The sequence below is a fragment of the Passer montanus genome, unplaced genomic scaffold, assembly GCF_014805655.1.
Source record: "Passer montanus isolate IOZ18808 unplaced genomic scaffold, ASM1480565v1 scaffold16, whole genome shotgun sequence".
NCBI lineage: Eukaryota > Metazoa > Chordata > Aves > Passeriformes > Passeridae > Passer > Passer montanus.
This window is the reverse complement of record NW_024363160.1, coordinates 11,897,487-12,185,844: the sequence shown is the minus strand read 5'-3', so window position 1 is coordinate 12,185,844 and position 288,358 is coordinate 11,897,487. Positions and strand designations below refer to the sequence as shown.

At 37.1% G+C, this 288,358-nt stretch overlaps 2 protein-coding genes across 7 annotated transcripts; both read right to left on the bottom strand.

The window, feature by feature from the left end:
- Positions 1-3,751: 3,751 nt before the first annotated feature.
- Positions 3,752-44,559, bottom strand: PCMTD1 (protein-L-isoaspartate (D-aspartate) O-methyltransferase domain containing 1). Of its 5 annotated transcripts, XM_039702952.1 has the most exons (7): positions 43,983-44,289; positions 42,364-42,483; positions 26,871-27,297; positions 22,774-22,876; positions 11,159-11,330; positions 9,525-9,648; positions 3,752-6,534 (listed from the first exon to the last, which is right to left on the bottom strand). In XM_039702952.1, exons 3-7 carry the CDS (start codon positions 27,175-27,177, stop codon positions 6,164-6,166), a joined length of 1,077 nt encoding a protein of 358 aa, XP_039558886.1. In that variant the 5' UTR covers positions 27,178-27,297; positions 42,364-42,483; positions 43,983-44,289; the 3' UTR covers positions 3,752-6,163. The 5 variants fall into 5 exon arrangements, with proteins under 5 accessions (XP_039558886.1, XP_039558884.1, XP_039558887.1 ...); XM_039702950.1 differs by lacking the exons at positions 42,364-42,483; positions 43,983-44,289 and adding an exon at positions 44,484-44,559; XM_039702953.1 differs by lacking the exons at positions 42,364-42,483; positions 43,983-44,289 and adding an exon at positions 44,399-44,422.
- Positions 44,560-105,064: 60,505 nt separating this feature from the next.
- ST18 (ST18 C2H2C-type zinc finger transcription factor) lies at positions 105,065-273,588 on the bottom strand. Of its 2 annotated transcripts, none has more exons than XM_039703087.1 (22): positions 273,406-273,588; positions 180,656-180,762; positions 174,029-174,083; positions 171,963-171,993; positions 156,003-156,193; positions 150,881-151,678; positions 147,939-148,073; positions 146,090-146,180; positions 144,487-144,591; positions 143,164-143,369; positions 139,835-140,046; positions 131,100-131,345; positions 125,381-125,496; positions 122,143-122,205; positions 121,282-121,350; positions 116,054-116,116; positions 115,878-115,958; positions 114,605-114,826; positions 112,499-112,587; positions 110,707-110,810; positions 108,387-108,530; positions 105,065-107,579 (listed from the first exon to the last, which is right to left on the bottom strand). In XM_039703087.1, exons 3-22 carry the CDS (start codon positions 174,081-174,083, stop codon positions 107,439-107,441), a joined length of 3,162 nt encoding a protein of 1,053 aa, XP_039559021.1. In that variant the 5' UTR covers positions 180,656-180,762; positions 273,406-273,588; the 3' UTR covers positions 105,065-107,438. The 2 variants fall into 2 exon arrangements, with proteins under 2 accessions (XP_039559021.1, XP_039559020.1); XM_039703086.1 differs by lacking the exon at positions 273,406-273,588 and adding an exon at positions 206,292-206,364.
- Between the last annotated feature and the right edge of the window lie 14,770 nt (positions 273,589-288,358).

Below are 288,358 nucleotides of genomic sequence, written 5' to 3'. Positions count from 1 at the left end.
TGGCAGCCACGGCAGTCTTCTGCACAGCTGTGCTTTCCTCACGTGCCCAAAGGCCCAGTTCTCAACATAAGGTCTCAAGTAAGGATTAGGATGAAGTCCAGAGTCACTTTGGCAGCTGAAGATATCGAATGCCCAATTACACAGCCAGTCAAACCCTCACTGACCCTTCAAAGTGCGGCACCTTGAACGGTTATGAATGAAAGGCTTTATCCACACCAGCAATTCTGGAAAGGTCTCAGATTACATTAAAGCACAACTCAGAAGAAAACCTCTTATACTGCACACCTACACAGGAATTTCAGAAAATTATTTGCAAAAATCATAAAGAATCTTCTGAGACTGAGTCTACATTTTACAAAGGTGTTTGTATCTAAGAAAGTTACTCAAAGTAGTATTTCACTATAAAAAAAGCTAATGTAATTTTTTTGTCTTTCCCAACCGTTGCCAGCACCTTGCCTTTGTTCCCGTAAGACAATGCTGCCCTCTTCTGGTATCCTTGATTACACGCAACGATTTAGATAAAATTCTTCAGCAAGGTAAAAAAGCATTTTTTAAGGATGTGCTACTTTTGACTGTGTGGAAAATAGACACGCCAGGTCTTTAGAAAAACAAACTAAAACAAGCAGAGTTCCACAGATAACAAACTTTTTTTTTTTTGGCTGTTGATCTAAAAGGGCTCTACTGTTAAGAGATTACTGAAAGTCAATAGTAGAGAATTTTTTAGATATGGAGCGAAGAGTACAAAAGTAGTGCTTTGTAGTGTTGCTTTTATTGACTACAGCACAAAATCACAACGTGCCATTTAGTAAAGGGAAAAACTGAAGGCTGACACAAACAATAAGATTAGAAAGATTTAAACCAGGTAGTTAAAGTGGTTAAAACACAAGAGCAGAATCTCCTTTCAAGCTAACATATACAAAAAGTCTATGGATTGTACAGACAAAATAATGGTAAATGGCAGAAATGAAGAGATTTTTAAAGAGTAATCAAAATTTGCAGCTAATTTTATGCTAAATGGCTCTGTTTATTTTTTATCACTGTTACTGTTTATTTACCAGTAATTTCTCCATACAAATTATCCATCTCTCCTTCTTTATTCCTGCTCCTGTTCCAGCTCTGTAAAAATGCCTTTTGATCACCGAGTCGAGATATGAAAGCCTGTTTTCATGCTTGTGTAGCTCTGTCTCATATGTATTGTACTGACATTGCCCATGGCAGGACAAACACGTCAGTCTCTCTGGCTGACCTGCTGCCTATAGGTAAGCATACACTCATTCACGCTTGTGTAGCCTAAGCCTAGTTTTATATGGGTAAGAGTAACACACCACTACTGTTGTTAAAAAAAAAAAAAAAAAAGGTATTTATCTTTCTCTCATGATGCTGTAGTGCAGAAAATGGAGCCCTAGGCTGAAAGCAGAAAAATGGAGACACACGAGACAGCAAGGGGATCAAGGTGTGGGCCACCCTTGGTACTGGAGATTCTAGCATTCTCTCATGATGCTGTAGTGCAGCAAATGGAGCCCTAGGCTGAAAGCAGAAAAATGGAGACACAGGAGACAGCAAGGGGATCAAGGTGTGGGCCACCCTTGGTACTGGAGATTCTAGAGCTATGCACAGCTCTAGAACAGTCAGTTTTAAAAATATGCAGACACAAAACTTGAAACAAAATACAGTATCTAACATATGCATATTATCACAACCAGAGAACTTGAATACCAGCTGTAGATGCAGAACAATGAATGAAAATGCAGGAAGTACATTATCCAACATACAAATTACTCCCAAGGTGGTCCCAGGAGAGTAAGAAGGAACCATGAATGTGAACAAAATATTCTGCCCACGAAGGACGGCAGAGGTGCAGAATGCTGTGTTACCCTCTCTAACTGTGGATCTGAAACTCAAGGGAAACAAAGGGAGATTGAGCATAACTCGAAGAGGAGGATTAGAAATGAAGAGCATGTGCTACAGTTTTAATTGCATTACTGTAATATCAAGAAATGCACTTTAACTCCTCATATCGATTTGCCTGCAAGGAACATTTTTGTTTGTAGAGATCATCCATGGAACACATCCATGGAAGCAGTAGAGCAGCAGGAAACCCTACTGACTTCTTTTTCAGCCCGGATAAAAAGGCTACCAAAATGGAAAGGAAATGCTTATAAAACAAAAACCACCAGCATTTAGTCTGTACTGACACCTATAGCTCTGTTATTTTCTCTTTATGCTAAAATCATGGCTAGTCGAGAATGCATGAAGAAAAAGTGACTAAACAATGCAGTGCCTTTGCTTCTTTCTAGCATGGAAGTATTTTGCAAAATATCCCAACAAGGTATTACAGATTCCTTGCTTGCAGTAGAAGACAGAGCTTTAAAAAGGATGTGCAAGTTCCCCCTAACATCCCTGACAATTCTTGTTAAAGCATCACATACGAAGGATGCCAGAAAACTCTAGAGAGAAAATGCTACCATCATGCTGACAAGCACTGATAAATCAGAGTTAGATTCTTGCATCCATACTGGCCATAAATGTGGTACAAGCCTTGTGGCTAAACAAGCCAGCTTTACTTGAATAGAATAATTCAACAAGTTGACAAGTACACTGTCAGCTACAGAAGAGAGATAAGCACTGATCAAGCCAGTCATCTGAATTTTACTGAAGTTATTTTACTAAAAAATCAAAAAACCCACACACCTTTAAAGCATCACTGTTCTAGTTACACTTCAATGACCTTCTCAGAACAAGTTTATAGAAAATGCCTCATACATGATTCGAGTGTTGTCAAAATAAGTAACAGCTCATTAAAGTGAAGTTTAGTATACACACCTCCAGGATGAACACACAACACCACTCCTTTATATTTTATAATTGATTAGTAAATCACAAAGCCTTCAGTTTTACTCAATTACATGAATGATGGAAGGCGACACTCTTGAGGACATATGGATAAATATTTAATGAGCTAAAACAGCTTTAATCAGAACACAGCACATTTAATAACATTCCCTATTTGTTTTCAAACTGACAGGCAAAGATGCATTTTAAAAAGTACTTTAGAAAAAGAGAATACAGGATTTAAAAAAAAAAGAAAAAACAAACAAAAAAACCCCAGACTTAAGTTACCTCCACCTGAACAAGCAACAGTGCTCAGCCAGGCACAGCTGTTTAGGCTCACTGCAAGGAAAACTACTCATTTCAAGTTTTTGGGAGGCAGCTGCTCAGTTTTTCCTGAATGACATGGGATTAAAAATTCACGTCTTTTGAAAAAACTGCTCTGGTCTTGTGTCCTTGACCAGACCAAAGAAGATAACCCCCCTGAAATTCCAATTCATTACACTCTTCATTACAGTCATCACAATTACAGGTTGCTCATCAGCCTAGCTGACTTACCTTGAATCTTTTCTCTAACTGGCAATAAAAAAAAGCTGTATCAAGAAGGAGTTGCAGTAGGAAGTGTGACTCACTGTTTGCTCACCACCCTTGCAGCTTTTATCTCCAAGTTTTCCTTATTTGTTTTGACCCAGATAGCCGCTCAGTTGAGGATTTTAAAAAATTCCATATTTAGGGAAAAAAAACTCCAAACATGGAAATGTTCTTCAGTATATAGCTCAAGTTTAGCTTCTGGGCTCTCCTGAGGAAACTCTCCACATGAGTACTTCAAAAGTAGTGCTGGGACCAAAATAGCTTTCCCCATTTCATGAGTAACATCTCATCTTTCAACCTTCGCAAAAATTCACAATTTAGCGAGAATATATACTTCTGAAATTCAAGAACAGCCTTTATTAAGAGATTACTGACCTAATTATGAAACAACTTGTACCTCAATTTCCAAATAACTGAAAATACTTCCACAGAAACACAGAAATTCAAGCAAGCAGAAACCACAAAAAAACATTTTATTGCAACAATGTCCCCATCATCAAGTGAGATGGCAGAAATTAAATTTCAATTAATTTTGCGTTTCTACCTTTTTATTTATGTAAATATAAATTCAAGAGTGTAAAATAAATCCACATATAAAACACAGAGGAAACATTCTCTTTCAGTGACTCCAAAAAAACTTACATACTGAAGATTCATGACAAGTCATCCACTGTCCATTTTTCCAAGTATACAGGCATGAAAGAATGCAGAAATTTATTCTCAAAAAGCATCCTGTATGAAGTCCTTGAAGTACTTAAGTAATATTTAGTAATTTAATTCTTGAACTCATGGATGTATATTCCAAGAAAGGAGACACACATCTCAAACTTCAGATTATTTAACCTCCATCTAAAATAACCCATTTAAAACAAGATTATGTTCAATTCTTATAGCTGAAGCATCACAATTACTTTATTAGTATCATTGTTATGGAAAACTATTTCTTATAAGGTTTTCCTGCTTTTAAAATAAAGTCAGAATATTTATTTCAAATACTTTTGCTAACTTATATGGTAAATATATTGCGGAAAGTAACTCCACATGCTGGTACAACAGGCCTTCATGAAATTCCATTTAAACATTACTATGATGTACCTTAAAAACAGGGACTACAGCATGAAATGCACCAAAAAGAGTCAGTGTCATGGGACTGTGTCTGACCTTCCTTCAGATGCAACAAAATGCTAACGTATTTTGAAGTAAATATTGGACTGCTAGACCATATTAATACTAGTTGGTTATAAATATTTGGAAGAAGAACATTTACTGCTTTAGAAATATCTGATTATTTTGTTCATTGTTTTACACAAAACGAAGTGTCACCAGTATTACAAAATGTATCATGGGGTATATTTCAATGGGAATGTTTTTCATTTGGTCTAACAAGCATGTATTTCCTATGATTGTGGTTTTAAATATGTATCACATGCCAAGTTCTTAATGAACTGTTTACCCTCATGGTTATGTTACAACAGAATGAAGAAATTAAGATGGTAAAAGCAAAGTTAAAAATGAGAACTGCAAATAACTTCACAACTAGAAGAGGAAAAATCATTGAAGGATTTAAATCAGCACTATTGTGGGTCCCCACAGTTGCACTGCTACTCTTAGGTTTCCAAAAGATGCATATGACTTAATAAATATTTTTGTGCTAAGAGCCATGCTCAGAAACAAAATATAGGCTGGCACAAGTCTACCTTCTTGGAGATGCATGTTAAGTATAAAATTCACTTACTAAAGTGCATTTGCTGAACAAATTCTAAGTTCTACTATTATAGCTATCCCAATAAGCAATACAAACTAAACTTTGTTGAAATTCTACCTCTACTTAAAAGCAGTAAATATAGATGACTGAAATCTAAATTACAATCTTGAATTACCAAACTTTTTGACTCAATGCTGTGAGCTCTAGAAATAAACAAATGTACTGTCCTATACTTCCCACAAATGAGGAATTACCTCTAGTTAGAAATACTGACAGTGTAGAATGGAGTTAAGTATAAGCAGAGCTGAAGTAAGCATTGCTTTGCTTCTTATTCAATATGGTGTTTCTTTAAGGCTCTGAGAGAAGCTGTTAGTTGTCTCAAGATCTTTTGGCAAAAGATAAATGCAGAAGTAGCAGGGTCATCTGACATTTCAGAACTTGTATTTTCGTATTTCACTAAAGCCAGCTCATTCAGTGTCTGTATACATTTATTGCACTTGTGTTGTTGGAATACTCTATACCAACATAGTAATAATGATTGCAACAAAGCCATAGTAAAATAAACTTTAAAAGGGTCTGATCTGGACATTAGAAGGTAAGTGTCTGCATGTTTAAAATGTTTCCCTAATAGTAATAAATACAGACAAATTGCTCATCAAGTCAGATGCACATGTTTAACCAATTATTTAGCATATATAAAATTTCACTCATCCTTTTATCAATACAAATCTGTTAGGGATCAAAAAGAGACTTACCATGCAAAATATTGATTAGTGCTGCATAATGGAATATATATTTCTATCAGAGTTAAAACAGCATTTTCAAAATTTAAAGAAAAATAGACTTTTAAAAAGGGATTCTACTGTCGAATGCAAGTCTTCCTTGTAGCAAAGACAAGATAGAGACAAGTTACCATTTATCGCTGTACTTCAGTCTTGATGAAAGACTAATAATAATTTGTCCACCTACTTCTTAATAAATGCTACATTTTCAAGAATAAGGGAACTATCAGTAGGCATTATTTCTACTTAAAACAAGTTACTTTTCTCTGTAATAGGTCAAGTATGCTTTTAAAGATTCAGGTAATGGTAGACTCATAATTTTCTCTCTCAACAGATTTCGAGGAGGCTCTTCTGGCTTCAAGGCCTCACTGTGATCTTTATCCTCCTCCTCTTTGTTATCATCTTCCATTCTTTCATCTTCTTCACTATCTAGAGGCTGAGGAATGAGCTGATTACCAACAAACACATAGGTGTTAATCCTGCGCCTACGACATCTCCTGCGTTTGCGTTTCGGAGGAGCCTTCTGAGCAATACCCTTGGCTTTCATTTCCTCGTTTATGAAGTTTCTAAGAGTGCGTCTGATATATATCCGAGCTAGGTCCTGGAGGTTCCTAACAGCACATGGAGCTAAAATGAAAGAAAAGTAAGTTGTACTAGGTGAAATTTCCCTCTAGCAAAAAAATCCCAAACTAGCTGCAAGGCAGTGAGACTAATGTTCGAAACCAATTCAATTGAAATTTTAGTAAATGATGCAATATGCAAATGACACAAAGTTAGATAGGCATCACCTTGACCCTGTGGCACAGTCCAGGAAACAAAGAAGTATTTTAAGAGATGTGCAAGAGAAGTAGTAAGCATAAACAGATCAACAAAATAAATTTTAAAAATTACACAAGAAGTAATGTCACTTTTTAGCATCTGGCATGTCTTGGCACCTACTGCTAGCACTGTTAAGATCCTGTTGTGGAAAAACAATTTCTACCCCTGTGCCATATTTGTTCAAGGCAAGTGCCTTTCTTCTGCCTCCTCCTTTTGCTTGCTTCCTACTGAATCTAACTGATGAGAGAGGGACATGTCTAATTCATAGGTGACAAACCAGATAAGCCACCTGTATCTTTGCAGCAGAAGAGGAATCAAAATTACTCAAGTCCTAAAGAGAGAAAACTCCAAACCAACAAGTAAACAAAAAGCCAAAACTTTGTTTTGCAATGACAGCCAGGTGATGACAAAATATTGCCTGGCTGCTGGACAACTGCCCTAGATGAACTATGGATGCCTAGCTGCAAGGAAAACAAAACCAAAAAAGCACACCAGCCAAAGTTGAAGCTTGTTCAACTTTCTTACTTGTCACTTTCCTTCCTTAGAATTCCTTGCATAGAATACCATAAAATTAGCAGGGACTACAGCAAGGAAGAAGTTATGGAAGAAATAATTTCAAAAATTACATTTCCAGAAAATGCATTCAGCTATAAAAGCTACTGAAGCAGTTTAAAGAAGATCTATTGTTACATACAATGACTTCAGTTGCAGACTAATTAATTTATCTGACACAGAAAGGATACTGATTTCAGGTCATGCCAAAGAGAGGGAAGGGGAAAAAAAAGTCCCATTTCTTTAGTGTAACATCAGCTGAAAATTCAAAACCCTATCTAACAATCCAGAACATGTTTAGAAGTTCAGGTGAAACAAACCATGATTGCAGATTGTATGTCAATTATAACAAATGCAAACTTTTTTTAATGAGAAGAGCAGGATGCAAAATTTTGGATATTTACTGTCCATGTATTTCCATTTGTATACTACCAGTGAACTGCACCCTAACCAATAACTACATTGATAAAATGAACCTTTTAACACCACCTCTGTAGTTTTCTACAAAAAACAAAAAAAAAAGACTCTACTTTGAGCATAGCTGACAGATATTTTACATATGCGAGTTATTTTAGTCTATATGTAACACTACCTATGTGTCAGAAAGCATTCAAGGGTTGTCCGAAGTATGGCACAGACTCTGTTTACTTAGTAATGACATCTACAAACTCTGGCTAAAATTTGCAGAAGAAACATGTTGACTAGACTACTTTGAATTTTTAAGATAAGTTATAGGTCCGTGGACTTGAAACAAATGGACAATGTTACTACAAAAGAGAAACTGACTAAAATTTTTCTTTGTTGAGGTTCAGCACACTTCTTTTTACATGCCCTGCCCCTTCCATGTACACCAAACACACCCACAAGAATGCCTTTTCTTTATTTTAACTTTTAAAATAAAGCCAGATCCACCTGAGCAGTGGATAGAAGCCTATCTCACTAATCTCATTTTAGAGTGCAACTTCAAGCTTCTAACACTTTTTTCATTTAAATGTGAGCAATACCACATTTGGTTATTTTTTCCTCTTCTCACTAAAACTTCATTTTGAAATTATAACACAGGAAACACCTTTCTTGTACTGCCATTCAGATCTGACTGTCCTGGTCTGCATCCCTCATTCTGAAAATTTAGGAATGTTGATGGAAAACCCTCCTTTGTTCCAGGGAATTAGACTGTATAAAATTATCATAAAGTTTGACTAGTCACCTCTGTATTTCATTGTTAGATATGACACAACCTATGTATTACAGATGGAACAGAGGAAAAATAATCTTGAATTAATAAATTAATTTCAAGAAATTACTTCTGAGGACTCAAACCAAGTATTAAAACAACACAAATTAATATTATTAAAATTATTTCTGCATAGGAACAGATTACATAAAGGAAATTATCTTTATACTTTGCATTAAAAAAAGGAAAATTACCTATTTTGAAGTTCACACACACTCAAAATTAATATGCAGATCAGCAATGCAAGCTGATAGGACTGGACTCCTGAAGGGCTTATATCAGTTTCACAGTTAAAATATGTTATTTTTTAGGCTCTTTGTTTGGTTTATTTAATTTCCCACATGCTACCATAGCTCTGTGTTTTACTCCTGGCCCTGACAACTCTGACAGAAAATTTCAACTCTACAATTTTCTTTGTCAGCTTTTTCTCCTTTCCTGTTATCATCCTATCCTTCCATTTGGCAACAGGTGTACTTTCAGAGACTCTCTAAAGCTCTTTACTACCTCTGCTCAAAGCATTGCAGCTAGAAAGCAAATTCCAGGGACTAAAAACAAACAGTTAGGTATGACTATATCCACTGCACAAAGACAAAGCATGGTTGGGCTTATTAATAACCTATCATACCACAGCCCCAGTTTAGATGTCTTCCTTCCATTTCAGGGAGAAGAGAAAATATTTCTCTGGTGAACCATGAGAAAGTTAGCACTATGTTGTAATATTAGCTGGCTATTTTATCTATACCACTGTTAATAGAGAAGCTGAACTGAAAAGGAAAAGGTAGCTGCAAAAAAAAGCTGCAAACATTCTATCACTTGAATTATTAACTTAAATTCAGAATATTAACTGTGAAGCAACACAGACCATGCACCAGGAGCACAAAAACGTATCAGGGAGCTACTGCTTTGCTAAATAGAATGTTTGTACAGCACAGCCTCTCAGCTTCCAGACCTCCAACATCAACATCCAGCACATAACATCCCTGCAAGACAAAGGGAAGGATCACAAACTTACGCAGTCCTACAGTGTCATGTTTGCCGTTGTCATTTCTGTTTGGTTGCACTAGTGGAGCAAACGAAACAGCAAGGATATTCTTACTTTCCCATGTGTTCTGTCCCGTTCTCAAGATCTGTGTTAGCTGCAAAACAAAACCAAAATAAATCAGTTGTTACAATTTTGTCATAGTTGATACAATTCAGATTGGTTTCAAATACCCTGCTATTTTGTTTTGCTTCAAAATTAATGAATTAAGGCAGTTTTACGAACAAAAAGGACTTTGATAACCCTTGAAATATCACTTGGTCCCTGGAGTACTAAATAGTGCTCTTTGGAAATGGGAAGAGATGCAGCCAGAAAACTAAGGCCCCAAGGTAAAAACTGAGGTAAGTTTTGTTTTTTCTCATTTTTCTAAAAGATCAAAGAATAATTTAGATTGGAAGCAACCTCTGGAGTCCTACCCTCCTCCTTGAACAGGGCCAATTTCAAAGTTAAATCAGAAGTTTTTCCGATTTTGTGAGAAAATATCTAGGACTGAGATTCCCCACCTGCCCAGGTAACCTGCTGTACTGTTCAACCATTTTTACTATGAAAAACTGTCTTCCTTATTTGCAGGTAGAAAGCAGCCTTGCTGCCAATCCGTAATGCTCTTGCAGTATGCTGTGCACCTGTGAGGAAAACTGGACTCCTGTCTACCAGATAAATTCTCCATGCCTTCAGGAAGACAACAGGAATTAAACATTTCCTTGGTGTTTTTCCACAAGCTAGATTATTTCAGATGTATGTATAGAAGGTAAAAATAGTAATGGTTTTAATTTCTCTCTTAATTTGTGACTACTTTTAAGTTGAATTCCAGCAATTTCTACTGACAGTATTCTAGTTGAATAAATAATGAAATTATTTATAGAACAGAATCATGCAGGCTATGCTTAAATCCCTCTGGTACTTTGAGAAAGCAGATCAATAATGTGAGAATTCTTTTTTGAAAGTAAAGTAACTAACATGCTTATCAACAAGCATTTTAGCAATTATCTTACTTAGGAGGGCATCAACTTAAGTCACACGATGTGCCTTTTTCAATTTCCCTATTAGTAAAACAGGGAGAGTAATACTTACCATTGAGAAGCCTTTTGAGGTCTAAGAATGAAAAGTGATAAAAATGTGAAGTATTATTAAAATAATATGCCCCTGTCTGATAAGCATTACATCTGACATGGAAAATCAACAGCGAAAACTGCTGTGAATACAGACATTTTTTTCCTTTGTTTTTTTCCTCCCCTTGCAATGTCCCACTAATCATAGTTATTTTGTATTCTTTGAAATCAGTTCTCCTGGTTTAGAGGTGGTTTCTTTGTTTTGAAGTACTGACTGAAAAGGTCTGTGTGGCAGGGAGATTTCAAAGCAGTTCAGCATAACACACAGGAAATAGCATGAAACAGACTGTTACAAGCAGGATATTGATGCTTTCCTACAAATCTAAGGGAAAAAAGTTCAAGACTTCATTAAAAAGATTAATATCTGCTAAACTGCAACAATACATTGAATCAAGGTATCATAACTTGAACATTAACTTAGCCATAACCAAAAGCATTCTTTAAATTACATATTACTCATACTAGAAGACAAAAAGGGGAAATTGTCACTAAAGTCACCTGATCTTCTATAGGCATTACTAAAATGCCTCCAACTTTCAATAAAATTTTCATGTAGTTTTCATGGTCTTTCTGGACTCCAGCTCCACAGTAAATCCGGTCATACTGATGACTGTCTGAGGCTATTTCCAAACAATTACCAACCACAAAGGCAGGTTCACAGAACTCAAATCTAAGAGGAAGAAGAAAAAAAAGAAAGAGGGGACACATTTCAAATTAGGACTTTTAGGAAAAGCCAGTCTAGATAAAGACAGAAAAATGTATTTCATATGTTCCCTTATATCATGAAGAATGATTAGCATACATAATTTAGAAGTCTGTATTAAGACATTACTTTGAGAGTAATCTGTTTTTTTTTTCTGCCACATCAGGGACCACTGGAGAAAAACTCTTGCAGTTACAATTACGTATTATACAAAGCAGAGAAAGTTTCAAACATCACCTTTCTAACTGCAAGCAAGTAGATTCATCCGAAGAAATCTTAAGCTATATGGCACGACTGCTACTCAAACAGTATGTTTATCAACAATAAGCAATATACAGGCTGTTGAATAGACACCGAAAAGTTTAATTTCCTAGTAGCTCCCCTCCATTTTCTATCAGTTAGGGTCTATTTAAAGGCTCTTTTTCCTCTGCCTCCCAATTTTCCACCTTGAGCCCAATCCACTTTTCCCCAAAAAGTAATTCAATGGAGAAGTCTGACATTTTTTTGACCACACGCAAAGCAAAAAATAGAAAAATTCTTTATCGCAGAAACATCTCATTTTCTTCAGTAAATGGAAGTAATACAACTGCATTTTAGTGGACCAAAGTTTATAACACAAGTTGAGAGGACTGTAGGTGTTCTCTGTCACTGCATAAAATACCAAAGGAAAAATGTACAGGGCAGTACTTTATTGCTAAAGCTGCATATATTTGCCACAACACTGTTATTTTCTGACATTTTTTAAATCTCTGAAGCATGTTACCACTTTAGCTGTTAACACCATAATACAATCTATCATTTTGTAAAAAAATTCATTGAACGAATAACTGTACATCTTCCTCGGGCACTTTATATATAAGAGGAGAGGATACAAAGTAGCTCATAAAAAGGATTTATGGTTTTCTTTGAAAAAAATATTACATAAAACCTAACACCCTTGTTTTTGCATGAAAAAGTTCATAAACTTCATCTGGCAGTATTAGAGTCCAATGCATCTCAAACTGCATCTAGAAGGAATGAATTTTTCTAACAACTTCAAATACACATAGCCATTTTATGAACTTTATGGCTGACTGTCAATGGAAAATAATTTTTCTTTCTGCTCAGCTAGCATTAGCAAATCCCAGTACAATACCTGACAACATTCAAATCAATATTTTTTTCAGTTACAGTAAAGTTGGCAGATTTCACTGCTTAGGGATGAAGCCTGTAAGGCTTGGCTGACTTTCTGATCTAGAGTGCTGCCATTAACAAATCAGGAAATTGAAGTTTTTGCTGAAAGTGTAATTTTCTCTCCAAGATGGGATGCTTGATCTTGAAAATAATTCAATGCTTCTTTCTTTGTCTAGTCCAGACCAACCCCAGAATATTTTTACAACTACTGCATGGTTCTCTCTCATGCACTTCTTGTGGTCAAGAGTCCATGTTTTCTCTTCCAAAGGGGGAAAGAAAGCTACAAACAACGCTAGTCAGTTGAAGACAAAAAAGGGAGATGGAAGTGGAACAGGGATAAATTGCCTTGTTGCACAAACTGAGAAGGTGAAGCTAGACCGGCCAGACTGTGGCTGAAATAATTTCAGATTAACACAGAAAGATCCAGAAATACATTAGACAAGACAGAAAATGAAATCCGAGACACTGGTCAATCTGCTGAAGAAGCAAATCTCATTGCGTAAGCACTTGGGCTATCATATTCCTTCCTACATTTTCTACATTCCACATACAGGTCAAACAGGCAGTTTATGCTACAGTTTTCATTTCAGATTGTCTACACTTTAAATCAAGCACTAACATATCAATTTAATTTGCAAGTTTGAGTAAAGTACTTTTGTGGGCTTAAAAAGTAAAGGAGGAAGGGGCAGGGAGAGAACGAATATGGTACTTTTCCAAAAGGCAGTTTTAAATCATGACACAGTCCTTGGTTAGTCTCATAAAAATGAAGATGGCCTCCCTGCCTACATGCCCATCCCCACAACTTTCACAACTTCTTACCTTTTCAGAATGCTCCTTTAAAACCTACCAAATTTATTACCAGATAATCCTGTTTCCTCTACTAGAAACCACCCTAAAAGCTCATGAATACACTGGCCACACCCTCTTAAAATAAGGAGGAACACCAAATATCCAAGGAATACAAGACACAAGAAAACTCCATGAAACATTCCCCAGACACAAAGTACTCTATACATGAGCTGAGGACAAAAATCCACAGTGGTCTTTACTAATATAGTAAAAGCTGAAGATAATTTGTCTTTTAGCTTCGTAGCTTGCAACCAGAAGGGCACAAAGTCTAAATAAAGACACAGAAGCAACTTAATACACTTAAAAGAGTAAGATGAGTTAAATACTAGAGACCAACTCTGTCTATAGGCACTTCAGATTGTCTGGACTCTGCTCCTTCCACCCTATTAGCAGAGTTTTGTGAAGACACAAAAAAGCTCATGACCACAAGAGCTGTTCATTTGTTATTCCAATTACTTCAAAAAATACCTTCTTCCTCCACATAGTTTATCAGTTAGTTTCAACCACCTGTCAATAGGTGGTCTTCCTGACAAACTCATTTCTTGCAGCAAAACTAAACACTTTATGGACTAGGTTACATGTAGTTTCTGAAGACACCTCTTTAAACAATGTCAGATGACAAATGAGATCAAATCAGCTCACCTGGCTGTGCAATGCTCACCCCCAGCTTGCCTCAATTGGTGTGCCAGCTGCTGGACTGCTGCTAGTTCACAAACTGCCACAAGTAATTCCCTGTTATCCAGAAAGGTAAAAGTAGGTAGAAGAAATGGGAGGAAAAGGTGATAAACTGCCTCTGGTAGCAGCAACATGCCTGTTTAAAAGCCTATCCCTCTTTATTTGTGCTTCTCACAAAATTATTCAGAAATAACTGCTTCATGTGTTAGGGTATGAACAGTGACTCATATCAGACATACCAGAAATAGAAGAAAAGCATACTGCTTTCCTGCTTAGTACAGCCCCATGAACTTTTCACGACTAGCTGAGTTGCAGAACAGTGAATCTCACACCTCCATGCTCCCATGAAATGTAGAACTCACTAGCGATGCAGCAAGACTCTTTCCCAGATCCCTGATCTTAAGATGATTTTGATTATAAACACACCTCTGAATCAGAAAGAGCTGATAAAGATATGCACAATTTTCTTGTATTTATCCAATCCAGTAATAAGAGGTGACCTTCGAACACAGACTGAAGTATAATTCTGAAAATTCTTTCTGCTAACTTGCCTACATATTTTTCAAAAAAAAGTGAAGTTTAGATTGGGGTCTTATATACCTGAGTAAAACCAATCAATCCAGGAAATTATTTAAAACTTAAATACAAAGGTTCTACAAATACAAGGAAGTATTCCGTATTTAGAATACCCACAGGGCACATCACAAGCAAGTTAGTTTTACAGTGGGAAAGTAGTATCAGCCATATTAGGTCAAGTTCCATTTCAAAACAATCAAACCCCAATTCTTTTAGTACTAATTGTTGCTACATCCAAAAAGTTTCCTTTATTCTTATTGCATCTGGAGTATCAAAACAGACCAGATACTGCACTTCATTCTGTGTTATATGGAGCTATCTTTTATTAATATCGATGAAAATAAAATAGTTTATTGCTTTAACATGAGTATTGACAAACATGTACGATAACTATCAAGAAGAACTAGTATTTCACTTAAACATTTTGCTTATTTCCAAGCTGAAATGCAACTAAAAATTGCCAAATGTTCTTGAATGTTTGTTCACCTCTACCGTGTAACCAAGGTGGCTTTACAAAGCATTATATTGGTAACATGAAAAAAACTATTTCACACACCAGACAACAAAAAGAAGGGGAAAAAGTGCTGGAACTATCTAGAAAAGTTTAGTCACTTCAAGTTCTTCAGTTGAATCTGCTATCTTGATTGCAAGAGAATCAACAGCCAAGAACACAGAAATTAGGAGTTCCCACTACAGATAAGATGGCAACAGAACATGTCTGTTTAAACAAACACTTGCCACAGAAATAATTTAAGCATGCACAGATCACATGTAGCAATGGCCCAAGATAACTAAGCAGTTTCAAGCATGTGAGAGTTTTGCATAGAATGGGCAGTTCAAGTGCAAGGCAAAGGTACTTTTCTTCCAGCTAAATTAAGAAAAAAAAACAAACCTGCAGAATTTAAAGTGAGTTTTTGCCTTTGCTGCAGAAACTTAAGAAAATGATCAAGTAATAGATTGTAGCTGCACATGTTTTTAAGTTAGATTCCGTATAGTTAGCAACACAGTGAAGTATTACTACTGTAATAAAAGAAACGACAATTTAAAACATTTACAGCAAAGATCTGAGGTTAAGTTTGTTGCTCTTGTATCCATATCCACCAATCTAGTATACGTGCCACAGCAAAATACTAAATAATGAAGCTGGAGAGTGTAACACTAACCTACCATAGTAGCCAGGATGTTTTACAAGGCGATTCACTGGTTGGTCCTAATATGACACCCACCCATGAACCCTACCTTTAATTACTTCCAGCTCTGAATATGTACAGAACACTTCTTGGGCCAAGCTCTTCCACCTATACAACCTCCATGAATGCAGGGTGTAATGCTGATGTTTTGTGAAGATGAAACTGGGTGCAGGAAGATATGGATTGTCTCCTTTTTTGTTGTTTTAAGTGGTAAACATACTTGATTTTTTTTTAAAAGAACAAGGTCAATAACATTGGAGAAAAATCTCAAATAATTTGAAGGAAAAAAACCCCCAAACCTGTCAGCATTCACAGATATTACATATATCCACAGATATATGTAATCTGAAGAAAACAGTAAAATATATTATGAGATTAAAAAAAGCAACATGGGGGAACCACTTAAAACTTTTTGCTATGAAAAGAATGATTTAGTTCTTAAAACCAGCATCACTCCAGCTACATTTTACACCTCTCAACTACTACATTCATATCAAAATAGCAGTACACTTCTGCCTATCCCCATAATTGCTAACCACACTCATATCTTTCAGCTTACTGTTCACAGCCCTTATAGAAAGAAAATCCATGTCAACATAAATTTAGTATGCTTTTTTCCCATCCACACACATTTCCTTTAGTTGGTGAACTCAAAGCTCTAAAAGCCTGAATCCACATTCAGAACCATCAATCTGCTTTAAGTAATTCCCTTCCAATACGAAATGTATTTAAATTTATTTAAATTTAGGGCACAAAGGACTATGATTCAACTTTAATAATGTATAAGAAAAGGTTGGCAAATTGTTAACATTTGTCATGTGAACTACCGTGACATTACATTAGAAGAAAGAATTTCACACAAGTCTTTGTGGGGAAAAAAAACAAACAACCAAAACAACATATCTTAATAAATATTTCAAAACAGAATAGAAAATCCAGCAGAACTCATGGAATTAGCTTCATATCAAACTACCCTTAAACCATCAAACACATTAATAACCAGACACTTAAATGAATCTGCAAAATGCATAGAGTCTGAAAATATGTGATAAAACATTAAACAACTTTCCTTACTGTGATGAGGAAGTAACACTTAGTTTTGTCCCCTATACTAATGTACTTTCTAGTTCCAATATACTGCTGGCCATACTTTCAGAAAATGCAAAGTGTGGAAAGAAGGAAACACACACTCCACCAGTTCTGGCACATTGGTTGGTGAAAAGAAACAAACCCAAAAACTGGTGTATAAAGCTATGGCAGTTGCAAAATGAGTTCCCATGCTGACTTAAAGACAAAGACTGAAAAGCTACACATCATTTAACCTAGAAAGTTGTGGTTTCTTTGTGCAGTTGCATTAAAAATACCATCTCAGAGCCTCCATTATACCAAACAAGAATTTCCTAAATCAATAATCTTAGTCCAAGCATTCCTAGAACCTAATGGTTAAACACTGATTTATTCACTGAAAGAAACTTTGAAGAAGTTTTCAGATCATTTAGTAAATTCTTTCAAAACTTGTCTTCCTTGAAAACAACAGATGAATACTCATATGGCTTTACATGACATAACATGCCACAAGAACATGCAACAGATTAATGAAATACTTTGATTTCTATTAGTCTCTCTCATTTCATTTGACTGTGAATGTGCTTTAGAGCTAACACCAGTCAGATAGAAAGGTAAACAATTTTTAGATAGTGTTAATTCTTTTCCTATGAAGTGGGGCAGTATCAGGGCAAGATGGTAAGCTCTTTCCACCTTTTCTCAAGCTTTTTCTCCACTGTTCATTCTGTCTTATTTAAGTATTTTCCAAGCTCTCTGAAGTAGTCTTTGGCTCCTGTATAAATTCATATTCACATATTTCTAGCATATTTTGCTGTAAAGTTACACACCTTTCACCCACTAGTATTGTTGATACCTTTTGCATGTATACTAGAAATTAAACAGATTAAAATATTAAATCCTTGAAAACTTCTCATACATTTTAAGAAGTTTTATCTTCATTTCATGAAGAACACTTAATTTTAAGTCCCTTATATCCAATTATAACAGTAATTTTAATCAGCATTACAGTAATAGCCAAAAGTGATGCTGGCAAAATTTCTATTCAATACCTTTGTCCTGAACATTATTTCAGCTTCCAGGCAATGCTATATAGGGACAGTGGGAAACCTGTATCTCTACCTCATTTGTCATCTTGCCATCTCTGAATAAAACTGTCCTGCTTCTTAGCTATCTTGTTCATTATTTCTGACATTCTCCTTCACTGAGTGGACCAAAGCATATTATTCAATTACTTCTGAAGAAAAAGTCAAACTTCTTAAAGTCAAAGTTCTTAAAAATATTTATGACTCATGACACTCTTCCTTTCACACAGATTTACAAAATTTAACCAGAATAATATAAATACATCATATCTAAATTTTGGTAGTAAAATGAAAAGTAATACTGAAGGAATACTTTTCAGCAATTCCAGAGAATATTAGGAAAAGTGAATGGGCATAGGGAAGTAAGAAAAAATTTGTCAATTCAGTTTAGTGTAAAGGCCCTATGATAACCATGGAAAAAGTCTGGAGAAAGATTTGCCTGTTAACAAAAACTAGAAAAGTATTTTCTTTTTATTTTTAACAAAGCAGAAAACTATTTTATAGGTTGAAAAAGTTGTATTTTCTACTGTGGATTTTTGTGAAACAGCAGCTTTTATAGGAGCCATATACCAAGTATTGTCATCACTTGTTTTAATGTAAGAAAAATTTTAAGTACTATCAAAACTTGTAGACATAAGAGATTTCCAAGGGCAGGGTCCACTATGGGATTTATTTTTAAAAGGTATTCCACCTGTTGTTCTCAGGGCAAGAATATCTGTTTTTGTTACTATCAAATATTTGGAAAATGTAGGCATAGTTCCTTCCCAGGTAAGAGTACATTCAATTGTCTCTGAACCTTCTGGTTTACAAGGTAAAGAACACAAAGTTTCCCTCATACCTCTAAATGAATAAAACCACTGTATTGCAAGCCCCTATTTTCCTTCCCTTTTTGTTTAACATAACCTCTGGCATAAAAGAATTCCACTGCCTGTGTTGCTCTGATTAGATTAAATCTCAACAAGAATTAACTCACCACTAAAAAAGCATTATTTACGTTATCTGAAATTAGGTTATCAGCAAGATTTAAACTGTGAAAGTCATCAGTAAATTTTGGAGACAGTTTGCTTTTTCCTGCTTAAATTTTTACTGCAATCACTAGCCAGCTGACCAGCAACAAGGAGCTCGATTTTTTTTTGTGTGTACACCAGGGAATCGCCTTTCAAATCTAATTTAATTTTAAAAGTGAGCCTTTAGAGCTTACATTTCAATGAAGAAAAACATTCTACTGGAAGATGTTCTTTAATGCCAACACAATCTACTACAGGACTTCAGGAGGAAGTTTCACGCATAACAGTTATCCCAGAATTAGTACTAGGGTTTTGTCACTTACCATTGAAGTGGATTCTTTTGATCCTGAGAAGGGTTGGTGATTTTCTTTCACAGCAGGGACTTCACCAGCTTACCCAGGTTTGGGTTGTGATAGGGTGCTAGAAGATGGGCAACCTAGCCTTGCCCTGTGGCTCTCTCTCCAAGCTGGATATTCTAGGTCTAGAAGTTGAACGGGAGCAGAAAAGACAACACATTCCCCTTCAATAAACAGGTGAAGCGGGGCCTGGTACTTGAACATATGTGTTTTAGATAGAGCCTTCTTAAGGAATGATTCTTTTCCCCTTAATTGGCATGCATTCTCTGAAGGTTTCAAGAATGAAAGAGAGCCTTATATGTATTTCAGACTCAAAGAATTTTCTTTAGTCTATACCTAAAATCTTTTTACCTCAACCATCATGACACTTTCAGATGTTTTCAAGAAAGAACTCCTTTGCTTTTACTGGCAAACACACATCATCAAATAAATCAAGGCAGCAGTTTATCTTTCAGAATGCACAACTCCACCTCCATTTAGAGGAAAACTGTTTTTATAGATTGGTGGGATATGGATACAGATATAAGTAATTACTGAAATTATTTAAAGCAAGTATCTGAGAACTCTTCTTCTGATGAACAGCTCCAGAGGCCAAAACTCAGAAAGGACCAGCTATTGGAGACAGACAGCCCTCCCTTAAGGCTGAGTCTCAAATCCTTCTGGACATGCTAATTTTACATACTGTCAGGTCACTGGTGAAGTACCTTACCTGAATCATAGAAAAGTAAACTTCTAATTATACTTCAACAACATTATTATCAAGAATCAAAAAAGCAAGTTAAACTGTATCACACAGCAGTGACACATCCTCCCATCCAAATTGCATCAAAGAAATATTCCATCTTGTTTTATTAAGCAAGAACCCATCTAAATCATCACGACCCAGCTCCACACAGAAGTCAGATGCAAAACCAATGGCCTATTACTCCAAGCAAAGGAACGAAGTTATGAAGTGTTTATTTATGATCCAAGCTGAAGATCTCCAAGTACCTACCCATAAACGTAAAGTCGTTTGTGTTTCAAAAGCAGGATGCTTAGAACATTCAAATCGGACTGCAGATGTTAACACACTAAAGAAAGAATGCAGGGAAGTGGCGAAACAAAGCTTTACTGAATTTCCCATTTGTGTAACTCCATTATTGCCAGGAACACACATGTTCTCTGTACTCCTTATGTCCCCCGGGTACCTTGTTGGAGGCTGCTGGTCAAGTTCAAGTTATTTTTCACACACATTCACAGAGACAACTAACTTCAATCATACCAGTCTGTCATATAATCTATTTTCAAGCACTGAGGACTCCTGCTCGGAATACACCAGTGATCAGCAGCAGACAGATACCACACACCTCTGCCCTGGGTGGTCTTTCAGACAAATATTAAGCTGACCAAAGTAGTACTTAAGTTCGGATAGTGCAGTCCCATAACTTTGGGTAAAACTCTTTCACTTATAAATTAAGATGCAGGAAAAAGTTACTGAAACAAGAAGCAAAACCAGACTTACTGAGTCAGAGAATGTTTCTTTGAGAGTCAGCTTAAAATTCAAGATATTATATTAATACTTACAGTAAAAACAAATACAAAAGAACCTTACCACAGGAAAAAAAACCCCCACAAATCATCTTCATTAACTACATTAAAATACAAAATATTTACAAAGAAAGCAATTAGCCAGAATGAGCTATGCAGACAACTTGGTAATTCCCCCCGAAACACAAAATACAACCAGGTAACCATTATTGTATCAACTGAACTGCAGCTATTACAGGTAGATTTCTATCAAAAAGCACTTTCACAGAAGGATAATTTTTGTTATGTTGGTGAGGAGACTCGTATTTCTTTGGAACAGATACAATACTGACATATACTTACATCATGTTTAACACTTTTGCTTGTCTCAAGTTCTTGCATGTTTTGAAGTGTAAACAACACCCCCAGTGTTCTGCTATTCATTTACTAAACTATCCTTATCAAATTTTGTTTCAATAATGTCAAAACTTCATTGCTACCCCAATTTCTTTTAATTTCTGTATATAAACCTATCATCTGACTGGTAAGACATTCCAATCAAAACCAGCTTTTGTATGTCTTGTATAGACACCTACAGTAATGCACAGGTTATGTGCCAGGATTCACTAGCTAGAAGGTACATCTAACTTAAAAGAGCCATTAATGCAGTATTAGTACTGATCATAAATTACCATATTTCACACCCATTTTTTTAAGACACATAAACTGCATCATAAAGCTGCTCACTGAATCTATTTTTATTTCTTCTAGCTTGTGTTATAGATTAACTTCAGCCAACATAAATGCTTGTATTAAAATTAAGACAACAATAATGAAAGATATGCATGTTCACCTACATGATTTTATTTATTTTACTGGGCAAACACAGTACCAAAATAATGTAGCCAGTATCAGAATTACAGAATTTACTTCAGATACAGGTAACACTAGGATGATACTCTGCTGTTACTTAGGAGCATGAAGAGAAAGGCTTGTGGTCAGACATGAGCTCCTGAAGTTTGGGGTATGGGAAAAAGTGGATTGAGCTCCAGCCAACATAATCAAGAATGTGTCAGTCATAAAGCACATTACACAGCTAAAAGGATAGCAAAAACTTTCTTTGCTGCCCACAGGGGAAGAAAGAGGTGTAGAATGTGCAATTTTTAGGTTACTCCTACAACTCAAAAGATTTTCTGCATTTCCAGAAGTTACCTTATAATCACTGGTGGAGAATTTATTGCCTGCAAGGAAAGAAGTCTTTACGAAGAACAGCCTTAGGCCAGAACCTTGCCTTCCCTTCAACAGGGGCAGAGACTCCCAATACTCTTACAGGCCAACTTAACAAAAAATTGTTGAGTAGGTAGAAGCAATAAGGTTCAAAGCCCTGGAACCCAGAGTTATACCCTGAAGTAAAAATGAGTAGCGCTACGAGCATAGATGAATACTCTGAAGTCCATCTCCTCGGGAGGTAAACATGAAGGCAATCAGAAACAATCACTCATGTCCACATCAACAGGGTAGATTACAAAGAAAGTTAATACTGTACAGAGAGACGATGTAAAATTACATAAAAACCGATTCAATGGATAAAAAATGCTCTATACATGCAAAGACACCCACGTACCACGTCACTCTCCTAAATGCATATATACATGCATGTGCACATACACACAGGTACCCGTGTATGTACACACATGGCCAAAATGCAGGAAAATCCACTTTGCTAAGCATTGCACAGCAGAAATACTCCCATACTTCCAAAGAGTGCTTTCTTAAGCCTCAACTTACCAAGTAGAGTCACAAACTGGAAGATTTATGTTTGGGTTCTGTGATGCCATTCTTCTCCCCTCCCTAAGCTCATAAGCAATGACATGCTGAGTTTAAAACCAAAAATGTTATTACAAAGCAAGCTAGACAAATTAGATACTTACTTATCAAAGCTATCACTGTATTTTATGAAGCTCTCCAACTTTTCCTTTGCATATTCTACCACATCTGAATGAAGCTCTATTCCATGATTTATCCCGAAAGGCCCTGTAAATAAAAACAGCATAGTGTGTTTTTGTGATGTTTCTTTTCCAAGCACAGCAAAACTGCACGGAACAGCACTATAGTGTAAAAGCATCAAAACTGCATAAAACAGAAGTCTCCCAACACTGCTAGACAAAGTTATTTTTTGCATCTGCATTGCCAGTGCTTAAAGAGGAAGGTAAAAGGCCAAAGATTCAATAAAGGAACAGGGACAGAACTACAACAAAACAATTACAGAACAAATCTTCTTTGTAAGCCTGCAGAAATTAAGCTGACTACATTGAAGTTAGTCTGAGCAAATTCTTTTTCAAAATATTACTTGTTATATAATAAAAATTATTATTCAGTCTGTATTTTGATATTTAGATTTTCAAGCTTTCTTATGGCAAACTTTTCATTTTCTGACAATTTAGAAATTGGAGATTATATCCCTTAGCCACATATGCTCTTCTATTTTGCAGGTTGCAAAATCAGAAATTTGTTCCTGATTTAATATAATAATTAATTTCCACCAAGAACAGTGAAATTGCCCACACATTATGTTCACTCATCACAATCCCACCACAACTGCATTGCCTTCCTGTGATCAAATCCAAGTATAATTCCAAGTCAAACTGTGTGCCAAAAGTTAATGCTATTATTTCAGGAACAAGAAGAAATCATGACAGTATATTGAGGATTATCCACATCAGGAAGGAATCTGAATCAGACAGTCACATTTGCTGTAAGGATTCTAAATTTAACAAGCACTCATAGCCCAGGGTCTTTAGTCACTGGAGCATAGAATTGGAAAAGGGAGAGGGAAGGGAAAGAAGGAAAATAAACATCAATAAGATTAGACAAAACTTATATTTATATCTTCTACAGCATTTTAAATCTTTCTTAAACATTTAGCTCCATGATGTTACTCCACTGAAACAGGATTAAATTTGTCTTCTCTAGGACACAGATTAACAAAACAGACCTAGGGTTAGTAAGAGAGGTTTTGTTTTACTGCAACAAAAATATAGCATATAGCTATATACCATTAACCTGATCAATAACTGCAACACTTAACACAGTTTAGAACATTTTCTGCTGGGTGAAATAAAGGCAATCCACTAGGTTACCACTGGCAGTGCTTTTAAGACCTCACTGATAGCAGGCAAGAGGTAAGCTATCGTCCAAGGGATGTTCTTAGAACCTGACAAAACATTTATCTTCTGCTGACATTAATTTTTACTGTAAATTCATGTTATTATTGGTCACTTTAAGAAAATCATTGGCATGGGTAACCCCATTCTGGCTGTTTGTTTAATAGTCTCTTGTACCATAACAGGCTATGATGTTGCTTACAGCATACAGCAGCATTCAACATTATGTTTTCTTTGCCTAAAAATTAATCACAATTCCTTTAACTGCACAATTTCAATTAAATTAAAAATGCATAAACATCATCTGTCCAAAAATTCACATGTACATTCCTTCAAGTACCTAACTGAAAACAACTAAAACATCCTGCAAATGTCAGTTGTCCTAACAACCTGAAATTAAAACTATGAATGCAGAACACTACCACAGCATCCATAATTTAAACGCAAAGATGAGAAATGTGCTCTCTTCTCTCACTGGGAAAGTCACAGCTGGACATGTAAGCAGAGTCAGCTATTCTAAAAATGTGAAACCAACTTTTCCACTATTCTCTGAAATCAACTGGCCTCTTTCAGTATAATGAGATAGCAATTCCACCACCTAGTCTGAACTTCGTTTACATTCTAACAGTTTCAGCAATAGTTAATTTTATCTCTGTGGATTGGCGCGCAGTCTTTTTAGTATGTTGCTATACTTAGAAGTGATCACCAGTTTCAGATGATTTGATAATTTAACCTAGTCATTTTGACACTACCAATGTGGCAGAAACATTACTCACTACACTGTCAAATGGAAAGATACCCAACTACTGTCAAAACCTACATGGTTCCGCTCCTCACTGCAGTGTACCCTGAAATTGGTTTGAAAAAAAAAGTGAGCTTTTAAAAATGAATATGGTTTATTTGTCAGAAAACTACATCTGTTTATTTTTCTTTGGTAAAGCAACTGTTCCCTGTTTTAAAACAAACAATTATTATACGTAACTAGTTTTAGCAGAAGGAGTATAGTAAGAAAATAAAGACACATAAATTGCATTTGTACCTTCTATGCCTCAGCCTAGAACTCCAAAGCACATTACAACACTAAGACTTTGGTGACAGGATACAGCACTCCAAAACATGGGAAGTCTACTTCCCTAAGTAGCTGGGTAGTTGCCACTCCTGGCTGCTCAAGCCTGCTAGGGACTATCAGCACCTGAGCTGCCTTTTTGGGAACATCTGCAGGGTAAATGTGCTCCTCAGGGGCTGGGAGCCAACCTCACCCTCTGTAGAAGACCAGTTTTTTCCAGCTTAATTTCCTCAACTCTGCATATACCATTCTGAAGGACAGGAATTCTGCTTAATACGGAGAGGTCAAACCCAGGAGTATTCACAACAACTCAAAACTGGTTAAGTACAGAGATAAAGATGCAGTATACAGGTTGAGTACAGAGATAAAGATGCATATCAAGTGCAATAAACACATGTCTTTTTTCCACAACATATTAGATAAGAGAGAATAATGAAGTAACAAGGCTTTCCACAAAACAGAAATAAACAAGTATCATTAGTCAGTACCCTGAAGAAGCATTTTAAAGAAAAAAAATGCTGCAATATTTACTAATTGTTTAAATACTGCACTTAAAGTATTATAATCCAATTTAAAATATCTACTCTCAATTAGACACACTCTCAAACAGAGAAAAGCAACACTCTCAGAGAGTAGATAGCTTTACCTTATTTTACCTGTGAATGACCATAATTCCTGTTTTCACAAAATAGTTTTTATTTATTAGTATGAATAAGTAACTATTTTATTTATTAGCATTAATTAGAACAAAAGATACTGCAGATACCAACAAATTTTGTTTGTTATGCACTATTTGCCATAATTTCTTCCTTCCAATAAGAACTGATGACAGAAAGTAACTAAATTAACTGAAAATGAACAAACTGACTCTTGACACCTTAGTTGTGCATATACATTAATGTAAGCAAAATCTGTGTATTAGCTGTCAGCAAGATTTCTGCAACCAAGGAAAAACTACATGCAGTATGGTCAAGAAAACTGTATCTATGAAAAATACACATCAAAATAACCACTGCTGTTTTATGTAATAAAATAATCTGTAAAAAAATTAGTTGGTGCATGTGCTCTGTAATCTAAATGCTGGGCATGAGGAGATTTAATGCATTTTTCTCTCCACGTTTTGAAATTTGATTTAAGCAACAATATTTAGTTCCATTATTTTTCATATAGGAAACACACTTGAAAACAAGAAAAAACACAGTGCTAGTGTGTTAAAATTCTTTTGAAAACCTACACACCTGATTAAAAAGTCTCATCAGTCTACAATCCAAAATTTTCTCACTAAAAACTGATTGAATGTACTTTAAAATAATTGTTTGCATATTGACACAGATTTATTTTTCAGTTAAGTTTCTTCAAGAGAAATAAATTAGCCTTTACAATTTAGATTTTCCCTTCCATAAACTGAAGATCAGAACAGTAACCTATGGTAAAGGCAAACAGAGTGCAAATGCAGATGAACATTTTAGCCTTCAAAAACTGTTCCACTCTACCTTTCCCTTTTAAACAAAAATAAGGATTGTTTCCTTTCAAATGAGAATTTTAGACTACAGAATGCAGGAAGAATTGCCTCTTCCAAAACACCCAAGAAATGTCACCAAATTAGAGTACCAGTGAACTGCTTGCAGATAACAAACAATATTTTAACAACACATCTCAAAGAGCCAGCCTTGTGCATGGTACTATTATTGTTAAAGAAGTAGAAGTAAGGTTTTACAGGGCTTGCATAATCTTCTAAAATATTCAAACGCACTATATTTGAATAAAAATGTTCAGGTTACCTAATATTAGTAATTACCTAATATTAATCCCACCATTGTACTCAAGTATCCGGTTCCACTACCCAGATTTAGAAAAGACAATCCAGGCTGAAGTTTCAGTGCTTCCATGACTTCAGAATAAATGCAAGGTGCTGACAAGTGTATATTTCCATGCTTCCAGGCCAAGTCTTTGTAAGCATTGTCCCTGTATCCTTCCAGGTAATAATCACCACGATCAATCGCTCTGAAGGCTTGCTCCACGCTCTCGGTACGAATGTACTGAGCTTCTTTCAAGTTATCAATTAAGTCATCGTTGTCTTCTCCAGCACTCACTGCTCCTCCCATGCTGAACTTCGATGGCAATTCAATTAGTTTGCAAAATACATTAGGAGCAGAGTTTTCCCAGAAGTGTATGTTTGTAATGGAGTCTCAGCTGTTTTTTCAGAAGGACATCACAAGTGAATCCTGCAAAACAAAGACATTAACAACTATTAACAGGTAATGAAATATTGTTAGTACTGGATAACTTTACAAAGCAGAACTAAGAGGCAGGACAGCTAGTACACAACCAAAAAATTCTGCCCCTCAGATTTTTAACTCAGAGCTGAGAAACATGGGCTTGATATGTCACCATGGGCTGTCTACATCATGCAAACCCTTATACTGTGTTGCTTGCTAGACACTGCAAACCCTACAGCGCTAAGAGCCCTTCACCCATTACACATTTGAGGGGGCACCTACAGGACAGCAACTGCCTTTGGGTGAATCCTATCCTGAGAGCTAAGTATCCAACAGCAGCTGGAGCATGTACCAAATCAGCTAATTTTGAAAGGAACTTTCATGTTTCCATGTGCTAAGATCTTGGGGGAAACAAAACCCACTAAGGGATGATGTCCCAGAGATGCTTTTCAGATGTTCACTTTTGAGCTGAAACAGAATACTGCAAATACAATGGCACACTCCTCTCTCCTGGAATCAAAACAAGAAAGCCCTCCAAGTATCTGAGCCCCTCCTAATGCCTGCCACGTTCACTAGAGGAATAAAAACTCCTTAAGTATCTAAAAATTTTTAACAGCTTGCCAGTTTGTAAGTGTAACTATACACAGCACACTGCAGTAAGTCATATTAACTTCAAAGTAATTCTTTCAGATCTGTATTTTAGCTGCAGTTATTTCATTATGAATTACTAAACTCAAAATCCAGATATTAACACTTTTAGTGTTGCATGAATTACCAGTAAAATAGCAACAGAAGACTAGGAGACAGGAGAATAGGAAGTTTAATGCATCACTTCTAGGTGAATAGAGTACACAGTGAGTATCAGAACAATGCTGATAACACACTGAAGTTTTAGTTGCTGTTCAGTAGTGTTTACTGTAAGCCAAGGAAGTACTTTCCTGTTTCCTACACTTTGCAGTGCGCAGGCACACAAAAAGCCAGGAGGGAGCACAGCCAGAACAGCTGACCTGAACTGGCCAAAGGGCTATTCCATACCACAGGGTGTCATGACCAGTGTATAAACTGGGGGGACTTTACTGGGGTGGGGGTGGAACATTCAAGGCTATTAAAGCTCTGGTCAATCACAGGTGAAATGATGACTGTTCACCATTCAGCTGTGTGCTTCCCTCCAAAGCAAAACTAATTCCCACTGACATTCTGGAATGAAAAGAGGTAAAAAGTCACAATGTGCAATTATCCCTCGTGCAAAAACCCTCTTTGATTAAAGTAGAAAAAACAGACTTTGGAATACCCTAGTGCTCCATAGCAGAATAAGCAGGCCTGTGTATGTTCAACTGCACAGGAATATTTCTTTCTACTTCTTAAAAATCTACAGGACAACATAGAAAATGTGAAACCTGAGACATTTTTTTTAACTGTAGTTTATAAAAATATTCCAGCCCTATTTGTTTGTCTGCACTTGCACCACACCTGAAGATTCAATGAATCAAAGGATGATACTTCAATAAAATAATTACACAGACAAAAGCAATAGTTTTTTCCATCTTTCATACTAAAAAGTTCATTGTTATCCTGAGATATTTTTGGAAATTAATTAAAAACACAAAGATAAGAACTGAGTTTCGTAAAGACTAAATTCAGCTGCTACTTTTGAGAAATGGGAATGCCGCTTTCAGCTCGTCCTTGGGGTGCATGCACCACCTCACACCAGCAGATGGAGAACTCGGCCAGCCATCAGCACTGCGCCAGCAAACGTGCAGAGCCCGAGGATGGCAAAACATAAAGCTTTAGCATTTCCATCAACAAGTGCTTTCACATACCATTTAGATGCTGTAAATAACATTTTTCTAATTTTCAATACTCATGACACAGCAACAGACTTTTTTTAGGTATTTGGTAATTTTGTATTCTTGGCATTATATGATGGCTCAAGTTATTGCAGTATCACAAGACTTTCTACTGATGACAACCCACCAAGTGTCTCAGCTTCAATAATGGTTATCACACAAAATCTCAAAGCCAAGAGCAGAAAAAGTGTGGTCAACACCGTGACATTGAGGGAAGTAGGGGAGAAGAGAAATGGAGTCTCCTCTCAAGAATGAGACACAGCAAAAGAGCATGGCTATTTGGCAGTACAGTTAAAGGCTACATATCATTCTGGACATGACACAGTGCCCCCATCTGAAGAAGGTGACATTAAGCAGATGACAGTGATGGCATTTAGGCTAGATACCTAGCTTTTTAGGTATCTTGGTTTGGTTTGTATTCATTAATCATCTACAGTGCTCTACTCTGCACTCTACAGCTACAGGTAGGCAAAAATGCTGCTCAATGGAAAGTATTTTTGTTCAAAAAACAAAAAATGCCCTAGGAAGTGAAAGAAATAGATCTTTTAATGAAAATTGGCCTCTTGTGCTGCAGAGGAACACTTTTTGATACTTCACTTTCCTCCAATGCTTTTAAACACACAAAAGAAAACATCTCAGAAGCCATTTTAGCACAACTGGAGAAAAAGGGCAAGTTAGTCAAATCTTCCTTGTGACAGCTGACCCAGGACCAAGATAAAAACAGCAGCATGATAAAACTTTCTACACAGCTGAATGCTCACAAAAAACATCCTCTGAAGCTCCCTGGTATTAAAACTGAAACACATGCAGTTCACAAAGAGCACAAACAGCATTCTGATGCCTATTAAACCAAGACGTATAGCAACTTTACAAGAAAGATGAAGTTCTGTCAATTTAACAAAATGCAGCTATGGCTTTTAGCCTTAGGAATCTCTGGAATACACAAGCCAACAGAAATTACAGTGTAGGAGTTAAAATTTCAATATAGTCTTGATAAAAAGTTAATTAACTTAGTAAAACAAACTGCAATTAAAACAATCTTATTTTCCATTCTGTACTACTCATGAATTTATTTTCAGAAGCTGGAACCCTGTCTTGAAGTTTCTTATATATACAAAAAAAAATGAAATGGAAACACACTTTCCAATTTCTCTAACAATCCACACAATTGTGTAACACCACCACCTCTGACCTGTTTCTGACCTAATTTGTAACCAATTTCAGTGAAACACATTAAATAATTTCTGGGAGGTTTTTTGATAATTTTTCCTTTTTTTTAATATTGTCACATTAATTGAACATTCATTTTTTGGCTATGTGGCTAAGAAGATACGATAATTTGAGTGCATTTTAATTCTTCACTATTTTGTAAGACATGCAAAACTCTTAGCTGAAAAGTTAGTAATGAGGTCTAAGGTTAACCAAGTTTTTCTGCCAGCTTTTAAAGGGAAACAAGTTTTGCAAATTTCAGAATTTCTGCAAGTGTATTTGCACTTCAAGTTGATTTCCTGGGTCACGAAGGACTTGCACACTCTCTTAAATATACTTTAAATACCATGCTAGCAAGGTATCCAGTTAATTTGCCAGACAAAACCTCATTGACATTGCTAAACCCATATGACATCAAGTATCTTAAAGTATCTATCTTGTAATACTGACATAACCTGACTCCATAGAGATAACTACTCAGAAATACAAGCTACCTGAGCTAACTTGATCCTTACTTTGTTTCAAAAAATAGAAAATAGAATAATGAATGAAATAAGCTATATTTGAAGTTTTCTCCTCACAACTAACACTATTTTCACCAACACATCAGATTGGAGAAACATGACACTCAATCAGGAGCATGACACATTACTTTAAACTCATACACAGAATACAACCTTGCTTGGTGAATCTTGTTGGGTCTTCTCCCTCTCTCTTTCCTGTGAGAGGGAGAAGACACAACAAGTCACTGAGCTGCACATTAATATTAGAATTCAGCTGTTCCATTTCCCCAAAAAGGAATATTCTGTGACTGGCAATAGAAGGGAATTAACAATGAATGCACACACAGGCCTGAAACACTTCAGACAAGTAAACAGTTTACTCACAGCAAAAATCAGCAACATTGCTATAATCAGCAGAGATTTAAAGATCCCCAGGCTACTAATCAAATATCAGACCTACTCCTTTCTGTCCAGACTCAATACATTATACCCTCACAGCTATTATGAACTCAAAATCATGTTTTGCCTGTCCTCATCCCATCCAGTGACTCCTACAACCACAGGAGTCCATTACCAGTTTAGCTTCCCTTTTACTCCCAAGTATAATAGCAACTCACACAAGGAAATTCAACCTGAAACTGCAGAGCTGAGTTTAAGATTTCAGTGGGAGCTTTCAAACAGTATGATTGATTATGATCTGAAAAGAAAAAAAATAATTCTAATATTACTTTTACCCAGCAAAGACTGGAGAAAAGCAAAATATGAAATATGTGCTGGTAGTAAATGCAGTAGGTGACTACAAAATTAAGAATAAAATGTGTGACACACAGGTATTTTACAATGAAGTCTTCATAAACATTTTTTAAAAACTTTTACACCTATACTTCCTACTAAAGGCAGCAAGAGTTTAAGCTTTGGAAATCCAACTACGTTCTCTTCCACAGCTATTTGTTTTGTCACTCCAAGCAGCTATGAAAGAAGAAAACCTATTGTTTTTAGGATATATGATGCTACTTGGTGCATTAAGGAAAACACTATAGAGAACACTGCACATTTTTGAAGTCTATACTCTAGTATAGATAGTCTATAGTCTATACTCTAATCTTACTTAAAAACATTCACTCCTAAACTGCTGTTCAGTGGGTCACTTCAAGAAGCTCTCCAAGTTAAACAGAAACAAGTACAAAACCAAGTAGAGTCAGCTCTCCCATGCAGTGCACTCCACAGAGCATACTTTGAGGTTCTTTGCAATATGGCAATGGAACAAAAAATAGACCACAGGATTAGTGTTAAGTCAAATGAATGTAAACAGCTACAACTACTGACTTAACCTGAATTGCATTGACCTACTTGGGCAGAAAATGTTTGTCAAGTCTGATGTAAGCTTAAGCCCTGATCTTCCTGTTTGAGCTTTCAACAGCTGTTTATACAAGATTCCAGGTATGTGCCTGCTTTCACTCTTCCTCCACCTACAGTCACCTGAACAGCAGACATGGTACTGCATTTCTCTCAAAAGAGGTAGTGAAACTTATGGAACTCCACAAATGTATGAGCAATGACAAGCATATAAGCACATGATCAAATGAATTTAATCCTGGCAGCTACACAAGGGCATAATTTTGGAGTAACTTGCTGAGTAGCTACTGAACTTTTTTTTTTTTTAATATTAAAACCTTTCACAGGAACTTGAGTAAAATAAAAAATAATTAAATAACAGAATGTTGCTAGTTGCTTTTGTGTTTGTTTGGTTTTTGCTCTTCTCTGAACTAGGAGACATTCCTTTCCTGGTCTATACTGTCTCTTGTACTTAATTTGTTCTTTTCATGTGAAATTCTATCTACCCTCTTCACATGCTGAATGGAACATTTTTTTATACATGCCAGACCTGTTCTCAGGTATGCTCATAAAGGCTTGAAAATTCAGTACCTTTTATTACACAGCAAAGCAAATAACCCTACATACTTCCTGGACTAAAATTTTAATGTTCAGCTTTACCCCACATCCTGACTTAGCTCTTTTTACTGCTTAAAATCTGGGCAACCAAAACTCTTTGCAAAGCTAAGCCCCTCAGGCCTCAGGAGCAGTTTCTTCTTCAAAAAGAGACTTAAATTCTTCTTCAAATATAGACAACAGGTTGTACGTATACCTTTATGACTGAACGAACACTACCTCTGCCCAGAGTGTACTATCAATTGCAGACTTCAAAATAATGAATATTGCTTCTCTACCCACAACAGTCCAAAACAATTCCTGTTGCTTAGTTGTAAGACAATGCACCAAAATGCTCGTCTCTGGGGAGCCTAAGATGACTTAATGACCTTTTGAAGTTCCAATGAAGATCTAAGCAGAAGATATCAGTTTAACCCAATGTCTAATATGCAGAAAGATATCCTTCCTCTGATACCAATGTCCATGACAGAACCTGGCAGTCCTCTTCTAGCACATTTTGTAAAGGTCTCAGCTCCTGAGAAGCGTGCCTACAGCTCTGTCTATTGCCAGGTCACAACTATTTTTAGTTTGCCCAGTATGAACTAGCCAAAGGGCTTTATCACATACTGGTTGGGAGAAAGGGAAAAGATGAAAAGCTTCTCTTGAGGGCCTAACAGACCCACAGAAACAGGAGGTACCAGGTAACAGCAGTTTGTTCACTGCCTAAAATATCAGGACTTCACTAGAGATGATGATGTTTAGTACATACAGATGTCTAATATTCACTGAGCCTGTCTCATGCACCTGTTTTACATATCAGAAACTGCTGTCTGTGCACATACTTCACAAATTCACGAGCTAGAGAGTGACCAGGCTGCAAAACTCATTGCCAAAATACACAGCTTTGTAGAAAGATATTTAACAGAGAGTATTCATTTCAAGCATATTCATATAAGCCACAACAAGCAAATGTTAAGAATCAGAAGAGCTGTAGAGTGATGTGTAAAAAGAACTGGTTCTGGTACATCTAATTCTGTTTGGCCTGAAAAGGCAAAAGTATAGAAGTGACACAACATTTCTGCAAATTTTAATATTGTGATTGCTTTCCATCTAAGACACCTTTATATATATATATAAAGAACAATAGTGAGAGAGTCAACATTTTTAAAACCAAACTTGCTTCTTTTTGCAAAAGATGGTTAATAATTTAGTTTGGTTGACCAGAACAGAAATTATGCTCCTTGGAGTAATCATCAGAGTCCCTAGTAACAACTGGGGAACAGGGAGGGAGAATCATCTTTTATAATGAAATACAAAGTAGATTCTGTACAAGAACTGAAAAATATTTTCCCAACCTTTTACCATAAAGGTTATAGTCCTGAAGCAGATCAAGTCACACTTCATATAACTTTGACTAGGCAAAATGTGGCCCATGCCAAAATTTTCACTATTTCAGCCAGTACTAAAGTTCAAAAACTTACTGCACACAAACATTTCAAGTTATTTAAGTAACTCACTTCTAGCAGCAACAGAACAACATATGCCTGTTGCCTTTAGCAAAAGAAAACAGAAATGAGGTCAAGTGTAAAAATAGAAGAGAGTTGCATTCCTGACACTTGAAACCTCATCTTGGAGCTATGCATTTACTTCAGTCTCTACAAACCAGGCCAAATTAAAAGCAGAAATACCAATTAACTTTACCAACCTCCAAGTACACCAACATTTTTTGGTTTCTAATCTTCAGAAATGTATCTGAAAGCTTCAAAATAGCACACAATAATCACAGCATAAACAACTTAAATACTGTATTATCATGATGTTTAACTTTCATAGCCTGAGAACCTCAACTTTTATTTATTATGCATCCTCTTCTTATGAGATGCTAAACAAATACAAATATATCCCAATTCTTCTGTGCTTAATTCTTAAGAGTACAGTGCAATACAACAGTATCTTTTGAGAAGTTATTTTACTTAGTCCTGTAATTATCAAGAGGAAAGAATGAGTAAAGCCTACTCCTGCTTCCTGCTTCTCCTCCTCAGAACCACGAAATAAAATTCTTTCACTGATGCAATCTTCCAGAAGCATCACACTGGAATCACCATTTTTTTCAAATGTAGCTTGTTTACTAACATTTGTACACTGAGTTTGTTTTATTTTGTCAAAGAAAGCAATGGATATCTACCCTTCTTTCTTCTTTTTAACCCCCAAGTCCTACATATCCAAAAGCTTTAGACATTAAGGATCAATATCATAATTTGTCTCCGTCTCTAAACATACCATAAATCCATACAAACTATATAATGATGTGACTTTGTCCATAAATCTCTACTACTTAAGATTGTCAATGCTTACTTTAAATAAAACAGAGATAAATTTCCCTTTCATGGTTCTAACAAAAAAAAAAGTGATGATTTATCCAAACTTTCAAAACATACTAATCAAGTACGAACTAAATCTATATTAAAACTCTACCAAAGTCTCCAGTCATCCAGGAAAAAAAAAAATCAACACTTTAGTTTACAACATAAAAGGCTACAGCATTAATACTGCAATCAAATCTGTTTCACAAAAGTTCATGCAAATATTTTAATATTATCTTTACTTTAAGATAATGTTTCAAAGTACTGCTTTTGTAACAGTATCATTTTAATTTACGCCTCTGTGGCCAGTCTGTACCTTCCACCTTAAATTTTCCACAGGGCTTGCAAATGATTAAACAGATTATCTGCCTGCACATATCAAAGTTAACTTTGTTGGGTTATGTGACAGGAAGCTGTTTTGCACACAACAGAGCAGGGGTGCATTTACAAGTGGGGGAAACACAGATGAATACCCTGAGCCAGCCTACCACCAGCTCTCTCCACACTCCCACCACCACTGTGCCTCTCCAAGGCATTTCCCAGATCCAAAGGTGTGACTTTTACAGAAGTAGCTCTGTAAAAGCTCCCATGTAGTGCAGGGGAAAGGGATTTGGGGGATGGCACAAGTCCTGTGACTTGGATGCTTGGGGGAAGAACCAGAGGTGGGGAAAGGGAAAAATCACAGTGACTAGGGGAGAAACAAGCATGGGAAGACCACAGCTATAGTGACAAGAAGGACAGGTCACCTGTCAGCAGGCTGCAGGTCAGTATGTGTGTCCAGCTATGCCCTGCCTATCCTGTCCGACTGTCAATCTCCTTTTGCAACTCTATCTTGGGCTTCTGTTTGGTGTCCATGTGCACCTACAAGACACTGAATCAGACCACAGGTCACAAGGGCTGGTGAGTCTGTGGTGCTGGCAAAGCAAGGCGTGAGCTTCTGCAGGTCCAGGTGTAACCATACAGAGTAGCAAGCTGGACTGGCCAGAGCAGAGTGGCCTTGGGACTGGGACGGAACACACTGGCCAAGTGAAGCAGCTGAGGCAGGTGGCTGCTGGAAGAACAAAGAGGGGTCCAAGGTGAGCTGTTGGAGAAACTGTGGTGTTTGGGATTGGTAGCTGAGCATGTGCATGTGTGTAAGAGGCAATGGGGCATAAACAGACCAAAGAGTTCCAGGGCAGAATGAGTGCCTAAACCCAGTAACCAGAAAGATTCGTAATACATGCACACATATGTTTGAACACACAGAAAGAGGAACAGGATGAGGCCATTGGTGCTGTTTGTGCTCGCCTTAGTGCTGTCTCCTGTGTTGGTGTGGTGGAAAATTACAGACATAGATGCTGAATACATGTGTTTGTTTGCTACTGAGAATACGTGCTTAGCCTCACAACTCACTGGACCTGAGGCCACAGACACCTAAACTAAAAACCAGAAATACTTGAACAAAACTCCTTACAGCCCTCCTTTAAAAGCACAAACCAAAATACACAAGCACATTTTAAACTTGAAAATGTTTCTGAATTACTGGTTTTATTTTTCTTCAGGTATGAATCAAGTACTACTGTAAATGTGGCTCCAAAGTTATAATTTACTTACAGTACCAACAATGGCAGATGTCATCTGGAAAGGATTTGAAGCACTTGTGAAAGCTCCAGTAACCATTCCAAGATATTCATGCAAATACTTCAGCAAGAAATGGAAGTTGAGAACCTTTTATCATTGACTATATAGCAGCTGTGCGCTTGCACATCTCATGATAATCATCATTCCCACAATCTTACTGTATCAGGTTTTTTGCAGTCATACAAAGCACATGGTTTTCACCTTACATAAGTGTAGTTTACAGATAGAACACAAGAGGCTGCTACACTCACACAATCTGATGTAGTTATATCATGGACAACTCCAGTTTATTCAAAGCATGCCAGAATAGAGAAGCCAAATTTTACAGTGACTTTTTCTGACAACTGAATTACTTCAGAAAACATCAGAGAATCTCAGGAAACTTGGCAGTAATGAGTCTTAGTCATGATGAATGCATAATTAACTGAAGCAAATAACAAGAGACTAAGGCCTATGGGATTTTATAATACTGCAGATGTCAGCTCAGCAGAAGTCAAAAAAACTCAGCAGCTTGACTTTCCTGTGTCCTTCCAATTTCACTGACCTTCTGACCGCAATAATGCCAAATTTAGAGTTTCTTGAAGGAAGAACACAGCAAAGCTTAACAAACTGGACTACACGGAATGGAAGGAAAACCACAGTTCATTCTCAAAAGGGTAGAGGAAACAGTTTTGCAAATAAAGAGCAGGATCACATGCCCAGCAGAAAAAGAGCCAGCAAAACCCCACCCACCGAACCCAACAAGAACTACAACGCAAAACAAGAATTTCATGAATCTCAGGCAAATTAAAATCAAATCTTGTAATGGCAAACTAAATGTACCAGTAGAAATACAGCATTCCTGATTACTTTAAGTTATTTATACTACAGAAATATTAACCATTTATCAAAATTAAGCATCTCCTTTAGCAACTGCTTTGGAGTTCAGTCTTTCACCAATGCTGACTTGCATTCATTTCAGTCATACCTATCAAGCAAAAACAATGGTTCTGAAGATAGTGGCTCCCACAATCATTTCTGAGGATTGAGGATAGTGGCTCCCACAATCATTTCTTTTTTTAACTTTGATATACAGAGCATGATATAACAGCACAGTCATCCTGACTGAGTTGAATAGTATTACTTGGCTTTTTCTTTTATATGTCAAGAAAACCACATGGTAATTCCCAAATATCTGCTATAAACACTTGCTACAGAAATAAAAAAAAATCTCAAAATAGTAATCACTTCTCATTTTCTGCCAACCACATGGTCCTAATTCCTCTTTTAATGTTAAAACAACTACTTACAGGAATCAAGCCTTTCAACTGGGACAGGGATGCCACAGGCATATCAATTGCCAACTGTGATTCACTAATTGACTATTACTATAAACAATTACAACTACTATCACTTCATATACAAAAAACCCATATTGATACAGGAATCTCCTTTTGGAGAGGCAGATTAATCTTTTTTTTAAATATGAATAAATAATTAGGACATGTAACCCCTGAGATTATCTCTTTGAAATCTAGTTACCTTTCACTCCTGAAGACATAAAAAGTAATAAAGTAATAAATTATATTTGTTTTACTTGAAGAATGGCATCAATACATGCTTTTAATAGTTACATTCCTTTTGAGTCTACAATATTACTGCATACTGCCTTTCATTACATCTTAAACTAGTATTTTAGAACAACTCTGATTTGACTTTAACTCTTACCACTAAATCTAAGATGACATTTGTAGACATCAGCTGGGAAAAAAAAAAATCTTCCCAGTGACAGATGCCTCCTGGAGGAACATTATCTAGTATTACAAAGTTGTCACTATTCATTCTGAAAATAGTTTTCAAGATTGCTTAATTTGCCATTAGAAATATGCACCTATCACTTAAAATTTTAACAAGCCAATTGTTAAAAAAAGGGAAGAAATAATTATTATTACTGACAGCTTTAATAAGACTTATCTGTTTAGAAATCATGCAAAGAAAAGGTTTTGTAATAAAAACAGCAAGCTTCTGGTATTTGTGATCTGACTTGAGTGCTCAAACACAGACCTCCAGTGCTATTTTAGGTGCTCATCCTAACTATTGGTTACTTGGCTGGTGCTACAGCAACAATTAGTGCTGAACAACAAAACAGAAAACTCTTCTGCCCACATCCTGTCTTTGCTCCTCTGCAACTAACTCAGAGAAGCTGCTCTTTCTGTGTCACTTAAGACTGCTTTGAAAGGAACCTAACCTGAAGCAACCAGATAAAAGGCATTATTGGCCAAAAGAGACCAGAAGAGCTAACCTGGAGACACTGACTTGTAACAAGTCTGTCATCACCAGGTTCTAAAAACATTCAGAACAGAGATCCTGTTTACAGTACCTACACTGCCACAGAACTGGCTGGTTGTCCACGTGTGTCTCTAAACATAGACCAACTCCAGGAAAGCAGGCACATCATCAACCAAGACAAGGGCTCTCTTCTCTAACTGTTGAGCTACCTCTAAATTCAGATTTAACCTGTCTGCCATCTTTTTTTTTGTTTTGAATACTTCAAATAATGTAGGCCTTCATTAAATTCTCTCATATCTAACAGCTCCATGCTGACAACTCTGATGCCCTGCAGCACCTCCATAGAAATGTCTTTCATTCAGGATTAAAAACAGCTCATGTCACTATCAAACCACTTGATGAAAGCCTGTTACCTTTTAAACCAGATTTTAAGGGTTTGTTGTCAAATTCTGAATTGTTTCCTCAAACAAGTTTTTCAACATTGATTCCAATTGTACTCTTTTACACCCTAGAAACACAACAAATCCCAACTCTGTTTTGCAACTGTATGCTGACCAAATACTACTTTGAGAAAATCAAGTGAAATGGTCTACTTGAGAGGTATTCCAAACGTTGCCTGTTATGCCACCTTAACAACACTCCCAGTATCTTAAAAGTCCAACTGCATGCAACTCATAGAGCTCAATACTCTGCACTGGCAAAAGCAAGAACTTTACATCCTTTCTTTACTAAACAAAACAAAGAAGTTCAAAACTAGCCTTCATTAAATGCATTTTTGTAAGCAGCAGGCTCCAAATATTTTTCTGCCCAAAGACAGCCCCTCTAAGAAGAGAAGTTCCACAGTAATTCCCCACTCAAGAACTTCACTGTACGAGAATACAGAACCTGTAGCTTGTGAGCTCCCATGGTGACTCCCAATGTCACACCTAATCTCTTTTAGGGCTGTGGAGTTTGTCTTTCTTTGCTTACTTTAAGTGTTCTGTAATAATCTCTAAACCAGTGTCTTTCCCTCACAATAAAGAGCAATTCATACTTTTGTGCTTCAATTTAAAGAACTGATAAAATTAATTGAGAAATATGTCACATATCAATTGTAGTCACAATATATAAGCGATAAAGGCCCTACAGTTGTTTTCCAGACCTGTTTCCAACCCTGCAGGTTCCAATTATTTTATTCTTTCAAAAAAAAAAGTTTCTTTGGACTAACTGACATTTTTAAAGACATTTTTGCTTACATTTTACTTTTACTTCTTACTTTCAACATTTCCAATAAACTTCTGATCAGAAGTAGATTAAGCAAGAATCCACACACATACATCACATCAGTATTCCAAGCTCCTTGAGGTTAACATCACTGTCGACTTTGAAACATGAAGTAGGTATGACATACCAGGACAAAAGGGACAGAAAACCAACACCCCTCTTCTGAATGCCAGCCAGCTATCTTTCAGTTCTATAAAACATTATACTCACCATCCTGAGTTGCTATAAATTCTATCCTTTCTTCAAGGACCAGAAGTCCAGCCCAAATTTCTTAAGTAACAGAGCAGCAGAAACTGCTTTAAGAGCTTGCATGAAGGAGGCCTGAAGGCTTTCATTAACATCCAGTGCACACAAATAAGTCCCAAAGGAATTGGAGCACGGTAGTTATATCCTGATGCTCTCATGTAATTATTCCCATAATATTTGATATAACTACCACACTTCAGTCCTTGTAATTTCATAAATGTTGAAACAGAAGAGTGTGAACACAGTTCTGCAAAGCAGATACATTAAAAGAATTCTCCAAAAAATCCACACCTGTTGGAGAGGATGAAGTATGCAGATCAACTTCTGACCCTACCGGAAGATTCCTGGAGTGCCTTAGGCCAGTCACATACCTGATTATTCATTTGCAAAACATAATTGCATCTACATTCTACCCACTTTTGCTTTGAGGAGTTTACATTCTAAGTAGGTAAAACAAATGAGATTATATAAACGATGTCTGCATTCAAGAGTGCCAAGTGCTGGAGACTTCAAGGCACTTTTCTTACACAGAGCTAATTAATCATCAGCTACAGAACACCACTTTCAGTTCAGAAGGGTAGAATAGCAGATCTCTTTGACAATCCTGCTGAAAATGATTGCTGAAAATGGGAACAAAGCAGGAAATGACATAAGAGGTACATGTAAAGACACCTCTCATCCAGAAAAAATTACTGTATTCTCAGGTGTTCCTCTCCATGCACCTAAGACTGGCATGAGCATTACCATAATGCTTAGTATTTCAGAATTGCTTTTTATGTTTTTGTTCTGGGGAACTTTTGAAACACCCAACATAAACCTTTGAGACACTGCATGGGCAATTTTTATTGCCTGCTTCTGGGGGGAAAAAACAAGAACAATGCACTACAATGTCTTGCAGTAGGAATTCTGTAATAATGTCTTCTAAGTTTGCCTTAAGACTTACACCTGCACTGGTATCATGCCTAAGAAGCCTACCTTTAGCTTCAGAATACACACTTGCATCTCAAAGCACTTCAAGTTTACAGAAACACAGCTAAGTGACTGCTCTGGGACAGCCCACCACAGGCATGGAAAACTACAATCCATGCCTGACACTGAGGTCCTATTTTTAAGTCTCCTATTAGACAGAAGCCTCTTCAAAAGGAGCTGCAGGTTGGGGCAGTCACTGACAGGCAAACAGAAGACTAAACAATAAAAACCACCAAAACGCCAAGATTATGATTACAGAAATGGCAAGATTTTATAATGTATCAATAGAATGCTTCAAAATTCAAACTGGCCAGTCACATATCTAAAGCAAGTAATGACAAAGATTAGATGAAGAAAATTCAGAAAGAAGGCAAATTAGAGGAAGGAAGACTTTTACAAAAATTCTGGAGTGAAGATCAGAGATGATGCAGGGAAGGAACCCAAGCCTGCACAGACACAGTGATAAAATTTGGCCATCTAGGACTGTCCAGTATTACATACTTTTTTTCTGCTTCTGCAATTTCATTATATTCTCCTCACTGCAGACCTCCCAACAACATCCAATTGTATTTTCTAGCACCATCCAGGACTGTCCAGTATTACATACTTTTTATTTTCTGTTCCTGCAATTTTATTATATTCTCCTCACTGCAGACCTCCCAACAACATCCAATTGTTTTTCTAGCACTTCTGAGGGACACTGACTGTTGTAAAGAACATCTGGCTAAGTGTCCATCTCCAAAGCCCTCATTGTGGCTCTCTGACCTCACATACTTCTAACATTCCTACCATTATATTTATTCACTCAGAATCAGTTAAAATACCAAACGATCTGTCACACATTTTTCCACCTACAAATCCAAAATACTTTACAAACTCTCCCAACAAATCAGGCAGGAGTTCTGCAGAAGACAGCTCCACTTATCCAAGCCTGATTCCTTCCAGAGATCTTCTGCCCAGAGTAAGGTAATGGTCCTGTTGGGGGGGAAAAGTGTATCACACATTATAATTCATTTGCAAGCAGAATGGATTAAGGTTACAAAGACATTCTCACCACACATTATTGTACTTTACTAACTCTAAGCATTAGATTTTTTTGTGCGTTCCATCTAGAAAAGTATTCTCTCTAACACAGAGGTCATATGGTCAAGAGGAATTGGGTATCTTCATTAATTTGCTGAAGTGCTGACTAGCCTTATTCTGGGTATTTTTTGTGTGTGTCTCAACATTTGCTGCTCTTTATGAGAAGAAACCTTACATTCTTGCTAAAGCCTGCAGTTCAACTGTGCTTGACTTATTAGTTGACAGGAGCGAAAAAAAACAGCTTCTAGCAGAACACTAACTATGTTGGCACTAGCAAGTACTGCAAGGACACAAGCATTTTCCACACACTAGAGCACTTTAGTACTTTCATAAAGAATTTGTTTTCAAACAGACCCTCCCTCACCCTTCCACCTTAGGTGTTTGTTTTCCATTTTTGCTGTTGCTGTTTTTTGGTGGTTTTCTCTTTTTTTTGGTTTCTTTTTCTGGTTTGTTTTGCTTTGTGTTGTTTTGGTCTTTTGGGTTTTTTTTTTTTTTTTTTAATGACATAGCTGCATAAAGCAGGCCCAGGCTGCTGACCGAGTATCAAATAAATGCCAAGATTCCTTCTCCCTCTGCCCCCCCTTCCCCTTCCTGCAACTTCAGAGGGAGCCGCTGACAGCTGCCGAGGCAGGGGGAGGAGGGCGCTCGGAGGGCAGCGAGACCCGCACACGCACTGCAGAAGGCGGCCCGAGGTTTCGGCCCAAGAGGAATCCCATTAACACCGCAGACCGCAGCTCAGCTACAGACGTGACCCCAGGACGCCTCCTCGAGCTGATAACAACAAAGAAAACAAGACGGGAGGAGGTGGCAGCACCGGAGCCAGTTCCTGCTCCTCCCCTTACTCTCCTCCCAGCCAAAACAGAGATCACAATATAAACAGAGACAAAATGTGCGTTTATGGCAAAGCGGGGGGCAGAGGCTGCCTTCCCCTTTTCCTCCGGCAGCTGCCGCCAGGAATGCTCACCGGCCGACTCACGCTGGATTGCGGGCGAAAAGCGAAGTTATCGCGCATTTCACACACTTTATTTATGTAAACAAAGTATCTTCCTGCAGCCGCACCACCTCCTCCACTCCCCGAAAGAGAAATACCCGGCATTAGCCCACGGGTTTTTCTTGAAACAAAACAAAATGTTGTCTCACGCACCCCTCAATGATGCCTCGGCCTGGAAGACGCAGTCCCCACAACCCCATGAGGCTGTAAAGACTCGACAGCCGGGAAAAAAAAAAAAACCAACAAAAAAAAACCAAAAAAACCACCAAGCCCAAAGAAATCCCCGAACCCGCAGGCTTCCCTTCTCACTGCATTTCCTCAAAGGCAAACAGCAAGCGCACAGCCGTCACAGGGGGAGGCAAGGCGCGGAGCCGCAGCGGGGGACAAGCGCTGCCCTCACCTTGCCTGCACCACCACCCCCGCCGGGATCTCGAGGCTGGAACCTTCTCTCTTGTCCCCGTCCTCCCACCTCTGCCCAGGCCCACGGCAGCTACACCAACCACCTCTCCTCCTCCCAACCCGTTTTGGGCCAGAGATTATTCATTACGCAGACGCCGCGAGGGGTGGCAAGGGTCGGGCAAAGGACGAGGAGGAGGAAAAGGGGCTGCGGAGGGCGTAGGCACGAAGCTGGTCCTGTCCCTCCCTGGGGCGAGCCCTCGCCCTGTCCCGGCTGCAGGAAAACAACCTCCCCCCCCCACCCCACCTTCCCCCGCGCCTGCGTGCGGGGCCCGCGGACAATGGGGAGCGCAGCGCCCGGGGAGCCAGCGAAGGGCAGGGGCCGCAGGGCCACGTTCTCCCCTCCCCCGCCGAACCCACCGTCCCGGCCGTCCCTCGGGGCCTCCGCGCCGCACAGCGCGGCCGGAGCGCAGTTCTGCCCACCCCCGCAGTGCGGGACACTCACCAGTTCCGCAGCGGGCCCCGCACCCTGCGCTGGGCGGCACCGGCGAGACCCACTGGGGATGGGGGGGCGGGCAAACGGCCGAGCGAGTGGAGGGCGGCGCTGGGTGGCGGCGGGTCGGGGTGCGCGGGTCGGTTCGGCGGCCGGGGTCGCGGTCGGTGTCGGTGCGATGGACGGGACGGGACGGGGGAGGCGGAGCCCGACAGCTGAGAGGATGTAAACAGAGCGTCACGTGACCCCGCCCCCCGCGCGCGGGGCCGCCGGGCGAGGCGAGGGCGAGCGCTGCGCCGCTCCGAGCCCGGCCTCTGATTGGCCGCTCGGCCCCCGCGCCGCAGCCAATGGGCGGCCGGCGCTTGGGGCGCTCGTCACCAGTCGCCCTGGGGCGGCGGGGGCCGCGCGCTGGCTCCTCCCGCTCCCATTCCCGCTCCCGTCCCTGTCCCCGCCGGCCGGGAAGTGCTGCCGGCAGCCCCGTGTCCCCTCCCCGTCCCTCCGGTCTCCCGTGCGCCGCCGAGGATCGGCAGCAGCACTGTGTTGTCGTGCGGGAGGGCCGAGCCGCGGCGGCGGTACCGCGGGCGGGCGGCGGGGGTCACGCAGCCGCGCCGCAGGCCCGGATTTAAAAACATTCCAAGGTGTCCCCGGTGCCCGTCCCAAAGAGCTCCGCGTCGCCCAGGCTTCCGCGCTCTGTGGCGTTCTCGTCGTTCTCAGGGGACGTTCTCAGGGGACCCTTCTGTAGGGTCTCTCGCAAGGGGGACCAGAAGGTTCCCCCCAGGCCCCCAGAGAAGGGCACTCGGGCTTTGTTGTCGAAGCTCCGAAAGAGTTTGAAAAACTACAGGAATTAAGAGAGATCACGGGGAAAGCTCGGAGAAATCATTAGAAATGTCACAAAACGTCTAAAGGGGGGCTGTAGAGATGGTAAAAAGGTCTAGAGGGGATGATGCGTGAAAAACAGCTGAGGTCATTTGTCCTGGGAAATAGACGGGAGAGACCTCATGGCAGGCGGGGGTTTCCCTGGAAAGCGGAGGGGGGCACTTGATTTCTTTCTGGTGACCAGCAAAGGGCCTGTGGGAATGGCATGAAGATGTTGTGGAGGTTTTGGTTGGATATTAGGAGAAGATACTGAGGGTTGTTAACTGGCACAGACTCCACAGAGGAGTGGTTAGGACACTAAGTCTGACACAAGTGTTTGGACAGCACTCTCAATCCCTTGGTGTGATTCTTGGTGTGGTCCTTTGCAGGGCCTGGAGTATGGCCTTGGTAATCCTTGTGTAACCCTTTCAACTCAGGGTATTCTATGATTTATGAATTTGGGAAGGAAAGACATACTGAGGAAGGAAACACACAAAGAAGTGGAAAGTCAGGGAAGCCTCGGCCCCAGTGCAGACTTGAAGCCCAAGGCGATGAAGAGTGTTGGGTCATTCTGAGTCCTGGTCTCAAGTCATGTTTCTGAGGCATTGTCTCATGTTCGGTTTGGTAAGGAGGAATGATGTAGGATTTGGAGAGTCAGTGGAGAAAGAAGGCTTGGCTGGTGTTTGGGAGAATTAAGAGTTACATAGGTGTCAGGACTTGTAGCAACTTGGCTAATGTGTTTTTGTTGTGAAAAGGAATGAGAAACGCCTGAGGTCAGTATAAGAAAAGGGATGACATTCACACTTCAGGAACAGTAAGTTCATGTTCACCAAACAATCAGGCAAAAGGTGTAGTATTTAAGAATTTCAGGCTAATGGATACGAAAACCTGAATATGTTGAGTGGGTGTTATAATAAAACTAATCTAGGTAACTTGTAGACATTTACAATGATAATTTAATCTGGAGTGTTGTAAGCACTGAGTGCTTTGTGAAATGCAGCTGAAAGGCATAAAGATTTGAGCTTTAGCCAAAGTTTGAGTGATGGTGGAACGTGATTTCTAACTAAAAGTCCTGAGAACTGAAGGACATTAAAGTGTAGCTGGTAGGAGGCCAAGAGGATTATCCTGTTGGGGGGCAGGATTAGTTAATACCTGGAGTTAATAGTTGTAGATGGCAATGACTGAGGTGAAGATAATTGGCAATATAAGGGAGAGGGTTTCTGTTAGGCTAGGACCCAGAAAGGAATAAGTCTCCTATCAGTTGGACTGAGTGATTCAAATAGTGCTACAAATTTCTACCCTGTTAGAGATGTAACTGATGGCTCCTTGAATGAGAGAAATAAAAGGGAGAATAAACAAATAAATTCAATTTTTACATTGAAATATGCCTTGCATCAGTAAACTAACAATTTTTACTGACTTTTAATATTGTACATTTGTTTCTATTAAGAATTTCCAGTTAGGTGTAATAAGTGTGTATAATTCACTGCCTATTGTATGTGTGAAGGTTTCCTGGGTTTGATTCCCTCTCTTTCTATCACATCCTTGATAATTTTTGTGCCTGAGCAGCATGTAGGCATTACCTGCCAGACAAGGTGCACTTGATCAGTATTCATTCAGGACAGAAGTTATGTTTTGCTCATTCAGTTTTAAGATAAATTTTCAGATAGTTTTTTTCCTCTGTAAATTACCAACTGATAGTATTTTTTCCATTTGCAGCAAACATGGACATACAATTAGGAAGGCTATTCTGCCATCTTCTTTCAGAGCTGAAAAGAAGCTGCAGCATTCAGGTCTAGCAAAAAATTCTACTCAGGCATGTATAGTTCTCCAAATATGTTCTAACTCCTGTCCATCCGTTGTCAAAAAAGAAGTAAGGTTTTCTCATGCAGTATGTAACTTCTGCACCTTGGTGTGAAAGACATTTAATGTCACGTTATTTTAAATTCAAGATGTGCATCATTTGGGCAATCTTTGTTTTCATTTGAATCTAAGTTAATAGTCTCAAAAAAAGCTAAAGTATTATGTGACAGGCCCATCAAAGCTCTGTATAAGCTTACTGAGTTCAAAACCCACATTTCCCACTTCATAATGGAATGAAATTGAAATAATGAAACACATTTCTTAATTGAAGCACAGTGAACATACTTTCACTCTCATAAAACAATGGGCTAGGCTAAAGTTCCCCCAACTTCATTATTCTGAGCAAGTTTAGGGTTGTTTCATTGCGTCGGAAGATTTAAGCATAACTTAGTTTTTCAGTATTTTGTCCTGCTGCTTTGTTATTTTTTCATGATCATGCAAATAAAGTCTGAACTATGTAGAAGACTCCAGTGAATCTTCATCCTGTGCTTCTGGTGAAGGTTATAGCGTTCAGATATCTAACAGACAAGTACTGAAGACTGCCATTTTTTAGATAAATTTGAAATTTGCTACCAGGGGTCATTAAGGTTAAGTATTTAGATTTAACTGTTACTATAATGAACAGAAAATTGGATATACCTAGCAATTTATAATGAAAACTGTTTCAAATAAAGATCATGTCATAACTACTAAGTGTATTATTAGGCATATTTAATTTCTTAGTTATGCAGGAAAAAGGTTGTCCTTTAGACATATAGGCCTTCCTAACAGTGGCAATAGCTTAAAAGTAGAGTGGTGCAAATTACATTCTCTGAATGTAATCCTGTTGGCATAAAGCTAACAAATAATGCATTATTTGCACTGCTTATATTTTTTGCACATCCCTAATTAATGGAAACCATTTATATATCATTACATTTAAGGTGTGGATAGATAGAAGTTAGGAGAATAGAGACAGTGGTGAAGGTAATCCCACCCCTAAGGAGTTACAGCTGTGCCAATTATCAAGCATTAAGAACAAGCCTGCCCTTAATAGGCCACAGCTGGATCCAATTAGGAGGGGTATTATGAAAGAGCAGGTTGGCTGCTGGAGATGTGAGATGGAGTTTGTTGGCTGTGCAGAGGAGAGGGAGTCAGTGCTGTGAGGAGCTGCTCATGAAAATCACCAAGAAAGTATGAAACCTTTGCAACAAGATGGCAACATTAAGGTCCTTTGATTAGAATCAGTTTCAACTCTATGTTCTGTTATTGAAAAAGTATTTTAAAATATTTTTCAATGCTACAGAAAACATACAAAGCAAGTGGTAAAGTGTTTTTCTTTAACATTTCTTTTTAGGCATATGTCATTTTCTTAATCTAGTAAAGCTTAAATTTGTAGAATTTTTGGTGGAGCTTAAGCTGATACTGTTTAAAATATTTTTTTATGTTCTGCAATTAAATCTAACTGTAATAAAGTTGTGACAGTATAATGTTTTGTAGGTTTGAAGTATAAATAAGGAAAAGAGGGACTCTTCTCGGGGGCACAGTCCAGAGTCTTTATTGTCTCCAGGGAATCCTCCGGGAAGAGACCAAGAGGAAGGTGGGAACACAGCGTATATAGGGGGTGGAACACTTGAGGGAGGATAACACAGTAACCAATAGGAGAAACTCGGGGAGGGAACAAACTCATGATGGATACATTGTTGGGCGGAATGGGGATGATAAAGAGGAGAGGCCCTTGTTCCTGATCCAATCACCCACTGGCAAGGGAAGAATTTTCTGGAAGGAAAGGAGAGGCCAGTAACAGGGGGTCACCGGGGCAACGAGGGAGGAGACAAAAGACTGTCAGGTCTCTAATGCTGGGGAGGGGCAGACCAGGGAAAAAGGGGAATTCCAGGCTGAACCATTACGAACAATGGGGGGGAATGGGTCAAACCAATTGCAAATAAAAATTCACCACAACAATAGGTGACTTCCTGTATCTACTTTATATACTCTCTCATACTGATAACTTCCTGACATTTGCCTTTCATCCACTGAGCTCTTTGTCTTCATTTTTTCTTTTGATTGCCTTCTTTCATTTCCTTTATTTTTCATAGATCTTCTTTCCTGACAGACTTTGACTGGTTGATTTTACAGATGTAGAACAAAAGAGATGTGCTACAGAAGTAGCAGCTCCAGTTTTCAAAGGTTGTCCTCTGCTCTCTACAGCAGATACCACTTCTGGCAATTGGATACAGTGAGCACATACTTCACCCTGTGTCACACATTCCATTGGCGGAGCTTGTTTCAGGAAGAGGCCCTGAAATGGAGATGTGATGCAGTGTCTTCCCCTACCCTGCAGCCTTGGTCTTCCTGCATTACTGTATTATCTCAGAGAGTAAAAGTACTGTGTTACTAAAAACAACACAAGTAATGCAAAGGAAAAAAAAAAAGGAAATAACTTCTGGAAAGCAGTTTAATTTGTCCTGAATTTTAGGCCTACCTTTCATATTTTTGAAATGTTCTGGTTTTACAGTCTACACTCTCAGATATTTGAATATACCTCTGTGGCTCCCATCTGATGCCAGCAGTCATCATGCCATTTCCAAAAGTTTGTAGTAAGTAAGGTTACAGTTTCCAGGAATGGAACTGGGTCATCCCCCGGAGAGTGCCAAGCCCCAGCTGAGTCCCTTCAGGTTGCACGTACAGGATGAGCACACCTGTAGCTAAGCTGTAATGGACTGGTCGGGGTGTAACCTGCAGTCCCCATGAGTGGCCAGACACCAGCCTGGCAAGCCATCATCCATAGGCTGTTGATGTGGGCCTCTGGAACCAGCAGCTGTGCAGCTGAGGTGTGGCCTGGCTGTGAAAGCAGTTTAGTCACATTTGTACAAAGTTGCTTTGACAGGTGAGACTTGAAAGATTTCACTTGTAAAACTGGTAAGATCTGCATACCCAGTGTATAGTGTCTCTGCATCTTTGACCTTGTTAATCTGCAGTTTGGATAAACAAACCCAGAGTTACTGTCTTGGCTAAAAGTAGTTGTATGCTAAACAAGTTTTAGATAATTACAAGGTTTCCCAAAGCTCCAGAGCTAGGTCATTGAAAAGAGTGCCTTTAAAAGGAGTAAATCAACTTTTACTACAGGCCTTGTCTATGTGCCAGATTCCTTCCCTACTAGTCTTTATATATATATATATCCCTACTAGTCTTTAATGCTTGCCACTTATTCCTTCCAGATCTGCATATCCTTTCTTCTCTCTAGCCCCCTTCGGAGAGGCAGTTTGTTACTGTTACTTGCTAAAGCGTTTTGAGTTTTTAGGGATAGAGATTTTCATTGCTGTAAATTTTGATATGCCCTCTTTGCAAATGTGGATTGCATTAAGCAATTGTCCAATGTTTTTAATGCTGTGCATCACAGTCATACTCATCTGAATCACTCCAAATGAAATGCATTTGATTACATGTATTTATATGGGATGCCTGTAATCTTGTCTGTGCATCCCACCTCTCACACCCCATTTAAGTGGTCACAACTTTTATCAACTTTGTTAAAAGAAATGTCATACAATGGTAGCAAAACCATCTTCTTCTGATGAGTAGGCAGGAATAGCAGTGATAATCTTCAAAAGTGATATGCCTGCATACAGCTGGTTAGGAGAGTGCATGAGGCTTTTTTTCCTTGCCATGAAGTGCTCTGTTAGAGTGGTATTAGCACTCTCAGCCCCGCTGGAGCAATTCTTGGGAGAGCTTCTGGCAACGGGCAAAGCATGGCACAAAGTTAGAAGTATCTTGGTTGTCAGAACATAAGCTGAGCTCTGTTCAGATATTAAAGCATTGCATTCTAGAAAAAGAAAAACACCAAAGCAATGAAACCCATATTTTAACTTAAAGATGCAAATGAGTGAATGAAATGAGGAAATAATTTAAATGGAGTCTGTAGCCACAGACGTTGGTCTTAAGGATGTGTCTCTCATGATCAGCTTTTTAGCCTTCTTCAGATTATTTTTCCAATTTCTTGTGTGCAACTTTGGTTTTTTTTCTCTGTTAAGAACAAGCCTGAGGTTGTAGCAACAGAAGGGTTCTAGTGGCCTGTAGTCACTGCCAAGTGCTCAACCAAATGTTGCTCGTAAATACAACAAACTGAGCACATCTAGATAATGATTGATGTACTACAAAATCTAGTCACAAAATCAAATATTAAAAAATCTTTTAGAATTTTGTGCTAAGGTAAGTGCCAGTTATTTAAATTTCATGTATATTACTTTTTATTTTTTCCATGACCCTTGATGGAAAAAGAAATGTTTTCCTTTGGTATTTCTGCTTTAAACCATTTGTAACTTGTCTGAGAGGTATATTAGGATACAAAATGAATATGTAAGCAGAAAGTGTCATATATTATCACTTCTGTCCTCCTTATTGATTGTAAACTGCAAGCACAAGACATTCTCCATGGAAATATGTTGATTTGTCTCTAGATGTAGCTGACAGTGAGTCAACAACATACTCTTTATGTCATCCTTCTCTTAAATCAATAGGGTGTTTTTCTAAATTTATAATCTTCTTTTTTTAGAAGGAACACAGTCCTTCAAACCAAGAAAAAATATATGCCACCATGGTTAATACTTTAAAGACATTCTCTGAGCTGAATGAGTCATATTTAAAGGAAGTTGCTGTATTTATAGCAAATAAACAGCACATATATTATTCTGAAAATAATAAATGTTTTCACTTTATTTTTGCCTGGTTTTGTTAATCAATATGGAACAATATGTAATTTAATTTATACTAATTAAAATTTAACTTGTGGAGCCTCTCATCTATATTTGGGCTGATAATACCTTGTAGTATATTAGTGTATACAGTGTGCAGTAGTAAAGTTACTGATAGTCAGCTGGCCTATGTTCCATAATTTCAGAGGCTTTTAAGATCAACAGATACCTAATAGTCTCCAAGTACTCTATTTCTTACATGCAACTTTTATCTTTAAGTAGGAAAGATGATGAAAGCTATTTGCGTGTTGTAAATGTGTCAAAAATGCTTCTAGTTCCATTTCTAACTCATTTAATATTTTTGACAAGGTGAGAATGTTATGTTTATATAATTTTTTCCCCTAAAAGAATTTAAATCTCTTAATCAGTAGGACTGAGTTGTTAGAGACATAAACTTAGTCTTCTTTTTATTGTCTAAAAGCATCCTTTATCAACAGACTACCAAAAAGGCAGGGAAAAAGTAATTTATTTTACAGATATTAAAATATACTAATATCAATTAAGTTCATATTAGATAATGTCCTCCAGTTTAAGTAATTTTTGTGAGACCTGGACAAATATTACATTATATCCAACAGGCTTACCAAAAGATTTGTGCTTAAGATGCAGCATGCAGGTTGCTCTCGAAAAGTTTTTAACAGAACATAATCTTTTTTCCTAGCCTCCTCCAAACTCCTGCTGCTTTAAAAAAATACAATTGATATTTTTCTCCAAATTTTGCAGAGGTTTAACTTTTTTTTTTTTTGCCCTCTCTTGTTTTTGCCTTTTTGGATGATGCAGTTGGCTACTATTAAGTCTTTGATATATGTGCAGATAGCAAGGGCACTAAAAGTGAAACTTCATACTGTGTCTGAGGAGCACATTATTTAGTAAGTTAGTTAGATGCAACTTCATTGTTAAGAGAGCTGCAAAGTATCTCTACAGCAGATCTCAACCAATTAATTACAGGGTTTTCTTAGAATCCCTCATCTGCAGTTGTACACCACAGGCTTAGGTATACAGTAAAAGGAATTAAATGCCCTGCCCTTTTATCTTCTGGCTCCTGGAGCAATTGTGAGAGAGGTAAAAATTTAGAGATGTTAGTTAGGTAAGATACCATCACTGAAGTCAATTAACTGACTATGGCTATGGGGAGCAATATGCATTTCTCTTTTTGGCTACGTGAGTCTCTCTTTGGCCATTTCTCCAGCTGTTTCCCCTAGCACTAATAGCAAGATTTTTTCTGCCTTCAACTGTTCTCATACAAAGCCATAGAGATTGAAGCACAGCTAGACTCTTTGTTGTGGGCAGGAGGAGCTTCATACAAAGTTTATGTTCTTTTAAAAGAAGCCCTCCTGTTGCATCACAGGATGCAGAAAGGACCCCCTTGCTCTCTAAACTCCTTCTCAGAGTAGCCTGGGTATGGCTGGATCCAGTCTCAGTCCCAGGTTTGTCACCAATCTATGTCTAAAGGATTATACATGTGTAATTGAACTTTGTTCTGCAAGATTAAGGATATAAATATATATGATTTACATCAATATATATGATTTGTTATGATAGTGATTAGACAAGATCTTTATCAGAATTATTTATTACACAGTATAGGAGCTATAGCAACTATTATAGTGTAATATAAAACAATGTTGAAGCAATTATATTAAAGCACTTGTATTAATTATTAAGTAGAGATTGATGTTACTCACCCACACCAGTGACTGTGGCAAATCTCTTGCTCAGCCTGAAGAAGTAACATTGAGGGACATCTCCACTAATGGGAGGAACCTCCACACATACACTCCTAGAAGGAATTTGTTAGAAGACTTTGCTGCTAGAATTAATGACTGGGCTTTTATGGTATAGAGTGACTGACTGTCAGTCATATGTTTCCAGGCCAGCTGTTTCAGTTCAGTGGCTTTAGATGAGTTGTTGGTAGTATCATGTGTTTATTTCTTTATCTGGGTACTTTACTAGTCCTACTACATCTTCATCTCACTATCAGAATGCTTAATTTTGGGATTGATGAGTCAGACTGGTTTCAGCTTTATTCAACACCAAAAGCAGTACGATTCCCCCTTCTTCATTTACCACTGGTAGGTTTGCAAATAGGGCATTGTTCAAGTTGTTTTACCCCATGCCAGGCAGAGAGCATCCTGCAAGTGCATGTTCATGTTGGAGGAAGAGTTACTAGCGCATTTTGGAAAAGAGTGGCTAAAGTGGGAGAAGAATGCAAGATACTGAAGGCAAATCTTGTAACTGAGTATGCTCATAGTGAGTGGTAGATTTGAGCTGCTCCATGTACAGCTGTTTGCATTTTATGCTGAATACTTTCAGGGGCCTCATTTCTAAGAGAGATTCATATTGACAGGAATAGTGGCCACTGAGTACCAGCCAGCAGCAAGAGAAAGATTTCAAAGCCCAAGGGGAATGAAGAGCTGAGAGTGGCCACAGCAGAGGATGAGTAGAGCTCTCATTGCCAGGGCACAGTCTGATCTGAGTGGGATAAGGAGGAGAGTGGTAATAGCAATGGAGTTTATGGAGAGATCATAGAGCAAAAGCAAGGCAACAAGCCAGAACACCGATGTGGGGGTAGGAGGCAGTACCTATAGGATAGAGCAGCCTGAGGCTAAACAAATCTTCACAAGCAGGGATTGTGAGTGGACTCTCATCAGGACCATCACAGCCTCGCTAGATCATGACATTGAGCTTTTTAACTGATCAAGCCCAAATGGAGCTCTTAAAAGACATAACTTGGCAGGCCAAACTTTGCTGTGAATACCGAATTACAGGGTGTAATAACCAGATGAAGATTGTACTGCTTTGTCATGTTTAAGGTATGCCAAGTTAAAAAGCTTCTGATAGTTTCAGTAGCCTTAGGTAGGCATTTGGTCTCTTGTAAAAATTATGTCTTACTGTTGTGATAAGAAATAGGCTTATGATCTCTCTCATTTTTTTTTAATTTGGCCTAATGCATCTATCTTCAAGACAAGGATGAGTAAGCTTGTTTTAAGCCTTGAGCAAATGCTGAAGGCCAATATTTTCCCCTTAGTGCATACTGGTAATAGTGGAAGATATTGTTAAAGCCAAGTTGTTCTTGCATGCAACCACAGGACTGAACATTCTGTACTCCAAAAGATCTGCATGAGTGCCTAAAGCTCCACCCTATCTCTCTCATTTTTTTTTTTTTTAGTTTGGCCTAATGCATCTATCTTCAAGACAAGGATGAGTAAGCTTGTTTTAAGCCTTGAGCAAATGCTGAAGGCCAATATTTTCCCCTTAGTGCATACTGGTAATAGTGGAAGATATTGTTAAAGCCAAGTTGTTCTTGCATGCAACCACAGGACTGAACATTCTGTACTCCAAAAGATCTGCATGAGTGCCTAAAGCTCCACCCTTTAAATCATGTGAAAGATTGTATCATGGTGAGACATTGGAAGAAGTTGCCCAGAGAAGCTGCAGATGCCCTGAGCTGTTCAGAGCCAGGGTGGATGGTCTTAGTGGGAAGTGTGCCTGCCCATGGCAGGGAAGTTGGACTAAGTCATCTCTAAATTCCCTTCCAGCCCAAACTGTTATATAGTTCTGTGTTTGTTTCATCTTTGTTCTTGGCAATTCTCAATTTTCTACTAACCTAAGGAAATAAAAAACTTAAATAATCAACTATTTGGCAATAAAAAACCTATAAATCTTCATAGGGGTTATATGCCTTTAACTGCACCACCCAATCTCTAATTTTTCGTACAATAACATGAAAAGAAAAAGAAAAAAGCATTGAAAAAACACAGGCATGAGAGAGTGAAAAAATTATTCTGCTAAAGTCTGACTTCTCAGGTAAAATAACAACCAGAAATCAATGGGGCAGCAGACAAGTGTGAGGGTATACCTTACATAGCCTTTCTTCTCGAGTGTGTGTTGAAACTTTCAGTGGCAAGAAAGTGTTCAGGGGACTTTAAGTGAGAAAAATATAAATGTTTTCTGCTAACAGTAGGCTATACATTATAATAGTGGCAGAATCTGGTCCTGGAACAATTATACTCTCAGTATATTAAAGAAAAAGAACACAGTTTTTTGTTTTGCATGCTGTTTGCCTCTGTATGACTCGATAGCCTGCTACTAAAGGAGGTAAAAAGACAATGATAATACAAACCTCATTTTCCTCCCCCAAGGTATGAACTGTATTTAACTGATGTGCTTTATTGCATTTTCTAGCATATAATTGGAATTTTCACTCATGAAAGTGTCTTACAGTATATAGGTAGCAACATGTTCTTGCTAGAGAATGCTCACTAATTATCTCTACAGGACTTCCTGTTTTTACACTCTATATTCAGGTCATTTATGGGTGCTTCAGTGTTTCACATAACCATTTCCCATTGAAAAAGTAGAACTCAAAGCATACTCTAAATCACAGGTAAATCTAGAAGTGGCAGGTAAACATGACTATTTAGATTGTTCCAGCATCAACTTAGGTCAATGAAAGTTTACACTTTAGTCTCACTTTGGCTTCTAAGTAGTTGTAATTGCAGAACTCTGCTGATTTCATACTTCTGTTCTCTGAAAAGAATGTTGATGCTGTAGAATAGAAAATGAAGCTCAAGAACTTTATTTTTTGTGAAAAAGTGTAGAAAGGAGTCGGCTGCCCAGAGAGGTTGTGGAGTCTCCTCCTGTGGACATATTCAAAAGCTCTCTGGACACAAGCCTAAGTAACATGCTCTAACTAAATGACCTCCAGTGGTCTGCACCAGCCTCACCTGTTTGGTGAAAATAAATAAATAAATTTCCTTGTGTTTTGTTTTACCTGAATACAGCTACTTGTATCTTTGGCTTATAATAGAGAACTGAACCCACAATGTACACAAAGTTAGTAATTAAGACCTATGAATGGAATTATATCCAAATTATTTAAGTCTCTAGAGCAATAAAAGTCTTCAGGCACTACCCAGCATGTAAGTAACCACATAGGTCAAACTTGCATGACAAATGTAATTATTTGGTATCCAGCTGGATTTATGGGAATTCTTCAAATACATTTGTATTAAGGGTAAAATTCCATACATATATTCAAAAAATAAGTATACAATACATACAATGGCAAAACAAAAACACTCCACAGAACTCAGGTTATTTAATCTTGCTCCATTTTGTTCATACATATCTTTTAACATTAAAAAAATTATATGAAGGCTACTGCATAGCTCTTCGTATCTTTTATGATAGTATTCTGCCTCCCAAAATTTGCCAGAATCTTTAGATGAAATTTTAGAATATAAAAAGAAAAGAAATAACAACGGATTCTTGAACCTCAGTTGTGAAGAGGAAAGAGTAGAAGCGTCTTATTTTCTGGAATAATTCACAAGAAACATATTTTAGAAAGGCACAATGGAAAATGCATCCTCAATACCTAAGAATTGTCATGAATATAATTGAATAATGAAACATTTTACAAATGTCACACTTCCTTGGATTCTGGTTTAAGATTTTTTCTTCTCTGTTATGCCACAGAAGCAGCTTTTGACTCTTTAATCCTACTTTATCCCAAATACTTAAACATTTCTGTGAAATTTTCTGCTTGGAACTTTTGGGCACTTTAGACCTTGACTATCAGAGTGGCTTCAGTTTCCCATGTAGTGTGGGTATGCTTCTGTTAAAAGTACATTTAGCCAAATGACCCTGAGGCTTTTTTCGTTGCCTTTCATTTGGCTTTCATGGCATTCATCTGCACTATCACTGACATTATTAATAAAGTCAGTGTACTACCTTTCTTTTGTCTGACTTTCCACTTGCAACAAGAAGGGTAATTTCAGACAGTAATTAACTCATCTTTATTCTGGTGTTTAAATGTAAGAGATATCTTAAGACCCCTCATTTAATTCATTCACTGACCTCCTTCAAATATAAGAATTTATTATTTTAAATGTTAATTTGTTTTCCACAACAAAACAAACTAAATATATGGTTGTAGTGTTCATGTGGCTATTTAAAACTAATTTAGCTGTTGCAGAAAAGTGACACCATTTATTGCAATCAGAACTGTGGAATCAAAACACAATCAGATATTGAGAATCTGGGCTGTAATAAGTATTTGTTTTGTGACTCAGAGCTGCAGGTGACTGTAATGTCTGAAGACTTTTATTGTTAGAGGATAAAATACACTCTCAATTTCATAGGGAAAAAAAGAGATATGGAAACACATAGAGGTAAAGACCCAGCATTTGAATAATGTTGCTTTCTTAGTGAGTTGTGATGTAAACCTTTCAACATGCTAAGATGTGACCTACTATAACCAGTTTCAAAAATTTCAAACCAACTTACTCAATACCTCAATACCTACATTTCATCCAAAACCTTAAAAATTTTAAATATCAATTTAAAAAATTAACTCATATAATTTTTTTTTCTTGATGGTTACTATTCAAAGAACTATAAACATTCTTAGAGTTGTTGTAGCACACCTTTTGTTTCCCCAATATTCACAGGAATCAGTAACACCCAAAGATGGTGTTATTGCAAAGTACAATAACATCCAAAATATCTTCACTGTCTTCTCTGCCTAAAACAGAGTGTAAACTCTCTGGAAACTGAGGTTTTGTTCCTTTTTAATAGATCATTTAGCTTCTGACTTCACTATCGTAGTCTCCTTTCTCCTGACAACTCTTCTGATTTTGCAAGAGTTGTTTTCAGAAATACAGTCATTGGCTAGTGCAAAGGAAGGAGGAAGTTATGTGGCACTAATAGTTGTTACTAATTTTCAGTGAGACCTTAGAGCTGGTTTCTGTTTGACAGGAAATTCTCTGAAATACCTTATTTTAGTCAGCACAGTATTGAGGAAATGTTATTAAAATTCTATATAGAGACTTGTGTTTAGTCAGCTTCCTACTGTTGTTCTCTTCCCATCTGGGATGTTAACACCAGAGAGCTTGATTTCTCTGGACAATTTTTAGATAATTTTTCTTTGCAGTCTACCTGCTAGAGCAGCACTGTGATGTTCACAGAGCCCAAAAGCTCCTTTGTAGCTGAAACACTACAAAGTGACTGTGAAGAACCTAAACTAAGCTGGTGATATGAGTTTGATAAGGGTTCTTCCTCCTTTAGACAGAAGGATAGGTTCTGTTTCCTCTAAAAAAGACTTGGCTTTCCTAATTAATTCATATAAATACTTTTACCCGTAGAGAAAATAAGGGACTGTGGTATTCATTACTTCTGCTCTCTCTTGTTAAATTAAATACCGAAGACTTTAATGGAAGTTCAAGGATAATTTTTAATACAATTAAATAACAGTGAAGTAATGATACTTTTCATTCCCATAGCTTTGACATGTAAAGATAATTATTTTCCCAGTTCTCTGTAGAATAGGCATGCATCATTAGCCTTCGAGTACAGTGAAGTACAGCAAGGTTAAACAACTTTTTCAGAACTAGAAAAAAATAAGAAAAACCAAGAATAGCACTCTAATTTCTTGTCATCTTGTTCTGTTCTGTTTTCACAAGATCAGCCTTTATTAAGTTGTCATCTGAAGCACCTTTAACAGGTTATACCCATGAAGAATTTAAATTAGAGGCTTTGAAAGTTTATTTAAGAAATTAACTACCAAGATAGGGGATATAAAAAGCATTGCATTGATGATGACTTTTGTCAAGTATACACAATTTAAGGTCCCTGTCATGCTGCTTGCTTGGATGCAAATTTCTTATGGGTTTCCTTTTCATGGCTGGAGTGCTTACCAAAACAAAATCAAAAATGTCATTATATAGGAGAAATACGTAGGCTGTGGTACTTCTGGGTTCCCTTAAGCAGAACAAGTTTCCTGCTGTTGTAGGGAACTTGAAATACTGGTAGTGTCCTCTGGTAGCTTTTGCACTACAAGCCTTACATTTTTCTCAAGGCGAAGGAGAGTGATCTCTGATTTGTGGCATGCAGGGACAGAGCTCTTGGCCTTCCTTTGGGCCCACTTTTACCTGCTCCTGTCTGATTATGGGGAGCTGGGCAAAACAGGGACAACCAATATTTATGGGTTTTTATTCTTTGATTTTATCAGATTTTGTAGACTTCAAAGTGAAATTGCTAGAAGCAAAACAGTCTCCTGGCAAAATTGTATGATAGATATCCAGTCTAGGCAGATTTACAAGGAAAATAAGTCTTACAGTGTTTTGTTTGTTTTTTGGGGTTTTTTTTCCTATGGGGAAAAAATCCAACCAAACTAAAAGCAGCTTTAATATTAAGCTATATACCCAGTATACCAAATAGGGTTCCTGAAGTGAGTTTAAAACTACAATCCTGACATTTCTATTTAGATTTTTCCTTAGGGAGATCGCATTTGGATGAGTTCAAAAGCTGTTTTCATGAGTTTTTTTGCAATTTTCTTCTACAGCAAAATTTAGCTGTTTTCAGCAGGCATCACTGCAAGTTGCCAGGAAAGTGTCAGAATTCTTCTCAGTAAATCAGTTTCTATAAATTTGTCTCAGGTAGAAAAAACATTTGCAAAGAAAATGAGTCTTATGACTAAAGGAAAAAATAACCAATCTAGTGATGGGGAAAGAAAAATAATGTTCTCGGTAAAGGCTATTTGATTTTGTCTTTGTACATTTTTTAGAGCTGTTATTTATATCCTTGTAGTAAGCTCTCGTGTTTGCTGATCTAATAATTGGTAAGAAGAAATGCTTTACAATCTTCAAAGTATTTCTGTAGTAGACGAGCATAAAAAGATTGCTACACTCTATGAAAGATAATTTCTTGTGTAATAAAATGTTTTTCCTCCCATATTCTTACTGTCTATTTTTCATCTTGTAGATTAGAGAGCTCTCTTGTCCATGCTTAAATATGTCTGTCCAGTTGCACCTTGAACCCTGAAAACAATTGTACAAAATCTGTTCTTCCTTCAAGCCCCAAATGCCACTACTGAGGGACACACTGCCAGAGTGGACTTCATCTTCCCATGGTGGAAGGAAGGGTCAGAGCTGCCTCCCTACAGAATTTTATTCCTACGCTGGCTCCCCAAAGTGGCACACTAAGGAATATTCTAATAAATTCTAGTAATTCAGGTAAGACTTGAAATTAAAATCTTTTTTCAACTTATTTTTTTCAGAGACACTGTCATGGTAGTTCAATTTTAGAACTGTAAACAAGTAGTGCTGTTCTGGCACTGGCTCCAGATATACTAGAGTTTTGTGACTAGACTGTTCATCTTAACTTGCTGGAGGTCTTAACACTGCTGTTAGAATCCTTGGCACTGTAAGGAGAGGAATGCCTGGTACTTAATGCCTACTACTTAAACATGTAGACTGTGCTTAAAACATCTCCAAGATCTAGTCTGTGGTTCAAAGCAAATGCTACATTCTTAATCAATAAAGGGATTGTGATGCTGCATTTGCATCTCTCTCTTTGTCGAATAAAGCACTCTTGGGAGGATTCTTATTTTGGGAAAGACGTTTTAAGACAAAGAAGAAAAGAATTACAAAATTAGCCATTTCTTGGAAAGGATACATTCTATAAGAACACAATTTAATGAAAGAAAAAAATGTACTTTCAATTGGGATTTGTTATATCTACATCTAACACAACAGAATGAGTCCAGAACGTGTTGCAAAACCTCTGCTGCTGGACTGTGTTCTGCCAGAATTGATGTTGGGTTTTTGTGCAAACTTATGTCGTAACCTTTCCATTTTCCATTAATGCACAAGCCCACACTCAGAACTTGCAATTCTAGAGCTAGTCAAGCTTCTTGTCCAGGGACTTAATGAAGGTCATTCAGGATCTCTGTCTATAAAGCACACTAAAATGTGTCACAGATGAGAAGAAATATGTAGACATTTCTGTTCATTTAGGAAAGGATTGTGTCTGCAAGCATAATGCCATTTGTTTTTCTGAGATGTTTTCTTAGAGAAATGTCAAAAGGCAAAACCCTGAGGGAACCATTGTGCTATGATTTCTTTATATTTAAAGATAGTGTTCAGGAGAAGCATTGCACTTGTTAAAAGGGTAGGTGTTTTAATCTGAAGTGAAAAATTGAAGGCATTCTGTAAAAGACTTGAAAACAAATTCATCACTTCACACATTAGGCTATCTAGAGATGAAATTTTGGCACAGTGTTTGAGGATAAATGGCATGTCTTTTTGATCAAAGTTTTTGGAGATTAGCTGAATATTAAATATGTAAATATACTCGCCTCTAACAGGTATGTAATTGGCAAGAATGATCAAAGTATCCCTTCAAATCTCTAGACAGATACTAAGTATGTATTTTCCCATGTTCAGAATTTTACTTTTTTTTTTCTTCTTTTTTACAAGAGCCTCTTCATCTGCTCTTCTTCAGGGAAAAAAAAAATCATACTGACAAAGAAAACTTCTTTTGAAAAGCTTAAAAAGGAGCATTTGCTATGACATACTGATCCTTTGGAAGCAGCTGATAGTGGCAAAGCCCACTCCATCAGTTAGGAGTCTGACAACCCTGGAAACAGGCTGGCCAAACTGCATGAATCCGATTTTTGCATTGCTTACATCCCTATGCTAGCAGCTGTTATTATAGTATTAGCCTTCTGTAGTCCTCATGTAACCTCTTGAAACTTATATGGGCTTCATGCTCTGAGATACCTGCCAAATATTTAAAAAAAGAATCATCATCACCTCTCTCTTTCTTTTCATTTTCCACCTGGGGAGAAAATAGCTTGATTAGTTTGGGTGATGATAGGAAGCTGGAGGAAATCCAATCATGATTTTTCAATCTGAAGGGTTTATTTCCTTTCATTTCATTCATTTCCATTCAGATGAAGGTAATGAGGTTATGCAGGTCTGATTTCAAAGGGCACACTTTTGAAATGATGGGGTTTGCTTAGGTACATTATAGCTTTAAATTGGTGATTTTGATGAAGTTGCATAAACTAGAGTATAATGCAGTTTCTTTCTCCTGCCCCCTCCCCCCCACCAGAGATATGGTGGCTCAGCAGTGAAGACATGCAGTGGTTTGTTTTTTATTTTTTTTCCTCTCTCCCTACTAAAGCATACAAGAACAGATCTGCTGAGTAGGAAGTGCTATTTTTACATAATCACTTTTCAAACCAGAGCCTCACTGTAGACATTTTGAAGACACCAAACTAAGCATTCTAGCAGTCACTTCTCCAGCTGCAAAACTGCATATAAGAAGCTGTAGTGTAGGTCATTTAATAATTTAGTAGTTTCCTCTTAATCTATTCTGCTGTCAACTAGCTGAAGTATTTCCCAATAAGTGTTCATCACATTTCTGGGGTTAGCCATCCAGAATTTCCTTGCTTGCACACAATCAGCTTATGATTTCCATAAAAATTTTTGAAATCATGGTATCTAAAAAATAATGTGGTTATTTTGTTTTGAAAATTCTTTTTAATTTACTGGGCTTCATTGCTATAACATGTGAGCATCTAATTTATTTTCATAATCAGCCCTTTGAGACAGAGAAATGTTATCCTCATAATTCAGATGAGAATTGTTTTGCTTAAAGCTGTCCAGGCCCTGCATAAAGGAGAAGGGAAATAAAACCATCTTTCATATTTCAATCTGAATTGTTCAAATGCTAATGAAATAGCAAACATGATTAAAATGCTTGTTTACAAGTTGTTGCAGAGGCATCTCTTCCTTGAACATGAGACTACCATCCTGTCACTCTTTTTTTGTCTCCCTCCAGCTGCTGCCATTAACCTGCACTTTTTATTCTTTGCACCAGTGATAGGGGCAACATATTTTCCCCCTTTTGACTGAGGCTAAATTTCTCTTTTTTTCAGGCTTTGCTATAATCTGGGATGACTTTTAGCAACTCCCTAAAAACATCTCCCTAGATTGTTTTTGAAAATAATCTATTGTTTTCAAAAAGAAAAAAAAACCCCAAACTGTTACATGAAAGACAAAGCCACCCCAAACACATTCAGAACTCATAGCTTCAATAAGCATGTAGTAACCATAATGATTCAAAACATTTGTTGAAAGCCAACCTTTTGGCTAGAGAGCATAACTTTTCAGTTAATTACTGGTTAAGATATGGATGCATTCATAATCTTTCTTTATAATTTCTGCAGAAGATTTTACTTAAGAACGTCTGGCTCACACAAGACAAATTAACCTCTTTGCATCTCAGCTGGGTTATCCTGTCTTTGTGATAAACAGCTGGCATTTAAAAAAAAAAGTGTCAGCAAAAGTAGTAAAAAATACAAGGTATTTTGAAAGTTTTCTGCCACCCATTCCTTCCAACATGAAGAGGGTTTTTTTTTAATTCCTGAGAGCAGTCTCCTTGACTTTGATAGCTCATATTTCAGAGCACCTGTGTAAGTTTTTATAGCACCATATCAAGAGACTGCAGGGCCCGTATCCAGAAACGGGCTTTGAGCCAAGTTCTAGTTCAGTGACTTATGGGCTTTGTGGCTAGAAATCAGTGTGTTTAAATTCAAAGAACTTTTTATTTGTGTTAGAGACTTTCAAAACACGAATACTGTCCTTATTAACCTTAGAGTTTGAATTAATATTGCCCCATAGTTTTATAGGTGCCTATCAGAACATCTGCTTTTCAGACAAATTAGCCTTTGCTCCCTAGCACAGACCCTTCTGTTCATAGAGCAGCCTTGATGATGCAGAAAGTTAAGATCATTTTAGGCTTAGCTAAGAACTTCTCTCATCTGTGACCAACAAGGTGTTTTGCTGAGTTCTGAAACAACCAGAAGGAAAATGTACAGAAAGTGTCAGTGAGTCATTTGTGTGTGTGCCTCTGGGTATTTATCCTTCTCTTGGGAGGGCATTTTTCCTCTGATTCACTGAAGCAGAATGAAACAATATTTTAATTTTAGGACTGGACTTACATTGTACTTTCAAATTGTAGAATTCTGATATAGACATTATTATAAGCTGGTAATTGGCTATGCCAGTGTTCAGGTAAGGAAGCAAACTCACCCTGGATGAACAGGCAAGTGAGTGCATCCTACACTGTAATGATATTCAGAAATTCACTTTGAAAATGACCCAATGGGCTTCTGCAATCCAAGGAGTAGATTTTAGGCACTGCACACCCTTGCCTTGTAAACAATGTAAAATAATTATTGCCTTGTAAAATAATTATTACGTGATGTTTACATTCTTACATCTGAAGTTAAGTAATTGTCTACAAACCTGAAAAGCTGGATGCTTTGTATAATGTGAAGATTATTGCCTGCCATATTCTTTACATCCTTGTGTAAAAATAAGTGTGGTGAAGAAAATACTTTCCATTCTTACTATTTGACGACTTCCCCACATCTTAGATGTTTTTCTTTTCTTACATAACAAAGTTTAATCTATGGCTGAAATGATAATTCGGTATTTTTGTAAAAAGAAATGTATTATTTTACAAAATTTATTCAATAGTCTTTCATTTTACTGCATTTCAGAAATATAGATGATTCCAAACTTTGTCTGATACGTGAAATTTAAAAAAAAAAAAGACTGTTGACTCACATTTCTTTAAGAACATTCTAGAAAATTGCTGGTGTGCTACACTGAAGAAGTGGCTATTAGAGTATTTGGTAACCCATAAAACATATAATTATGCATTGATACAGCAGTATGTGAACTCTCCTGTTGTATTGCTTTCCCTGAAGATCCTGTTTCTACATGAAGAACAGAAATGCAATAATAGTACAAAATAGCAAGACATTACTTGGTAAAAAAGAGTTTGTGAGATAATTTAGTTTTGAATCTTGAAATGGACAATAAAGTTTTTTTTTCATGTGTGAAGCTAAGGGATCATTACAAATGCTGCTAAAATCATCAAACTTTGGAAAAAATGCAAACATTAAGCCAATTGCAATGAAAAGCTACACAGAAGTATGAGAAACACTGTTTTCTTTGTCTTCTCCACAGTAATTTTCTTTCAGTTTTAGTGACAGCATTCATTTTGCTTGATTTATAGAAAATTAAAATTTGTAGGTATTAATTTAGAGGCTGTCTACATGCTAAGTTCTTTGAGATGGAAAAAATGTTCAGAATCCTTATACAAGATTGCAGACTGGTAAAATGAAAGATATTTTTCTAATAAAATTTTTAAAGGACAAATGTACTTCCAGCTGTGCTATATTTCTGTGACTAATAATATGCAAAAGGCTGGCTCCTCAGCTGGTGGAATTCAGTATTGACACTAGTAAGGCAAAATCCACATCAACACTCACTAGAAAATGTCTGCAGTGTATTAGCTAAGCATTAGAAGAAATGAAACCTAAAACTATGCAATTATATCTGAAAAATCAACATTTTCCTAAGTTTTTCATCATATTAATTTGTTGTGAAGGGACAATATGTCTTCAGTTCTAATAGTTATGTTTCTATCTTTGTTAACATGTGAGAACTAATTAATTTACTTATTTTTCCCAGTTAAGGAGCTACTGAATAAAAAAGCAGTTGAGAAATACCTGATAGATGCTGCAATTGGGATAGTTCAGTTTGTATCAGGCTTTTGATTAGCAATATCAAATGTTCAATATCGTAAGAAGACTAGAGGAATTATTCCCCCTCGCTTTGGAATTGTTTACCGATTTGCATTTTATCGAGGCATGGCATGCCCTCTGGTGGCGTGCGAGCTTTATGGCAATTTAAAGCACTGGAAAAATGGGAATTAGCAGTTGAGTGCCTCTCTTCCGCTCTGATTTTTAACTCAGTGACAGAGCTTTTCCAGCGATCTGCAGCTGTGGTAACTTTTGGCAAATGAGGTTGGTAGTGAGGCTTTATTCAGAGCTGCCACAAGGTCCTGCAGCCCTGCCACGAGCAAGCGGTACTGCCCTTGGAATAGGTATGAATTCTGCCAGTGCTGAAGCAGAGTTAAAGTCAGATTGAGCTCTGAATTGCTCTACCATTGGACTAGAAATAAAATACATATCTTACTCAGAATTTAGTCCTACAGGACTAAAGAAACAATTTATCTTGGTAATAAGCACAAGGGCCTGTCTTTAGCATTTTTTCAAAGTTCATCTCAATGTGGAGCATAGAAATTGAAGTACTCTGTTGCTGACAGAGATAACAATTTTTTTAAAAATTATTTTCTAAACCTTATTAATACTTTATACATCGATACAGTTTCTTAAAATCACTGTTGTGAGTCTATATCAGTCTATTTATAGCACAGTTATTGGAATCAGATGGTGTAAATATTTCTTTACCCCAACAGATAAACACATGGGAAGAAGAGTAATCTAGCTTGTGTTTTTGTGAAGATTTCAATTTTTGTAGGAGATGAAAAGATTATTGAAAAGATGACAAATAGAGAATGGATATATCTCCATCTCTTTCCCTGTTGTCCATCCCTCCCCCCCAAAACTATCCACCTGATACCTGATGCTGTCTTTCTTTGAAAAACTGTAAATAAAAATAGTAATAGAAAAAAGTAAGAAAAATAAATGAAGAGGTAACTGGAAATGGACTTCAAGCTGCAGGTAAAGGTATTATCTCTGGCTGGTTTATTCCTTCAGCGTTCCAAAAGACAGTAGTTTTTTGCACTATCTATCAAAAGGATAACGGAGACACACATGCTAGAAAAATAGATAATTTTTTTTGACCCAAGTTTTTATATAGCTTTATAAATCAATTTGCTTTCTAATGGAGAAGTCACTTTCCTATGGCAAAGGCCATCAACCTTCAAAGTTTTTAACCTTTACACCCAAGGGAAAACACCAACTATTAGCAAGACATAGAAAAAGAAGAAAAAGAGCCTCCAAAATACATAACTTACATGATTCCAGCAGGAAGGAAAGAAGCATGGATAGATAAGTCTTTTTAAAAAATCAGGCATTCTGTTTTGTTCCACTCCAGCTGTATTTAAATACTACTGCTGCTGCAAGGTGTTGAGATTATTCAACATAAACTGTTCTAGACATTAAAGAAATTTTTGCCTTTGGTTAGATTGTTAGTGACAGTGTTGTGGTTTGCAAAGGACTGATTGTGAAATCAGGCGAACAACAATAATTCAGAAAGTTCATTTTAATATGACAGAGCTGACTGGAGGCTCATTATAAATACCAGCTCCATATAAAGAAAGGCAGAAGGGAATTGACTTCAGAGTTTTTATTCCTGGAGATGACAGACACACACGCAGAGTGAAAATAAACTATGAATAAATAAAAGCAACTTTGCTTTGTAAAAGGTCAAGTTTGTTTCACTCACAATTTTGATTTAGAATTGTTTAAAAACCCCATAACATTCAGGTTACTTCAACTTTTACACCCCTTGGACTGAATACTGTTCCATGTATTCAGAGAAGAATATTATTTTTCAGATCATGACTGTTCTGTTACCCTGCTCATGTGTTTTAAGATCTCTCAAAGAAATTCCTGTGAAAGCTCTGTTTTGTCATTTAACATGAGATATGTCAACTGGCTGAGAAAACTATGGTCCATTTTTAAGGGCCTGACTGTACTTCAGTTGTTAAGAGCCTAAATGTAGCTCTCTGCCAGAGCAGTAAGTGTAGACAGCTTGCCTTTTACAGCACATCTTCAGGTATTTTAGGGAAGGCACAAGTTCAGTCCAACTGCTCTCAGCTGAGTAAAAACTGCATAACCCATAAGATGAAGACAAGACAGACACTCTACAATTTCAGAGCCAACACAAATAAGTTCTCATTGTATGTTCTCCCCACGTGACAACTGAATAGTTACTCTTTTTACTCAATGCTGGCAGAGTAATACTGGATGACGCTTTCTTCCTCCTGAAAGCCTTCAGTGCTTTTGTAAATGTATAAACTTCAAGTAAAAAATGTGCTGAATGATCCATCTAGTACATTCCCAAGCTATTAGCTCTCGTTATTTGTGAGGATGAACACAGGAGGATCTAGAACTTCCTACCTGGAAAGTGTAAAACATGTCAGGAGATGTATTTGAAGGTGTTCACTATTACCTACAGCAGGCATGAGGCCCCAGAAATCAAAGGCATGTCTTCCAGAGTTATGTGCATGCCATTTGGCATAGCAATTTGAACAGAATCTGAACACTGAGGAAGCTACTGGGATAGCAGAACACTGACAGAATGATAGTATGGTAAATCCCTTAGTCAAAGGCAATCCTAAAAAGCCCTGAAAGGGCTCAGAAAAGGTTAGGGGAAACAGAAACTCATGGCACACATTAAAGTTCAAATGAGTAATTGTTATGTGGATTCTATTTTATGGCTTACCAGCTTCTCAGGTTTGGGGCAGAGCATTTTTTTTTTTTTTTTTTGAAAAAGCTGGTTGCATTTATAGGGCATTCTGTCTCTGGATAATTTTATTGACAACAGGTATGCAGTTATATCTGCAATTACTCAGACAGTACTGTATTGATTACCTTTCACCTTATATTGTATACTCCTTAAAGATCAAATCACCTAGAGTACATTAAGGAGTAAACTACCTTTTAATTGAGTGCCTTTTTATTATACTAGGTAGTTTGGATAAGTGGCACATCAGTGTGCAGAGTGTGTTTACAGCTTCCTCTATTACTTCCTCTATAACTAAAGGAAGGGAAGCTGAAGCCTTAAAAAAAAAAAAAAGTAAATCAGTTTAGATAGCTATTCACTCTACAGAGAACTTCATTAACTAAAATATGATTAAGTTAATGGAGTGAGGTCAGACACTACTATAACCATAGATGTTTGTTTAAAACTAAACAGTGTGCAAATCAAATCTGTGAAACAAAGAAAAACAAGGTGCAGATTTCACCAGACAAGAACAAAGTACAATGTGAAACAAGAGAACTATAGGTGCATGCAAAAAAAAAAAAAGGATAGGGAAAATGCCCACAAATAAAAATCAGATTTATCTTAAAACAGATTAATATCAACCAGGCCAAAAGTGATATGAAAGGAAAACAACAACTATATATAGTGCTCTGTATGGTGAGTTGTACTTTAATCACAAAATCTGAATTGTAGGAAGACAATATTCATGTCAACAATTGATTATTTTTATTGCTACCCAAGTCCTACCCTTTGCCCCAGCCATATTTGTTTTCTCTTCGCTCTGTATGGTGAGTTGTATTTTAATCACAAAATCTGAAGTGTAGGAAGCAATATTCATGTCAAAAATTGATTATTTTTATTGCTACCCAAGTCCTACCCTTTGCCCCAGCCATATTTGTTTTCTCTTCTTTATCAAGTTTTCCTGACTTATCTCATATTCTGTGGGAAGCAATGACCTTTGCTTGCAGGGCTCTCAGTTCATCCCAAGAGGAGAGAAGACACAAGAATTGCCAATATTTTAATGAAGGTATTGATCGGCAAGTGATCTTCAAGGGGATGTGTTTTGGCCAGGGTTAAATTTTCAGTTTATGCAGCATCCTCAGACCAATGCTATACTTATGTGACACCTTTTCTACCCAGAAGCTCAATAAAAATGCAATAAGGGTTTTCAGTCTGTCTTTCGGGGCTGATATTTGTCCTTCAGCCACTAACTGTACTAGGTCCCAGTAGGTGACAGGATGGAGGAGGGAGATGAATCATTTGGATTCTGCTGCCGTGGACTGACTTATCTCTGACTTATCTGTGAAACAACTGATGTGTCCTCCCAGAGATGTAGCCAGCAGCCCCCGCTCCAGGACATTTTCTAACACGAGGCCTCTGCCTCCTCCACCTCCTGTGAGCATCAGCTTTGTCAAGCCAGTGCTCCTCCACCTGACTATTGGTAAAATTATTGAGGAGGCATTAGTCCCCAGAGAATTTGTTTATGTAGTTCATCATGTTGCAAATTATTTTTAGTCTCTCTTAGTTACTTCTAGGCAGACCAATCGCAAAAGCAGAACTGCAAAACTTACTGTTCCGCTTGTGCTCCTTTATTGTTTCTCATCTGCTTGGTTCTGTGTAAACAGCACATGCTGATGAACATATGGCTCAGGCAGAGTGAGAGTAGAAGGTGGGAGAACACCCCAGCAGAGCAAAGTGCTTCCTCCTCTGGAATCATCATAGAACCATAGAATGGTTTGTGTTGGAAGGGACCTTAAAGATCATCTACTTCCAACCCCCTGCCACCTTCCAATAGAACAGGAGGCTTACAGCCCTGTCCAGCCCAGTCCTGAACATTTTCAGAGATGGGGCATCAACAGCTTCTCTGGGCAACTTGTTCCAGTGCCTCACCACCTTCACAGTAGAGAATTTCTTCCCAGTATCTCATCTAAACCTACTTTCAGTTTAAAGCTGTTGTCCCTTTTCCTGTCACTCCATTGTCCTCTGTAGTTTTCTTGCATAGCCCCTTTAGGTACTGAAAGGCCACAACCAATATCTCTGGATCTTATTGAGCCTCAGAAGAAGAAAATTCGTAACTAATTTACCAATAGTCAGAAAACCTTTTATTTGAAATTATTTACTTTTGTTTGTTTCTTTGTTTTGTTAGAAAGGAAAAGTTAACAAGTAGTACAGATAATAGACATGGGCTCCTACCTGGCAGCATTTTTTACCCATGCACAGGATGGCTGACCAGCTCAGAAATTCCATTTTGGTATCTTACGTCCTGTACAAGCTGCCCATGGTACCCCAGCAGTTCCAATTGTCTTGTATTGGCTTGGAAGTTGTGTCCTGACACCCCTCTGTTCCAATCACACGATGTGCAAGGCATCAGTGAACACCCACACTGGAACCCTGACAAAAATACAAAACTCCCATAAATATTTTTTCAGCCAGATCAGCAGGCTGGAGATTTTAGCTTCTTTACAAGACCACTAGGTGGCAATTTAGTAGCCCTGTTTTAGATGTTTAATATATTTGATATCTTTGTTGCTTTAGATACAAACTTGATGAATGGCAAATTGAACAGCACTCTGGAAAACCTGTACTGGTTGTTCCTGCCAAATATATCTAAGTCTTTCTGCTTATCACACCTCTCCCAGAGATTCATTAAATTCAGTGAATGCCTCTGAGCACTCAGTGAAAACCTCTGGCCAGGTGGCAGGTAAAGAAATTGATTATCAAGAAAAAAACAACAGTCCTCCTAGCTCTTTAATAAATTCTTGGTGTTGCAGGCTGTATAGGAGTCGTATCTGTATATGCCACGAGGAAATTGACCCTGTCCATGGCACAGCTATAGGACCATGACATAACTGTCTGCATACACAGAAGGTGAATTTCTGTGGCAGCACACCAAAGGCAACAGGAGAGCTACTGTGGATCTGCCAAATGTGTTTGCAGTGACCCCACAACCCCCTCACCTCGATAACTGTAGATCCAAAAGATGATATGACCCATTTTTCTAGAGATTCAAAGATCCTAAGAAGTAACTTAGGGTTGTCTGAGAGGACTGCATTGCTGCAGAAAGCATTTCAGGCCTGGAAGATTTAAGACTGGCATCTAAACAGAGAGGGGGTGAACAACACAAGTGTATGTGAGTTTGTACAGTTATTTTCATTGCAAATACTATATAACTGATAGAAATTTTTGTGATACCACAGGGTATGTACCAAAACACATAACAAAGCTACATACAAGAAAAATATTTTGATTGCATAAAATTCACCTTTGGGATAATGGTTTCTTTTGTCCCCTTGTTCAGTGTTGAGAGTCTTTATAAATTTTACTTAGCAGTGAAGTGATGCTGAAATAACTGATCCCAGAACTTCTGTGAAAACTATTTATAGTAGCGCCCACAGTTAATGATTCAATAAGGAGGCTTACAAAGTATTTTTTCCCAGTGATCTCAAGTGACACATACTAAAAGCAGTGAGCTTTTGATGCGCTGACATTTGTTCCTGGGGAAAAAAAAAGAGCAATAGCATATTGTAAAATTTCAGCCTTCAGATGCTAAAAATAGGAGGAAATGGAATAAAATAATTGCTTGAAGTCAGAAACCAACATAACAATATGTAGTGCTTCTGTAGCTTCAAAGCAGGCTGACTCAGAAGCTAATGTTTTGGTGGAAAAGGTCAAGAAGAAAATGGTTTATGATTTTCAGTGATCTTTATATTAAGTGACTCTTAGGTTTCCAATTACTGAGCTGCTACCTGATGGAAAAAAAAAAAATCAACCAGTCTGTTAATATCAGAAAATATTTCAAATGAGTGCAGCTTAAAGTTGCAACATGTGGGGAGGGGAGACAGAAGAGATAACATGGATGAAATGAAAAGAAAGGTTTTGTGAAGAGTGCTTCAATCCAGATGAAAAATAGAAAAAAGGATGCTCCCAGATAACACAGTAAGAGCAACCAAATTGATCAATAAATAACTACATTAATAATAGGATGATTGATACCAGTTTAGAATTTCTTTTTTCTATGTTTCCTTTCAACTGTGGCTGTCATTTGTAAAGGACCTGAGAAATAGATTCTCATTTAAGGCAGGAATATCTTAGCATTAAAGAGAATCAGCTGAAATGGGGGCAGGGTGAAGAAGAGAAGGTAGCTGTTTCCAAACCTGCTAGGAGAAAGGAAAACTTGCTTCTTCTTTTATGTACAGCTTGGAAACTGCACAAATTTTTATCAATAATGAAGTGAAAAATAGGAAAAGAAATCCTGGGATTTATTGGAATAAGAAGGTTTGAGAACCTCATCAATGTATAAATATCTGAAGGGAGAGCGACAAGAGAACGAAGCCAGGCTCTTCTCAGTGATACCAAGCAATAAGACAAGAGACAATGAGCAGAAACTGATACTCAGAAATTTCCACCTGAATATAAGGAGGAACTTCTTTACTGTGAGAGTGACCATTCAATGAAACAGACTGCCCAGAGAGGCTGTGGAGTCTCCCTCGCCAGACATAAGCAAGGACCATCTGCACACAATCCTGTGCCACGCGCTCTGGAATGAACCTGCTTGAGCAGGGAGGTTGGACCTGGTGACTCGCTGTGGTCCCTCCCACATTCTGTGATCTGTGAATAAGATCTTAGATTTCCGAAGTTTTGGGGTTTTTTTGGACCCCAAAAGCTGGAGACCTTAAAAGTTGTAAGAGTGGTGCTGTTGCTTTCTATGCAGTGACTGATAACAGCCGCTGGTTTCATGTTTGCTCCCAGCCCTCGCCTGTGTTACCTGCTGGAAATCCCGGTGCCATCAGCTGAAGGAGGGAGTTTACCAAAAGGTAGGGAAGCACAAGAACATGCTGCGATATATTTAGATGTTTTGATATTGGCATTTTTACTACCGGGCCTCTTTCCCTGCACCTCGGTAGGACAGAGCCTCACTGCCAGCTGCCATGGCATCCTCTGGCAGCATACTGCAGCGCCTTGGGTGCCGCTGCAGGCCTCAGCCCACCGTGCCCACCTCCGGCCCCATCCCGCATCTCCCAGGGGCTTCCCGCAGCCCAGCAGGAGAGAGTCCCGCCAAGCGTTGTCCTCTGAGCAAAGGCTGAGAGGTTTGGGGTTCTTCAGCCTGGAGAAGAGAAAGCTCTGGCAGACATTAGAGCAGCCTTCCGGTGTCTACAGGGGGTCTGTAAGAGATCTGGAGAGGGACATTTTACAAGGTCTGGTAGTGATAAGAGAAAGGAAAATGACTTTAGACTGCAAGAGAGTAGGTTTAGATTAGGTATCTGGAAGAAAATCTTTATTGGGAGGATGGTGAGACACTGGAACAGGTTGCTCAGCTCCTTCCAGAGAAACTGTGGATGCCCTATCCCTGGGAGTGTGCAAGCCAGGTTGGATGGGGCTCTGAGCAGCCCTGAGGAAGGTGTCCTCGCCAATGGCAAGGGGAACCAGGTGATCTTTAAGGTCCCTTCAAAGTCAAACCATTGTGGGATTCTGTGATGTCCCACAGTTTTATTGAGCAACAGGTAGAGGGAAGCTGAATAGAGACTGCAAAGCTCTCTGGCAAAGGCGTTCCTTATTTGATACTGCTTCTTCACATTGAGTAGTTAACTGGAAAAGTCTCATATTTGAAAATTTTCTACAAAGAACTCAGTTAAAAGCACAAGAAGTATTTTTTGCTTGTTTACTTCCCATGTGCGAACTGAGAAATGTCATGTTCAGTCATAAGTAGTAGCAGTAAGAAACTACTTTCTATATAAAAGTCCTAGGCAATTCTTTCAGAGAGATTTTTTCTTTCTTTCAGAGAGAAAAAATTATTTTAGAATACAGCAGAGACTACTCTAAAAATAAACATTGTATTGAACCTTGAGAAACAGTATAGAGATTTTATTTTAATCAAATACATGGGTTTTGATTCCTGGCAGCCATTTCTTTCTTTATTAACAATTAAAACAATTTCATAATACTTTCTTTTTGATAAAGTAATAATTTTCCAAATACTCTTTTTTTGTTCCCTTTAAGCCAAGACAAATTAATATATGTCAACATTTCAACATGACAGGCTTTGAAGCACACTTTTTTTTTTAACAGGAATTTTTGTGTTACTTGTTGCCTATATTTTTCTCCTTTAAATATAAAAAAAGATAACCAACCAATAGCCTCTTTCATTCCATATCTGAAACTCATAAAAAAAAAGGCAACATCAGATGCACTGTTATCTAAATAGCATACTTAAATCCTGAACTATGAATAGAAATTAAAGGCTATAGAGTATTTTTTCCCCTCATTTTTGTGAATTATACCAGTTGTCTTCCTACTTTATAGCTCTCTTTTATCTTCCAGCAGTGACACCCCCATCTGACTTGTGATCTCTCCACAGGAAGTCATTGAGTGACACAATAGAGTTAATGAATTGGTCTTTCACCTCCAAAAACCTGATCTAAATGCTAGCCTGAGATAATGAGCATGATGGAGTTCAGTAATGTCAGCAGAGTATTAACTTCTGTTTAAAGGAAGAATGAGCACTGGCAGGAAAATGGATTTTAAGAGAGATTTGGAGCAATTGCACCTGCATGCATTATGGCAACTCCAGCCTTCCTTCATTAGAGTCATATTCACATTATCCCTGTGCTATTTGAATGGAATTTGGCAGAGGTTTGTCTGCAGAGTGTATCATTTATCAGGGATCTTTCTAGATATTTAAGTTCCCTACCATTCTAATATCTGAGCACTACACCTTCAGTACCTGGTGGTTCAATGTCATGATAGATCTATACAGAGAATCAGAGAGCACCACTTAACCAGTCAAAGGTAATATATTTTATCACAGACATACATAATGGCAATATATTTCAGGGCAAAAAACCCCAAACAAAACAACAAACACTACCCTCTAGGAAGTGCTGGGTTAACTGCAGAAGTCAGCAGGACTGACAGTGTTTATCTTTCCACCACAGAAAGGCCAAATACCGTGTACTTCACTGAGAATCATTATCCCTGCCTAGGTGGATTATTGGGATGTCCTGGGGGCTTTAAGTAACTCTGCAGAGCACCTACAGAGGTGTAACACTTGCACTCATTTTTGGAGCCACTCCCTAGCTGCAGGTACACCAAGTCAGACAGAAAAAGAAAATCCCAAGCAGCAAACCCTGAAACTCACCACCAGCAAAAATAAGTCCAAAACAAGTAAAATCTTAACAGGAACAGCAGAAGCTACCCCTTCCCCACATTTATCCCCACTGAATGTCTTTCCCTGTGTATGTCCTGTGTCTTTGGGGGTGAGATGGTGATATTCCTTTTGACTGCTCGTCAAAACTATAAGGGAGAACAAGATGCTCAGAGTAGCTCTGCTGTTGTCCTTACTGATTTATTTCCCTCACACAACAAAATTCAAGCTTTTATGTCAAAAAACCAACAGCAACAAAACAAAAACCAAAACAAAACAAACAAGCCCCATCAAACCCCCAAATCCCAACCCAACATAATCCAGAGCAAACCAAAGAAAAACCCCATGAATCAGGTATTTTCAAACTAACCACTGAATATTTTTAAGGCAATAGAACCCTGAAAAACCAAAGGAAGCAAGGATTTTAGAATACTGACATGGTACCATCATGTGTACAGAGAAAACACCATCTTTACCTCTTAGCCAAATAAGCTTTACTTTTTCCTGAGCAGCAGCAGCATGTGAGTAACTTGTTCCCTGTACAGTCATTGGCTCCTCAGACTCTTACACAGAATGACATTTATGCACTCACCAGGTCTGTGTCTCTCTGACTTTAGGCTTCCAATCCCAGCAAAATATTTCTATTACAGCAGGCACACTGTAAACATTTTACAGGCTGGTATTGTGTTAGCTTAACCATTACCATATTTTTTTAAGTTTCTTCTTGGTTTTACCATTGGCTTGGGTTGTTTGTTTTTCCTTCACAGCTATTGATTCACCCCTAATTACAGTCCATAAACAGCTTTAATAGAGCTTTGTCCTTCTCTTGTGCTCTCCTGCCTCCCCCCCCACAGCTGCCTGCAATTCCCACCAAAAGGCTCGTTCAGACCCTCACTGTGCACGTGTTTGTATCCAAGTTTATCTGAACCCACACTATGCCTGTCTCTGGTCAAAGGTTAATTTTAAGCTTAAGCAGATGTTTGTCCCCAGAGTTTACATAGTTTATATATTTAGAAGACAAATGTTCTCTTGGCTTTTGTTATTCTATATTAAACAAGCCAAATTCTCTTTGAGTATGACCGACAGGGAGCAGGCAGTGGTGTTTGTGCTCAGTCAGTGCCAGGGGCCAGCTGAACCTCAGCAAACCTGCCTGGAGCCAGGCAGGTCCATGAGTGTGGATACCTGCTCAGTGCTACACTTACAGTATTTAATCTTGCTCCTCAGGGCCCACATCCACCAGGCACATTATTTTCATCCCTAGATGGCTTTGCTTTGGTCATAATACGGGTGGACAAAATGCACCAAGATGTGTGAAGCAGGACCTGTCTCTTCTCGGACGTGGTCCCCAGTCACACAGTTTAAAAAGAAGTTTTCTCAAACATAGCTGTTAAATAGATGAGCTCTCTTCTATTCATGGAACATTTTTAAGACCTTTTCCTTATACCTTTTAAAGCTGAGCTAGTTTCCAATAGGTTTGAAGGTTTTATTTGGCTTTGTTTCTTTTGTCTGAGGTTCAGAGCTGTAGGGCTTGGTGTAGATGACTTTCCCTGGTAGTATGATCTAGGACTTGCTCCAGGTGGCATGAACAGAGCACTCAGCAGGGCACTGATGTGAAAATGCTGAGTAGGCACACTGAAATGCTGAATGAGGCACACAGGAAATGTCCTGAGCACCAGGGACTGGATGTCATGTGTGGGACGTGCAGACATGCAAGCTTCAAGACCTGCAGAGCCTGACATGAGCACAGCCCAGGAATCACTGCTTTAGAGTGCATGTCTGTGGGGGAGAGGAGGAATGTAGTTGTGCTTGGGAAGGAGTCATCTTCTGCTTTTTCTGCCTGCCTATTAACTCCATTTGTTCTGTGCTCCAGCTGAGAAGGAATCACTTAGATGTACTAGTACATATAGTCATGGCACATTTGCTCAACTACATTAAGCTTTGTTGTGATTTTGTATCATCTTAGATGTCTTTTTGATTTTTTATCTTCTTCTTCTTCTTCTTCTTCTTCTTCTTCTTCTTCTTCTTCTTCTTCTTTTTAATTTTTTTTTATTTTGAAAGTGCATTATGATAAGATTTAGAGGATTTTTAGGATATATGGGGATTATATCAGTATGCCAGAAGTTTGTCTGTTAATTTCTTCCAAAAGTATGTGTCAGGTCAGAGGAAAGGAAGTCTCCGTGCCCTGTCCTAGCTTCACACACTAGGTCTTCCTCTGCCTTCTGGAGTTGCCACATTCCCCACAAGTTCATGGACATGATCAGAGAAGGGAGGATTCACAACTGAAGAACAGGGCAGACAGAAGGATAAATGGAAGATTCAGCAAGGAAATAGTACAGAAAACAGGCATGGGTGGCTCCTGAAGAGAACATCAAAATCATAGCCAAAACAGGACATTAGCTAAAAAAATCACCCTTCCATAAGGTTTGAAAGAGAGCAGTGTGGGCACTTGGGAAGTTACTGAGTTGTGAGTTTGAAACCCAGACTGGATGTGAAAGTTGCCTCTGCTGTGATTCTTGGTACTGGAACACCCTCAAATTATCTTCGGTCTTCCCTTTTAGTTTTAAATTTTCTCAGATTTAAAAGTATTTTCTTCTAGCATCTGTTCAGAAATAAACTGGCTTCTAAATATATATAACTTCTTTATTAATCTTGGTTACTTCCAAGAAGGAGGTTTATACATATCTGTCTTACATTGTGGTGTATTCAGGATGAGCATAAACAATTCCAAAATATATCTCCAGTACTTCTTGGTAGCATTGCAGCATTTCACTGTCCTGCAGAAGGAGGGAGCAGGTTCAGGTTCTGCAGCTTCATCCTGCTGCTTGTTTTGCCAAAGTCATTTGACTGTAGAAACTGAGCAGACAACAACTCAGACTTAAGAGTGGACTTGTTTATGCCTTCCCTCTCTCTGAGCATTGTACATTCACAACTGGATTTCAAAATGTAGCTGTCCAGGATGTCTCATGTCTGGATACCCTCAGAACAAAATAAGAAATGGCAGAGCCACATTTTATATGGTGCTATGATCAGGTTTATAAATCTTGCAAGCTTCCCAAATAGTATGTCATCTTAAATATTGCTATGTAGCTTCTGCATCTTCAAAGATTTGCATCCAGTCAGCTGAAAATATGCAAAGACCAGGCTCATTTTCATCTGCAGAATACCAAGTAATGTACCCTAAAGAATCTGTTTTTGTGCCAAAAATATGTACACAGGAATAGTATTCATATTTCCAAGATTTGTTTTTAGCAAGCTAACAGAAATGGCTTTGTTTTAAAATCAGCAACAATGTCTATAAAAAGGTATGATACACCAGAAACATTAAAACAGCCTTGTAGGAATACACAGTACATCTCTGGTGATAATACTAACAGTTCGCCTTGTGCACATAATTTTATTTGCATGACGGGCTAGCAGAGTTCTGCTTCTTTTGATCATATGCATGGTGGAAAATTGACCAGATTAATGTTCTCTTGACAAACTGAGATTTCGGGTACTCTGATCAGTGTTTTAAGGACCAATGTAAACACATCCTATGTTTTTAGCTGGCAGTGAAATGGCTCTGAAGCTGTAAAACAGGAAAGAAATACAGGCTGTTTGTAAGATGTTGAGAATAGAAATAACAGAAAGGCAAGCAGTGATTTTAAAGCATTGGTAAAATGTTTCCTATAACTCAGACTCAACAACAAACCCCAGGAAAATGTATTTTTAAACTTTCTTAAGAAGTGCAGTGTGCCCTGTTTCTTAGGGGAGGAAGTGTGGCTCAGCAGTGCTGCCAGGTAGCAAGGAGCTCTCAACCACGCAGCATTTAACAAAGAGATGGCCAAAAAGGGATAGGTGGCTTCACTTCCTGCTGTAAGAAAGCTACCTTTTGTTACTTGAAAGCACTTCTCACATTTTCTCATGGGTTCAGACAGAAACCTACCCAGAGTTTTCTGTCCCAGGTTTAATTTCTATTTTTGTGACATTGGAGAACTCCATAATTCACATGGAGAAACAGCAACTAGCTGTGAGGAGCCCAGAGATATTTCAGTTAAACCTCATTCACATGGAAATTACTTGGAATTCCTGGAAAATGCAGGACAATTGTTTTGCCAGTTTTTGGATCTAACCAAACCGATGAGATCTCAAGGTGCTCATCTCAGTCCTAGGGCACAGAGTTTAGTTAACAGTGCCACTTAAGGTTTCTTAAGCAAATTGTCCTTGCTCAAAATAGGCGTATCCACCTTTTCAGGATCTGAGAGGCAGGATGCAGTGAAGAAAGGGTAAGAACAAGAATGTTCTCCCATAATGAACAGAAAACCTGCACTGATCTCCAGAGTGATGAAATAGAGAAGATCCTCCTGGGCTACTAGCAGGAGCAAAGAGAAGGTTCTGGCTCTTCAATTTACTGAGTCTGAGACATGGAGATAATTTGGATTTGTTATTGCCTAATGTTGATGTTGTCATACTGCAACATGCATGTACTCTGGAGTTTCTAGTATCATTGTGGCCTTGAGAAATGTGAATTAAAGATTTACTATAATAATTTTACTAGATGATCTACTGGCAGTGCTAATTTTTAGTGGAGAAAAAGGAAGTTTTCAATTCTTTCTAAATTTAGAGAGACAATAGATCTGAAAGAAGGACAGTAATTCCGTGGTGTAGGTTTTGAACTTTGCAGTTGTAGAATTTGGTATTTTAAATTTACATTCAAGTAATTTAGATTCATTTTTGAGGACAAAAAAGCAGATTAGAATTCCACAGTGTGGTTTCAAAAGCTTCTTTTGTGTTAAATTTGACTTGTGGTTGCTGCCACTGGGGTGAAAAAATGGAAGTTTTGGAAATCTGGTGGAAAAAAATACGTCATTTCTGAAAACAAAGGCTACTATCTACACTATGTGTGGTAGAACAACAGCAAGCTGTAGGACATTTAGTGAGAGAGCAAAATAACATGATGCTTGTATGTCATGTTGGTACTGGATCCGTCTGAAAGCCAATGGCCCACTAGCACCTCATCCCAGGAAGGAACAGCAGCATTAACAACAAAATAACTTCATTGCAAGTAAAATCCCATGTGGTGGAACTGCTTAATTCTGAATGCTCCATAAAAGCAGAATACATAAAAGTACATTTTAACTTGAGTATTCAACTTCTTCCTTACCTCCTTTGCATGGACATCTTATTACTCTACTGTCCCATGTATTTTTCATTACTGGACAAACAAAATGAAAGTCCTTGTTAACATTTAAGACTTCCTTGCCTTCACTTCAGTATTCTCAATATAAAGAAAACCTTAGTCTCCCAGTATGTGTACTCAGAAGAAGTAAAAAATTCCAGAACAATGTTTTTAATCACAATTTATCAACAATTTTTGTATGCTTTCCTGCTTTTCAGCACTTGGTAAGGAACTAAATCAGATGGCTGAGTGAGTGACTTTGAATATCTGTCACACGTCAGACTGGGAATTAAGATCAAGCTCAGGAGACGTGCTTTGTTCCGGTGCCATTTTACAGGTGTGGCAAAGGCCTTGTTTACATAGTCCAGAGGCAAGTGGGAAATACCCCAGCTGGCAGGGACTGTTCCTTCATAGGCAGAACTAACAACTAGCAGAATTGTTGTGATCAACTACATGGGAAAATCCCTGAAAATGAAAGTGAATATTTGCATAGATCTATACATACATTTCATGCACTTAATTTTTTTTTAAATATTATTTATTTAAGTGCATGCCATATGGACATTTGACTGTTTCCTGCTAACAGTATATATGTGCTGCCTGTGATCATTACCCTGGAACAGGAAAATTGGAACTTAGAAAGGATTTTGTTAATAAGCCTTTCCTAAATGACACTTTTACAGTCCACCTCTCAAAGGAGTACAGTGCCAACTTTGTTGTGAGGCAGATGGTAGTGAAAAAGGTGGATGTGACTCTGATCATTTAGCAGGGAAATTAATTTATGTGGTACTAACTGGCCTCCAAATTGGGTTTATTGGCTCATTATGGTTTCTCCAAAACGCCAAAGCTTTATGTTTTAAAGAAACTGAAGGTTATTTTCAGGATATTTGAGAGAAAGGGAGAAAGGGAGAAAGGGAGAAAGGGAGAAAGGGAGAAAGGGAGAAAGGGAGAAAGGGAGAAAGGGAGAAAGGGAGAAAGGGAGAAAGGGAGAAAGGGAGAAAGGGAGAAAGGGAGAAAGGGAGAAAGGAAAGAAAGAAAGAAAGAAAGAAAGAAAGAAAGAAAGAAAGAAAGAAAGAAAGAAAGAAAGAAAGAAAGAAAGAAAGAAAGAAAGAAAGAAAGAAAGAAAGAAAGAAAGAAAGAAAGAAAGAAAGAAAGAAAGAAAGAAAGAAAGAAAGAAAGAAAGAAAGAAAGAAAGAAAGAAAGAAAGAAAGAAAGAAAGAAAGAAAGAAAGAAAGAAAGAAAGAAAGAAAGAAAGAAAGAAAGAAAGAAAGAAAGAAAGAAAGAAAGAAAGAAAGAAAGAAAGAAAGAAAGAAAGAAAGAAAGAAAGAAAGAAAGAAAGAAAGAAAGAAAGAACTGTATTAAAAGTGAGATGACAACTTTAATGCAAATTTCAGTGGACAACTCCGAAGATCAGACAAAAAATGTTGAAGAAATTCGCCTGTCTGGTAGGGAAATGCATCTTTATCCACCTTTCACTGTTGTAGTATGAATGTTCTTAGATTATTAGCATTGTGCTTTTGGCATCAATACACAATCCATCTCCAGAAGTAAATGGAATTCACCGTGGTCTAGGATTACAACATCTAGATATTGCCATCTTTTTTTAATAAACAAAAAATGTAGATGTCATAGCAGAACAACTCTATGTCTATTTAGTATACTAAAGTGAATAAATTCAGAATAAAACTTGGACAGCAAAATGGAGATCATGCTTTATGTGTCAGAATTTTATGTCAGATGGGTAATCCTTATATTATTTCTATTGTAGCATTCTATGGCCCATCATTATCCTAAGGACAATTAGGAGTCTTTACTACCAGCCTGCCTGAGGAAACAATAGTGTTCCTAGATCTGGTGCTTTAAACTTTATTGCTTCACTTCTTTCAAAGTAATTATTTGTGCATGTAAATTACCTACTCTGAAAAGGATTTATATAATGCATTACAGTTTGTACTGTAATCTGATGAGATTTGTAAAAATTCCTTACATTTTACTTTTGAAATTCTGTTAGGATATTGTAGTCAAGTGTTATCTTTAATAATTTTTTGACATTTCATGGAGTATACTACAACTGCAAGACTAATAAAACACTAGTCTGTGACTTGGTTTATAGACATCTTTCATTATACTCATGTTGGGAGGGACCTAAAAGATCATCTAGTTTCAATCCCCTGCTATGGACAGGGACCCCTTTCACTAGATCAGGGGCTACTGTCAGTTTGAATCCAGTACCCCATCTCTGGTCACCACATGCTCTTGTAAACAGTCTCTCTCAATCTTTCTTGCAGGCTCCCTTCAGACACTGGAAGGCCACAATTAGGTGTCTCTGAAGACTTCTCTTCTCCAAGCCAAATAATCAAAATTTTCTCAGCATTTCCTCATAGGAGAGGTGCTCCATCCCTCTGATATCTTGGTGGTCTCCTCTGAACTTGCTCCGACAGGTCCGTCTTTCCTGTGCTGGTGACCCCAGAGCTGGATGCAGCACTGCAGGTCGGGTCTCAGAGGAAATTATTTGAGTAGTATAAAATTAATTTCCTATGCCTTTTTTCAAGAACAAGTGGTATTTTAGTCTATTTTTATCACAGTAATTTTTTTTAACTACATGGAGTGTAGGTTTTAAAAATATTAGCAGTTTGTATCCAGGCACACCTGCACAGAAGCACAAGTCGTGATGTGGGTAATATTCCCAGATTAGGGTAACTCCTTTATATCTGTTGGATGGGCTTTTTATAGATCCTACACTACAATCTGAAATTTTCAGGATGCACATGATTGCGGTTTCCACTTGAAACAGGGGCACTCTCATGGTGGCCTTGTTTTCATTCTGTGAGCTTATATTTATCATCAGAAAAAGAGTCAGAGAAAATTTTCAAAAGGAACAAGATTATGAGAGCCAGAAGCTTGGCGGGGGGTTTGTGGCTTTTGAAGTTTGAAGGAAGGGCTACTTATATTGTCAGATGACTTAAGGTTCCTTTTCAGATAATGAACAAAAATTTCTGATGTTTTTTGAAAGTGGGAATGTTGCATAGAGGCTCATATGTGTCTTCTATTGCATTCATATCTAGTCTTGTACTAGTACTCATTTTCTCCAGAACAGATTGCCTGTAATTAGTTGAAATAAATACCTGCTATGGAGTTTAGGACATGCTCCAGAAAGATTTGGCAAGAATGAAAGCTTCCCAAATCCCAAACTGAGAATTAAAATAGTCCTCCCTAATCATGGGGATATTTATATTTGACAGCTCAGCCTTGTTTGACATGGAAGTTTTCAAGGCCTATGTTTCTAGTCCACTTTTCTAAAAGTAAATTACATTTGTCTCCACTTCATCTGGTTTTGCCAGCCAGATTGGGTTTCTTATAAAGTCTCATATGTGGGATGTACAAAAAAAAAGCTGTAATCACTTTATGTGGCAAGTGGATGTGGCGAAAGCTGTGCCAAAGCTCAGAGTTCTGAGCATGTCTATAGATGCACACCTTCTTTGCAGAGAACAATTCCCTCCCATGGTATTACAAAGAAGAAAGGGGTTTTTTTTTCCAGTTCTGCTACAGTCAGCAGATATAGATCAAAGTGGTTGAGGTGATCAAGATACATCAGATTCATAAGTACAAAAATTTCCTCCCTGCTGGTTAGGCTTTCCTTTCATTTACAGCCTAATCTTTCCATAATTTATGCTGGAGTCTCTACCTGTTTCACTTGCCCGACTTCTTCCAAGCATCAATATGGTTGTAAACTTTTGAAGGGCAATTAGAGACAAAAATATAAAGCCTGCTGAAGTGAAATGGAGCAAGGAAAGAGAAGGGCTTCTTATCAAATGGTTTTCAGTAGCACTACTGGAAGGTGGAGTAGATCCCTGTGAAAAGCTGTTGTGATCCAGTTATCTGAATAAAATGCAGTTATGGTGTAGAAGAGTTGCATGAGCCCCTCTTGCAGCATCACACTTCTCTCTTCCTTGCCTGTAATTAAAGGCTGACTTTGAATGCTAAGGTGTGAGTCTCTCCAGATGCTGAGGTGGAATCTCGAGGAGTCTGATAATGAGCAACCAAAACACAGCAGGTAATACTTTACATTTTAGGGTGGAAACAATGCAAATTAAAGGACCTGTTCCATGAAATGCTGCTGTTTCCTCTAAATCTATGGCAGTTGTAACTCTTCACTGCCTATGAAAGATAAATGGGTCTATGATACCATACTCAGAGATTCCCATGGGAACACTTTGTGGGATAGTATAATTGATATGACCCCAAGTGTGAACCCTTTGGACAAAAAAGTCTACACACTCCTTCCCGATTTAACTCCTTTCCTATTCAAATCCTGATGTCCACCTGCAATACTATATTCTCATTTGATTAAAAAAAAAAAAAAGGAAAAAAGAAATAGAAAAGAACCAAACACTTTAAATGGCTTTTAAAATCCCATACACCATATTTTTTTGATTATTGTAATTTTAATACATTATCTCTTAATTGCTTAACTGTAGCATTTTATAAAGGCTAGATCACACTTTTCGTAGTCATCTAGTAGGCATTGCCACTCCAGGTTTTAAGTGACTACTTGAAGCATATCAAAGACAGATTTTCAGAAAATGGCAGCATTTTATCTATAAAGACTGAAAGGCTGAGAGAATTTGAATTTTTCAGCCTGGAGAAGAGAAGGCTTCACAGTGTCATAATTGAGGCCTTCCAGGATCTAAAGGGAGCCACAAGAATGATGGAGAGGTAATTTACAAAACATGTAGTGACACGACAAAGAGCAATGGCTTCAAGATGAAAGAGGTTTGGTTTAGATTAGATATTAGGGATAAATTCTTTACTGTGAGGGTGGTGATGGACTGGAACAGGTTACCCAAAGCCATCCATGGCATGGGGTTAATAACTAGATTAAGGTCCTCTCCAGCTCAGGCTATTCTAGGATTCTCTGAAGTCAGATGTGTTTCTCCTCATGCTTCACAGTGTTCCAGGTGTGCAAACATGTGAGGAAGACATCCAGAATGAGATGGGTACCTTGCTAATGCTGCGGGGATCTCTGTGCAACACATTAGAGCAGTTCTCTGTAGAGCCACCCTGTGTCTGCCATCACTGGTGCAATGCAAGAACTTGTAGGATAAGGTTTTCCAGAATATCTAATTTCCACTGCTTTAAGCCCAGTTTCTGAAGTACCTTTGGTTTGCCTTAGCACTAGAGTCTGTCACAAGACATATTTTGGGAAGATCATGTGATTCAGAACATCACATGGTTTGAACTTGGTCCTTGTGCAGGTGCTGTGCTTCAATAACATCTGTCAGGCTACCTCTGAAGATAAAGTGTCAGCTGCTATAGGAACCACACACCAAAGTGGCTCTGCAGGACCCTGTCTGGTGTCCTGAAGTGCTGGCAGTAGGCCAGCATAAAAGAGCTCAGCTAGCACTGTGCATTTTCACCCCCATAAATTCCTGGTGATCTTCACTCTTCCTGGAGTCCTGCTGTACTAACAGTCAGTTCCTTGTGCTTTCAGCAATACCCACATTAGGTCTTCCCCCATCTGAATATTGTTTGTGCCCTGGTCCCAAATCAAAGATTTTACAAGAGTAGCTCTGAAGTTAATTTTGTTTCTTTAACCCCAAGAAAGAGTATGAAGCATGGTTTGGTTGTTTTTTTTTTTTCATTGTTGGGGGATGTACACTATTTAAATCCCTAAACCTGAGTATTTATTTACCTGGTATATAAGGTTGACTGCTGACACTAGGAAAGAAATGGGAGTTCATTTGTTAGTGAGGGTTTTTGGTATGTATCCTGGCTTCGTAAATTCTTGACTGTCAATCACCCATTGTCTTGCTTCATTACACAAACCATTTCTTAAGGCTCACCACAGCAGGAATTGTTTTCATTTTTGTTCTGCTAATGGAACCTGATTTGGAAAAACTCAATGGAAGTCATTGAAGGAGCCTTAGCTTCAAATGAAAAATATGAAACAATTTATTTCCCATTGGGGAAAAATGTGCGTTGGATAAGAAAAAGGCAGAAAAAGAAAGAAATGGAGGTAGATATAGAATCACAACTCAGTCCAGAGTGCGAGAGCCTAAAACACTGCAGGAGTAATCCAGGTAATGAACCAACAGTCTGAGAAACCCACAGGGAGTTTCCAAAACATTTTGTCTTCAGAGAAGATAAAAATAATTTCCATAAGAATTATATTCATGGGCTTAGAACCAACACAGAGATCGTATACTATGTTTCAGCCAACTGTTTCTCCAGTGTGGCTGAATAGAAGTTGTTAAAGCCCTTCTCTTAGATAAAGGATATTGTTCTGCAGCTCCTACAGCAGAAATATCCTTGTTTCAAATCCTGTTGTCACCACCCTAAAAAGGATAGCTCTCTATCTTTAATACACAGCAGTATTTCCAGGTGACAACACCACTACAATTTTTGATTTGTTGAAAGTTGAGCTTGACAAATAATTAATGATGCTTCTCAAAAAATTCGGTATCAATAACAAAACTTTTCTCTCTTAATAAATTTCCTACAAAAGCTTCTGTGAGTTTTTTTTTCATATTATTTTCATAAATATTCCTTAGAATATGGGAAGCAGAAGAACCAGAGCACTCATTTGCAATTCGCTTTATAAGTACCATTTGTTTTTAGGTTCATGGATATTCAGCACTGTAGTTATCAAAGCTCCTTGTGTCAACAAATTTTTGCTTTCAGTGAATAAGTCTCAGGAAAACTAATCAGGAAAAGATCACAATCTAAGGATTATAAAATTGTGATTAAATGGTTGCATTATTACCAGTGAAAAAAAAAGTACAGCATTTGGTATAACTAGGTTGTCAAGTGCTTAATCCATTATTCTTGGGAATTCTGCAAATTACTATGATTTTTAAAAAAATTATGGAAGCACTAAAAATAGCATGTAGTGTAGCCAGAACTTGAAAACTAAACTGGCAGGCCAGATGAAACTGGTGTTAAAAGCAAAGCAATGAGCACTGAAATATTTGAATCCTTCTCTTAAAGGGGTGGTTGGAAACCGTGAGAAAAAGTTTACAAAAATCTCAATCCAAACCCTCTGCACTGCTTTCTGGTCAATGTATAAGACCAAGCAGGAATTCTTTGAGGCTGGAAAAATTGGAATTTCTCCATGTCCAGCCCCACCTCTTGAGTGACAAACCTGACTCTGAACTTCCTTGGTGAGGGCCTCCTTGCAGGTCTTCATAAGTGGCAAGGTCCTTCAGAGTTTCTTTGGACCATGACACTCCTAACAACCCCCCAGCCATCAAGTTTCTGCATTCAGCAAAATCCAGATGGATTCAGAGTTGAGGGTATGAGATAATTAACCTCAAAATCTGTTTCCATCCTCTTACTTTGAAGTCCCATATTCACAACTGTCAGAAAGCACAGGTAGAAATACTGCTTAAAACATGAGCAAATACTTTCTGTTGCTTAATGCAACCAAGGTCATTCACTCTGGTCATTCACTACCTGCTGTAGCTGTGGAAAGATGTGTTGCCTAAGGGTTTGAACTGAAGGAGAAAGAGTTTGCAAAACTCAGTTATACTGATATTAATAGAATACAGCCAGATGGTGCAGTCATCAATAATCTAAAAATATCCCTGGTGCATAGTCAAAAGCAAAGTAGCATGAAAATTAAAGTTAAAAAAATGCACTCACCAATAATGTCCTAAAAACCCTTTAATTGCACCCTGTGTTTGCTGAAAGGTCAATGCATAGAGACAGTGAAAGTCTTTGGCTGTGAGAAGTCATTGAAAGAGACTCTTACCCATTACCTACCTGGCTGATTTTAATATTATGCTCTTAAGCAAGTAATTTAGAATAAATACTTTAAACGTGGCTTTAAATGAAACCAAATTTTGTTAAAAACATGCACTCATCCTTCTGTATACCTGGCCCACTAATGAGTCAAAATTCGTGTGACAAGCCTGATTCATCACTCCTGTGTGGGTTTTGATATTGTTTCTAAACCCTTCTGCAGAAAGGGCAAAAATTTACCATTCTGGTATGGTCCTGTTTGTGCAACTATTGACAACTGTCTTGAGTGGTAATAAAAATAATTCTCATCAAAATCAGAATATATGTATTTATGTTTATATGTAAAGCTATGAGAGTACCATAACTAATATATATATATATTTAATAGTTGCTCAAGTTATTTGTGTGTGTGTATATATATATATATCTATATATACATATATGCATACATATACATGTATTTGTGAGCAGTGATCCGCCCTGCCATCTGCATAGAAATAGTTCTAGACCTCAGCTGCTACATTTTTGCATTACTGTGAACCTCTCCATCTAAGGCTGTGGTTGATCATTGAATTAAAGAAAGCAAAACAAGCACTAAGCACTAGGCACAATGTTTATTTCAATGTTTATTTAAATGCTAATAAGATTTTTAACATGTTTATAGAAATTTATGAGGAAGTACTCCACATTTAAGTCTTAGCAATTAGTTAATGCAAGCTTTAAATTCAACAATATTAACTGAGGGGGAAAAAAATACACACATGCATTTTTTAAAACCCTTACCTGGGATGATCTAGATGTCTTAGCAATTAGTTAATGCAACAATATTAACTGAGGGGGAAAAAATACACACATGCATTTTTTAAAACCCTTACCTGGGATGATCTAGAGTTTTGATTTTTTTCTAGGCCCAGGGGAGGAAATGCCACCAAAATTAAAGCAATTTTCATTTTGCTAATCCCCAAAGAAAAAGGCTGATACAGTGCATTTTTATTTTGTGCACATAATCTATTTCTCACTAACTCAAGTCTTTTTATAGTATATGTCAAAATGCAAGTAGGATGGGTTTTGTTGTTGTTTTTCTTTCCCCCACAGGTATTCCTAGCAATGGATTTGGGAGCCTTTGTTCTATGCAAAGTCAAAAATCTCCTGCATGCCTTCAGAGATCTACATGCACAGACTCTGTAAAAGAAAGAGTACATGGAATTTCTCAGGGCATGTCAGCTTTTATGAAACTGAGCATTTCTTCAGTAACAAGAGAAGCAAATGGAAAAAGACATGGCAGGATATTATACTTGTCAAGTGGAAGAAATAGCACAACTGTCTGCCACAAAGCCACCTCAGCCCCACGACTGCCTGTATAGCTCAAAGAGATAACTCAAACCAACAGTGCTTGAAATGTTGATGTACAGGAAAGACTCGACAAATCTTCAGAGCAGGTGAAGATCTAAAGATTTTTTTCCTTGCTTTGGGGGATTTTTTGTTTGTTTGTTTGTTTGTTTTTGTTTTGATTTGGTTTTGTTTTTTTTGTTGGGTTTCTTTTCATTTGTTTGGTTTTATTTTTGTCTTGGCTCACTTTCCCTCCATGTTCTGTTCTAGCAGCCTTCTCACAGATTTCCCTTTTCCAAAGCAGCTCTGGGCTGGGTTGCTGAGACCACGTGGACTTGCTTTGTCAATGGTGGCTTTTCTAAAGTATGGAAAAAAGTTAATTTAGGAGTTATCCCATAAAAATGGGATGTGAGATGGAGGTTGGGATGTAAAGTTTGGGGTGTGCTAGAGATGGCACTACATGTGGAATACTCTCATAGATGACCATAAGAAATGCCCAAATTACTAAAGAGAAAAAACCCACTTTTAAAATGCCTGAGAGCTGCTGAGAAGAAATGCATTTGAAGGAAATGAGTAAATAATACAAGGCTGCTTTTGCTCAAGAGAGCAGGCAACTAAGACAAGGTGTTCTGCTCAGCCTCATGTCTCATTACACGTGCATATTATAGAAAAACAGCAACATCAGAAGCATGTATAAGAATGAGATCTGTGCTGATTTTCCATTGCTGTAACCAACGATTGAATCTAGCCCAGATTACACAGTTCTATCTATATCTTCAGCAGTTGCTTCTTGGAATGATACTTATTTTCCTCAAAGCTGTTCACTCCTTGAACCATTTCAGAGTAGAAAGGACCAACCCTAAATCATTCTAAAAGACTAGCAACAACTGAAATGAAGATAGAACATATAATTTTTATAAAACTTTATTTATTTTTAAGCAAAAATAAGACTAGAGGTGTTGTGACTGTTCTTCCAGTACAATACTTCAGCAGCTATAAAACCTGAGACTTTTTTTTGGCGTCACCCAAAAAAGCAATTCAAAGGGCCAAAATATCCTCATTACCAGAATCCTGTAATCAAAGGCTCACAGCACCCATGAGAGATACTCAGAAGACATTTGGATTTATGTGTTAAAAAAATTAAAAGGAATACATTACAATTTCTTGGGGTTTTTTAAAGCCAATGAAAACCAATTTGTTTCAAAGCGATTCACTGAAAAAGCCTGAACACCAGTATGATGTTGGGCCTGTTTTATGCTTCCCTTTTTCTCAGACAGCTGGTGATACCCTTATTTCTATGAATAATTTTTTATTCATGCTCACTTCAGGGATTATTTCTGAAGTTAACAGTGGTACTTGTGAAGGAAAATCACTTTTGAGCACCCAACTTTTAAGGATAAATTTTTCAAAGGCACATAAGTGACTTAGGATCCTACACTAATTTTCAGAAGTGATTTAAGCCCCCCAGCCTAGTTTCCTGACAGCCAGAAAGATTTAGGATTTGAAGGGATTTATTTAGATGGTTTTCAGCATTGTTTGGCAGAGATGCACAACACAGCTCCTCAACCGCTCACAGCTTGGAATTTCAGCACCAACTTGAGTGTCTGTTTGCAGCTTGGGATCCCTACATGGGAATTGCTAAGCTTGTAAGAAAGGGATTTTCAGCTTTTTAAGGCAAACAGCTGAGCGAGGAAGCTGCCTGAATTAGCCAGTAGTGCAAGGCTGAAGAATGGGGCTTATGTGTTTGAGCAACTGATGTGATGCCAGTTTAGAGGTGGCTCCTCTCGCTCAGGATCCTTGGCTGGGAGCTCTGCTGGACGTGGGCACTGCAGCCAAGTCAACTACTTAAGTAGCCTGTGCCCTAGTTGTCAAAACCTCTGCTTGTCTTGAAGGCTGTCTCTGCTCACTTATTCTATTATTCTCATTATCCCTCAGCTGTCAGGTAGGCTGGAGTTGAGCTTTTCTTCCATCCAGAGGTGTACCTGCATTTGTTTTTCTGTCATGGTGCTGGGAGACAGCCAGCCTCAGGCATGCTGAGGACACTGCTGGGTGGGTAAGCCAGTAATATATTGTTTAGATAGAAGGATATATATGTTTAGTTATCCAGGCTAAAACCCTGATATCAGGGCTTGTAGGATCTTTGCTTGAGGCAGGGCTCAGAGGAGCTCATTACTGTGGTGCTGAGGTTGAGATTAGGCTGATTTGAATGTGCTGGATAGCAACAAGTAAGAAGTTATCATTACTGATTTGCACTGATGGATTCACTGTGATCTGGTTTTAAATTGCTCAGTGAAGCCTCTTCAGGTGCATAGTTTGATTGTATGGCCTGGCCCAAAGGAAGTTGTTTGTGGAAATGGAATTTATTATCATAATCTGGGATCCCTCAAGGTGATAAGTATCACAGTATGACACAGCATAAGTGACTAAATATTTAGGAATCTAAGTATTTGTGTGAATCTGAATCTTACATGCTTTAAAAATCATGGATGTCTATCAGCATCCTCTAATATCTAAATGTCCGTACAGACATAATCCATGACTTCCCTGAAACTCTGGGGTTTTTTAACTGGAAGTTGTTCTGAGCATCTGAATTGCAGTTCACAGATTTGAACATTAAATTATTATAAACATTTAAAAAACCTCTAGAAATAGTTTCTTATGAGATAACTGTTAAGCTATTAACTATTGAGGCAGCTGCACTTTCTATTTCAGACTTCTTTATAATGGAACATGGCTTTATTATTTCACAGTTTGTTTTGAAGTCCTGCCACCTATTGGTTTATCAGAGCACTGATCAGGGCAGCTGGATGTCTCCCTGTGAAAGTACAAAGGAAAATGGATCTTACTGCATCAAACCCCTAAGCATAAGAAATCTAACAAGTGAGCAGAAGTAATTTAGCCCCTTTGCAATTGCCAGATAATTTGGTAGTGCTATATTTGCACCCCATATGGACAAGGCAATTGCTAAACCTTAGTTTCTCTCCTTTTGAATTTAGAAAAAAAAATCCTCTTAAAAGATAAAAACACTGAAGCCCTGGAATCTTATTCAAAGGATTTGTAGACTACACTGGAAAAATGTACATATGTTCATTGATGCAAAATAGTTTTTAAATATACAGATATGCATGCACTACATTTACTTGTTTTGAGCCAAATTGTGCATAAATAACTTCTCTCATAGCTGCAAACAGATCAATCACTTTGCCTGTATTTGCAAATGCCTTCTTCTCTACCACTAATACACTGCACTGGGAGAATATTTTAGAATCGTCTTGTAGCTTATGTTAATGTTATCCTGGTACCACTTTATTTTCAAGGTCCTCACTACAACACTAAAAATTGTTAATAAGAAGAGTATCTGGATAGTGAAAGCAGAGCACAGACAGCAATTAAGAGTTAAATAAACAGTGCAGGACAAAAGTCTAAGGAGTAAGACCTGTATGGGAGCAGAAGTAAAAAATGGGTGAAAAAATGTATTTCTAGACCTTCTGGTACTGAAATGCTTGAAATTTTGCTATGAAAGTGAGGATTTTTCAAGACATAGCTTTTAACTTTAACTTTTCTTAATGCTTTGCTCAGGAGATGTTTCACTCTCGGACAGTGACCTTTGTTGCCTCCACTGCTTTATTTCTGCCTGGCATCCTTCAGGGCAAAATAAGACAACCACCTGAGGAGAAGAGACTTGCAGCTACTGAGGGCTAGTCAGTCAACCAGCCCTCTGCTTTCCTTGCTGGTACCAAAGTAGCATTGTACAGAAGAAGCAATGATCAACTTGTCACAGCTGCAACCATAGACTGTATAGAATAAGGCATCATTGTCAACAAAGCTTGCCCTGACAGCTAAATCAAGTTGTGTTATGCTTATTCATGCAAAAGGGTTTGCATGAAGAAGACAAAATATTTTAAGAAAAGAGCTTAAAAAATATATCACCCACAAGAAACTTCCAATTAGTTAATGGTTCTTTAAATATTGGGGAAACTGCTTAATTCAGAAGCCTTGCTGTCTTCTGTTCATTATTTTGTGTACCCAAAAGAATTCACTAAAGTGCACTCCACATGATGACAGTGTGACAAGGGCCAATTTGTGAATAACTTGTCAACAGCTTGAATGAAACTCTAGAAATCCATAACAGGTGCTCGATAGCTATAATCGAGTGACAGATGGATTAGATACATGAAACCACAACAAACTGACTGAATGGGAGAGGGAGAGAGAACAAGGGTGAGAGTGGGGGAGGTTCATTAACTATAGAAGAGAGCAAAAATACATGAATTATTAAAGAAGCAGCATGAGCCAATTTGTGTGGATGCTTCCTGCTCATCTTCAGCAGCCCTGGGAAGAGGAGCTGCAATGCCAGCTACTACACACAGCAGCATTGGTCTAATATCTTGACTCTAGGCAGGGGTGTACCAGAGCTTGGCACTGGCCTTGATTACAGAAATCACTGTTATATTTCAGTACATACACAAGAGCTGATTCAGCAGTGTACTTGAGTGCAGGCCTTGCTCTGAGCATGTGAATAGCACCATTATTAAGGTCAGCAGAACAACTGTGTTAACTCACATGAACACGTTTAAGTGTCTTGCTGAAATTTTGTTCTCTGTTGAGGGATACAAAACACAAGGGATGAACCCCAGCTAGTATAAATTGTTAGAAGCCCCCTGGGGACTGCTGACACAAGAGTGTTGAGTGCCTCTCAGGGGCACAAGCAATGATGGACCAACATTTGTCTGCAGGCTTTAGTGGGGGGTTGCCATCGCCCTGCAGGTCTGTTCCTGTGCCAGCAAACCCAGAGGGCCTCTTCCCATAGCCAGAGGCTTCCTGCACCCACCCCCACCTTTCCCTGGTGGGGGACCCACAACACCATCAGTGCTGGAGACCCCATGTTTTAAGCATCCAGATCCACTGACAGGCACCCACTGACTACACACAACTTTGTTCCAGGTGTGTCAGAATATTATATTTAATCTCAGCAGAGACACATTCTACTTAGTCAGTGCCCAGCCTTTATCTTCTACCTGGCTCTGACTGCAGGCAGGAGGGGGGCTCCGGTTACCACTCCTCATCTCTCTTCCTCTCCAATGGCTTTTCCCTTAAATTAAATTTTTCACTTTAAATTAAATCTTCCATTTTCTTATTTTACTCCTGTGCACCCTGCTTAGTGCCACAGTCCCAGATTTGCAGTTATTCTATCCAAACACTGCTTTTCCACAGCTACCTATTAAGGGAACAACCAAAACCTTGACAGCTGGTTTGCTTTTATAGAGTGACGTATCTTTTTTGTTCTGTCACAAATCTTGTTGTGCCTAATATGTTCCCTCAGAGAAAAAATTGTGACATTTTGGAACCTATTCAGGTGACAAACAAAATACAGATCCTGAGTATTTCAGGTGCAAAACCAAAACTTGTTTTTGTGAAAAAAAAAAAAAAACCAACAAAAAAAACTTGATTTCTAATTCTCTTCTCCATAAATGTAGCATAAACATACAGACTAAACTATTGTTTAGGAAAGGAATTTGCTGTGCAGTCATTATCATACCAGAAACCCATGTGATAATAAAATGCAGCTATTTTGCAGTAAATGTTGGACCCTGACACCATTTAATTTTCTTCCACTTTGGCATAATGCTTATGTTTATGATATATTCACTCCTGCTACCATCCAGGATGCTCTGTTTACCTGAAGTGAGACTGTTCTCTCGTGCTGTGGGTAGTGATCCCCAAAACACCACACCAGAACACTCATACTCCCATGTAAACCTTGGATCAGTGAATTCGAAGTGTCAGAATTAACCCAAGGAAGGCACAGTTTCATACTTGAATGCCTTTCTGATCCTAGCAATGAAAAAGGAAGTTGAGTTTCTAGGTCCAGAATGCTGGGAAAAGGCAGTCCTGCGCACAAGGATCATGCACTAATAAAATTCCATTTTATTTCATTTAAGCTCTACTTTATAGTGCTTTTGCAGCACATAGCTGCTTGCCTTGAAAGATTACATGGGAAAAAAGATTTCACTGATCTTTTTTTTCTTCTGAGCTGCAGCAGTGTTCATCTAAGGATATGACCGAAGAGCTGAAACAGCATAAGTTAGGAGATGAAGAGATCATGAGCTCTGATAAAGGTTCTCAGCTGCCACCCTTACCATGGTGGTCAGTAACGGTAATATAATGGTTAACACCACTGCTTGGGACAGAGCAGGCAGGCACATGTAGCAAGCAATAAAAGCATATTAAAGGAAATTGCAGTTCCATAGACAATCAATTGTGTTTCAGTATCTGGAAGAGTTTGTGTGCTTGGGTAGTTCTTAACCATTGTTTCTACAGAAACAAAACTAAGATTGGAGAAAGTTTCCTGGTTAGTAAGTGAATTTCCTCATTCCTCATTCAGATCTAACTAAATGTTCCTCTCTTTTGGCTGAGAAACCTATTTTATGTATATTAGCCTTGGATCTAGCAGTGTTTCTCTGTTCCAAAGTTAAAAAACCCAATCTGATTGCATGCTCTTATGTCTATGGCTCCTTTGTAATGCACACTGTAATTATCACCATGCAGAGAATTTTGCCTGTCTACTCCACAGCTGTTTGTGGGTGAAACAGCAACTCTGTGTGAGCAAGTACACAGATGTTCAGCTATTGAATCACTTCTCTCTTTGCAATCCAGACCTGACAATAATTAGGATGTCAGTGATCTCCAAGCACCTGACCAGTGTTGGCTTTCTTATTTTGAGAAATAAAATTAAACTTTGGCCTGACGGATTTTAGGGTACTGAAGCAAAAGGTGATGGTTGTGTAGACTGGGAGAAACTGGAAATTGTGCCTTGGATCTACAAGGAGATTTTATTTTGAACGTCTCTACTTTGCCTAACCCTTTTGAGGAATATCTGTAATACAAAGAAGGCAATCAGGTTCTTTCACTGGAATGAACAAGTATACTAGACAATGGTTTGGGTTTGGTTTGTGATTTTTTACACCTATTAAACCAGCTACAAAACTGTCTGAACTCCCCAAGACTGTGTGAATAGCTGTACCACTGATTTACCCTTAGGATCTCATTGAGAGCATTCTAGAGACCACTGCAGGTCTTGCTCAAGTCTACAGCTAACAGCTAGATGAAAGGAATGTCATTAGCCCCCCAATTCACAGATGGAAGGTGAGAAAGAATCAGCAGCAGCTTCCTCAGGGTTGTGGATTCATACACTTGTGTAACCAAATGGCAGACAAATGCCTGTGCACATCTTTTGCTCCTGCATGAATAGGAGTGAGAATTTGCACATGTTCCATTTGCATGTGGTCAGCTGTTTGAAGTGTAAATGGTGTTAAACCATTCAGATTTGCTTTTCAAACTCATTCCATTAAGACACTTCGGACTTGTAGGTTATAAGTGTTAGAGCCAGGAACAGCTGCAAGGAGAGTACTTTTCCCCTTGCATTGTGAGAACAGCTGTTGAAAGAGGTGTTCTCCTGATTGAATACTGTAAACAGAAACCAGAAACAATCTAAAATGCTTCACATTACAACTTTTGCAAAATCCAGTCATCTAGATAATTCATCTGCTAGTAGCCCATATGAAAATTAAGAACTTTAGAAAGCCATTACTTTAGCTTAAATAACGTTTTCCTTTTGCTGATTGGACCTCAGGACATCAGTTTCTCCACAGGTTGATTTGGCTTAGCACTTCAGCTTGAGCCATTAGAGAAAAGGAATAAAAATGTCACACAAAAAATTTTCCCACATAATTCACCATCTTCCCAGCCAACTCCTCTATGTTATTTCTATGTCAAAATAAAGGAGGCATAAGCGCACAGTTTTTACCCAAACACTTTTCCCATTCTGTCTTCTGGACAGAAAAAATAAAATAAAAAACCAAACCAAACTGCCAACACAACAAAGCAATATAAAACCTCCCATTAAAACACTCATTCTTTATTATCAGCTTGTGTCAATGATGTAGGGTGAATCCCTATGTAAGGACTGTGTCTAGGTTTTGAATTTTCAAAAGTTGTTTTAAAAGACCATGAAGCCAACCATAATCAACATGACCTGACCTCCTTATATTTAAACCTGAAGTTAAGAGTTGCTCTTAAGCCAAAAATCTATGTGTATATTGTAATTTCTAGGTAAATTTGAGACCTGGAATAGTGATACTTGGTTGGATCCTAGATTTCAGTGTTAGAGCTATTCTATGTTACTGAGGTACATGTCAAGGGGTGCGTGAGAGTGTATTAGGAGATGTGTTGAACAGACTTCATATTAATTTTCAGCTCTTCTGCATCTTTCTGGGGTATCTTAACTTACAGATTGGCTTTGATATTACATATCACTCTGAAATGGACAAGAAGTCTAAAGGATGAAAGACCTGAATCAGATTTCAAAGATGTGTATTCATACCACAGGGGAAAGAGAGAGAGTATTAAAATTTTGGAAGCTGAATGCTTGTGCCCTCAGGCCAATGCTGTACATTCAGCAGCAGGCTGTCATACCCTAATTGCTAGTACCCCTTTGTGAATCAACATCTCTGAGAAGCCAATTCTACATGAGGCTTCTTTAATATACATCTTCTCATTTGCCCCACGTATATTTCAGTTTGCCATCTGATAATTGGAATTGTGTGGGTAGCAGCCGGTACCATCTGGCTTGTTAATAAGTAGAGGATAAAAATGTCTAATGCCTTGCTCTACATAAATACAAGAATTACCCTACAAATAAACAGCTCCTTAAAACCTCAACTGATGAGAACAAAAGAAAATAGTGTGGTCTTAGATCATTAAAAAAACACCGAGGAGAGAATGAGGGAACAGTGGGAAAGCCTCATCACTTCCCATCTGAAGTTTTAGTGTAACTAAAACATATGGGGAAAATAATGCAAAATTAAAAGTGATAATGCACTTTTCACACCAAAACATATTGGGCCACTATACAAATGATGCAATTAAAACTGCTGCCTTCAGGAGCCAAAACCTAAGCTGAATAAGTACGGTACAATTAAAGTTTTCGATTTAAAACCAGTGAAAGATTTATCATAATGAAGCTCAGAATAGAAATAATATGACTTGGGGGCATCAAAGCTAAGCTATAGAAAGCCACATGTCCTACAACATGGAGTTAGAATTGGAAGACTGACATCAGCAGATTTTAGGGCACAGAAAGGCTTACAAGTTCATTTGCACGTGAATGGCCAAGACCATGCAAAATCTTGCATGTAAACAGAGCAGTATTGTAATCACTACTTTAATTAACAGGAAGGCAGTGCAAAGCTGTCTGCATTGGGGAAATAAACTCTGATCCTGTGGGCTGGATGCGAAAGCCGTGCTGTTGTATTTGGAACCTGCTGGAACTTGTACAGCGCCTTATCTGGAGGGCTTCACGCGCATCACGACAATGTCCCCTAATCTGGCAATAAAAAGGGCATCATGAGCGGTGGCAGCCGGGCCAGCCAGCCAGGGCTGCAGTCACGCTATGCTCCCAAGATGGTGAAAGGAGATTTAAGCCTCTTGCAGGAAAAAATCCAGCAGGGATTGCCTCCAGCCTGGCCTGGGTATGGAGCGGGGAAAAGGGAGGAAACGCAGCTGGACAGCTGCTACCTGGTTGGGGCTGGCAGTACGTGGGAAGGTGTCACCAGGCAGAGGGGAAAAGGCATGCAGCCAGCACCTTGGTTCCTCCTAACCACCAGCCACCTGCACCAAACCTCAGCCTGCAAAAGCAGACATGTTGGCCACTGGAGATTTGCACCTCTGGGGTTTTCTCCAGCAAAGCTTAGCCTGTCCTGCTGATGTTGGGTAATACCTTCATTCTTACAATGTAATCTCATCCCAGGGTGAACCAGAGGCCAGAGGTAGCATGTGCTTTCTGGTGATGCCACAGAAAGCTGGAGAGGGTATTTAGTGTGACAAAATGGGAAGAGACCCACATTTGGAAAACAGGCCTGTTCTGCACTGGGTAGAGCTGATGTAGTGTGGCTGCCAGGGGACTCCCATGGTTTTCTGCCCTGTGCCCCAACCCTGTAGCTGTCATTATAAATAGAGTTTTATAGTCACTGCTTTTCTACCTTCATTCTTGCTGAAATATTTGCACTCACACATGAGACTTACGCTGTTTACATCCTCTGACACTGCACCAAGCACACAAGCACGGTTCTCTGGCCAGCCTTGCGCTAACTCTTGCTGCTACTCTGAGTTGTACGTCATGCTGATCTGGAGCTGGCCCTTGCCAAACAGAAGCTCTAACAGCTGAACCTCCCTCCTCTTCCCTCTTCTCATGAATCATAATTTTGCTCTCATAGCAATCAGCTGATTTTTTAGAAAATCTGTAGGAGCTCCATTATCGCAGTAAAAATACTTCTGCTTTTATAGCCTTAGCTTCTGTTGTTTTGAAATTTAGCTTCTGCATTTTGAAAATTTAGTTTGAGACTGGTCAGTAGCAGTAACTGGAAGATATCTTCAAGGGAAACCATAAAATAAAAACCAGGGCAATAAAATGAAGACTGTAATAATGTCCTACAAAGAAAATATTAAGGAGGTGGGGGGGAGGGAGGTTATATGCCCTTGCACATCTGCTCTGGCTCTTTCTCCCTCACTGTACACATGTGTGTACCTCATGCCCCTGTGTAAGACTGGCATTGCTTGTTCCCAATGCATTTTGGAGTGATTTTCATTTCCCAGATGTGGAAACAGAGCCATAATGGAGGGTCTTGCTCAGGATTACCTAGAAGCCTGAGTAGGGCCTCAGTCTGGGATTTCTGAGGTGCTGTTTTGTCTCCTGCCAGCTGGAAAACACAAGGCTGTCCCCTCAGCACTAGTGCTCCGTGTGCAGTACCTGTGCCACATGTGTCTGTACAGAGCTCAGCTCTGCAGTCTGTGGAGATGGCACTGCAGTTCCACTGAAGGAATTCAATTTACACCCGTTCTCCTGGCAAGTTTTCATGAGCTTTTAAAAACCTTCATTCCTTCCCTCAAACCTTTCTGACCATACATCAGAATTAAAGAAATCAACTCTCAATTCTAGGCACTTCCCTACCAAAGGAACTAAGCTCATCCTGCGTTTAAAGGATCAGATCAATTTAATCCCAATAATTTTGAAATCGGTATAGAACCTGGGTCCTAATTCAGATTTTTTTATTGTTTTAGAAGTAAGCAGAGGGTGCATGTAAGATGCTACATGTTACTCTAATTAGGGAATATTGCTAGCCACATAGCTTCAACCCTAGCCCCAGCCTCAAGGAGGTATTTGGACAGACAGTATCATCAGTTAAAGAAAGAATTAGATTAATTCCTTTTTTTTTTCCTTTTTCTTTTTTGTCAAAAGGGAAAAAAAGTTAAAAAAATAAAAAAGGTCCTCACAAATAATAAACGAGAAGTTTGGTAAGGTTTAGAACCAGGCTTGGGGAAATAAAAGTGATGTTTTCTTCAATACCTGGGATGGTTATAAGTACCCACCTGGAATTTTTGATGTATTGTTTGTGCAACCAAATGTTAACAAGATATATATATATTAGATATAGATATAGATATAGATATAGATATAGATATAGATATAGATATAGATATAGATATAGATTAGATATAGATATAGATATAGATATAGATAGATATAGATAGATATAGATATAGATAGATATAGAGATAGATAGATAGACAGATATAGATATTGATATAGGTATAGATAGATAGATATAGATAGATAGATAGATATAGATAGATATAGAGATAGATAGATAGAGAGATATAGATCTTGATATAGGTATAGATAGATATAGATAGATAGATAGATAGATAGATAGATAGATAGATAGATAGATAGATAGATATAACAATGCTATGAAACAATATGAAAACTTAGCTGGTAATTTGAATTGGCCAGAGAAGAGAATTTGGAAAAGACCCTGCTTGGCAAAACCGGCTGTGCATTTAGCTTCTAAAAATTAGGTTCCTCCAAGGGATGTAAAGCTGGGCACCAAAACCTGGTGCTGGGCACCAAAAGCTGGTTGGAAAAAATCTTGTGCAGTAACAGTTTCAGGAGCAGACAGCAGCAACCTAAATAGTAATTGCTATCACATAACTGAAAAGTCCTGAGATTTACTTAGACAATGTCCCTGGGACGATTTCTTAAGAATGAAATGCAGTTGAAGCAATTTGTACCATGAAGTCAGACAGGAAATCAGACTAATCCCTGATGCAATTATGTGTAAGCTTGGCTGTCTAAGACTTACTAGAGCAAAAGAGACAGAAGAAAACCAAGCCAGAACGAGATATTGAAAGGTACTGAAAGTAGGTCACTGTCCTACATTACACAAAAGCTAAATGGAGCACTATCATCCTACAGCATCCTGGGCAAGTTGAACAAAGGACTTTGTGTGGTGCAGATCTCCTGGCAGCATCCAAGTTACACAGCTGCATGAATCATAAAAAAAGTTTAGGCATAGCAGAATTTCCAAGACAGGTAGAATGTATTGCACTGAATGAACACAGGAGAAAACCAAGGAGAGAACATGTCATAACGCTGTAAACTGCATGATAACAAATTCCCATCAAAAAATCCTGTGACTTATTAAAAATACAGTGTAAGTAACACAAAGAGGCAGAGTAGAAAAGCTATGACACAGGAAGATATATACACTAAGTCAGCAAGACAGAAGAGATGCTTAATTAGTAAATAGAGGTAAAATTGCAGTAGAAAACAGAATCTGTTGTCTTCAGAATCTATTTTCTCTATCATAGACTCAAAACTCTTTATCATGGTTAGTTAAGAGAGAGGATAGGCTTCCTGAGCTGTCAGGACAGCAGATGTTGAGTGTTCTTGCTTCTCTTCCTTTTCTCTTTTATATTTAAAGTTTCAACTCAAGTTAATTAAAAAATTGGAATTTGTGTATTTTTACTAAATTAACTACTTTTCCCCCTTCTATAGGCATAGTTACTGAACAATTGTTAAAAATGGAAACTTCAGAATATTAAAATGGTTTGAAACGTTGTACAAGCACAATGGGTTTTGTTGTTTTGGGATATCCCCAACCCCCCAGCTTATATTAGTTTAATAATGAATATAGCTTAGGTGTTTATTTTTTTTAATGGAAAAAAGCTATAATTTCAACACCAAAACATTATCAGAGCAAGTTATTTAAAGATGAATGTAGATAGTCATTAGATAATAATTTCATCATTTAACTGTGGATATCATATTCCTATCCAAAACCACTAGAAAAAGTGTTTTTTCTGCTCACAACCCTTGTCTCAGATTGCTAGAAACATTTGAGATTAGAACATAGTTTTCTTAGGCGTATGTAGAGCCCAACATCCTGATACCACTGCCTTTCCCAAATCTTATAAACAGCAGATAATCGTATTTATTATAGAACTTTGAAAATTACATGAGAAGAGATGTCTCTCTGACAATACAGCTTTCTAAATTTGTGATTTGAATTTAAACAGCCAGACAAAATGAAAATGTTTGCCTCAGTGTTTATCTGTTTAACATTAAGGCACATTGCTAAGACAGACCTGTTTTCTGCTTCATCTGATGTGTGACGTGATGTGTGAGAAGAGATTGTCCCATTAGTGTCTCATGATACGAAGATCCACAGCAAAAGTTTAATAGTAAATTTTAAGAACCCTTAACAATTTTATATTAATTGTTTTATTACATAAGTAACTAATTACTGGCTTAATAAAAAGAAATCTGTTCATGGTGCCCTTGGATAAGTGTCCTAGAACCAAGCAAACTCTGAACTCCACTGGAACAGAGCTTCCCAGGACAGGTCTGTCTTCATTCCAGCACTTCACTGACTCTACAGCTTCAAACCTGGCAAGATATGTGAGCATCGCAGAATCATATGATACAAATTTTTAAATTCTCTTCTAGCTAAATGCAGAACATGTAATTTTTTATGTGTCAGTCCATTTTGGTCTATCTAAATATGCCTATTCAAATAAATCATAATCAACTGCTTCATGGAATTTAAATTTTACTTATTTTCCAAATGAAAATTATTCTGTATCTGTGGAAAGTTGGAATCTGAGACAAGAAGTGCTCCTGAAGCCATTATCATGCATCCTAAATAAAACTGTTTCCTGTTTTCGCTACAAGCAGTGGAAAAAGAAAGTCCATTAGATGGAAATATTGTCTTTCTAAAACCAGCAGATTTTTATTTCTGCAATGTCTGAGCACTGCAATTCTCAGCAGAAAATTGCATTGGAACAGTGGGCAGTTCCGAATTGCTGGAAACTTTACAATGGCTTTTATGTTTAAACATCATTTAGCAGCTGTTAAAGGTCAGCACAAATCCTGTACTTTATCAGTATAAATGAAGTCTACGACTGCCAAGAAAAGAATGCATTAAATAATGCAGTGATTATCATCTCAATTTTTTTTTCCCTTCAGACGTGAAAAGGACCTCTTAAGCGGTTCTATTTTTCTCTTCCCTATTTCAAACTGACAAAGTAAAACACTAATTAAATTATTTATATCAGAAATTTACTTATGAGGATGACACATTTTGTACACAAAGCAAGTGAAACATATGATGCATCATACAGTGCCAGGTGCAGTTTAGAAAGTGTAATATAAGTCAGCATCTAGAGGCTAAAAAACCCAACAAACTTGCTGCAATATTTCATTATCAATTTTATTTCCTACCATACACCAAATGTACAGCACAGAACACAATTTTGTTGTTTTGATGTAAGAAATATTAATTGTATGAAGAAACAGTATACAAACTACTCCAAATTAAAAAATGCATACATCATTGCTCTTTACAAAAGGTCTAATTTACAGTATAGCTCATCAATGCATTTAAACACAAAAAAAAAGGAAAAACAAAAAGAAAAAAAAAACCAGTGCACATTACAAAACACATCAAGTACGAGGGAGGCAAATAAATACAAACATACTTCACAGAACATCCTGAGCAAACAACCAAACACAGATAAATTAACCTGAAGCCATAGTAAATCATAATAATAAATACATAGGTCAGTAAGAGAATTTTTTTTACTTAAATAAAATATATAACAAATTTGTTAAAATATTTAGTAAATTAAACTTTAGTCTTTGTAATGAGTGAACTCATTTTGTATGCATTTAACAAGTATAACAAATGTTTGCTTTTTGAGTTTTTAGCGAGAACAATAATAGCAAATTTTCGTTTGGTGTTCTCCTATTTATATTAGACAGCACATATGGTAGCTTTTGAAAAATCAATTTAAAAATAAACACAGCTCCTAAGAACACACATTTTCCCCTGTCTAAACTAAGACTGGAGAGTTGAATCAACCCCCCAACAAAAAGCAAGCCCCACCTAATGCAGAACAGTGACCACAGTGCATGAGAGTTGAATCACTTCTGAATAGTACTTTTGTGCAGGAACAGTAATAATATAATTGTATATGTCAAGCCTGTGAATGCCATCATATTCAATCTAAATATAAATGCGGCTAATAAAAATAAACACTTTCATTATAGCACGGAAAAATTAAACACACGCTAGATCCATGTATACATTTACACTGAGGCACATATGCACATGAGGTGTGTGTGCATACAAAAAAGGCAGTTTAGCTGGTTGTTTATACCTTTTTCTTAAAAAAAATAAATATAAAAAAAACTTCTGAAACAATGCTTAATTACTTACAATCCCTGAAATAGACATTGCCTCTGTTATAGCAACCGCTAGTTTCTGACGGATTCAGAAGTTCCACACCCAGGCTAACCGGATACCGAGGCGCACGCTCGCGCCTCTGCGCAAGTGCTCGTCTGTCCACACCTCTGCCTGTCTGTCTGCTCTGTAGCACTTGGGACCCTACCAGAAGACTGGTGACAAATTCAGTATCAGCCTAGTCTTAGTGAAGAAGGATGGGAGAAACCAGTCACGGTGTTGCTACCGGTCATTCAAAGGGACAAGCGACCACCGTGGTGCCAGAGGGGTGTTGTTGCCCTCCAGACCGCTGCCTTCTCAGCTGCCATTACCTTCAAACCAGTATTAAATGCCATTTCAGGGGAGATGTGTTTGACTCATTATGTACAAAGCCTTTAGCTTGGGATGTGTTTGTGTTTTTTAAATCCAAATCCATTGCAATACTGGTCACTTGCTTAAAACCTCAACGTCTCATACTAAAAAAGTACCAGTACCTACCTAATTACCCTTCTTGTTTAGAGATAATTGTCATTTCCCTCCATGAGCTAACTCTGAACAAAAGCTGCAGTGGTAAAATAAATCTGAAGTTCTCTTGAAACATTTTAAATAATCATTCTCATAGGCTAAATCACACAGCCAAGTCAAGTGCTTTGCTGATTGCTATATTTCATTATTGCTAACATATTCTTTAACACACTGTTTTCCAGCATACTGTGCTTTTAAGAGCCCAAGTTCCCCACTAGTGGGCACCATTTATCTTCTCATTCCATGCATCTTCACATCTCATGTTACTGCAAACCCATTTCTGATACAAAGCCATTATAAAAAAGCAGGATGTGAGGAAAATAAAACTAGAACCACGGTTCAGTCATTTGTTACTTTCATAGTTTTTTTTTTTCTTCCTGTACAAACCCAGCAAGTTATTTAATTTACAGTATAGCTTTCAGTCTATTTAAAATCCCATTGGAAAATAAATTAATAAACACATTTGTAAAAATATGGCAGGCCGCAAAAATGCTGTTAAAAGATAAAAAAACCAACTCTTTGATTAGAAATAAATAAAAAATATAAAAAATAGTCGCACACACTTTTTACATTCACTTTACAAAAACTGAGTGCAAAAGAAGAAAAAAAAAGAAATTGTACTGAAATAAATACAATATACTAACAGAGTGCATTGCTGTTAATACAAATAGTCTGTTGTGGTTTTATTCTTTTTTTTATGTCAGCTGGGAAAAAATTAGTGCAATGTTGCAATTGTAAATGCAGCATGGCAACCTACACCCCTTAGCAGTACATGAACTCCTAACAGATCCATCTGGAGTTTACTGCTGTTAAGTAATTTCTGTTGCCCAGCAGCTTTCACATCCTACACATGGATGCCCTTCACTGCCTGTTTGATACTTTCCAGCAGAGCTTTGCATTCGGGGGAATAGTCCCGTTCCAGATTGCTGTACATGTCTGTGAGTGTATTTACATATGCTTCGAAATTCTGCTCACTGATTGGCCCCTAAATGGAGACAAAACAGATTATAATTGTAGGAGGTAAAATTAAGGCCGAAAAAACCCAAACACCCAACCCCAAAGAAGCATGCCAAAGGAGCAATATGGCAACTGGGGAAAAGTCATGAATAGGGCAGCCATCCAAATTAATGGAAGGGTTGTGGAAATTACAGGAGTTGCACATCCTGGGGAATCCATGCTCTCTCCAAGCAAGAAAAGGAGTTGGAGATATTATGGTTAGTGTAACCTTTTTTTTTTTTCTCTGGTGGCCTATTTTTCTCTGGGATTGTGACTGACATTCCCCCTAACATCCTTTCTTAATCTTCCAGTGGCACTCTTGACATTTCAAAAGGGGACTGGAAGCATGAGTACCTCTGTGGATTTGGCCTCTGTTTGAAAGTAATATGTGAAATTCTTGAGAAGATGGAGCTTGATTGTCTCCAGAAAAATCATCTGTATGAAACAGGTTATAGTTTTGATCTGGGAGCTGTGTCAATGAGGATTCTCATGAGAGTGAAGTTTTCACTCTTTGTGCAGAGTGGGTGTTCAGACAGGGAGGTTTGAGGGAAAAACCCTTGCATGGTGTGGTACAGGGCAGAGATACAGGAATGAGGGCTGGCTCATTCCTGAAAGCAACTGCACCTACTACCACACAGACTCCATGGTCCTGCATCTCTGCAAAGCATATCTGCCTAAAAGTGCTCTCTATAATGCAGCTCCAGTGCTCCTGCCAGTCCCTGAGCTTGCTCATCTGCTTTGAGTGCTGGCAAGACAGTCTCAAAAGAAGGTGTTAACCTGCTGGCTGTGGGCTTACCATCTGTGGCAGCTGAATGTCAGCGAGACTGGAGATAAGGGCTTGGCTTAAGCCAGCTAACTCCTTCAACAGGCTCTCGTTGTTCTGCTCTATGAGTTTGTTCTCCTCTTCTATTGTTTTCAAATTGCTCTCCATAGATGTGATCTAAAAGACACAGGCAGGCACAAACACAGACAAACCTTTGGCAGCATTGTTACTGCAGTTTGAACCCAAAATATCAGCTGGGTGATTACGAGAAAGGCCATGATGAATGTGAAACTCAGCTATGCTTTTTTTAGGAGAGACAACTTCTCCACAGAACATGCAGAGCAAAGAAGAGGTTGTATTTGCTCTGAAATTAGGGACTTTGCCGCTGGTTCATGGAGAAACCTTATGGCAGCAAGGCACTAGAGAGTGCCCCAGAGTGGGAGTAGGGAACTGAGCTTGGAGAGGAGGGTAAGTGTGGAACTGGGATGGAGTGTGGCCTCAGGGCTGGTGGAGGCAAGGAGAAAGGAGGTTGATGTTTACATTGCTGTCCTGCTCTTACAGCATCCCTGCTGCTCGACAACAATAGCAAGGGCACGGGTATTAACTGCTGTGCTACTTTCTGCCCTGCTCCTGGGTGAGCTCTGGGCTGGCTAGGATAGCAACAGGCCTGGTGCTGGGAACAATGAGAAAAAAATAGAGTGGAAAGGAAACTGAGAGGCTGAGCACTGTATTGCAAAGATGGTCTCTGACCAACAGAATGGAAAGGAGGGTTTTGGAAAGAGCAGGAAAAAGCAGCCAAGGTAGAAAAAAAAGGTATATTTTCAAAGTGAAAGCTCTGGGATATACTCAGATCTGAAAATTTAGATGTCAAAATCAGTGCTGAAAAAACAAAACCAGCAATGGCACGGTCTGGTTCCCTCCTGCCCTGTTCCTTGTCCTGGGAGCAGACAGCTCAGCAGGGCAGAACCAAGGGCTGCCATCCCTGTGCCCTGCCACAGCTCCACAGGGCACTGACCGGTGCAGTCCTATCCACCATTGTCATACCCTCCCTTCCTTATTAGTATGCACCTACTTGTGGCCACTTTACTTCCTTTGTTTGGCACAGTCACACAGCCAAATTCCCCAGTGTGAGGAAACCATTTTGTGTGCCTGCCATCCACTACAACCCCTCCCCTGGAGCGTGTTTGTATCAGTCTAGCATGTGGGTGGGGTAGAGTAAAAGAAGGTAGGACATTTATGGCTTCTGCTGTAGTTCAGTTCAGGCTTGCCTTCACCAGGGAGAGAGTCTGGGGAGAAGAAATCTGACTGCATAAACTGGGCAATCTCCATGCAAATAGCGCAGTGACCACCAGAGAGAGCCAAGTGTCCCGAGACAGTGAGCACAGCCCCCCTGCAGAGCAGTTTGGGCTGGATATCCCCACAACTGCTGTGGTGTGAAGCCAGATTGTTTAGATCCAGCGCAGGTGGCACAGGCTTCTACCTTGTTTAGACCATACACGCAGTGGTTATTGCAAAAACAGCATGAGTCAACACTGCTCTTTCCAATGTGGTGCAAATACAGGCCTGTATGGTTGCACTCAGTTTGGTTTAGATCAGTTTGGATTTATATTCAGTTCACAGATTTAATGTTATTTCACTTTTATTCTGAAAATTCTGAAGCTTCTGCTCATACTTTTACCCAGTCTGCCCAGATTAACTTCCAGGTGCATTTGGGAGTCTGAAGGAATGAAGCTATACAGCTCTCTCCATAGAACCACTATCAGCATATTAAAGCCAACTTAAACTCTCCAGTATACAAAATAATGAAAAAGAATGACCCTTTTGTATAACTCCCATCAAAATCCTCTGCTACACAAACTAGGAAAAGGTATACATTCTTTACCAGCTGTTGCTTGGAGGCAAAATTCAAAGTATTTGAATAATTGACAGTGGGTGAGCTAAACTAGGAAAATTTTCTTAGGTACACATAAGAACTCATTGAATTCAACTCTCTCAACATTAAGACTTGGAGTGGGTTTGTAAGAGGAATTATAATCTCTAAAAACTCAAGTCATAGGATTTCCATGGTTTGGTAAACAGATGTTTGGTCAACAAAAGAAAATGGATGTTTTGTTTGGTAAGTGTGTTTCATGTCTGCTTGCTAAGATAAGCTACAAACTGCCCTGAATTTGTCATTCATCAGATCTTTAAGACAAAACCTGCTGGTAATTTACAGAAAACAACAAAAAACAAGAGCTTGGAAACAGAAGTGCAGAAGAGACTAACTATTTTTAAACATTATATTTACATAGCATTTAATTTATTTATTGTTCTTAAACATAGCATAGGAAAAGGTTTCGCATTTATGGCATACCTGAGTTTGAAGTTTCATCATGTCAGCTTCAATTTTAAGATTGGATTCATTCAGTTCTTTTATTTCCTCATCCAAGTGTCTTATTTCTTCATCACTCTCAATACCTGTAAATAGTTAAAAATAACAACATCAGATTTAAGGTGTCCACATGTAAATGGATGTGTGAGTAACCAGCTGCATTACCTGGTACTTAGCCATAGGAAATAATCTTTTCAACAAATGATTGATCCTTATATTGTCTTTTACTTTTATTTTACTGTCAAAATTCTTTCCTTCCTGTTAAACATTTATATGAGCTGAAACACAGATGGGGCTATCTTGGTTCTAATTTTTTCACAATTTCTTTTTTCATTGCATCATGCAACTGCAAGCTGAAGGGTAGAGAAAGGAAAAATTGCCCAGAAAGAGGAACGTTTATCATAAACATGAGGAGATTTTTAGGGTGCTTGGGTGTGGAGATTTTTTTTGTTTGGTTTGGTTTGGTTTTTTTGTTTGTTTTGCTTTGTTTTAAAAAGAATGCAACAACAACCTTTCTTTTTCAGGAAATACACCAGGGCAATATCTTAATGACTATTATAATTGTTCACTCATCTGTACCCGTTTCTGATTTTGCAAGAATTTCTGTGGGGGCAAACTCCTCTGCAGAATAACTTCATTAAGCACAGCCTTAGTTATAGCTGAGAAATAGTGAAGTTTAAATAATAGGAAAGGGTGCAATTTTCAGAAAGCCAACAAGTATTACAGGGAAAAAAACCCCAAAACCAAAACACACAAAAAAACCCCCCAAACAAACAAACAAAAAAACCACACACACACAAAAAACCAAACAAACAAACAAAAAAAAAAACCCCAAACCAACCCAAAAATAAAATACCCAAAAACCCCCCTCAAAAAACCAAACACCAAAACAAACAAACAAAAAAAAACAAAACAAAAAACAAACAAACAAACAAAAAAACAACCAAAAACCACACGACCAAACCCACAAAGCTAGTCTTTTTCATCACAACAAGTTAGATAGCAAAGTAAAAAGCTTCAGTTTTTTAATGAAAGCCTTATCCTGAAAAATACTGAGCTGTAGCAGCTGCTGGCAAAGGCATGTGCCTGTTTCTGCTTAGAATCACTCTGAGCCCAACTCTGCCTGGAGATTTGTGCCACTGTTGTTACTGCTTTACAGCCTAGAACTGAGTCTACTGGGGAGCCAGCATAGGAAATCTGTAAGCAGTAATGCAGCCGTTTTCCTCAGCAGTTGGAAGCTAAAGACTACATTTCCTGAATCCTGGCCCAATGCCCAACTTGCTAAAGCACATTGTATAAGAAGGGAGACTCCTACACATTTTCCCCTGCAAGTCTTTGGTAATTATTTACTTTGTACTTAGGTTAGCTAAATTGCACAAGCACTGCATAGCTGCTAAACCATGTAGGAATGAAGTCGGAGAGATGAGTCAATTTCTGCCCACAATATTTCTCCCTTCGTGCCTTATTTATCAGATAGCTAAGTCCTCCTGATCTGTAACTAATTGTTTATTAATTAAAACAATATTGAAAGAATGCCCAAATTTAAAAAAGTAATGCTCTGGAACAAGAGCATATCCTCAACATTATCAAGATGTAAATGAGAATATTTTTTATAATCTCTCATGCAAATATTTTTTGTTAGTTGAGATTTTTTATTGCTAGAGACAAAGTCGTGAGAATTAATGCCAGAATGGCATAAAGGGGCACAAGTATAAATGGGAGTCAGGGCCCTTCTATCTAAATAAATGTCATCATTTTTTACAGATCTCCTTACCGCCACTTGCTTTAAGCTTGATAGTCATTAGTTCTTCCGAAATTTTGCCCTTTTTTATGGTTTGTGCATTCAGAGGACAACCAGACAGGCTGAAACAGATAGGAAAAAAAACATTAGCACCCACTTGAAAATGGCAACAATCCTTTCAGGCAATATTATCATGCACTTGGACAGACCTCTGTACCTAAGGTCACATCAGTATCTCCATTATAGCACGGCTTCAGGGAATGACATAACTCATAAAGAGTCATTTAGCTGTATATTCCAGCTTGAAAATTGGCACAGAAATCTCAATCTGTGAGTAAACAACTCTTAAACATATTTCAAAATAATCAAAATTGCAGTAGCAGCTACTGTTAAGCTATATGAAGATACATTTACAGAATTCTTTAAATTCAAACACTTATAAACTGTTTTTATCAAGGGATTGTGCTCCAAAGGAGAGGAGAGGACGGTATTTAAAATGGCAAGTTTACTATCCTAAAAAAAATTAGTTAATGGGATGATGTCCACAGTGCCCAATTACTGTATCACTTTGTTGATACATAATAATGATCAATACAATAATAACTCTGGATATACCCTATAGGCTGTAATAGCTTTTTTGAATGGTTCCATTATATAGTCAGTTTGCTTTTTAACCACTGTTCACATTAAATTACATTTTGCTATTTCAAAGCTTACAATTTCATCAGCTGGTAATTATCTGAGGCAATTTTTATAGCCCACTAAAGGGCTAAGAGGAATTGCACTGTCTTAATACTATCTTTATAAATAACAAAGAAGAAATACCTATGTACTGAAGAACTGGCAGAAGGATTTGTTTTTAGATGTATCCAAGTAAGGAGTGAGGGAAAATTTTGTTCCACAGGAAAATGGTTGATCTGTATGTTTGTGTGTGTGTGTAAAAATTTTTTTAAAAAGAGAATCCTAACAGACATGGCATTTCTACCTTGGGGGGAAAAAATAAAAAAAAACCAAAACAGCAAAACCTAAGCTTTCATTAGCTTGGCTAAAAGCTATACAGGGAAAGATGCTAGTTCTTCAGTTCTAAATTTCTGCTTATTATCTCTGTCCAGAGATAGCTAACTGGGAGATTGTTTGAAAGCCGTGAGTTACTTGTTAGGTTTCAATGTCCTAGGAAAGGATATCAAACAAAGTTACGTTTGCTACGTCATTCTAACTAATGTGATCTTGAGAGTGACCCAGTCTTATGTAGGACAGGAATCATCTGTACCATGAATTGCTACCAGCTAAAATACAGTTCTTGCAACTTGCTTAATTAGCCACAATTTAGAGTAGTGTCCTAAAAAAGACTTAGTGTCCTGAAAAGACTTTTGAATGGGATGTAGGAAATAAAATTAGGATAACACTGGACTCTGACTGAATTTATTCAAATGACCATGGGCATTTCTTATTTTGGAGAAGTTGGCTCAAAGTGTTAGGAAGAAAGCAAAGGAGACAGAGAATGTAGACTTAATTACTTTTAAAGACTGAAAACCAAACTTGCCAACGAGACTCTGATTATTTTTGATTCAATATGGTCAGATTATTATTTTTCACAGTTATAGATGGTATTTATTGTTGTTAGTTATATGTGTGACTTCTCTGCAAGGATAATTTTCTTTGTTAGATTGTTATAACTCCAAACTTCTTTAATCCATATAAGAACTGCATTCTTATTGTTTTTTTCTTTGCATAACTTTAGCTGCTTAAATACAAAGTTTATAACTTTTCCACTAATAGAAACATGAAATTAATGACTCTTGGCTAAAGCTCTTCTGGTGACATTTCAATGATATTTCTCTTTTCTTTGGAAGAGATGCAGGTACAACTCCATATTTCCCTAGGAAAGGACTCTACTTAATTTTAAAATGCATAGGCACTGTGCTAATCTGAACACCTTGGAAAGTCATGCTTCAATGGGAACATAGAAAAAGACACAAAGTTTAAGTCTCTCAAAGTAATTCTGTTTTGTATTACTTTAGCTGCAATGTAATTACTCAAAAGACTTTAGCACAATTTATTCTGACTCTAAACTCACATATTGCCAATTCAGAGTGGAATGTTAAGGAAAAAATGAAAAGAGAAAACACAAAGTTATACCTTCTGTGGGTGACAAAAACATTATTAACATGACCCAGCCCGTTGCAGCCTGGCAAAGGACAGTGTGGCAGCTCCTGTTTGTTCAGTTTCCAGGATAGCGAAGACCCATTGACAGGACTCTCCTTCTGTCTCTTGGCAGCCAAAGGACAACCAGAAGCAGTGCGATGAGAAGTGTATTTACCTGATATGTGACCTTGGCCATCACAGCCTATCACTGGGCATCTACAGAAACACAGCAAAAGAACCCTCATTTTCACTGGAGAGAGCAGACAAAGACAGTCTCAAAAAATCCCGAGAAAATAATTCTGGCTGCCTCTGCTACCTTGCTTTATTGGAGTAAGACTTGGTCCCTGGTAACACACTGTACCAGGGCATCCAACTCTTGTCAAGCTGGGTTATGGGGGTTCAGCTGATCTTAAAATAAGGCAATTTAAAATACAACTGTAGAGACTAAGAAAATAAGACATTCATTTAGATAGTATTTTACAGGAAAAGAAAATTGAAATTCTATCACGGGCAATAAATCACACTTCTTCAAATGTATGGAAAGTCAACATTGTCTCCTTTCTGTAGGTCTCCTTGGTTTCTGTATGAAGCAGAGGGTGGGTTCCTGTAACTGGAAAACTTGCATGGAAATCCATGCAAATACTTGCAAAGAAAGGAGAGGGAATTTTTTGTGCTGCTCTGTCAGTGTTAAGCAGTTTCGCATATATCATTAACAAATATTAAGACAGCATTCCATACAAATAAGTCTTCACTTTTGTATTCTGGCAGTTATCATTTACAAGTTTTAATGGAATGTGCATTCAAGCCATGACCGTAGTGAATCTCTACTGAGTTTCCAGTTTTCACTTTAAGTGAAATTTTCATTCATAGATATAGAAAAGACATGAGACTTACAGATATTTAAATTCTCTGGAACATATTTTTAAGGTGTCACTCTGATTTAATTAGCTGACATGTTTCACCTCAGTAATAATTTTGCTTCATTTTTCCAATTTTTTTCAACCAATTGGCACTTGCATAGCACTCTTTAAAATAATTGGAGCAATACAAGTAGATACAGCAATTCTTCCTCACTGTTCAGTCTCCTAGGTGATGGACTCCACCAACTCCACAAGAAGCAGAAACACTTGGTTTGGTTCCAGCTCTGGGCACTGTTCTCACATAGTTGAGAGTAACTGGGGCATCTCCCTATGGTTCCTCAAGTCCTGAACTCTCCCAGGCCATTCCCCCCCCTCCACTGGTGGTGGACCCCTGCTTCTTTACTCACTTAAGTTCAGGTTCTTCTTTTTCTTCCTTGGTAGGAGTGACTTTGATACCGCCTTTCCTGGCACGAGGACAGCCAGACAAGCTGAAAGAAGCACACAGAATAAGAGCCACCTCTTTCTGCTGCTGCCAGCTGAGAGCCCTGAGCACTGCAGCCCCATGTGATGGGATGGTTGTTACCTTCTGTGGGATGCATAGTTCCCTGTCACGTGGCCAGAGCCGTCACAGCCAGGTGTTGGGCACCTATGGAATAATTCAGGAAGCTTACAAAATACAGTCACAAAGATACAGAGTAAATAATGTGTATAATCTATATTTTGTCTAGAGTGGAAGAAAGAACAGTGGAGATTTTGTTGAATAACTAAACCTACCTCGCACTGTTTTGGGTTTGTTTTTCTCATATAAGCAGACTCCCTTTTTTGGGAGGTGTTTGGGTTTTTTTTTTTTTTTTTTTTGGTTTTTTTTTTTTTTTTAAATCTTTTGTTGAATAACTAAACCTACCTCTCACTGTTTTGGGTTTATTTTTCTCATATAAGCAGCCTCCCTTTTTTGGGAGGTGTTTGGTTTTTTGGTTCTTTTTTTTTGTTTGGTTTTTTTTTTTTTTTAATATGGAATGTGAAATATATTGTATATGATGTGTTGATTTAATTAGTTTATATAAATGTTTGCATCAAATATTTTTCCTTATACAGAATCAGCATTGCAAAGAGAAGAAAAAAACAGCTTGATATAGATCTATCTGTAAATTTGCTATTATCTGTTTGTTTGTTATTGGTATGATGTTTTCAGGTAGAGTTATAAATAAGCACTTTGCCAGTATTTGCAGAAAGGAAGATGAAAGCAGAGAAGCAGTTTTACTTTGGGCAGTAGATGGTAGCCAAAATTTGAATTTAATAATTTGTATATTCTAGCACTGTAAGCAGAAAGCAGGACCATCTCTTTCTCTCTTGAGATTCAGTTGGGTGTTCAGCTGAGCAATTGGATTATGCTTATTTCTCATAGTTAAGGGGTTTCTCTATGTATGTGCCACAAAAAAACCTTTCCAAGTATGAATTTTTAATAATGAAACATCCATACAATAAAAAGAAAGACGCCTGCTGGTTACTGTGCTTTTGCCAGCAGTCTGGCAGAGTGGGCTTCTTGCTTGCTGTGCCCCAAAAGCCAGCTTGGGTTAGTTGGTCTTTCCACTGACTTCTGTGGGATTTGGAGCAGGACCTCACTGGTAACACCTTCCATCTCAAAAGTACAGAGATTTCATTCTTTCTTTCTTTTTTAAATTTTTTTTAAGACTGTTGTGGAGTGGTTTGGTTTGAGGATTTTTTAGAGAATATTAACATACCTCAGCAAGCAAAGCAGCACCAAAAAACATTTGCCTTAGGAGTTATGCCATCCTTTTCTATGTTTCTGTATTATACGGCACAAAGTTCTTATACTAAGAAACCCTAAGGGACTTTGAAATGCTATTATTTTTACAGAGTTCAGAATTACATAAGGAGTTTTACCAAATAATGTAGTACTGAACAATTAAGGAAACTTGCAGGGTTCAATATGCTCTTAAGGGTCTCAGTTGTTACTGATCTTTCCTGAGTTAAAGAGATTCGTGATTTCATCTTGTCATTGGTAGGCTGCCATGGAAAACACCTACAAATATAATGGTAATAGCACATCTGACTGTGCAGGTGCATCTCTTCACAGAATATTTAAAACTAGTTTTCTGTGAACAATTAATTTGTCAAAAATCTGACTTCTTTTGGACATGAACAAATTATGCATTGATTCAAGTAGAATTCAGCAAATTATTTCAAATGAAGAAAGGGGTGACTTTTTTTTTTAAAGATAATATCAAAACATTTCATAACCACACTTAGTGAACAAAATATTTTTGGCAGAATGAATTGCCTCACACTGACAGCAAAGGTAAAGGTGGGGGTTTTCAGAGTGCCAGTACATGCGTGACTGTGTAGAATTAAATGCTGACCTGTTTAAGTGTGGGACAAGGGCTGGGCACAATGTCATGTGGAGCAGGCAGCAAGGGCAGATGTCTGGAGAGTGTGAATGCTCACAAGTAAATCCACAACACCTGCCAAAAACTAAGGGAATTAATTTTGGCTACTTGTTTTATCTGATGATCACAGATGGAAGGGCTCCCTGCATAGACTGGAGGTGGACTTCAATTCAAAAAAAGCTCTTTGTGTGAGACATTCAGATCTGAAAGTCTGGGAGTTGTGAATATACTTATAGAGGACACTGAACTAAATTTTATATCACCCCATCTGGCACCACCACTTCTGGCAGCAGACAGATTTCCAGCTGGATTGGAGTCCAAGCTATTCTGGAGGTCACTGAAGATTTCAGGCTGAGATATTGTCAGGACTAATGAAAGTGTGAGAGGATATTTCAGGTGGGCTACTGACAAGTAAGTAAAAAGCTACATTAGCAAGACTCTTAATCTTGACAGCTGGGTTGGGTTTTCTAAATATTGGTTATATCTTTGTATGGATTGTGAAATTCCAGAACACAAAATGCACCAATAACCTATTGCCTTTCAATCAGTAATGCTGGGGAATTTTGTCAGCATTTAAGTGGTGTTTGGACTGGTGCCCCAGCTCAGGGAGTCATCCTTTATAATCAATTCTTGTGCAGAGCCAAGAAAATAAGATTTACATCGAAGGTCCAGAGGTCTCAGGACATCAAATAAAGAGATGTGAACCCTCAGATGGGTGTAGGTTACAAGTTCTTTTACAATTCTTCCAAATTTGTTATTCAAAAATAAATCTCTCAATGATTTCACTTATAAATTCTTGAAAATGGGCATTGAGTACCTCCTATTTTGTCACTTTCTCCAAGTGGATTGCTTTATTTTAGGAAGATGGACTACAGCTAGAAGTAAAATTTAAATGCTGAGCTGCAGGCTTAGGAGCACTTCTGGTACATTTTCTCCCTCAAAAGCTCACCAGAGATATTGGATATGAACTGTAGTCAGGGCAAACCCATAGAGGTCAACTGAGAAAACCATTTTCTGAAATTTGTTACACTTCCTATGTAATATAAATCAGTATCAATGTTTATGTGGAACCCATGTAGAAAAACTGCTCAAATCTCTCCTAAAAATTGGCATTTAACCACTGCAGAAATGAGTCTAAGGGTAGGACTGACCACCTATTCCTAAAAGTTTCTGAATTGTAAGTAAAGTACACATTTAAAATTATTTAGGGCTTGATAAGCAAGCTCTTTGATTAAACAGTATATCAGCCACAATTATCCCTTTCAGTTTTAAAATCTGAGACATCATCAAACTTATTTTTTAAATTGACCACCTCAGATTGTTCTGAGCAGCAAGAACCCTCATATAGAAATTTTCTTGAATCTGAGTCACAGGCCGACTTTCTGAGCAGATCTTCCTTATTTCCAAACTGTGGATCACATGGAAGCCTTGTATCTTTGCTGGCATAGAGTTTCATAATTAAAGCCAAAATCTTATCTTGATTCTGGCAAATTAAACATGAATAACATTTGGAAAAAATACACAGCTTTTTCATATTCATGCCTAACTACATGAGGGTACTTTCCTGGCCTGATTCTATGAGCATTTATGCCCTCTGCTCACATAGAAATGCTACAATTAACTATTGATATCCTATACCAGCACAAGCATGATTGCAGCATTTTGGAAAAAGATTTAATTTAGACAGAATCAAAGTTTTGTTCAAAACATCACCTGAACTACGTTTGCAAGAACCTAAATTAAGGTGGTACATTTGTGAAAAATAATTTTATTTAGCCTTTTTTCCTTTTGCAAATTGTCTGTGAACAGATTTTGATTTTTGCTCTTTTTCTAGTTAATTGAAATTAAATGCTAACTGCGTTATGCAACATATTTCTGTCTGTGAAATGTCCATGAACTTTGACTTTGTCTTTCACAACTCACTTATTATACATGGCGTACAGTGTGCAGTTTGTCATTTAAGTCATATGCTGTTGCTCCTCTTTCCTTATGGCATGACCAAAACTCTAGAAGCTTTAGTGGAAAAATAACCATATTGGTATGCAAATTTACTTATTCACACATGAATGGGGCGGGGGGGTGATGCATGAGGAGCAACTATTCAAAATATTTGTGTGAGTGTCTTTGTATGGCAGAAAGCCAATAAAAGCAGGGACAAATATATATGACTCAGCAAATGACTTCAAATTTGTCAGCATTTTTGTAAGCCAGTTCCTTGCTAACTATTCTGCTCTTTTAAAACAAACTAAACCTAAATTTTATACCTCTGAGGATCAGAGATGTCAAAAAATGCAGCATTGTGCCAGTGTGCCAGTTTACCTACTGGCTTTGTGAACTGCTTTGGACAGCTGCCTGTATAAATGGTCTTTCTTTGTTATTTTGCTGCATCTCCTGTACATTCAACTTCATAGTTGAACCTCATCAGTTCAGCATTTCAATTATAACTGAAGTTGAAAGGCTAGGGAATAAGACCACTAGCATTTGATCTGGAAGCCAAACACTGCTCCAAGCCTAAATGTAGTCACTTCTGCTATTAATACCACTAGAAAAGGAAAATAGTGCCATGATCAGACTTTATTTTCTTCTATCTGGACTAGGGATGAACCTAAAGGACAGAAAGGACAGTCACGGGGTTCTCCCCTTTTTACATGCATTCATGAATTTTTCCAAGCCATCTATTATGGGATCCAATTTACAAGTTGCAGGGGGAAAGCTATGAAAGAACTCTAATTACCCTTCCCTTTTCCCCACATCCTTATTGACAAAGCCAATTCAATAACTAGATGACTGGTTGCCAGTGCCTCTCTTGACTACAGATTTTTGAAATATTCATATGTCCCTATACATCTGTCTATATAGCAAAGCCTGCACAGTCCTTTTGTAAGTGACATTTCATGGTGAGAATTATGCCAGCACAAAATCATATGACTTGATGCCTGCTTCAATGGCATTAAACTCATAGTATAGGGTAGTGACAAATAAAAACGATTTGCAGGTATTCTGGTCTCATTTTTAGATTTATTCTAACTAGTTTTGTTTCTTACCAAATAATTCAAATTAATTCTATCTGGATCACTTGCCAGATATGTCTTACATATTAGATATTTTCTATTCCTCTCTAATTCAGAAATACTGAGAAAACTGCATCTTTCTTAGTGTCCACAAATTTTGTCCCCCCAGGCCCTGATTAATTAATGAAAATGAAGGGGTACAAGAATAAAGAAAGACAAATGGAGAAAAGTAAACTTTATTTCACTCAAAAGCTTTCAAACCAATTCACTCCACTTTTCAGAAAAAGGTTTGATATTGCTCAGAGCAATTCAAATTTACCGCTTCAATAACACAGGGAACATGTTTGTCGAAGATAAAGACCAATAACATTTGTGCTATTGTCAATACTTACTTGAGCTCCTGAGAGTTAGCAGCCATAAGGGATTTTAACGTCTTGTCAGCTAATGGGCACCCAGAAACACTGAAAAGAAAACCTGATGTGAAATATTTTACCAAACCAAAGCATTTATTTTTATCTAAAACATCAACATCCAGACAATATATGATTTCTGTTGGATAAAATTATACTCTCAAATATTTATTCATGGCAAAGAAGGAACATCATAAGGCTGCAGTTCTTAAATCACTAAGAAAAGTGGTTTCTGGGCAAAGGTTTCTAGCCCCTGTAAAGCTTTGCTATGAGGGGACAGTGGTACACAGAATCCATACTTTATGTTTCCTATATCAAGAACAGCTGGAGGATCTGGTTCACATTGTTGGTAGAAGGCAGAAAACACTTCCATTCTGCTCCCAAGGGAAAAGCAGGAAATTGTTGTTTCAACACCTACATTGACAGTAGGCTATTTTGAGAAAAAATATTTAATATCCTCAGGTTATAATAGCAGATTATGAATTTCGAAGCCATTCATAAAGAGGTATGCAGAAACCTCATTTATAGTCACATGCAACAGCATTTGTATAGAGACTGCTTGTACACTCAGGGAAATGCAAACTTCACTAAATTATTTTTCTGCAGGTCTCAGCTGAGAAATGCAGCTACAGAAATAAGCATATGCTGCTTAACTGCCTCAGTGTATTAAGTCCCCACGTCCACAAATATAACAAAATCAGGAAAAACAGCTGAGTTTCTCTGTGGATTATTTTCTGCAAATTGCTTTTGAACACTTGTCCATGGTTAGTACAAAAAGGTTCAAAGATGACAAGAGTTAGAAGTAGCTCTATTTCCTGTTCTAGGCTTCCTGTTGTGTCTTACCTGCGGTGTGAGGCATAGTTTCCTGTTACATGGCCGCTACCATCACATCCTGGGGTTGGACAGCTATGCAGAGAAGAAGGAATGAGAAATTAGAGTGTATGTAATAGACCACATAGCTCACCATACTCTGCAGTGAATTATGTAATGATTCTTAGGGCAATCACGTTCATCACTACACACTGTCACGACACTGCAGTAATCTAGAAAAACTTCACTTCTAGTTTTTAATTATTACTTGACACAGGGAAAGAATTTTTCTATTTTCACAATGCAAATAATTCAAACTTTTATTTTATCTGTGTAGAGTTACTTTTGCATCGGTATTTTGCTTATAAAGTGGGTTCTTAAAAAAACTGTTTTATTATTGCACAAAATTTACACAGCAATTCATAAATGTTGGAGCTGAAGTTTCTGATCTGACCTCCAGTATAACATACTGGAGGCCAGAGAACAGTAATATTTAAAATAATTTCTTTCACTTCTGGCTAAAATAAGGCACTTTCTTTAGATTCATATCCAATATTTATTTACTAATACTTGTGAGAAAGGTGTTAGGATTCCTTGCAGAACAGAGAGCACGTCAGTATCTCATATCTGAAGTTCTGAAAGAGAACAAAACTTTCTCAAGCTGTTACTCAGCTGAACTGAGAAGGGATACAAAGGTGGTTGTTGTGGTCTGGGAATGATACCCTCCAAATTAGTGTTCCCACCAAGACTGTGTAAACCATAGGCTGCTTGCTTGCCCCCCACTTCCTCCTTCCCCTGCAGGTTGGAGAATAGAATTGGAGGTACAAAAGGTGAAAGCCACATCTCAAGATAAGAACAAATGACTGGAAACAGCAATGAGATAACAAAATGAATGGTAACAGCAAAAATATCCCTAAGAAAGTGCACAAGATAGGCAAATGATTGTTCAGAACAGAACTGGTGTTACCCAACCACTCCCTTTGCCAAGCTTACTTGACTGGGAGGAAGACCTCCCTGGGTGAGGTTATAGAATAACCCCCAGGTCCCAGCCACCCCACTTCACGGCTACTGTGAAATTTAACCCTATCCTGGCTGCAACCAGGTGTACATTAAACAGAACAGATATACTCATTTAAACCAAGAGATGCAGGCATGCTGGAGAAGATGTTATAGCTTCTATTTTTCCTCAGCCCTTTTTCAGTTGTAACACTGAAGTCAAGCTGGGATACATTCCTCTGCAAACGAGGAAAGATACCAAGAAATGCAACTTGTGCATGGATGGGGAGGTGAATTAAATACACCTTTGTGCAGTACTTTGAAACACTCTAACACCAACCCTAGAGAGTTGCCTTCTAGAGAACTGTTTTTCTTTTACTGGGAATGTGAATATAAAGGGTAAGCAGATGCTGCACAAAAACTGTTAGCTAGTGCTCCATGCCAATGAAAAAAGGGGTGCCTGATATGCTCACCTGGCTATTTTCTCTGAGCTGGCAGAATGCTAGGAAGTTTTTCAAATCTGTAAAAAAGCCTTTGGAAGACATCAGCCTCATTTTTACAGCCCATTTCAACCTGAGCAATGCTGTTATAGCCAACAGAATTTACATGGAAAAATAGAAAGCACATGCTAGATAGTGGGATTCATACAGTAGTTCGCTCCAACTGTGCTAACCACGTTCAAAATTTTTCTCTGCAAGTGCTTATGTCATTTTAAAAGCTTCCTCATGATGGAGCCAACTGTACTGAATTTTTCAGCAAAATATCTGAGCTCAGTGGGGTCATAAGAATATAGTCTGATTTCTATATTGCCTGCGGATTCTTCTGATAAATTAAAACTATTCTTTATTTAATTTTGGCACAATTACATTTTAGATATCTGTTTTTAGATACTTTTGAACCACTGTAAGCTAATAATTTCTCTAGTAAATACTTTGGTGTAATTATTTAGGAGGGGAGAAAAGTATATTACAGGTATCTCAAAACAGGTCAGTATGACAAAGGAATAAATGCTACAAAAGAAAAGCCATTAGCCTTCAGCAAATAAATTCTCAGTAATTTTTGTATGCATTTGTTCCGTAAGAAGAGGCAAGACAACCTGACCTGTAGCAATTTAGGTCATGAACTATGACTGCAGATATAATGTGGTGAGTAGACAACATGCAGACTGCATGACATGAGGGGAAAGAATTGCTCTTCACAGCAGCTTGCCCCAGGGAAATGTAAATTCTAGAGACAGAGGCAGCTCTAACAGCTTCAGTGCCACTGAGTCTGGAGAGCAGGACACAAGTTGGCGTGACGTGACTTCTTTATTCATGGGTGAGCCTGCAGTTATGGGCTATCATCACTAAGTGATATGGACCACGCTTGTTCAGAGAGACCTGCTCTGCTTTGGGACAAAAAGATATGTGCCATAAATGATTGCTGAGTCCTGGTTGACTGTTATAGTGAAAACTCTATGTTAATATCACAATTATATTGGTGTGAACCCAAAGAGATTTTGTGAAGAGCCTGGGTGAGATTTTTAAAAAGTGACTTGTGTTATGAGCTGCTTGGGACAATTCTAGTGAAAAATTCTAAACTGAAGCAAGCTGTTGTATGCAGAAAGATTTAATAGAATTTATTTGCTGTTCTAGAGAGTAAAGTTTTGGAACTTAAGACAGAGTAAGTGCATCTCAGTAACTGGGAAAAGAGAGTATTAACCTATAGTCCCAGGGCGTGAATTTCTATAGCCACTGGATTTTCAGCAGGACAAAATAACTAATTCTGCTTGGAAGGAAGCAGGTGAAGGACTTAAACCTGTTTCCTACAGGTTGGAAAGCCCCATTCTCTACTGTATTTTGTCTTTTTATGAACTCTGAGTGTTTTCTGTCTGAGAAATCCTAACTGCTTCTACACAAGTTCTAAGCAATGGGTCTATAATGACAATTGTTCAGTTAAAGTTTATTTAATTATGTAAGCATTAGCAGAGGCAATCTGTAGCATGTTATGAAACTGTGTTTTGTAGAAGGAATTAAGTGCAAGTGCCCACTAGTTACCTATCTATCTGAGGAATAAGGAGTCGCACCCAGTATAAATTTAGTCATTAATCTATCCAGACCCCTAGGCACACTCTGGTTTGTTGCAGTTCCAAACCTCATGTCTGCACAATGTGGAGCTAACTACTGGCAGGGAATTGTGCAAGTCTCCTGCAAATCTACTTCAAAACAGAAGTCAGAACAGCAGCACAGGCAGTCTTTACCAGGGCAAAGGAAATGCAGCATTTTTTGTGACTCACGTGATGAGTTCCTTTTTGAGATCTCTTGAATGGAGCTTGGGTTTAGGACTGGGTATGGAGACATCTCCTGGGTACTTCTTTTCCTCCATGTTTTCTGGAGAGCTCACTGGATCTTTCTGAAATATTAGATGAGAATGTAACAAAAGGTTTTTCTCTTCAAGTCCTCTCACACATTCAAGAAACAATTTAATTTGCCATGGCAGGAAGATAACCTCTTGTAAACATAAAAACAAAAATAAAAATTTAAAAATAAATGATGGAGAGAAATTAAGAAAGTTTAGTATATCATAGTTTCAGGTTCTTACAGGCAGACATTTAGAAATGTTGTGTAAATATTTCTGAAAGCAGATGCTAGTTTAATCCATATATAGGAGAAAATTGTGTTTGTTTTATAAGATTGTGATAAAGACCAAAGAAAAGTACACAGAGAAAAGAAAAGTGGTTGTTGGTAGAGTCAAACCAGACTTTGGCAGTTGTGGTTTTTTTATTTGCTATGTAAGTACATTGCTGACTTTTGAATGCAGTTGAAATGGTGACCATTGCACCATGAATTACAAAATTGCAATAATAACTTTTTAAAAGTGTTATTTACATAAGCAAATGTTAATGCAAAGCTTTTTAGGTCTGTGGAATGGAATGTCCTGTTATCTTATTAAAAGAGCAGATTCTTGTTAAAATAAAAAACATAAAGAACGAAACAACTTTGAAGCTTTCTTAACAGCAGGCTGCTAAGGGTAGTTCTTGATTTCTACTATTTGTAGATCTAAATCATCCCTGCTACCATGCTGTTTTGTGGATGGTATGAATCATGAGTATTCACTCCATTGGGAAGTCGTTTTGGAAACTTGGAGTTCTGGAAGGAAATTGCATTTTTATTTTCTGAAAAGTCTTCTTTTATCATTTCAAAACAACTTGGTTTTTACTATTTTGGAGACTTGATACCTTAAATTATTATTATCTTTATGAAAGATAAGTATTTTCTTTCTGGGAGGATGTTCTGTAGCTATTTTATCATTTGAGAGTTCTCCAAAGCTTGTAGCATCAATTATCAGACCTCTATGAATCCCTTCTTGGACTTCACGTTGGTTTTGTGATTCCATTCCAATACTCAGGTGTTTCCCAGAGACTACCATCTGTAGGAGCACAAACTGCTGCCCATGGTTGAGAGGGGAAGGTTCCAGCCTCTGCTGAACTCACGGTGCTGGTGCCATGGATGCTCTGGGCTTGTGCAGCTGACAAATGCGCCAGGACAGAGGAGCAGGCTTGTCTGCAGAGCTGTTAACACAGAGTGCAGGGCTGAGTGGAATCTGGACTGAAAATGGAGTTTCTGCCTCCTGGGTCTTGTAAGCTCTGCAGGGGTGTTTCTTCTGATAAAGCTTCCATATGGTCTTCAGTTCTGGCAGCTCATCTTTGCCTGTTTGGAGGCTGGATCCTCAATATGACTTTCTTCTGCATTCTGCTGCTGGCTACCTACTGCCTACTGTAACTCACACTTCACATACATATAGAAATGATGCCATATTATTGCTGTATCAATTACCACTGATTTTTTCAACCACATTTGTGGGGTTAATTTGTTTGAGAATAATCTAATCTGATACAAATATAGAAAGCAAAAATACATATATTCAGCTTTACTAAACACTCTTTCACAGTAATTAATGAATAATTATTTTAAATAAATAGAAAAACCCTTATATATTTCAGGCTTGGGGAATTATATTTCTGAAGGAGAAGTTCAGATAAGGAGCAACAGAGAAAATTAGCAACTACAGAAGGTCTTGATGTTAGTGCAGAAATAATAAATGATTGATAGTCTTCCAAACATGGAAATAAAATGCTAAAATGCAAAAGAGTAAAAATGGATGTCAGCTTTGTTCAAGATCCAAGAAACATCAAAGATACTTTTCCGAAGTTGGGGTAAATCTTGCTCCCAGTGGCATATATGGTAATTTTGGCAGTGGCGTATAGGGTTGATTTTGCCATGGGTATTTGAATTCCTGACTACTTCTATCCACAAGTTCTGACTTACCTTTCTTACAAACATAGAGGTGCAAGCAGGGATCGTCACCAGTACGAGTTACTGTAAAATCAAAATCTCCCCAAGGAAACAAGAAAAAATGCTAACCCCCTGTTGCCAGCTAGAAGGGATCAGATGTCAAAATAACTTCAAAAAACACAGGTAAAATGGTTTCCACTTAATGGAGGTTAAAGAAAGGTGGTTTATCAGTCTCCTGTCTAACAACTAACTCTGCCAGGCTACAGCTGCATCACTGAACTGATGCGTTTTTCTAAAACTTTAAAGCATGCCTTTCCTGGTTCCTATGTATCTAAACCAGGCATACATCAGCCTCTCCCACTTCTTTTGAGAGAAGCCTGGAGTAGGGGGTGCTGAAAAGCACTCCACTGTGATCCTCATCTGGGTCACGTACCTCAGGATGCCCCTGCAGCACACCAGAATTGCCATAACTGTTTGTGCGGCAGGCTGTGTTAATATTTTCATATGTGTAACTTGTGTTCTTTATATTAAATGAAAGGTATTCTGATCTTTTGCTGGTGATGGACCAGAAACTTTCTGTTTGTGTGTATGTGTGTGTGTGTGTGAGAGTTATTCATCCTGTCACTGTCTGATACTTGATGCACAGAGCAGACTGATGGAGAATTATGTGTGTCCAAGGCTTGACAAAACACTACAGTATTACAGTTCACAGCTTAATTTTAGAGTCATTTAATAAAAACAAGATTTCATGGTGAAGACTGACAGGAGTACACCTATAGCCCCCAGTATAACTGATATAGAGGGTTTAGAATTGCAGCATTTTCATTTTCTAGCTTTAAATAATTAGGTTTTTTTCAAATCTTAATGGTGAATTTCCTGAATTGAGCTATTAAAATTTGTAATTTTTTAAACTAAAGCTATAGGCACACATACAGAAACAACAACAATTTTATACAGTTTTTTTAGGAGTAAGAGAGATATATAGACATTTAAATAGGTGACTTCTTTAGTCACCTTTAGTAATTTTCTTAATTCCTTGAGGGACACTTGGTGTTATTCAAGCAACATAAAATTTCATATGTGTAGAAGCTGCAAAATCAGGACAGTGCAAAGGAAATGCAGGCAAAGGAATACTGAAACTCTGCCTTTCTAGAACCTTACATCACTACATGTGGCCCAAAAGGGGTTGCATCTGTCTGAAACACAGAAGATCAGAAATAAAGAATAAATGCTTTTTGATCTGTTGCACTTAAGATTAAAAGTAGACCATTATATCTTGGCTTGTATGCTTCTCTAGCTATTTATCTTCAGAGGGAGAGATAACCCTTTGGGAAAACACCTTTAGCACTTCTTTCTTTCTGGTATGTTGGGTGATGATCGTCACAGCTAGTCAAGCCCAACTGTATGTATAATTTTTCCTTTTCCATTTGAATGGATTTATAGTTAAATGCTAATAAAATCTAAAGAATTTCAGACTAAAAGAAAAATCAGAACCATCCCAATTGGTCCAAGCACTACTATTTCCTGCAAAGAGCATGTGTGTATTCATGCATGCACACCACTGAAAGAAAGCAAGCAATGATACTCCATTAATGTACAGATGGAAGTTTATATTGATTTCAGCAAAGACCAGAACATAATGGTAACATGAATAACAGATAATAGCATCTGGCACTTTTAACATTTTTAAGCCCTGAAATCTTTGGAGAACTGACAGTTGAACTAACTGACAGCTCTAGTTATTTCTCAGCGCTTTCCTTTTGGAGAGATTTTGAGCTTTTTCCAAATTCAGATTTTTTTTTTTAAGGGGGCATCTGGACAGGCTATTTTGCTGAGAGAGAGAGAGACAATATTTTCTGGAAATTACCACCAAAATTAAGCAACTGTTGTGCATATGAACCAGATAACAATGAATTAGAAATAGATATAATCAGTCATTTTCTTTGCATAAGGATAACTGCCAGTCTTTGATTTTAAAAACAGAGCCTCTGGCCCTGTCATCACTGGATGTATCAAGGCTCCCTGGGACAGCAAAATCTCACAGCAGAGATCTGGGGCCAGATCCTCAATTAGGGACAAAATGCACAGTGTCAAAGCACCAAGTGCAAGGGGCACCAGTGCCTGGGTGCATTGGATCATTATCTCCTGTTGGGTAGTTTAGTTACCTCCAAATCCCTGTGCTGGAAAGAGACAGGGAAACATCCAGACACCCATCCTAGCCTTGTGAAAGTCAGGCATGGACTGGGGAAGGATGTGGAGGTCTTGGCTCTTTTGCTGAGCTGTGATGGCAGCAGGGAGGAGGAGTGACATGACAGGTCCCCTGCCAAGTCTGTGACACCTCTTGATCCCAGCAGCAAGGCAGTCCTCTCAGAGCTGGGTGTGTTTGCTCATCATGCAGCATGAATGGGGAAGGGCCTGAGCCCTCAGCCTCCAGCTTCAGGTCAAACCCACTCCAAAATCCTGGGACACGGATTGTTTTGCATTGGTGAGATTAAGACCATCACTAGCCCCAAAGGGGAGACTGCAAAGGGTTCAAGACAACCCAGCCTCCAAGAAATGCAAGCTTTTTCAGTGGACACATTGCAACCATCTACCCAGTGCTGATAGATTTTTTTCCTCATGCAACTGAATTATCTTTAAATTCCAGGTGGTTTTTGGATTGGCTGCCTTGATCCCCTAACCTCAATTGTAAATAGCTTTGCCCCATCTATGTCTTCTTGAAGTGTCAGATTTGATATCTGGATAAAAGACAATTTCATATTAATATAATGATCAAGTTCTATTACTAGATATATAAAACCAAACAAGGAGTAAGTAGTATAAAAACTTCCAATTAGGACATCTTTTAGTTTGTTTCTGAAAGCTGTAACATAGGCTTTTATCTAATCAGCCTTTTAAAGAGCTGGTGGTCCCTTCCTGATTTAAGAAAAATGAAAGCAGTCCATATCCTAAAAGTCAGGCTCATGAGAAAAAAAATATTAAATCGAACTTGCTGGCAAAGTAGAAGAACAAGAAAGAAAGGCCATAGTGGACTATGCTGCCTTGTTTTCAAGACAGGATAAACAGACATGAAAGAGCAAAAACAGAAACAAAACCAAAATAAAGACAATTATTGATTTGGAATTGATCCTCTAGAAGATTGATTACATAAGTTGCAAGTTGGAGATCTAAGACTCAGTGGAATAAATTTATTGCAGTATGTAAAATAAAAAATTTTCCAGTGAAAGAACATTACAGGCGAGGTTTTAAGTATGAGTTTAAATGCTTAGATAGCAAGTTATCTAGAAGTCTAAAGAGTTGATATGGAAAGTTTTTCTTTTGTTTTAACATGAAAAAACTCTCTTCATTTGATTTTATTTGTTGGGGTTATTTTTGTTTTGTTTTTCCTTTTTTCCCTGGTGATTGCTAGTCTCTTTGGGTGTTTGTCTTACAAGACTGAGCCATTAGGAACAACATTTAAAAAGCAGACTCTAATGATGGTAACCTTTGTTTCCCTTACCTTAGAGACTTACAGACATTAACAAGTAGGCTCTGAAAGCAAGATTTTCCAAAGTGAGTAATGGGGTTTTTTTATATCCCATCCAAGAGACCATTAAAACCAGATCAATGTTCACAAAGCTCTACCTGTAGAAGCTGATTCCCTTTAAACTAGATGGTCATAAAGACTATCATATGGTCTCTCATGCAGGGGAAAAAGTCACTCAGAAATTGAAAAAATACCTCTTTTTCTTCTTCTTTCCTGCCATGGGTCTTGCTGTAGTTGATTGGTGTATCCCAGCCTTCCTGTTCACAAAGTGCCTGGTAGAAGGCTGCATTTACCAGGATGCTACTTGCTTTGAAAGGAGAAGAGGAGGGAGTGGGAAGTGCTGTGCTGGAAGAAGTGAGAGGCATAACTTTGTCTTGGCTTCGATTCTTTTTCATGCTCAAATCCAGTGTGCCATTTTCATCCACTTCTATCTCAGCTCCCTGACATGCAACAGGAAATAGAAACATGTTTAGATATGGACGTGGTAAGGCTGTAAAATAACCATGTGGTGCTTTTAAAGGATAAATATAAATGCAAGCTTTTATTTAAATTTATCTGAATCTAAACCCAGCTTTTCGATTTATGTCAGTTAATGTCCAACTCTTAGGCAGACTTAAGAGTAGCTTCAGTAATGGTATCCCTGCATCTCAGCTTAAACATAGTAAGTAGAATTTAAATAAGATGCCACTAAACCATAACCTATACACCCTAAATCTAGTTTTATTTAAAAAAAGTTTAGCTTTAAATCTTCTTGATCTTTTCACTGTTACAGAGAACTATGACCCCAATTCACAGTTAAAAGCATTAATGTATTGTTTAGGTCATCAACAGCATTACTATTACATATCCTCCCTTCCCCCCACACCCTAGAAACATTACAACATCTGCATCATGGAGGGGGAGAAGGAGGGGGAAAGAAATACATCTAAAAGTAGCACAGTAGGAGAAATTTTCATTAGGGTTTTCTACATCACTTGAAATCATGTACTGCCTTTATCATAATTTGACTAGGCCACTAAGGCACAGATCTGCACTGAGACCACTAGACTGGGAGGTACAGGAGGATTTTGAGGAGGTTCTCCCTAATGGAGATATTCTGCCTGAGTTAACAAACCCTTGGCTTCCTGGGGAGTACAGCAAAGAGCAGCCTCTAATTGCAAAGGTGTGTGCGGTTTGGGGAGAGACCCAACCTCTATTTCCAGTCTGGGAGAAGCTCTTCTGCTTACAAAAAGGGTCAAATGCTGCTTGGCTGTACAAGAACAAAGGAAGGAAACGTCTCTGTTCTGCCTTGCACCATTTGATCACAGAAAAAAGAAGACAAACTCCTCTTCTTGCAATGGTAAAAAGCTGCTAAAGTGCAATTTACTAATGTAAGCAACAACAAATTTGCCCTCATGCTTAATATGCTACACTGCATATTGACATATTTTCTATATAGGGATGAATATAAGACTAGTCCTTGCTATTGCCAACATTTGCTGAAGGAAAGTAGGGGAAAAGATGAAATGTGGCTTCTGGAAGACTACTCAGTAGTCTAATTCAGTGTTTTCCTGAATAATGTGGAAAACATTCAAAGACTATGGAGACAAATAGCCACATCAGAGATCTACACATAGACTACTGTAATTTAACACTGCTCATTGTCATGACTACTATTTTTAATTTGAGTCACCACAAAGTACGGATGACACTTGGGAATTTGGGGTAGATGTGTTCAGTGCTGTGTAACTGTAGGAGACAGCTGTATAAACCTAGATTTCCTACCTTGAGTAATATAATAGGAAACTCACGGTGTAAGTGAATCACCTGGATGTTGTGCTGTACATAGAAAAGAGTCAGGTACACCTGGGGCCAAGTTTGTCTGTCTTTCTTAGTCCTCTTCATCAGAAGGACATTGGCAGGAGGAGCCCCTTTCTTTTTATGACCAATAAATATTGCTGGGCGTGATGATTAGTCGCCCATCCAATTGCTAAAGATAGGGCAGTGAAACCTATCCTTGCTTGGGGATCTTAAGAGTTGTGGTGAAACAGGGAGCTCTTCCCCTGTACTGAAAGGGTGATGTGGCCACGCTGGCTGGACTGAGGGTGCAAGCCTGGCCTTCTACCACTGCCAGTGATGACTAATTTAAAGGTAAAATGTGATTGATTAAATCTCCTGAATGAGAAGGAAAATACTGGTGGTAGATGACAATTTAAGGCCTGACAACCTCTCTTGACTCAGCCAGCATGGCTCCCTTTTGCATCCATGAGCCTGATGCAGATGCCCACCTAGACCAAAGCACTACCAAGCCATCTGCTTGTCCCTGGTTCAGAAACTCAGGCACCTCTTATGTTTGCTTCTCCCACACAGCCAAGTTCACATTTGCAATCACACAGCTTAAAGAGAGAGATGTTTTATTATATTTATGGGAAGTAAATACACTTCTAATATGTTCATACTAAGACGCTTTTGTTATATCTTTCTGCCCCTTTTTAGTAAATAGTTTAATCTCCTGTGATAGTTTTAAGCCCTGAATTTGACAGTGCAGCTTATCCTGGATAATAACTTAGTAACCACAACATCTTATGCCATCTGTATAATATCAAATACATTTTTATACCAGCATTAATAAACCTTAGTTACAAAAATCCAAGATATTAACTATATCAGTGCCAAGCACACACTCCAGGATCTGACAATACAGCTCTGCCATGATCGCCCCAGTGTTTTTTGGCTTCGTAGTTGATATGTAACTATAGCAATGAAACAGAGCTACAGTAATCAAGTTTAATGACCAATGTAAAGTAAAATGCTAAATATTGTAGTTGCTGACATTTTTCATAATAAAAAAACTTGGGTTAAGTCTGCACAACCAACATTCACATAAAATTCCAGACCTCTGTGACAGATGGCTTAGGAAAGGAAGCCATGTGACTGGGCTGCAGTAGTTTTATAGTGCAAAACCCATAAATAGTGCAGATTCTCTCTACTGACAAAATATCAACTACTCAGAAGGCAACAGCAGCAACAAGAAGGACCAAAAACAATCAAGGTTTCCTTCTTAATGCAACTTGACATAGAATAATATCAGAAAATCATTGTCTCTGAGAAACAGATACCAATAGCCTCCACAAGGAGCTCTGACTGATACGCAGAACATTTACTAACAGGGATATTTAACGCTTTCTCAATACTTGCCTGAAATTCATGTAGAAGTTGAGCTGTCCAACACATACTTAATTCTGATCAGGAAAGGCTGGTTGTGTGTTTGTGAAGTAGCGTGCAGATGGGGTTTAAGTGAGCTCACAGATGCACACTACAATTAAATAAAATCATGGGGAAAATATCCCCCTTTGCCCATTGCAGAACTGATCACAGGTTCACAGCATGGCATTTTACTCAGAATGGTATAAAAGAGCTATTGCTTTGGTGCCTTCCTAGCAAACTCCAAATGGCAGAGCAAAAAGAGAGAAGTCAGAGTTATTGCTCCAGTTTACATTTCTACTCTGATCCCACCCTCCTCTCAATATGTCTCCTTTGCTTGCTTTACCACATTTATTTTTACATCAATTTTTAAATTGAACTAAAAAGAGAAAAATGGCAAATGGGAAAAAAATGTTAGAGCAGTGCTCTGACATGCTGACAGAAAATGGCACTTACTACGCTTAGCTCAAGCTTGTAAAGGCTGTGTTCTCCTCAATGAAGGCAAGATCTTATTACTGTTGACTCTAGTACATGTGTGAACAGGCCTATATTTATCCATTTATCATGACATATTTAAAATACAGCTACTAAAACAATGTAAACTGTTCTGATTATTCCTTGACACTGTAAGGAAAACAAAGACAAAAATGTGTCTTTTAACTTCCTAACTTATGTTTGTTTTAAGCTGTGTAAATCTTTGCAGCCTGATTTTGATCTTACTCACATTTATATTTACACTGGTGTAAACCAGGAAAATATCCACTGAAACAAGGAAGAAAAATCAATGAGCATGATAGGATACACCTGGTAATTCAATTCAGGTTACTTCTTACCTACCACCTCATAAGTGACAGTCTAATCCCCCCACCTCACGTTTTAGAAGCAGTTGGTAAAAGGATTCCAGAAAAAAACATGAAAGAAAAATGATGGGAGAACAGTACTTTTATTCCAGTAGCTATTCGGTGAAAAGATAAGATACAAACAGTAATTTATTACCAAAAATGAAGTCTAATATAAATATGTAAACCAAAACCAAACAAATGTTTGTATACTCTCCAACTGTTTTGTAAAATGAAGTCAATCTTTTTTTCAGCCTTATCTCATGACATAAATATTAGGGAGTATTTTCTAGTCCTTAGTTAAGTCCTGTCCTTAGAACCGAATTACAACAGCTAGGAAAATAAAGGATGCTAGATTTTTGTGTCAAATTTCTCCTCCATTTTTTCATATGCTTTTGGTCCATCTGATCACTCATAACATTTAATACTCTCAAGTGTGTCTCCAGTAATGATTACAAGTTAAGCTTTATCTCAGCTGGATCAGAAAGAGTAAATTATTGTGTCTGCATGTATCTTATTTCAAACCTGTGACATCAGGGACATTGTGCCATGACATATAAGAGAATTCATGTTTTCTTTGGTTGGCATCAGCCACGGAACTTAATGCTAAGCAAGTCCAAAGGAAAAACATGATCAATGATTTTGCATTCTCCCAACAGTTCAGTCTGGCGTGGAAAGCTCAAAAGAGCTCTTAAGTTCTGGTATTGGGAGTAAATGAGACTCTTATCTTGTCGTGTGTCTGAATAATATTCTTAATACAAGTCCATCCAAAATGGTACAATCTTTCCTATTCCCAGCCAACAAAAACATGTGCACCTGGTCCTCAATTCTTCACACTTAAATTTAAGCAACTGAGTACTTCTGTAGAAAATTAAAATATTAATTTGGGTCAAAATGAGAAAAACTTGCAACAGCCCAACAACATCTGAGACAAAAATGGAGTCACAGTTTATGCCCAGAGCAGTTCACAAATTAAAAAAAGCTAGCCAAGAAGGTACTTAGAGAGCAATATGCGCAGCAGCATTACAGGATGGTACCTAGTGATACTCTTGGATGATTTTTCATCCTGTATTTAGGCTTTAAGGTATTTGGAGTAAAGTACTGCTTGACAAACATGCTGAGTGCTAACTACAGTTTTTAAATAATTGATGCAATTTTCACCACCATCAGTATCCAAGAATGGAGAGATGACACAATTTTGTTCAAAAAACTAGAATTTAAACTTTAAACATTTTTAGCAAGTGTGATTTTATTTTTACATTTTTTTGTTGTTGTTTTATTTAAAGGCATAGTGTGCATATGCCATTTTGTCTAAACAGGTGGGAAAAACACCAAAACAGTCAACAAAATGTTTGGCAAGCAGTAGTGATGAGAATACAGATAAACTATTGCTTGCAGCTACCTCACTGAGACGTGTGTGGTGAGGGCTGTAAACAGGGGAGATCCCTGGAAATTATGATGATGTGGATTCTTACACAGAGCTAGAAACTGCAGGCTGAGCCTCCTAGGGGAACCCTTCTGCTGACTTCAATGGGAGCTGAATGAAGCTGCATAAACTGCAAATCAAATACAGCCAGGAGAATGGCTTGGGATACTGACTGCAGGAGAACTGCCTGGCTGGGATTATATTCAGGGGAAAGGTTTATTCCAGTCCCGAGCTGAATGGCTCAGACAGTGCAACATTAATGTGGTTTTAATTATTTTGAAGACTATATCATCAAGGTATCTGATGCTCTTACTATTTTGTGTGCAACTTATACATAATTCATAGATAAGGTTTAAGATTCATTTTACTGCTCATTTCAGAATAAATGTACTATTTTGATGGCTTATTTTAAAAATTACTATTTTTAAACTTGGGATGTTGGTCAGATCACCTTGAATATAAGTCCTCTTTGGAAGTTTTTGTCGCCAGTGGTACTGTTAATATGGAATGTTACTTCTCTATCCTTGCTACGCTTCTCTTTTTCTTTTGTTGTCTTGGACTTTCCCTTTTGAACTGATATGTAGAGAATGAGAAATACATATTTGAATATCCATTAAATTATTGAAATTTGGAACTATGTTATAGGATACATTTACTTTTTCATTTAAAGGTTGTTTGTATATACAGGAAAGTGGTGACTATTCAGGGTAAACCATCTGACTTTCTAGGAGAGGGACAATGTTTTGGGGGGCAAGAAATAAATAATTTAAGAGGTAAAAAGAAAAAGAGATACTTGAGAACACACTTGTGCTAAAAAACATTTTGTTGTTTTCCCCACTTGTTTAAGCAAGGCAACATATGCATGCCTTGAGAAAACACAAGAAAATGCCACTTACTTGAAATGTTTGAACTTTAAGTTCTGCTTTTAAAACTTAGAAGCACAATATTTTTACATCTCTGACAATTGTGCTACTGGCAAAATATTTCCAGCAAGCCTGGGAATTCTTCTGCAGTCTTACATATCCTTATTCTACCACCACACAGCCTCCCATCTGTAAAGAGCCAAGGACTGGATTGCTGCAAGGCTGGTGCTCAAACACCTTTACAAGTCAGGAGCTTTGATCTGCTGAAGTATAGACAATGCTAATCAGGTTTTCTTAGAAAAAGGAATAAAAGGGTGTTTCAAGGGGCAGGGCTGAAACACTTGATACTGTGGGGCTCTGAACATAGCCACTCCACACAGTTATTTTCAAATGTGTTGAATGTGTGTGCTGTCGAGTAGAAAAAGGAAATATGTAGTAATGCATTGCATTATTTGAGTTCAAATAAAGATAAAGTCTCAAGAGGGGTTTTTAATAATCTAAAAATTTGTAAGATATTCTAGCAATTAAACATTTACATTTGTGGCCACCACCAGCCACAAAACAACTCAGAAACACTGATAAATAGCATTTTATTGTTTCATATTTTAAAATTAGAAAGTGTCTTCATTGAGGAGAGTCTGGCAACTTAATTCACAAATTTTTGGTTTGAATCCTGTATGATCAAGGTAATAAATATCCAAAACCAAATAAAAATGTGTTTTGTGTACTTTTGGACATCAAATCTGTTTGGGGCTTACTTGTCTGTATTTTGGCCAGAAGCTAATTCTGATTCTTCTGTCAGATGCTTTGTAGCAGTATGCCCTCCAGAAAGTCTGGCAAAAGTGGAGGCAGGCAGATAGCAAGGTAGGCAGGTGATTTTCTTTCAGGCTGGATTCCTGGCTGTGAAAAAGGAGTCAGCTATGTGCCCCAAGTGCCCCTCTGTATCATTACTGTTATGTTCACTTCCATTCAATCCTTCCCCATGATTTGGCAACTGTGAAGCAGGTACATAGGAGAAAATCTTTGGGTTATGCCTGGTCCCTTTACTGCTCTTCTCTGGCAACAAAGGTCTATTGCTGAGGTCAGCCAAAGGCTGCTGCAGCAATTTAATCCAACCATTGGCATCAGTTTCCATTTCCCTACTAAAAGAAGTCTCTATTAAAGACTGATGGAAGAAGGTTTTTTGCAGCAGATATCAAGGATGGATCTGTCATTAGGAGAGGTTCTATGAGCAGTCTATGGAACAGATAATGAGTCAAAGGGAATGCATGCAGACACTCTAAAAAAAGTTTACCCTGTGGCAGCTCCCAATGTTGATTTTCATATCCAAAACTTCACACAAAAGTAGAAATCAAAAGCAGTGAATTAGGGGATACTACTCTGCAAAGGCACAAGGCTCAGAATACCTAACAAGGTATGCTGGTAGCAAAATTAATGGTTCCACTCAAAAAATAATAGCTAACCTCCTAGCAGTGGTGAATCAACCCTCAGCCAAAATGTAGATCAACACCTGTGGAAGACACACCTAGCCAGAATGAGCCTTGTGAGGCTCACATAATGGAGGGATAAGGTGGAGTGACACTGACTTGCAGAAAAACAGATCATCTGTCTTTCAGAGCAAACATCATGAGCCAGAGTCCCACAGCAGAAGCACACCTGCTATGCTGTGTTTTCACAAATGCACCTCTTTTCACTCCCCAATGACTTCTCCTTAAGTTCTTGTAATGACTCCCTCTTATCTACAAAGAGCTTTCAAAAGTTTCGTTGCAGTGGAACATGTGTGACTTTAATGTAAATAATAAACAACAGTGCTCCCACACCACTGTCATCAGAAGAAAATCTTGTCTATTTTATTCAGCATTATAATACTATGTAATGGCACAGAAAATAAGGCTCACAGCTCACACAGCACCATTTGTAAATCATAAAGATCTGTGAGGAAATGCAGAGCAGAAAACAAAACACGAAAGCCACACAAACATCTACAAAATTAGGCAGCTTTCCATTATGACAGACTTGCCCAAATTATCTATCTCCAAACGCAGTGGGCCTGATTCTCCACTCTTGCCAGCAGAAAGGGGAATGTTACCAAAGTCAGTTGTTATTCCCCCCTCTCCACCTTGCCAAACTGTTAGGGGCTCCAAACACAACAGACTCCATAGGTAGTTCTGTTCCATTGCTAGCAAAATATCTCCTTGATTAATCATATGATTTTTATATTTTTTTTTTAAGTCAGTCTCCAAAATGATCACTAATGGCAGGTTTCAGAGGGAGAAAAATTCCCTCTTAAACAGATCTTACTCATTACCCACCACAGATTGTTGTTGGATTTCAAATAACCTTTTTCTTTTTTCCTCCCAGAAAACTCCCCCCTTGTAATTAGGGCTCAATTATGAAAAGAATTAACAACATAATTCCTGCTATTTATGTAGTTTTATCAGAACTGGTCACTGCGTTACTGATTTTTTTTTTTTTTTAATCTCTCTCTGCCTCTCTTCAAAAGAGCATGCAAACAGAAGCCTCCTTTTGGGGGATTTAATGCAGTCACTAACATGAAAGACAGTTTATTCGCACAGTTCAGTAGCTAGCACACCCTCCAGGTTCTTGGACTACCCTACCTTGGCAGACAGACTCTGTGGTTTGTTGGAGAGGATCTCTGCTGCTTCCCTGCAGCGGGTGGAAAGGTTCAGGATAGCAGCAGCTGCTGCTATGTGGGTGTCTTCACTACATTGACCGTAGCTATAAGAGTTGGCATGGCAAGGGCTCTGTGTGTGGGCGCTAGCACTAGGCAGTCGATTAGAAAATTTCACTGGATTTGAAAAATGCTTTGCTGTTGAAGAGAGATTTGATTAGCAATTGCATGTATGAAATTTTTACTGTTAAATAGTTTCGCTTCTCAAACTACAATTTCATACATTAAAAAAAATAAAAATTCAAAGATTACATTTAAAACAATCAATTTGCTATTGCCAGTAAGGGTTTACAGTAAAAATTCCTTCAGAAACACAGTAATTTAATTTTCTTTGAGAAATACACATCTGTCAACAAACCTTCTGAGATTTTTTACTCATATTTTACTTATCCTTAACTCAGGCATTAAAAACAATGATGTTCAAGGAAAGACTGAGCAAGCATTAGTGTGGCCTCCATTGTGATTTGACCACCCCAATGGAAAAATGCAATTTTAAATGTGTTCTTATAAAGGTTTCCTCTTGGAGTTCTACTGTGAAAAAAAAAAAAATCAACAGTGACTTGTCCAGTCTTAGCTAAAACAACACTGCTTACTCTACTTAAATGAATAAGTCTGTTACTTAAATAGCTTTTCTTATGTGACTAAGGAGAACAAAACCAGGCTCTTGAATGAAGCAGAGAAATCAGATAAAAATATTACCTGTGAGGAACATTCAGTACTAAGTATTTTGTGGAAATATTTAGAAATTTAAGTCTATCCTTTAATCAATTAAAAAAGCAATGAGCATACACATGATCTTGATTTACAGGCTTTTGTTGGCTATATTTGGAATAATACACAGATTTATTAGGCACAGGGAGGTCAATTGAAAATTAAGTACTAACAGGTGAACAGAAAAGCACTTTCACAGACAAAAGTGGTGTGTGTGGTTTGCTGCTGTTTTCTTCTTCATCAGCAGCATTTACTCTAAAACAGTTAGAGAGAACTCTGCTCTCTCTTCTGGATTTTGGAGCTTGAGGTGGAATAAACTGTTGCAGGGAGAACACAGCACCATGATTTCAGCTCTAAAGAAGCAATAATCACTTCTTTTGTCTGCAGCCCTCACAGTGTCCTACAAAGATAAACTAAGCAAAATCCAATTTCTCAGCCTACACCCAGATACATCAAGAACATTTCTGCATATGGCCATCTGCTTGTTCCGTAAAGAACTGAGCCCCAAGGCTCTGGATCCCTTTGGAAGTAGAGCTTTGGCTGAGTGCTTTCTAATGCTAAGAGCTACACAAGGCATGGGAGGACCCATCTTCCCTCAAACTTGGGATGCTCTGAAAGCAGTGCTTGTTTATGTGCTTTGACTGTGGCTGAATGCTGTATTCCATTTCTCTAAGCACTAGAGGCATCTCAGTAGAGCAATACACGAAAGCCTCATGATTCGGTCCTCCCTTTCTCTAGTGAAAATGAAAAAGGATTTATCTACCCTGCTGTAAGCACAGCACTGTAGCACAAACAAGACAGTCTACATTTTCAACACTTACTACAATGAAATTTAAATTGTGTTTAAAGACCAGAAAGAGCATTTGTCATTACCTATCCTAAAAAAAAAGCAAACACAACCAACCAACCAACAACAACAGAAAAAAACCACCCAAGGCTATAAAGGGTGTATGTTTTGTTAAAAAAAAAAGACCAAACAAGTTTACCAGTGCAGAATCTACAGAGGGCTAATGATGGGCTTTTGTCTGGCTACATATTTACATAGGACTCTGAACCCATCACTACATCATCAGCTTCTTATTGCCAACTTTTGTATACCTGAAGAGTTAAATCACTCACCAGCTCTTTTACTTTCACCTTTCCATTAAAATAATAGCTGCACATTGCAATCTTTGCAAGAACAACAGGCTGTAAACTTCAGCTCTGATATACATCATACATAAATTGCATATATGTGTATTTGCATTTGTATAAAAACATTTCAATCTTTTTTTTTTCCTTGCAATGAACCTGTGAAATAGACATACATCTGTGCAAAGAGACAGCTAATAGGGAATATTCAATTTTACAAACAAAATTGGAAAATCTGCCACCCAAGAAGCTGGCAATGCATATATTTGCTTTCATTTAAGCAAGCCTATTTTCCAGGTCAGATAAATATCTACTTTTCATTTGCAATTTTAAATAGAGTATTTGTATATATACACACAAAAGCCAGATACCTACAAACATATGTGTGGTTTTGTGTACTCAGACAGGTACACAAATAAATATAAAAATATACAAAATTTTATAAATATATAAAACATGTATAACATTTTATAAGATGCATATTATATTATAATAAACATATATGACTTTATTCATTTCATTAACAACATTTTTTGCTTTTCTGTTCACCTCATTACGAATGTTCTTCTTTGTTGGAGTAAGTGGGACAAAATTTGTTTTCCTATTTTATTTTCGTTTTTGTCATTAACAAAAGAAAAGTCAATTAAAAAGTCTTTTTTTCACATTGATCTGGATCTATTTTCTTCTGATCCCAGTCTCAGTGGATTGAAACATTTCTTTTGCATTTCCCTCATGGAAACAGAATTATTTGTTTCTTTAAAGTAAAGAATATTTTATAATGGCCAGTTCAATGGCAGAACCTTGCCGATGTTTCCTGTGCAGGTTCTGAAGAACATCTGCAATAAACTCTGAGTGTTTGCACTGTGGTATCTCATTTTTACAGAGTAGTGCCTCAGCAAATCTGTAAATTATGCAAGGAGAAGAATCTTGATAACAATTTTATGGGTATGACATTGTGCACTACATGTATGATGTAGTACAGAAATATTAGGTACCAAACCAAATTCAGCCCTGGCCTGGAGTTAATGTAGCTGGGGCACATGTTTATCTAGGTGGAATAATACCTGTATAGATTTACCTAAATGGTACTTGAAGTATCTTTGAAACCTAACTTGTTTGAAGAAGGTAACAGGTAAAATATAAAGCATTCCTTTTTACTCCTCTTTTCCACTGATAACTGCTTTTAAAAGAAGCATCAAAAAAGTAAACTTTGTAGTGATGATATTTAGTGTTTCAAAATTCTATGTTTCACAAATTAGTGATTCTATTTAACATTCTAGACACAAGTGATTAAAGATGGTTTCTACAGACCTTTATAGAATTCTAGAAGTTTGAAAGCAGAACAAGCAAAAAGGAAAAAAAATCATTGACATTTTGCTCCTTTTTCAAGAGAAAATTGAATTTTGAGCTTACATTCAAGAAACTGAGGTGTTTTTCGACCTTGTGACACAGGTGCTGTTGTGCGTTTGCCAAAGACTTGTGCATCAAAACTGGCATAATCAAATGGGACTTTCCCAAACTTCTCCTGTTCTTTTCCCAGGCTGCCTCTGGAGGAAGTCACTGGCTGTGAAGTTCTGTAACTGAACTGAGATAGCTCAGGTTGCTTTGCTAAATTTGTCCTGCAGAGAAGAGGAAAAGAATGAAGGAGAAAGACGAGAATGTCTTTTAATAACCTTGTCTTGAAAAATAGGATATGATTGCATCTCATAATCCAAAAGTGTGCTATTATCACATGCAAAACTTACTGGTGGATGTATACAAGAAATAAACAACATAAATGTGGCAGCTGACTAGTAGTCAAAAAGTACCTTGACTACTTCACAAACTAAAAGATGAGGACATAAAAAAAATGCAGCACTCTTTAATAGCAGTTTGTGCTACTTACAAGGAAGTTACTGACTTACTGCCCGATTGCCACTTCCTTTAGTTCTGAAAATTTGTCTGGATTTTTTTCTAGCTTTTAGTTTTTATGGGTCAGTACTGTTCTCACTTTACTGTGAATGAATATGGTATAAATATAATATAAGATGATCTGAAATAATTGCTTGCATTGTTTGGGAGGAACAAATGATTTATGGTGTGTTATTCCATTTAGTTAATGTTCAGTAACTACTTGTCTTTAGTAATTTCCTTAGGACTTTTCATATGTAGAGTTAAGGCACGTGCAGTTGGCAGACACATGGACATAATATTCTGTAATGGCTCTGAAGGAACCATTAGAGCTGATCATGTCAATAATCCACAAATTAAAGTGTCCCCAAATAGACCGGAATATAATAGGTTGTAATGGTCGTGGTGCCAATGATGTGCAAATTATGCATGTCTGTAGGGTCCATATAACAGACAAAATACAGTTGCACTAAAAAGTGTTTCTCCTTTTTGATGTCATTATATAAAATATGAATGAAAGTAATTAAACCAATAAACTAAAAATAAAGAAATTCTATGAATTGTTCTGATCAGGTCACTTGTTTGGAAGTAAAATTTAATAGGATATATTTGATTGCTTATCCAAAGATACGTCTCTCATCTTTAACGTCAGCCACGTGCAAAAGAACCAACAGAAAGATGGTGGTTTATTTTGAGAATCAGATAGTTTCGCAGAGGCTTGTCTTGGAAGACTGGGTAACCACTGAAGCCAAAATCTGAAGTGGGTGAAACATCTGAGAACCAGTCAACAGAGTTTGTGCATAAATAATAGTTTGTTTGGAGAAACTTGTTTGTGAAGGGTCCTACCTGTGAGTCTGATCATGGCACTGCCCAGCTTTTGGAGACTCGACCTGGTTCTTTTCCTGGGACATTGCCAGCTTTTCAGCTGCAGCAATTGGACAACCAGAAAGGCTGTTGAAAAGCAAAGGTGAACAGAAACAAGAAGAAAAATCATTGAAATTAATTATTGTGCAAAGGAGATGTGTGCTGTTTTTCTGTGGAAACCAGTGACTTTGATGGTCTGTGCACTTAAGGGAACTGCTGCTGCTATAGCCCAGATTCATCTGTTTTTCAATCCTTAATGCAAAACTGTGAAATCTGTGTATTTTAGGTGATATATCTGGAAACTGAATCATGTAGGAGTTTTCCACAGTTCAGCTTTGATGTTTTGTGTCTGGCAAGTCACTAGTAAATTTTTTGACAAATGACATTTACTTTATCAGCTAAACCATGCATATAAGCCTCCTGCTGATTAAAAGGAAAGTGAATTTGGGAAAAAAACCCAGGGATATATGAGAGACTGTTACCAAAGAACACATTTTATCATTTTGAGTTGTGCTAGCTTATATTTTCCTGTTTGTTTTATTAGATTAGAACATATTTTCTTATCCTATTCATGTGTTGCTCATGACACAGCTGATGTGCTGCAAAGATGACTAGGGATTTAAAACAGGAAAAACAAAGGAAAAATATCTGCTTGTGCATTATATATTCTTGTAAACAACTTCTCATATGTCTGATAAAGACTGACTTACTAATTTTAGTATTAATTATTAATTTAGTATGATAAACCTTAATTTTGGTGTAGTAGTAAATCAATCAATAAACAAAAAAACCCCCAAATCTCACAGAAATTCACATCAACAAAGAGAGCTGGTTTTGAAATTCTTATGTCCCAAGTCTGATTTTAAGATTGACATTATATTTTCCCAGAAGCACTATGATGGAATATACTGCTTCCAGCAGAAAACAGTACTGACAAGAGCTGTGCTGACAGCGATGGCTTGCTGGAGACAGAGAGTGGCTCTCTGCCTCACCTGCAGTCCAGCTGTGATTCTCCAGCTGCCTGTCTGGAAGTCTTTTCTCAATTTTACTTTCTCCCTGCAGGCAGCATGTTAAACAGACAGGAGTGTTCCAGGCCGAAAGATGGTATTCCTGAGGGTAATAAGTGGAGCTTTTAAACAGATTTAAAAATAGTTCACTTAAAATTTTCTGTTTTGCTAAAAGGGAATGTGCCCTGATTGGAAGTTCCTGTTGACAGCTAGCATGTAGTGAGGCAAAATAAATGGGTTTTGGTTTCCATTGGGTTTTCTAGTTGTAGCAATAATAATGCATTTTTTCATGCCTTCCCCTTGTACATGATGATTTTTCAATGTGAGGACTCTGCTGAAATTGTAGCTTTAAATCTCCTCTATGAAAATACTAGTGGAATTTGCCATCCTCTGTGCTGCAGCCATTTTTTATGTAATGGAATTAAACACAATTATTTGGTTATAAATAATAGAGGCTGCCCTTGCAGTTCATAGACACTCTTCAGTGTAGCACATAGCATCTAATTCCAAGATGTGCCTATCAATTTTCTCCCGAGTACGTGTTAGGTTTTAAGTGGACAGGAATTTTTCTGATCTACCTTCGGTGTGTGTTGCGATTGCTGTTGACATGTCCTCTTCCAGTGCATCCTGGGGTGGGACACTTTAAAACATTTTCATGCATGGCAAGAACTAAACAGAAATTAAAAAAAAAAAAGTTGATAATAAAATGCATCAATTAAAAACACATATCTTTAAAAAAATTAACATATCCTCTTTGAACTCAGATTCTCAATTCTTTCACATATTTATCACAAAAGAATAGGGGAAGCAAAGGACCTACAACAACACAGTGACCATGGTGCCTCCAGCATAGACCAGTTTATTTCTATCTGGCAGTGGTGAGGCTTCCCACATGCACAAAATTCTTTATACGGGCTTCAAAAGAACATAAGTGGAAGTCAGCAAAGATGTTAAATCATGAAGCCCTTTAAACACCACTAACACAGGAAAAGGCAGGTGATAGAGGAGCCCTGAGCCACACAGTCCATGTTCCACGGAGATGCTTTCCTTCTCTGTCCCAGGGAAGGAAAGCTTTTGAGTATAGGAAGGCTGTTTATACATTTATCAGATATTTTGACTATGTCCCTTTGAACATTTCAACTTCTGGTCATCTGAGCTGTGCTGAAACTCCCTTGGACCTATCAGTAATGGTTCCAAGCATCAGCTTACACTCTTAGCAGCAATTACAACCTCTTGCCTGTACATTTCTAATGCCCCTGGATGTGGATCACCTTTGCTAAAACTGACAGATACGTCCATGTTAAACATTAAACATCTTACAGTGTTTCACAAAAGCTGACTGTTCATTCCACAGGTTTGTTCCGCCAGGAACCAAATTCTAACTTCTTTTTTTTTTTTTTTTTTCTTTTTCCCCATCAGGACAGAGCACATCTAATTGGAAATGTGATCATTAACAAGGACTTGTTAATTTTAAGTTTTTAGGAAGTTAATGTTGCTAAGGACTTCCAAATGCAGACTGCTTAATTCAGCAGATGTTTCCATGAATACAGTTTAGTACCAGATTTAAAAAAAAGGGAGAGCTACAGTTAGGAAGAGGATTTTGGTAAAGTGCAAATATCCTTTTAATTTGTTGTTATGCATACCACCACAAAGAACAATCTGACTAACTAGGTTGTTTAAGAAGAGAGTTTCACATTAAGTTTTTGGCTTATTATGCAGCATTTCATTACATCATGTTGCGGGATTACACACACACACACACACACACACACACACACACACAGAGGAAAGCCTATGTAATCAGAGCAGCACAATTAGAAATAAGCAGGGAAATTCAGGCTAGACTGGGCAAAAAAGGGTTAGTGTGATACTGTCACAAGACAGGGACCTGCTGTGGACCAGCGCTGGGATGTACTGATGGAAATAACCTTTTTGAGCTCAGCAGCAAGGGGGATGCTAAAAACATCTCTACATAAGCATGCCCAGGCCTCTCATCTGCTGGCAATGAGAGCCAGCAGCCTCCGTGTGCGCCTGCGGCAAATGAGGCCGCGGCTCTGGAGCAAGCAGGCCATCTCTGTGCCTCAGCAAAGGTGTGAGCGAGCAACATCTTGAAGATTCATGGGACTACAGCATGCAGGTCTGCTGGCAGTGTGGGGATAGGTTGTCTGATCTTGTTCTTCCCAGGCTGCCTAAGGAGCCTGCTGCTGTTTGCAACGATGCTGGTGAGGAGCGCTTGGGCTGCACAAGGGTGGGAAGCGGGGCTGTGCTATGAGCTAAGGGCAAAGAAGGTGTGATGGCTTCTTCCCCAGTCTCATCCTGCTATCTCATGCAGAAAAGAGGGGATTCTTCTCCAGCATAGGCACACACTACCCACAATACTGAGACAGATCCAGTTGTTATTCTGGACTGCAGGGTGGTGATACTCACTTTCTAGTGGCACTCTAACTTTATGTGGACAGCCTGAGAGACTGCGGTGGTGAGGGTACAGACCAGTCACATGCCCTGTGCCATCACATCCTGGGATGGGGCATTTGGTTTCTCTCTTTTCAGGCCTGGGTGAATCTGCAGAGAAATCAGATTAAGATTTTGTTTGGGTTTAGCCCTTGTCTGTGCTCAGCTAAGTGATCCTAACAGTACAATATTCTCAATTTTATATTTCAGACTTAATTCCTGTCCAAAGTTTTAACAGGGACATCACTTCAGGTTTTCACACTGCGTCCTTTAAACAATGATTTCCTTCTCCCAATATGCCATTTATGTGCTAAATTATATAGCTTTAGGATTGCAGTATCATTTATTCCATTCAGAGCCTCTAACAGGACAGAAGCCACAATCCAATAAGCCAGAAAACTGGCAGCATGAGCCAACAGCAAGATCTACAAAGGAATAAATAAAAAAAGGAGAAACAATCTTTTGCTCTGTTAATGTCAGACTCCAGGAAGCTGGGACAACCAAATAAAAGCTGAGGTGTGAAACAAATAAACAAACAAACAAAAAGCATTTCAACCAGAAGCCATTCCTTAAATATCACAGATCTCTAGGCTGTAGGTTCTTTGTTAGGAAACTGAATACATGCCACTTTACATTTGAGAGGCAAGGCAAGCAGCTCCCTCTGGTACACATGGCAATGCTGCTTTGTGGAGCAGCCCACAAAGACACTGAAAACATGGAGCAGCCGATACCCTTTCAAAGGTGAGGTCTCAGCCCAGCCCCACTGCTACCACTCTGTAACAGCCTCACAATTTCTGCTTCAAGCACCTAGAATTTTGCAAGAAGCACTGGTCAGAAAACCTTTATTTGATTTCCAATGCAGGATCAAAAGTCTGGGCGAGAAAGGAATGATTTCTGGTCCAGAAATTCTCTTGTGAGAAATCTGGAGGAAGTGGCCGCATAAATTGCTGAGGATGGTTTTAGCTCCATCTGTGATTGGCTGCCAACAGCATTTGGAGCTGGGGGAGCAAACAGCTGCAGCCAGCACAGGGAGCTGCCTCCTTCAAGCTCATTTTTTCTGGACTATGAGGTAGGGTGCTTAGGGACAGAATCACCAGGGACAGCTGAGGGTTAAACTTCCTGGCAAGTTTTTAGATTAATAAAAAATAAATAAATAGGAAGGAAAGCAAATAGACTCGGCATCATCAGGAGACCACATGCTTTTTAGAATCACTGCAAATGGAAAGTGCTGCAATAGTGAGCAGAAAATAAAGAGGGACCCAGAAATATGATTTAGTGTTTTCTCTGGTAATTGGAAAGGTTTATCATTAATAGATTTTTTTCTGATCTCGCATCCAAGAGTGAAAATTAAGAGCTGATGGATTTGATGGTAGATTTTTTAGAAATAAAACCCAGTTAATTATATAAAGTGGCAAAATTATGTGCCCAATACAACATTGACTACAATCATGGTGTTTATACAACCCGAACAGAGCCTGGTATGTTTCTCCATGGGTATTACCTCTGAACTCACCTGGAAACCACAGCTAATGATAATATGAGGTAAATCAGGAAGGGATAGATTCTGCCATTTTAACATCGCTGCTCTTTCCTATGTGTGCTGGGAGAAAGTCACATTGCCACCAATGTGAGCCTGGTGAATACAGCTGCTCTCAGGGCAGGAAAAGATATTTAAAAAGTTCCTGCATATGCCAAAGTCATCTGAGCAAATAAAGGTTCACGTAGTTGAATAACAAGGTAGATTAATACCATACATGCACAACTTAAGACATGCTAATAAAAACACTGCTTGAGACACAAAAATGAGATGTCTGCATTTTCTTCCCTAATACTGTACGAAATATTTTATAGTTGCATCTCCTAAAAATGCCTGTCAGCTCTCTTTCACACTAAATGCTTTAGATAAGTAAATTACTATAATATTTACAATGTCCACAGAGACTACTCTAAAGTTACATTAGAAATACCAAAGTAAATCATTTATCAGAAGCAGAAATAGCATCAGTGCTAGGGTGACCTCGGGATGTTTGCAAGGCCAAAAGGAAAAGTCAAAGGACAGATGAATGTATTGTTACTTACTACAGACGGGAGTGTGCTTATAAAATGACATCTCTTGATGTTTTGTAATTATCCTCAATTGAGGAGTTTCATACAAGACAGCCCAGATTATAAATCAAACAAATCAAACCCAAATCTTTTAAGTCTCCACTTCTGGAAGCCTGATTAAGTGATAAAAATTGAATTATGTTCCTACAGGTTTGTGGGAGATCACAAACCCTCAGAAACAATAAAGATTTTGGAATTTACTGGTGTTTCTGCTGATGGCAAATGAGTCAGAAGAGCATGGCTTGTGCTTTCCTGGCTCAGAAGTGCTGGATATAGAAAAATGTAATGCTGATTGGTGTAATAGTGATTGATACTAATATACTAATACTATGCTTATACATGACTATACTATACTCTGCTTGATACTAATGAAGTAGACTGAACTCTGAAAACACATGGCTTAGGAATTAGGTAATATCTTTGGGAGACACCAATTTTTCACCCTAAACTTGCCCTTGAGAACTGTTTTAACACCTTGTCTTTTGGCTGCTGAAACTTTGGAGGTTTATATTAGCACCCTACAGAGGAGGAAGCAGAGGAGGAGAAAAAGGAGGAGAAGGAATGTCATTGCCAGCTATGCAGGCCTTTTAGTACCCATTACTGATGATTTCACATAGCAGTTTGGCAGGAAGCCAAGTACCTAGCGTTTAACCTGGTTAGACGTGAGGCACTAGTGTGAAGGTACATAATTAACAAAATTACCAGCTAAATTCCAGATTCTTTACTGTTGCTATAAAACCCAGCTCAGAATCCTCTATCAGTCACGGGACAAATGCTTAAGCCACCAAGAAGAGCCAAAAATACTTCCTTACGTTTGCTGCTAAATATCTGTCTCCCACCAATGTCAATAACTTTGGTTTGTCTCCTTTCCCCTGCTAGATGCTCCAGAAGAAACCTATCCAGTTCCTTGTAGGTGCTGTGAAACACATGCCCTTGCTCTGCCTGCAGAGCGATTGCTTGCTCTAGCAAACTCAAGTTCCCTTTTGTTTTGTCCAGCTCAACTGACACGTCTGTGGTTTCTGACAGGCACTCGTTGTCGTCTTCTTCACTTTCAGGGAAGAGATTCTGAATTCTCTTCTCGAAGGGATCAGAGTGAGGCTCCTGGGGTGCTCTTAGCTCTGTTTCTGAGTCACAGAGTGTTTCACAAGGACCATATTCGACCTCTTCCTTCTTAATTTCTGGGACTTCCAGGATGCTGGGTTGATTACACTCTACAATATATTTTTGAGTTACATGGGGCTTTACATTAGTTTCTTCTGAGAAATTTGAAGAGCTATCCCACTCGTTGTCCATAATTTCAGAGTTACTTTCATTTTCCTCAGATGAACAGTATTTTGGGTCAGAGATAGCAGTCTTTTCCTTTCCTTCAGCTGAACTAATCAGGTAACATTCATCAGCGTCATCACTTTCTGTTTTTAATGATTGAATGCCACTATCATTTAGATTTTCTGCCACTGTTTGACTGGGTGCATCTTTTGCTACTTTTCCCATGTTCATCAAAGATTTGGCCACAGCATCTTGATAGCTGGAGTAGCTGTCTTTTCTTTGACTGGAATGTTCTTGCCCACCCAAGTGAGGGGTTTCCTCAGATGATTTTGTAGTACTCTCCTCTGTATGAGAGAAATAGGTAAGAGAAATATGTAAGAATAACTATTTTTTGCATCTTGTTGAAGTGACATGAAGATATTGACTTACCATTGCTGTTTCATTACTCAGAAAGGTACTCTGAAATTACTGAATTCACACCAAGGATCTGCTTGAAATGACTACTTGTAGCATGATGACAAACCCTTCTAAAATGATATATACTTTATGTTATAGTTCCAGAGCTATATGAAAAAAAATTAAAAATTATTTCCCATTTCTCACTGATGGTGAAAACATGTATTTTCTTAGGACATATGCACATGCATACGCAGTCACATACATGTATGTAAATAGAATGTGCCATACATTGATATTACATATATACATACAATCTATATAATATCTGTATGTGTATATATATGTGTGTGTGTATACAAGCACACAAACACATTTTAAAATTACTCTGATCTATTTTCACTTTTATTTCATCTAACATTCCCAAATATTTTCTCAAAATAAGCCCTAATTACTTTGCCTGTCACCCCAGATCCCATGAAAGACCTTGATGGAAAAATCCTCAATGCTTCACAAAGGGCAAGCTCCTGGTCAGCATTGAAATTGCCACACTAAGTGATAGATCAGGTCATGCACAGGCAAACAGAAGTGGTTGTTATGTACAGACTCATAAAGGACTTGTTAAAGACACCACTGAAATGCATCCTGTCTTTATAAACATCTTTCTTCAGAAGAAAAGCAGCAGCCAGCAGGTAATAAAGGCTGCATGTAGGAGAGGTTGTCAGTGTGGAAGACAATATGCCTTTTGTATCTCATTTAATTTTTTATAAACATTTCCTCTGACAAGGACACTCAAAAATACATCTCCATCATCTTCCTTTCTGGTAATTATCTCTCTAAAATCAACACTGGTTTTGCCAGGATCAAGTAAATATTGCCATAGTAACTAAAAGCATTTTTGGATGAAGGGAAGAATTTAGTCACAACACTAGCCCCTTCAATAATGCTGATTATAGGGTACATTCTTTTGTTGGGATCTATTCAACATAAACTGAAAAATTTAACATTTTACTTCCTAGAAAGGAGGATGAATAAACAAGCATAGACTATTTCATAAGATGTGTCTGTCCTTTCCTGAATCAGAAGAACTCCAGGTTTAAATAATAAATTAAGCATAGCCTAAAATGCAAATGAAGTTTCTCTCAATAACACAGTGAGCTATTAAGAGAAAGTGTAAAGGGTTATGATAATTTTAAAGTATTATGAACTACAGAAAACAAATAAAAAGCATTTTCAGTGAATATGTCCAATTCATTGAACTATTCTCTCAATCCACTTAACTACCCACATGTGTACAATAATGATTTATAGACATTATACCTAATTATGCATATTTGGGCTGTGTTAGAGTGCCTAACAAAAGCTCTAGAAAGCAACAATTACCTCTGTTGCTTAGCTACATAGTTTAAAATATTCCTATTAAGTGCAGATTATTGTGGAGGGGAAAAGGGGGACAAAAATGCACATGTGCACCACAATGCATTTCACTTTACTGCTGCCAAACTGTTAGCATTTTGGGTCATTTCCAGTTTACATAATTGTTTGGTTCAACTGTTTGTTATATGTTAAAAGAAAATATTGATTAATTCTTATTCTTCTTCAGAAAATTGGACTCATGCAGGGAGAGGTGGCCTTGTGCACTGTGTGCATAAAGTTGTATTTAAAGAAGTGTCTGTAAACCTTCGTGTAACTTTTTAGCAGCTGGTCTAACACCACACACATTGCAGTGTTCTGAACAAAGTATGCCATCTTTTCACATCTCAGCAAGTAAGAATGATGATTTGGCTCTATAGCTAACTTTAGTCAAATGGGTTTCCATTATTTGCTCTTCTGCCATTTGGAAAATAACAGAATCCCATCAGTGGGTAATTTCAAAAAGTAACAAGATCGATCTTAAAAGAAATCTCCTGCCCATCAAAAGAAAACAGATCAAACAAAATGTTCAATGGTAAAATGTTTTTTTCAGTTATTTTTATGTGTGAAAGTGGAAAAATAATATAAGTTCATGATAAAATTTTTTTGTTTCTTAAATAATCAGCAATTTTTAAAGCAATCTTTAAAAATTTGTTGTTGAATCAGTCTTAATGGTTCAGCTGTCCCAGCTTTGCTTTTTACATCTACAGGCTGTAAATTTACTTTTAAAATAATCAAAACTCAGCTTAGTTTACAGTTGCATCAATCCATGAACTGAATCATTAACTGATCAACTGAAAAGAATCATGAGTTCATAGTAAAGCGAGCAATATTACTCTAAGAAATCCCAAGTACCTACATACACAGACCAAATGTATGATTCAGTAGACCAAATGTATGATTCAGTGAAGTTTGTTTTGTAGCTGGTAAAATTTATGCAAAAGATGCAGGTTGTATTATCATTGAACAAGCAGGTTGGAATATATCATGTTGGTATCAAATAAATCTTTTCAAAATCAAGTGGGATTTTTTGATTTGGCTGAAGGGTATGGTTTCCCTACTTTTTTATCAATGGATCTGGCCCAATACTTGCCCCTTTTTAAAAAGAGAACCTTAAAAAGTTAAATAACTTAGGTTTGTGCCACAGTCTACCTTTACACCCATCATAGCAATTTCCCTTCATCGAGTTCTTCAAGATGTGCACAGAACAGAAAAAGGGGAAGAAAAAAGATGTTGCTGAGTACAACTCTGAATGGTCAGGAACCAGGCTGAATCAACACAAAAAAATTAGCTAAAATCCAAATATCTAAAAAAAAACTAAAAAAGTTAAAACAAGCAATAACAAAACTCCAAGACAGGAACCATACAAGACCTCTTATTCCAACAGATTTCCTTCTGGTGTTAGGAGCTCGAAACACTCCTGCAACCTGAACAGGCACCGAGAGGTATGGGATTTTTTAATTGATTAATTTTTCTTAAAAATGTCACCCAAAAGACAGAGACATTGTATATCACCTTGCTAATTAATGATCTGTTTGAAGATGGATCTACCTTCTAGACTTTCACAGCAATGGGATGCAGACCTTTAGAAAAATCTCCTCCTAGAAGATTTAGAAGTGACAGATGACTGAAAACTTTGCTGTTACAGAAATGCCACAAAGACCTTCACTGATTTTGGTGGAATGAGGATTTGACTCTTTAATATGAAAGACATTCTTCCTCTTCTTTGTGTTTAAAGTAATCATATGTATAAAGTTTGTGGGGTTTGTTTTGTTTTTAGGGATTTCAATTTAGAGTGGATATAAAAAAAAACCAAACTAATCTCAGATCATTGTCAAATAATACCGCAGGCTGGAAGGGACCTTAAAAGACCATCTAGGTCCAGTCTTTTGTGGTAAAGGGATCCTAGATGACGTAATCGACCACCCTATCCTTCAAAAACTATTGATAAGAATAAACTGTGTGGAAAATAAATTATCTTTTAATTCTTATAGCAACCAGCAAATGAGTGACATTTAAGTTCATTCAGTTTATATATTAGCTATGATTACTAATTTCCCAGGGCCAGATCACATTTCTTTTATTTTAACCTTTGCTGTGTGCAGGTGACTGCTAATGTCTTCCTGATATCTTCCATTGATATCTTCTCGCTTGTCTGATTAACTGTTTTGGCAGGACTTCTTGAACAAATATGTGAAAAAATAATTTGGTTTCAGACTTTTTGTTCAACTTGAATATATATATAGATAAATATATATAAAGTATTAGAAAGGAGCAGTAATCAAATCCTACTGTGGCTATATCTTTCTGTCCCCCATCCTTGTCCATATTTCCAGCATACACATTGCAGAAGCTGCTATAAATTGTTGGATGTGTTTGGCTTACCAGTGTTGGAATAACAGGTATAAAAGTGCTGAGTCTAATAATCGTGTTAAACAGAACACACACAGCAGTCACACGCATGAAATTGCTTTACTAAATGTTATAGTCAACAATGTTTTGCTAAGCATTATTTTTCCCTCCTAAGAGCTCTATATATTCCAGAGAAAATCTGCTCTTCAGAAACGTGTGGGATGGTGGAGGGCTTAAGCTTGTTCTTTCACAGAGGTAGTGGAGAAGCAGATGCTGCTCCATATGTGACCTGCTGCAGTAGTTGTCTCTGTGTGACCTGCAAGGCATTTATTAGACCCCAGGAGAAGTTATTGTACAAAATAAATGGAAGTATTATGGTTAAACCTGGACAGAAAAGCACCATTAAAACTCTTAGAAGTCAAACATGCCTTGCATCCTCTTTCAAAATACCATTTTTTTATCTCCCTTCTTGTGGAATTCAACATCAAGTGGAGTTCAAGCAACTACCTGGAGTTGAGCTGCTTTCGAGGACACTGATATCTTCCTGTAGCTCTGTCCTGTCTTCATTTTCTTCTTTGCATTCCAAGCTGGGGCTGTAGTGGCGGGGTTTCATTAACAGGGACTTCCTTTTGTTGACAGGAACGCCTGATATCTGATCTTCAGCTTTTCTCTTCTTGGCCATGGAGCATTTGTAGGCACTGAAACGGTCAATTGCCAGGGACAGAGAAAAAATGGGAGAAGTGAGGAGCAAACAGTTTTAAAAATAACACCACTCTATAGTTTAATTTGAAGTATAAAAGTGAGAATTGACAAAATGTTAAATCACTTGCAGTTTCAGCAAATTATGTCTAGCAGATATTTAATTTTAGCTCAGGTACTGAAAGTCCAGGCCACAGGCAAGTCCTGTTTCTTTTCAGTGGTGCCAAAATCTTTTTGGGGGAAGGGGAATGAGGAGTAAGAGAAAACCAAAAAAATCCATAACCCAGAAACTTTAAGGAAAGGATAGACAAAATTGTAGCCCATGTTGATAATCCAGGAAAACAGCTATAGGGAAAACTATACCACCACTTGTATTACAAAACCCTGAGCCTTTGGTCCTTAACCTTCACATCAGTATGAACGTCCAAGTACGCACGTGGAGTTCAACAGCATAAAACTTGTGAGAAACACACTGTACATTGATAATGTTGTGCAACACAGTTCTCTCTTTCAATATTAGTCCTGAGCATTGGTTTCATTTAATTTACTCCAGCCATAAGAACCTGGTTTAAGCTATACAGTTCTCTGTAAAGACGATGAAAAAAGGCTCCTGCAAAGGGCTATTCATCTCACTTGAAGCTACTTCTATGTGGTAAAAGGGGGAGCTATCCCTGGGAAAGGTCTTATCCAGTTCAGATGCCTAACTTTCAGATGAGTGACAGGAGGAGGAATGGCAGGAATTTAGAAAGGAAGATCTTTAGCAGGTTTAATATACTTTTTTCAGCTCCTAATAGACCCATATAATGATCTGAATATTCACTTGGTTCTAAAGTTATTCCACCTAACCTTTGTCACTGTACAAAACTCGATGGCATGTAGGTGTTACAACATAAGACACTTGCCCAAAGAGGCTGGAATCTTCAGCATTCTTTTCTTAATAATTTTTCATGTAAGTGATTTGACATGATTTTATTTTTCTCTCTCACAGTATACTAAGAAATTTTTTGTGGTATGAATAATACTGCTCATATTATATCTGTCAGAGAGGAGAAAACTGCATATATGGATCTGTGTAATCCACTCAATGGTTTCTCCACCTTAGGTACCCCCAGGGTGCGTTACAAATCTGCACACTGCCCTCAGGTGATGGATTTTGCATTTGGCTCACTGACTTAGCTGCAAGATTTGCAAGAAAAATCCATGTATGAAGAGAACTCCTATTGGTTACACATATAACAAGCTCAACAACATAACTCATCCTCCCAAGGTATCTTATGTGCACTAAATTGGCTCAGGTTCCGATTGTTTTGGATGAAAGCATGTGACTAACTTGAATTTTTTGTTTAAAAAAAAAAAAAAAACAAAAACAAAAACAAAAAAACCCCAAACCGCATTTTTTGGCTAAGCACATTCTGGCAATCCCTCATTGCAATCATAAAGGACAAGTAAATACAAAGATCTGCATTTTAGGGGGAATGGTAAAGTTTCATCATATACATCTCAAACACTAGATATTCTTGATCTTCTGAAGGCTAAAACACTATGGGCATCTGGAATCCAGGAATATGGGATGGTAAGCATATGCTGTAGTTGAATAAGATATGGCTTCTGTGTTATTTCTCTATTTATGAATAGAGGATAACATGAATGTCATAATAAAGGTCAGAACCAAAATAGTATTAGTGTACCTCTGGAAATAATGCCCATATAACAGATATCAGAGGTGGATGCAGTGTCAAAAAATATGCATAATTTGATTCTAAGGAAATACAGTTACTTAGTTCATATTTGTGAATGGGATTTCATACCAGTCATATTGTGCCAGGAAAATTGAATAATAGACGGATGTTTGAAATCCCTTCCTACACAATTGTTTTTATCAACCAAAACCTTCACTAGGTGTGCTTTTGATGTCTCTCATTTATTTGTCAAATTAACCTTCAATAGCTTCTGTGAAAGTGTTTAAGATATGTTGAATTTCCAGTGTTTAATTCCCCTTTGACAAAACTACAGCTGTTTCTTACACCAGAATAATTAATAAATTTTTTTGGAACAGGAGATCCAATTGGATCATGCAATATGCCCTCCTGTGCAACACAGGTCACAGAACTTCATCTATTTATTCAGCCTTAACCCTATAATTTGTCTGAGTGTTGTCAAGATTTGACTAACCTCAAGTTAAGGGAAAACATGTCAATGTGGTAAATTCGTTGCTCACTGACTGCAGTCTTTTTCTAGTAACATAATATTACATATCCCACGTTGTGGACTGGCATAACACTTACTCAACACGTTAGTTTTTCACCACAGTGGAAAAGGGAATCAAACTCAAATGTCAGCAGACCACAGCCAAGAGCAGCGTGGGAGTGCTTCTGCCCCCTGGCACCTGCAGATCTGCTCTGGGAAGTGAGAGCACACGAATCCCACCTAACAGATCCACCACAGTTTACAGCAGTAAATCAAAAGCTGCTGCATCAAAGCTGGGACAAGAGGCCCACAGATCCCTGGGAGCACACTGTTAGAAAATTTCTTCTCTACAAAAGACTGATGCATTAGCTTGTCCTTGTATCATTTTCTGTACACGAGCTGTCACTCATTCAGATTTTCTCCACAGGTCCCACAATTTTTTAAAAACACAGAAAATTCAACTATTAGTAAAATCATTCCTGACACCATTTTGATTACAGGAAGTTGACAAACATAGTTGTCACTTATTTCCTAGGAAATTTAAATTGCTCTCCATTCTCCAGGAAGAGATTTTTCAGCCCTTGCTTTTGCTGATGGTCCTTTAAACTGCTGGTTTTGAGTTTTAATTGGAATCTATTAGTTTGCAGGAACCAGTTTAAGGTTCTATCACATCAGAAATTCCTCTCCTTTTCTACCTTACAGTGCTTAAAATGAAAAATTTAAATAAAAGCAGAAAAAAATATTAACAACTGGCAGCTTTTTCAAATACACGTGATTTGCTAAGGTTTTGATAATGGAAAACAGGAATTTCAGTACTATGAAAATAATATATTTATGCCTTTGTAATATTCATGTCATGCCAATTTCACCTTTGTCATTAAAAGTTTCTGTTTCTCTCTTACCCTTGTGTGCATTCATACACAGACTCACATGTAGGTTATCACTGATTTGTCAAGCTGTACTTTGTCAAGTGGTAAACCTATAATTTAGTTTCTCTATTACTCATCTCTTAAATTCAACATCTAATAGTTTTGTTGCTATTTCTCAATGGCCTGCTTGTTGTCATGGAACACTGATTCAGCTGTCAAGGTTATTTGGTAATCCAAGGCTCATAAAACAGGAGAAGCTCTTTTTGTTATGAGCCCAAAGCCAATACATAGTTGAGGGGTTTTTTTCCAGTTTAACTGCGCTTAAAATTTATGGGTAAAAAATCATGTCTGTATTATCTAGAATGAGCAAAGTTTTTATTATATCTTTTTCAGTCAATGATTCAGTTACCAAAACCTGTATTGTGTCAATTATCATAGTATGAGTCAAGAAGTTAAAATCTATTACATTTAGGACCTTTCTGCATATACTGAAAAAAGCTCCAAGATAAATCATTCATAGATATTTTATACCTAAAAAAATTTTGGGGGAATTTAATTGGTCATTCTCTTTCCTTTATTTCTTTTCAGATCACGTCTTGCAGACACAGGCAGTATACAGGCAGTACTGCCCATTGGATCCCCACCACAAAAAAAGTCTCAGAAGAAATAAATGCTTTAAGCAGTCCCAAACAAATAAAACTTTTCTTAAAAACTGGCCCTGTTTCGTTTTTTGTTATTTGTTTCTGGGGGTTTTTTTGTAGTTTGTTTGTTTTGTTGATTTTTTGTTTGTCTGGGGTTTTTTCTTTGGTTTTTTTTGTGGGTTTTTTTTTGTGGGGGGAGTTTTTTGGGAGTGTTTTCTGGGGTTTTTTGGTGTTTTTTCTTGTAATTGGTTCATCTAAGTGATGTATTTGTCAAGCCTTCAACCTGGCCTTTAACCATTTTGTAGCCAGCAAGGATTTGTTGTAGTTAATCTGCTGGCAAGGCTTCCAGATCTCTGAGGATTTTTTCTTATTCACAGTAGCCTGCAGATTGGCAAAGCATGAAGACAGAGCAAAGAATTGCCATAGTTGGTAAAACTAGGGGTACATTCAGCCTGAAAACTGGTGTTTAATATGCTGTAATGGATGCCATATAAAACAGTGGGGCCAGAACGCACCACATCTCATGTACACTTCTTAGATTCAAGAGAGAAAATAAGCGCTTTTGAATATCAAGGCACTTATATTTATTTTCTACTACTATGTAAGGATCCCATACCTTATGTGAGTTTGTGCAAGAAAACTTAGTGGAACTTTTTAGTTGTGGAGAAAAGAATTTTAAATTAATAACATGAACTGGTGTTTGACTCTTTGCCTAACTACTGCATTACAATTAAAGGAGACAGCATCTTCTGATGTGCAGAAGCATTTGACTTCACACTAGTATTTACACAGAGGAACGAGGTCTAACTATTCCTTAATCATATTGTGGTTAAAGATATTGCCAGATGCATTAGACCTTAATTAGGTTTTGGTTTTTTTCTCAAACTTTCAGATGCCCTAAGACAATGTAGTCAAATACTACATTTTCCTGACAGGAGGGAAGAATTGCTGTTTGAAAATTTAGGGACACTTGCCACTCAAAGATGAAGCAGTAACATACAATGTCTGTCGTGGTTGGGCTTTCTTCTAAGAATTTTAAGAATCAGAAGTATCTAAGGAGGATACATTTTGAACACCTCCCCATCTTAGTCTCTCTTTTATATCAATTCGTTTTCTAAACCACAGATTCACTGGATTTTGTCTAATTCTTTAGCACAATTGCTTCCTAGGGTTTAGGCTACAGCAGTGAAAATATCAGATCATCTAAAATCACTCAAAGAAAAACTTTGAGTTCTTCATAAGCTGATGACAATTAGAAGAATTTACTAGCACTGGATACAGAAAGGGGACGATCTGCTCCTAGGATGGATTGCATATCAGTTCAGGTTTCATTTCTGATGTAATTTACATCAGCTATCAATGACAGAGGTTCACGAAAGGAGCTGTAATGTCAGAGTTCAAAAAAGAGTGCTGGTAGCCTCATCACTGCAATTGAAAACCCAAACAGGTGTTGCTAATTACAGTAACTTCAGAGGGACAACAGAGGCTGGGAAGGGAGAGAGTTGCTATGACTCAGTGGTTTGTCTTCACATTAAAACAGATTTATATTCCACTTTCTTAATTAACTCTCATTGTTTGTGAAGAGTGTATGTAAATCGTGTAGCTCAGTGAGAGTGAAAGTGTTGTCAGCTCAGGTTTCTCTAAAAAGGATAATAGACAGAAAGATGGTATTAACAGTTTCAAGAAGTCAGAGTCTCCACAGAAAGTCTGAAAATCCACAGCTTAGGGTGGTGTTTTCAATGCCATGATATTGCTTACTGAATATGAAAGAATTCACAAAATCTAACTGTATACAAAATCAGATCCTAGCTTCAGAAAACTAGATACAAGAGACTTTAAAAAACACAGATTGGTCATGGATTATATATATATATATGTGTGTGTGTGTGTGTGTGTTAAAAATTATAAATATTTGAATATTTTCTAAAAGAAAGAAAGAAAAATGCATCACTTTTAATCATGGACACTAAATTTACAAGGTTTATAGACACTTGGAAAAAATGACAGCTAAACAGTAATTCTGCTTACTCTATCCCACTCTAAAATCCATATATTTGCTGGATTTAAAATTAAGAAAATTTTCTCAAAGCATATAAAGAAAACTATTTGTGTAATAAAGATGGATTTCTTGACCCATTCATTTTATATTTTTTAAGATATTTGATGAGATGCTTTTCATAAGTGAGAATGTCAGTTAAGAAAAGGCTGTAATGGCTTCAACCCATTTGTGTACCCTTCAACTCTCAATCTCAGAAGGATTTGTCTTTCAGTATCTCCTCTTTTGTCTGCTGTATGGATTATTAAAAATGTTAATTCATTATGTTAGGATTTCTACTGCACTGCGTTCTGATGTTCCATCCTACAATGAATTTTCCAATTCCAAATTGGAAATCAACGCAATATGAAACTCTGCTTACAGAGGTTTTGTATGTCCATGAATTTATCCCTCAATAGTGGAATATGATGGAGCAAGGGATAAAAGAAATCACCATTCTACCTACTTAAAATAAGTATAGTAGGGTTGGTGAACTGTCAGGTGATGGAAAATTGCCAATGTCCATAAACAACTGTTTGATTTGCAAGTTATAGGTAGTCACACATCCACTACCTGAAGAACCTCAAGTAAGACTTTGACTGGCAGCTGAGAAAATTGCCATCAAGGTTTGGGCTAAAATTCATTAGTAGTCGAAGACCAAGTTGAATCAGAAAACAACAGTTTTCTTTCTAGCTATTTTGAACAATTTTTACAATTGCTAAAAATCTCCAAATATGCAAATAAAAAGTTATGGATCTAGGTGAAAATATTAAAGAAGTACATTTGTTAATTCTGATATGAGATTTTACAGATGAAATTTTGAAGGCCAGTCCTGGAAAGGACCACTGAATTGTCATCACTGACAAGAAGATAAACATGTATTTGCCCCAACTGCTCATCTGGAGACAAAGTTATTTGCATCAATGGTTTCTTCTACTTTATAGAATTAACCAAGCTACAGGATTATTTCAGATAATTTATAACATTTGGACTCTATGTCTGAGTGTATTGTATTTTACTGATACAGACTAGGAGATGAGAAAAATCTGGAAAAATATGCCAGCTGGAAACTCCTCAAAAATAAATTTGTGAAAGAATTCATCAGGTAAAAAGCATTTTCTTCCACAACCTTTTAAAGCATTAAAATGGTAAGAATATAAACCAATAAAATGTGTTGAAAAGAATTGCTCTTCATTTGGACAGAGAGAATTCTTTGCAATGAAGCTATGAACTTGGAGGAATTACTCCAATGGTATTTAAAGAAGACTGGGCTGATTCTCATTTTTAAACAGCACACACAACACAAAAAAAGAAATGCATGTCATTCTTTTGTAACTCACACACTTGGCTTGGACAGAGGCTGTTCTCGTGTCCTGTAACACCATTCCAGAGTTAAAGAACCTTCTACAACTGTGAAAGTTTAATGCAATGCTCTTTTTTCTAAAACACCAGAGTCGTGAAAAGTTCAGTCCGGGGCTGGACCAAGATGAAAGGAATGGGCATGAGATATAGATGGGAAAAAGATAAAAGGGACATTTTTATTTATGAACACTAATATAGAGAAAAACAAGATCAGTAACTCAGGGGTATTATATGTCTTCTATATACAGAAATGGAAGGTTTAGCTAGAAAAAAAGGAACAGAACTGGACAGATAGTAATGTAGAGAAAATATAGTATCATAACAGAAACCTGGCTAGAGCAAGATATTAAAAGATGTATTTTATTTTAAAAAGACATATAAGGAAAGCAAAGGAACTGTCATAGCCTTGTTGATAAAAGAGGATTTATTAGACCCCATAAGAAGAGGCTGGGGAGAAATGGGTAATGGTGTTGAGTTGTTATGTACTGAGCTTGGAGATGTTTCAGGCAGTAAACTGAATGTTACAGGCCACCTGACCAAAAAGAACAACTGGACTGTGAAATGACTGCGCAAATGCAAAGACACATGTAAAAAGAGTGGAACAATGGTAAGTCAGCAGTAACAGAGGAAAAAGACATTCAGTTATGATTACATGTCTCAAGCTCCTGCCTCTGTGGACAAAAATTTCAGGCTGCAAGAAGTTGATGAAATGGCCTTTTATTTCTCTTTTCAAATATATATATATATACATATATATATTTATTCAACTTATTTTATTATTTTGCCAGGATTCTCCACAAAGGAAAGGCAACTCCGAGAAAGACAACAGGGATTTAACTTCTCTGATTTTCTTGTTTTCAGTTAACAAGCTTGTAGGATCATAAGGATATTCAGATCATATGAAAAATATTACATATAAACTCTCAGTTTGAAATACTATATCAATTAAATGGATTACTTCTTCAGAGTGCCATTCCATAAATCAAGAACTCAACATGGTTAAAGTTGTATGGCTGGACCCCTTTCTAACAGGTAAGTTATTTTTAGTAAGAGTTAGTTTAGGGAAAATTTAGTTATTATTCTGTGGAGCTCAAGAAATTCTTAAACTCAGTAATATGAATGAATGCCCAAGATCTGGGCCAAATCCAGCCTCCCTAGCCTCTTTTTCATTTACTCACTCAATCTGTCCAGGTTCAGTAGGTCAATAAATTCCAGTGGGACCCAGGCCAAGAATTTGGCTTAGAATGGATTAAGTTTCTAGGCAAATCTAGAGATCATCCACACAACCTTTGCATTCAGAAAGCCTTGCACATGAGTGGTCAGCCTACTAGCACCAGTAAATGCTTAAATAAAAAGCATATTGGTAACTACAGTCTGGTTAAAGAAGAAGTAAAGAAGATCAGCTTTGTGGGTGCTTTTTGGTTTTTTGTTTTTTTGCCAACAGAGAATGGGACTGTAAGCAACTCATTGTCAGGAGCCAGTACTTCCCTTTAATGTAGCAGGAGGTCCCATGGCTGCATTCTTTCCCTTTCCTTGCTATCTCCAGGCTGTACACAGTCTGTTTCTGCTCACTTTTGCTTGGCTGAATCAACCCTTGACATCAGTCAGAGGCAGCAATTCAGCTAGCCATAATATTTAACTCATGATTGATATATATGAGGCAGAAGTTATGGGCTGGCATTTCCATCTCTATGTGGCTTGTGGTCATCTACAGGGAAAAGATCTGCCATAAGAGGAAAAGAACATTTGGGGCTGTAATGTTCTGATGCATTCTGTCAGGCAGCAGAAGGCATGAAGGCATATGCAACCCTAAATTTCTGTGTAGGTTTGGGAGGATAACATTTACTATGTGCTGATAAGCACAGAAGTTGTGATGGGGAAGACAACGACTCATATCATATATAAAATAGCATAAAAATTTTACTCCAAGGCAGGGAATATTCTAAGATACAACTAGCTCTCAGGTAGAAAAAAACCCTGAAAATAGCTATCTCAATCTAGCAGCCACAATAATGTGATGTGGATTTGACCTATATTATAAAAACCTCTTATAGAAAACCATAAATTTAAACTAAATTATAATTAATATTTTTAATATTAAATGGAGGCTTTAAGTAAAAAAAAAATTCTAAAACCACAATCAAATACAATAGCAAAGAGAAAAAAAGACACTGAGACTGTGGATTTTGGCTAGAAATCAACATAGTGGACATTAAAAGAGGCCTATAATATGCTAGAAATATATCTAATGCAGTTGTTGTTTAAGAGAGCTATAAAAGTCACCTATAAAAAGCAAATGCACATAAATTATCAACTAAAGCAAGCCAAAATAGAAAACTGAACGTGAAATGCTGTCTCTAAAAGTTCTAAATAAATCCAGGAAGAAAAGATAGAGGTCACAATATGTAGATCAAAAGGTCTGAACATGTATAGGAATTAAGAAAATTATTAATCATAATTAATAGCTTCAACCACAATTATCTCAAAAGAATTATGAGATACAGCTCTTATTTAAACTGTCTTATTGGTTATTCAGAACAGTTCACTGATATTTAAGTCAAAGAACTGTAAATCCCAAGCTTACTTGCAAAATGTTTAAAGTCATAACTTGTGATCAACCAGAACCATGTTATCATTTACTGAAACAGAATGGTGGTTCTTATTACCTTATTACTTTGCATTCAAAGTGACATTTTAGTAAGAGTGAAAAAAATTATCTGATCTCTATACATAAGTTGCAAACATTTAATGTAAGCCTTAAACAAGTCACATGAATATTGAAAGAAGAAAACTTGGAGGTGTTTGAATTTTGACTTTCTTTCTGTGTTTTTCTGTTGTTAACTGTTGTCTTGTTTATTGGTTTAACAGTACTGAAAGAATAACTTGGTTCTGAACTATGAAAGCACCTGGTGATGTAAAAAAGTCAAAAAAGCCTGAGGTCCATCAACTCATTCAAACTCTAGAAAGGAGGAAAAGGAATGAAAGGAGGCAGAGAAGGGAGAGGAGGGATGACAGCTCTGTAGATTTCACAATTTGATGGCTAATTAGAGGGTGACGGGGAGGTGAAGGAGGAAACAAGGGAGGAACTTAGACATGATAGACTATAAACTTGATTGGAGAGGCAGAGAAGTGAGAGGAGGGATGACAGCTCTGTTGATTTCACAATTTGATGGCTAATTAGAGGGTGACGGGGATGTGAAGGAGGAAACAAGGGAGGAACTTAGACATGATAGACTATAAACTTGATTGCCATTACAATTTTAATTAATGCTTGATTTTTTTTAGTTATGATGACTATATTGACATACAGGATATAATAAGGATAAGTGAGTTCTAACACTATTTTTTGTCACCACTTTGACTGTGACAATATACTGTGACTATATACTACCTTTGCCTTGCAGTAAATGGCACCACATAGTGATTGTTCAATGTTTATATTTGACTGTTCAATGTTTTCTATCAAACATCAACTACAAAACCATTTTTGCTTAGTGTAAAACATAGATTTCAACAGATTCTTTGAGGAGTCTAAGGTCTAGCACATCAGATGAAGTTCCTTAGGAACCTAACAATGTTGTCGGAAATGAATAGTAAATGAACAAGATTTAATGGGACTTTAGGAAAGCATGATTCATAATAACATGACAGACTTGCTTGTACCAGAAATCATGGAGTAAGAGGCAGAGGTTAATATTTTCAGCACCCCATAACCATTTCAATTTCTACAATGGCTAGGGCAGGGAGTAAGTTCTTTTTCCAAGCTAAAGAGCAAGCAGGAGATACTCTAACCCATTCTGTTAACAGATCTTGTTATATCTTGGGAATAGCTACTTTTAAGATTAATGCCCATTTTTTAATTGAAGATCAATTATCAATAGAAACAGCATGATGCAGAACTTTGACTCAGGTGGAATGTTTAATCCAATATGTCATGGAGAAATACCTAAATGCTAAGGTGGCCAGCTCAGCCCCAGCCAGTTACCATCATGGGGAGCACTGGGGAGAAGGGCTGGAAGTGTATGCTGTCAACATCCAATCTTCAATTGCAAATAAAAGACTTTCTGTGAAGCTCAGACATGTCTGGCAGTAGCTATAACTACTGACCATCTTCATTTAACATTTACTGCTAAGTCTGTTTGAATTCAGACTTACAATTTGTTTCAGCAAAGCACATTAATGACTGCAAGGGTCCTACACTTTCTGCCAGTGGAGACAGATGAGACACCAGGAAATGCAAGAGTCCACCTCAGTTTCTGTTCCAAATGTGCTTATTCAGGATTATGTCAAACGTGCTTTTCCACAGCAGTTTCCAGAAAATCAGTCTCTGACCAGCTCCTGTGGAAACCAAAGCCAAGCCCAAAGGACAAACCTGACAGGTTTTCCAGATGCCAGCTAGGAAAAAACAGATTTCTCAGTCTCTGTCTCATTTCTAAGCAGTGCTGTGGGATAACACTACTGTGAAGGTGATAGCTACACAAATCAACCATAATCTCAGTTCTTACTGAGGAACACCTTGGAGCCTTTTTTATGTGATTTTTCTTCATGTGCTCAGTTCTTCCATCATCTGAATACCACTCTCACCTCCTTCTCCAGTCATCTGCCATACTACTTCTATTTTTTCACACAATACTTCTTAAAAAAATCTGCTTACTTTATGAAGTTCAGAAAAAGAGTTGCCAATCAGTCCTTTCTAAATGCAGCTAGGTATGAACAGGCCTTTTTGTTCATGCCATGAGCATTTCCTTACTGGCCAAATTCCCTTCTATCTACCAAAATCTCTACCTTCATTCTATTACTGGCTGAAACAGAGCTCAGTTATAATTGCATGCATGCAATTTAATAGTTCTTAGAGGAAACCAAGAAAATATTCAGCAGTGTAGAATAAGGAATAACTACTTCAGTTACTTCAGTGCTTTTTTGATGTCGTCATATACTCGTATACAACTGTACATTAATCTACCTCTTCTAACATGACAGGTAAAGATAAGGAATACATTTTAGTAACACAGACTTTCGAGTTACTTCAGTTCCATTGCTTGCAGGGTTGCTTTGCTGTTTTCTCACCCTCCTAATCAATGGGCAGCCACAAAAGGGTGAATTGTTCAGTTACTATTTCTAACAAGGAGACACCCAGATAGCTTTGCGCTATTAGTCCTCTCTCTGCTAAAGTGTTCTAGATACTCATAACTCTGTGCATTCATAATGAACTCATAACTCTGTGCATTCATAATGAACACTCACTTCTCTGAGTGTCTAAAATGTCTTGAACAAGAATTCCAGATAAAAAAAGTAATTTTCCTTACTTTTGAAGAAGTGATGCAACAGTGCAGAAAATAGGGAGAGGTATAACTATTCCTGCAAAACAGCAATGCTGTTCTCCATGATTTGAAACACCTTGTGGGCTCTAAATTAATCATCAGTGACAGAAGTCCAAAACACTTGGTTTCACCTGTATCTAACTGAGAAAAGGTATCCCTTCTATTCAGATATGGATTTAGCCAAACTGATCTATTCTTTTGCAATTCTGTGCTTGGATCAATCCAATTTGCTCTTCCTTGGTCTGACCCAGATGCCACTCCATAACCTACAGATGGTTCATTGTACTGTATCCCATCTGTTAAATAAAACACAGTAATGAGAATACATCACTCCAATATTCCTCACTTTACTTTGGTTTCCATTCTAATCCTGAACACAGCTGAAGGTCCTGGTCCTTTCAGTGGTCCATGACAAAATTGTCTAAGAGAAGACCTCTTCATTCTGCTTCTCACAACAGAGCTTCTATGCCCAAAAAGTGTCAGATTCAAACTTGAATGTATGCAACAGAGATCTCCCGGCTTCAGCACTCACTTCTACCACACATTGTTGTTTGCTATGTTTAGCTTGTGATAAAAAGATTAATCTTTTTTTAAAGTAGCTTAGCTACCAATGGAAACACTACAGCAGCATATTCCTAAATAAAAAATTAAATCATGTTGTTAACATACAAATCATCAAGTCTTCAAGGAGTAACAGTTCTGTTTTGAAAGACTTACTAAGTTTAGCATACTATGCTTCAGCACATACAGTAGAAACTGTTAAAATAACCCTAATAAATTTGAACTAATAACACAGAAATGTTAATAGTGTTCATGTATAAAGAAAATTATTTATATTTTACTGAAAGTTGGGATTCCTTAGGGCATATAGTTATACAAAATAAATGTAAGTTTGACACGTAAATCATTGGTCATACCTGGAAGAAAAGTCTGTTCTCTGAAAAGGCAGTGCAGTACAAGAGAATTTTTAGTTATTTACTAAGAAAGAAAAATAATTCTAAAGCCACGCTTGTCTCTTAAGGTAATATCTTTATGCAGAAATGTGGTTCTATTTTTCAGGAGAAGATGGATGATAACAACAACATTAGCCAGTTTTATTATTAAAATCTTGGCTTTCTCAAAATCAAGAAATTTTTTGGCATGGAATTCTATCAAGAAATACTTCAATGCCTGAAATTTAGAAGAGAGAAATTTTCATGCTTTATTGAATCTAATTGGTGGTTGAAACTCTTTGTTTTGCTTTTCATTTATTTTATTCTCTACTTTTGTGAAACACGAGTTACAGAATAAGAAAAGGCTAATAAATGCTCTAGAACCAATCAATGTTATGAAATTAATAATAATACAAAATGAGCATGTAAGCTTATGTAGTGTCTTTCATGTAGAAGTATCCCAAGGCACTTCGTAACAGAAACTCAATAAGGAGTGCAAAAGTGCTTTGTCAGATAGGATAAGCCAGGGGAAAAGGGGAAATTAATTAAACATGGATTTAAATTTCTCAGCCAACACAGCATTTAGAACCTTGGTCACAAAAGACAGTGGTTCCAATATCTGTATCCAGGGAACAAAACAGACTATTTCAGTCTTTAATTCTTGAGGAATGTTCAATAGTTTTCCCACAAATGGATATGACTAACAGGAATGCAGTCCCAAGGCTGCATTTCCAAAGAGCAATCCCTGCCTCTCTCCCTCTACTTTTTCATGGACAAGTAGATCCGTAGAAGTTGATCACCTGACTTGTTTGCCAGTCACTTGACTCTGGAGATACCAAATACAGAATTTGGTACAGCAGAAATTATAAATACCACATTAAGGATGGGATAATGCTTTTCTGTGCTGTTTAGCTCACTGTTTTAAACCAGTGTATGTTTCCTTATAGAGGTAGTCCACATCTCTGACAGAGTGGTCTGCTACACAGTAGTTCTTAAGACAGCATGTGTTTCACAGGGTAAAATAAAGTTGCTTGGAAAAAACTATAGCAATCGATAATACATAAATCACAGCTTCCCTGATGTTGCAGAAACTTGCACATCCTCTATTTTTCAAACATTTTTCTCTTAGGAACACATGGACCATCCCTTTTTTTGGATGGTTGCCTCTTCGGATTAATGCATCCTTCTGGTGCATAAATTAGCGATGCACAGAGGAAAAAAGGAGAAGCACTAAATCTCAGGAAACTGAAGCCATACAAAAAAATGAGATTCACAGCAAAGCTGAATGAGTGACTCACCATGAATAATTTATCCAAAAAGTTAGCCTACACTTCTGTTCATGGAGTAGCTATAAGAAGCTTATAATTTCCTCAGTTTTATTATAAAACAAAACCTTAAAATATTGTAAGTCTTCACTGTAAATAATTTCCCGTAAATATTTCATGTCCTATTTTAAGAGATTGGGCATTTTTGGTTGATCAAATAAATCACACAATGGTGTTTCTCTTCCCTAGATGGATGAACCCACAAGCACATATTTTGGATGCCTGCTAAAGCAGCTCAGTAATGTGATGAAAAGTGAGTGTAGGGAATATAAACTAATTTACAAAAAAACTCTAAAGATCTTTCTGCAAAAATGTTTTCCAGTATTTACACTGAAGCTGTTGTGAATTGCAATTCTGATTAATAACTCTAGGAATTTGTAGGTACCTCTAAATATTTTCTTTCTTGAAGATTTGGTACAGAATAATCTGCTAGTCTTTCCGGAGTTTAATCTAAGGTTTTGGATCAGTGATTAAGATTTGGTGCATGCATAGGTAGATTAAAGTAGTAATGTTGAAATTTTACAGATATTTGCAGTCTGAAATATCCTTGTGCAGTTTGTGGTTTTTGAGTGGACTGACATTCTTTGTGCAAGTTTGAGAAATACTCCCTGCTACTTCCATAAACTATGAAACCTCAATAAATACTTAAGGAAGAATGAGCCATTAGTGCACTTAAAATTTGCAGGGGTGTACACATCAGTTTTATAAAAGCCATCTAGTAAAATATATTAATAAATCTTGTAATGTTCAAATATTGAAATACTATAATACATACTACAGGAAAAAGAAGACTGGAGATCTGAATATTCACCAGAAATTATTTTGTTTTGTGCCCTGACACAGGCTGAAAATAAAGTCAACATACCAGAATCCTGCCCACTTCACATTACATTTGATTATGCCTGCATAATTATTGCTACAATTTTGCTTTAGTTTTTTGTATATCTGAAAAGTGAATCTGCATATATTATCCTTTTTCAGATATAGGCTAAAGCTTTACAAAATAATTTGTTTGATTCTTTATAGCAGTAGCAGTGGTATAAATTTGTCAATATAAGAAAATAAAACTGAAAAAATAAACAACATAAGTTCTTACCTGAGCTCTTGAGCTATAGAGTCCACTTGAACTGTTAATAAAAGCAGGAAAGAATTAATTAGTTTACACTTGCAGACTTGTTCTTTCTGCAGCCTTGCACCTGCCTATCTGTAATGACAGGGGAGTGGCTATCAAAACACAGGTGGTTATTTCATGCTAACCACAGGATTGTAGCTACTAGTGACAAATGCTGAATGGAGGTGTAATTGTCAGTTATTTTAGGATGCATAAAACCTGGAGTATGATGTTCAGTGGAACAATAAGGAAAATAATAAAAATAAAAGTAAGATCAAAGATCCTTAATTTTCCTGAAAATAGAATGCAAAATCTCTAATTTTCAGAATTTAAAATTAGTTGGGGAATTGCAAAGGCTGGTGTTTACAAATTCCTGCCCACACAGGAGTATACAGCATATTGACAAGGCCAACAGGTGTCTCTAAGGATTACTCATATTCCAGAGGCAACTTTTGTTGTTTTCACTTCTGGGGAAAATGTTCTAGATATATTAATTGTTATAAGAGTATATGCACATGTATAAAAACAAGGAGAAAAAAAAATTCCATAAGTTTTAAAATTGTGTTATTAGCCTTTTGAGTGAAAGGGTATGAAACCCCAATTAACTACAACTGAAGTTTGCTATGCCAGCCAAACTCCTTTAACTCACAGTCCAGACCAATAGAGAAGACATGCCCTAATGCTGAGGTGTGAACAACAGAGAACTTTACAAGTTCTCTGTTTGGTACTTTTGAAATATGTATGAATTTTATATTCATTTCAGTGATCACCAGTGAGGGTTGCATCAAAATTTTGATATGACAATGATTATGTTTTTTAGAAAGGATTGTCTGTATTTATCCCCTTATCTGCAGTTACCTCTGTCTTTCCCTGAGTGAAGTCTAGCACGTTTTTCCCCTTTGATCATTTGAAAATAGAGAAGTAATGCCAAACCTCTCTAATTTTTCATTCTGACCATAACTTGAACACGAAGACAAAATACTAGCAATTCAAATTAGTGAGTTGTGACAACGAGTAGTAGTCTGTCTTGCATGATCCTGAGAATAAACAATTCTCATTAAAATTAGAGTGAAGGATAGGTGCTTTGTGCCTCTGAAAATTGTCATAAGCAAAAATATTCACAGGGTAGGCAAAACTTTGACATTTATTTTTAAGTATATCCATTTTTCACTTGTTATCAAGAGTCACAAAAAGTGTTATGAATTAAAATAAAAAGTTATTTTCCTGGAAGGGCTGTACTGCTAGTCAATCATGTTTTCCAGATGTTGAGATCATTAAGGGCCTGTTTATCTCTCTGTATTGCAGTTCCATCTGTTCCTTACAAAAAGAGGGAAATACAACTGTGTCATAACTTTGCAAATGGAACATGAGCACCAATACCTAAAAACCCCACGAGATTCTCTTCTGCCACATACACCTGAAGCTTTTGATTAAAGAATATTTACCTCTGGACCATTTACACAACAATTTTATAGATAATTAATGGCAATAGACAGAAAAAAACATTCAAGTGGCTGAGACAAAGTTTTGATATGCAATTTTTTAAAGCATCCATTCAATGTTCTACTCACTGTGGAAAATAATTTTGGGGATTTTGGTTTTTGGGTTTGTTTTTTTTTGGGTTTTGGGGGTTTTTGGGTTGCTGTTGTTTTTGTTTTGCGTAATAAAAAGTGTAGCCTTTATTGTCTTTGAAAAACAACTCAAAGAAAATAGCATCAGTGGTTTTTTTTTGGGTTTTGGGGGTTTTTGGGTTGCTGTTGTTGCTGTTGTTGCTGTTGTTTTTGTTTTGCATAATAAAAAGTGTAGCCTTTATTGTCTTTGAAAAACAACTCAAAGAAAATAGCATCAGTGGATTTTTTTGGCTTTTCTTTATACCATAGCTAAAACCATTGTGCCTGTTAATGCCAGCAGTCTGTGTCCTGCCCTGATTAAAAAAAGCAGCCGTAAGGAAGCTCCAGAGTCTCTCAGTGCACATTAAGGACTGTGCACAGGAACTATGATATTTCATGGTGTTCTGGGCACAGGGTCGTGGAGTGTGCTTGCTAACTCACCCTTGGTTCCTTTGGAGCGTGTGCGCAGCTTTTTATTTTCCCCATCTGCATCCATCTGTAATATTAACACAAGGTCTTTAATTCATACCTTTTGCCATTGAGCAAAAAAACCCACTCCAATGGTGTTTTTTTCACATTTCCAAAGGCTAGACAGTAATAGAAAAAAAAAGAATAATCATGCCTTATTAATCTTGTCAAAGAGATAAAAAGCCATCTGTGAATATCTAGTAAATACCTAGGAGATACCTTTAATGATGCAGATTTGTTTAATAAAGTGATAGTTATGAGTGACTCTGTAAGGTTTAATGATGAGGTCTACAGGTGTTAGCTGAAGGCATAAGGTTAGAAAGAGTAATGCTGCATGAGTGCTGCTTTCAGCATCCACCTCCTGAAACAAAAGGTCCCAGAAATCTGCCGTGACTACAGGAACCCTGCATTTTCATTGTAACTGAGGCATAGATCTATAGCTATGTTGGAACCCCATTTCTGACAACTTCATCCTTAAAACACGAAACCTTCTTGCTTGACAACGCATAACTACACATATACAGCATTGAAATTCTTCAACTCTTAATCAACTAACTATTTCTTTAAGAAGTTTTGCTTGAAGAGACAGTGAGTTACGAATTTATAGAAGATATTTTTGTGAGAATGTAGTGTCCAGATTTGTATTTTGCACGAAATAATACCAAACCCAAACAATCAAAAAGCTCAGACCCCCAGAAGTCAGCTGATGTCATAAGTTTTCTAACTGAAATAAGAGAATCCTTTCAAGATCAGCTGCCATCATTACACTTTTGGCTACATCTAAACCCAAACTGGAAATATGCACCTTCTGGTCTTGGATGTGGCCCAGACACATAATTATAGGGGTAGGCTTTCAATCCATGGATTTTATTGCAAACCCCTGAAATTCAAAGGGATTAAGATTTCATGTTGCGGTGTGGAGAACTGCAGTGACATGTAGCAGATAGCACGACAGTGCAATTTTGACCATGTCCAGGGAGGCAAACTCCTGTCTAAAAGTAACACTTTATATAAAGAAAGACTCTATCACCAGGAATTTTTTTAAGCAAAATTTTGGGAAGTATGGGTTTTTTCTTCAGTCTCTGAAGGAAGCCTGCTATCTGTCTTTGACTTGAAACTCAGCTTCCCTGTTTGTAAAATGGTAATGATAAATATATTGTAGACAAAGCAACTCCCATGGGCTTCTGCAGATCAGTTTGCAGACACCAGTGTCTGATTTATGAAACTGTGTTGGGTGACAGGTAAATATGGAGACCAGAAGTTGCCAGGCATCTCTCCCTGGAAAATGTCACAAGATAAATACTGATGTCAACAGAAGATCCTGTCAATTATTTCACTTTTTCTTTCTGAGGATCTGCTGAACTGCCCTGAACTGAGGAATGATGCAAGAAGTCCTGTTTGTGCCTTTTTCCATTTATAGAGTTTGAAGATCTGAGTATGCTTTATTTTTAGCTCAATATGACTCAGATTACTGAGATGTTTCGAAGGTCTTATCTGAAAGAACATTGCAGAATATGACAAAATTGACCTGAGAAATAAAAAGAGTGAAGTCAGCCTTTCTAGGGGATAAAAAGCATTTCTCTAATTTCCTGGGGTTTATTTGTTTTTATATATGTTTGAACATTATAAACAGATGTTGGAATCAAAATGCCTATTTGAAAGAGAGAACACAAACATTTAAAAAAGGTATTCAAAGACTTGAAGAAGTTTAATTCTAGAACACAGGTTAGTGATGTCTGAAATGAAAACATAAATTGATGGAAATGCACATCAAAGCCAGACAATTATACCTTTTCTCTGTTTAAATTTACATCTGATATTGATTATTAGCAGGGAAAAACATGAGGAGCTTCTGTTTATGTAGTGGGGCTGATGGCAGCCTTTACTTGTTACTATCCTTAAAAGCTGGAGAACGAGTTTTTGCAATGTGACTGCAATGGTAATGGGAAACATGGCTCTGTTCTCTGATGCTGAGTTGTGATTGAAGGCACTGACCTGCCATAGACTTATAATAGGGGAGCAGGTGTGGCAATGATGGACTTTAATTTCCTTTAATAAACCTTTTATGTGCCACACTTTTACTGCCATTCTATGCTCTCCAAGGTCCTGCACATAATAGGTTCATTACTTTTGATTACTATAGTCTATTGAGACAAACAACTCCAGAACACACTATATATTATGTTCAGTTAAACCAATATAGACTATTTATCCACTGTGCATTATTTCACCTGCAACTCTACAGACAAAATTAACAACAGCTCCTGTAAGCTAAAACTATTAAAACCACTGGTACTCCTTTGTCATCATTTCATAATAAATACCACACCAATCACAGTGCTGCTCTTTTAATTATGAAACAAAAAGTGCCCACTGCTTCTACTGAACAGCAGTTACTTTGGTCTAAACAGCAGGTTGCACTGTGATGAATATTTAAAAACTGCACAAAGAGTGAAAACCAATGATAAAATCAATGCAGGTGATTTTTCAATTGATTTTCTTTCCTTGTAAAGTTTCACACTATGAGATATCTTTTTATCAACTCAAACCTATAATTTATAGGACAGTTTAGCCTGGTGCATACACATATCAAAATAAACATCATGTCTGTGTTTCACAAAAGACACCTTAACTTGCAAAATAGTCCTATGTATTAACTTGAAATATGAAAGTACCTGAATAAAACTGAAGTCTCTAAACTGTGACAGCAAAATAAAAACCCTTCTCTTGCTCAAAAATTAAATGTACTATCTTTGGAGTTTGGTAGTTCTTTTAGAGACTGTCTGATACTGGTACAAAGTGAATGAAGTGTCTCACTTCTGTTTTTCATCTACAATAGTGATAATTTTACCTTAAATTACATCAAAAGATGGTCAGCAAGAAGCATTCAAACTTTCAAATCACCCATGAAACAACAAAAGTATTAAATTCTGAGAAATTCTAGCCAACGTTTTTAGAGGTACTTGTTATGAAGGTGTTAATTTGAGACATGTATTATTACTGTTGTGACTGTAAAGGTTGGATGGATTCTGGAAGGTGCTTCATGCTGTCAAAGCTGGGGGATGGCCACCCTCCCTCACACTACATATGTTGTCTTGAGTCAAGAATCCATAAGGGGTAAATAGAATGGTCATGTCTGCACAAAATCCTCACACAATATCTCACTGCTAATTTTTTTAGCCATGGGGACCATGGGGATAATGAAATGTTTGCCAGGGAAAATTTATTGGGGGTTATAGCCCCATAATTTTTAAGGGCAAGATTTATAAAAATAATGGCGACTGAATAGTGGAACTAAGTCCACATAATCTTTGTGTTTTATATATAGATTATCTGATTTGATGGATTTTAAACTCATCTAAACATTTTCTTTTCAAAATTAGTTGAAGCTAGCTAATGGACTCTAAAGGAATTAGTGGGAAATACAGTCAGAAACACAAGGACAGAGGTGCAGCAGCTCTGCAGTCCCAAATCATTAAGCAAGTAGGCTAAGAAATAAATGCTTTCTGCTTCAGTTATACTCTATTTCTGTGATCTCAAAATTTACTGAAATATTGATGTTGAATTATTTTCTAAAAACTTGTTCTGACAAATCCCCCGAGGTTTATGAATGCCCTCTGCCTGACTTTGTGAATTTCATTCTGATCTTTCCCCTACTTTTTCTTCAATGTTGACTGAGATTTAAGAGTAAGTCAACAACCAGATCACAGAAAACTGACTGGAGTCACTGACAATACCCCAAATTCTGCTTGGCTGCAACTGTAATAATTTGCTATTTAACTGCTACTGGGTATTCATGTTTCTCCAGATTAATTCACTGGCGCAATAGCAGCAATCATACTTTCTGAGCAAACTATTTCAGAGTTCCTGGCTTGCAGGAACCAAATGGTACTTCTTTTGTTTGTACCATCCCACTGCAGTTAACAGACTCGAGAGCAGCACCTGGAAATACTTCCCTGAGTGAGAGAATCAGGATTTGGCTCTGAGTTTGTTTTTTTGTGTGCCTGGAGTCTGTCTGTGCACATGTGCATGTACTGATGTTATAATGGGATCCAAGAATATGACTAACAGCTGAAAATAGGGCATGTGCAATAAATTATAATAATGACAACAATAATAATAGCAACTATTTCAGTTTACTTTCACATTTTTAAATTTGAATTTCAGAAACTAAATTGACACTACTATCTGGATAGGAAAGTTTTACAGCACATTACTGTGAAATGAACTATGGCTTAGGGAAGCCAGAGCTGCTGACATAGGTAAAAGTGAAATGCATCTCCTGGAAAGAGCTCATGTAAGAGCTATGCACTTTGTAATTTCCATTGTAATCTTGTAAACACAAGCATGGCTTTCCTGGAGTGGGTTTCACACTGCTGTAGTGTCATTCTGTTTCCTTTTGCATAACTAGCTTGAGGAATAGAAATCCCCAGCTTATCTAAAGAGCGTAAGCTTTATCATTGCACTATAAGTTTCTGACTTAAAGCTATACCTGATTTTCAAAATTAAATTTTGGAATCATTTCACTAGGACAAACTCGCCTAATTTTGAGAGGTCTGAAAAAAAATAACTTTTCTCTTTTTAATTTGTGAATTACTGAAGTTAGTATTGAGATAAGAGCTATATCTGTCACAAACTTCATGAACTCAGTCAGAAGGAAAAAACTCACTGAGTTTTAAAGCACAAAAATCCATTCTCAAGCCTCCAACACAAGCCACAAACTTCAAAGCTGAAGTCAGATTCTGCTAAGGACAATGAACAGGAATGTGCTATACTGTGTCCCAAGGTGACATAACACTCTGTGTACTTCTCCCTACAGTAAATGATACCCTCAGATCAAGATTTTCAGTGGTTTTGATATTCATATTTTGATATTTCATTTCACTAACTCATGTAAGGTTTTATCACATAAAGAGAGAATAAAGTTATAGAGAAGAAAAAAAAAATGAATCTGAAAGGAAAATTTCTTATAGCCTGCCCAGAAGAGTAGATCACTATTTGTCTATAGTGTATATGTGTGCTGACTGAATCTATCTCTCAGTCTACAATAACATTTTTAATATGAAGTACTAATCTCACACTGATGGTGCGAAGTATAGTGAGAGAAAGAAATGCTGAGAACACAAACAACAGCTTCTAGACAAAGTTATGTATTTTGATTGCTGGCCATAAAAATAATCCAAAATCCAAGTACAATATCTTTTAGGAACACTTCTTGTAATGTAGTTAAAGTTTCTTGCTCTTCTTTTTCTTTCTTTTTTTTTTTTAATAATAGGTTGATGACCAGAAAGGAAAAATATTTAGAAATATGTTCCTAAAGATTATCATTAAAAATATGCCTTTTTTAGTGATTTTGACTATTCTTAGCCAAGGAGACATCGCATCTTTATTTTTGAAAATTTTGCTTTAGTTTTCTCAATGCTGTGCCTGATTTCTGTAGGAAAAAGTTAAATGACATGGAAATAATCGGTTCAGCTCTATGAATTTCTTGGGAATTAACATAAGTACACTTACTAAATGCAAACTTTAAAGCATGTTTATAACAAATATAAATAATCAACAATTTAATTTGGCATTTTATAGTGTGATTGAATGGTGTACCCATTTTTGAGAAGTAGATATTTTTATTGGATTGACTACTTGAAAATATGCAGAGACAAAATAAACCTTCGAACAGAGGCAAGCTTGAATAGCTTTGTAATGAGGATGATTTATTTTGATTCTCACTTCTGATTTCGGAGTTGTCACTGCTGTTGTATACTTCATCCATGCAACTTTGCACAACTGGCAGTGCTGAATATAAACCAAAGCCATATGTTTATGTCCTTTTGCCAAACGACTACAGCAAATAGTTCTATTATTCCCTTAGGTAACCAACATGTGCCAAGTATTTCTATTAGTCTTCTTTACCAAGGCTTTAGAGGGCAGAGTCACAGCTTCATGAAATTAAGGGGCAACTGCTAGTTTTTAAATTCAGAGAAAAAAATATATAACATAATCAGCTGAAATGAAGTTCAACCCAGGCTATTTTCTGGAGGCTTTTCTTCCTAGATTATTATTTTTTCTGTAGTTAAAGGTCTTGTCACTATTTCCTGTGCTAGTATATATTAAGCATAATTTTGTAACAGAAAGAGTCAGTAAAATTAAAGCTTTGATTCTTTGAGATCTTTTTAAATACACTAAAGTTTTACACCACCCAACTGCTATATAGTTAAAAAAGTCCCAAACCTTATACATATATGTATAAAAATCACCAATAAGTTATGAATTAATAATTTTAAATTTAAGCAGTGCACTGTGAAATATATTCTCATTCCTGGGGTCATATAGATTCAAAGATACTTGTGTTACTGACAATATGCACGGCTAAAAGAGTGTAATTCACAAACTTAAGAACTACAATTTCTATGTATTTATAAAATTTCTCATCTCTTCTACTGTTTAGTACTGCTACACCTGACTGTTGAAGACTTTCTCAAAACAGCAGATATTATGCATGAAAAGTACAAGAGGCATGACATATGAAACCACATAGTATTCTATTACTAATATATAGCCATATTTCTACTCCAATTAATTTTTGTAAATAAATTATCCCACCTTTGCGTGTTTCCAGGTGAAAATACGTGCAGATTCCAAAGGACCAAATTTGTCACACAGCCCAAGATGCCTTGCCTGATTTAACAGATAATCCTCAAATTCATTCTCTGGAAAAAACAGACAAAGAAACAAAAACAACAAAACAAAAAAAGAGCTATACTAAATAAAACACAGATGAAACAAGATACTCTTTAAATCAAATGGGTAAATAATCCAGGTGCAATATTTTCTTCAGCGGTTTTACGAAGAGAGGGTGTAGAGGCATCAGTGGTGCTTCTAAAAGTCATAAAGAATAGGTTTTTTTTCTTTTCTTATAGTAGTTTCTTTACATCATTAATGCCTTCTGATAGCTTATTAAATAGACCTGCTCTAAGAAAAGTTTTTTGTCTTGTGTGGACAAAAATCTACAATTTCTATATGTAGAAATCCTTAGTCAAATGTTTTAATTGCATCAGAACCCCTTTGACTGAGTGGGATGGCTCAGTTCATGATGTAAAATAAATGAAAAGCATTCTGAAATATTTTAAAAGCAGAAGAAAACCCCTCCATTTTATTTTTTTCTAACTTCAAATATTAAAATTTAAAGTTTGGCAGGCTGCAAATGTTCTCAGCTTAAGCCAAATTAAGGAAATCTTTGACATTTCTCCATGCTCAATTTTTATTCCTCTCTGTGAGGGACTTTATGCTAAATCAACAGCGACAGGGAGGGAAGTAGAGCTGCAGAAGTTTACAGCACAGAGATCCATATTTTCAGAAATACTGAATGCCCAAACCCTCCTAACACTTAAAGTTCTAGGCACCTGCAACCTGGAAGAATCTGACAATGGGCAGTTATTAAGGACAAGTTTTATTTAGGGGTTGCTCCTAATACTAGTGACCAAAACATTAAAATTTTGCTATCAGTTGCAACTTCCAAGGTCTGTTTCACATATCATCAAGTGTATTTAGTAAAATAGATCTATTCATTGAAGATATTCCAACTATGACAAAGTTTGCAAATGAACATTCAGAACTTTAGCTGTCCTTTTAATTATATCTGATAATGTCTTTTTCAACAAAATTTTGAATGCTACATTTCTGAAATTGCAAAGGCTCATTCTAAATAGATTCTAAGGGAAGTTTGAGTTTCTTGGGTGACTAATTTCTGCTTATGTCCCAATAGATAGGATGCTGGTTTCATCCCATCAAGTACTTTTAATTATAATCAGTACATTTTGATCAAATAATGAAACAGGCAACAGATGTAAGATGATAAAGAAGGGAGAAAATCCAAAGCAAACATCCCAATACCAGAAGGATTTTTAAATCTTTTTTTAAACTTTTTTTTACTAGAAAGAGATGCTACTTATCCTCAAAGCCCCATTTTCCTGTTATTTTATTTCAACATGCATTAAAAAAACCCAAAACCACAAAAGAACTCTCAAAGCTTTCTACCTTCCTCTTCCTCTTTGTTCAAAACACACTAACCTAAAACAAAAGACCTCTGAAAATAACTAAAATGGTGAGCAAAGCTTTCCAAAGACTTAAAACTAGCAATTTTTTTTCTCTACAAATTCTAGCAGCTTAAGTATTTATTAACAATATATTTTTCTTTTATTTTCTCAAAGATTGCCAATAAAAAACTAAATCACATAAGGGAGTAGCTGCAAACCCTTTGAGTTCCCTGATGTCAAACTCATTAGCATCCGAATAACCACACAGCAGCACATCATCTGCACAATTGCAATTTTTTACTACTTTTAATAGCGTTTCTCAAAGGGCTCATTTTCAACTTTCTTCAGTGGTTAGTTGGTTCTCTGGGGAAAAGGAGCTTCCTGACGCTCACAGCTTCCACTCAACAACCAGGCCGTTTGCTGTCAGAAGCATCAGCCCTCTGCCCTAACCCCATCTGCTGTCTCTCTCATCCTGAGGGACAGAGAGCTAAGACAGCACAGCTGAGATCCACTTGGAAAAGTGCACAAAGGACAAGGAAAAACATACTAAACTTTCCACATTTAGCTGTACATAATAAGATAGTATAATGAAAAATCCTCTTTATAAGAAAAGGAGTTGGGACTGGGATGGGTCTGAGGGGCAGGTTTTAAAATTGTACTGAGGAACTAAGTGCAACAGCGGCAAAACACAAAAACCTGCACCCTTCTGCTGTGTTTAAACACAACAGAAGTTGTTGGTAGTTGGTAAGTTTAAATGTGCTGGGTTTGATTTCTTTCACATTATAGGGTGCTGGCTGCCATTCAGCTGATTCGTGGGTGAGTACCCACATTTGAAGATAGGGTGCCCCATAAAAAGTCCAACACAATGTCATGCATCTGTCATGCTGCAAAGAGGGTCTGCAGGATTATGCTGTGTCATGGGATGTGACATACCCTTAATGTAATATACACTGTGTGTCACCCCTGTCCTCACTCCAAGAAGTAAGTTATATTTCAAATATAATTGTTGGGATCTGATAGTTCCAGTAGAAAAAAAGGCTTGGTGTGGATTTCACAGGAATATCAAGGCCTTATACTGAATCTATTTAGTAAGTTTTATGAGTTATAAAATTGATAATGGGCCAAATTTGGAGGTATTGCAAGAAGTGTAGAAATCTGCAATACCAACTGGAGAAAATAAGATCTCAGCCTCAAGAGCCCAGAAGGTACATCTAACCAGGTTGTTGATGGCTTTGATGATAAAATCATTGTTGATGGAAATGAGGCAGAGCTAACTTATTTATTTGTCAATCAAGGTTCCTTGGTGGGGTCACTCCCCTCGGGTCCACATGTATCTTCATTTGGCCCAATCCATTCACAGCTTGCATTAACTCCTTTCTCTTATTTTAATCAAGAATTCAAAGCAATTTACAGACAGTAAATTATTCTTTCACTTCAACTGTCTATGTGTCTGAACAGCATTTTTAATTCTAGAAGATGAAGCCTGCTTGACTATAAAGAAAACTTTCACCTTTTTCAACCATCATCTCAATTCAACTAGAATAATAAAGTTTATAAACCCACAAAGATGGAATATATGAGTTGCTTGATTTGTCAGTGTAATTGTTCAGTGAAGTCACCTGGAGCCTTTGCAATTCATTCCTTGGTTTATAGCCATTTCCAGTGAACATGATTTTGTACTGACTCTGAAGTGCCATCCTACTGAGATCCATGAGTCATACCAGGATACTGATGTGAATGACAGTTTAGGTCCTGATCCTCTACATCAGATGTTGGTGACAAATCCCTTCAAACAGCTATTTTTGTTGACCCATCATCTGTGGGTAAAAGTCCACACATTCAGGTCAGATTACCAGAGCTCCTGAGGATTTTAAAATCAGAAAACACATATTGTACCACCACAAAATTATCTCAGCAGCAGTCCCAAGTTGTTTTCTCTATCATAATTTCAATACTCAAATCTCTACTGTATTTGTGAAAGATCAAAAAAACTTTTTTAAGCATAATACCTTCCATTTCCAACAGGTTAATTTGATTTTCTGTCATTTACCACATCCCTGGTTGATCTACTGCAAATGTGGGAATGCATAATGGCTTCAGTTTAGGATTTGTTAACTCTGAATATAAGTAATATCTAAGGAAACAAAATCCAATGCACTCACCATTATGACCCCTGAACATTTCTTGTGGTTCTACAGTGACAGTGAATTCTTTTTCCCAAGACAAAATAATGTAGCATATATAGTATTTGAGAAAATAACACATGAAAGACAGATACCATTACAAATAAAGATAACTCTGGACTTCAGTCAGATCTTTATCCTGCACAGTCTGAAGTCTGTGACTTTACACATTAAGTTCTGCACAAGCTTCAGGGAGATCCTGAAGTACATATAAAATGTTCAGCTCATGAGTCACTGAATTTAATTTGGCCTACACCCTCCCTGCAAGAAATCTGCAGGACTCTACTTGGAAACATCTTTTTTTTGTGCATAATTTGAGCTTCAGAAAGGAGTTTCCTTGTGGCAGAGCACTCGTCTTTGCACTTTTTTTATTCAGTACAAAGTACACAGGAAGCAGAATTATTGCTGTTTCAATATCCGCATTTTCTTTCTTAGCTTTAATGCTAAACTTTATCTTATTTTGTTCTAGCCTGAGATGAACAGAAGGTCATGGTAGCAGTGTGGACCAGCTGGTAACCCAGGCAGCTGCCCTTCTAATACCTCTAAAAAACTTCACTTCCACTTATTCTCTCTTTTAAACAGCAGTAACTCCAAAGCCAAGATCATATTTCACCTAGCAGAGGAGTTTAACTTTCACCTGATTTAAGCAACTAACTGTCCCTCAAAGATGCCGGAGGCTTTGCTGTAATTAACATAACTGCATTTAGATGCTATTCATGACCGATAATTCCAACACCTTGTGAAAAAAAAAAAAAAGGTTGCAAGCTGTAAACATTATAAACATATTCAAATAAGCTTAACGCAATCTGCCATGCTTATTTCTGCCTAGATCATGGACCAGCGAAATGGTTAATGCAAATGGATTTATAATTTGCTTTGGGGGGCCAGTTTCTTCTCCTTATTTATTAGCCCAGCTGATGGGGCAGATTTGATGAGGCACTTCTGGAATAATTGAGTCATCACACAAAGAAGGCTGCTAGCATTCAGAGTGGTTTTATCAGCAGCAAGCAGGCCTGATTACTGACAATTACACTCTGATCCGGTGATGGAGGAGAAAGAGCCAACGAGTGGGAAATGTCCGTGTTTCTATCCAGGAATAATTTCTACATTCATTTTACATGCTAAGTGTTTCCTATCTCTGCATAATAAACTGTAAACAGGAATAGATGGCACAATGTCCCTTAATATTTCCTGGTAATGAAGACACAAATGTACAGTGAGTGCTGATAAATATAGATGAAACATAAGCTATTCTCTGAGTCGGTATTGTTACCTTTAGAATAAATGCATTTTGGTGGTAAAAGCATAATCATAGCTAATGCAAAAAAATGACAGAAGATTGAAGCTGTCCTTGTAACTACACAGAAACTTTGTAAAAGTCCTGTTAATCACGACTGCTCTAGAGGCTCATAAGCTGAAGGTGATATACTGGAAAGAACATCATTTTGTTTCTCAATAGTCAACTATGTAGGAACTCTTTTGCCTCGACACAGTAAAGGAGAGCAACAGCAGTGACCTCCATTAACACTTCAGGGATAGAGCACATCTCGATGCTAAACTGAAAAACAATGAAGCTGGTCCTAGAAGACATCTTCAGCATGATAAATTCTCATTTCCCTCTCATCAGCTTTAAGACAGTGTTTATAATGAATAATAGAGCTAGACCATAGATTTCATGAGTTGTGTTAAGCAATACATTATTGCCTTTAGAACATTATTTTTATAGTAATTTAGATGCTGTAAAATGACAGTTATTAACAAAATTCTGCAAGCAGAACTTTGTAAAACAGTTTCTTCAGGAGAAAAAAATGGGGGGAAACATGAAAACAGACATAGTGGAGAGTTGAAAAGTAATTTTGTGTTTGTTGATGGGCAATTATAGATTTCGGCTAGAAAAAGTTAATGTTCTAGTCTAGGGAGAGTTTTCCTTTTTAAGAGTTGATCAGGCATGAAACACTGAATAATAAACTTTTGCATGCTTGTTTATTCCTTTTCCTCTTCTTAAACTAATTTATAGCTTCAAAAGAACTAAAAGTTATTCTCTGCTCGCTGACAGTAACTATGGCAACTATGTTTCATTAAAGTAGCCACTTAACTTCAAGGCTTGTGTTACAATGATATGAATTATTTTGAGTAAAACCACTCCATAACAACCTTATGATTTCAGAGTAATTTTAAAAGAAAGTTCAAAGAGTGTGCATCGTTGACTCTGGAACACAGGGTTTGCTTTCTTCTGAAACATGTTTACTCTTTTCCAGCCAGGATGACTTTCCCTGCGTGGAGTCATCTCTGTTGTGAGGTGCTGTGTGGGGGGACCACTGCCACCTTCAGCGAGAGATGGCCCCGCTCTGCCCATGGAAGAGCTGCCCAGTAGCTGCAGGATGGAGGCCAACAGGAGATGCCTGAGCACACAGATCAGCACAACCAAGATCAGCGAAATTGTGTGGGTTTAATTGCTCTGTTACCGCCCTCTTCCGAGGCAGGAGGGTCCTGGTCTGGTTTTGATGTTTGCTGCACACCTGCTGTTTGGCTGCCACTGTGACAGTCTTTCTACTGCGCCTGATTTTTCCAGCTAGTTAGGAATTGATGGGTTTCAAGGGCAGTTTTATGGGTTGCTGTTATGGTGCACACTGTAGAAGTCCTGAAGCTGGTTAGGTTCAGTAAAAGTGGTCACTTCTCAAACACAGGCTTCATCTAAGTTCCTCCATTAATTCCCTGTGATTTCTGACTGTTCCAGCCAAAATAAAAATATTTTTTTAGAAATATTTTAATAGTTGGAATTAGGATATCACAATTCTGGACAAAGCAAATAATACACCTAAAAACACAATCTGCTTTTAGTAAAAGAAATCTAAAACTAACACTCTGCTATCCCGAGCACTCATCTTGCCCTTTTTGAACAAGTTCTCTTCATTAAGCATGACAGGCATGTCCCAGGAAAGGGAAAGTCACACAAAGGGAAGAAGTGTGCCTTCCCTCAACATGCAAATCACATATGTTCATTAACTTCAAGAGTGCCATGTGAAGTACAGTCTGCCACCATTTAAAAGACTTGTAATGACCCTAACTGCTAAAGATAATGGGGGCTGTCTTACACTACTGCACTGCCCTGAAGATCTTAGGGACATGTTGAAGAGCACAGGAAAAAACCTCCAAGAATAAAAATATTTATTATTATCAATAAATAAGTTTATTATTTATTTATAATAAAACAATCAAAGCAAAAATTGACTAATACTTGTCAGATACAAAAACATGTCAAATATTCCTTGGGACAGACTTGTTATGCAAAGAGTTTTGCTCATCATATGCTTGCATTGGGTAAATGGGGCAAGGACAAGCAAGTTCAGTTTATTCAGACTTATGATAAGAGGTCTGCGTCACCAGGAATTGTGGTTCAAATTTTCTTTTCAGTGCCTTTTATGATTCTGAAGTGAGACAAAGATGATTTTCTAAAATGACACCTGTCTTCTGTCATAGGCATAAATAGAAGGCACCATGATTGAGCAAATAACTGGAAAAAAGGGATTCTGGAATTCTCTTCCTGCCTCTGCCACTGATCTGTTCTGCGCCCCTCAGCAAGTCTTTTCACCTTTCAGCTAAATGAGGATAACAACGTAGAGTGCTGTAAAGTGCTTTTGTCCATTTCTAAACATACTTTAATGTAGCAGATATTATTTTCATCATCATGGATTCATCAGTTCAGTAGCCTGCTCATTTAACTTCCTCTGAAACTCAACCTGAAATGTTTCCTCTTTCACTGCAAGCTTTAAAAAAAAAAAAAAAAAAAGAAAAAAAAACCAAAAAGAAAAACCAACAACAACAAAAAAAAACCCACCCAAAAAACCCCCAAGAAAACAAAACCAGAAAACTAAACAAACAACAAAAAAAAGAAATATAAAAGGACAACTGTAAGATGGATGGGTACTAAAAAACATATGGTGAACAGCAAAATAATTTAAAACACATTTACTTTCACTTCTCTCCTAATATCTTAGGCAATCTGGATATAACTGTAATCTTTACACATCAGACCCCTATCATACAAATCTGTTTCTTTTCCTGTACAGAGAAACATTCTCAGAGAAAATATCTTTTACTATTTTCCTTTGAATATTTTTGCGTTCATTGCTGAAAGTGTCAATAAGGTGTATATATAAGTATATATATATTTACTTATGAGTGCATATGACTATGTATGTGTGTGTGAGTATAAACATATATATTTCTGTGTATACAAATTTCTTGATATGTTTGTGGTAACATTAAGTTCAAATATCTCACACAACAAGCACATGTTTAATTTAAAAAACTTTGAAAGAGGAAAGTTTCTTCTTTCAATGTGAACCTCTTCAATGTGTGATAAGAAATGACCTGGGAATACCACTAAACAATACTGAATTAAGAATAACGCTACAAGAATATATCAGTAATATTTGTAGTACTAATACATATCAGTACTAATTATAGTACTATTTTATATTGGAAAAATAATAGTAATAATTCTATTGTAGCAAACTGGACTACAGCAAGATGAAAAAATCATCCTGTGGAGAGATGCCTTACAAACTTTGTCACTTAAAGCTCAGTTACTCTTCAGATTCCCTAGTGTAAGGAATCTGCTGCATTGAAAACAGCCAGGACACTCTGGTGGACCTCAACACTACAAGCTATCTGCGGGTGAAATACTCACATACACTCGGTGTTAATCACAGAGGTTTACAAATACAAACTCCTGGTCAGAAGGTCTGACAAAGTAAGGTGATCGAAACTATTTTGCATATGGCACAGTAAATAATAAACAGCAGTTTAGAAATTCCAAGAGCACACTAAATGAAATTTTGTTATTTTAGGTGATAATTATTTCATTCTTACTAAGTAGGCCTTAATCAGGTGTCTGCATATCTGTGTAATAGTATGTTTGTTGTTTGGGGTCTGACTAAATCATGGGCTCTGTATCCTGAGTTGGAACCACAAACAACAAAGTGTGTGCAGGAAAAGGGTCGGGCTGAGGGGTGGTTTTTGTGCTCTGGGCATAATCCTTTTTTTTCTCTTTTTATTTTCATATGCTGTACTTACCTATTCAGGAGACAGATTTTTGCTTTCTTTTGAAGAGGTCTGATCACTTTGCATCAGAACTGTATCCTGACACAAGTAGTTGTAGCTGTAACTTTTAAATAATCAGCCTAACTAAAGACTCCATTATGGCAACCAACAACCTTAAATCATTTTGACAGTGCATTCTCTGCACTGCCCATGTACTTGGAGTCTGTCCTCAAAACATTGAAAACTGGGACAGTATTCATGGTTAAGAAAAGTCCAGAAGCAGCCAAACAGGTGGGCACTTCTTTCAGAGAAGACCTTTTTAGATAGGAGATCTTTTGTACACTCGTTCTATCCTAGGCCCCTTTCAGGGGCTACACCTGAGAGAGAAAGTGAATTATCAATGACATTTTTTTAAAGAATCAGTGGTTTAACACTAATTTCTAATCAGATCCTACAGAAAGGAACAGCTCGCATGGCAGCTGTACTTTTCCCAGGGTTAATTACCTTTCACTGCTCTCTACTAATGAGTCAGCTGTTCCTGTCATCACACAACTACACTGTGTTCATCTGTAGCTCTAGCTGTGGACAAACACAGTAGCTAGAGCCCTGTTTACATATTGGCGAGGTTTGTTGTGCAAAGAATTTGCAAAGCAGTTTAAAAAAAAATACTTAAAACTCCTTCCAATCCAATATTTTTTTTCATGGAAACAACATTGCTTTTTGGGAAAACACCATGTTCTCCAGGTTACTAAATGCATCAACAGAAGCAGGAATTTAAGGACATAAAAGCTAATGAAAGGGGTGTTTTTTTGCAATATTGCATAATAGTTTGTATCAGGAATATTAGATCCTTGTAGCCATCTATCTTGTCTTACCTGATTGTTGAGTGAGGATGTTTATTTATAGCTTGCTGATCTAGGAACTAGAAAACTTTTTTTGTAAAATATTGGTTTAAGTAGTATAAGTGAAAATAGCACAAGAATTAATGCAGCTAGGGAAAGAGTTTTTATTATTTTATATGGCAAATTTTGACGAGACAATGATTTAAGGTTTTCAGTAAACTGTTCATGTTTTCATGTTTTTTATGTAATTCCAATATGTAATTCAATAACAAATAAGTAGAATAACACACAATTTCCATCTAGGTTGAAGAGGATATATTTTTTATAGCCATATAAGATCAGGAGTAGTCCTCACTACTGGTTATTTCAGCTTTCTTGTGGGAGGCTACAAAGACTATGGCTAAAGTCAAGCACAGTGACAACTCTTCCAAAATTCAAGTTCTGTTTGTGTCAACATTCAGAAAATGTTTTTCGTATAACTGAGGGCAGGACTCTGACCTGGTACTGTCTTTATAAAATGACTTTATGCTGACAATATCTGTATTGAGGTTGCCCTGATCTGGGAGATTTCCTCAGTGTAAGATCTGCAGATGTTAGCAGAAAAGCAAATTTTCACCAGACACCAAAGAGACAACATACACACACATGTCATGCAAGTACATGTCATGTGAGAATGAGCTCAACTACCTGCAGCTTCATCTGCAACAGGCCTGTTTTTTATGCTGACAATATCTGTATTGATGTTGCCCTGATCTAGGAGATTTCCTTAGTGTAAGATCTGAAGATGTTAGCAGAGAAAACAAATTTTCACCAGACACCAAAGAGACAACATACACACACATGTCATGCAAGTACATGTCATGTGAGAATGAGCTCAACTACCTGCAGCTTCATCTGCAACAGGCCTGTTCATGAAGTTATTATTTGAGGCTGAATTCCTTGCTAGCTGTCACATGAGATAATGGAAACTGACAAAACTGTGGCAGGAACATAGACATCTTAATATGAAGATGGAAGAAGAAATTTAAGCTTCCATCTCCTGGTAAACCTTGCAGGACTGACAGCTCAAAATATGATAAATTTCCTTTTGAGAACACCAAAGCAAAGCACCATGGCATTCCAAGGGATCACTTCAATGGTCATATAGGGAATGAGTAGTACACTTTCCTTAGAGCATTACTGTAGCAAACCACTTCTTTCTGTCAAGAATCCTAGGTTGTGCAAGTTGTATTGACAGCTAGAGCACTCTGAGCAGAGAGAAAATGTGAGCTGTGTGGTTATGCTCTTTTAAAAGGCAGATATTTATTTATTGCACCATTAGAAGCAATTCTCCTGCTTGATTTTGGATTAAGTGAAAGTGAATTTCCTGAAGGTGCATTAATTGAGTTTAATGATTCACAGAAACCCCTGATCACTCAGGTCAGGCCAGGGAAAACTGTCATGTAATGCTCATTTTGTCTCAGATTCTTCCCCTGACCAGATTATTCCTTCTTCCAACACACTGTATCTCACTCACTGTTCATGAAAAAAAAAATAAATTCCCAGGGGTAGCATGACTATTTTCCATACAGTCAAACTCTTCTCATGTACTGGCTTTTCTTAGGTTTCCTGAGTTCTCAAGAACTTTATTCCTCCTTCATCCACCAGCAGGAAATAGGGAAAAATCCTTTCTACTTGGTGAATAGAAAAGCTTCACCTTTGGAATGAGTTTCACCTTTCCTGAGATCTGGTTTGCTTAGCTTGTATTCTGCCAGTACTCAGGCTCAATATCTCCCTACTAGAAACAGGCTCGTGCTGTACACTGAAGGAACTGGGATGCTAGAAGGCACCTTCTCTAAAGAGTCTGTTGAGCTGATAATATTCCTGTTGTGGGGATCTCTGTAGGAAATTCAGGAAGAAGGAAGAAAAATGGTGCCAAAAACCATGGTGCCTTCCCTACTGTTTCCTCTTGTAAACTTGACTTCATTACTCATAATGTATCATGTAAAGTTCAGACAGGGTTCATCATGCAACTAACAAATAGATACCAAGCCCCAAATAATAAACTTGACTTCATTACTCGTAATGTATCATGTAAAGTTCAAAGACAGGGTTCATCATGCAACTAACAAATAGATACCAAGCCCCAGATAAGCAGGGAAGTAAGCCTTGTGAGCTGGAGGGTGTCTGCAGTGCTGAACTTGCTGTTTGTAGGCTGGCAATCATTGATTGAAAGCAGCTTGCACTTCCTCAATATCACAGTACTATTTCCCATGATCACAATACAGTAGCATGTAAGTCACATTAATAACAATAAAAATAACTGGTATTGCTAATGTTGTTACTATAAATAACACTGGGCCCAAAGCATTCAGGGCTAAAGCTGTTTATTCTATCATGCTATTCAGAGCGACCTAGGGATATGTAAGAAGATACTTTTTAATGATAGACAATAAAGTATTGCTTTTTGGGAAGAAAAGTCTGAGAATATTATGTTTAAATTTTCAGAAGAAATGTTATAACATTATAAAGGTTTATGTTTCTTGAACTGGTGCCAATTTATACCACAATAAATGCCCAAAGTCTTGTGCATGATTTTCATTGATGTGAGTCTGTGGAGGTGCTACTGGAGGTGTAGAGTCACTCATCCTTCTTAAAACTCTTAATTTCAAAATAAGATCAAGCTGAGCATTATCTTCCAGCAGAACCTACTCCTGTGTCTATCCTACCCTCAGAGAAAGAGTCTGAAAAGGCAAAACAGCATCAGAGACCCAGCCATTGCTTCCTGCTTTCAAGGCCCGCCTGTGCCTTCCGTGGCACGGATTAGGGGAGTGCACAGCCAAATTCTGTCTCATAGGGACCATCCACTACATAAGGGTTAGCACAGATCTGTGGAGTTTCATACAGCTTTGAATCCTGAAGGAATCTTGAACTGCCCACTTGGAGAATTTAAGAACTTTGCCTTGGTCTGAAGAAACTTCGAGAAGCTGTCCCTAGGAATTTAAAAGATTATTTGTTTAAAAATCACATGCCTATGTGTTAAAATCATGGGATGATACATAATTCTGTAAAAATCTAGATTTGTGTCATCAAATCTCTTGAAAAATTAAATAAAATAATTGAAATCTATGCAAAGTATGCACAACATCTGAAATTTTAATCTGAAAGCTTGTTTATAGTTTTTATGAAAGCATGGGGAATATTGAATCACTATAATCACCTACTGAAACAGTGCAAAACCATAATCAAATCAATCTTTCTATTACTTTGAAGCTTGAGAAACAGAGTCTTGAAAGCCTGAGGAGACAGAGAAACCACCCCTAAAAGTATCTCTGGATGCTAAGTGGTGACTAACAGGAAAAGAAAATGTCTGGAAATGCTTCTATCAGCAGTCTTTAAAAAATAAAACAGATTCAAGGTATTTTTGAATTAATGAATATTGTTAAATCTTCACAGTTCTATACTTTTTGGTTTTTTAAGAAGTAGTTTGGCTCCTAAGAAGAAAGCAAGGAACTGACTCCTTCCCTTTTGTAAAAATTATATTTCAGGAGCAAAATTTAGTCCTCTGAGCTGCACAGCAGAATTCACTTCTGTTATTCTGCTCTCCTATAATAGCTAAACTGAAAAAGATTTTCATCAATGTCATGTGAGGAGAGGAGCAAGAGGAGACTTTTGATCTACAGTGTATCATATTATCCATATCACTATCTCGTATCAATATGTGAGAAATGTTTCTGTGTAGAGATGATTTAAGAAGAAATCAAGTCCAGTTTGTAGGCTGGATGGGAAAGTCAGGATTCATCTTCGTAACTTTACATGCCTGAAATGCAAACACATATTTCTGAGGCAGTAGCTGCTGGATTTCCATGGTCTCTGGGTAGCCTGTAGGCAACCTGCAGGCATTTCTGAGGCTGTGTAGATGTGTGATGCATCTTACTCATTTCATACCCTTCAGGGTGAGATGAATTGCACACAAGAAATGTCTCTTTCCTCTGACTCTAAAAGGGAATCTGGATGACTGGCTCAGGTTTGGCCACTTCCACTGTGCACACTGACATTTCACCAAATGGTGATTCCTAACCAAGGAACCAGTGCCGATCACAGAACAGCATCTTAAAGCTTGAGTAATGCCATGTGAGCTGTGTTGTGAAGTAGGGCTGGGAAGGCGAGAGAAATAGAGTACGAAAGCATCTTCCAGGAAGGAAGGCAGTGCCAGTCCTTGTCGGAAAGAACTGGCAAACAACACGAAGCTGATGAACAAATAAAAGGGAGTGCTGGTAGCTGGAGTAACTTACAGAAAAGGAGAGTTAGCCATAGCTTTGATGTGAGCAGTGTGGTGTCAGACGCAGGAGAACCCAGTGCCAAGAGGCAAAGGAGAAGATCAGCATGATACAGTAAATATTTCTTATCTAGATATAGCAGAAAGAAGACAATCAAGATCTAAGCAGAACAGAGAGGAACAGAACTCTAAGAGTCGGTATGGACTGAAACACCATTTGTTTGTGTTCCCTTTTAGTATTTGCATTAGACAATATTTTAGGAAGGAATTAAAGTAAGTAAATTCATCACATGGATTAATGTCCGATAAAAGGAAAGAGTCTGATATGAATAAAAGTTGCTCATAGAACTTAACTTTGTTTCTTTTGCTATGAACTGCAGCACACCACAGAAACCTGATGTTACCAGTGACAGTGGATCTGCCTTTAATCCTTTCGTATTGTTTGGTTTTACCCATACATGATTCAACCTGCCCTGTTTTATTTGGTGTCTTCTTTTCTGAGCCAAGTTTTCAACCATGTAAGTAATAAATTAAAACCTAAATTCCTTCTCATGAGTTTTGCTGGTATTTGGGAGTTAATAAGAACCAGATTTAAAAAAATTAAAATGTCATTATGCATGCATTGCTTGCCACAAACATGCTCCTTTTTTTAGCATGTAAGGTGAGTGTTTAGGCAAAGAACTATTAACACAATTCTTTGCTTGATTTATGAGTGTCAAACAGATCCGAGTCATATTCACTCAGTGAAATACAGTGTAAAAACAAAATGAAGAAAAATTTTACATTACTACTACTACTACTATTATTATTATTATTATTATTATTTCATGTATTTACCCCAAACGAAAAACCCTTGTTGGTGAAATTCATCATATCTAAACAAAAGTCTGGCAGCTTAAGTATATGAACGGGGGAAGGGAGACTTATTTCCTGAGTTTCAACAGATGTCATACTTAATTGGTTGTGAAATAAACCAGAGCTACTCTCGGCCTGTTTCCCTAGTTTCAGCTGTGAAGACACTTTTAAACATGTGCATTTCCCTCCTGCTTCTCATAATGAGGGTGTGGGGTGAGAATCCAACCTCCAAAAGGAGTAAAGCAGCGTGCATGCTGCATATAGGCCTTCAGATACACTAATTAAACAGAAGTGAGAGTTGCATCTTTTGTCCCTGCGAGATACACATCAATACAGAAAGAGCCAAGACAACTCTGTTGAAGGGTTACTGCCTTTGCCTTCTGCTAATATCAGGAAGTCACTGGACTATCGCATTCGGCAGATAGCTTTTCCATCTTCCTATATTTTCTCTCAAAAACACTCTCCTAAATCACAGCATTGTCAATATACTACAACTAGTTGAAATAGGATCATTTTTTTTATTTTTGACAGAGAGAGCACCTTAGAGGTATAGGGCTTTTTACCCTTGTGGTTGTTTTCTACTTGAAGCAGCAGAGTAACACCACATTTACTACAATGATATCTACAAAGATTTCTTTAAAAAAAAAAAAAAGAACTGTCAAGCACAAAATAGCTTGGCTACACATGGTGATGGACAGAAAAAAAAAACTTCTCACAGACCAAAAGCCCAAACATTTGTAACTGTGGCTAACCACCAGTCAGTGGTATGCTAATACAAATAAAGTCATTTGTTACTAAAGGGCTATGGCAAAGAATGTGAGCCATTCATGTTATGCCTTATTGGATGTAGCCCTTGAAATCAAAATGCTCTTTTGAGCTTCACAGGAAAAAGCTAAATATGTGATAGGTGCCTCTCTGTGAAACTCAGTAAACAAATTTAAAAAAAAATGGAATAATGTTTGTTAAAACATTTCAAATGGAAATGCAATGAGAATTGTAAAAAAGAAAAATTAAGGCCAAGGTTAAATACGTTTAATTCACCTGTGGCAACCAAACTGAACAATATTTGTTCTTTTAGTTTAAACTTGGAACCCAGATCCCAGAGGTGCTATGAGAGAGCTTTAATCCCTAGGAAAAAATTCAAATTCCCAAAGTGTGTGATGAAAACCAGTATAATCCTTCCTGAAGTGAGAAACAAAATATAGAATACTTTTTTTTTTTCCCTATTAAAACAAGAGCAGTCAACATGATCTTTATTCTTTTAGTGTTTTACAGGTCTGACTTTCGGCAGATGACCTCTCTTGTTTGTCCCTACATGTTTTCCAAAATATAAAAGTGAAATAGAGTCCCAAGGGCACTGTACTTGAAAGGTTATGAGAGTTAGAGAATTTTAACCATGCCTGCCAAATCAGCAGATGGCTTGTGATTATAATTATATGCATCAATAAAACGAATAATCTTTACAAAATTTGAATTTCTACTAAAGTAAGGGATTTAGTAAGCAGATGCAACAGAATGCATTTTCTTTAACCCTTTTTGTAGACAGTACTGTTTATCACAAAAATAATGGCAAGGTTCTCCATAGATTAGCTTGGACATACACTTGAGCAATAAATATATGTTTCTTTTGACCAAGTGTCAATGCTATTTAGTATGATTTATATGTTCAGTTGCACTCTGCTCACTAAATGTTGAATGCTTATATATAGGATGATTCCCATCAGACACATACTTCAAAATGGTCTTTAATTTTATAAAATGTTAGAGATGCAATGAAAATGTCTTGTGCACTCATTCTCTCCATTTTTGTTGCAGTGCTTATTCTTTCTGTTTAGGATTTGGTGACTTTCCATGCCACTTACGGAGTCTGGGTTAACCACATTATTAGTGAAGAAAATACTTTTTTCCCCAAATGTGGGATATTTAAGAAAGGTGTTTTGTATGTGTGTGTGGTTTGGGTTTTTTGGTTTTTTTTTCAATTAGAGAAAATATTTTTTTTCAATCAGAGAGAAGAAAACATAATAGGAAAAAAATCATAACTGTGGTTTTGTACGACCACTGATCTTACTTTCAAACTTACTTTTGTAACAAGATAATGTCTGTTAGATTGTGTCAAACCTCTGCCTTAAGGAGGAGAAAATCACACAGTAGAAAAAATTAAAGAAATTAAAACAAAAAACCCTAAGCCAAATTTATTTCTGGACTGCCCCATAAAAATTATGTTTGAAGGTATGATATGTACATCTTTTAATTCTTCTAATATAGTAAGGAATAAAAAATTTAAGAACAATAAGTAAATATTTTTAAAAGTCCCTATTTGGCACACTATAGCTCTCTACCTACAGTATTTTAACATTTATTTTATTCAAACATTTAAATGAGAACTTTTATTTCAGGAAGTTATATATGTTTATCTTTTTAGCTCCCCTTGTATCTCTGATGTGAAGAGTGCAAAACAATATTTTTATGCTCATTAAAAAGTGGATTTTTACTTCAGAAACGGCAGCACCATTACTCTGTACCATGTAAATCCTTCTTAACATAAGGATTATTGACCTGATAGTCCATAACAGTGCCTTTGGAGCCATTACTACTTTGCTGTGCCAATCCAGATGCTGTACATGTGCTTCAGCTTGGGGGCAGGAGGGCCAGTGAAAGTGTCAAAATTTCTCCTGAGATTTAGGGAGCTGACCTAGTGACTCTACCACTGGAAAAAGAAGACCACTGTTCAGAAAAAATTGGGATCTCCGGTCCTCATTTGAACCAATGTTTTGGAAAAGTTCTAAAGTATTTTTTTTTAATTTAAAGCCCAACAAAGCAGAGTTCAGATTCACGCTTTTAAATTAAAATCTAGCTCTCTTTCACCAAAGTTGCTTCGTGAAGAGAAAAGTTCACATATGAAACCAAACCTAAAATAAGTGCTAGCAAATGTTATTTGAATCTCTTAAGCAGATCAATAAAACCCTCATCCTCAAAATGCTTTCACACGTGCTTTACTGTATTAAAGTGAGCCACTGACCTCACCTCAGTGGAATCACTCACGTGTATGAATGTTTTTGTCAGTGTTCACCTACACAAGAGGGCAAACCCTTTTTCATTCTAAAACAACTTTTGTTGTTGGGTGATCACCTTTTCTTGAATCAGAAATCTGCTATTTAGAAAAGCAAGAGTGGCTACTATCATTAAAAGTCTTCCACAAGCATAAAAGAGAGCAATTCTTGTCCACTCCAAAGAAATTTGATATAAATACTAAAAAAAAATTAAGAGAAAAAGTTTTTTTTTATTATTAATTAAACAGTATCTGTAATCTTAAGTACTTCAGGATAATTAAAATCCAGAAACACTGACTTTGCTTAGGTAGTTTTTAATAATCCACAACTATGCGCACAATAACTATAAAGTGACCCGATCCCAGGTGTTTATGTACGCTTCCAAATTCAATCAGTTCAGTAAAAGACTTTGGTCTAGATTGTCTATATATTTGTGGACGTAGTAGAATATAAAGTTTGTTCTGCATGTTATCTTCTATATTTTATTTTGGAGCGACAGCGTCAGGCCTTTATGAGGATTGTCAGTGACTTTGGAGATGCTTGTCAGTGATATCAGATATTTTGGGGTTACTGGCTTGAAAAACTATAAACATGCAAAAAAACTGAAAGAGAATTATTCAAACCAACTGCATAATACCATAAAGCTTTTCAGATCCATATGTACAGCTCATACTCTTGTGCCCTGGAACTGCGCGCTATGATAAATGTAGAGGCCTCATACTGGATTGTAAAGTCCAAAAAGTTGAGTGGAAAGTGGTTTCTATAAATCTGGAGTGTTTCATAGTTTATCAGGGAGATCAGATGAATTACATAAATAATCAGAAATCAAGTTTTCTTTGGGTTTTCTCTTAGCTGTAGCAAAGAAATGGCAAAGATGAAGAAAAAAGAATGAAGCTGTGAAAAACTACTGAAACTTACTGAGGCTCAACCTGTCAGATTACAGAATGCAATTGTCTGATTACAGCAGTATGATTTCTGTAACACTTCTGCATGTGCATTACCCCTATGAAACCATTCTTTGCTTTTAGCAGTACAAATAGCTGAACTTATTAATGGGGCGAATGTTGAAATATCAAATACCCTTTACTCTTGTTGGTGTGGGTACGTAAAAAGGATACATGACTGTGTCGCAGGGATATGTTAATTTTTAAAAGCTGTGGGGATGCACTTGAACATCAAATATCTTGAAATATTTTCTGTTAAAATAAACTGAAAACTTAATATCAGTTAGCATATTTTAAAGAAAAACAGTTGCAAGACTGAAGCCTGGTAAACCTCTGTTGATCTAGGTTTGAATTATAGAACTTTAGAAAGCTTGTTTTTCTGATGCTTGAGTATCTCATATTTGCTGAGGTAACACAGGGAAAGCATTGCTGAGATGTACACAACTTTTAAAAATAGGGAAAATAAAATGGAATACACAAATTTACTTCAGTTTGGTTACTTTCTCATTATATTTTCTAAACTGGAATTACTGGGAAACAAAAAAAGTTCAGATATATCTGCAGATATACCTAATATATAGGTTAATATAGTTTTTGCATATGTGAACTTTTTTAACAAGTATGCACACATGTATTTGTATATATGCATATGCTCATACCCCTTTGCTAAGAATCATCAGAGGTATGTGTTAGAATCTCACATTTTATCTTAGTGTCTGTAAGCTGTGGTGACAATTCTATTGCCCATGCAGTAAAAAGGATGTTCCTGGGTAAGCGACATATCATAACGAACTGACTTCTGTGACCTGTGAAGAGTTTTAATTAAGTGAGCAGGTTATCCTGATATGTCTAAGCACACATATATTGACGAGCTTTTTTTTATAAATTAAATAAGTCTCCCAAAGCAAAGCAAAGCAAAACAAATTAAATAAAAGCAAAACCAAAACAAACAAAACAAAGAACTAAACCCCAAAAACCCAACAAAAGATAAATTGTAATGCAGACTGATATCTAAATGCACCTCTTTAACTGTCTGTATTTGATAAAGAATTCTTAAAACATATGGTTTGCAGTGGTTTTGCAGGGACGAGAGAAGAAGCATTACTTAATGCACACAGTCATCTTGCAATAAGATCATGTTGTTTTGAAGCTAACATCCCCTGAGCCTCCAAAGTGCAAAGCAGACAGAAACATTTTAGTAATGCAAACAAGACTTTCCGGCAACTTCCTGTTGCCATTTTTCAGCAAAATAAAGGGTCCTGAGGTACTACACTGAAACACTACTAGAAAAGATTTTATCATTGGTTACACAGGCAGGTACCTGCTATTATAAGATATCAGCTGAATATTTTGCTGCTGTGCAAGGAAAATAAGTAATGACTGTATAAGTGTTAAACAGTAATCTTCAACTCTTTAATTTCAGCTCATGTAAAAGAAACACAGAGAAAGACATCATGCAAAAATCTTTTCTAAAAATCCCAAAATTATAGATTATAGCAGCAACTTCATTTATATCTGCATACTTGTAAAAACTGTACCAGAGATTTAGGGGTGTAAGTAGCTGTCTAATGGATTGAAATTTGCCTTCATATATATATATATATATATATATATATATATATATATATATATTATATATATATAAACATATTTTTAACATATTTTTAGAGACAAGCAAAAAGAAACTTTCTGTCTGTAAAGTTCATCAGATGTAATGTACATCTGAGGCAATGATTACTGTGTGGCAGTTCCTACAAGTAATATTTAATTCATTAGACTGTAATTGAAATATCCAGTTCACAAAACGTACTGTTTCACATTACTTTCGGAATTCCAGAAACTTTTGCAAGCTGACAGATCAGACAGAAAGAAAAGGAAACAAACAAACAAGAAACAAACCCAACCATGATTCCAGAGACATTTTTTCTCCCCTTCATGAAGTGACAGGGGGGGAAAAAAATCCCTTCATTATGACCTACTTGTCTAGAAACGGACTTTCAACCCCATGGTTAGGCTAAGATTTGCTCTACTTTCTCCCTAGGGCATAATTGTCAGACTGACTTACCGTGTGCCTTTTAGCCTTTGTTCTGCCTCTCACGCTGACATCAGGGAAGCAGTGATGTAGAATAAAGCAGGGGTGGGCTAGGTTAGTCCACTGTTTGTGTCGTTGTGTGGTGTGCAGGGACACTCTGTGATACTCTAGTGAGCTGCTAAGCTTTTTTTGTAGGCTTTGTGTCATTTACTTAACGACCAATCTCATTAGCTGCCAGGGTACAATGGGCTGATGCATTTTCTATGTACATACTCTACACAGTGACCCTCAAGGTTGCCGAAGGTCTATTTAATCAGTCAAAATGCTGAATATATTTGCAGTAAATCACAAAAAAAAAAAAAAAAAAAAAACGGGACCACAGAGGTATCTCATGAGTGTTTACTCTTTCCTGGGAGTTATTTGCAGGTAATAAACTGATAGGAGTTGTGGGCAAAAGCAAGGGCAAAGAAGGGAAAAGGGCACTCACTGGCTTTGCATTGGTCACCTTTAATTTAGGGAACCTTGGGGGCCCTGCATATCGCTGTGTCTCTGCTTGTTAATTTCTCCATGCAGTTCATGCTTCAGTGTAATCATGTTATCACAATTAAACCCCTTTAAATAAGAAGAGCAGCACTAACAAAAAACACAGCCTTTCGCACATTGGGGAGGGGACGTGTTTGTGTGTGTGTGTGATATTTATTTATTAACTTCCCTACTACAGGCAACCTCAGGGCTGGCATCTTTGCATTTCTAACCTCTCGTCAGTTACAAGGTAAAACCCTTTTAACTCTTATGAAAAATGAAATGCTGAAAAGCCCCATGAATCACGACAGCTGTCCATAAGTAACAGGGAGAGTTCTATTGTCCAACTTGTCCCTGGATAAAATGAATACTTTACAGCAGAGGCTGTTCAGCTTGGCTAAAGAGTATGGGGAGAAGGGGAGGAGGTCACTGGAGATTTCGCACACTAATTTAATCTGGGAAAAGGACAGGCACTGCATCTCACTTGAACAGACTGGCGGCAATCTGGGCTCCCACAGAACTATCTCCTTTTGCCTGTGCTCTATTTATTCCTTATCTCTGTTTACCAACCGCTAGGTCCCTTTCATTCACACCACGAGGCCGTTCTCCTACTATCAGTCAGCAGCTGACACTGTGGAAGAGCCTCAAAGGCAAAAAAAAAGGGATCAAAACTAAACCAAAGCTGTATAAACAAAGCAACAGTAGAAGTAAATGCATAAATCCTAATTCTTAACCCAACCCACAGGGTGCGAACAGAACCTTTATAGTAAATCCAACAAACCCACCACAGTGAGCTATGGGCTACAGAGGAAATGGGAAAAGCCAAATATCATTCATGAAATCACCATCGCAGGCAGAAACATTGAAAATAGGCATTGGAAGATATTTAGCTGGTTTCAGGATAACAGGCTCATCAGTTCTCTGTATTCTTCAGCAAGTAATGAGGCACAGGTTCACCTGTGTGCCTGGTAGAAGATGAACAAGAGATTTTTCCACTTGACATCTTACTGTTCCAAAGCCTTAGCTAACTTGGCACTCCATGCTTGAGATTTAGATTAAATTAGGGGCAACCACTTTAAAAAAATCTTTATCTGGAGACTGTGGTAATTTGGAAAACTTTATAGCTAGAACTTGAATGTCAATTTATTATTTAAGCATTTGTCCAATTAATTTTGCCTTTAAAATCCTGGATTTTTAAATATCGCCCTTTCTCATTTGTTAACTTATATTATTCACTCATACTCTAGGTTTGTAGCACTTACCATGAAACTCAAATGGGTGAAGACAAGAAATAAAAGATTAAGCTTGTGATTCTAATAGAAAACTTGTGACTCTAATAGGATAGTAAAGTAATAAACTCTGCATTTGATGTTCTGGCTTTGGATTATTATAATACTATGCATGTCTATTTTTTAATTTCAGTGGTCCCTTATTTTGTATTCTTAAATTGACTTAGTAAGAGACAAGCTGCAAATATTCATAGAAAGACACCAATATTGTTTCAGTGAAACAACCTAACTTTTAAAACCTACACAATCTGTAACTCCCAAAGTAGGAATGCTCCTTCTGGAAGAGGAGAGAGTTGAGAACTATTCTCAACTTTTTAAGACATAAACATACTGATTAACTGTTAACCGGTTAACAGTCAATATACTGTCAACTGACTGATCAAGATAATTATAACAATTACAAAGAAAATGTTTCTCACTATCAAAGATGATCAACTGGACCTAATTTCAATTTTGATTTTCACCTATGTGCATTATGAGCAATGAACTCTTTACTACTTGGATCCTTTTTTCCAAATGAATTAATGAATTAAATTTATCCTTTCACCAGCTGCTAGGCAGCAGATGGAACCATTTCTGAAGCCTTGTTGAATTCAATCCATAAAACTCATTTCCTAGGATTAGCAGTCCAAAGTTTCTTTTAATGTTTATATACCGCTTGGGATTTTGAATTTCATGATGTTAAACTTTCAATTTAACTATTTTTTTTTCATTTCATATCAAACAAATATGATCGTTTGGATTTCTATAGCTTTATAACCACACATTTCAGGTCACATAAGGACAAGAATTCATTTCAAAAGCAATCAAGTAATGCAAGATTGGGATCTGCGTAGTTTTTTTTTTTTTTCCCTTTGTTTTGTTTACATTACAGCACTACCATAGAAACCATTTGTGTTGTACTCATAGATTAATTTAGACTGGTAAAGTTTATTGTCTGTAACTTTGACAAAAACCTTTGCATAAAAATTTAATCTTACTAAGTGATATTTGAAAGTTACTGTTATCTGAGGGTGTATTTGCTATTCACAGATAGATGACATGCTCCTGAATTAAGTTTTTCATGCACATCGTTTTTATAGTTGACTTCATTGTAAGGTGGGTGGGGATTTTTTCTGTTTCTGAGAGGGAAAATAAAAAGTAACAAATGGTGGCAGTTTTGTGAACACATCAGTAATGATGTTTTTCGGTGCAGTAACAGGAAATACTAGTCAGCTGCAGTACCCTGGACAGCTCCTCTTCTTTCGTGTTCAGTTTTCTCACCTCTGCCATACACCTCTGCCACGAGAATCAGAGATTGAACTGCAATTTTGTTCGCAAAGATCCCTATTAATAGATCTCTGAAAAAATTAAGTTATAGTTTAACCAAGTTTCTATTAGAAACCTACAAGAGAAAAAGCAAAACAAAAAGGCACCCTCTCCCGCTCAGCTTTTAAAGATATATTGTATTAAATGTCTTAAGAATAAAACATCATGATGTCAAAGTCTTCCTGTTATTCAACAAAGTAAATAAAACTTTAAAAAAAAAGTGATCCGTTGTTGTATATAACAGTGATTTCCGCTAATTTGGCACAAGAAATCTATATTAATCTAATAATGCAGTAAGCCAAGAAGGCCACATAATAATAATTACCATTGAGTAATTGAATATTTAGAAGGAGGAGGAAAAAAAGGAAGACTGGTAATCTTAGCCTGCAGGCATGAAAGTACTATAACACAAAGATGATATTTACAAGTAACAATAAAATGCTCCAAACTGGGAAGTTAAGAGGCAAAGCCTATTTTTAGAAATTCCTGATTACAAATCTGTATTATTAGTTCGTCACCTTAGAGCAGAAATATATTATTGTCTCAGAGAAAGCTTTCATCACAAATGCTGTAATTTTCCTCAAGAATTATAAAACTACTGCGCAGCCAAACCAAGGACACATCTACGCAATTAACTTAACTAATTTAATTGACAAAAGAGGTAGTAAATGGTCGTTTTGAATCCCACAAAGATCCTTAACTAACAAAGTTCACCCCATACAGTTTTACAGTTCAAGGATAAAATCTGGGATTTGTGTTTTTATAATCTTTTAAATGAAAAATTCACAGCACCTTGCACAAGATTGTCTTGCTATTTACATATGAAGGAAGACAAATATCTGAACTAACTGCTTTGTTAAAGACAAAAGAAAGTCAGAGAGAGAGAGCTATTGCTGATCAGAGTGTTAAACAGACTTTCTCTAGCATCAAATGCTATTTCATAAAAATTATCCTCCTGCAAAATGTTGTCCCAGAAGGTCCATTTCATTCCTCAACCTTGCCTGATATTACTGTCATTTAACTTTCTAAAGATTTTCCTGACACACACATTCATTCTGAAGTACAGTATTCGCTTTTTTAATCAGAAGCTCTCAATTCACTCTCTGAATCCCAAATAATTTAAAGGACAGAAATGCCATGCTTTGAAAGATCCTTTTCCCCTTTGAGTAAAGTTAATAAGCATATTGATCAACAATTTTCATTTCAAAAGCATTACACATGATTTTAAAGCATTCTGAAACATCCTGAGAAAGCTCTCTGGTCTGTAATACTGAACTGCAAATGAACCTGCATCTATCGAACAGTTCCTACAAATACACTGGTCCCACTTTCCCTCTCCCACCTCATTTTTTATCACTCTTTTTTAAAAAGCTAGTATTTAAGTTCAATAACTTTTCAAAATGAGAGAAAAGGAGTCCTTGTGATCATTTCCTGAAATCAAATAGCCAGAGCTGCAAATTTGCACAATTGTAAAATGTATATGAACAAAGGCTTTACTGAGGCAGTATAAATGCAATTACACCATGACATTTTATTCAGAAAGCTGTCTCAAAGCAGTTACAAGTAGCTATTTTTTAATTGAGGCCCAAAATAGCATTTAAGATAATGACCAAGCATACATTGTAGAAGAAACAGCATTAGTGTCATTTAAAAAAAAAAAGAAAAGTTTGCAGAGAGCATTTTAAACATGGATTAAAACCCTCAAACTTCTTAACACAAATCTCTCAAGATTTTAACATCAATAAATGGACAGGATTTTTTGCTTTTTGCAAGCTTAGAGCACAAACAAAAAAAAAAAAAGACAGAAAGTTACTAACAGTACAAGTTGCTTAAACATCAATGGGTTCATAGTGTGAAAAAGTTGTTAAACTTACTTTATTTTTGTTTCCAAAACTTATATGTTTCTCCTCCCTTGTGTGCTGAACTGTGCACTAAAGCTGTGTCTTTGAAAGGTAGTTCCCATGATATGACATCCAGCGCCTTTGACTGCCTAGAGATAAGCACCTGCGTTTGTGTCCCCTCTTTACGTCACACCTCCCTATTCAAACCTTCTCAATATGATTCACATTTGCACATCAACAGCCTCATGCGCATACACAGATTTTTTTCGGCTCTGGGCCCAAAACTTTCACTTTAATTTTCATCACATGATTGCTGTGGCATATGTCCTTCCAAACCTCCCATATATCAGTCATCATGCAAATGAGATGGAATATCACTCCTCTGCAGCAGATGGCCAGGGATGATAACAATGGCTCAACAGAGGAGATTCAATGTCCCTGACTTTATCGCCACGGCAACAACAACCTAAAATATATGTAATGGAAGTGGTGCTTATTAATTTTGCAGGCTCGAGTGTTCTGATTTTGTGAGTGAATGGGCTGAGTTAAAAAGGGGGCTGTGTCCTCCTGCCTCTAGAAGACTATCTATAAAAGCCAGGGACCTGGAAATTATTTTCAGTGACTAAGAAGGCAACAGCCTAGCAATTATTTGAGTAATTAGGTGTAATTCCTCCCTGTAGGCCTTGTACCCTCCTGTGCTTGTTTCACAGAAGCTCGTGAATTAGACAGGCACAGATACTGAAAAGAAAAGTGCCTCAAGATATAGCAGGAGAGCTTGCAGGAACTAAGCTTCAGTGATATGACACTTGGCCTCCACCAGGCTTGGTAAACACAAGCCCCAAGCCATAAGTAAATAGAGGCCCCACTCCACAAACACAGGCCAATTAAAATTACAAAGGCAGCCACACTTCTGGGTGGGGCTGGGGGGAGCTTTATTCTGCCGTAGTCTCACTGTGAGTTGCACACATAATGGTCTCTTAGTTCGGAGCACTGAGTACCGTATTCCATTGCTGTCACTATCAAACCCAAGCACAAGGCTCTCTCCTGGCCGTGAATTTCTCCCTAGGGACTGATCATGCACCTTTAAGAAAATGTTTCAAAGTGAATTTCCTGTGTGTTGTCTTCTAAATGCAAACCAGAAAGAAGAAATAAATGCAGTAGTTTGCTATTTATCCTCAACAGATTAACAGGCAGGAGCTCCGAGCTCCATTTTACCCCTGAGCAAGCAAAATCTCCACACTGTCTCTTCACCCTGTTCATGCCACAACTTTCACATACTTTAATACTTTGGGTGTGGAAGTAACCATTTGACTCCTCAGAAATACAGTTCGGCTGTAAACTTTATGTTTAACTAAGAAAATATACTTAAAGAAACTATTTGTCTTTTGTTCTTTTCCCCAGGGAAAACCTTAGAAAAATGGAGAATCCTTTGTCTCCCTCTGCAGTAGGGGGGAGAATGTTTAAGTAAAACTGATGTAACACTATGGGAAAGGAGTGGTTCCATCACGTGCTAGAGATTTAGTGCAGAATTGAATCAAGGAAACTTGCTACCCCTTACATGAAATAATTCCTCCAAACTGCTAAGATTGTTGAAAGAAATTTTCGATGCTCTCCTGGTAGCCCACGTACTCTGAGCCTTAAATTTAACACCACAGAGGAGACACTACTGAGTGGCACCTGAAGGAAAATTGAGATACCAGATGCTTCCTTGAAGTGAGTGAAAGAAAACTACAGAGGCAGTGCTGGGAGTGTGGATTCTTCTCCAGTTATGTCAGGGCTCAACACCATCTCAGCACTGTTCATGTTCTCTGTTAGCATTTCCATTTTTTATGAAACCTATCTTCCAACTGAAAAAAACCAAGACAGGCACAAATGTCATAAACTTATATTGTGCACCAATGTAATAAACTTGCAGAACATACATTTATTTATTTATTTATTTACCTTATAATTGTACATCACCCAGCACTCTCACCTTCAGACCTAGTAATAGACACTACTGGAGTACAAATGTCACTAGTACCCAAGACAATGATTGGAAAAACAAATAAATTTAATATAAACCTCACACTTTGGTATGGAGTTTGCAATTACATTTTCCAAACATAATGTTGCAGTTGATTTTTTTTTTTCCTGTTTCGGAGAAGCTCAGTTGAAATGAAAACCCAGACTTTTTTTTTTAATGTGCACATGGGCTTTTTGTGTCTGTGTGTGTCCCTGTATGTGCACATATGCAATAGGATTCTAGAATTGTATATGTCCATGTTCTTTACTTCTATACATTTCATTTTCCACCTTTGTAATTTGAAATAACTCATGAATGAGGCACTGAGGCAACAGGAAGAGATAGGTTTTGTCCAAGCCTATGCAAAGCTCTGAAGTTCCTTGTAGTGGAGCAGTAGTTGGACAGAAAGCCAATACAGAGAGTACTTCAGGAATGATGCTTTCCTGACAGCTTGTGTTATTTATGGGACTGGCCACTGTCTTCTGAACCAGATGGAGCTTTTTTCCTAGTCGGTTTTTTTTTTCCTTTTTTTGTGATCTGCTGTGCATGGCCTTAATTGATCATAGAGACTGGCATTTAGGTCACTGTCTTTATTTTCTCCAGGGTCAAGTATAAGCACCTAATTTACTTTAAAGATACAGCTCACTTAGCAGAGATATTCGGATCCTCTTGAACATGGGAGGAACATGCAACTGGGAGGATGAGTAATATTTGTACATACAGATTACTTTTTCCTGTATGATAACTATCTATATAGTTGCAGTGGTAGTACCATGCATATTGAAAACTACATCCTAAAAAAGGATTTGAAATGTATTTGTTACATTACACTGACACACTTAAGTGAGAAAGAAAAAAATCTCTGTCATTAAAACAATCATAATTGAAGTTCAGATTTAACACAACTTTGCATTTTGCAAGGTTTGCAGTCCCATAAGTAATGGGAAACTGGCAGATTGGATTGTATTTTGCATCCATTAAAAAAAAAAGTACTTAGGATGTAAGTGCTTAAAACTTAGCAAAACTTTAGGTTGCAACAGTCATACTGTTTTAATCCTCTAAGTGGTAAGAGGTTCTAAACTTGCAAGACTAATGAGAAAAAGGTAGAAAAAGCTAAATTATCCCTGATACTTAGGAAAAAGTGAAATATAATAGAGAGTGATGGCTTGTTGCAGAAACACAAATGAAACAAATGTGCATTGCAATATGCAGTAGTTACTATCCAGACTTGTGATAAGAAATTGTGCACTCATGGTCAGGTACAAGACTTCAAAACCTTCAACTGATAAATAAAATATTCCTCACTGACCATAGATAAAATTAGAAATTAATGGTGATAATACATCAGATAAACCAGACTGACAAAGAAAATTTCCTTGTAGACTGTACAGCAGTTCAGACTGCTATTCAAAATGAGGGAAAATTTCGAAAACTACACAGAACTTTAAATAAGTACCATGAATGTTTCATTAAATAGTACTAAAAATTTCAATGTTTTCACCTGAATTTAGTTTAATTTCCAGTTATGAAGAAGAGACTAATATGGTGAAAAAATGTCATTTTCCTTCCTCTGCAGAAATAGATGTACTCTATGTATCCCCACATCTTACCAAATGATATTCCAGATCTGCTTAAAAGAGAAAAACTCGTTTGTCCTACCTCCCAAACAAAACAGAGATGCCTAAGAGACATGATGAGACAAAAAATAGAGAGTGACAATAATTATAAAGAAACTTCAGCACAACAAATGTATTTCTACTTCTGTGAGCAGCTATTAGCTCAGCAGAATCATAACTAAACATTCTTGAAAGGGAGACATATCAAAGAAATCAGAGAGATTACATGAGACGTATTGAAAAACAAGCAATATGGGAGATGAAGCTTGCTGCTTCACAAAGAGATAAGGGAATGAAATATTCTCTGCTGGTGCCAGTAAATTCATTGCATGAGTTGACATCATCAAGCACCAAGTGTAGAGTCATTATAGACAATAACATTGCCAAAGTTGCCAAACCCATGAAGCACCTAGTTGAATAAAAATAATAAATCAACCTGGAGTGAGTTATTTTAGCCAGCTTATGTTGAGGAAAGCTGGCAGATATATACATAGCATAAAAACTACAAATCATTAAGCATTCAACTTTGAAATGACATTTAGAAAATGTACTAACTATATTTGTACAACATATTACTTCAAAAGTGTCCATTTAGAGAAACAGAAAGGATGAAGAAGAAAAGATACCTGAACTAATATTAACAGGGAAAAAATTATCCAATTAAAATTATATATTGGCTTATAGGAATGTAAAGGTTTTCAGCATGTTCTCTATAAAATACTCTATTCACTGAAATAACAGAAAGATTTAATCTTCTCTCTAGCCAATTTCTTTCTTAAATGTTTGCTCAACATTGCCCTAGAGAAAGCCAGCAAATTTTGAAGTACTCCTTTCCTGCCAATAAATTATACCACAGAATGCTGAAAACAGACGTTTCAGGTGAGTTTTCTCGAAGTCTCCTAGTGCAGGCATGCACCCAATTCTCTTAGGCTTTTTACAAAAATGCTCAAAGGACTATGGAAAATTCTCCAAGCAAATGATGTAAAAAAGTAATGGGGCTTATTGTTGCGATTGTACCTCACTGAAAGCGAGATTGGAATATTGCAAGTTAGATTTGCAGTTTTATGAAATTCAGGCAGATCTAAAACTGGGGGTGGGGGGGGGGGGAAATTGTCTTTTTGCAGTCTTATTTACTTTAATATATAGCCTTAATAAGTAACTGAAAGCAGTTATTTGATATTCACTGAAAATTAGGTGTAGGTGATGTCAAATATGGATTAAGCCTTTCAACAACTCCCATAATAAGGCTAAATAGTAACAAATTTTCTCAACTCTTGCTGCTAATTAAAAAAAGCTCTCAAACATATCTTTCTCCTAATCATCGTATTATTAAATGCATAAATAAAAAAAACAATAATCAGATTGCTATAGTGGTAACTTTCTATCCTAGACACTATCAGATTTTCATTTGCATTTTAGATAGCTGATCAGCTGAAAAAATTATTTTGAGTCAAAATGTTGGATCTTGTAATAAATTTGTAATTTTTAAGTCCTGACTCAGAAAGCAAAATTATTATATTTATGTAAACCTTATTTTAGAGAACTTTTGACTTCTAAATTATTGATCTGATTGCTGCCTTTTTTAAGGATATGTGACTGTATGTGCCATTCGTACCTTTCACACACCGTCATAAATTTTGTAAGAAGTAGGGGTGTGATACCTTTAACTTCTACTGTTAACCTCGAAAAACTTTATCGTGTGTATCTGCAGCATCAGACTCTGGGAATACAATTATTTTTACCAGAGCAAGTGAACCCTGAAAATGCTAACGTGAAGCTCACCTAATCTAAATATTCCTGAGAAGTACAAAGCTCAACAAAGTTGTGTAAATATCCTGATCTCTGACAACTGCGTTTTTCCCTTAATTCTCTGCATATTTTTCATTATGTGTATTTTATTAAAGCCTACCTATGGCAACTGGGAGCATTCCAGTTTCTGTTTGGGAAGCATTCTTTCTCTGATTTGGACTTGTCTGCAGGCAAGCGTGTCTGCTTGCTCTGTTTCTGTTGCTCACATTCCACAGTTTTCCAGATTAGGGAATTCAACAGGTAAACACCCATCTGTCTTGCAGTCTAAGTTCCTATCCTCATATTTCCCTAGGCTTCCAGCTGTGGTTCTTCAGAATTTTGTAGTTGATAGGCATGCCTTGGGAGAGTGCCAAGGCAAGCTTTTCTGCTGCTGTCTCAGCTACATACACAAAACTTCAATACCTATTGCCAGCAATGTCTTACCTGATCCTTGACAGCTGCTTCCTCCAGGGAAATCCTGCACATCATTTTCCTTTCTCCTTTCTGCTTGTGCAAAGAACATCTTATTCTCCAAAGAAAACCCTAATGACACTGTAGAAACAGTGATCTTAGTGTTCCTGGGGTATAAAAATTCTACATGGTGAACCAAAATTCAAAGGGGTCTCAACATTAATTATAACGATGAAAGGAGCCAGTTGAAAGAAGTATTTTTAAACATATCTTTTGTGGATATAAAGACAGAAAATATTGGCATCCTCTTCCTTTTTTAACTCGCCAGGATTTTGGCACAGGATTTTCCTTCTGCTTCTACATTTTTAGTATCTATTTTATAGATATATCCTGCTTAAACCAATCTGACTTGTTCAGTAGAACCATCTTCCTAGTTCAGAGATTTCTATTATATTTTTAAAACCTTGTCAGATTTCACTGTTAAAATTTCTAAATTTATATTGTTGGGGTTTTTGTAATAACATTAAAATAATATTGCTGAACTTTGAATTACTTTACTGTAATGTTTCAGAAAGTTGTGACATAGGACACAGTAATCCCACAAGGAAACCTTAAACATTGCATGCAAAGGATCCAAAGTCTGTGTATGCAATATTTTGAATATATGACCACAACTGGATTTAAATTTACATTTTATGCACCTTGTTAGGATTTTAAAATACCATTTTAATGCAATAAACAAAACACTTAATGTTATAACAAAGTGTGTGCAAACTTTGGCTGTTCAAGCCACTATAAATTGGCATATGTAAATTAATCTTTGCTTTCAAGTATTTATATACAAATATGTACTTCATATAAACTTGTAAATATATATATGTATATTTAAGGCATAATTTAATTAAACCTTCAGGGCAGAAAAATCCTTCTAACTCTGAAGAGACAATTTTAATGGAATGGAAATGGTATTATAAACTTTTTCTAAATAGTTTGCACAAAAGGAAAGGAGAACCATCAGAGGGTTTGTCTTTGTCTTTTTTTTTCCTCTGTGAATCAATGAGATCTACAAGAATGCCTGGTCTTTAATCATGAAGTTTTTAAAAAGCTTAAATCCAGAAAGGGATAACAACCATCTGAAAAAAGAGGGAACCATGAACTAGACTTGCTTTCTTTTCTTACACACTTTGTTGAACAGCCTACATGGCCAGAGGCTATTCTGGACCTAATCCTAGGAAATGAGCCAAGCATGATAAATAAGGCTGAATGCTGGGAGTGGCTAGTGTAAACCACTGTGTCATTAGTCACTAGCCCTCAGTAACTAAGTATATGTTTTCTTCTGGCATTTCTAAAAGCAGTCTTTTAATTTAAAGCTCAGTCATTCCCTCTGTGTTGGAAATGTCAACCAAGAATATGCAGAGAGCCCCAGAAACTAATCACTTGATCAAAAACTCCAGGTAGATCAACACATGAATTATGCTCTGCTGTGAGATATACACCATACTCCCAAACATGACTTGTTTTTGAAAATATCAATCAGATTGTCTTGTCCTATGTCCATGCAAGTCACCGGCAAAATATTCTTACTGCAGCAGCAGAAAAATTAGGCCCATCCCTCATACTAGAGAAAAGCCAGTGGTTTTTTTCTATTAAATTATTTGAAAATAATTTCAACTAAGAAGGGCAAATACAGCAGCAACTGTAAAAAAAAAAACAAACTTCAAAAACCTAAAAATTTAAATGTGCTATTTTTTTTCCTTACTCCTTTAAACTTTTTTACAGTTAACCAATTTGTCCTCAATTTAAAAAAAAAAAAAAAGCTTAAAATAAAACCTAATCATCACACTCGTCTACCCCACTAAATAAACAAAAAAAATCCTCAGCTATTCTTCTTTGCTTTTGGAGAAAATATGGCAATTTGTATTCCAATTTTTTCAAGCCAAAGTTACAGGGGGCTAAAATAGGGCTTTATAATGGAAGTTGATTGCAACCCTAACTATAGAGGGGCTACTGCCTTTCCATAATAAAGAGCTGCACATTTCCAAGGAGGGGAGGAGAATACTGCTCTGCATGTCTTCTTGTAATTTTGCTTCTTTAAATTAAGGTTGTGTCTCAGGAACTTTCTTCGGTTTTTTGAGCATAAAGTTTGATATTTCACTTCATGTGGTTTTAATTCTGATCCCAGCACACTGGCATTTTGCAGTTGATATATATTGAAAATAGGGAAAATTATGAAGCTTTGCACTTTTTCAGAGCTGTGATCTCAATTTAGTTTGGGGTTACTGGGTTTTGGAGGGGAATTTTTGTGTTCTTTTTTTTGGGGGGGTGGGCTTGGGCTTTTTGAGGTGACTGGTTTTTGTTTTATTTGTATGAATCATATGAAAAGGCCATGCAGGCTAAAGCAGCAATTTAAACATGTTTGGATTTAGTTTTCTTGCTTCGTATTGTCTCCTTGCTTAACGGTAGAATGATTTTTTGGCTGTTTAAATTTCAGTCTGGAATGCATGCTGGCTGTTTTTCTTTTTTCTGGGCATAAAATGGGTGAGACCACAGAGACAGTGTCAGGAATGTAAGCTGTGACCATAATAACCAGTGCCCAGGTATGATATTATTAGCCTCAGCTTGTATTGCACAAAGGTTTGACTAGCAGTAAATGTTTTTCAGTCATCTGGATGTTTTACCACCATTAAAGTCTGCTGACAACAACAAAGAGCAAGTAAAAGAATGAGATTATGCAAATTTAAAGTGGGATTGTTTTCAAATAATTATAAATCATATTGGTGTGGGGTTTTTTCAGTGTCTTCAAGGGAATTCAGAGGGGATGAGACATGGTAAAATGGAACTCCTTGGAGGAAAGATTTAATTACTTATAAATTCAGATATATGGTCTGGTCTCCAGAACTTTGGTGTAGACTTAAGTCCATCTGTATCTATTGCTCTGTTGTTTCTAATCTCTGCAAAAAGCCATCAAGCCAGAATTTGTGCTATGATTAGCACACTAATCTATGATTAGTGAACCTAACGCTTTTAAATGTTTTCATAACAATGACAGGTGAGTACATCTTTCCAATTTAAAGAGCTCTGCATTAAGGCATGCAGATTAAGAGCCTACCACACCACACTTAAAAGCACAACTCCTGGGTAGAAAGGCTCATACCTTTTCGGAGACAGCAGACAAGAAACTTCATATGTACAAAAGACAGGCTTTTTCCCTCATAGTTTGTAAACTCTGGAGCAGAACTATAAGGTACCAGTGAGGGTTGCTAAAAGATTAATGCATTTTAATTCTTTTCTGCAGTATTAAAATCCTAAGTGACTATGGAGGAAATTAGTTTAAAAATTTAATTCTCACACACATTTATTAATTGAAATGATGGAATAAAGAACTGCATTTAAAGACAAAATTTACGTTTGACATTTACAAAATGTCTCCTAAAATTACTGCCTAAGTATATAACACCTATTTTTTGTGTATTCTTTCCCTAGAATACTCTAAAGAGTAGGCTTTAATGTTAAAATTATCTTTTCCAAATATTAATGAAAACAGAAGTATTGTTTTTCAAAAGTCTTATTCAGAACACAAAAGTGTTGCATTTCACACTTGAAAAAGATGTTATTACATTACTAGCAGAGAAGACTGGAACCATGCCTTTTTGGGTATCCAGGAAAAGTACTTCCTTTCTGGTTTAGGTACTCAAAGTTTAAAAAAAAAGAATTCTCAGGTCTTGAGGAATCAGTAACACTTTTTTCCTCTTCAAGTCCATGTATGAATAAACACGTGAATAAACATGGGAAAGACTAGTCATAAAACAGCAAACCATACATGGAAAATATCATAACTTTGTTTTAAAATCAGTTCCCATTGTAGAATGTTTCAGTACTTTTTATAATGTATCTAAACCATAATTTTATGTATCAATTATAATATCAGTGTTTGATTGTGTATGTACCACACTGAATTCTCATTTCCCCACAGAAACAGTGACCCACAGAAGGATAAAAATTTAAGACCCTTAAATAAAAAAAAAATTAAGACAAATAAAAAATTTTAAAATTATTTACAAATTTCAAACAAAATACACAAAATAAGTAATTGAAGAAATGTACATTCAGATGCTTTCATTTAAAAGTGAAGCTAGTGTATCTTCCACATTGTCAAAAAGAAGTAGCAAATGTAGTGCAAGTTTCTTGCTATTTGAAAATCCACATCTTCATAGTCCAATCTCGCATTAAGAAAATAAATGCAATTCTTGCATTAAGAATACAAATGAAATTCTTTGAGTCAAGGTTTATTGCTCATTTATTCAAATGATATTAAGAACTAGACATTTAAATTGCTGTGACTTTCATCTGTCTTTACTCATCTAGGTTCAGCCCACATATCTATTTTAATATATTTTGATCAAAATATACTGTGGTATTTTGATCAAAATACTGTGGACTCTGTAGACCTCTAACTCCATAGAATACATTGATATTAAATTAAAATTTAGTAAAGCCAGGAAAAACTACCAGAGTGTGAATGGATCAACCAATATTTTTAATTTAACTTAGTAGACGTCACTGACTAAAAAACAAAATGCAATCACAGATTTGCCAGGAATGGAATAAAAAGAAGCATTTGATTGTTTTCCTAATTAACTTACTAGAGATATGGCTAATTTTATAATATTTTAAACCATCCATATGCTTCAATTTGCATGCTACTGTATGTCAGTTAAGGAGATAAATTTTTCTAGGGTAAGCGCTGTCAAACATAGAACAAAAATCAAGGAGTCTCTAAGTGTAATGCCTTCATCACAAAAAGTTATCTTAAATCCATGATCAGAGTTAAATGAATTAAATCCATAAAAATACAAATTTAGACCTTTAATGTATTACTCACTTGCTTAATTACTTATTTCTGTTGAAGTTATTTTGTTCTGTTTTTTAAAGGGTTAAATTTACCATCAATAAACAGTACATCCAGGAGTTTAAACACACCAGACTCATTCATACAGAACACTAAATGTTCTGCCACCAAGAAAAATGCCTGTCACGGGAGCTTTACACATTTCAGGATGTCTGACAACATTCCTAGGAAAAAATTGCAGTTCATTGTGAAATGTTGTTTAGGAATGGCACATAACTGCTTTGTAATGGCTACTTTGAGTGTTACAACAAGTCTGAAATTATGTTCCAAAAAAATAACAAACAAAAAATTGTCATTTATATTAAAAGAACAAAATAATTATGATTTAAGGCACAGTACCAAACCTTAGCACTGTATTTAAGAAATCAGCTGAGAGACACTGCTTCTTAAAGAGAACATGTTTGATGTGCTGTGAGACTTATGATTTAGTTATTACTCACCTTTAGGTACCTACATGGAGCATTGCAATGGGCTACCTGACCTTATACAGTGTTCCGACAGCAATGCTGAGATCCAGGGCAGAAGTGTTACCTAACAAGCTCAGAATTTATTTTCTTTATTAACTTTAGACCTTAAACATAATACAATATTTTTTTGTGGCTTAAAAGTATATAAGCATCTGTTAGCAGAAGCCCTTTATTTCACATAACAAGAGAATTCTGTTTATAATGTGTCACCAGCTGCTCAGTCAAAATGGGTTCTATTAGAACTAATTTAATTTTACATAAGTTGATCTATTTGCATTCTGAGTCTCCAGTTAAATGACTAGGTACTATTTTGTAGACTGATCCCGCTTCAAGCCTCAGTGTATGGACAATGCTTAATCAGTGTGTACATCAGGAAATAAACATAATCAGCAAGTGCACTAATTAAGCCAGGAAAATTTTGCAACATGCATACACTGTATGGATTAACAAGGCAATTCATTAGAAATCTTAATTATGGAATATTATATTTTCCGTACATTTTATTTTATGATGCTTCAGATGAGTTTTCTCTAAATACAGAAGCCATCTACACTTCTCAAAGTACACAGTGAGATCCTTTCAACTCAGGCACATCTGTGTAGCCTCTAGTCTGGAAGCCTCTATGGAAAACATGCTTTGTTATCTCCAGCCAGATAACCTGATATGCTCTCTTAAACAAGAGGTTGCTAATCAGATGTTAATATGTAGATGATTGAAAAATAAATACAAAATAAAACATATAGATAAAAAATTCATTTGGTGATGTGGAGCCTCTTCTAATCCTTAAGAAGGGTTTTTAACATGTTTATTTCTTAAAAGTCATCAAATAGGCACCTAGAGCTTGAAACGCAGCACTCGGGTTTTAATGCAAAAAGCTTCCATTGAACTCAGCATGCTTCAAGCTTTTAGTGTAAACTGGTGGCAGGACTCCAGTCTGAAGCAGAGATGTCAATAATGCCAAACCTTCATGGTAGTAAATATGTGGGCTCCTCTTCTCTGGGTAATAACAACGCTTCTTTGACTCCCTGTCTAACTAAAGTTGCATCCTACTGTACAGCTTCACGTAAACTTCTGGATGAAGGTGTTTTTCACGTGGAATAAGGGAGATTGGTCTTATTGGAAGTACAGGGAATCAACCAAGCAGTTTGTATCAGCAGAAGTGGACTTTAGGAAAAGCACTTTATTTCTCAGACAGAAGTATTATAATATAGCTGACTTCTGAAGTTGTTCTACACCAGTGGAGAAGGACTCAGAGTGTTAGCACAGCTTTCTCCTGTGTAGCCAAGAAACAGGCTGTTTCAGAGCAGCACATGGCTAAGGGCATTGCATCACTTCCAAGCCTTGCATGTACAGCTTGCTTTTTGCAGGGAAAGGCTACCATGATTTTAAACTGCAGCAAAGTGGTTCCAGCAGCACCTTCGGAAGAGGAAAAGGGGCCCTGTTTCCACAGCAAAAGGACACATAACTATGCTTAGCAAATAAGAAATGTTTAACCAGAGAGAAAGTTTATGTGTAGAAAAAGAATGTTTATCTGTCAGGTGTTCCAAAGCCAGACAGCCCCAAGAACATCTCCTGGATCACTGGTACATTTGGCTCATAACTCCAGTGTGCAAACGGGAGAAACAGAAGGGTTGAAAGTCCCCTAGGACTTTATTTTTAAACCTTAGACTAGTATACCATGGAAGGTGGTTTCTACATAGGCCCAAAAAATAGATCATAGCTCTCTAACATGATTTAAGGGATTCTTCTTGTCCTTTTATTAACTCGTTCTTTGCTCCATTTCCATCTTCATCTCAAAATCACTCATGGGAAGTGCACATACATTTTCAGCTCTATAGATGCAATCTGCATAAACTATCAGGAGATTCATTGTTGGGAAATATTCTAGTTGTCACAAGAATGGCTGGAATGAGGTTATGAATCTTTGCCATTACCACAGCCAAGCTTATTTCTTAGAAAATAGGTGAAGCTAAATTCCACTGTTAATCTAGTTAAGGTCTGTCTGAAGAGTATCAAATGGGCACATTTCCATGTTGTCATTTTACCACAGTACAGGACCAATTTTGTTCTTGTTTGTACTGTGCTTTGGTTGCAAAATATTAATTTAAACTGCTAGCATTTCCTGCCCTTTATGTCTGTCATATTAAGCAGAATAAGTCAATTGTAACTTTGACATTAATTTACATTATGATGAGTAAGGTCTGGGGGCTTTGACTGTAAACTTAAAAACTACTGTCAAATAAGAGTTACGCTCTGGTCTGTTGCTAGCAGAAATGCCAAGCAGTGCCCAAATTAGGATGGTCCCTTGGCATCTGCATGAGTCATAAACGTGTCTTTTGGCCACTGCTTCATTTATTGCTCATTATGTTTGTTGTGGACTGGTAAAGCAGATATAAATAGAAAAATGCTTACGTAGTATGACGGACAGATTATGTTTTTGCATTTTCAATAGTCTATCCAGAACCTGACAAAGTAGCTATTATTGGCATCTGAAAATTCCCATCCCATAAAGGATTGTTGGTGTATATTTAGGTCATGCTTGCCACCTTATGTGTGGCAACAGGCATGAAAAAAACCAAAACAAAAACCAAACAACAAACCAAAAATACCCAGGGTCTAATATATTCAGTGAAAGCACTTAGTAGAGATATGAAATATTCATGTGAGGGACACTGGGCTTAGCAGCACAATAAAAATGCGTTCCCAAAACAGAGGCCAGATCACTTAAATGAGATGGAAAAGGATATGTGACAGCACCAAACCCTTGTCCAGAGTTCTGGCCTAAAGGCAATGAAATAAGTGAATTGACAATCTGGGTAAAGCTTTTGTTGTTGAGAGTAATAATTCACATATTCTTTGCATGAACATGACAAGTGAAAATTACTTTTACATCCAGTTCCTCATTCTATCCTAAATCAGCCTATGACACAGCTAAAGTTTTTTAAAAGGACATTGGCCATCATCATAGTCGAACAATATGGAAAATAAAAGATTAACGTTCTGAAACTTTCTTAATCCTGTAGTAATACTTCTTTTCACATCACAGATTGTACTTATTTCTTTCTTGAGACCACTAAATTATGATAGTGCTTGGGTTTTAATTTGAGCTTAAAAATAAAATCAGATGTCTTTTTTAAAAAAACTTTACTTGAAGTATAAATTAATTTGCATTAGTTTATCAGTTACAAAGTATATTTGCCTTTGAGCAATGACTTTGTCACATCATCAAGTCATGGAAAATTCAATCTGTCATAGGCTGAAGGGCCAAGCTATAATAACTTCATTACAGCATCACAAAGGGAGACACGGGAAATTATATTGACGGTAAATTATTTCTCTCAAATCTCAACAGTTAGAGGACTTTTCTAACAATATCAATTTAGAAGAATACAATCCTCTGTCATTGCTGGTTTCACAAAATGTAGAGGTCATACTGAGCAAGTGTGGACAGAACTGTTTCTCCATTTGACTGTATGCTAAAAATAGGGATTATACCTGACTTTTTTCAGGGACCGCATTTTTACTTCTGTTATCTGAGGTCTGAGATATCAGAAATGGTGATAAACAGAAGTTGCTGACATGTAAACAATTCAGGTTCTCAAATCATGTGAAACTCTTTTGAAATAATTGTTAACATAGGCCTTCATAAGGCCCAAAGTCTTTGTTTAGAACTGTGGTATTTCTGTCTGGGTTTATATAGACCCACATTTAACAGATTTAATAATTAAATTAATAGATATCATCTGAGCTACATGGCAAGGGGATTGCACTGTCATACAGGCAGGTGGAAATTACATTAATGCCATTGTGAATGGAAATTTTGTCGAACTGGCTTGAATGAGTCCACCTGGTTTAAGCCTATGGCCCAATTTAACTCAATTTTAGGTAAATCTACAGTGAATTTTTCAAACACTTAGGTTCATTGTCTCACTCAAAAAAGTATTCTGTAACCACCAATATTTGCACATATAAATAAATATTTTGGACATGTAAGACAGAGGGTTTCTAGATGCCAAGAGCTGACATTTGAAAATACAGTCCTAAGTGTCATATACTACCCTTGATTGATGCACACAGATTACAGCAACATCACAGAGAGTTCTACACACAGATTGATGCTAAGATATGACTGTAATAAAATGAACATTAATCTATGAACAGTGTTATTCTCCACCATAGGGCAATGATACATTCTCTATAAACTTTTTCCATCTGTCAAGTGCACTGCAGTGTTCTTGTGCCTACACTAACATTCTTTCACGTTTATACCAGTAGTTTTTGAACACCATATTAGACTGAATTTAAAATATACCAAATAAAAATAAGTGGTATAAAAATCCAAAACTAGCTTGGAAAGAAAGAAGCCTGTACCTTGCAAACAAATCTGCCTCCAGGTTGAACAATGAATTTCAACTAACAACATTAACATCACTAAAATATAAATACTGTATTTATTGAAATAGTAGTCTATGGTTCCTCATATGGGACAAAAAAAAGCACATGCTAAACTATGGACAGAAGCACAGTTGGAAGGAAGTGGTCAACCTCCCTACCAACAGTAGGGAAGTGAGATCTCCAGTACTTCTCTTCCAGTCCATTAGGTTTACTCCTCAGTCTGAGGTTATATTAATGGTACACGTGAATGTACAAAAGATTTTGCTTTTACAGGAAACATCTCAAAGCAGGTTCATGGCATAGGCAAGTGCATTGAAGGAAAAATGAAAAACAATACTCTAATACTCAGTTTTTCATTTGCTGATAATAATTGGATTTAACTTAATAATATTATTGGATCATTTAGAAAGCTGGCTGAATAATGAAAATAATTACTTGTGAGTATTTTAGTACCAATTGATGGAAAAATGTGAATAGGTCACAAAATTAAACATTATTTGACTATCTATACAACTAATTGAATAATGGAAACATTTATTCAACAATAACATATTCATCTAGTACAGAAGAAAGGAAACAAACAATTTGCAAATCAGATCTACATTAAAAGGATCTGATTAATATCTGTAATATTGTCCAAAATTTTTGTTATTGTTACAAAGAATATGAAAGCTTACTGAAATAATATTGTCATTTACAATGACAGAATCTCAAAAGGGAAATAATTTGGCTAGAACACACTGGTATCATTAATCCACTGTATATTTAACTTGATGAATGGAATGACATTTCAAAGCACAGAAGGAAGAATAATCTCATTTTAGGTACAGGACCAAGAACTAGATGACCTGTTTTCTTCTCCTAGTCCTATCATCAATTATTTTCACAGGATTTTTACCTCCCTAGCTGGAAATTTCTTGTTTCTGAGCTAATTACTTCTACTTAAGGAGAAGCTATGAGCTTTATTCACAGTCGAGTGAATAACTAAGTACTGTTAACTACCTCTGAGTTAGGGCAATGCAGTAACATGGGTGTAATTAACTGAGGCTCAGAAGAATGGAATACTTGAAAGAAACAATATTCTTAGAAGGTATCTCGCTTCAGTTTCCTCAAGGGCTCCTGTGAGGGGATCTTTCACCAGTGAGTGAAATCAATGATTAAGTGTGAATAACTTTAGCTGTTGTTGATGTTGCTTGACACCTTAAAAAATAATCTGCCTGGAATGCATGAAACCAACGTGGTTGGAAGTACAAACGTAAAACTGTGGAAACTAAAACTGTGGAAACCATCTGCAACTGGTGATTAATGCAATCTTCAAGTTCACTTAACCAGTGCAGGGTGATGAATAAATCCCTTTCGTCAGGAATCTCAGTGTATTGGAAATGTCAAGTTCTCACTGTCTTTATCTATGAGAAAACACCACTCCTTGGAAGATGCAGTGTGCTTTCAGTACAGTGTTGGTAGGGGCTGGAAAGCTGTCAGTAACTTCACCCTGGATGAGCAGCACGCAGACCTTCTCTCTGAGCTTTGTTTCTAATTATTCTTAGCCAGACTGTTAACAAGAAACCCTTTCCAGGGCACAGTTCTAGGTGAATTTTAGAAAGGGTCTTTGCCAGATTCTCTTCAACTACTTCAATTTATTGTCTATGTTCTCTGCTCCTGAGCAGAAAGCAAACTCAAAAGGTGTGAGATATCTGCTTGTAGCAGAAACAGGATACTGGAACCACAGCAGGAAACCAGAATTAAGAAAAGGGCAATGTTGTTGTAAAATATTAAAAATAACAGAAATTGTTTCTCAGCACTTGAGGAAGAGTTTCATCCTTGAGGGGTCAGATGTTTGTTTATTTTAATCTGAAAAGGACTGCAAAATATGTAAACAAACTTAAGACTCTAAGCATTGCTCTTTTCCAAACCAAAGCAAAAGCTAATACAACAAAAACCTTAAATGTATTTTTTGATTATTCAGTAGCAACTGTGTTATTTTGTATTAAGGCACAATACCAAATGTCAACAAGAAAAATCAACTTGAAGTTAATATTTTAACCTTTTTTGTTCTGACAGAATTGGATTCTCCCCCATACCTTCCCTTTTCAAACAGAATTCATGCAAAACTGGCCACTTCAGTGACACATTTTGACTCTGACAAAACTGCACATACTCTGAGCAGCAGCACCGGTGAGCCCTTAGCTATAAAGCTGCACATAAATTAATGACTTGAATAAGCTTGCAAAGCCAAAAACTGAATTTTAATACAGACCTGGACTTTTTTCTGTATCTTCCTCTTCAGACTACAGTATAATACAGGTGATGAATATTTATTCAACCCTGATTATACTTGAGCTGCATTAGTGTACTTTAGATTAAAGCTCTGTTGTTTCTACTGCCAATTCTCATGCATGGTAATATTTTACATTTTAGATCTTTTGATTTACACATAAAAATATACTTATTATAATGTCTGCCTTATTAACCCTCTTTTCTCTTCTACTTTCTATTCATGGTAGTATTGTATTCATGCAGTGGGTTATTACATTTACAGAGTTCCTTATTTACTGCAAACATAGAAATTGCTATAATTAACTATGCATTCAGTACAAAATTTAACTATTCAGTCTTAAAGTAGGATCTTATTTTTCTTAAAATACTTCATTACCAAGAACCTGGACATGTTTACTTTTTACTTTTGAATTAGTGTAAATTGGAAGCCAGTAAAAAGAGGAGGTGTTTGCACAAACAGCTCGGGTTCCTACAAGACAGGAGCAACAGGAAGCCTGACCACACAGCACCTTTAGATGCCAGGAATGTGGCTTACTGAAGCCATAAATTTAGTAAAGGACCTGTGAAAGCCACCCAGATGTCATCTGTACCCTCCAAGACTGCATTTCTTTTACCAGTCTTCTCATAGTACGTTGGACTTGTGGACTTGTTTTATAAGATATCGGAGAGAGAGGAATTTCTGAGTTCTGCAGGTTGGTATGACTGGGTGAAAGGCATGAAATACACAGCTAGGTAGCTGCTATACAACCTAATGCTCCATGAGCTGGTGCTACAGGGAAGGTTTGCTATGTTTTTTTGTATTTTTTCACTGTTCTGGGGTTTTTTGGTTTTGTTGGGTTTTTTTTGGTTTTTTTAAAATAAAGCAATATAGAAAGGATCAAGCGTCTCTGCTAGTCATTGTCACCCAGTATTCTGAACCTAACTTCATCTTTTACGCTGCTAAACCTTACAGACAAGTGGAGACTCATCTCGAAGTTCATCAGGGAGGGAAACATTTCTTCCCAGCCCCAAACAACAAGTACAATTCCAAAGAGTAAGCATAAATCTCACTGTAAACTGACTAAGATAGGAGCAGAGCAAAAATATTGTCATCTCCCATATACACTGTTAATCAGCTATTTTCCATCCATTTCAAACAATTTGCCAGGTAAGTGGTAACATTTATCACCGTAACCAAAATCTTAGAAAATGAAAACAAATAAACAAACCAATGAAGAATTAAAGCAAAAAAAAAATATCCACACTGAAATTTTTTTTCTCCTCTGGCTTTATATGAGCCCTTTACTTTTCTTCTTTCCATTTCTCTTTCTTCTTCCTCACATAAACAGGTTACACACACTTTTAAAATACAAGAACAATGAAAAGAGAATTGGACATTCTTAGAGGAAAGTCCAGGTAAGAATCCTGCAGCCAGACAATAAATATTGTGCCAGAATCTGATACTCCTGCAAGATCCTCCTTTCAGTACATGCAATGAAGTGCTTCCAAGGTACAGGTATATCTCAGCCACATTGGAAACCACATATATGTCTGCTATACTGCCATTGCAAATACAGAATATTTTCTTATGTTTGTGCATCTGCCAGCATCTGTTCCTCTGAACAATTATCATGGTGCACCACAGCACAAATAGAAGAAAGCAATGGTGTTAAAAGTCGCAATATCTGAAATGCAACAATGTGAGAAATTAAATATTGTATGACATAATGAAAAAAGAGGATTGAAGAGAAATCAGGTAAGTCATTATTCATTATTTAGACTTCTATATTGATAACACCTACTTGTCTCTTTCTGAGAACATTTATAATGTCAGTGAATCTCTGTATAACAGAGATTATAACAAAATAACAAATTTCCTGATCTGAGTAAATAAGAAGGAGTCAAAGCAAGAGAAAGAACAAAACTGTGCCAAAGAAAATGATGAAACAAAACAAAGGCAGACAGTAGCAATAATACAGCCACCTAAATAAAACTTAGGTGGAACCTTTGCAAGCTACTTTGACCTAGGCATTTGTAGAAGGCAATCACGTTCTCAGTTATATTTCCTAGTGAGATGGACTAGAGACAGAGAGCAAGTCCCTCCCTACCAAAAGGTGTATTTCAGAAGAGTGGGTTTCAGCATTCCCTCAAGAGAGCTGTCACCTCACTGCAGCTGAGCAACTTAAGAGTGCAGGTCCATTTGGACACTCAGCTTGCCTCAGAAGACCAAAAATTACAGATACAAAGGGCACTTATGAAGAACCTAGAAGACCTTTAATATCCTCAGAGACCAACCCAAGCAGTCAATTATCATCCCCCAGGACTCAGTTTCCTTTATGAGAAAAATGCAGAGTAACCAGCTTCATGGTGTTGCAACTTAGCTACAAAGAACTTCTGAAACTCATCACAAATTAAATATTAATGAGATAGTGAATATTAAGGAACTCAAGCAGTATGCACTACCAGAAATTAAATTGTTAAATGTTTTGGCTAACTGCCATTTCAGTGATCATTAGACTGAAATATTTGGCTAGTAAATTCAGTATCTTTAATTTTAATCAGATTTGAGTGTTTGCAAATGATGCAGCTGTTGCTATAAAGATAATTAAATAACCAAATACCCAACAACTTTAATTTTAGGTTTGATTTTTTTTTTTTTGAGAGAGACATTTGAAGTTTAAAGTTATTTGCAAACTCCTCAGACCCCACTGCTCTTAGCATTGAGAAAGAAATAATCTCAATGCATGAACTACATGAAATATATTTATTGTCTTAAGCCAGTGCAAAGAAAGTATGACAGACTTCACAAATCTCACCATCATAACAGGCATCTTTGTTCCCTGTCTCAGCAAAAAGCCAAAGGAAACTACAGAGATGTAATTACACACATCTCCTCTTACAACTGGTGCCACTAAAAAAGCAAGCTGATGGCATGGATCAGTAGGAAGGAATTCACAGTTCTGACTATTTGCACTGACTGGTATTGTTTACTTGTTAGTGGTTCCTCCACACCAAGTTTTGGAATTACAAATAGGATTACATATCTTATTCTGAATATGATGACTTTACTGTGTAACATCACTGGAAATCAATATATATTCAAAGAAAATCAACTCTGTCCAACAGAGTCACCCAAGATTTGTCTTGGCATAAAATTTATGACAACTGGCTGTACAGGTTGCTGCTGATGTTTGGCTTGGAAGACAAATTGAGGCTTGGTCTATAATATCAGAAGCAGCAAAATATTTATAAGAAAATAATTCAAAGTACAGCCCTCTCCTCAAGTTTGTGCCATCTTGCTTTGATTATACTTATATATAATATCTTGAAAAAAGAGTATCCTAATGCCTGTAGCTCACAGGGACTGTCCTGAGGGACATTTTATCGGAGAACTCCAGCAAGCATTAAATCCTAGGGAAAACAAGAGTTACTTATGCAACTCTAGATGGTGTTTCTGTTCTCCAAGTACAGTTCCTTATGTGACTTCAATGGGTATTCACATTCAGAAACACAGTATAGTAGCTCAGAAAAGGTAAAATCCTTAAATAAAAAATAAAAATTCTTTGGCATCTCCATAAAGCAGCACAAAGCACAGCATGAAATATTCCAGGAAGTGTAGACATAACTCGACTCAGTAGTGATGATATTTAGATTTTAGAAAAACAAGAGGTTTTAATTATAGACTCACCTTCAAAATTATACAGAATCTCTCACTAACATGGACATGAAAGTCAAAAACCCATCCTAGGTGTCATCAGAGTAGCCACATTTTTTTTGGTTACATTTGTATGCTAATCACATAAGAAGCAAAAATAGGCTTAGATTGGAAATCAAAGATTGGTTGTATACAGGTAATAGAGTGCTCGAATGCTTTATTTTAAGATAGAAGGCTCTTGAACCAGGCTTTATTATTGAACTAAGACTATCTATCCTTTTTGACACTTTTTAAATTAAGTTCTTCCTCTAATTTATGTTTTTGTCAGCTTTCCTCCCTTACCTGGCTTTAAACTGATTTTTTTCTCTCAAAGTAATAAACTACTTCGGAGAGGAGAGAAAAAAATTTTAATGACCCTAGGAATTCAGATTAACAAAATGGATCATTTGTATACAGCTGCAGAATTACGAAACCTTTTGAAGTAGAGAGAGAGAGTCTTCAGCAATACACATTGCCACAGCATTCCTGTTTGTACTCCCTACATTCTCAATTCTTGACATGTTTTAGCAGTACCTCATCGTTTTGGTGCAAAATTACGAGGTCAGAATTAAATCAAAGGGATAATGTTAAGGTCGAGACCATCAATGTACTCTTTTATTTTTAATGCTGTGATGGATAAACCTCACTAGCCCTTGGACCAAAGCCCCAAACAAAAGTCTGGGTGAGCCTGGATTTGCACCACCAGTCATGTTTGACTCTTTACTGGCTTCACAGTCTACCTCCTTATTATTGCTAATCCAACCTGCTTTCAAGCATGGTCTGCATCCCATCTGACTTCAGCAGAGATGCAGGGAGCGGGTTCAGGCAAAGAGAGCAGGGTAACAGCTGCAGCCTGATGAGTGGTGGCAGCCAGATAATCTACTGTGATGTCTTGTTGGAGAAAATTTGGGACAATATAATTTCCCCAGTTTGACGTGGAAGCCTTGTCAGAGTAACAAGAGGCTCTACACAGCACAACCAGACTTTGAACGCTGTAAGAAATATTTATAAATATTTATTTCTCAAATACAAAAATCAAGATCGCACATGCATGCTCCTAAGGTAGCTTCACATTTTCAGTAGTTTACACGTCACAGGTATGAACACAGATTGCAAAAAGAAATACCTATTCAAGAGGAAAATTATAGCAGCTCTCATTTCCTCCCTGCTTCCTTTCTCTCTCTTTTCCTCTCTCCAGGGTGATGTTAATGTTTCCTATCAGTGGATCATGCTACAGGCTTTTTTGAGGTTCTTTTTAAAGTAAATAAAGGCAAAATAATTTTTTAAAATAGCTACTAATGTGAAAAGTGGTCTGGTTTTCCTCCATTAAATAGAGTCACGTTCACAAAATCATGCAAACATCCACTTCTCATAATCCTGTTTCAAAATGGTATCTTATTTTGGCATATCTTGCAGGATTCCTGATTTAGCACAAGGAAGAATTATAGATTTTAAAATCTCTGAATTCTTACAGAATAAGGCTTCATTAAAGCAGTTTTATTGGTAGCAACACAGTTTCACTCAGACAAAAATCTAATAACAACTTTAATAGAAATACTATTTCCAAGCAAGTCACTCTGTGGACATTCACTTTCCACAGTAAAATATACATTCAGTACAAAAAGTAAGTGTACTCAACTAAAATTAAAATAACAATTAGACAGGATATTAACTGGCCTTCAGAAGTTCAGTGTGTCCCTTTAGCTTTAAAGCCTCTATGACTGTCTAAAATTCACACTTCCTCCCTGGATTTTTCAGCAGATCTTGGTTCAAGAATATTTTTCAGATTGATTTTGTAGTGATAGCTGTATGCTGACTTTGTAGACCCTTTCATCAACTTTGGCCACCAGAATTTAGATAAATGTAAACAAAACATCAAGTAAAGATTATGAATACCCTGTGTGATTCACCACCACAAATTGTGTTTACATTCCAGACTATTTCTTAAAGTGTCTGAGTACACATCCTAAGATGCAATTCCATTACTGGTATTTTTTTTTCTTTCTAGCATGGGAATGATGCTATCTGACTCTGGTATGGCCTCCTATAGAAACTGAACCACGAGGAAAAAAGGTAGAGCTGAAGCCCATACTTATTACACAAGTGCTAACAAATATGAAAGTAGTCTAAATTCACCATTCTGATTTCTCTGCCCAAACCTCCACAAAAATAGAGGCCTAAGTACCCAGAGAATGATCCTTAAATGCCAGACACCCAAATAAAGATTAAGTAACATATGTGAAAAGTTTAATTTGCAAAAAGAAAAAAAAAAAATCTGAAAGATGCAATGTCCATTACAGCTAACAAAAATTCAGTGAATGTAAATCAAATGTAATTTTGGTGCTTTGATCTAAAATTTAAATAACATTCATTTGCAAAATTTGTGCAAGCTAAAAAAAAATAATACAACCAAGTTATCTATTTATCTGTAGAGAAAAATATTGTTTACATCTGTAGGGAAAATATTGTTTGCAGAAACTGCCTCAGCTTTTCCAGTCTATATGTTTCAGATGTATTTTAGAAACATATTACTCAGATCTTCCTCATTTTGGATTGATGACTGAGACTTCTCAGTACATAGGTGCCATCATTTTGGGAGAAACAGGTACATAGAGGTAAACTAATACCGAGTGTGACTGTACTTGTGAACAAAAAGTAGAAAACATTGTACATTCCCAGTGGTCATTACAGTGAATAGAGAGAGTAGAGAGAAAAATGAACACATGCAACTTACTTTGTTGTTATATAGCTACTAGTAACGTAGCTCTGTTGTCTAAACTGAATTAATAAACTTTTAACTAAATTGCAACTAGATTCTCCCTAAAATACCTAAGCATGGAGTCAAGCCAAGGGTAGCTCTGACTTAAAATTGGATTTCTGCTACAGAAAAGGTTATCATTGAGAAGAAAAGCTTGGAACACACTATGGCTTCATCAGTAGTAACAGCAATTTGTATAACTAAGTATTTAAAAAAAAGGACTGGGAAATATATTTATGCATTACAGATGCTGCTCAGTCTCCTCATGAGTGCTGATTTCTGAATGAAATCAGAATCTGATGCTACGGAAGCAATTGAATTAATACTTTTGGGGCTGAACAGATCTGTCAGGAAGAGAGACAATGCCATAGAATGTCATTGTCTTTTCCACTTCATTATTGATTCTCTGTCAGCACACAATGCCCCTGCCTCGCTGCATGGTGCGTACTGGTGTCATGTGCCATGTTTAACACCTGGGCTCATGAAAACTGAGGAAATGTAGCTCGACAGTCCTTGCCACTGCGTTAGCTGGACCAGAAATATCATTTATTCTCTCCTTAAAAAAATAGGGAGGAATAGGTTTCTTTGACATGCCTGATAGTAAATTCTGCTATGAACACCATGCAATGTTGAATATATATATTATGTTGTATTGAGCCTATATTTCTACTGTGCAGAAAACTCCCAATTGAAGTCTTGAGGCAGATTGTGCGTCATGCTCACAGACACAGACACAAAGTGCAAAGGTGTTATTACTGAAGAGCAAATATGATCTTTTACCATGGCAAGAAAAGTTACATCGAGTATCATGCATACAGAATGCCCAGTGAGGTCAAGAAAAATTACACGTTTGGTTGTAAACAACAAAGTGTGTGCCCTGGCATTATAACGTCTACTCAGCCTTGCTGTGTGACTTGGGATGTTTGCTACTAGGCATGCAAGTGCTTTTCCAATAGGTAATAGAATATTTCCAGAGCAATATGACATGCAGTTAATACATGTACTAGGGTAGATGTTTTAAAAATGTTAAATTTTTCTGAGCTAGATGGGCAGTATCACTAAATACCTCACACCTGAAAATTATCACAGTTAGCTTCACTTGTGTCTGTGTTGCTGGGCAAAGTGCATTTCAAAATAAAAGTGCATTTTGTTCAGCTCATGTGCAAGTCATCACAGAGGACATCATCAGCACATCAAGTAGCTGTGTCAATGTCATTGAGCTCTTGATTTGTATTCTGTTCAATATGTTTTCTCAGTTCCACGGTTATGCTTCATGTTCATGGTATTGTGATGCTTGGAATGTAGAAAAGCGAGGGTCTAATTTTTCTTTCATATGTAGTATAATGGGAGTGGTGATAGCAAAGTAATTATGCTTCTGGGTTGCCATCTAGGTATTATTAGTATTAGTAACAGAGATGAAATTTGTAAAGCTGCTGAGGTATTTAATGCCATCTCTTGATAGTGATAGCAAGACAGCAGTGCAGTTGCATTCAGTTTGTTCACACACACAATTATTCCAACATAATGTGTGTCATAGTACATTAAAGTAGTTCAGGATTTTCATTAAAGTTTTTCTTTTCAGTATGTTGCAAGTTGATCTTAAAAATTTTCTTTGTTCTCAAAGCAGATATATGAAATCTCAATTCAACATGAATTTCATTTGTGTGAGAGTGTTTGCCGGAATAATAATAAAATAGAAATGGTAGATGCCACTTGTTCTCCTGCATTAATAGATGTCTTTAAGAACATTTATTCAATGAGATATTGAGATCACCTAAGGCAAGTTTGGATGTGAGGAACTGTACCAGAAGTGAGGTTTGACCCAAAGGAGTCACAATTCCCTGTCCAGCCATGCATAAATAGGGGGGAAAAAAAGGCTTGCAATTTGTAAAGGCCTGTTGCTGTACAATTTTGGTCAACTCTGCCATGTGGAGGAGAATGCAATCAGAGACCTTAGAGGCAAACACCTCTAGGTGGAACAAGGTGTAGGCCAGTGGGAAAACAGAGTGCAGAGTACACTATTTGCTCTTCCTCCTCTTCTCAAGACACAGTCTGACATCTGCAACATGAATCAGGAAGTTAGAGGAGCTTTGGCCTTTACAATCCTACAGTTTCACAATGTGGCTGGCCAAAATGTAGCATAATAAGACTGGAAAGCTTTGAAGGAAACTCCTTGCAGAATCCACAGTCACAATTTTAATCACCACTTAGAAACACAGCTTGTGAGTTTTTTACATTTTAATTTGTGTATTTCCTGGATTTTTCATTTGTAAGTAAAAATAATGTAAGTGGTCACCGATTAAGAGCTATCTCGATTCCCTTAAAAGTAACAATTTCAGTTTTTGTTCATCAAAAGGCAAAACATACATTTATTAAAGACAGGCTTATTTGAAAAACAAAAAAACAAACCAAACCAAACTCCAAAAGATTAGTGAAATCACTTAACTGAAATCACTTAAGCTTCAAAGCTTTTGAATGATTTTGAACAAATACTTCCTTTAATCTCATCTTTTTTTAAGGGGACCATTCTGCTGGTTCAGAAGAAAGAAACATGATTACACACACATATCTTGTTTATCCTACTTGTAGGTAGCTTCTTCTTTAGAGAGGCTCAAACTAATTTCACAGTGAACCATCTTTTATACAACAAAAGTGTAAGATAACCTGTTGCACACTGTTAGATGTATTTTTAAATGTATGTTGTAAAATGTGGTACATTGTTTTTTAATAAGTCAGTAACTTTAGATGTGATTTTGAAGGTTTTTTGAATTGTCAATAATTCAAAAAGGCATAAAAATTCAAACCATTAAAATACATTTACATTAAACTCCAAAATTGTACCAGAAATGAAGCCATAATAAAATATATGTTAGAAATCTCTGGAGAATTTGCATTCTAAGGGATTTTATAATAAACTATTTGGCAGAGTTCATGCAATTGTTTGCAGAATCATTTGTTCTTAAAAGTTGAAAATAGCATGAGATATGTGTGACTGACTATATAAGAGTAATTGAGCCACTGATACATGATGTCGTTCTTTATCTATGACCTACAACTACTACACCTAAAGGACTCAAAGTTTTCTATATTTTTTTCCTGGAAACTAAAATAAATCAGCAGGGAAAATCTTTTAGAACCCTAAAAAGTATGTAACAAGGCCCTGAAGAATAAGAAACTATTAAGTCCAAGTCACTATATTAACTTTCACAGCAACGAATATCATTAAATCTCTATGAATTCTTATAGCTCAGTATTCTCTTAGAATGCTTCCACAAAACGTATGCCATGTTAGGGTTTCACAAGAGATCTGACAGGAATCTTAGTCCTATTTTCAGTAAAACTATAGAATCATTAAATCATAGAATCATTAAAGTTGGAAAAGGCCTCTGAGATCAGCAGGTCCAACCTTTGACTGAATACCACCATGCCAATTAAACCATGCCACTAAGTGCCATGCCCAGCCTTTTCATGAACACTTTCAGGGATGGTGACTCCACCACTTTCCTGGGCAGTCCATTCCAATGCTTGACCACCCTTATAGTGAAAAAACTCTTCATGATGTCCAGCTGGAACCTTCCCTGGAAGAGCTTGAGGCCATTTCCTCTTGTCCTGTTGCTAGTTTACAGAAACATAGAATATCCTGAGGCGGAAGAGACTCAAAAGGATCACCAGAGTCCAAATCCAGGCCTGCACAAGACACCCCAAGAATCCCTCATGTGCCTGAAAGCACTGTCCAAATGTTTCTTGAACTCTGCCAGGCTTGGTGCTGTGTCTGCTTCCCTGGGGAGCCTGTTCCAGTGCCCAACCACCCTCTGGTTAAAAATCCTTTTCCTGATATCCAACCAAAACCTCCCTCCCCTTCAAGCCATTCCCTCAGGTCCAGAGAAGAGATCAGTGCCTGCCCCTCCTCTTCCTCTCACTAGAAAGATGTAAATGCAATGAGATCTCCCCTCAGTCTTCTCTTCTCCAGGGTGAGCAGACCAAGTGACCTCAGCTGCTCCTTGTATGGCTTCTCCTGTAGGCACTTCACCACCTTCACAGCTCCTTTTTGGACACTCTCTAATATCTTTAAATCTTTTTTATATTGTGCACAGTACAGTGGGATAGTCACCTCTGTTGAGGAAATCTGGTGATGCTGTGCCTGATCCAGCCCAGGACAACGTTGGTCTTCCTGTTTGCCTGGAGAAGAGGCTGACCCCCACCTTGCTACAAACTCCTTTCAGGTGGTTGTAGAGAGTGAAAAGGCCTCCCCTTGAGCTTCCTTTTCTCCAGGATAAACAACTCCATCTCCCTCAGCTACTCCTCATAAGACATGTGCTCCAGACCCTTCACCAGCTTCACTGCCGTTCTCTGGACTCATTCCAGCATCTCAATGTCCTTCTTGCAGTGAGGAGTGGCCTGGAACTGGACACAGGATTCCAGTTTTGTCCCCACCAGTGACATTTACAAGGGGACAATCACTGAATCACTTCCTGGTCCTGCTGGCCACGCTATTTCTGATACAGGCCAGGATGCCATTGACCTTCTTGGCCACCTGGGTGCACACTGGCTCATGTTCAGCCGGCTGCTGACCAGCATCCCCACGTCCTTTTTTGCTGGGCAGCCCTCCAGCCAATCTGCCCCAGCCTGTAGCATTGAATGGAGTCATTGTAACCCAAGGTAAATTAAATTTCTTCAGAAAAAAATGCTGGGTAAGTACAAGAGAGTCATCATTTAACCCAGTATTTCACTGCAAAAAGTAGCCTTAAAATTAAGTGCAAAAATGTGCTGCATGCAAGGTGGAGCATGCTGGCATTTGTAGCCAGAAGACTGTTGAAGGTAATAAGTAAAATGAGAAACGAAGGATTAGGTAAAATAGATGCTATCATTATCACCAAATTTGATTAAAATCTGTTAAGAATTGTTTAGCATTAACACAAAAACAATAACCTGGAGTATGTATTTAGATTTTCTTGGTATCCACATCAAAATAAAAGGAAAAAAAAATCGCATGAAAGATATTACTCAAAATCCCAATTGAACCACTAAAATCTAAAATGAAAAGAGACCCTCAGGACGCGCTTGCACAAAAGTCCAACAGAGAAAAGCCATATCTTTAGCCCTGTGTTAATAAGGGGGCGGGGAAATGGTTGACTAGATGTAGAATATATGCATTATATTGTTTAACAGGTTAGAATATTCTCCTGGCTGGAAGCTCCCTGGCATATGTGAGGGTGAATCAGGACATGTAATTCTCAGCAGTTTCACAACTTGATGGCATGCTGCCAGAAGAGCCAGCAGGTCATTGATTGTTATTGGGGAATCCCCTGACAGTTCCAACCCCCAGGAAAAGAGAGGGAAGGCTGGGCAGCCAGCCAGGACTTCACTCCTGCAAAAATCCCGAATGCCGCTCCCTGACTAGTTATGCAAGAACCATATAAACCTTTGGTACTGCTGGCACCCATGAAATTTGTGATAAAACATTGAGACAACGTAGAGTTTTCTTAAATTTACCTAAATTACTTAAATTAACAGCAATGCTACCTCAAAGGGGCATAACAATACCTTTTAGTAAACACCTTCCATAGCATGAGTACCTTCTATAGCATGTGTATTTACTGTTATATGTTATCTGAACCCCAAAACCAAATTATTCAATTATCTGAGCACGTTCATGTGACAGTAGTACAAGTAATATAGCCAGTGGTTGTCACCCTGATCACTTCAGTGCTGTGTGATGCACCCAATGGGCATGTGAAATGCATTCCAGTAATGCAGGCGGATGTATAGGTTACTGTACATTTTGATATTCCATCCAAATGAATGAACTATTTATTCAAAGCTGTTGCCACCAATAGATTGGGCTTCTATCTTCACAGCACTGAAGAGGCTGACTGATTTTTTTAGGAAAACGACTTATACACCATGGAAATACTGTGCCACACAGTACAGAAAATGGAGTCTCCACCTAAACACCAGCAAGGACAAAAGTCAATAATTATTTCAAAACATGACGGAGTGAAAAGAGCATTTCCTGCTTTGCATAAAATTTAGTTTGCTTAGTGATTGCAGAGATAGAAAGAATTGACCTGTCAAGGTGGGATCCTCAGTCTAATTTCTTCTTTGTCTCATCCTTTTAACACACTTACTTTTCTGAACACATTCTGGTTTCCAGAGGTACTGAGTTCTCCTTGCAAGACTCAGAATATAATGCTAAAAATTTCCATATAGCAAATTTTCAAAACACTTCTTTGAGAGCATAGGTGAGAATTATGAGAAAATAAATCAGCTGTATATTTATTCTATGAATATTTGTGATTTTTTTATCTTTAGTAGAGTATTTCCTGTGAACATGGTAAATAAAGTATTTCTTAAGCATTGAATAAAAGCAGAAAGTGAGATGAATGGCACTCTTTAAGACTTCTTGAAATCCTTGAGTGCTTATTTACAGTCCTGGAGAACCTTGAGAGAGGTTGTCTTCTCAAGAGGTGTTAATACCATCATCTAAACCAGCCAGCTGATGGGGTCTGTTTTTGGACTTCAACACAACCTAGTGATTAATGATCTAGACATATTTAACTGTCCTCAGCATTTAAATCTTCGGGGAAATGTAGAAATGCAATTGACAACAGTTACTAAACATTGAACAGCTATCGGTTGCTATTGCTTATTTCTGGGGAAACAGACTAATTAACAATTTCTTGCAGTTAAAAATCAATACTCAGCATAAGAACGTATGTTTTGGCTCAACAACTCATTTAATTCAACTTCCTCTTTTGAGTAAGTTAATAGATATTTCATTTGAGGGGAATTTAACCATATTCATGTCCAAGGCTAGTGATAGGCAACCAGAGGTAACAGAACAGCAGCAGTTTCTTCACATGCAGGCAGCAGCAGCTAGATCTTTGGCTAGTAAGAGTCATAGAACCATGGCATATTTTAGGTTGGAAAAAGCCTCTAATATCACCAAGCCCAACCACTAACCCAGCAACTGCCAAGTCCTCTACTAAACCTTGTCCCTAAGTGCCACATGAACACGTGTTTTAAATATGTTCAGGATTAGTGACCCCACCATTTCTTTCGGCAGCCTGTTCCAATACTTCAAAACCCTTTCCATGAAGCAATGTTTCCTGTTACCTAATCTAAGCCTCACATGGCACATCTTGAGGTCATTTCCTTGTGTCCTATCACTGGTTGCCTGGAGAAGAGACTGACCCTTCACCAGGCTACAACTTCCTCTCAGATGGTTGTATGGAGTGATAAGATTTCCCCTTGAGCTTTTCTCCAAGCTGAATACTACCAGCTCTCTCAGCTGTTCATCATCACACTTGTGCTACAGACTCTCCATCAGCTTCATTGCCCTTCTCTGGACATGCTTCAGCACCTCAATGTCCTTGTAATGAGGAGTTTGAACGCAGCACACAAGATGCAGCCTCACCAGTGCCAGGCACAGGGGGATGATCACTGCCCTGGTCCTGCTGGCCACACTAGTGTTGATACAGGCCCAGACAACACTGGCCTTCTTGGCCACCTAGGCACACGCTGGCCAGTGTTCAGCCACTGTTAACCCCAAGTCCTTTCCCACTGACCAACTTTCCAGCTGCTTTGCCTCCAACCTGTGGCACTGCCTGGGGTTGTTGCAATCCAAGTGCAGAACTCAATACTTCATGTTGTTGGACCTCATATTGCTCAACCCATCAATTCAGCCTGCTCAGATCCCTCTGCAGAGCCTTCCTACACCCCAGAAGTTAAACATTCCTACCCAACTTGATGTCGGCTGTGAACAGACTGAGGGTTCTCTTCAACCCCTCATCCATGCTGTCAATAAAGACACTAAACAGACCTGTCCCCAATACTGAGCTGGTCACCACTTGTGACTGTCTGCCAGCTGGATGCATCTCCACTCACCACCACTCTCTGGGCCTCTCCATCCAGTGTTTTTACCCAGTGAACTGTGCACCCATTGAAGTAATGAGCAGACAGTTTCTCCAGGAGAATGCTGTGCCAAAGGCTTTAGTAAAAGTCCAGGCTGACAACATCTACAGCATTTCCCTCGTCCACTGGATTGGTCACCTGGTCATAAATGGAGATCAGGCTGGTCAGGCAGGATGTGCCTTACATGAACCTCTGCTGACTGGGCCAGATTCCCTGTTTGTCCTGTACATGGTGTGGGATGGCACTCAGGATGATCTGCTCCATGACCTTCCCCCACAGCTACATCAGGCTAACAGGCCTGTAGTGATGTATTTCAAGGTAATAGAATCAGAAATCTTTTGAATAAACAAGTCTTGCATTTAAGCTTTATATAAGTTACTCTCCTGAATTTTTGCTGTTAGATCAGTATCCAAATAAATCACCCATCATTTTATTACAGTTGGGTATAACATGGAAAGAGTCACCAGCGCTTGTACTTTTCTAAAAATGGCTAGAAATAATTCCACTACGGGACTTTACCCCTTAGATCTATTAAATGTTTATTAGAAGCAAATGCAAACTCAATCTTTGAACTCCTCTTCAACATCAATATCAGAATCTGCAGGTCTACCTTTTCTTCACATAAACTATAACACCAAGATGTTTACTGTCCTTACTGCTTTAGAAATGTGCCAGAGAAAAATCACAGTAACACGCTTTGTAACGTCAGTGCTGGAACCAAGTTCCAAAAAGAAAAAGATACATACTTAGTTCTCAAGACTGTCCCATTCAGAAGTCAGTACACACACACACATCCCACCCTCTTTCTCCTTCTCAAACCCCTTGGGTTTACATTGAAGTGGTACCAAAACTGCTGTTGGCATCACCTTAGCAGCTGATTTCAGGCTTGAGCACACACAGTGGAGGAGAAGTAAGGCCACAATTCCAGGTACAGCTGTGGATGGTGAGTCAGTCCCATTCTATAATAGCATTTGGTCAACTAATTAATCCACAAAGTACTAGTGAAACATCACAATAAAGAACTAGAAGTTCTGCATATTTTCTGAGAATCGTCTGAATTCCTTGAAAAATTGAAAAATTTAACTCTCTCAGAGATGCAAAATCAAGCACAAAATAAACTCTCTGGATGAAATACAAGGGAGAAACATAGAAAAGCATCTTATGAAGGGATGAACACAAAGTGATCCCCCAGAAAAAAAAAATGAGAACATTGAAATGCAAAATATCCTACCGACAGCTCCATGTAGCCAGCCCTATTTACAATGGTGTGCAAGCACAAAAAAATCCATGTAGCCCACTTATGCAATTAAGGCTTGGCAATTTGATGAAAATATCATGGAACAGAATTGATGTGAATTTGAGCACCCTGCCAGCTCATTGGGATGGAATTGGCAGTCAGGAAAAGAGACGGGTGGTGTGATGTGCACGCATGAGCCTGCAAAGGCAAACTCTGGGCTCCAGGGCAATTGCCAGGAGTTGGTTATCCTGCAGGAAAACAGGGATTTTAACAATAGTTAAGCTCTCAAGGGAGGTAGGTTCTTCCAGCCTTTGGATAATTGAAGGAAAAATAGTGGGGGATCAATGTATTACCAACCTCAAATCTTCACAATGCCCTGAAAAAATTTAAAACATTGCCATTACAGAGGTAGAGGCAAATTAAGTGATTTTTCTCCTAAATGATAGTGTATTTAATTGCAAAACTTTATGCACTTCACAGTAATGTTTACCTCTCTGTCAGTTAAATGCTTCTTCAGATTAGCTCACTTAATACTAAATAGAAACAAAATGTATCACACAGCAGTTCACATATGCATGATTTTCTTCAGTGATTTCAAATTTGTGCTAGATGCTAAAGGATCTGCTGCATGTCTAAACATTTGCAGAAATTTAAGCACATAAAGAAAAAAATTAGCAATACACTACCAGGATTTATGGAATTCTACTTTAGGATTTAAAGCCATAGCAGTGTGTTTCAGAAAGAGCCAGGAAGTCTCCCCCAATGCAGAATAATTATTATAGTTATATAATAATATTTTCTAAAAAATCCTTCCTCTACTAGGAGTAAAAACTAAGAATGGTTTTACTCCACCATGGAGCAACTGACCACTCCTGTAACAGATTTGGCACAGAACAGAAAGACAATGAAAAGTTAATTATATGCCAATGTAATAAATGTTTAAGCACCCTGAAAAATAGTCTTGTACTACATTTCATTTCAAAAAGGGGTCTATTTTATAAGGATATTTTTTACTTGTATTCATTACTTACTGTCAGACAGCAAGCACTTACTGTCAGATCTCACATTGTGCATATTGCTGTATGATAGCAGAATGGTCACAATTCTGCAAAAGCTTATAAATTCTGCCAATAACTGGACTTGCTAGTCAAACCCAATTAACTTCTAACACCAGTTTGCCTAGTAAAGCATCCACTTAGTCAGAACTCATTTGTGCTTTAAAACTGATGCATTATACATTTTTTGAAAAGTATTATTTTTTCAGCATGTTGTTGGAATTAAAAACATATATATACAGCTGATTACAAAATCTAAAGTTACAAATAAAATTAAGCTGAATATTTAGGTTTTCCAACATTTGAATGTGCTGTAAGTACACAGCATTTTGAAGCATCAAGCAGTTCTCAGCTTCCTGCTGTGTCCCATATAGAGTCTCCATCACTATCATCAGTCATGCATAAAATAATTGTTTTTCTGCTCTTACAATAGGACCAAGAAAACCCTGCATTCTGGTTGAAATGAAAATGAAGGCAACATGAGTAATCACATCATGATGGGTCAGCTGTTGTGTACCGAGCATCCTTAAAAGCAGTTCAATAATGGTACCTTTAACTAAATGTTTATTTACATAATCACGTAGGTAAAAATGTAAAAATAGTTATTTTTTAAAAAGCAATATCATTTTAAAATATATTATGGATAAAATATTCAGAAAATCAGATATGAAAATAAAAGCTTTTTGACAGTGACTAAAAAAATGATAAAAAGTATTTACAAAGAAGAAAAAAGCAACCAAAAATTTTACACATCTGAGATAGCATGAATGAAGAAATTAACAATCAGAATTAAACTTTCTATTAACTACTGAATTGTGTTGCAACAAAATAGAAGTAAAGTGAACACTACATGTTATTTTGATATTTAAGTGAAGTTTAATTTGAGCAATCCATTGTTGCTTAATGTTGGCAGAATACAATTAGCATTTATGTATTTTTTAATTGGTAGACTGCTTTCACTCTGTATCTTAAAAAACCTTGAAAGTCAGTGAATTAAAATATATTCTATTTACTTAAAAAGTAAACTGAACCTCAATTAGAAATAAGATCATTTTCCATCCTTTCTGTAGGCAACGGAAGATCTGGGATGCAGAATACTGTTACTACAGTATTTAGTTCTTCACACAATGGTACACTTGGATCTCATGTAAGTGCAGATCAGTAAAGATTTAATTACATTAGAGAACTCTGTTATTGCATTACTCTGCGTTTGACTCTGGTTGGCTCTTCAATTATTTTTTTTTTAATAACAACTCCTTGACAGAAATATTTGACCTTGACCCTTGAAATTCTTAAATATGTGCATTGCTTTACACACCTTAATTGCCCCCTTAAGTCAATTTAAGCCTGTAAGTGTTTGGAGGATAAGAGATGGACAGGTTTTTAAAAGCACCTCAGTGGGTGAAGAAAAAAGCAAACATTGTACTGTGATATATAAATACAAAGATGGAGAGGCAGTGTACAAATAGGAGTGTCATGTTAGATTCGTGAAGTCATCCTTCCACTCCACTTGGTTCTGGCTCTATCACATGGAGTTTTTGGCAGGGAGATGTGGATCAACTGGAAACAGTCCAGAGGAAAGCAACAGCAATGAATTAGGTTTGGAAAACAAGATTTGGAAATAAGGACTGAAGAAACTGAGTTTGTTTATCTAGACAAGTGAGAAATTTCAGAGGATGTAGGTTGTTTGTTGGAGATTTGCAGGCATTATGTGAGAAAATAGCCTCAGAATTTCTGTGCAGGTCATTGATGTGTAGGTCCACAGTTACGAGGCTGCATGTCTTATCCTCTAAACCCTTCTCTATGTATTTTATTTGTGTGAGGTGCCCCACAAAAATCCCACTTATATATTCAATAGATGAGAATAAAAGTTTGAAATGATTGAAAAGTTTGAGTGATTGAAATGCTACAATCTATTGATTTCTCCTTTGTGGTAGAATTAATTTAAATCCCCAAATAACATCTAGAACTGTGCTTAATTTTTAATATACAAATAGCTATTTTTCAGAAAGACTGGGGGAGTGGGGGGAGCAGAGGGGATGCAAACTAGTTGTTTTATTTTCCTTTTCTGGATTGTTTTTGTCATTTGAAGGTAACTAAATGCCTCTTAGGTAACTAATTTGATCCCAGTACACAACTGTGGTGTCACTCCCACTATATTATCTATGGATTACTGGAGTTTAATATTCTTACTTACAGAGATTAGAAGGCGATCAAAAATGAACAGAATGAGGATGCTCATCCCTAATTATCTGTATTATGACAGAGAATCATTGTTTTAAGTTGCAAGGTTATTGCTTATGAAATCTTTGTGTATAAAATATTGATATTACAGTAATACTGTATTTTGACTGTTAGCATGGTGCATGCCGTCTGTATGAAGCATAAGATCTGGCAAAACAAAAATGTTTTTCTAGGAGATTTACAAAGTGACAAGTTTTTTTATTATTTAAGCGATCCTAAAGATTGAATAAATACATATTTTTCTTGTAACAGTATTCCAAGAGTGAATGCTTCAGTAGCAACATTAATCAGGAAAAAAATCTGTAATCTGTAGCATTTGTCATGTAATTAAAATGATAAAAAGCCGGTAAATAGGAGGAAAATGGCTGTCTGAAAGGAGTTACAAGTAGGCAGATATCCAACACATGCTCCTAGAGTGGAAATCATAAAGCACAGCTAATGCGTTTATTAATTTGTAAAATTCTAAAAGCAATAGCTCCTCAAACAGTAAATGAATATGGAAATATCCCAAGAGCTCCAGCTCTTTATTTTTTCTTTTGAAATTCCTGCAGTGTGTTTGGATCCTACCTGGGTTTTGTTCAAGCATCTATAAAACCATGATGCTCCATGTATCTTTCTTCCTTCTGTTGCTGTGTTCCTCCATTAGCTCAATCTATATTGTAGGACATCCCATTATCCTATAGCAGCTCACATTTCACCTTTCACACTTTGTGGTAGGAAGGTGCTCAGATTCAACCTAGGTTCATAAATGCTCTGAATATAGAGTCATCCCCACTCAAGCAACTACTGGAGAGTAGTCAGACTCCAGAAGGTGACTTGGAGCAGTTCATAGCCCTTGGATGATGTCATCTGAGCCAATGCCTACCTGGAAAATCAAAATTTTCTTTGATATACAATAATGTTATATTATATTTTTTTTAACCAGAGAAAGAATCAAAGGAAAAAAAATAAAAGAAAGAGAGATTTTGGGAGATAGACAGCAAGAACAGGAAAATATTTCAGGAAACCAAATGTTTCTACCTGAGTTGAGACAAGAAGTTGAAACTATGTCTTTTACAAGCCAGGCATTAAACAAACTTCCCAGAAAATTTCCCTCTAAGTGACTGAATATTTAACTATTTATACCACATTTATAACTCTAGCTTGGTGGTGATGGGTGGGAGGGTGGCAGAGTAGGTGTTCCTGAAACAGGCAGCCAGAATATTTCTGCACAACTATATGCAGACAAAATTTTTGTCTTAGCAGTTACAGCGCTACCACAGCACTCGACAGAGCTAGAATGGCTGTATCATCTCTCATATATTAGCAAAAATGCAGAGGAACTCTTATTCTTTTAATACCTTTTCAACTAGATATGCTATCCCTGTTAATGCTCGAGACACAGAACTATCCAGGTTCTAGTCCCCAGTCAAAGTCAGCCAGAAGGGCAGCCTAAACCTGGTACTACACATTCATAAGGAACTCCCTACTTTTGGGATTGTTAGGTGTTTCAGATTGAGGGTCTGCTGCCCCTCCACATGTAATTCTTGATAAAGGTACTTAGGAATTTAGCTCTCAGTGGAAAGTTTGGTAGCATTAAATCCTTGGTTTTGAGTTAATGCATTCTTGAGAAGTCCTGATGAACTCTAGGTATGGTCCTGCTCATACTCAATGGACCTTGTGGTGAGAGAGTGTGGCTCACAAGGAGGTCCAGCACAGTCTGTTATCAATATTGCCCCAATATGGTCAACGACAGAACTCCTGCTTCAAATGCTACATAGTCAGTTTTCAAGACCATAATTAGGAGTGATGTCATATTGAGCTGTGGGCGTATTCAACACAGATACAGTTCAAACATTTTCTTCTCAAAGTTCTGAAATTCCTTGAAAAAGTTCCTATTAATATCTTATTATTAATTTCCTTTCTTCTGCTTAAATTGAAATGGTTTATTTGAGCTTGACTTTTGAAAATCTAACCGTAGGGGACCTTATATATCAAGGAAATATTCGATGTTTCCTTAAGATTATATTGCAAATTACAAGGCAAATTACAATATAAATGCAAACAACATATGTTATAAGCAAACAGAAAACTGTTAGAATTATAGTAATTCATGAAAATGACAGCCTATTGATCTGTGGAATCTAATCGAAGAGACTAACAATTGACTAAACATTCAGTATTGCATTTAATCTTTTTATGAAAAGAGCTTTCATGACCACTTATTTGCATGTACTCCATTTCAATACATACTCTATAGTTATATAAGAATGAACATTTCTAGGGAGAAAATGAAAAAAAATACATGTTTCATGCTCACTTAAATGGAATAAAGTAGAAATAAGAAGCAGGAAGCACAGACCTTTGTGCATATGTTGTCATTATTGCAAAGGACTTCCCTCTTCAGATTACACCAGAGATTTTTTCCTTAGGTTTTTTTTTAATTGTTTGGTTTGGGATTTTTTTTTGGGGGGGTGTGGTTGGAATTTTTTAGGAGGGAGAAAAAGAAAAGTGGTGGGCACCAAAGAATTATAGAATTATAGCCAAGACATAAACGACAAGAAACGTTCCCGTTTCTCAAGCTGTATGTTAAAGTAAGGATTAGTTTAAATGGAAGATCCAGCATTGCTGATCTGTACATGACCAAAAAGACAAAATCACTGCTTAGTTACGAATTTAAAAGGTTAAGGCAATATAAAAGCATCAGCTGTGTACAGTAGGAAAGCATAGTACTTGTTTTTTAATAAGTAGATATCTGGTTGATCACACACCTATCAATGCACTTCTAAGATAAAAGTTATTGGAAGAATCTCAAACTGTTTTCAATTAAGTCCCTCCATCTAGCATTGGCCTAGAGATATATATTAGATGTGGATATTACATGAGGAAATAAAACAGGCTTTTTTTTTTTTTTAAACTGGCAAATAAAGCTTCAGGGAAGTCTAGTTTTATTATCACATTTTACAAAGCACTGTTCCTTAAACTAGCCCCAGATGCACAGTTCAGGTCCATGCACCTCATCTCTCCTACTTTATGTGAGGTGATAATATCTTTTATTCACAAAGCTGCGAAAGATGTCCTTGAATGTACCAACCATAGACATTTATCTCGTTAAGACTTGATTATAAAATTCTCCCCCAAGATCTGATGGACAGGGACCAATCCAGATCTATAAAAGTTTCATTAGCTCTGGAGAACATGTCGCCATCTCAGCAGCCAAAATAGCTTGTTTAGAACCTCTGTGCTGGGACACTATTTATTAACTATAATGTAAAGGGCAGATTTGATCTACAGACTGTTATTAAAGATAAATTAAAACCAGGAACATGTCAGAACTGAATACAGTTATTTTTGGATTGTGGTAAAGATTAGACACCTCAGCCGTGGGTGGCAAGTCCGAGAGAAGCCCATTTAATGAGGCACTGTGAACACCATTAAAAGACAATCCCTGTCTCTAAAAGCTTGTTGAAAAACAACCCCATCAACAGCACATTGTACTTTGTTAAACCTCTGCCCTCCATTTTCTATAAAGTCTTTCGGGTGTGTATCTAACCATGTATCTGGAGAAGGAGCTACACTTAGAGCAAGAGAGATTGTGATGATGAGACAGACAGATGGGGGAGCACTGCTCCAGGGAGATTAATGACAAGCGTAACATGAAGTAATTAATCACTTGAACATATATTTCTGGGAAAAAATTTGTTAATGGCAAATTTTCAGCAGTACAGTCCAGCTTTTCCAACCTGTTTATACACTTATCATTTAAAATTAGCAATCTGGTTGCATTCATAAAGGTCACAAAAATATTTATAGTTCAGGCCTCTTCACTTTAACTGCAAGGCAACTTGGCACTGCTGTCAGGAATTCTTTCATACCAATAAGGGACTCTTAGGTGCTACTACTAGAGAAGTATGATTGTGCTAATGAAGTACCTGCAGGAGGGGGAAAAGCGCCATTTCATATAGATTATACTATAATCTTTCTGCTTAAGCTAGTGAAATCATTTCCTCATTTATTACAATAGCTGTAATTATAATAGCTGTATCATCATTAATAGCTGTATAATGGCTCTGCAGTTATTAATACTGGTACAAAATCAATTTAAATTGTCAGAACTTTTGTTATTATCCAGTAGTTATTAAGATGCCTTTTACCTACAACTTTTATTTGCCCCCTAGGAATGCTGAAGTGTTGGGCATGAGGATATAGAGTGAAAAATGATAAAATCACTGAAGTAGATTCTAATTTTTCAGTAAATTTAAGAATAACTTCAGGAAGTAATTTTCATTACAAACTTTTTATTACAAATTCACATCAGTTCAGAAAACCTGCCTATTTAGTCATCCCCAAAGAATGAATTGCTGAACTGATGGCCACACCTATGCTCTGCTGTGTTTCACTGTTCTCCCTTCTCCCTTTTCAGTTTTCTCCTTTCTTGGAGCTCTTAGGGTGCTTTATTATGTTAAATAGACTATAATGAATAATATAGCGCCTGATTTTCTCTATGAATCAGTTAACCATGATGTTTCCTGGTTCTTGCAGAGGAGGAATTGTGCTGAATAATCCACCTATCCTATCAAGAATATTGGCTTCACCATCTCCTCTGAAACCACTGGATCCTCAAGTTTTTCACCTGTCATATGAATTCATCAGTCTGTGCAGAAAATGTTGTTTCTCAGTGTAACTGAAAAAGAATATGTCCAGTGACTGTGAAAGGGGTTCTTATTTTGGTAAAATGAAGGTTACATTCAGTTGCATATGAAAAAATATGGTTCCAGACATGAAAACACGGCACCATTACATATTAGGAACTCTTCTTTGAATGAATAGCATTTAGCCGGGTCACTTGAGGAACATACCATATATTTATGTGTAGGGGAAGATTTAAAGAGCTTTGGAAAAAGGAGAGCAGGAACAAACAGCCATAAAAATTCATCTAGACAAGAATTTACTCTCTGTCAATATCTCAAGAGGTCCAAGGAAAGAGAATTATTATAAGTGAGCTGTGAGTCAAATGATTTTTTTTTTTTTTTAATTGGGCTTTATTCAGTATGAGGGACATTCTCCCAGGAAAAATATCAGACACCTTCATACAGACAGTCCTTTCTATATCAGAACTTTATCAAAAGACATAAATACTTCCTATCATTGTCTCATATTTAGATTTTACTTTGAGACCATGACTCTGATCAAAATCGACAAATAGGATTTTTGTATGAATCAGAAGTCAAGATTACTGCATTTATATTCATTCCTATTCTGAGACTGCGCAGTGAGTATGCCTCAGAAAAAATGTTATTTTAACCACATATCAAGGACAGTACAATCTTATGCTCATATGTATTAGAACAGGAGCAGAAAAGTGCCATGAGTTATGGGGCCTAAATTGAAGGGAAAGATTATCACCAAACACTGCTGCCTCATACCAGAGGAAAGAAGCAAGAAAGAGTAGTGCAGATCAGAGAGTTTTAGACTGGGTAGAGAAATTTGTTGGTGGCTGCTATGCTGGCAATTTAATCTGTGTTTTATTTAATACACTCTGGTTGCCTTGTCTTTTGCCTTTTGACATCCAAGATTCACAGGCCTGTAATGACATGCATTAGTTAATTAGTTAATGTTTCTAAAGCACTTTGAAAATGTAAAGCGTTGTGTTGAGAACTACATATGAGAAATTGATATGAGGATACATTTAACTGTAGAAGGGGAAATACACTTTTCAGATATGGTATTAGGGGAGACAAATATTTTTGCATAATTAAACTAGACTATTCTGCTCCTTGTAAATATACACAAGATATATTTGTGTCATACCATGCAGCTACAACATCACCGAGATTATATACACAGAAAACCACTATTCACATGTTCATTGGAAAGAACACCACAAATCTATGGGAAAATGTACAGAGCTTTCTGCAATACAACAGCAGAAAATTTTCAGAGACTACAGTCCATATACTAGGAATATGCTATATGGGCATTATATTACCTATGATTTTTTTCTGTTTAGTGCTATGAGATAGTACTTTTTAATTTTGTGGTGCTAAAGGGAAGGAAGAAGAAGAAGGAAATTTTGTATTTTATGTTACCTGACTGCTTTAGTCTTTCAGTTATAGAGACATTTTAGGGACATCTAAATTTAATACCAAAGCCAAGGTTCTCCAAGGTGCAGCATTTAAGATGTAGGCACCTGTGTTCTGGCAGCTTCAGTACAGGAACCTGCTCTGTGCAGCAGTGTGGACTTGCACATATTACACGGTGCACTGACGAGCCTGACTTAGACACGGAAATTGTAAATGAGGATGTGACCAGCAAGTGCATGAAAAAACATGAACATGCTGTGAGCTGGCATCAGTCATGCTGATATAGAGCAGCTCATAGTCAGTCCAGATTTGAATACCAGAAAGTTTTGGCATTTCCATGCAGGATAGCAGCAGGTCAGGTGTTTTTACAAAAAGATTTAAGGGACCCACTAAACATTTATGTGTGTTTCTAGTACAGAAGCCATCCTATTACCATGCATTCTTCCCGACCAACAATCTCTGTGTTCTAGATATATCAGGCAATGATGAGACCAGATAAGAATTATTTTTCATGTTATAACTAAAGATAAAAAATGCAACTGCTGGGAATTTGGCAAACAATTTGTAGCAGTTGCAGTACAAGTGCACACCCTGTGTCAAACCACATGGGTTACCCAATCTCATGTTCTAGCTGAAGGTCCATGAAGAAAAACAAAGATATTTGCCTGCATCCACAGGAAGTAGGTGCAATACAGATTCATAAAGGAAACTCTGAGCACTCTTAAAACTAACAGAAACTTATCGAAAAAACCTACAGTTTCCATTAATTCACACTGCAAGGAATGAGAGATATCCATTTATAAGAAATCAAAAAGAAAGAAGCAGCAAAGTCAAAGCAAATAATATCTGGGAAATGTCAAAGACATTAAAATAGTCTTTTGATTACAGTGAGTTATTTGGCTTTATTTTTGTGAAGCAATATCTAGCAATTTGGAAAAAAAATACTGTGTAGGTGCAGATCAATGTCTCAATTTAAATAAATTTAGCTGGCATGTGTCTGTCCATCTCCCCATATGCTTCAATTTCATTAGATTAGAATTTTCTGCTGGAAAATATTTTGAAATTTTTTTTCCTAACAGATATCTCATCAAACTACTTTATATTGGTAAAGCTGAAAGTGTATCACAAAAAAAAATTATTTTCAATTATTAAACACAAAATGCTGGGTTTATTAAATGTTCTTCATCATCAAAGTGGATGTACAATCTATCCTTACTCATACTACACCCTACTGCCTATCATTAGTTTTGCCATCACATTTTCAGCTCCGTGCACAGTGAAGAATTAATTTTTGTCACAAAAAGTATATTCAGTCCTCACTTTCTTTAAAAATTGGTCTGTTTCTACAAACAACTTGGTCTTTGTTAAGAAATGCATCAAGTTCTGTCTATTTTTCTAGCTGACTTTTTGCTAATTAAAGAGAAAAATCAGACTCTACAGCTGCTGCTGGTGAGTCTGTTTCCATGCCCTTCAGTAGAATCAGGATTTTTTCCTATTAAGTTTTATTTCTTTCTCCAGAAGCATCTAAGCCTTCCTGTGGGCATTGAGAGAACTTTATCTTTACATCTGGTAGAGGGTGGGATGTCTTCATATTGTGGGAACAATGAAGGGTGTATTCCAGGAGCTATAGATGCCCCTTTATACATGGTCGACTCCAGAATTGCCACACTTCTGGAAAGCAGTTGTAGTCATTTTGACGTGCATACATCTTTTCAGAAGTAAGAAGACAATTGTGCAATTTAGGAGCCTCTCTTGATAGTTTGTTCTTTCAGGTCTTCTCATAATTGTGATGAATGCAGCACTTTTTATTTCCTCCTATGCTGTGTAAGAACAGGCTGTTGCTTGTTATCCTTTCCTACAAGCACTCTGCTCAATGCCTCACCAACTCAAGAAGCATTTTCAATCTTCCCTCAAGCTAAGAAGAAATAGATAAACAAAATTGCTAATACCAAAGAATACAGTGATGGAAAATGAATTCTTGACTGAGAAGAACAAGTGCAAACCTTCTAAAAGAGTTGATATATTTTGTCATAATTTTTTCTAGTGCAAAAATTTGTCTCACTTTTGCAAAGGAACATTAGTTCGTAGGTTGACAGTATTTAAATAACAGACACTTCTGAAAATAAATGGTAGAAGTTTCTTTCCCAGCATTTTTATAGCAAGCATAAAATACAGGGGCAACAAAAGCTACACTGAGTCATTTTCTTTTGAAAAATTTTAAAACAGATGACTGTGATCACCTAAACCACAGCAACACATGTTACATCAAGGGAGGGAAAGGTAGGCAAGACCTGCAGTTTTCTTCTGTCTGTATCGCTAGAACTGCTTTATTCTGAGCTCAGAAAAGCTGCTTTGGAATCACCCCTTTGATGTGAAACCACATTTATCTTCCTTTACTTGCTGTGAACTACTACATGCAGTCAATCAGTATATCTGTGAAAAGAAAGACATTAGACTTCCAGCTGTGATATATTATATTTTATCTTCTGCTTTTCCTGCACCACTCACTTCATTACATCTGTTACTGTTCACTCACAATTGGAGATTGCAATATATCTGTTACCTACCCTTGGGCAGATATCCACTTTAAATGTGCCTCCAGATTTTATATTCTGTAAACATATCAGAAACAAATGAAAGATCTTTTCTGGAGGTTACCACTTTCTCTGTCTAAAAGAGGCTACTCAACCTCAGTTTTATTCTTAACTTTCCTAGAAGCTGTTAGAGTGCAAAACACCATCCTAAACATTTTTTAATGTACCTTTTTGATGTCAGGCTGACCCAGGGTGTTAGCAGGTCACTACAGAGTAGCAAACACTTCAGCGTATACATATGCAATAATGGGGAAGAAGGTTAGGATAAAAAAATAATAATAGATGGGTATCACAAATTAGTGATGTTAAAGCCTGTAATGTACAAAATGATACTACCATTATGAATTATGACAATCTGTGACACTTATGGCATAGGTTTAAGTGACAGACACAGTAACAGTTGCTCTTTACAGTTCAACATTACAGACAATGGTGATGAAAAGGATCTTAAAAAAACCCCAATGGCCAAATATTTGTAAGATAGATAACATTTTTGGATCTATGTTAACAGACAAGCAGCAATACACAAGCAGTGTACTAGTATTAAAGTAAAATCTACTCATCTCTCTTCCAGCCAATTCTTCCCTCACTCAAGAAGTTCTTATTTTTCTCAGTGTAACCCATGATTGCCCAAAGATGTCTGAAGTCCAGACAAATTAGACTGACTTTTATTTCTTTTAACAACAACAAAAAATTCTTACCTGAGATCGATTGAACAGGACCTATGACCCCTTTGTTTTATGCTGTTTACTTCCATCTTTTTCATATCATCAACATTTTCTAATTTTTTTTCTGACGAGGCCACAGTTACAAATCCATATTAGTCTCTTCCCTATATTTTTCTTATCTTAAATGTAACTAGAATTTGTATTACTCCACAATTTTATGGTGGAGACATTCATATTTCTTAACACTCTCTTTCTGATTGTTTTTTTATATTCCAATCTTTTTGTCTCCCATCTCCTTCACATATACTTACAATAAGCTTAGTGGGATTTGCTCTAGTAAGCCTGTCTTTGCTTTTGTACTTAGCATTGGCCCCATTACCGAGTGAAACAGATATAATTTGGGTCTGGTTTGGGTAAAAGAACATCTGACTTCTTCATGTACTGTTAAGAAATTAATAATTTTCTTTCTAAAGAAAAGACACAGACTGTCTTTTTCTTCCTTTATCGCACCAGTTTCTATTCAACAAAGCAAAGGACTCTTTCTTATTTTCTTCTTTCCCCATTTTTTATAGTTTTCTGCTTAAGATAAATGCTTCTTTAAAAATTCATTGTTCAGAACAGAATTCAGGTGCAATTGTCTTTTACTGGAGCATGAATTCCAGGGAGATTTTGCACCTCTGACTAAGGAAACTTGCATTTCTTTAAGACTTGTATTCCCAGACTCTTGATTTCAATTGATTTCTCCTAATTTCTTGAAGTCTTCTCTTTTCAATTAAAAACACATGCATAATAAGACTAAACTAAAATTTCAAGATCTATTCCAAATTTCAGAACAGTTATTTTGAAAGTTTATGGTTTTAATATATATATGATTTTAATATATATGTGGTTTTAATAATATATATGATTTAAAATACATTTACTGTTACCTTCCATTTACAAGAAATTGGACGTATTGATGGTAAGGGTTTTTTTCTACTGTATCTTTCCACAAGAACTTCTTGAGGGAAGTATCTTGCTGTCACAGCTGACTCATGATGAGCACAGGTGTGTTTTGTCTTTGACTCAGAGTCAGTCACAGATGCCACAGAAATCAAAATCTTTCAGTTGCAACTTGATCTAATAAAATACAATTACAGTACCATCAGCAGGGAGAAATCTCCCACACAGCCTGGTGAGCACCCTGGGGGGAATGTTTTTAGTATGGTGCACAGTAAATTAACCACTAAGCACCCATTAATGCTAATGAGAGCGCCATGGTTAATTTCCTGAGCACTGTGCTGAAAAGATACCTGTAGGTATTGCTTTTAAGCCTGTCTACTGTACATTTAGTCTAATAAAATGTGCTGTAAAAAGTGAGCTGACCATCTAATTCACCCATTAAAGCTGTCCTTACAGTGTAACTTATACAAAGCAAGTTAGTCAATCTGCTAAAGAAAATAAGGTCAATGCAGATTAATAGGAGACACTTTTCAAATATTGAACAAGTATATTTGCATACAAGATGCAAATCAAGTATGCAAAAAGAAGTGCAAAACACACTTTAAGACTGTGATCAAAGACCTCCTGTTCTGACCTAATAGCTGTAGTCATCAAACACCAGCAGCAAAGATGCTGCCTGAGTCTGTCATTTGTATTTTTACTGGTAATTCCATTTCAGTGGTGAAAGTCACTATGCTGAAGGTTCTATTTTCTTTTGAACTGTATTTTGAATGTTTGTTCTTCAAGATATAATGACAAATTTTAAGGGGAAGTTGCAGCTGTTAGATCCTTAATGATGGATTTCCAACTCATGCTACTACAGCCATCTCTGATTACAGCAGCATTAGCTAAGTTGACCATAAGATGAGACAATTCTATTAAGCTACAGGATCAGATCTCAAGGAAATGTTTTGTAATTTCATTAAAAGGGGATATAATTTCTCTTCCCATGCATTGGTCAGGACATGTAGGACACCAGTCCCACAAACCCTTACAATTTAAATAGCTTTAAATTAATTAAAAATTAAACACATTTTAAAATATCTTACTTAGGTATAGAAAAATGCTGATTGTGTTTATCTTTTACAGTGGCCATGTGACTGTAGTACTTTTTCTAGCTTGCCCTCATCTCTCCATAATTAAGCTGCAGTTCCTTAATCCTTAATGCTGATCATACAAGGATAGAAATGTGATGCTCCTTTCCATGGACAATTCTACCACTGCTGAACACTTGTGGTGATTTGGAGCTGGCACACCCACCCTTTAGCTCCTAGAAAATTTTGCATCAGAGAAAGAGAGAAGGAAGGTTTTTAACATCTTAACATCTTTTATTCTTCTATTTTATTCTGCATTTCTACAGTAACATAGATTACAAACAGGTTGGTTTTGCTTTCTTTCAGTTTATCATTTTAGATATCACATTTTCAATATCTAAGGTTCTCACAATGCAGGAAAGAAGAGATATGGAATCATCAGCAATTGCCCAATTTACAAGCAAATTCATAAATTTTATTATATATTTCTCATAGCATAGCAATACTCAGTAATCAGAAACACTGAGCAGGCAGAGCACAAATAAAGAGTCTCCACCAAAAACTGACAACATAACCTCAGCATATACAGCCAAGTGGAAGGTTTTTGTTAGAAGCTTTGGCATAGCTTCACTAGTGGACTTCAGCTATTATATACAGCATTCTCTTCTCACTGAAACTGAGAGTTCTGCAGCCTGCACAAAGTCAGCAATAAAAATACTGAAGAGCCAGATTCATCCAGATATAAACTTGGACAATTAAAACAGTTTCAAAGCAGACCTCAAAGCAGTTTCAACTAATTATCTTTAAATGCACTTAACACTGTACAACTTCTCTGTTCGGTACTAAGTAGAGATGCTATTTCAATGTCATGTTGGTGCACAGATTTTGGCTGGGAGAGAGTTCATTTATTTCACAGGAGCTGGTAGGGGGCTACGTTTTGGATTTGTACTGACAACAGTGTTGATGACATGATGTGTTTTCATTATTGCTGGGCAGGGCTTGTGCAGTACCAAGGCCTTTGCTGCTTCTCACCCCACGCCACCGGCAAGTGGGCTGGGGGTGCACAAGGACTTGGGAAGGGACACAGCTGGAACAGCTGACCCCAACTGACCAAATATACATCCACACCTTGTGGCATCATGCTCAGCATATAGAGTTGGGAGAAAAAAGGTGTAAGAGAATGGGCATTCAAGCATTGGCATTGTCTTCCCAAGTCACTGTCACACACAATGGAGCCTGGCTTTCCCAGCTGAACACTTATCTGTTGATGGGAAGTGGCAAATTAATTCTTTGTTTTGCTTTTCTTGAAGGTCTGTCTTTTATTCTACTTACACCACCATCTTTAACTCAACCAGTGGGTTTTCTCACTTTTACTGTTATTCTCTCCCAAGTCCCCTTTGAGGGGAGTAAATGAATGCTGTCTGGGGCTTAGCTGCAGGCTGGGGTCAAACTATGTTAGTGAGATATACAATTAATATCATCCGGAGCCCCAAAGAGGCATTTTCATTACCCTTTAACATGTATTTGGAGGTGCCCTATTTTTGAAAATTCAGTGTAAAAATCCTGCAGTGAGAGTGTGAGCTCTTGATTTTCAGTGTTGTCTCCAAAAGGCTTTTTAAAAGGCTTATTGGCTAGCAGCTGTTCATGGAATGAACCATCATGGTTTCATGCACATAAAGAATCCTTAGACTTCACATTAATGTCACCCCTTTTAAACTCAGTCATGCTATTCAGTTTCTCTAATGTGCAGACTTAGGGAAGCATACAAACCTACAGGTCTTTCTGTCATGGTAGAAGAAACATATACACAGACATTGAGCATGCAATTCTCCTTACCAGTTCTACCCTCTGCCCCCGTCACATCTCTACTCAAACTATTTCAATTGCAAATGAATATTTGCTAAATAATTGGCCTCTGAAATGCTGTCTTGAGACACCTTTACCTATGCTACCATCTAATTGTTTACAAAATTTTCAGTTAGGTTATCTTCACTTTTTGAGATGTTCCCTCTGCCAGATTTTTCCTCATACCTGCTTTTTAGTAAGTCAAGCACAAGTCAGCCAATTTTCCTTCTCTTAAGAATGCACAGACCAGTTCCAGAATCTTACTTTAAATTGTCTTAAAATGATTTAAAATAGGAATTTAAGGCAGTCATCAAGGCTTTACTAACTTTACCTTTAAAAGAAGTGACTTTACACTCAAAAAGTGTTCATCAGATTTTTGCTTTCAGATCAAAGTGATAGAGCACAAAAAGCATTTCAGCTACAATAATGCAAAGGTGCCCTCTGGGAAAAAAAGCCTAGATTTTCCATGTTAATGCTCATCCACTCTCTAGATAATATTGCAAAGCAAAAATTCAGAGTGTTAGTCACACTTCAGGTTTCTCAGATCAGGTTAGATTTTTCCCCATGCCTGCATGAAGCAAATGCCAGTTATATACTTAATCCGCATGTAAAGCTGACTGTCTAGATTTGCAATAACAAGTATATGCAATCAAATAGATTGGTATGAGAATAACTACCAAGAAAAGTCAACATTTCTTGTCTGAAGCCCTGTCTATTTCTCAGAACTCTCCAGACCTGTAAAATCAAAGTATAACTATTTTAATAAAATAGAGCAAAAAGATGCTGAAAAACAAGGTTGTGAAAAATATATATTTGGGTGAAAGGAGTAAAATATAGATTATTCTTCCTAAAAAATCTATTTTCAGAATTCTCTATAAAAATACTAAATAGTTTATAATTTTCAGAAGAATAAACAGCAAAATAAAGATGTAGCAATTCTTCTGTAGGAGACATAAACTGAGTGAAGGCTTGACTATTTCTTCATGCTATGCCATTTGATAGCAAAACGAAAAAAAATAAAATGCTGGCACTTCAAACTGGCAGTGTAGCTATCCATTTAAAGCCCTGTATCAGATTACCAATACCATGTGATGTCTTATATAAAGCTGGATAACATTCATGATCAGTTTGTATCCAGTACAAAGCTCCTCATAAATAAATAGGGCTAGAGGCATGTTTTGATGGCAGAGGGCATCATACTGCTCTGTTCTTATTGAAAGATGGCCCTGGTTTAGTAAAGATATGTTTTGTTGGCAAAAAGTCTGCTATCATCTGGTTAAGTGGAAGGATGTTCAGACATGAAGCTGAAGCAAACATTTAAGCTTAATCTTGAAGGCAAGTGATTTACTTTGTAGCATTTCAAGGCTATTTATTTTACAGTACAGCAGCTTGTTTGCCTGGAATCAGTGTGACTCACAAAATCTTGTTAAAATGCAATATTAGGAGGAGGAAAGAGAAAAATAAGAAAAAAATAAAAGGAAGAAGAAACAGAGCAAGAGTTAGGAGTTAGAAATATAAGTAGAAAAAGAAATAAGGATTTAAATAAAGAGAATGTTAGAGAATGAGAATAAATCAAGTAAACATACATTTAAGTTTATTATCCATTTGAACCCTTTATCAGAGCCCTTGCTTACTCTGGCCAGCAGTTTCTCTTGCAAATAGCTTCATAAGAAACAGTGGGAAAGTTTCTGTGAATTACTGAATTTTTATGTCACTTAGAAGTGGACTACATAGTCTTTCAGATGATAATTAACAGAAAAGACTATGGAGTAGTCAGAAGGAATATAAATTCTATAAACTCAAATATCAGAGTACCAAAAATATAGACTAATATTAACCACTGGGAACTTAGAATTAATGGGTCTTTTAATACATTTGGATTTATTCCACACACAAACACACAAATATTATTTTCCTTGCTATTTCACCCATTATTTTTCCATAGAAAAGTTGATTAATTAACGGAAATTCAAAGTGTTCGTTCATCCCTTCCTTCCTGTTCCCCTCAAGTACACCTCTTTTTTTTATGCTAACACAAGGAAAACATAATGCAGTTACTCTTCTAAATGGAAGCAACTATTAATTTATGAAGGTACTAGTCAACATAAATACAAGCAGTCAATGCTGCATCTTTTATCAGAGCTTTGAGCTATTAGCTCCCACACTGACTTGATCAGCTACCTTTTTTATGTTACACAAACATGCCTAAGTGTTTATCTACCAGTTTAGCCTATCAATACCATTTAGTGAAGACATTTTTTCTGAATTATCTAGATCCTTATAAAAATTTGTCAGTAATGTTACAAAGAATCTAACTTTGATATCACCTTCAGTTAAGGAGACATTAGGTAGTCATTTATTCTCAAATTCAGACTTCTGGTAATACATACATGCAGCAATAACCACCATAAAATTTATCTCATTTGAAAGATATGCTGCATTTCAGATTTCTATGTTGATATTAGACATTATGAGATATTTTCAACATGAACCGAGCACCTCACTACTCTCTCACATTTTAGTTGGCTTAGCTTTTTCTAGGTGAGAGTTTTGCTGTGTAAATGGCTTGCTGTTGCAGACAATCAGTAGCAGAATACATGAGAGCTGAGGATTGGTTTTTGCATTTTCAGCAACCAAAGAAGGTGGCAGGATCCTTAAAAGGGGCTCCTTTGAGGTAAAAGTCAAAGATGCATCTGCCACTGCAAGTCAATGGCCAACAGCCATCATCTCTTCATCATTTGTATGTAGATGTGACAACCTCCATCTGTCTCTGTTGCTTGAGCCCAAGCAATCACAGGATTTAGAGAAAACATGTAGGTAGATGGAAGAAAGGCTTAAGAACTGTAAAAAGGATGAATTACTCTCATCCTCACTGACTGCAGTTTTAGCTGGTGGAATAGAAATACAACAAAGAGACAGAAGAAAAGGATTGAGAGCAGAGAGGGGGACAAGTGAAATAATCTCACACAGAATCCATTGCTGGCCATATCAGTCTCAGTCACATGCAGAAGGTTCTGTGAGGTTCACATGCGGGGCCATCAAACATGTGAAAAACTACTTTTCTTAGCACTGAAGACTACCACAAGAACAGATTTTAAAGTAAGTTGATGGACTGCTTACTGGCTTTGGCTAAAGAAATTCATCACACTCGGTCTATGAGTCCCTATACAGAGAAACAACCAATTCCAAAAGGCTCACAGTCTCCCACTCCACTTTATTTAACACTTGAACTCCCCACCACTAGGGAAGACACATAGGAGGGTTGTATGTGCACAGAGTCCTTTCAATTTTTTAGGCAGGACTTGATGATATCTAACAAAAGAACCAATGAAAACTTGAGGTCTTTATGCAAAAAAGACCTTTAATTAAAACAAGAGAATATTATACATATCTCTCACAAAAGCTTTCCACAGATACATTCATTTTACTCTCTTAACATTTGTTGTTCCAGTACTTGCAGTTTTGCATTTGCTATTTTTACTTTTTCAAACAATTTTATTATGATGTGAATATCTTTATACATAGTCATTTGTATATATCTGTCTACAAAAAAAAAAAAAAAATAAATCACATTGTGTTATTCTCTTTACTCATTAATGAAATGCAATATTTTCTTTCTGTTTCAACTAGAAGCAGTTATTCAGAATTTAAGTATGCTTCCTGAGAGCACAAAGTGAGAATAACTTTTAAAATAAAGAAGCTGTAGCCATATTATACATTTGTAAAACAAATCCTTTGAGCTTTACTTTGACTACCACATTTGACAAATTTATCCTTTTCTCTAGTGTTCAGCATCAGAGAAATTCTTTGATTTTGTAAAGAGCAGATATAAAGAATGATTCGATTGCATCACAAATGAGATCAGGTTGCTCCTAACATCTAGGCATAAAGCATTAGAAATGTATTAACACTAAAAATAACTTGCAAAGACAGAACATCACAATGGAATTAAATACTATGTGTGGACATTCTAGAAAAGAAAATTGGTGGAGGAGCAAAAAGCTGCAGATCTTCCATCAGTCAATGCTCAGAACTCCTCCAGGAGGTGCCAGGTGTGGCTCACAGTAACCTGGCCATGGTTCCTTCTGATCACAGGTGATCAAGCAGCAATAACTGGTGTTTCAGCAGACAATAGAAACAGCTGGTTTTCTTAATGGATCTTACAATAAATCACATCAATGGAATCCCTAAGCAGGTTAAGAGGTGAGGAGATTGGTCTTTCTGAAAAACAGACTTGAATATGCCTAGAGACATCAGGACAAAGTGGCCTAATCCATTGGTCAGTCCTGGAAAGCCATGGATGGGGAAAGCCAGTCTGTCTGCTTGCAGATGGCCACAGCCTCCTGTCTCATGTCCCCAAAGACATGCAGGCAGCTATTGGCCAGTTTGAAAGTTCTGCAAAGCTCTTTAGACTTACACTTCCTCTAAGAGAAGTGTGAATTCAGTCAAGGCCAGATTAGGCTGACTCTGTGATGCTCAGGGTAATAAAAAATCCCCTTGGCTGTGTGCATTTCAGATGCAACCTTGCAGATGCCAGAGTGGAAGATGACAGTCTGGAATATTGGCTTGGCTGGCAATCAGGTACTGTCTAGGGAGGGGATAAGATGATGATGACCCACAAGGGAGGGACATCACGTAACACTTGTCTCTACCATGCCTCACAGTTGAGAGATTTAGGCTGCATATCCTTGATAGGCATAACCTTGCTATTATGTGCTTCCATCAGCTCAGTCCCCGGGCTCTTCCGTGATTAACTGAATAATTCCATTTGCAGGACATGATACCTAGCTCCACAGTTCTGGGGCACAGTATATTGCTGGCACTGAAGTTAGGATAATCACAGCTCAATGGCCATGTAGCTTGTCTACATGATGACACAACCCCTCAGGTCATTATTTGCAGAGGGCTCAAATCAGAAACTCAAACACTGCAATAACCTTAAAGATAATCTTATCACGTAACCAACAGACTTTAGTGGGAGAAGATTACTGCTCTGTTCTGGCAAACTTGGAAAATATCTCTATTGTTGTCCTGAATTTTGGCTATGAAATCTAATAAAGCAAAAGGAAGAAAAGCAAATAAAAAAATAAACACTCAGTAATATCCTGCCTCCTTTGTGATATACCACTGTACCAGCCTCTGCTCTCAACTTAAAATTTATATATTGTCTTTTACAAATAAGGAGACACTGCAGCTTTTACAGTACTTTTGAGAAGATACTTCATCCTCACACTGACTGGCAGCAGAGAAAAACAACTTTGAAAACTGCTTTTTCATGGAGTAGGTGAGCAATAATCTATCAGAAACAAATTGTGATACTGCCACAGCAAACACAGGAAAAAAAATCAGAACCTTCACACAGCTAATTCAAATCGAAGGGTATTAAACAGGATTTGCTACAACTAGCTTGCACATTTTTTACACTGCATTCTTAAAAATATTCCTTCAAGATGTGCAACTAATAGGCTAACTTGATAAAACTCTTCCAGATATCATGAAAAGAAACAAATATAAATTGTTTGGGGTGTGAAAGAAAATTGTAAAACATACTGCCATAAGATTTTCAAATTTCAATAGTATGTTTTAATTTTAAATTCAGGGTTGAAAATATACATATTCCTTCAGGAAAATTGCCTATATGGAGTTTCACCATTGCAATTTGGGTAGCTGATCTTCAAAAGTTCTAAGTATTTAACAACATTAAAGGTGAATGAAAAAGGCAGATGTACAAAGCACACATGAGCATTTCTATATGGACTTCTATGTAATTCTTTCTTCAGGTCAAGGTCACAAGTAATATATTCTGAATATATATTTGATAGTTTGAGTTTTTACTACAAAATAGAAATGACAAATTTGAAATGGTTGAATGAAAAAAAAATTCTTACTTCCTAGTCATGAATGTGCCATCATAACATCTTTGTTTTTACTATATAGCTTCTTTTCAATAATGTGAAGAGCCTTTTTTAGACATGAAACTCTTTCTGATAATAGCTTTTTTGTTTATGAAGTGATAAATTCTGCCCCACAGGTCTTCATTCTCCTCCTGTAGAAATCTGATTGGCAGGCATGCTGGGGTATGATGCAGAATATGTTTCCTTTTCTCATGACCATGATAATATGAGCCATTCTGCATAGTCTTGCTGTGCAATATGAGAAGATATATAGATGATCTCTTTATCCACAGAGAGTTTACAGAGGCATGATTACTTTCTGTAGAAATATTTTACAAAGTCTTTTTAAACTGTTAGGATATATATGTTGAAAAATTATATTTAAAGAACACGGTGAATTTGATTCTTAATTGCCTTCTTGAAATTTGCCACTAATTTAATGTGACTACAACTAAATTGTGAGGTTCATTTCATGTTTTTCTGTGGCAGGCCCAAAAATTTTAGAGAGGAAACTCATGGTTTTATGAGAAAAATGATTGATAATTAATTGTTATTCGTTTTCGTGATATCACCTCTGTGGATTGTCAGGTTCACAAACAACTTGCAAAATTGCAAGTGCCCAAGTGTTGCATTTGTTTTGCTGTTCAGATCCAGAAGGCAACACTTCTTGTTCAATAGCAGTCCCTCCTTTTTCCCACATCACACAGTGCCGATGAAGTCAGCAGGGTTGGGATGTGCCACCCAGCTCCGGGCTGCAGGCCATGAGCCAGCCAGCATCTCTTGCAGCCAAGGCTGTATTTATTGCACCCTCTTCTACAGGGACCACTGCCTCACTGGGGACAACTTCTGCTTCCAGTAGAACAGCACCTCAGGTAGTGAGAGGTGACATGTCTCAACAGGAATGCTTCTCGTGTTTTTATCAAGTGTCTTGATACTAGCAAACAAAGCTAGCAAGCTTGTTCCAAAATTAAGCTTGCAGGCTGAGAGGAGAGGAAGAGCATTTACAATATGGAATTGATCCATTTTAAGCGTTCTAGTTGGCAAATGTGTTAGAGATTAAAAAAAAAATCAGAGTCTGCAATAGATATCTGGCACGAATCAGAAACAATATTTTGTAGGTGGGCCCAGCACAAAGCAAGGCCCATTAGGCTCAAAGGACACTGCAACAGAACAATGGAAGCAGACAGGAAGTCTGCACTAATAAATATGCCCATTGGGCCAGTGCCACTGCCTAGCATGGCATAGATACATACAGAAGGATTATACACTAAATGGTGCAAGCACAGTCCAGTCCATCTGTCATAAACATTAAGTCCAAAGGCCACAGGTGCAGATGGCACTAAAAAGTAAAAATTACACCCAGACAGAGACCACTTCATGTAATATGGAGAAGAAAAAAACAATCCAGCAAAACTAAACAAAACAAAACAAAAAAAATTCCACTGATTTGTTTCCAATCAATAAATGTTCTCAGAATGTCCTTGGCAATCTCTGCTTCTTCCTTTCCCGCTGTCATTGTACATGCAAAACATACATTTATTTCACAAAAGTACTTTGAGCATTCAGGATCATTTTTTATTCAGTTAAGTAGATTTACCAGATATTTTGGCAAAAGGCAAATAATTTAAAGTATGATTCAGTCCTTCATTCTAGTATGTTGAGAAGAGAATATATTTTGCCTTTGGAGAGGGCATGTTAGACTCCAGGTATATTTTTCTTGAGGAATGTTCCCATAATAGAAAGCTTAATAAAAAGGAGGACAATGTGCTTCTCTCCCTCATATTCCAGATAAACAGAAAGGGAAGTTGCCTATGTCAAAGCTCTAAAGAACAAAGAATTTCTGTTTTTTAATCATTTTAAATAGCACTTGCAGAGGACATTGATTTCTCAAACTGAAGTATATTTAATACATATGCTATAGATCTGCAGATCATGTACATAAAGGTAGGTAAACACCACAGAACACACTGTACTACAGTAACATTTAATTCATCATAGTTTTCTTCATTTACAGTCACCAAAGGCAAGTAACCAAACACCCAGAGCTAAATGGGAACAGACCACCCAAAAAGGGTACTAAAAACTCTTCCTCCAAGTGAAAGAAATCCTCAGAATAAACACTAGATCTTCAAGATTTTGTCTTTATATACGTAATTAACTGCACTCCAAACCAGTGGAAGTCAGAATTTCAAGTTCGTCCTTTTTCAGCCATACTTTGAGGCAGTTGTAGAACTTGTACAAGCACTGGTCAATTTGTCAGCTGATTAAAGGAAGGATGCCAATTCTATAGCAGCACTTACAAAACAGTTTTAAAATTCTAACAAAATGCTTATATCTTTGATGGGGTTTTAGACAGTGTTTAACAAAGAAACAAAAGCCATCTAAGAATATAATCATATTCCAACTGCATAATCCCACTGAAATTCCCACTGGCAACCCCAGTGTTGTTTCAGAAAGAGTAGCAGTTTCATTGATACCAGTCCATTGAACTTTTTCTTGCTACAAGAGTAAACTTTATCTTTACATTTTAATCAGCATTGCCCATTATGCCTCACTTTGCTCATGAAATCTGACCTCCATAAATCAATGGGATCACCCTGATGCCTTTGCAATAGCAATATCTGTAAGATTGCATAAGCAGATGTACAGGGTGTGATGTCTTTTCCCTTCCTTCAGGACAGAGTTTGTGTAACTGGACAGCAGACATGGTAATCACAGAAATTATTCTGCATGCTGTTTCTTTGTTGTACTTGAAACCAAGTACCGTAAAGATCTAAAAATACAGAAATGAATCAATTGAATGCTACTTCCAAAACATTGTATATATATTTTTTTAATAAACCTCAAGTTGTACAGTTTTTAATTGCTAAGAGGTACATACCCATTAAGCATATGTTTGAGTATGGTCTTTACAAGAGATGAAAATGGGAAGCATTGATGTCAATTTCCTACAGTCTCAAATTTAAATAATTTAGGAAAGGGGTTTTTGTTTTCTTTTTTAAATCAAAAAGTGTGAACAGTGACTTTGAAGACCTGTTTCTTCATGTAATACCAGAGGATGGTAGCATTTAAGTTTTGCCTTACAGCTGTGGTGGGATCCAATGTCTCATAACCAGAGCACATTCCAATTTAATTCCCATTTAACAGCTGACTACCCAAAGTTATCTGGCTTTGCCATGGATTAGAACTAGGGATACTTTTCCAGCATCCAGTTTCTAAGTGTTTATTCCCACACTGATGCTGCAATGACAGCTGAGACTACAGCTACTCCTCTTGTTCTGCCCTCCCTGTCCTCAGTAACCAGGAATGACAAGAGAAAAAATTCCTGCCTCGTTGATAAGGTCTGCTGGTGCAGCTGTGAGCAGACAAGACCTCACACTGCCATATTTTAAGTCAGCCAACTCTTGTATTGCATATAAGAACTAATAAATGTGATGCCATATCCAGCCTTCCAACAAGGCTTGCGTATCACAGCCACTGTGGTGACATCTACTCACACAATATTAGAGTCCTCATTTCCTACTGGCTTGGAACTTGGGCAGAGTTTGCTCCCATTTCCATTCACACACTCTGACTCCCAAGTAGCCCTGGCAGATGGGTTCTTGTGCCAGGATGCATGGAAGAAACCTGGAGAGGTTTCAGCCATCCATCACCAGCCATTAGTGCCGATGTCCTTATCTCCTCTTCTCCCTTTGTGCAGCTGGACACCAACAGCAATAACCAAGGATGATGATATTGATGTTGGGGCTCAGGAAAGCAACAAGGCAGCTTCCACCTGGAGTTAAATCAACTGAACAAGACATGCTGAAACTATCCGTGCAAAATAAATAAAAAATTATTGAGAGAATATAAAAGGAGAAGCTAATAAGCTCTATAGAAAGTGCAGTGAAGAATGGGTGGATTTCATGGGCAGCTGGGAGACAGACTTCACAGACACTTGAAGAGGACCACTTCTGGTGAGTGCAGTCATGCAAGGTCAACAATGCCCAGGGAACTGCAGCAGAAATTCCATGCAAGGCTATGAGCACACTAGCAATGGTTTCAGCAGTATTGACCTGGCAAAGTGATACAGCAAACTGGGATCAGTGGGGGGGGGGGGAGAAATTCCATGCAAGGCCATGAGCACACAGTAATGGTTTCCGCAATACTGACCTAGCAAACTGGGATCAGTGGCGGGGGGGGGGGGGGGGGGGGGGGGTGGGAGAATTTGGACTGGTTGTTTTTGGGGGGGAGGGGGGGGGGGGGGGGGGGGGGTGGTGGGGGGGTGGTGTGGTGAGAATTTGGACTGGTTGTTTTTTCAGAGGCGATTGAAGCAGGAAATAGTTAACCAGAGAGGTGAAAAAGAACATCTAAAAATAGATTTTAGAAGTTATGCAAGTCCTGTGAGCAGTGCTGCCTGCTAGGTAGTCCTGCATTTGATGAGCCCAGCCTGAGTCAGGACTACAAACCAAACCTGTAAACAGACAGTGCAATTATCAAACCTGCTTCTGCAATAAGGAGGAAGTGAGCTGGGCTGAGGTATTTTCCTTGACCTAAAAGGACAACATCTGGACAGGACAGATTGAGCATTCTGGCACAACTCCAGGACTGATTATATTGGTATCTTCCCAGACACTTCCTAATATCTTTCACAGCATAAATCCCTACAGTAAAAGATTGATTACAATGTAGTCTACATTCCCAAGTAGAGTATTTTCTAACAATGACCCAAGAGGCTTCGTTTCTTTCCTTCTACTTTTAGTTCCCAGTCCTCACTGTTAGTCATGTTGATTTGGCATAAGGAAAAGGTAGACTTACAAATATTTTTAATCACTCTCTTTGTTCCACTGTTTTCACTTGGATACACATTCAAGCAAAAATGCATCAGATTTTTCTTGATTTCCTTTACACAGTTCTTTCTTCCTCAGCAAAAATATTCGCATAAAATTTCAGGGAAAAATAACAAAACAGAGGACAAGCACCATCAAATTAAACCAAGACACAGCTCAGAATCCATAGCCATCACTTCCCTATCAAGAGCATTCACCATCCTGGCCCCTGAAACATGTATCCAATCAACTCTGTCATCTCATTGCAGATCCTACTGTGCTGGTCAAGAATTAAAATCCATGCTACTCCAGACGACTTTTTCATAAACTAACATGATATAATCATACAATGTATAAACATTCATATTCTCTGTGGTCATCTTTACCACCAAAATTAAGCTGCCAGAAAATCTTTACTCATATGTTTTCTCTGAAGTAGCATAAATCTGCTAGCAAAATGGAATATCTGTGACACATGCAATCACATGATTAACACTTCTAGAGGAGCACTACTAATAAAATTATTACCGAGAAAAATAGAAAAAATATTTCTGTGAGTCAAGTTCATGGGAAATGTGTTTCAGTTTCATGCTGTTTAAAGCTGCAGATAGTATTTTTTTCAGATTTTTATCCATATTTAATCTAGTTTTAATGAAGTGTTTTCTTAAGTTTAACACCTTAATTCCTGGAAAAAAAATGTCCATATTAACTTCTTGAGATCACTAAATATATTGATGAGCTCCTAATTATCATTTCCCTGCAGGAATTTCATAATATTCTGTACAGATTCATACATATATATATATATCTAAAATATTAATGCATTGATAAAAATACAATATATAAAAAATAGATTAAAAGTTTTCAGAAGAGCACACTTTTTTTCTGGACCAACGTGAAATCTCCAAAGAGTAGTAAAATAATGTATTAAAATAACACTGCTTTTTATTGTGGTTTTATAACATTGGGAAAACCTAGTGCATAAAATTGAAACTGTGATGTGCCATTAAAATAAAAAAGGAAAAAGTAAACTATGGAAAAATAAGAAAAAGAAAAAGTAAATGTACTTGTTGAATATTTTCCATTCTGTGAAGCCTATTCTTAATAACTCCTTGAACTACATTGACTAATCACAAACATCCACTACAGCAGACCTTGATGTGCTACAGATTGTTGATAGAAAAGTACAGCAAAATATAGGATTCAGTGTTAGACGAGACTTGTTAAAAACATAAATATCTTTTGAAGTGATTTTGCTTGTAAACATAAATATGAATATGTATTGCAAAAACTGAAATCACAATTATTTTGTTTACAGTTAGCAGTGTGAGTATTAAACTCTTAGAAATACATATCTGAAAGAGAAATAACATAAATTTTCTAGGAAAGTGGAGTGATTTTCAGAATTTCTAGAAAGCCTTAATACTGCATATTCCTCAGATTTAATGTTGAGGTCATGCAGTTCCTTAGCTTTAGGTCACCACAACCCATGAATTGGCTGCTTTTTTTTCTGTTCCCAGGATGGGAAGACACTCAAAACTTGTATCAGCTCTGTATGGATTTCAGTGTGAGTCAAAGAATACCAAGACTTTAGACTGGAGTCTAAACTTTGTTCTTTACAAATGAGAAAGTGAAGAAATTAAAAACAAAAGGCTAGTATTGACTTGAGATCCACAGTGAAAAGGGCAGGTAACAAACTCACAACAAATCCAGGATAAAGTGAAAAACACCCAAACCCATCTACACGATCCAATCTAATATAATCAGGGAAAATCACCATTTCTGATTCTTAAAGCACAGTAGGAATAAAGGTGCCTCCATGGATATGTTTCAGTAAAATGATAGAACCACCAAAACTGAAACTGTTACATTGACATTTTCATGAGATATATGTCTACATTTCCTGAAATCATACCAATTGCTTAGGCTGTCCATTTCTTCATGAAATGGGTGAAAAATCTCTATTTTTTCCTCCTTATCGAATGTTTGAAATTAGGGTTTATTTGCCTACATATATCATTCCAAATTATTGGCTCTAATTTATTTATTTTTCAATACACAGATCAATAATGTAATTGTCAGCAAGGAGCCTGAATTTATTCAATTGCTGGTGCAAATGCCACAGTTTCCTTGTTTACATGAGGAAATTTTCACTAGTGCTGCTATTTCAGTTTCTGATCACTACTGAGTGGATCAGTGCTATTCCCATCTGGACACAAGCCCACATTTGTTTGATATGTGCCTAAACAGAATACAAAGCTTTATAGCTGAATGACAGATACCTTCATTTCAGGTACTGGTATACCCATATGTACTAAAAATGAAGAAACATATCCTGACTTAAAAAAACATGTGGTTATATAGTGGCAAGATAATTTAATTATGCATAGCTACTTTGCAGGGAAGAACTTCTAGAAACCAGCAGCAACAACAACAACAACAAAAAAAAGAATAGATCAAAGACATCAGATGAGAAGGAAAAAAAAAAGAGAACATGCTGTTGCTGTACCTGTATGTATTAATGTAATACCACAATCAAGAAAATATCAAAACATTGATTTATGAGAGACAGGAAACTTCAATGATAATACAGACCTTCTGTTTCTTGGTTATGAACAGCTTGGCTGCAATCTTCCATCTCTGGTCAGGATGCAGATAAGAGTCCCAAACTTCTAGCATAGCTTTACACTTGACTAAACTGCACATTTTACACAATATTATTTTGGTCTGTGAATTTTTGGGAGTTTGTATTAAATATGTTACCAAAAAAAAAAAAAAAAAAGGCAAAAAAGCAGACCAGATTCTGACATTTAACAAACAAACTTCATTGAAGCAAGGGTCCACTTTGACTTGTGGACTTCAACATCAAATGCCTAAAACCAGAGTACTGAGTATTATAAATACTACTTTAATTTCAACCTCTGCACTACTTTTCAGGAAAGATAAGTATTGAAGAGAATCAGTTATTACAACTGAGCACTTCCACTGTGGCTTAGCTAAATACAACTTCTCACAGCCTTCTTAACCAACAAAAAATGAGAGAGATATGTAAAAGTCAACCAGAAAATATCGTTTGTCAGAATGCTATGGACAACAGAAGCCTATGTGGGGAAAGAAGGTGGATTTGACTTTTGGATTCAAGACTATTTTTTCAAAACACAATCAAATCCAGGAGGGAAATCAGTACTTAAAAAGTTATTTCTTCACTTTTAGATAAGAACTGAATTGAGAGGAATTGAGTGCAAATTTTAGTAAAAATTTGGACTCGTACTGGAAATTGTCATTTGACATACCATCAGTTGTATGCCACCCTATCAGAGTGGATCCCGTGTTATGAAATATATTAGATTACTTCTAAGTTTCCTTTGCCCCAGGGGAAAAAAAAAAAAAAGGTGAAACATGCCTGTAGAGCTTCTGTTCTCACCACTGCTTCAAACTGTGGAGAAGCACTTCATTGGCTTCAGCAAATTCAGTACTTTATGCTACATGTATAAAGGGAGATGAAATCTTGACATGAAACCCCCGGGACTGGAAGACCTGTGTGTGATGTTACACAGAGGGTTGTAACAAAAACATATCACAAGTCAGATATGCAACAGCAGCTGATAACACTTCTCTCTCCTTGCCCCCTCACTTTATACTGCTGGTAGCTGCTGCAGTTAGCAGGGAATCCCTCCCCTTCAGTAATCCTCCCTTTAAAGCCCCTGGAGCTTCCTTCGCGCTCATGGCACACAGCACAAGTGCCTCAGAGAAGGGTTGCAGAGTCTCTGTCTGGTTCCAGTCACTTTTAAGAGCATGATAAAGCAAATGAAAAGAAAGTATGATTTTCAAAAGCGTTGGATTCTTTCCAATGCCTCCATAATCAATTTAAAGAAACACATGAAAGGTAAGCAGAACAAGTGAAGAGGATTTTCAAGAATATTTACTCTTTGTGTGGCTCAACTCTCTTTAAAGATACAGGAAATTTCTCCCTAACATCATAGACAGCAGATGTAAATTGGTATCAGAATCAAAGTAGAACATAACCCTTTTTATCTGGTGATAATCTTTTTTGCAATTCCTTGATATTCAACAATCACAATTCAATAGCAAGCTACTTTTCAAAGTACTTAGTTAAAGTGTAAGGAAATAGAATGGGGACAGGAAGGTTGCTCTTTCTAGATACGCAGAAAGCAGTTTGAACAGAGGCTTTTCAGAGAGAAGATTTTGCAGCTAATATATATTGAAGGATCTTTTCATGCAGTGACTATAGGCAGTGATTCTTTTCCTTGCTTTAAATCACAAAAGGAAACTACGAGCAAACAATGGCTTTAAAAAGAGAAACAAAAGATAATTCAACTTTATATACAGAGTCTGCCTCCCCACAGCCCCCTGCATATCTATGTATATACATGAAGAAAAGGCTTTTAAAACTCCATATAATGATAATTATCCAAAATTTTTACTAAAAATGAGAAAAATTTTGTTGTTACTCTACATTCAAAATTTTGAAAAGTTGTTCCCTAAAAATTGTACTTTCTCCTACTATTTTTTTTTTGTTACATAGCCATCAGCTAGATGTAGTTATCACTACACTGTATGTATTAAGTATTATGTATTGGTTTAAATAATGATTCCACCAAATAAGGTTTCTAGCATCAGTCTGCTAGCTCTAACATGCAAAACACTGTAACATTATCATATTATCACAAGTATGTTTAATCTATCTTTTGAAGAGGATAAGACTATATTGGCTGTAAGCCACTGTAAGCCTTTACCCTACTTTAAAGGAAAAGTTAAAGATCAAAAGTAGAGAGCTTAAATACACAAAGCCTTGGCACTCTCTTTCCATTTCAGCACTCTGCACTGACCTCTACCGGTTTCTCCACTTTAGGTTTCATCAGTATGAAGCAATCCACTTTTATTGAACTTTTGCTCTCTTTTCTTCAAATTCTGGGAAGAAGTAAATTGCATCCCACCCTGTTAACTTCTCCCTGACTGAAGGTCATAAAAAAAATCAAGCTTACACCTATTGGTAGCACTTTATCTATAATGAATGAGACACTAGGAAAAATAATTTGTTAAAAAACCACCTCACAGTATATATGCAGCTGTAGGTAGATATTAAATCTGAAAACCCTACTTAACACATTTATTACTACTAATTTCTTGTATTTTTTTTAATTGAACTGCTATTTCATGTCTCATGTGGTAATTAGATGTTTGCTCTATAAAATCTTGGTTTTTATTATAGAATTCCAAGCATCTGACCTATGATGAAGATCAGAAGTACTACTGCAACACAAATACCAAAGTTGTGAATGTAAATTTAACATCTTTAGTCATCCCTATTTGAAATACTTCTGTTTCACAGAACATGCTTCTCTCTAGAAGGTTCTTCAGTACAAATATTTGCTTTAATTAGGACAGACCTTGCAGCTTTTATAACCACACAGCAATGGATTGAAATACAGTAGCAGGCTTGGCTATATAAAAGTATCACTGTAAAAGCTTTGTCAAACCAAAACCATCACCCTGTCCTACTAGGAAGAGTGATGCACTCACCATATCTTTTATACAATTAAATGAAGTTAAAACTATCCATTTTTTAACAGATCACAAGCAAAAACAAAGCCCTAGTTTTTTATGTGCTTTACAGTAAAAAGCAACTCTAGTTAGTCATAAGTAAATGAGCAAACTTTTCCATCCTCATTTACCAAAGAACACTTTCGTTGTCAGCAAAACCCAAAACTTTCCAATTTTAAAAGCATATTTTTAGATATCTTTGTTATGAAATTCTTTAAGTATGAATAATAGTTTTGCATATCACGAGAATTTCATTTCCACTTACTGCTCCACCAGTGACTTGAAACAGACTTTAAAAAATTTTAAAAGTCACCTGTACGGTCTGAAAAAACCCCTACAATTGCTGACCACAAAAACAAAGAAGCTTTGTTGTTCGGTTGATATAGATAGTAAAGCAGATCACATATTGCTAATTCCATTTCAGAACAGCAAGATTCCTATTATTCATGAAGCTGTATTTTGTAATAATGCATTTTTCTTTTCTTTTCCATAAATACCTTTCTAAATCATGAACGTAAACAAATCACTCGGATATTCAGCATGAATCTACAATACTTTGTACTCTATAAATATCTGAATCTGACATCCTCTTTAATTTGCTTGGTTTTAAATCAAATTCTCTGACTTGTGGAACATTTGTATTTCTATCCCCTCTTTTCCTGCAGCTGGAGCTCACACCACTCCATCCTGTCAGTGCCAGGAACCAGGGACATCCCCCAGGGAAGCCCTGGAGGCCGGTGCAGCCCCGTCGGGCTCCCAGGAGCCCGGAGGTGCCCAGCAGAGTGAGGACAGGGGGTACCTGCAGCCCCCAGGCACCGCACCCCTCTGCTCTGCCTCCAGGCACGGCGGCAAGTGGCGGCCTCAGCTCCACTGTCCGGGATGAAAACCCACTCCTGGTCCTGCCCAGGGAGCTCGGTGACGCTGCTTTGTGTGGCTTTCCCTCTTACCTTCATCCAGGGGCTGAGGATGGGCGTCCGCAAGGTTGAGGCGTCCTGGTCTTGCTAGGTTTGCCACAGCGACGATGCTCACGCTGCTGCTCCTAGGACTTGGATGAACAACTGGATGGGCTCTGCTTGTTCTGTGCTGTGTTAGAAAGAAAACACTTTGATGCTCTAGGACTGGGCCTTTGCTCAATGAGCAAGTACATGATCGTTCTGAGATTTGCAGATCAGCCTCTTTTTCCACACGTGGGAAATTGAAAATGTCTTGACTTCCTACAACTCACAAAGGAGTGAAAGACATTGATTTTCACTGAACAAGGTGTTGACTGGATCACCATGAAACCATCTTCTTTCCAAAAGGCATTTTAAAGCAATGCTTTCAGTCAGCTCTGCACAAAATATTCCAAAACGGCCCCAATAACTTTTTTCCTTACCTCTGGTATCCCAGTGAGGTCACATTCTGTTAAAAACATCCTGTCAAGCTTGGTACAAAAGGGCTCCAAAGAATCAGAATGCAGAAGCTATGCAACTTGCTGACTAACTTTGCTCTGTGTTATTTACCAACCACACAAAGAAAATGCTGTCTATTCAAAACACAGTTCAAAACTCTCTTCACAGAAAGTGAGTGAACAAACAGTCCCATGTCCGACGCTGTAGTCACATCTCCCATGAGGCCCGGTGATAGCTCTGGGGCATGGGACGGAGTGACACCACCAGCAGTCACCACAAGGCACTTTTGTAAACAAGTTGTGTGTGTGCAGAGAAGGAGGAGGAGGAGGAGGCGGGTGTTACTCTTCCTCTGTCTTAACATTATGCTTTATTTGCTTTATCAGGTTGAAGCAGAACTTCAGTCTTGCTTAATCTACTGAGTGCATTTGTTATAGTCCTTGCACAGGATTTTCCTCACTATAACCTTTATTTTTTTTCAGCAGGGGTCTGAAAGGGGTGGAATTTGTGCAGGATCCAGATTTGGAACCCTGGAGCTCAGTTAAGTAGCAGAAGTTAGTTCAGAATCTTCCAGACTCATCACAGAAACTGACAAACTCAGTGACTTCATGACCAGTAAAAATCCCAAATAGTCTAAATATTATTTTTAATGTATCCATTCTTTGTAAATTCTTACCCCACTAGTCACCCCAAAGGCACACCTTTTCAGCTCCCCACAGAAAGAGAATTACCATACAGACCTAGCACTTCCAGTACTGACCGCTGGCCTCTACTCACACCAAGCCACTCCAGTGCCTTTCCTTATACTTACAATAAATCACAAACAACTTTTTCCTGATTTTGAAGGATAAATAATTGTTCTCATTAATCCCTTTGTAATTTCATTCTTTAGCTGTCAGACCAACACTGGAATTTTTGCCACATAATCCAAACCATCCTCGCTTCCTATCTCCTTCCCATGATTGATTTTTTCCCCCTTAACAGTTCTTTAGTAAACATATTTTTATATGTTTTCAAAGGTCTAAAAGACAGGTGTTATAAAATACTTGCAATGTAGGTTTGTAAGAGGAAAATGAGACATGGTGACATTATGTTGTAAAATAAACTCAAGTTGGAATTTTCTTTTATGGGGTCTTGATCTGCACCTTTATAAATGTTTATAGGTTTGTGACACAGGTTATTCCAAAGCTATATTCTAGGAATAAGTATCATTCCAGGTACGACATGAAGCACATTCAACTGCTGATGTACTTCAATAGCTGAATGTTCCACGACCAATAACTGGATAACAAAAGTGCAGCTTTTAAATTGTAAAGGTTTTCTAGAAATACATAAACCCTTAAGATATCTAGATGTATTTCTTTCATGCAAACTTGAGAACAATATCTCTAAAATACTGATGGTGAAGTCTTACAGGTAAAATTGTCTAAGTAACTCAGGACTTTTAAAACAAATATGATTGTTTCTCAGTATCCAACAATCAACCAGCTTTTGGTCAGACCTTGTCAAGCAGTACCATTCTCCAAAAGCAACTACTTACAGATATCAAGTGAACCTTCACTTGTCCATAATAACTGAAGATAATATATGAGTTGCTTTTTAGTCTAGACTTTGAAAAACCAATAGGAAGTTTTCCACTGATCTTCGTGGATTTTTTATATTTCAAGTTTACAGTATAAGTTCTTCTTATCTCATTAAAATTAATAGTGTACTGTAGAAAAATATACATATAGTCTTCCCCTTTCCCAGTAACCTCAATTTTCCACTTAATTTTCTGTATCTCAGGAATACATATCCTGATGTGTATAAAATACTGTGGAATGCAGTAAGTTGATTATTTTCACATACCACTATAATGTCAGAAAGTTTATAATCCTTGTTTTATTGACTGGAAAAACCTTAGTTAGGTCTTCCTCTTAAGCTTTTTCTGAGCCCTAGTACCTATTTTTGAATAGGTCAGAACCAGCATACAGAAGGCTCAACACAAAATCCAGGTCTATAAAACATTAAACCTCTCAAGTCCAAGTATCTGATGACTTTTTCTTTTCTGTTCCTGATCCTGTAACAAAATTTTGAAAAGTACACTTTATTTTTATAGGGAACTGTACCAAACTACGTGAGTTAAAGGACTCTAGCAATTAAAATTGTGCCCAGATCATACTCCTTCATATAATACCAAGAGAACTGTTTGGTTTTCTTACTCTGTTGATCCTTGTGGGTCCCATCCAACCCAGGATATTCTGTGTTCTGTGGTCCTATAAAAATCAGCAACTTTTTTTTTTTTTTTTTTTACAATACAGCAAAAAGTAGAGATGTCGTTGTGTTAGAGAGACAGTTTCATGTTCTCTTGTTTAATGCAGTGGATTTCTGGTCTTTGATACACCTGAGGTTATGTGTGCCAGAAGCTCTTTTTGTCATTTGCAACCTGACATTCTATGTCCAACACACAAGCCTTGAAGGCTCTCCTTTAGCCACTGCCCTGTCTTTGAATCCTTTCTAGAGATGGACACCTGTTCCCTAAATTTTTGAGGTCTGGATTGTCAGTGACTTCAACTTCACAAGGATAATCAGGTTGTTTTATTCATGAGTCTCAAAACTGAGACAGCAAAGTCAGGCTCACATTAGAAGTTCCTCCTCACTACTTGCAGTCTTTTAATTTAACAAGACCAGCTGCAGTCTATATGTGTGCTTTTCAAGAATTGCCATATACTTCAGTCTCATGGAGAAAGAGGGTTAGAAAGTTTAAGTTTTGATATTGATTTGCCAAATCCCTCACAGGGGAACTATGATACAAGCCTAATAATGTGTTTATTGCCAAAGACTCTTCTCTCTGTCCCAAATGGCTCCACCATGGAGCTGAGATGAAGATTTACACTAGTTATGCACAGAGAGGACACCTAGCTGTAGTCACCTGCCTGATACAGAATTCTCTGGGGATGACAGGCAAAGCTGGCAAACAAAAATGGAAGGAGATAGAAAGAGAAAAAGGAACAAAATGCTGTTTCTGGCTATTCACAAAATTTACCCATGACTTTAAAAAATAAATCAAAATACACACACACATACACACACACACAAAAAAAAAATCAGGCAGGTCATGGATAAAACAGTTATGTATCTCATAACTCCAGGAGCAACACTGGATATCAACCAATCATATGCTCACATCATGTGATTTAAAAAATAAAATAAAAAAAATTTAAAAATCCCATGTTTCCTTCTGTTCCATGTAATTACCGTGAATTACAGTCTGGAGTGATTCTGTAGCGAGGTTTGAGGGGACTGAGGTGAATTTAAAACAGATAAAAGCTGGGTAAACCACTCCAGTAGTCAGGCTTATGCAAAAGTACTTAGCCAGAAACAAATGCTGCTGATGCTTTTGTTCTGGTCTTTTACTGAAGCTTATTCTGGCCTTCTGATCTGCCTCCTATAGGTTGCCTCTGCCAGGCAACTGTGCATGTGCACACAGTCCCAACTGCTAGCATCACATTTATTTATTTATTTTCAACTCAAATAAACTCTTAATGGCTTAACATAAAACATTTTGATTTTTTTTTTTTTTGAAGCACACTAAATAATAAAAAAGCCAGAAGCACAAAAGGCCATAAGGGAATGAATGGGATGATTGTTCAAAGCCCTATTAAAAGGTTTGTTGCTTTATTTATATATTTTTAACAACACAATTTCAGAGCCTTTTAAAGAAGTCTCCTCCTCCCCAGTTGCCTGCCAAGATAGTACTTAGCTGAGGGAGGGAGAGCCTGCTCTTTAAAAGAAGATGGTATCTATTAGAGAGAGAAAGGAAAGGGAGATATATAAAAAGGCTTTCCCAAAAACAGTTGTCCAGAAGGGTCAATGAAAAGAAACAAAAGGTATGAGATGACAATTAAATGGAAAGAAGATGAGAACATTAAAGCAGAGCACACTGAGAGGAGAGGTTTTTACAGCAAAAATGGTTCTGTAAAGGTCATTTTAGTTACTCTATTATACTAACCACAGCCCATATTTAGGCATCTGTCAGGTAGTAATTGCAAAGCACTTCACAAAAATTAAGCATGAAAGTCCTCTTTCATGAGGTGGGTGGGGGACAGAGACTCACTGGTGGGCAGGCAGAGACCAGGTTGTTTCAGGAGAACCAGGAGACCGGGAGACAGGAGACAGGAAGAAACAGGAGGCAAGAAGACCCTTAGGCAGCATAAAATGTTACCAAGCAAAAGGCACAGAAAGGTTAGTTCTCCTCTTGGTGTGTTGCATTATTTCATTGCAGGTATTAAGCAATTTGTCTGTGTGGAAGACATTTCAAGTGTAGATAAAATATCTGGAGATAAAACAGGTTCGTGTTCATTCTCCTTTCCTCTAGAAGCAAATATTACAGTCTAGGTCTCACTCTTAAAATAAGTTCCTCCAAAAATTGTCACTGGTTGAAAGCCTGTTGTCTCAAAAAGCTGCCAGCAACCACCATCACAGACATGACCTCAAGCACCAAAGGTAACTCATGGAAATCTCAGTAAATGCTGCCAAATGAACTTCAGCATCAACAGTATAGGGCTGGCAGAGCTGCCACTGATGGCATGGCCATGGTGACCTTTGCTGCCAGGGCATGGTCTGTGGTTTGTTCTGGCTGGATTTCTGTACAGCTCATGACACCACTCCTAGAAATTAGGGATGAAGTATCTCTGGTTTGAGTATGAGAACCCTCCTGTGCAGCTGAGGAGGGAGGGTGAAGAGCTCTACCTTTCCTGGTGGGCTACAGTCAGCTAGTCCCCTCCTGTGCAGTTGAGGAGGGAGGGTGAAGAGCTCTACCTTTCCTGGTGGGCTACAGTCAGCTACATCAGCTGCTATCAGAGCCATTGGACTCTGGGGCTGTCTGCATCACAAAAGGGGTGCAGAAGCCTTTAATACTTCTTATCTTTTAAGAACAAGAAAAAAAACTAATGCAAGAAGATATTTTCATTGTAGTTGATGCAAAAGCTTTGAAAAGTGGTATGCAGTATGTCTTTCTGCATGACACAGCTCTGAAGCTGCTAGCACACTGACTTGTGATTCTGAGATCAGGGTAAACTCCAAGCTAGAGTCTTTTTTCAGTGTTCCCCAGTTTATTGTGCCTCTCCATGGAAAAGGAAAGGATCCATTACCTTATTTATCTGAAGGAAAACAGTGCAGTCTTTCCTAAAAGAATTTTTGAAAGTATCTGAAATAATCCAAGGTTACACACACATTAAACTAACAAACTTCTATTGAAAAGAATATGGCTGGTATGCCAGAGTCCTATAAAATTTTCCTTCTTGTATTATTACATCTTTTTAATGAAACAGTGACTAAACTATAATTTATGCTGTAAAGCCAAGCAACTCCTTGGAAAATCCATTAAAATTAGTGAAAAAAGAGAAAAAAGTGAAACTTTATCCAACAGAAAGTACAGAAAGACTTCCACTACCTAAGGAAATTTACTTTCTATGTAGCATGACCAGGACACTGCAATTTCTTTTTACCATCCTGCAAAGACAGCGGAGTTCTTGTCACCTGAAGCTGTTGAGACTCGTGTTACTTGTTGGTTGTAGGAAGGATTTCTAGCAATGCCTCCCTCACCAGTGAGTGCCACAGGAGGCAGAGCCAGAGAGGCTCACCATTTGTGAGGCTTGCAAAGACTGCAGCTGAGCAGACAGCAGGGATGGCTGCAGACAGCAGCATGAGACTCCTGGGACAGCAGATCAAAAGTGCTGTCAGTCACAGAGGTAAAGATTTGCTTTGTTCAGTGGTGCTTCAGCATGCTTTAAAGTACAAGACTCTGTGGGGCACAGTGCGTGGTTTTCCCCTCAATTTCCAGAGAAGTTACTTAAATCCATTAGGTGTCTCCAGGGAATTTTGTGAGTAGAGAGTGCTCACGGTGAAGGTGCTGACTTCAGAATCCCCCCTTTAAAAACTATTTGTTTGGACTAATCACGATCTAATTAAGAACAATATGGGAACTGCCTTTTTGGAGAGCCATTAGTGGAAGAGAGACCATCTTGCTTGGAGGCCCTGAGGATGAAGGGGCCACCACCTGACTCACTAGATGTACAACAAAGTCTCAAGAGGTTTACAAAGTGCAGATATGTGAGGGTGATGCTGTTTTTTTTCAGAACTTGCTTTGAGGTTTGAGAAGAGCTTGGGCTGCCACCCAGTGGAGACAGGGACAAATGTTGTACCAATTTATCTTCCCAGTTACAGTAGGACATTTGGCTCTCTAACTCTCCAGTAGTGGGAAAGGGAACATCTTAATGATTTTATTGCTTACCAGCTACTCTGGACCACTATATTCCACCTAAAAATTCAAACATATTTTTTAAATGTTAACCTAGGATCTTAGAGAAAATTTTGCCTTTCATATCTGCAGTGGTAATTTCTCTAGGACAAAATTAGACTGGTTGTTGAATAAATTTCCTTAATAAATAGTGCTAAATACTTGTTATATTATTGTTTCAGCCATAATATAACTTTTATTCTACTTTTTGTTTGGCAATCTTTATGACAAAATGTAGGATTTTGCACAGATGGGATCACTTGCACTAAAATTTTACTAGCAAAAATATACAGTAAGAACAAAGAACATTCCTACAAAGCCTCTAAATCAGACTTGAAGGACAGATAAGAAAGAAATGTCAGTCCCATGTATTGACAGGAAAACCTAGGCACAATTCAACATCCACACTGATTTATGTAGGTGCTATATCATTTTTCCTTCAGTTAATTCACATTGGGCATATTGCTGCTCTAGCAAAAACCTACTTTCTGACTGGTTTTATTTTTAAGTGTACAAAATAGTATTTTAAACAGTATTTTGAACATCTTTCTTGTGTACAAGGATGAGAAAGTAGGACTTACCAGGGACAAAATTAATCTATGTAGTCTCTTACTAGGTTGCGAACAGGGAAAACCAATTCTCTGACCAGGTATGTCAGATTTGACAGAAAGCTTCTGGTATCTTGGAAATTTTTTCCCCCTTTTTGTCTGACAGGTGTGCAAATACTTTATGTTTGATTGTAAATAAGATAATTTCCCTTGTAGTTATTACTCTTGCTTTCAAATCTGCATTTGATCACCTGAAGAAATACCGAGTATGCTTCTGCATACTAAGAAAGTGTTCCTACAGTTTTTGGAATGGCATTAACTATCAGATCAGGAATCTTGCACTTGCTTGTTAGCAGTGTCTTCTGTTAAAAGCTATTCTACTTATGATATTTATTTGCCAGACAAGATGAAATTTGTCTGCTTTAAAGCTCTGTGGTTAAGACATTCACGTGGGACACATGAACTTCAGACTCTTGCTCCTGTTGTAACAAGACAGTGTTTTGAAGCCCCTTTCTCATTCTTTCAGGGGGTGTTGCTTACCTCACGTTGTCAAAAAACCCTACATTGCCACATAGCCAAAAAATGTTCCAAGGAGCATCCCTTCTGGGTCAAGTTATGAAATATAAGAATACATCTTTTCTCAGGTTATAAGAAAGCAAGTGAGTTTGTAGGACTGCAGTTAGAGAAACAGAGACAGAAAACCCTTTGGCTCCAAGTCTGAGTTTTCTGTATCGTGTCTAAAGTCTGGAACAAAACAGCACATCAAACAATTTGTTTTCTATTTTGAAATGGGTGACTAAAACTCTGTGACTGCACTGACTGCTCTGCTTGTGTGCTTTTTCTGTCCTAATCAGTGCCTTACAAGGACAGAAGTAATTTAGTGGTTTAAGAGTTTGCTGCTGATAAATTCCCTATGTTTATTAGCCCAAGTTTGAAGGACAGTTTTGTGCCTTCACTTCCCTCTGAACTATAATTTCTCTTGCACAACAGCTTCAATAGGTTTGGCACATACAAACATTTTATTCTCTTTGGGGACTCTTTATATTCAGCTACGTAGCAGTGTTTTCTTAAAAAATCTGACCAAAATTTTAACTTAAAAATTTCCCTGCACCTGTAGGAGAATTCTTAACAGTTCAATTAAAAGAGAACAAAAATTTGGAGCACAAACTTTGTAAAACTTAAAGCCACTTAAAATCATGAAGTGGGTTGTTCTTTTCCAGTGGTTCTGAACTATTTCTGGTCAATATATTTTCATACCACAAGAGGGAGACACAAGAACATAATTTCTTAATTTAAAATGACCCAAAGCCTTTACATTCTCTACATTACATTTATCAGGAAAGCTGTCTAGACCATTTGCTCTCTCATTAACACAGTATTAGTTCTGGAAACTAATGGGCTGGCATAAAGAAGTTCCTGCTCCATACCACACCATAGAAAACTTAAAATTCAGGGATATTAGGCTTCCACTGATGTACATGGAAGGAAATGTGCAGGAAAATCCTAAGTGACCTCCCAAAGAGATAATAAATATGTTGAGCTTCTAAGCTTCCCTCCCTGAAAAAGAGTTTTTTCTAGAAATTCAGAAGTGGGAAAGATGAATTATTTCCCATTAAATTGGTCCTGTTGTCGTATAAACTTGTTATGGCACCAGCATTTTATTTTAGCCATTAGCTGCCATCATAAGAAGGAATGCTGTTATAATTTTAAGACAAAAGAAGCCCAGCTAAATGGGTGATTTGTATCATCATAGGTATCAAATTTCATAATTAGTCATTTGTGCATAAACTTCTCTTGCTGAAACAACTTACAATCCTCAAGAATAAAGAATGTCCATTCATCATGTGGATGTTTCTAAATTTTATTTGGCTCAGAGCAATGCCTCAAAATTAATTTCTCCACCACTTTTGTAGCTGGATTGTTCTGAGTTGCCAGTCAAATAAAATTTAGTATTATTTTTTCTGCAGCACTGCAGTGTAGCTCAGTTTGGTTAAATACATCACAGAATAGACTGAAAGCTGCACTAGAGCATTTGCAAACCAGTACCAACAGTGACATAAACCAAGGTAAGGAAACACTGCAGTGTTGAACAGCTGTGTTGACATGAATACATGAATTCAAACAATTAATTCAGCACTTGGACTTATCCCAGGTAAACTAGACATAGTAGTTGTTCTGGCAGCCATTGAAACTCGTATCTCTGCAATTTCTAAAAAGCTAAACTGAAGAACATAGGAAAAAAAGAAGAATACAAGACAGAAAGCAGAAAACTACGAAAGTAAAATTAGTCCTGTTAATTTGTGAGTTGTTCAGAAACTTCCCTGTAGGCATCATCATTGAGCTTAATAATCTAAATATTCTTTTATATTCCCCTGTTCTTCAAGAGAATTATATTCTCTATAAAAAAATCAGTAAAATGATAACACTGGAAAACAGTCAATTTTATGTTTGAAGACATAACAAAATCAGTTTTTCTTGTTTATTATTTCAATACAGAAAGTCCCCTTCATTTTATGGGTCAAATGGAACAGATTTGTATTTCTTTTAAAAGGGATAAAAACTCTGGAGTTATTCAACTTGTTTTCAAAGGCCCTTAACATAATACATTGCTTTGCCTTACAAAAGCATTTGTTAACAGTCAAATAAGTTAACCTCTTGAAAGACGTCCTTGCAGAATTCTGACATACTTATACACCAGGATATGTAATATTATTGCAATGCATTTTGAATTAACCAATAATTGCTCAAAGCTGAATTAAGGCGGCTCACAGGGTTGAATCAGAATTCAGGTGCTTTGTGTTGACAGAAATACATTAACAGGAAAGGGAGAAAAAAACAAACAATGCAGTCCCATCAGGACAAGCTTTTGTTTAATGAGATTGGTTTTGAAACTGGTGAAAGACTTTGTTTTGAAATTGAAGCCAGTGATGTTAGAAGAGTGCAGAGAAAATAGCTTAATTTAATGAAACTTTTCAAAATCTTCATTGGTAATGAAGATTTTATTTAGCATTATAAACTTGAAATTCTGATATTAGGATAAAAATTATTTCAGAATAGCTCTACAATGATTTTGTTATTATGTTATTGTGTCAGAGAATCCGACAAATAATGTTGAACCCTGAAATACAAACAGTAAGATATTTCTGAAAGATCCATTAAAAAGTTTTGCTTTCTAAACACTACAGTAGAAACAACTGGTAGTGTTTAAAGTAGAAAAACAGAGTAGAAAAATAACAAGGTTTTGTAATACCATTTACCATTGCGTATATTGCAACGGTAATTATAAAGAATACAAAATTTATTGGAGAGGATAGATGTGTTACAACAAAAAATCCTCATGTTCTTCAAAATTTAAATTTGAGTGTGTGTTTCATAAATGCATACTATGTCTTAAAAGGTTAAAAAAATAAAGAACATTATGATATAAGAAAAGCAATAAATTCAAATGTGGGTTTGAGGTCTATAAATAATCATTGCAGGCAACTTATATCTGTAATACTTAATGACTGCTCAATTCATTTCATTTTTACAAGTTTACTACTGTAGGAAATTTTTCCTTTCAGAAAAGGGAATGAAATCACTAAATCAGAGAAGAAATTGGAAAAAAAATTCTGACAAAGAGATATGAGAAAAAAAAGGCAATTAAAAAATCAGAAAATTTGCAAATGGATTTGCTACAACCAAATATATTGAGATGAAATGAGGTGCAGTGAAAAGCATCAAATCTTGCCAAAATTATTCCCATCAAAACCTGAAATTCACAGAAGAAAGTTAAACAAAGAGACAGGAGAAGATATTGAATAAAATAAATGCTAAAAAAAAAAAAGGGAAAATTCCGAAACATAGTGAAAACAGTAAAAGTGACTGGGATAATTTGTAGTGCAAGGAAATGGACCAAAGCTTGCACAATTGATCTTCATTGAGATCACAAGAGAGCGAAGTCTAATAAACACTCTGGAAAGAAGATATGATCAAAAACAATGCAATTGGGAAAAAACCCGGAAAATTTGGAAATGGAATGACTACAACCAAATGGACTGAGATGAAATGAGGAGCAGTGAAAAGGACCAAAATTTGTGAAAATTACACCAATTAAAATCCTGAAATCGGGGGAAAAAAAGTAAATAAAGAGACAGGAGAAGGACCTAAAGAAACAAAACGTTAAAAAAAAAAAAAAAAAAAAAAAAAGGGAAAATTCCGAAACCAAGTGAAAGCAATGAAAGTGAATGGGATGGCAAAAAGTTCAGGGAAATGGACTGAAGCTTGCACAAATTGTCCTCATTAAACTCACAAGATGTCATTCCCTTTCCTGAAGGAAATTCTTCCCTTGGACCTGGTAAGTTATGTTTGCAATTATTGCTCTAAATCAGTTCCTTTGAGAAAATTTCAAAGCCAATATTAAAGACATGAATTTCACAAGTCTTAAAATTCTTAATCTCAGTCCTATAAAGTCATCCACAAGAAACTATGCTGTGAAGGCAACAACCTCCAGCATGGCTTCAAACCAAGAGGTGAGGTTGTCCCCAATGACCATGAATAGCAAAGTAAAGGAGAGATAAGAAAATCAGAATCCCTGCTATTGTGCTATCTTGAAAAAAGACACCAAACCCTAGAAACCTTAAAATCACTTATTCAAACATATGACCCCTGTAACTTCTTTAAAATTATGACTCTGGGGAAAAAAAAAAAAAAAAAAAAAAAAACCAAAATCCAAAAAAACCAAACAACAACAACAAACAAACAAAAAAAACCAAAACCAATAATTAGTTCTAGAAGACCATGTTTGATTTTTTCTACAGAGGAAACTATTTGTGGAAAAAATTACTTTCACTACAAGACATTAACCAACATTCTTTTCATTTCAGCCTACCTTAACTCTTCTTAAGAGAGAGGATAAGAGGGGCTCAACCAGCCTACAGAGAGGTACATTGGAACAGAGAAAACCCCAGCTCAAACAGACAGGTGTTTTCAGACAGGTCCTCACTGCTGACATGGCATGGCATTCTGAATTTAATACATTTAGAAATAAATAAATGCACATTTGGTACTGTGGAGTGCATTTAAGTCCGTGTAACATGTAAACAACCATGTTTGACATTTACCTTCCCATCTCAGCATCTGACTCCTTTTCCAAAGGAAGTCCTCAACACCATTATCTCTGAAAGAATATTCTGAGGAGATCAACTGGAGTTTTTATATGAGGCACAAAACTACACTCAAGTAGCTTACTTCTACATGGAATCTCAATCAACTTCATTTGGGTTCTCAAGAAGAAAAGTCATCAAAACACAGAATTTCTTGGTTTTGCTTTTCAAGCAGCCTAGCAGAGCAATTGCAAGTGCATGAAGAAACCAAATAACTTACAACAAACCCTGCAAAGCAAGATTTAAAAGCAGTTATATGTTTCCTTTTGAACACTTTTCATCCAGGTCAAAAAGTCAGTAACACAAGGTGAAAGTCAAGTAAACATATAAAATTATATGTAAGCCAAAGGAGTGGAGTCAGCTGCACTGAGATTTCTAAACTAAATAATTAATTAATTAATCTAATCAATAATAACAGTATTTTACAGGAATACGGTCGTACAGATGAACTAAACTCTGTAGGGAAGATTTAGTCAAGAAAACCTGAAGTTAGGACTGGAAGATATTTGAAATGCTTTTTCTTACAGTGAAGGAAAAGGCAACAATTAAGAAAACAAAGAGGCAATCTTAGTAATTAAATACTGATGGAATAGAGATTATGGATACAAATACTTGTGTGGTTATGAAAGCAAAGCCCAGCCTTAAAAGGCAGGTGGTACTGAGGTAAATGCAACTTTGAATCATTCAGGTTTCTGATTTGGCTGGAGAATCATATACCACATCCTGCTGCCCTCTGATGTCAAGGGAAAACTGAATTTCCTGACTGCTCCCTTCAAACACCCACTAAGAAAAGTGTCTGCCCACACCAACAGATGGAGGCTGCTGAAATGCACAGCTTGTCAAGGAGGCAGGACACACAATGATTTCTCCCAAAGGACGAATGAGTTTAATGAAAGTGGTTTTGGATTTGCCCTGAGATGGAAGAGGGGGATCCACTCCTAACATGGCAGGTTACTGTCTCAGGACTGTGTATCCCAGAACAGAATGGTGAAATCTTCTAGGATGGCAGTGATTCTAAATGACTCAACTCCACCCTAAAATTCAGGAGAAGGCACTACTCTCAGCAGAGTGAGTGTTCAGAGAACATTAGCAAGAAACTCTTTAATAATAACTCTGCAAATAGAATTGAATTCTACAATATGCTGTTTTTGTGAATGTTCATGTCTGATGGGATTACTTAAAAAGCTAAATTTTCTATAGGTGCTGATTTTGAGCTCAGATGTTAGTTAGCTTTATTAGAAATTCTGTCCATTAACATTCTGTTTTCATGGTCATTAAGAGAGGAAAAAGCAAAAACAAAATGTGAAGCAGAGAGAAGACTCTGCATAAATGGGTGAGTGGTGTGAGTGGGGTCATGTCATGAGAGACATGGTAAGAGAGTTAAAAATTTTGTCTAAGGCTGTAATTACAAAGACAGCAATTTCCCCACTTCTCAAGCACGTCAGAATGGATGGTGAAGATGCTTTTATCTCAGCCACTTTCCCATTTTATTGTCTACTTAAAATAAGGAAAGGAATATGTCATGGATCTGCTGGGAAAGGGGAAAAAAGATTTCATTAAGATCACTATTTTCAAAATCATAAAGCAGTATCCACAGTTTCTCTTTATGGGTCCTGAAATTTTTTTTAATCTGGAGGTAAAATTAAATTTTTGGGGGATTCTGATGAGGAATTTTTTCCCAGCAAGATGTGCAGATGACAGAGTAGGGCAAAGTTTCTATCTTTATAGGACTAGTAGTTTCTCTTAAGCCCCTTACTTCATCTGACCCAAATACTACCTCTATGGGCATTAATAGCACAGATTAACACTTGGGCTATTTCTGTACAGGCAGCTGGAACAGTAGAGAAGGAAAACTATTGAACAAGTGTCTAACAGTGCTGCAGTTCATTTTTTTATAATGATGTAAAATCTATAAAGTAGCCTTTACCAAAGTAATGATTATTCCTGACTATAGTGCAGAGAGAAGAGTCAATAATTCAGGATTCATTGGGGGGGGGGGGGAAAAAAAAAAGTAAAAAAAAAAACAAAAGTAAAAAAAAAACCATCCCAAAAAAAACCAACAAAAACCCCCAACAACAACAACAACAACAAAGAGGCAATGAAAAGAAAAAACCTCAAGGGAAATCTTGTTTTGCAAAAAATTGCTGCCATGTCAACCCCATATCAGATATTTCTGATCCAGCATTATTTGGACTTGAATTTTTGTGCAACAGTTCTCTGCACAAAATTGGAGAAAACTGAATATAAACCACACCTGTCTCTTCGTGATTCTCTGTGGTCACTGAGTCCAAGAATTGCCAGCAGTAGCATCTTCAACAAGTCATTAAATGATAAATGTTTGGGACACATTCTTGTGGAAGAAAAGTATTAAAAAGCTGTTTTGAAGGCAAGCATCTAAGTCATTCTTAGGAAAATTCATCATCCTTGTGTTTTGTTCATGTGATAATATGAATGAAATTAATAGCTCAAATAATATGCTTGTTATCATATATTTTTTTAAAAAATGTTTTGATAACTCCACTGAAGGCTGATTAAAATTC

What these genes read in the sequence shown, in the direction of transcription:
- PCMTD1 (XM_039702950.1), bottom strand. Translation starts at nt 27,177, where the DNA reads ATGGGAGGAGCAGTGAGTGCTGGAGAAGACAACGATGACTTAATTGAT. An exon ending in AATGGTGGGATTAATATTAG is followed by an intron (nt 22,877 to 26,870) that starts GTAATTACTAAT and finishes TTTTATTTACAG; the next exon opens with GGCCTTTCGGGATAAATCAT. An exon ending in ACATGACACTGTAGGACTGC is followed by an intron (nt 6,535 to 9,524) that starts GTAAGTTTGTGA and finishes CTTTCATTTTAG; the next exon opens with CTCCATGTGCTGTTAGGAAC.
- ST18 (XM_039703087.1), bottom strand. Translation starts at nt 174,083, where the DNA reads ATGGATGCAGATGGGGAAAATAAAAAGCTGCGCACACGCTCCAAAGGA. An exon ending in ACGCTCCAAAGGAACCAAGG is followed by an intron (nt 171,994 to 174,028) that starts GTGAGTTAGCAA and finishes TTTTATTAACAG; the next exon opens with TTCAAGTGGACTCTATAGCT. An exon ending in CAAGCTTAAAGCAAGTGGCG is followed by an intron (nt 110,811 to 112,498) that starts GTAAGGAGATCT and finishes AACTATTTACAG; the next exon opens with GTATTGAGAGTGATGAAGAA.